Consider the following 272,282-nt stretch of genomic DNA (forward strand, 5'->3'; position numbering starts at 1 on the left):
ACACAGGGATGAGGCAGGAGCTGCCTGTCCTGGTAACCAAATCATTCTGTGGCTCTTGTTCTCCTTCTGTGGCTTCTCCATTAGCATTTGTTGGCTAAAAAGTGTCAAAGTCTCAGCACCTTGCAGGTCTGGTCTCATGTGTTGGCTTAAATCCCCTTTGGGGACATGATTTAGTGGTGGACATGGCAGTGGGCAATTAATTAATGATCTTAGAGGGATTTTTCAACCTTAATGTTTCTGTCATTTCCTGATTCTACACACCTGGTTTAGGGACAGTCCTCCATGCAATTATTCACTGTACAATGAACAGGGGGAGCTTCTTCCCACATGAGGAGAGGAGCAAACCAAGCTGATGTAAAGCATTTTCACTCTGGAAGGTTCACCTTTCCCAGGGGAACTGGCACCTTCTTTAGCCCACAGCGACACCAGCTCTGCACCAGTGTTAGCCCAGCCCAGTGGTGCTGGTGGTTCACCAGCTCTGCTTTTCTGTTGGTAAATTTGGGGGAAAACTCAGTTTGTTTGCAGGAGATACGGGAGAGTATCTAATTCCAGAAACCAACCATGGTTTTACTCAGCAGTCACAGAATCACAGAATTTGCTGAGTTGGATGGATCCATCAGGGTTATCAAGTCCAACCCCTGGCCCTGCACAGACACCCCAACAATCCCACCCTGTGCCTGAGAACATTTATCTAAATCCTCCTTCAGCTCAGGCAGGTTTGGAGCTGTGACCACTTCCACAGGAGCTTACTCCAGTGCTCAACCACCCTTTGGGTGAAAAACCTTTTCCTTTTATAATTTAAAGCTCCTCTGACACAGATCCAGCTGTTTCCTCCAGTCCTGTAACTGGTCACAGAGAGCAGAGACCGGAGCTGCCCCTCCTGAGGATGTTGATGAGCTCAGAGAAGTCTCCCCTCAGCCACTTCTTCTCCAGTGATTCAAAGAAAACAACCCAGCAGTTCAGCAGGAAATCCAGGTCCTAAACTCTTCTTCTGGTTCTCCTTGAGGAGAGTTCAGGAGCACAGGGGGGTGGCAGGATCAGCAGCAATGCTTTGGCAAATTGAACCAGCAATTGCTTAATCGCTCCCAGCTCAACCCAGGCAGCAAATTCTGCACAGATTGTCACTGGCCACGGGGAAAAAGGTCAGACAGACACATCCTCTGCCTCTGAGTCGTCCAGGATCAGCTCCATCCCCTGGGATGCCCAGGGACAGGGCTGAGCTCTGAGCTGCTGCAGTTCTGCCAGGAGGAGGATGCTCCAGCCGGGCTGAGCTCTGAGCTCCCACAGCTCTGCCAGGAGGAGGATGCTCCAGCCGGCCTGAGCTCTGAGCTCTGGGCTCCTGCAGTTCTGCCAGGAGGAGGATGATGCTCCTGCCAGGGCTGTCCTTGGGAACGCGCTCCTGTGGAGGACACTGCAATAACAAGCCGCTTCTCTCTGCTGCCGGGGTGTCCCCAGGTAAGGTGCCCAAGGGATGCTCGGTGAGGTTTCACCATCCTCCCCTGCTCTGCTCTTTTTCCTGCGAGCCTGCTCCATCCCCAGGCAGCTGCTTCACCTTCAAGCCTGCGAGCGATGTTTAGGCAGTGCAGAGGAGATGGGCTAATTTCCAAAAGGCTGCAGGACATCCTGGCTGCCGGTGGTGCCAACGGAAGCAGAACCATCCCTTCCTGAGAGCCGGACACAGAGGTGATGGGGACTGATGGGACAGAGACATGGTGGGGTGGGGAAACCTGGGGAGTGAAATTATTGGGCAGGATCTGTGTTTTGGGTGTCAGCTCAGTGCCTGGCCACGCTGAGGTGAATTTGGGTTGAGAGGGTGAGGAGAGGTGCTGGGGTGTTTATCAGGGCAAGGAGGGAGCCCATGCTCAGAGACTGAGGGGCAGAAATGGGTATAAGGATTGGGCTGGTTGTTAGGGGGAGAACAAGTCCCAGTGTGGAGCTGGAAGGTGTTTTTTGTACAAAGGGAACTGGCTGGGAAATCATGGCCAGAGGTGCAAGATGAGCCCGCAGAACTGGAGTTTTAAAATGCAAGTGAACAAACAGCAAGTACCAGTCAGGGATAAATCCAGATCTTCCTCTCCAGAGCACCAACTCCATAGGGACCCCATATATATATGTTGAAAATAAAGCCACATGTATAAGGACCCTTCAAGGCCCCTGAGACTCCATCACAGACCTCTTTAATCCTTACATCCCAACAGAAAATCCTAAAGCACAGATATAGGCAGATACAGCCCCAGCCTCAGGAAGCTTCTGCCTGTCTGACAGCCTGTGACTCCAGCACAGAACTTGTTTCTTTACTCTGCTTCCTGCTGGGAGCAACTTTATGCAGACACCTTGTTAAGTCCTGCAGTGCTGGCCATCCCAGGAATTGCTGAGTTTTCTCAGGGACAGGTGGGAAGGAAGGGCAGTGTGTGGTGGGGCTGTCTGCAGGTCTTACAGGATTTGTTCTTTCATCCCACACAGGGCAGGGAGCAATTTCTCAGTCAATCCTCTGGCCACCATAGGACCTGCAGGTAAGACATGGGTGCTGGTGCCTTTTCTCCATAAGAAAAAAAAAGTTCTGGCCAAGCCCAGCACTTTGCTCTGGAATTTGGGTCCTCTGATCTCCCAGCACTTGGGTAGAGGGTGGCACTGGCAGGGTCTCTCAGGGTGTCCCAGGGTGTCCCAGGGTGTCTCAGGATGTCTCAGGATGTCCCAGGGTGTCCCAGGGTGTCCCAGGGTGTCTCAGGATGTCCCAGGGTGTCCCAGGGTGTCCCAGGGTGCCTCAGGATGTCCCAGGGTGTCCCAGGGTGTCCCGGGTGTCCCAGGATGTCCCAGGGTGTCCCAGGGTGTCTCAGGATGTCCCAGAGTGTCCCAGGATGTCCCAGGGTGTCTCAGGGTGTCTCAGGATGTCCCAGGGTGTCCCAGGGTGTCTCAGGATGTCCCAGGGTGTCCCAGGGTGTCCCAGGGTGTCTCAGGATGTCCCAGGGTGTCCCAGGGTGTCTCAGGATGTCCCAGGGTGTCCCAGGGTGTCTCAGGATGTCCCAGGGTGTCCCGGGTGTCTCAGGATGTCCCAGGGTGTCTCAGGATGTCTCAGGATGTCCCAGGGTGTTTCAGGGTGTCCCAGGGTGTCCCAGGGTGTCCCAGGGAAGCAGTTCTGTCACACCTGCACACACACAGAACTGTGCACAGCTCTCCAGAAGGGAGACAGCTGTCCAGGGGACAGCACAGTCACCTCAGTGAGCTGGGGTGGGGTGGCTCTGGCCAGAGCAGCCCACGGGGCAGACACAGGAGGGGTGTTTGGGGTCCGTGTGGCTGTTGGGGTGCAGCAGGAGCTGCTGCAGTGCAGCGGGGTGGGGGCTGAGGAGGAAGGAAACGTGCAGAGCCCAGACAAGAACAAACAGGAAGAGCAGTGGGGATGCACCAGAAAGGATGTGCAAGGGCAGACCTGGCCTACCTGAGCCAGGCCCCAGCCACTCTGGTCCCCAGATACATCCCCTGCTGTTCCCTGCTGGGGAGGGGGAGCCCACCCGAATCACCCTGAGGTACCCAGGGATGGTGGTGGGTGCAGAGGGGTGTCCCCATGTGGACAGGGGATGGTGGGGTGGCACAAGGGGCAGGCACTGAGGGTGGGAGGCACTGAGAGAGCCCTGGCACATTGCACAGCAGGATGGGGAACAGCTGGGGCACAGCCTGGCCAGGACTCATTCTGGATTCATTCTGGCCTCCTGTGGGGCTGCTGGGCTGTGCTGCCCCAGAGCAGCACCATGTGAACCATCCTGCCTCACTCACTCCTCCTGCCAGTGACCCTGTGGGTGCCACCAGCACTGGCCATGGCTTGTCACAGAGGCCACCAGCACACCCCAGCAGCCCCATCACACAGAGGACCTGGGGAGACCCTCCAGGGTTTTTAGGGGAGGCCAGGCCATGCCCAGGGGTGCAGGACAAAGGCTGGAGGGTGGGGAGCAGGGCTGGGTGTGCAGGCAGAGCAGAGCTGCAGAGATGTGGCCGCTCTGTGCGTGGGCGGCACTCGGGGTGGGGGAGAAGGAGGGAGAGGAAGCAGCAGAGGCAGCAAAGCTCCTTTGATAAGCAGCTTCCTGAACACTTTCAAACGGTGGTGTCAGAACCGACACGCTCGGGGCCTGAGCCAGGAGAGCAGGTAGGGACCCCCAGCCCGGCCACGCTGCCCCTGCACAGCAGAGACCCCTGGGAAGCACCCAGGGGCTACAGGGATGTGCGTGAGGATGGGCAGCCCCAGGCAGGGCTGGGATGCTGGGCAGGTGATGGGAGCTCTGTTCCTGCAGGTGCTGGTGGCTCAGCGACTTCCCTGGGCTCCTCTGCTGGCCAGGGCATCTCCCAGGAGTTTCCTGGCTGGACAGTTGTGGGATGGGAGCTGGGGATGCTCTGCTCAGGATCTCCCCTGGTGCTGCTCCTGCTCTTGTCCTGCCTGGATGGAGAATTAGCCAGGGCATCTCCCAGGAGTTTCCTGGCTGGACAGTTGTGGGATGGGAGCTGGGGATCCTCTGCTCAGGATCTCTCCTGCTCTTGTTCTGTCTGGATGGAGAACACCAGGACACCCTGACTGGGGCATGGGGATGGTGGGAGTGGTGATGGTGGTGGCATTGCCACTCTCAGAAATGCCACTGTGCAGCTGGGAATGGTGGGGAGCAGCTCCTGCCCTGGCTGTGTTTCCAACCACCATGTGGACCCCAGCTCTCCTCAAGACCTCCCTGAGCAGATGGGGTGAGTGGGATCCCACTCTTTGCCCACCAAGAGCTCTGGCTCTGCCTCATTTCCTGTCCCTATGGGTCTGTCTCTTGTTCATGGATAAAGCTGGGGATGAGAAGGAAGCTCAGGGTGCTGCCTGCACCACGAGGAGCCGTGCCCAGAGGTGAATCAGCACCACCTGCCTCTCCCCAGCCCTGCCAGGGCTGACCCATTGCTGGTGATGGAGGATGTCTGACACCTTCCCCAGCTGGGCTGCCTGTCGCCCTTTGCTCAGCCACGCAGATAAAGCCGTTTCCTCTCGACAGTTGCTGTGACCTGCAGGATGGAGGAGGCTGTCCCAGGGCCATCCCTCCCTTGCCAGAGCCATGAGGGTGCCTGGGCTGTGTCTCCCTGCAGCAGGAGATGGCCAGACTCTGTGCAGTGGCTACAGCCACCTCATGTCACCTGCTGGACACTGCTGTGCTCAGGTGTTCCAGCTCTCCTCTGCCTCACTGTGTCCCCAGGATGAATCAGGGGGATGTGATGGGGAAGGGCTGGAAACACAAGGCTGGAAACATAACCCTAATGTGCTTCCATGGAGGTGGAGAGCATCTGGGGCTCCCCCAAACCAGCCCTGCCACCACAGAGGAAGCAGGTGGCCCTTGGTGCCATGGCCAGGGTCACAGTGGTGCCTGTGTGGGCTGCAGTGCTGCAGCATCCCCCAGGCTGACTGTGCTGGGGGCTCTCCATCTGCCTGGATACAGGGGCTGGGGGTGCTGGCTCCAGGACTTAAAACCCATCCCTTGTTTGTAGGCCATCTGTCAGCCTTGTGGCATCTCTCAGATCTGACTTTTCTTTTCCAGCTCCTTTTCCTCCGATGGCTCCATGATTTCCCAGGAGCTGAGTGCCCCCCGTGTGCCCCTTCTGTGCTTCAGGACAAGGCCTCCGTGGTGGCTGCAGCATGGTCCAAGCCTGCTCGGTGTGCTCCAGAGTTCATAGGGGCAGCCTGGCAGCCCAGGCAGCTGCAGAGGACATGGACAAGGCAGACAAGGCCAGTCCCTCTGCCAAGAAACATGTGCGTCTCCAGGAGAGGTGTGTGTGCCTCAGCCCTGCCCAGGGCACTGCTCATCCCCCTGACATTCCTTCCAGCCAGGCAGCCCTGGCCCTCAGGACAAATCTCCACACTGTCCTGCAGGGCTTTCCCAGCAAAAAGGCAAAATGATCAGCATTTTCCTTGTTCCTCAATCTCCTCATTTATCATCTGGTTTTTGCTCAGGGTGGGGTGGTTTTAACTGATGACAATCCTGTCCCAGAGTGGCCGTAGGTCAGCCAGGGACCCCTTTTGCCTTTCAGGAGGGGCTCCAATGTGTCACTAGTGCTGGACATGAGCTCCCTGGGGAACGTGGAGCCCATCCAGGCTGTGTGCACACCACGGGACATCACACTGAAGTTCCTGAGGACATCCAGCCGTGTGCTGAGGAAACAGGAGCTCCAGCAGCACGCCCAGAGCCTGGCTCAGCTCCAGGAGGAGTTTTCGGTGCGATGATTTCCCTCTCCCTCCTCACAGGGGCTGGCAGTGGGGGGACTGACAGGGGGGAACATCAGGCTTTGAGCTCAGTTGTCCCTCAGTGGACAAGCAGGGGAGGGGTGCCCGGGTACCATCTGCTCCTTGGTGCACACACATCCTCTTGGGGTCCCTCAAAAACCCCATCCTGCCCTCCCATGCCACACTTTTCACCCAGGGTTACCTCTCTAGAAGGAGTCCCACCACACCTGGAGTAAAGGCAGGACTCATCCCAGGAGCTGCCATCTCTGGTGATGTGTTACAGTCAGGGACACCAAAAGAACCACACTCACCCGTCAGGTAGAAACAGGGAAAAGAAGGAAGGTTTATTATGATTTAGGGTTTATAGAGTATTTGGGATTTGGTCAAGGATTGGTCATTGAGAGGAACACCTCTCTGACCCCAGTGGTCAATACAGAACTCCATCACCGAGAGGAATGAAAACAATCTAGATTGTTTTGAGAGACTTTGCAGGAAGGTGTGTGAACTATCATCAGAAGGCTGGGGATTATGGCAATAGTGATGCCCCTGGCTCAGCTCTGCCCTGCCACCACCAGGGGACACAAGTGGCACTGATGGGCTTTTCCTCACGGCTGTTTTCTCCCCCTGCAGAAAATCCCACCCAACTTCGTGAGTCCGGAGGAGCTGGAAATCCCTGGCCGTGCTCTCAAGGACAGATACAAAACCATCCTCCCCAGTAGGTACCACTGTGTCCCTCCACCTCCCATCTGCCTGTGGGTGAGGGATGCCTCAGAGTGTCCCTGGCACTGGGGTGGGCACCCCTGGGTGCTGTTGCTGTTCCTGCCATGCCTGATCCTCCTGGGGGCCGTGTTCCAGGGTGTATAATTTCACTTTCCTGCCCTCCTCCTGGGGCTTTAACTAGCTCAGTTATTAGGAGGATTTGGAGAGAATTATACCAAGGACGAGGTGAGATATCTCAGAAGAGGATCTTTGTCCCAGGCGTTTATTCTTCGAAATTCCAGGGGGGAAAGAGGGGAGAACAAAGGAAGGGGAGACAATTTATAGCCCCCAGCTCAGGGAAGAGACAGCTGGACCACAGCCCGTGGGGTCAGAGAAGGAAGGAAGGGTCACTCTGAGTGGTCAGGGACTCCAGGGGGGTCAGAAGGGAAAAACCATTCCCCTGGAGAATTACAACACCAGGGGGTGCACACAGGGCTGGGGAGCTGCTCCCTGGGGTGTCCTACCCAGGTGTGCAGCACTTTGATGTCCCAGTGGTGTGGCCCTAAGAGTGTAAAGGCTGAGGATGTCCCGGGAGATCACTGCAGGTGAGTTACCCCACCTGCTCACTGTGGTACCTGCAGCTTTGGGCTGTGCCCTGCCAGGGCAGTGAGGCTGAAGTGGGACAAGAACAGGCCTGAGGGGGGATGCAGGCAGCTCTGAGCGTGGCATGGAGCAGGAGGAGCAGGAGGACTCAGCCTCCAGCCCCTGGGGTCGAGGCAGGGAGGGTGGGCAGGATCAGTCCTGCTGGGTTAACACCTGTGACATCTTTCAGATCCCGAGAGCCGTGTCTGCCTCAGGAGGGCTGGGAGCCAGGAGGAGGAGAGCTACATCAATGCCAACTACATCACAGTGAGTGTCCTCCCAGGGCTCACCAGGCATGAGCTGCAGGTGCCACACTGGTCACACACATGTTGGGACACTGTCACCTGGGCCAACAGACTTAACTTGCCACCCCTTTTGGGGCTGGAGAGGTGTGTCTCCATCAGCACAGGGCAGATACACTGTTCCTGTTGGTGGGAGAGTCTCAGAGGGAGCTGCTCTTGGCTCCTGAGTAGACTGAGCACCTCAAAAAGTCTCCCTTGAAGTGGATTCCCAATCTCCTCCTCACACACTTTGCCCCACTGTCTGACAAGGCCATGGGAGGGAAGTTGTGTCAGCAGATTATGGCAGCTCAGAGATCTTCAAACCTCACACATCCTGGGATTTCCTCTCTGCTCAGGGAGCTCGTTGCAATTTCCTAGGAAGACACCAAACCAATTAACTTAATCCTGGGAAGGCCTGGATTTTCCATACCTTTGGCAGTTTTATCCTAGGAGAAGTGTCTGGAGACAGAGGATGTGAAACAGGGATTCCTGCTTTTCCTTGTGGAAATGCCCACAGTGAGGAGTCCTGCTCCTTATGAGCTTTGCCTTGCCAAGACATCCATCAGCCTGGCTGGTGTCACACTGACACCCTGGGAGTGCTTGCAGGAATTGGCTGTACAAGGGCAGCTGCAGGGACTTGCTCCTGGATGATGGGAGCAGCAGGAGGGGGAGGATGTCCGGTGGCTCCTCAGCAGATCCATAAAAGCATTCTCAGGACAGGTTTAGTAGGAAACAGCACGTGTGGCTCAGGCTCTGAGGAGAAAAGCATCGTGAGGGCTGTGCTGAGCTGGGGACACCCCCAGTGTCCCCAGTGTCCCCCAGGTGCCCTGACAGGTTCTGTGCTCAGCAGGGCTATGCAGGGACACCCCGGGAGTACATTGCCACCCAGGGACCCATGCTGAACACTGTCACCGACTTCTGGGAGATGGTGTGGCAGGAGGAGGCTCCTCTCATCGTCATGATCACCGAGCTGCAGGAGAGAAAGGAGGTACCACTGACCTGGGGGCACAGGGGGAGTGGGGGGCTGATGGCACTGGAGGGTTGTGAGAGGCCAAATGTGGGGTCTGTGCACCCAAATTACTGTGCTTTAGTCTCCCTGATGAATTTACAAGTGGAGGAGGAGATCCCCAGGGCTGCAGCCTTGGCCCTGTCTGGCAAAGGTTTTCTTCCTCACATGGCCGTGTGCTCTGGGCATGTTTTACCAGCTGGGGAATAGGATAAAGGGTTTAGAGCAATTAACAGGGATGAGGCAGAAGAAGTGGGCAGCAGTGCCCCTCTGGCCCCCCAGAGCTTTCCCCTGGGCTGGATCCCCTGGCTGAGAGCTCCCAGCCCAGGGAAAGCTCTGGGGACCAAAGGGGCACTTCTGCCCACTGCTTTCTGCTTCTGGGATGGGAGACAACAGCACCTGCCTGGGTAAACTGAGAACTGGAAACTCTTTCCTGGCTCCCTCCTCTCCCAGCTGACAGCCCCTCTGTGCCCTGGGTCCTGCTGTGTCTGAAAGTTCCTGGGCTGAGCAGGGATGGGCATCCCTGGGGCCTGAAAGCCAGGACAGGGCATGGGAGAGGGTGCAGGGCAGCAGATGCAGGGGCAGGGATCTCTCCCTTCTTTTCTCTCCCTTTGTATCCCTCCACATCCCCCTTCCCTGCTCCCCTGCTGCCCCCAGGGTGATTCCCCCTCCCAACTGACTCAAGCACAGTTCAAACGTCCAGTGGGTGCCTTGAGCATCTCCACAGCCACAAACCTGCCTTGTTCTCCAGAAATGTGTCCACTACTGGCCTGAGAAGGAGGGCACCTATGGCCCCTTCAGCATCCAGGTCCAGGGCGTCAGCGAGTCCGTGGAGTACGTGGTCCGGGATCTCTCCATCCAGGTGGGTCTGGGCCTCATCCTGGGGGCAGAGAGGAGCCCCTGGCAGCCCTGGGATCTCTAGTGAGATGGTGATGCTGTGTGATAGGAAAGAGTAGGGTTTATGATCATCAGGAACCCCTTCCAGAGGAGGGAGCAGGACCCAGCCCTGGGGTACAGAGGAGAAGGGTCAGCTGGGCAGAGCAGCATCACCAGCCCAGTGTTTTTGAGTCACTGAGTCACTACAGGTGACTCCCTGTGGTCACCCTGGGCTGACACCAGCCTAAAGGATCTTTCTTGCTTTGCCTGGACTCTGGTGACACTATTGGAACACTCTGTTCTCATCTTGTGGGATGGGACACATCCATCATCTCTGGCCCAGGGGTCTCTCCCTCATCTCTGGCAGAGGCTCAAAGAGGATTCAGGAGCAGAGGGGCTGAGATGGGTCCGGGCTGCTTGGCCTCTGCTTGAGCTGAACTCCCCATTCCATTTGCCCTGTGCTCTCACATCCCCATTTCTCTTTATTCTGTGCTGGAAAAGCTTGGAAAGGAACGTCGCAAGGTCAAACACATCCTCTTCCCTTCCTGGCCGGACCAGCAAACACCCGAGTCAGCCAAGCCCCTGCTGCACCTGGTGTCCAAGGTGGAGGAGGCTCTGCAGACTGCAGCCAGCCCAGGGCCCATCGTGGTGCACTGCAGGTAAGAGCTCACACCTCACCTGAGCCCTGTCTGTGCTTCTCCTCGGGGTCATCTGGAAATGCCTGAGGGGAAAATCCTCATAAACTCGTCCCACCGTGGTGCAGAAATCACAGCCACCCACAGGAGAGTTGTCAATTGGCAGCTCCTGTCCTGGCAGCAGGATGGGGGCATTGGAGTGGCAAATCCTGCACCTGGGTGGGAGCAGGAGGGGTCTGCATTTAGGACCCAGCCCCACTGCACACCCACAGCTCCAGCTCTGGAAGATCCTGCCTGAGCAGGGAGATGGAACCAGGTGACCCCATGGTTGGTCCCTTTGGACCTGACCCATTCTGTAATTCTGTAATTCCTGCTCCCTGTGCCACCAAGCACGGCCTGTGGCTTGGATGTGGAGCCATCCTGTGTTTCAGCAGGTGGCCTCTGCCTATTTTCTCTCCTTGCTGAATGAATTTGGGGACAGTGGAGCAGAGCACCCTATGGAACATGCAGCTTGCACTGCTGCAGGCTGAGTGCAAACCACTGCTGGTGCCCAGCTGGGAGGGGATGGGGCTGCAGAGCCTCCTGCACTGCACAGGGACGGGCACAGGCTGGTTTTGTGCTCCCAGAGCAACCTCAGCAGGGCTGGAGCTCCTTGCCATGACAGAGTGACCCCAGCCCACACCTTTTAGTGCCTTGCTGTGGCAGCTGGGGCCAGGACCAGCTTCTCTCTAGGAAAAAAAGCACATCAAACCAGTCCAGGGGTTTATCCAGCTCAGCAAGATGCAGATGCAGGCAGGGGGATGCTGGGGATGCTCAGGGCCGTGTGTCTGTCCCCCAGCGCAGGCATTGGCCGCACCGGCTGCTTCATCGCCACCAGGATCGGGTGTCAGCAGCTGCGGGACAAGGGCGAGGTGGATATCCTGGGGATTGTGTGCCGGCTCCGCATTGACAGGTGGGTTCACTGGGGGCTCTGCTGGTGCCCAGGCTGAGAGCAGGGGGGTGGGAGGGGTGGGGATGGGAATCCCAAGGGGGCAGGAGGGTGGAGAGCAAACAATTCCCAGTGCCAGGATGGGTCTGCAGGCACAGCTGTTGGGGAGGGGAGGGGATCTACTCCTCCCTTCCAGCTCAGCCACTAAATCCAGAAACACCCCACTCGGCCACTTTTCAAGAAATAGAGGTGGAAATTAGCACCAAATCAATTTTTAATCTCATTTTGAACAGCCCAGCAATGCTTCTGATCCCCTCTATCCTTTGGCCTGCTCTGGTGCCTGTTTCAGAGGCACCTTGACATGGTGGGCAAAGCAGGAATATTTGTGCCCTGGGAGCAGAGAGGGTTCTGTGGGGTTCTGGGGACAGGATTCTGTGTTTGCTGAAGTGTCAGTGGGCCCTGCCTTTCCCTTGCAGAGGTGGGATGATCCAGACCAGTGAGCAGTACCAGTTCCTCCATCACACACTGGCTCTCTTCGCCTCCCAGCTGCCCGAGGGGGGAGGCTGCTAGTGCAGGGCTCCCTGCCCTGACCTCTCCTGCACCAGCCTCGGGGACACCTTCACCAAAACCTCTCCTGATGCTGCCAGGCCACAGAACATCCCTCGAGGTGATGAGCCAAGCCATGAGGACTGTGGCTTTGGAGGTGAGGTGGTGCAGTGGGTGCTCCAGGTGGCCACTGCTCTTGGCTCAAAGCAGGTTTCACCCAGAGAAAGAAGCTTTGGCTTTTGAGAGGTGCAAGATCCTGAAGCAGAAGAGCAAGATATGCAGAGGAGCTGCAGCTGGGGGTGAGGTTTGCACTTCAGCTGCACATAAATGTTCACCCCGTCAGACTCAGCGCTGGTGGAACTGCCCTGAAATAAACAGAGCCTCTGTCCTGGCTGTGCATCCTTTGTGGGCAGGGCTGGGATTGCTCCAAACGTGCACCACGAAGCTCTTCTTGCTAAAGACACACCTTTGATGGCTTGGTGCAGGGTTGGTTGATGGTGTTCCATACCTTGTTTCCCTCTCCACCTTCAGCCAGCACCTTCTCAGCAGCCCCAGAGCAGAATCAGAGAATTATTAAGGTTGGAAAAGACCTTCAAGATCATTAAGTCCAACCCAGCCCTCAGGAAAAGTCCTTCCTCCACAGAATCACAGAACAATTTGGGTTGGAAGACGCAACCAGTCCCAACCCCTTCCACTATCCCAGGTTGCTGCAAGTCCAACCTGACCTTGGACACTTCCAGGGATCCACAGCTTCTCTGAGCAACCTCACCACCCTCTTTATAAAACATTTATTTCTTACATCTATGAAAATATATTAAGTATAAAGATACAAGACATACAATCCTGTCCTATCCATATGACTGTAATTGTACCCTGAGGTTTTCCAGGCTGGGAATCCATTCCCTCTCCTTGCAACAACTCCCTGGGATGGGAGGGACAAACCATGGTGGCCACATGGCACAGATCACTGTTGTGACACACACCAGCTTTGGTGGTGGCAAAGAGACCCAGAATGCCCCAAATTCACTCGCAGCTGGTGGAAATATAAAGCTTCAATGCCACCAAACACAGCACTGCCTCAGCAGGTCCTTGGAAAAGCAGAACATATGCCAAAATACAGCATTTTGAGTAATTAATAACAGCTTTGTTCCCAAGTGAGTGATGGTAACCAACAGCACCCGTGGACTCCAATAATCCTGTGTGCCAGGGGCACTCCCAGCCCTGTGGCAGATTGGGGTGCAGGTCCAGCTGCAGGATTTGGGGTGAGCCCAGTGGCACAGCTGGAGGGGCTGGTGCCAGATGTGGTGGGGCACTGCCAAAGGTACAGGGTATGGACCTGCTGGGGCTGGGTGTGGGTGACCAGCACCGGGGTCACTGGGGCACAGGGGGGATGGAGGTGCTGGGGGCACCTGGCAGCAGGTAAAGGGGTGCTGGGGGGACAGGAGGGCAGGATGGAGGGATATTGGGGTGTGCAGGTATTGGGGGTACAGCAAGTGCAGGGGGCATGGGGGTCAGGCCGCAGGAAGGCTTTGGGATCAGGCTGAAGGAAGGCTTTGGGGTCAGGCTTTGGGGTCAGGCTGCAGGAAGGCTTTGGGGTAAGGCTTTGGGGTCAGGCTTTGAGGTCAGGCTGCAGGAAGGCTTTGGGGTCAGGGGAGCTGGGGGTTGTGTCGGGGTGTGTTGGGGTGCAGTGGTACAAGGGTGCGCACCCCGCCCGTCCCTCAGGCCGCACTATGTCCTCAGAAGCCTCGGGTTACCGAGGAGATGCCGGGAGTGACCGGGGCTATTCCGGGCTGTCCTGGCTGTCCATACAGTGCGCTGTGGGTCCTCCCGGCCGGCAGGGGGCGCGGCAGCGCGGCGGGCGCGGGCGGCGCGGGCCCCACCCGGCGCGGCGGTGCGGCACAGGGCCCGCGGCGCGCGGACAATACCGGGGGGCGGCGGCGGCTCGGCCTCCATCGGCCCCACTCGGCTTTTATCGGCCCCGCTCGGCCCCACTCGGCTCCGCTCGGCTCCACTCGGCACCGTTCGGCTTCCATCGGCACCGCTCAGCCCAGCCCGGCCCCGCTCGGCTCGGCTCGGCCCTGCCCGGCTCCACCCCGCCTGGCCCCGCCCCGACTCGGCCTCGCTCGGCTCCACTCGGCCCCGTTCGGCCCTGCCCGGCCCGGCCCCGCTCGGCCCTGCCCCGTTCGGCCCGGCCCCGCTCGGCTCGGCCCCGTTCGGCCCGGCCCAGCCCGGCTCTGCTTGGCTCGGCCCGGCTCGGCCCAGCTCCGTTCGGCTCAACTCGGCCCCGCTCGGCGCGGCCCGGCCCGGCCGGCACCATGCTGGCGCTCTTCAACAAGCTGCTGGACTGGTTCCGGGCGCTGTTCTGGAAGGAGGAGATGGAGCTGACCCTGGTGGGGCTGCAGTACTCGGGCAAGACCACCTTCGTCAACGTGATCGCGGTGAGCCCGGGGACGCCCCGCATCGCCCCAGCCCCGAGGGGCACCGGGCCCAGCCCGGGGCTTCACCCTTGGATCCTCCTTAGCATCCCTATTACGTCCCCATTGCATCCCCACTGCATCCCCCAGTGCATCCCCAGTTCATCCCCATTGCATCCCCATTGCATCCCCATTGCATCCCCATTGCATCCCCAGTACATCCCCAGTACATCCCCAGTGTATCCCCATTGAGTGTCCCCATTGCATCCCCAGTTCATCCCCATTGCATCCCCAGTTCATCCCCATTGCATACCCATTGCATCCCCAGTTCATCCCCAGTACATCCCCAGTGTATCCCCATTGAGTGTCCCCATTGCATCCCCAGTTCATCCCCATTGCATCCCCAGTTCATCCCCATTGCATACCCATTGCATCCCCAGTTCATCCCCAGTACATCCCCAGTGTATCCCCATTGAGTGTCCCCATTGCATCCCCAGTTCTTCCCCATTGCATCCCCAGTGCATCCCCCAGTGTACCCCCATTGCATCCCTATTGCATTCCCCATTGCATCCCCATTGCATCCTCAGTGCATCCCCATTGATCCCCATTACACCCCTATTGCACTCCCAGTGCATCCCCATTACACCCCTATTGCACCCCCATTGAGTGTCCCCATTGCACCCCTGGGTATTTCTCAGAACGTCTCCGCCCTGTCACAGCACAGCCTGAAAATGCCTTTGGGGAGGGGGTGCAGCACTGGGGTCAGTGTGGGGTGCAGAGTTCAGGCCCAGGGTGACCCAGGCAAACCGCAGCATCCCCAGAGCCGAGTGGGGTCCTCGGGGCCACAGCAGGAGCAGGTCCTGGGAAAAGGTCCGGCACCCCCTTGCCCTCTCTGGCCGGAGCTCTGCCAGTGGTCACGGGCAGTACCGGTGCCCTGGGTGGACAGTGCCGGTGCTTTGGGCGGGCAGTGCCGGTGCCCGGTCCCGGTTCCCCAGGTGGGCAGTCCCGGTACCCCGGGCGGGCAGTCCTGGTGTAGTGGAGGGGCAGTGCCGGTGCAGTTCCCGCTCCCGTTCCTGTACCAGCAGGCGCTTTGTCATCATCCCCGCCGCCACCGGGACGTGCAGGTGGAGCCTCATGCCACCAGTGCCACCGGGGTTCCTTGCCCCGGTTCCTTGCCTGGGGGCTGGTGTGGGAGGTGTTTGCCCAGCCGACCTTCCTGGGGAATCCACCCGCAGCAGAGTCCTGTGTGTGCCGGCTGCTCCTGCAGCCCATGGGGCCCCTCCAGCCCCGGCCTCTCCCCGCCTGTGCTGCCTCCTCCACGAGGTCCCTGCACCCAGCAGTGCCTCAGGAGCTGCATCTCCTGCATCCCCCAGCCCAGGGCGTGGCTGCACCCATGGGGATGCTCAGCAGTCTCTCCTATTGCTTTTTGGATTGTTGTCACCCTCTCAATACGTGCTGCAAGGCAGGAGGATGCTGAAGGAGGGTGGGTTTGGGTTGTTGCCCCCAGAAGGTTTCTCAGAGGGAGGTGGATGCAGATCTGCCCTGGTTCCCCCTCTGCCCCTGGTCCCTGCCGTGGATCCAAAGCAGAGTGAGATGTTGCTGCTTGCTCAGGGTGCTGGAGGCTGCTGGGCTCTTAGAGAGGAATTTCAGCTCGTATGGGGGCTTTGTTGCTCTTTGGGAGGTGCTGAGGGACAAAAATGTCCTTCCTGAAGTGTCTAGAGGCAAAGTGGACACCCTAAACTGCTTTCCATCCTGGAGATGATGGCACTCCTGCTCTCCAGCTGTTTTGCTGGAAGTCACTTCTCAGTGCTCCAGCTGCCTCCCTCAATAACCCAACACCAGTGTCTGGGGACAGGGAGCATTTTGGCTCTGGGGCAGTGACCCTGAGCACCAATCCTATTTTCAGGGGACCTCTCCCTGCAATTTTCATGTTTAATTAATTTTTGCAATCCCATGCCAGGGTGGGACATGGCAGTGCCACGTGTGGGCTCCTGCTCTGGATCCACTGGATGCTGCTGCCTGTTACCAGCACCCAGACTGCCTTAAAAATGCCAAAGTAATTTAGTATTGGTTTTAATCACCCACTTAAGCTGTGAAGGGTGATGGAGCTTTATCCCAGACCTGCTGTTCTGCCTGGAAGCCCCAAGGGTTGGTGTTACTCATCTCCCTGTTCCCCACATGCCTCCTCCTCTCCCAGCCACACCTGGAGCAGACAGGGCTCAGTGTGAGCTTTGTGGGGTTTGTTTCTGTGTGTAAATACTTTGTACTTGGCACTTTTACTCTGGGCAAGACCCCACTGGCAAGACCCATGCACTGAGACACTCTCTGCTTAGCCAAAATTGCTGGAAAAGGGACTTGGAGGAATTATGGCAGCTCTTGAGGTGGCTGAAGTTGGCACCATGGCCTGATGTTCTGTCAGGTCTGTTTTGGGGTGTTTGACACCCTTACAGGGTTCAGGGCGTTGAGTTTGGCCTCTCAAGTTATTTGGAAAGTTCAAGTTCTGTGGCGGATGCACACAAAAAGGAGCACCAACTTTTAGGAAGACATCCCAGAAAGAAGGACTTGTTGGGCACAGCAAAATGGAAGCATGACACAGAAAATGCCAACTCGACAGGAACTGCTTGGGAAGGTCTGGAGGTGCCTGGCTTTGGGGTGTTGCAATGGGGTTGTTGGAAGGGGAAGCAGCTGTGATTTGGGCTTTGCAGGGGGAAGGACTGAACTGAACAAGTAGAGGATTTTGGTGTTGTTGGAGTGATGTGCCAAGAAACCTTTCTGGGACTGGAGCTGCTCTGGGGGGTGTTGGCACAGTCCTTTCCTTCCAGGATTTGTAGCTGCCCCTGACTGAAAAGTGGATTCTGGTTCACTGGAAGGTGGGTTGACTCTGGTTCCCTGGGAAGCCAGGCTGTGGCTGAGCCAGGCAAGAGTGACTCCTCCTGGGTCACCTCCCTGGGGACTTTGATTTTCCAGGACTTTTCCTAATTTTTCACAGCTGAGGCTTGAAGTCTTTCCTGCAAAGAAAAGTGAAAACTGTAGATACACATGGCCTTGATTTAACCTGAAGCCAGTAGGCTTCTAATTGCCTTTTCTCCAGTCTGGCGGTGACATGGGTGACTCCAAGGCATGGAGAGCTCCTCAGCAGGTGCTGGGGCCCAAAACCTGTCAGTGGTTAGAACAAGAGAGTGTTGCTGCTTTTTAACATCACACTCATTTTACCTGTTCTAGAGGCAAGTGAAGCCCCAAGTGCCTGCAGCTTCCAAGAGCTCTTCAGCAATTGCTCTCTGTTCCCACTGATCAAAGCCTGAGAATTTCTTGTTTTCATAAAGCTCAGTTGTGTGTTGAACCTCAGTCCATAGGAGACATCTTCTGTGGAACTCTGTGTGCTTCCCCTCCTCTCCCCACACCCTTCCTCACAGGGCTTTTTTTGGGTGCAGCATGGCCTGAACACCCCTTGGCTGCCAGGTTTAGCTGCTGAATGCAAAAAGGATATGAAAAAAGGAAGCAGTGTGTATTGCAGAGCGTTTGGAAGAGGCCAGGAGAGCCCTGGGGACTTGCTGATGTGATGCTTCTGGAGGAGCCACAGGCTCAACCAGGCACAAAAATCTGCTTATGAGAAAATAAAGTCAGAAAACTAACTTCCTGTTTTGAAGTTTGTGTTAACTTAAGAGAAAAGCCCTCAAGAAACTGAGGTTTTAAGGTAGTAAAACCTGCTAGGATGAGTTTGGCCATGGTTGGTGCAGGTTTCTGGCACTGCTGGCTGAAATCCCCAAGGCTGCACTATCCTGGCTGTCAAACATTCTGCTTTACTGGCTCCTCAGCATTCCACAGCATTCCTCCCATTCCCCCAGGATGCATTTACAGTCCATAAACCTGGTTTGAATCCCGGGGAAGCTGCTGGAGGCAGTGGGAGCTCCTCTCTCCTGCCCCAGAGATGCCACATCACTGCTGGGACATCTCTGTGTGCTCCTGGGCCTGTCCTGCAGCCTTGAGCAGCAAACTGGGACTTGTGTGGGCTCTGCCAGAGCCTTTGGTGTGGTGCTGGGCATCTGCAGAGGGGTGGATCCTGCCCCACTGCTGCATTCACAGCAGGGCTGGGATGCTGCAGCCCCACAGGGCTCTCATGCATCTGATGCACAAACTCAGCAAATATTGGAGCAGCTCCTGGGGGCTGGGAGGGGCACCCTCTGTGACCCCCAAGTGACCCAGCACAGGCTGCAGAACTGGGCAGCAGTGCAGACAGCACTGGCTTGAAAGCAGAAGTCAGTCTGGTTTGAGCTGGGCTGTAGAATAATCCAAAGCATGAAACAGGCTGGTGCCCCCAGGAGTTGGAGCTGCAAAGGAGCAGGAGGTGGATCCCTGGGTGGGAAGCCCAGCTTGAAACCTCAGGGGTCCTTGCAGGGCTGCCTCACCCAGAGGTCACTGCAGAGGATGAAAGTCTCAACTGTTTATTCCCTCTCACAAAGGGCTTGGGAATCCCACCTTGAAAGAGTTGGGATGGGGACAAAACTGTGTCCAGGGCTGGTGTTGGCAGCTCACTGCAGGGTTGGGACTGCACTGGGGCACCCAGGGCACCTCTGCCCGTTGCAGGGCTGGGGTTGGGGACTGCACTGGGGCACCCAGGGCACCTCTGCCCGTTGCAGGGCTGGGGTTGGGGACTGCACTGGGGCACCCAGGGCACCTCTGCCCGTTGCAGGGCTGGGGTTGGGGACTGCACTGAGGCACTGGGGCACCTCTGCCCGTTGCAGGGCTGGGGTTGAGGACTGCACTGGGGCACCCAGGGCACCTCTGCCCGTTGCAGCAGCCACAGCTGTCATGGTTTAGGTGTGGTATTCCCCAATGTTTGTTTAGGAGTGGTATTCCCCAATTTGCTGCTCCCACTGGTGTTAGGGGTTCCCTGCCTCTTGCTTCCCTTTCCCTCCTCCAGCTGGGAGCACAAAAAGCAAAGATAACAGGTTGAGATAAGAACAATTTACCAGAAACAGCAACGAGATAAGAAGACAGTAAGAGCAACGCTACTAATAACAAAATTGTACAAAGAGAGGGTGATTTACATGCAGAATGCTCACCAAGCCCTGTACAATGAAACAATGGCTTCCCTCCCCCTACCAGGCTTTCTCCCAGCTGGAAAAAGAGCAGCATTCCCGTTGTCCTGGTGGCACTGTGTCTCCTGGGCTCTGTGTGGACCTTCAGGATGGTTTCACTGAGCCCAGGGCAGGGCTGGCAGAGCCTTTGGGGTTATCCCAGGCTGTCAGGGGCTGCCCTGCCGGGCCATTCCTCCACCTCCTAACTCTGTTTTCACTTTGTTTCCTTGCAGTCAGGGCAGTTCAATGAAGACATGATCCCCACGGTGGGTTTCAACATGAGGAAGATCACCAAAGGGAATGTTACCATAAAGGTAAGATGCAGTTGTTAGTGCAGGTTAAAGCTCTTGGGATGAAAGGTGAAAGGTGAGGGAGGTTTTGTGGGTCTTCTGCTCATGGAGGGAAGAATTCCAGGGATCCCAGCTGCAGCTCATAGAATTAGAAGCATAAGCAGCATTTAAGGATGGAAAGTCCCTTTAAGATCGAATCTAACCATTCCCCCTGGTTCACCACTAAACCGTGTCTCTCAAGTTCCATATCCACTTGTTTTATTAACATTTCCAGGGATTGTGATTCCACCATCTGGAAGTGAAAGATTTGCCCCGTTAGGGTCCTGCAGGTTCCCACCAGAGGAGGTGGTGAGAAGGGCTGTAGGAGATCCAGACTTGTGCAGTAAGTCAGTTTGGGCCACAAAGCTGGAGGTTTCCTTGTACCTCTGACCATCTGGTAGGGCCTCATGGATGTTTTCACCTTGGTGAGGGTGGCAGTGCTGGGAAAAACAGGACACAGCTTGCAGTGGTGGGAGAAAAGGAAGAGGAGGGTTCTACCTCTTCTGGATTTCTCAAGGGATTTTACTGGGAATAGCTGTTGGACAGGCTTGAAAAGCAGGCTGGTGGATCTCTGGCTGCTGCAGGAACAGTTTTGAGAGTGTGCTGAATGTATTTAAGTGGGAAATGCCTCAGGGAAATGCCAGGAGGTGTGATGGGCATGGGGAGGAGCCCCCAGCTTGGGCCAGGGGGTCCCTCCATGCCAGCAGAGATTCAGCATCCTCCAGCTCCCCTAACTGAGGTTATTTGTAGCACTGTGAGAGCAATTCCTGGTCCTGGAGGGTGCCAGGTGTGTCTTAGCCCCAGGCACTCTGCTACAATCTAGCTGAGGACTAAACTAAAGGGATGGGCTTGTCTTTTGATGATCCCAAAGATGTTTATTCAGAAACACAGGCAGGAATAGCAAAGGGACACAAGGTATAGGTTCAGGGATAAAACAGCCTCGAATAAAGTCCAGGGACAAGAGTGAGGAGGGGGGCCAAGGGCACAGGGTTATAAATGGGGCAACTGAGGGTCAGGGTCTAATAGAGATGGGAAAAAGTGGTGCAAAGGGGTAAATATAAACTAGGGGGACTAATGGGGTTACAGGGGTGTAACACTGGGGCAAATTTAACCCAGTGGGGTTCAAGAGAAGGGAGAACATTCTAGGAGAACTGCATGTATGGTGAACAGGATAACGTGAACTTAACAAACCAATAGAGCAACAAAACCTAAGAAATATTAACGTGTCTGCAAAGGCCCATGGGAGGAAAGTTTTCCTCACCATGATCTAAAAAGGGCATCTCTCCCCACTTGCCTCTGTTCTTCCAGAGTTGAGGCACAGCTACCATAGGGATAATTATGCCCCTGGGCCTCCAGAGTTTTTCTCCCTTCTTTAGGAGCCTCCTCCTGAGGTTTGGGCTGAGGAGGAGAGGATGGGGTGGGTTTGGTGTATGGCCAAGTGCCTCAATTGGGCACATGGGGGAGGAAGAGTGTGGGGCAGGAATGTGGGGCAAGGAATGTGGGGCAGGAGCGCGGGGTAGGAGTGAGGGGCAAGAGTGTGAGGCAGTAATGTGGGGCAGGAGTGTGAGGCAGGAGTGATGTGGGGCAGGAGTGTGGGGCAGGAGTGATGTGGGGCAGGAGTATGGGTCAGGAGCGTGGGGCAGTGCCTTGCTAACACTCTCTCCTGTCACAGCTCTGGGACATCGGCGGGCAGCCGCGGTTCCGCAGCATGTGGGAGCGATACTGCCGTGGAGTGAGTGCCATCGTGTGAGTATCCACAGCCCTGCTGGCCCCCCCTGCTGCTGCTGCTGAGCCTTGCCAGGGGCTGGGGCATCACCCCAGGGGGGCTGCAGTGCCTTTGCTGCAGGCTGGACACCCGTGTCAGCAGGTGGAATCGCTGAATCGTGGAATTGTGAAGGTTGGAAAAGGCCTCTAAGATCATTAAGTCCATATTCACCACTAGACTATGTCCCCAGAGGGTTTTTTAATACCTCCAGGGTATGGTGACTCTACCACTGCCCTCAGCAGTCTTTGCCAGGGCATGACCACCCTTTTAGGGAAGAAATTTTCCCTAATACCCAACCTAAACCTCCCCTGGCCCAACTTGAGGCCATTTCTTCTGGTCCTGTTGTTTGTTTGTTTCCTGGGAGGAGAGCCTGACCCCCACCTGGCTCCACTCTCCTGTCGAGGAATTGGAGAGACCAAAAAGGTGCTCCCTGAGCCTCCTTTTATCCAAATACTTCCCCTGGGGACTGATGTCCACATGGGCTTTGAGCAGAAGTCAGCCAGGTCCCTCCAGCTGTGCCAGACCCTTCTCTTCCCTTCCAGCATCACTCAGTCCAGCTCAGTTCCTCAGGTATTACCTTTCCAGGCTCCCATGCCTCCTCTGTGCTGGCTGCTCACTGCAGGGGCTGAGCAAACCCAGTCCTGGGGCTCAGCCCCTCCCAGAGGCTGGTTTCCAGGTCAGGATGTTTATGTGCTGCCAGATAAATCTTGTGCTGAGAGCAGAAGTCTCACCCTCTACTGAGTCAGCAAATCTCAGTGTCCCTGGGTGTCCCCACTGCAAACAGGGCAGTAAAAACAGTCCCAAAAGAGTCCAGGCTCAGGGTGAGCATGGCAAGGCACTCATGGGAAGCAGGTTATCTGTTCCAAAGGACAAATATTGATCTTGGGACATCATACCAGGGTTACTTAAAGCCAGTCAGAAAATGAGATTGATGGGATCTTTCCCAAGTGTCCATACCCTGAGATTTGGGGGGCTGCTTTCTGTGCTGCCCTTCCCAACTCCAAGCCTTGGCAGGTGAGGAAGAGTGTGGTTCTGCTTGTTCTGCATGTAGGGACAGTGGTATCTGTTTCTGCCCATGGTGGGACATGGCCTTGGACCTGCAGGAGGGTTTTTATTACACTTTTTATTACAATGAGCTTTGCTAGAAATTACAAAATCTCTGTATTTTCACTCCTTTTGCTGCTTCCTTTTATAAAGTCATAATTTTGGCCCATGTGGTTGTGAGGAAACAAAAGGGCCTGTCAGGATCCAGGTCACACTCCATGATGAGTCTGCCCTCATCACATCGAGCTCTGTCAAATCCCTTTCCCTTTGCCTTCAGCTTTCCCCAACTGTGCCCAACATGCCAAGGGCTGGGGCAGCTCCTGGGGGTGTTTTTCCCTCTCGGCACAATGTTCCCATTTTCCTGTGTTAAACACTTCAGTAGCTCTTTTCCTATTTTTAAATAACTCCCCAAAGCCTGATGAGCTGGTATTTCTCACTCCTTCTCTCCCAGCTTCTTGATCTTTGAAATCAAGGCTGCTTTGATCGATTCCCCACCCAAGTTTTGGCTTTGCAGGATAAAAGTTGGCCTGTAAGAACAAAATCCTTTCCCAAATCTCTCCTTCTGCTCAGAGGAGCATTGGTGTCCACCAGCTTCACATCCACATGTTCCATGGCCCCTCCCAAGATGGGATGAGGAGGAACTTCCCCTTCTTGGGCCACCATCACCTTTCCATCCTCAGTTTCTCTTGCCTTTCTCTGCTTGTCCTCTGTCCTGGGTGTTTACCTGGGAGCTGCCATTGTTCAGGAAACAAAGTGTGTCCTGCAGCTTCTCCTGCCTGGGCTTCTCTCACCCAGCCTGTCCCTGCTGTCAGCACCTGCAGGGACAAGGATGGGGTGTCCCCCACTCCCCTCAGAGACACGAGGGGCTGACAGCTGTCCTTGGGAAGATGGAAAGATCCTGTTATCAACCACCTCCAATGTGCTGACCCAGTTTCTAGTGAAGGACAGTGAGCTGCCATGAGAGGAGATTTGGGGGATGACAGGGACCTCAGCACAGCACAAGGGTGTGGAGACCTGGAGCACCTGTGCTCAGGGTTGTCCCTTTCCTTGCAGGTACATGGTGGATGCTGCTGACCAGGAGAAGATAGAGGCCTCCAAGAACGAGCTGCACAACCTGCTGGACAAGCCGCAACTCCAGGGCATCCCGGTGAGCTGCTGCCTCAGCCTGTGCCCCCAGCCACTCCTGCTCCTGGGGCTGGGCACTGCCAGGGCTTGCAGGGCAGATTCCCCTGTCTTGGAGGTGTCACTTCCCTGCTGCATTCCTGAGCCTGGGACAGTGACACTTTGTAGGTCACAACTGGTCCAAGCAACAGAGAGGAGGGACCCTTGGAGCAGGGAGCACAGATCAGGCCCCTGGGTGGATCTGTCCTCTTGCATGGATTTACACCTGATTTATGGTGTGACAGGAAGTTCCTGAGTCCTGCAAGAGGAGCTGCAGGGCTGTGACATGTGCAGGAGGCGGGATGTGCCAGGTGGGCTGTGCACTGACCATCCCAAATCAGCATCCTTGGAGAAGGAGTTAACTGAAGATCCTGCCACGGATCCCAAATGTCCTAAATTAAGCTCCTGACATAGCACACTGCAGTTACAGGCCTCTGAAGGCTCTCCTTTGAGAAGGAGCCTCCTGATTGAAACGGGGAGGGAGGAGGATTCTCATCCTGTGCTGCTGCAGAGCCCCGGCAGTGGGGACAGCCCCAGCCCAGCTGGGCACCGCCCCTGTCAGGTGACAGTCACATGGCTGTTCCCAAGGGACAGACCAGCCCTGCCGGCTCCTTATTTTCCTTACACAATCTGAGAACGCTTTTGTGCCTTCCAGAGCCTTGAAGGAGAGATTAGTGATGGCACAAACGGCTGGTTCTGGTTTGGGGCTGGCTGCCTGCAGAGTGGATTCTGCCCAGCATCCACAGCTCACTCCTGCTGGATAATGTCAGCACTGGCCATTTCACTTGGCTTTTTGCTCAGAGGCAGTGAGAGGCTCCTGGGAGAATGTCCTAGGTGGCACAGCAGATGCTGGTGCCCTTCAGAGAGGATGTGCTGTGGGACCATCTCAGCACTGGGAGTGCACAGGAGATGCTGTGTACAGGCTAATTAAGGCAGTTAATTGAAGTGCTCTGCTTTCTGAATGCTGCTGAAGGGAGTTTTCGCTGTCTGGGACATCCTAGTGGGGTGTCCAGGGCTGTCTGGTGTCACAAGCAGACTGGCAGGAGCAGGTTCCTGCCTGGTGTGGTGTCCAGGTGCTTCAGGTGTCCCCTGTCCTGCCCTGCAGGTGCTCGTCCTGGGGAACAAGCGGGACCTGCCCGGTGCCTTGGATGAGAAGGAGCTCATTGAGAAGATGTAAGTGTGACAATGCCCCGGGCACAGGGGGGTGTGACACAGTGTGACCCCTCCCAGCTCTGCCCTGTCCCCACCAGCCCCATCACCCCTCTGGGGTGGCAGAGACTGAGGATGTCCAAGGTGGTGCCTTGTGGGGACACAGAGGAGCTGGAACCACCAGTTGCCAGGGCTGGTCCCATGTGCCACATGGTGGTGTGGGGGGCCTGGCACAGCGTGGCACTGGCTGGTGGAGCTGGAGTCCCCCAGATGCTGCACTGGACAGAGGGACTCCTCCACGGGAGGGATCTGAGATGCTGCACTGACTCACAGCATTTCCTCCCCTCCAGCCACCTGCAGAGCACCTCTGGGCACCTGTGCAGCTCCCCTGCTGCTCCCAAAACCTGAGGGCTGAGGGGGACATGAGGAATTTGGTGGCCAAGGTCTCTGTGGGATCAGGTCCCTCCTGCCCTGTCACACAGCCCCCCTCCAGACCACCCCTGCCCCTCAGGCATGGAGGGATGGTGCCCTCACCTGGGGAGCTGCTGCCCCTTAAAAGGGCTCTGTCTCAGAGACAGAGTCCAAAGAGACCCTTCAGGGGCTGCCCAGGGGTGTCTCCCATGGCCACCCCACACAGCTCAGAGCCTGCAGAGTCTTGCTCCCTTCCCACAGGAACCTCTCTGCCATCCAGGACCGAGAGATCTGTTGCTATTCCATCTCCTGCAAAGAAAAGGACAACATTGGTGAGTGCCGTGGGCTGGGGGCGTGGTGGGCAGCCTATCCCCAGTGTTTGCTCAGCTCTGGGGGGGAGGTGACAGCCAGGGACAGGCTCTCAGTGTCCCCTTTGCTCTGCAGACATCACCCTACAGTGGCTTATCCAGCACTCGAAGTCCAGGCGAAGCTGAGGTCCCCGGGCCTGGCTCGGATTGGGAAGATGCCATTGTACAAGCCCGTGCCCCTCTCTCCTGCTCTGTCCCTCCAGCTCTCTCTCTCTCTAGATGGGTATTTTTAGGGGACCCCAGACTCTGCTCACATTGGGGCAGAGTCCTTGTTTTTATTGTAAAGAAGATGTCTGACTGCCCTCCTGTCCCCCTGTCCTCTCCTGCCCCCTCTCTCCCTCCATTTTGGCACTGTTCTGTTGTTGTCTGTGTATACAGTATATATATATATGTATATATATTTTAATTTTTTAATTTAAGGGATAGTGCTGTTATTAAATTGGGCCCTGTGAGTGGTAGGAAAGCTGGGGCTCCCCCAAGGCCAGCCAAGGGTCTGGGTTGGGAGGAGGAGGAGGAGGAGGGTGGTAGCAGAAGGCAGCCCTTGGGGATGGGACTGTGGCAGCTGCAGGAAGGCCCCCTGGGGCTCCCTCTTCCCTTCTCTGGGTGTCCTGCTGCTGCTTCCAGGCAGAGACCACCCTGGGGGTGTTGGGGGGTGCCCACCTCGCCCTGCCTGCCCTGGGCTTGGGGAGGGCATGTCAGTGCCACCTGCAGGCTCCTCACCCCTCCAGGGGACAGGCATTAGCCACAGGCCACTGCCATCACCTCCCCCTGCTGCCTCCTCTTCCCCAACCCCTCTTTGGGGCCCAGAAGAGTCAAGAGACAAGAGAGGACTCCTCTTGTTCCCCTGCCCCACGTGTCCCCTGCTCTTGTGCCTGGGCCGAGCCCTGCCCACTGCCCAGGGGATGATCTGGGGCACTGGTACCAGTGCTGGGGCCCAGCAATGCCAGCAGCCCCTGGGGGATCAGGGGCTCAGCTCCTGCCTCCACCTGTCCTGGGTCTGGTTCAGCTCCATGGAGCCCTCAGGACAGCTGTGCTGGCTCCCCACATGCCAAATGGCATTGCCTGTGCTGGCTGGGGCTGCTGGCTCTGCCCTGGCCACGGACATCCCTTGGGATGCCAGAGGGGGAGGAGGGACACATGGAGGCACCTGGAGACATGCTCAGTGCTGCTCACCAGCCCCAGGGGGTGTGCCCTGTGCCTGTTCCCCATGTCCTGCTCCCCATTCCCTGCTCTCTGTGCTTGCACCACATTCCTGCTCCCCATGCTCTGCTACCTGTGCCTGCTCCCCATTCCCTGCTCTCTATTCCCTTCTCTCCATTCCCTTCTCCCCATTCCCTTCTCCCCATTCCCTACTCCCCATTCCCTACTCCCCATTCCCTGCTCCCCATTCCTTACTCTCCATTCCCTACACCGCATTCCCTGCTCCCCATGCCAGCCCCTGCCCTCTGCCCTGGCTGGGAGGCACCGGAGCCTCGTGGGGCAGGGGACAGCAGGACAATGGTCAGGTCTGTGTCTGCAGAGGGTGGAGGGCTGTGGAAGTCCTGTGGGGTGTCTGTGCCTGTCTGTGCCATGTCTGTGCCATTGGTGGGGCTCTGGGGGCCTGGCCAGGCTGTTTGGGGCTGGTTTGGGGGGACTGGGCTGGCACTGGAGGGTGGGTGTGCAGGGGGAGGCAGCTGCTGGTCCCAGTGCAGGGCTGGGGTGTGGGGTGGGGATGGCTGGGGGGCTGCAGGGCCCTTCTCCGTCTCTTCCCACTCAGCTCCAGGGCATCAGGCCAGGGATGTACCTTCTGTTCTTGTTTTTTGCAGAATTGCACAAAGAGAGGTTTCTTTTTGTTTTGTTTTGTTTTGTTTTTTTAATTTAATGACTTGTAAAGTGTTGTTGCCCCCCCCCACCTCCCCCTTTTTTTTTTTTGTAAGAGATATTTTGACTCAGACTCGACCTCTGTTGGGAAATGATTCTTGTAACTGTACAATTTTTTTGCCTCCTAATAATAAATTAACAATTTTGCGTTGCGGGTGTGGTTGTAGTCACGTTACTTCCTCACCATCTCCACCACCAATCCTTTGGGGCTTTGCCTGGGAAGGAAATCCTTGTCCCCTGGGTAGCACTGGGCACCTGTGTGGTCATGCTGGAGGCACCTCTGATGGTTCCAGGTGCTTTGTTTCCTTGGCCTGGGTACCCCGGACACTCCACCCACGGCCATCATTGCTGCCGGACCTTCCTGTGCCCCCGTTGTGTCCCAGAACTGCTGCAGAACCCTGCTGGGTTTGGGCTGCAGTGCTGCTGCCTCCTCTCCTCGCTCTGTCCTGGGGGCTCCCCCTGCCCTGTGTCCCCCCAGGAGGTGTGGCCTCCTTCCCCCTGTCCCCAGGAGCTTGTGGCCATTGATTGCTGCTGGGGTCCCCAGGGTGGCTTCTGTCCTGCCCTTGCCAGGTGCCCAAGGGACAAGGTGAGAGCAAGGCTGGGGCTCTGCCACAGGCATGGTGACATTGCTGCCACAGGTACAGTGACATTGCTGCCATTGGCCATGGTTACAGTGGTGCCACAGGTACAGTGACATTGCTGCCATTGGCCATGGTTACAGTGGTGCCACAGGTACGGTGACATTGCTGCCACAGCCCACAGTGACATTGCTGCCACAGATACGGTGACACTGTTGCCACAGGCCACATGACAGTGCTGCCACAGGCCATGGTGACATTGCTGCCACAGGTACAGTGACATTGCTGCCAGTACAGTGACAGTGCTGCCACAGGCCACAGTGACAGTGCAGTGACACTGCTGTGACAGTGCTGCCTGCCCCCCTGCCCCTCCCCAGACGCGCAGCCCCGCGGGGCCGCAGCACAAGCCCGGCTTTGTTCGCCCTTGGCCCAGGCTCAGGACAGAGCGATGGGGACCAGGAGCATGGGATGCCCTCCCCCATCACCCCACAGCCCCCAGACCCTGACAGTGACCCCACTCACCCCATGGGCACACAGGGGACCTGATGGCACAGTCTGGACTCCAAACCCCCCTGGCATCCCTGGATAACACCCCTCTTCTCCCAAACCATGGGGCCCAGCACAGGGCTGGTGGCAGAGGGAGGAGGATGATGAAAAGGAAAAAAAAAAAAACAACCAGTTTTGTGCTCTGGAAAGAAGAAAACTGGGGCTTTTGTTTCCCTGGAAACGGGTGTGCGAAAGCGAAGCGCGCGCGGGGCCCGGTGGGTGTTGCGCACAAAGCCCGCACTGAGCCCCTGGCTTTCACTGCCCCTGGCAACCGGCTCCCTCGGCCCGGCATGCCGGGGGCCGGGCTGCCTGCCAGAAACAGGGACAAGGAGCTCTAACAGCTCGGCTGGATGGGCCAGGCTGCCCTCGGGCAGATCCGTCCTGCCTGCTCCTTGACCCCCCTGCTCCCTGAGCCTCCTGCGCCTGCTGTGGGCAGGGGTGGATGTGGGTTTGGGAAGGCTGATGGATTGAACTCACCCTCCTGGGATGATTCTGTCCCTGCAGTGGGGCTGTGGATGACAGATGGGGCTCTGTGGGGTGGTTTGGGTGAGATGATTTCACCCCAAGGATCCTCAAGGGGTGCTGGGGGTGGTGGTCCCACATCTTCTCCCAGCACTGCAGCAGTAGCACCTTGGAACCAGCAGCCTGGGGGTACCTCAGCCCTGTGCTGGCCTGGCTGGGCTTTAGTGAGACCAGTTAAAGTCCTATAAATCACCCCAAACCCAACACTTCACAGGACACCCTCTCACAGGCATCGCTCAGCATCACCCCAGAGGGAGGGAGCAAAGGGACTGGGGGCCTTTCCCCATCTCCCCTCAGCACTGCCTGCCCTGGCACAGCTGCTCCCCTGCCCTCCTGCCCCCCAGCTGCCCCTGCCCACCCCAAAGACCCCCAGGTTTAGGGAAAAGCCTTTCCAAGGGGCTCCCAGGGCTCAGCCCAGCAGTGCCAGCAAGCACGACGTGCTCTAAGGTTACTGGTTTATTGAGCTCATACAGGGCATGGCTTGAATCCGTGGGAAACAGCCAGTTGGACCTTCTCTTGTGGAGGGGCCGGCGGGATGGGAGGGGACAGGAAAAAGGGACAATTTGTGTTTGCTGTGTCCTCTGTGAGCCATCATGGCCAGCCTCTGTGGTTCCAGGTAAGACCTTTCCGGCACAACACCATCTCCAGAGCAGCAGCCCCACGGAGCCCAGCCAGGCAGCTGGCACGGGATGGTGCTGCTGTCCTCGCTGACCTTTGGCCAGAGGCAACAGGGTCACCAGTGTAGCCACGGGGACTGGGATTCCAAGCCCCATCTACCCAGTGCTGAGTTTGAAGCCCACGGCGCAGCCCCCCGAGCCTGTCTCTTTTCTGCTTGTTCCACGTCCAGACACGAGTACTAACGGCAAAACAACGTTTGGTCTTGGGAGGAGGTGGTGAAACGATCTCTCTACAGCTCCCCAGAGACACTTAGCACGGGGTGCCAAGTGCCAGGAGGGGTGGGGGAGTCTCCCGGGGCTTGTCGAAGAAGATGGAGGAGGACATCTCTGTTTTGAGCTTGCTGTCAGCACTGCTCTCACTGGAAGAGGCATCAGGGCCACAGCCCTCGCAGCAGCAGCAGCAGCAGTCCATGAAAGCCTGGCCCAGGGGACGGCAGAGACACAGCAGCAGCACGGGAGTCACCGAGCACTTGAAGAACAAGAAGAACTGGTTGATGAGGTTGAGCAGATCCAAGGTCTGCTTGGACAGGTCGGGGGACATGTAGGCCACCACGATGTTGCAGACGTTCTCGGGGGTGGCGCAGAGCCCGTAGATGACGGTCAGGGCGATGATGGTGCAGTTGAGGTGACCCTCACACTGGCCGTGCTTGGTGCCACCCCGGCACTCGCTTTTCTTCTCGGTGCCGCGGACGCGCCGAGTCACCAGCTGACAACTGACGGTGAAGAGGATGGGCAGGCAGAAATAACACCCAAAATACCACCACATGCGGGCGTTCTGGTAGGTGAGCACCAGGGAGTAGATGGATTCGGGCAGGTTGGACGAGGGTTTCATGGTGCAGTACTCAGTCACCCCGCCCGACACGGGTGACGTGTCCTGTGCCAGCTGCCACAGCAGGATCTCGGGCACTGACAGGGTCATGGAGCCCACCCAGATAACGGCCAGCTTGGCAATGATGGACTGGCACTGCTCGATGGGACGGGTGCTGGCCTGGGGGCTGGTGGCTGCGTGGAACCTGTCGATGCCCAGCGCGCAGAGGCTGAAGGTGGTGACTCCCAGTGAGGATACCTGGGGAGGGAGGAGGCAGAAAACAGGTGCGCCCTGCTGTGGGAAGACCCCTAAGACCACACAACCTCCCTCCTTCAAAGGCTGTAGGGAGCTCACAGCTTATTGGCTGCATCTCAGGGTTTAGAGCCACTTTTCTGTGACTCCTGAAAGGATAAAAATGTCCTCTGAGCCTGTAGAACCTGCCCAGCTCCCTTTTTTTCTGCAGAAGGCAGAAGTTTAAGCTGGATGTCTGTCTGTCCATCCAGCCAAGGTGGGAACAGCAGGATTGTCCTTCAGGCTCTTCCTCTATTCTGGATGGTTCTTGCAGAGAAGAAACAGGGACCATCACACCCACCAGCACCTTCCCAGGGTTCCCAAGGCCTGCCTGGACAGGCCAAGTGAGTTGAAGGCGCTCTTGTCCCAAATCAGCTTGGGGCAATTTCCGCTGCATTGAGAATAGCAAGAAAAACATCCCCTTTTGCCAAAGGGGGAGGCCAAGGGAGGGAGAGCCACTGTGGCTCTGGGAGGGCTGGCCAGGCACTGACCAGCATTCCCAGCCCCAGAGCTGGGAGCCAAGTCCCACAGCCCTTGGCCAGGGTGATGGCAGAGTCACATGCTGGTGTCCCAGTGCTGTGGCCATTCCTGGCCTCACGAAGCCATCAAACATCACCCTGGGCTGAAAGACCTTCCCAGCACTCAGGAAACCTCCCAGGGCTCCACGTGGTGTGTGGGGAACAGCCTGGAACAATTCCTCCCTGACCCCCCCAGCACTCAGCAGCACCATCGGTTATGCACAGCAGCATCTCCCCAGACACAGAATCAGGACACCAGCCCAGCACCAGCATCCTGCACCCAGCACCATCTCCCAGCATGTCCCAGCTCCTCTGCCCAAGCACCCAAAACACTGGACCTGTTCCCTTGGCTGGCACCTGCAGCCCTCAGTGCTGCTGCCTCCTTCCCTACACCCTTCCACAGGTTCTCCCATCCCTCCTGGTGCCTTTGGTCCTGCAGAACACCCATCTCCAGTGCCCTGGTGGGGATGTAGCTGGTGGCACCAGTCAGTGCAGCACATCCCTGTCCCCAGAGGCCCCTGTAACCAGCTTTGCTCCCAAAACCTGGCCCTGTTCCAGAGCATTGAGCAGCTACAGGGGATAAATCTGCTTCCCACAGCATCCATCCAGTGTCCTGAGCCACAATCCCACCAGACACGAACCCTTGGCCTCCAAATAGGTTCCCCTCTCACAGCTGACCCTTTGCTGGGGATTTGGTTCCCAGCTGGGTCCCAGCTGAAGCCCTGGAGCCCCTTTCTGCCCATGCTTTGGGGGGCAGGAGGGCAGTGCAGGGTTGGTTCTGGGGGGCAGGGCAAGAGCAGCCCCCACACCAGGACCAGGCTTCCCCACCTGTGACACGTTCACCCTTCTGCAGCACCAACATCCCACCATTCCTGTCCCTCCCTGACTCCTCTGGGACCGAGCTGTCCCAGGGCACCCTGGAGCTGCTGAATCCCTGCACCTGGTGGTGCCACCCCCAGGGTTCTCCCACAGGAACATGGGCAGCACATCTTCCTCAGATCCTCCTCGAGATAGGCTCTGTTTTGGGGACATCAACCTTCCCTTCACTTCCCATCCTTCCCTGGGCCACTGAGCCCCTCTCTGAGTCCCCCCAGATGCAGTTTTGGAAGCCTCAGGTGCAGGACAGGGATGGGGTGATCTCTCCAGTTAGTGAGAGGATGGGGTGGGACAGCTCTGGACAGGAGCAGCTCTTGCCTGCAGGGGAGCAGGGGGGGCTGCAGGGCTCCCCCAGCAAACCCCACACCCCTGTGCTGGGCTGGGCTGTGCTGTGCAGGTTTGGGGCTGTGGGACACAGTGTGGCTCAGTGGGACACCCCAGTCCCATCATTCTGCACCCAGAGGACCCAGTGGCATCGCTGGAGCTTCCAAGGCTGTGCACAGCCAGGGACCCTGCACAGGGCACTGGGGCACACACAGGTGGCTCTGTCACCAGGTTCTGGCACCAGCAGGGCACAGAACAGCTGGGAACCCCAAACATTGGGGTGGATGGTCATTGGGAGAAGCAGGTTCTGAACCCTGCCTGGTCTGACCAAGCCTGAGAGTCTCCAGTGATTTGACAGTCTCTAAGCTCCTCCAGGTGTTTGCACCCTTTGATAACCGGGCAGGGAGCACAGAGAACAGGCAGGATTGGTCTGTCTGTCCCACCAGAGGGGCACAGCTGGACCCCAAGGCTCCCTTGAGGGGGGGAGATGAGCACACTGAGGGTTGGTTTCCAGCACAAGAGCATCATCAGCCCAAATCCTGCCCTCTGGGGCAATTTTGCTCATTCTGCCATCCCTGTCACCACAGTCCCCCTGGCCCTCTCAGTGGCTCTCCCTGAGTGTGGCCAACTTGTCACACATGAGGTTTGAGGACAAACATAAATCTCAGCCTTCCAGACCTAATTCCTGGCTGTCCCATTCCAGTGTGACCAGCACTGCCCACCTGCAGCTGGGCCACCCTCAGCAGCCCACAGTGGCCAATTTCTGGGCCAGCACCCTGAGCCCTCAGCCTTTGGGGCATCAGGAACAGACAAATAGAGGGACCATTTGCTGACAGAAGTCCCTGTGCAGGCTGGGGAAAGGTCTAAAGGGCTTTTCCCAGCTCTGGCAGCATTGGTGCTGTCTGCAGAGCCTGAGGAACGGCCTGGCACAGAGGGAAGGTCACCAAGGGGATTATCCCTCACTCCTTGCTGTGGGGATCTCTGTCTTGGTGCCAGGCCACCAGCACCAAGCCCTGCCCTGGAACAGGAGGACAGAGGGGAATCCTGGACCCCTGTGGGGACCTGTGCAGCCCCTTACCTCCATGAAGGGCACAACACGACAGGACACGTCCCCCAGCAACCTCTTCTTGGTGATCTCATTGAAGATGACCACGGGCAGGCAGAAGAAGAGGATGAGGAAATCCCAGAAAGCCAGGCTGGCCAGGATGGAGTTCCAAGCACTCTTCATGTAGTAGTTGTGCCACACGATGCACATGACGGAGAGGTTGCCGATGATGCCCACGGTGAAGACGATGAGGGACAGGAACATGACGGCGTAGGCGCTGTACGAGCTCTCGGTCACCGGGTACAGAGGGTTGTGCATCTGCAGCCTCTTGTCGGACACCGTGGTGAGGTTTGCCCGGGGCTCTGCCTTGTCCCTGTCCGTGGGCAGCCCCGGTTCTGATGGGTCTGTGCTGGATGGCAGCAGAGCCCTGGTGGGGTATAGACTGGCGGAATTGAGGGGTCTTGGGAATTCCACCCGCACCCCTGGCATGTATTGCTGCACTGATTTGGAGTCCTCCTCTGTGCCCCGCCGCAGCCTCTCCTTCTTCATCATCATCATCATCTCCTGCATCTCTGGGATGTCCTGAACAGCCGTGGGGAGGGTCCTGCTGCTGTCCTCAGCCTGGCCATGGTGAGTCCTGCCTGTCCCTGCAGCCCCCGGGGCCAGCAGCAGCAGCAGGTGCAGCAGGAGAAGTGGTGGTGAAGTCATTGTGTCCCCAGGATGGTCCCTGCAGCCTCCGGGAGCGGTGTGATGGATGGATGGAGGGAGGGAGGGATGGATGGAGGCGCAGCCCCCGGGGAGCTCAGTCCGCTCGCTCCGGCTCCGGCCGCGGCTCTGGGAGCCAGGACAGCGCCGGGCAGGAGAAAAGCGGTGGCGAGAAGGGAGCCGAGCCCTCTGCTGGTCACCCACCGCCCGCAGGATGGGACAGAGGCCAGACTGGGCAGGTCCGCATCGCTCAACACCTCCCGGCATTTCCTCAACATCCCCTCAACACCCCCCGGCATCCCACAGCACACCCCAAACACCCTCTAACCTCTCCCCAGCGTCCCCACAAATCCCCCAGTATCCCCAAACATTCCCCAGTCCTGGGGGCTGTTGTGGAATATTGGAGAAATTTGGCGGATATTTGGGATGCTGAGGGAAAGCTGGGGGTGTTGGGGGATACTGGGTGATGCTTAAGGATGGTGGGGTATTCTAGGGGGGGATGCATCCCCCAAAAGCGTTCTCCAATATCCCCAAACACCCTTTCAGCATCCCCCTGTAATACCCCACCATCCTTCAGCATCCCCCAGCACGGGGAACGGCCCCTGCTCTACTCAAAGTCACTCTGTGCTCTGTCACATAGGGCTGTTGTGTGTCCCTGAGAGTGACTTGCAGCTTTGGGGCCTGGAACACTCTGCTGATAAAGGGCTGAGGATAAAGGTGAGGAGACGAGGTCCTGTCTGGAAATCCCAGTGCTGTTTATTGTCTGCACTGTGGGTACAGCCCCCAAAGTGTGTTCCAGGGACCAGAGACAAAATGGATCCAGGGTTATATGGCAGATAAAAGGATGTTTCTGAGGGTCAGGGTAAAACAGGGATAGGGAAAAGTGGTGCAGAGGGGTAAACAGGAACTGGGGGCGACTAATGGGATCACGGGGCACTGTGGCAAAAATAACCCCCCAGGGTCCTATAGGAATGCAGAGGAAAAAGTGATGCACAGGAACTGGGGGGACTAATGGGATCACAGGGCACTGTGGCAAAAATAACCCCTCAGGGTCCAATAGGAATAGGGAAAAGTGATGCAGAGGAACTGGGGGGACTAATGGGGTCACTTTTGGGGCACTGCAGCAAAAATAACGCAGTGGGGTCCAAGGGAAGGAAGAACATTGTGGGAGGTTGTACCCATATGGTGAACAGGGTGACATAAACAACAAACCAATAGAACAACAAAGCCTAAGAAACATTAACCTGTGGCTGCAAAGGGCCATGGGAGAAAATTCTCACCCCAATCTAAAAGGGCATCTCTGGCAGCCCCTGGGCCTCCACAGGGCTCAGCTGGTGCTTGGCCACCACAGCTGGGCTGGCAGAACCTCGGGGTGGGGAGGCAGGAGGAGTGCCAGGGGCCAGGATGGGCAGCTTGGCAGCCCCCAACATCCTCTGAACATCCTCCAGCATCCCCCAAAATCTCCAGGAACATCCTAACACCCCCCAGCACCCACCTAACACCCCCAGCATTCTGCAGCCCCCTTCCAACACATCCCAAATTGCTGAGCAGGCACAGCAGAGGCCAGGCAAAGCTTGGGGCAGGAGAGGAGCAGGCTGAGGTGTTCCCTCAATGCCCACAGAGCTCGGAGGAGGGAGCCCTTGGAGCGCAGCTGCTGCCAGGTGCTGCCAGCCAGGTGTTCTCTAAAGGAGCTGCAGTTATTTTTAGTTTCATTTCGCGGCCGTTGCACAAGGGCCAGGCGTTGTCACGGAGCTGCCTGAAGACAACAGCGGAGTTCACTGGGGCAAGGTGACACTTGGGTGGCACAGGAGTGACCTCGGGCTGGCTCAGTGACCCACAGAGTCACTATCCAAGCTGCCCCTTTAAGATTCTCCTCTTCCTCCCCTCCCTGTTTGCAGGAGCTCCCAGGCTGAGGGTCCCTGGCTGTCACCAAGGTGGGGCCAGGCAGGAGCCCTGGGCACTATTTGGGAATGGCAAATTTATCTTCTCCAGCCTGGATTCACACAGGGGGGAGACTGTTTCCTGGGAGATGAGTGTGTGCTTTGCAGATGTCTCCTGGGAGGTGCCTCACCAGAGTCCAAATATTCCACTGTGACCCAGGAGAGGTTTTTTTCCTACATCCCCCCATCCAGATATTTCATTCAACCCTGCGAGTTTTGGACAAATCTGCATAAAATTCATACACTACTGACATGCTCCCACCCTGTGGCCCACAGGGACACCCCCCACACATCCCAAATCCCAAATTCATACACTACTGACATCCCCCCACCCTGTGGCCCACAGGGACACCCCACACATCCCAAACACCCCCCACACATCCCAAACCCCAAATTCATACACTACTGACATCCCCCCACCCTGTGGCCCACAGGGACACCCCACACATCCCAAATCCCAAATTCATACACTACTGACATCCCCCCACCCTGTGGCCCACAGGGACACCCCACACATCCCAAACACTCTGATGGAAGAGGGACACGGGTTCAGGAGTGTTCCTGAGCCTGCACTGCACCACACAAACCCACTGCCCCATTCTGAGGCTCTTTAAAGCTATTCCACCTGGGAATCTGTTTCACCCCATGTACCCCCACGGCTCCCCAGGTGCTGGGGGTGGTGGAACAGGGACACATCTGATCCCATTTATGGGGAGGATAATGAGGGTACCAGCACCAAAACAACAAAATGAGTGGGTGGGCACAGCTGGGACTCTCTGATGAGTTTTTGAGTCCCTTCTTGCCTCTGCAGGACATCCCTGTGTTCTCTTCCTCCAGCATCTCCCTCGTGGAGGAGCCCAGTGGGGTGAGCTGTGCGTGGTTTCTCTGTCACTGCTCACTGATTTGGGAATTCCTGGGGGAAAGGAGAATTTCTCTGTGCCATTTGTTCCAATCCAAGCCCAGAAAAATGGCTGAGATGGAGAAAGCCTGAAAGTCTGGGCAGCAATAAGGCAGCAGTGCCTGCAGGTGTGATGTTTGTGCTGAGATGGGCAGTGGGGTGGGCTGTGGGATGGGCAGTGGGATGGACTGTGGGGTGGGCAGTTGGGTGGGCAGTGGAGTGGGCTGTGGGGTGGGCTGTGGGGTGGGCAGTGGGGTGGGTTGTGGGGTGGGCAGTGGGGTGGGCTGTGGGTAAATGGGATGGGTCACCTAAAGGCAAATGGGGCTGCCTGTGTGCAGGATGAGGAGCATCTTTGCCAGGAGGTGACTTTGCCAGAGATGCTGAGCTGTTTGCCTTAGGCTGGGATGTCCCCCATGGCATTCAGCTCCCATCACCTTGTCCCTGAGGCTCTTGTCCATGACCTCAGGCTCCTCTTGGTGTGGCCATCACATTACAGAGCATCCTCACACCGAGCCCTGGGGATGCCAGAGCCCCCCAGCTCCTCTGCCCTTGGCAGGAGCAGGTCCCTTATCAGACCCTGACAGCGAGAGCAGACCCAGCACAGCTCAGCTCTCCCAGAGCCCTGCAGGGCTCAGACTCTTTCCCCCCTGCTCTGTCAATGAAAACATCATTTTTTCCTAAATCACAATCAATGTCAGAACCCCACGAGGCTTCAGCCAGACTTCTGGAGAGCTTTGGTGAGCCAAAAGGGGCTCTCTGTGACAGCACACAGCAGCAGGCCTGTCCTTGCAGAGGTGGCAGGGGACACTTCTCTAGACTCCATGGACCTGCTGCTACTGTTGAGCCCCTCATCCCAGGGCACTTCTCCTGCTGGACAGAGTCAGGGCACGTGAGGAACAGCCAGTGGGAGGAGGAAAACGTTCCCCTTTGTTTCCAGCAAACAGTCTGGCTGCGGGAGCAAAGCAATAACCGGGCTGGTACACGCCTGTTTGCCCAGGAAAGGGGGGAGAGGGCAGGGAGGGGACACAGCAAACACAGACGGCTGGTGCAGCAGCTAACCCAGAGCTCAGGCTGCTCCTCACCACTGAGGAGGCCCCCAGGGCTGCTGTCCCCATTTTGTCCTCCCCTGTGATTTTCCAGCCCTCCCAATGTCTGTGCCAGCCCCTGTGACATTGGGGGACAAAGCTGAGCCTGCCCCACTCACACTGGGGGCTCCCATCAGGGTCTCCATGGCATTGATCCTGCACCCTGCCAGGCTCCCCCACGATGGAATATGAGAGGGGAACACAAGAGCTTCCTGCAGAGGCAAGAGGGAGTCAGAGAAACTCATCCACTCCAGTCTCTGTGTCACTGCTCCCTGTGGGGGCAATGGACGTTGGGGGTTTGGGGAGTGAAGCACCCCCAGTGTTTGACCTGCAACACCAACCAGGAGCCAGGACAGGCTCTGGATCTGCAGCTTCTCCTCCCCTGCTCCCTGGAGATCATGAAGAGCTGCTCCCATCTGACTGAGCTCACACTGCTGCCAGTGCTGCTGGAGTGAACCCACAGCTGTGACCTCCTGGGGGATCCCAGCTCTGCTCCAGGAGTGGGTTTCCCTGGAGTCACTGGTGTAAAACACAACAGCAACACTCAAACCCATTTCACAGCAGCAAAACCCCAAAATGACAGTGGGATTTTCCTCAAACCACAGCAGGAGGTGAGTTCCCAGGGCTGCCTCACAGGGAACAGCCCAGGGACATCCAGGCACTCTGTGGGTGTGCAGGGAAGTGTTCTCAGCTCTGTCAGCAGGGGCAGCCACATTGTTTTCCAAGAGGAACTGAGAAGCCACAGCTAAGTCAGCTCAGGGCAGAGGCAGTGTTTTCACATGGAATTAAACAAGCAATGGTGTCTGCAAGCAGCAAAAGGCCATTGGGAGAGGCCATGAGCTCTCCCCCCTTTGGTGGACCCCCCTTGGTGATTTATCTCTAAGTTCCCTGTAAATGTCACGGAAAAGTCACAAATGCAAAAAATGTGACTTGGAGCAAAAACGCTCCTGAGTGTAGAAAATAAACCATCCTCAAGGCCACTACCTTTCTTTTGGGATGAGTATTTGGTTTCTCCACTTGTGTCAACTCAGTCCCTCTGGCTCCAGCAAGAAATCCTGAGTTCTTCTTTTTCTCCCTTGGCATCCATTGTCTGCAGTGACGTGGGCACAAGGTAGTTTCAGTGGATTGGGTCAAAATAGAAATGACCCCTCTAGTGTAGTTACTGGGTATTGGTATGGAATGGTCAATAATAACCACGTAGTTACCTGTATAAAGGCAGAGTGACCTCCCATCACAGGGGAGTCCCATCATGTCCAGGCTGCTGTGAACACCTTGGCCGGACACAGAGAATTGTAAGATAAGAATTAATAAACAACACGAGAAACCAAGAAAACCAAGGCCTTGAGACTCCACATCACTCTCACACCAGACACAGACTTAAAACCTTCAGAGGCCACAGAGAGAACAGAGACAGAAAAACACCCAGTTGAACCACCAGCCTGGAATCTCGGGTGAGAGAAACCAAAAACCCGAGACTCACCTGCCAGGCCAAGGCATTGCCTGGGGAGGCACCTGTGGCAAACAACCTGTTCCCAGAGCCCTGAGCCAGGCACAACCAGGCTCTGCCCCAGATATTCCAGGGCTCTGAGCAAAAGTCAAGGTGATTTGTGCTTCCCAGGAATGCTGTCGTTTGTGTTTCCTCGGAAGGCTGCAAGGGGGGAGCTGTGCTTTGTGTGCTCCTCAGGACAAGGGACACCTCCTGAAGGCTGCAGGGCTGGCAGTGTCACAGCTCTCAGGAGGGGTCAGCCCAGCCGGGAGCTTTGGGAGGGGCTGAGGAGCACCCATGGGTGCAGCCCTGCCCGCTGTGGCTGTCAGCTCCTTGGGACTGGTGGCCACAGGTGTTTCAGCTGCATTCAGAGACCTCCAACCCATGTTCTTCATCTCCTGAGTGGCTTCTTCCCCTTGCCCCACTCCTTGTCCTCCAGCAGACACTTCCCCCTCTCCATCCTGACCAGATACTGCCCATCCTGCACCCACCCTGATGCTGTGTGTGCTGAGTAACCCCAGAAATCTGTCTGTCCATCCTCAGAGAGCCTGTGGCACAGCTCAGCCCTTGCTGTGGGGCTGGGGGCAGCACCAAGGGCTGGTAGCAGGGTGGGCAGGGGAGACTGGGGGCCAGGAGTCCCTGCCCTCCCTGGGGGGAGATCTGGGGGGGTCCTGCTTGTTTTGCACTGAGCTGGCAGTGCCAGGCTGTGTGGGGAGGATGCAGTTCCCTGCCTGCCCACAGCTCCAGGGGGAGCAGGGCACCACGGTGACATTTGTCAGCTGCCGTGGTGGGTGGGGACAAAGGTCGCCGTCCAGAAATTTCATTTGCTTGCTGATGGAAAATTCCCTGCTTTGCACACATGCAAATGAGGGCTGGGAATCCTGTGCCCGTGCTCCTGCCATTGCACTCCCTGCTCCAAGCTCCAGCCAGGCTGGGGGTTTCCATACTGCCCTCACTAATGTCACCATCACACAGAGTGGCTCCCCAAAAACTTGTCCTTCCCCCTGGAGATGTCCTGGTCACAGGCATGGCTGTGTCCCCAGGGCAGCTCTCACTGCCCACAGCCTGTCTGTGCACCTGGGCTGGGCTGTGCCCCTGCCCTGCCATCCACACCCCCATTCCACTGGCTCTGCAGCCAGGGAAGCCTTGCTGAAGCCACATCCAGTCAGGGCCATCCCAAGGCCCCAGGGGTGTCCCATGGAGCAGGTCACATCCCCATTGCTGTGCACAAGTGGGGAAAAAGGTTATGCCAGGTTATGCTCTGAGGATATTTACAGGCCAGGCTCAGGGAAGGGTAGAGGACAGGACAGGAATATCCTAAACCTTCACCTAAAAAGTCCCGTTTTCCAAGATACTGCCTGGGATGCTCAAAGGATGATGCAGGAAGGGAAAAACCTCCCTGCTAAGCTTATTACCTTGCAGACTCTCTGCACCTTGGGATGCCCACTTGACACCCATGAGGACATGGCCAGAGGTGGCCAAGATGTGCTCCACCAATGCTGGAGCTGCTCTACCCCAACATCCACAGTATCAGCAAGGCCAGTCACAAGCACAGAGGTGCAAGTGGGATTCCTGAGGCTGTTAGCACCATCCACCCCAGGCTCCAAGCCCTGCCACCTGCAGGACAGAGCTGTTGGCTCTGGCTGTGGCAGAAGAAGAGCCAGAGGGAGAGGATGGAGAAATCCCCAGGCTCCCTGAGCAGTTTTCCCCTCTGTCCAGTGACTCAGTCCCATGCAGTGAATTGCTCAGCACTGGCTCTCTGACCCACACGGCCTTCAGCCAGCAACCCACAGAGGCCTGGAGCTCCCCAGTGCCCCAGTGAGGCAGTGACCAGCAGCTTGCAAGATATCCTCTCCTAAGTTCAGGTCAGAGGCTCCAGCTTAGAGCCCAAGGCAGTGGCCCTGAGTCACCAGGTGATGATATCCTGCTGGAATGTCTCAGGTGTGGCAGCACCGTGGGTGATGTGAGGCAATGCAGCAACAACTGCAGCTTGGTGCTGATAGCACTCGTGACTGGAGGTGGGGGATGTCTCTGCTGTTCACAGCTTTGGGCACTTGCTGAGTGGCTGGTGAGACAGATCACTCGGCTGGCAGGTGTCCAATGGCTGCCAGGATTTGGGCTCTTCTCCCCTGGGAGAAGCTACTGAGCTCCAAGGAAGTCTCCTCATCCCTCTGTCACTGACCTGACAGTGTAGCCATGGGCATGGTCTGCTGCCTGCACATCTTGACCATCAGGCTGGGGCTTTTCCTGCCCACTCTACAGAGCCCCAGGCACCACATCCTCTTCTGTGACAGGGCCTGAGGGAATGGCATGAAGCTGTGCCAAGGGAGGGTCAGCCTGGAGATCAGGGAAAGGTTCTTCCCCCCCCCAGAGGGTGCTGGGCACTGCCCAGGCTCCCCATGGCCCCGAGGCTGCCAGAGCTCCAGGAGTGTTTGGACAACATTCCCAGGGATGCCCAGGGTGGGATTGTTGGGGTATCTGTGCAGGGACAGGAGTTGGACTCAGTGATCCTTTCCAACACAGGAGATTCCATGATTCTCTGATTCTGTAACAGAGCAAACCCAGCACAGTCCTGGGGACTATTTGTATTTGGGGCAGATGGTCCTTTGGTTCTACCAGCCTGTCTTAATGGTGGTCACAGAGGTGACCATGTCCTGCCCAGCCTGGCAGGTCTCTCTCCTCTCTAGGACACTCAGAATACTGAAAAATTTCTCTGCTCTCCCTGTCCATGAGCAATGCTGGGGCTGACAGGAGGGAACAAGGTCAGAGGGGCAGGAGGAGAGTAAGATCCAAGTGTTGATACTCTGTGAGCATCTTATGACAAAGCTCTGGAGGATTTCCAGCACCTCAGGACCTGACATCCCTTTGCCTGTGGGGTGCTGAGTGAGCCCCAAAGAAGGGACAGGAGGGCACAGGGCCAGTGCTGAGCAGAGCCAGGGTATTCCTGCCCTACGTGCCTGTGCTCTGGTGAACTCATGGCTGTGGATGTAGGAAACTCATGAAATAGAATATCTGGGCCATCTCTCCCACTCCCAGTGTGCAGCAGACTGGCAGATAAGATACCACAGCAGTTAGTGCTGTGGCAGGCTGCAGGACCAGGGAAAGGACAGGCTGCCAGGCAGGTGGCAATGCTGCCAGGCAGTACAAGGACACTGCTGCCAGCCCAGAGTGGCAGCCCCACTCCTGCAACAGGAGGTGGTGCCAGTGGATACCTCACACCTTCTCCTTTCCCAACACTTTGACAGAAAAAAACACCCAAAATGAGAATGAACAGCTAAAAAGCAGCAGCTCTGCCTGAGTCTTCTGGAAGGTGAAGAGAACAATGTTTGGAGATGAAAGATCCTGCAATAATTAATTGCTGATGCATCCAAAACCTTCCCCAAAACTGTTTTGTCACTGCCAGTTGAGAGAAGCCCATGCAGAGGAGACCTGACGTGGCAGCCCTGTCCTTTGCCTCAGCCTGGAGGCTCAGCCTTGCCCCTTGTGCAAACACCTCAGGGTAGGGGCGGCCCTAAGGATGACAGAGACCAGCAAGAAGTGTGAGAGACTGAGTCAGTTCCACTTAAAATAGAAATCCCCTGACATCAAGGTCTGGCTCTGAGTTTTGGTACGTGCTCGGAAGGAAGTCATTGCTCCTGTGGCACCTCTGCTCCCATCTTCACCAGCCTGATTTGATCAGTGCCGTGGCCCCAGTCAGGAGGTCACCAGTTCACTGGGGACACAATACTTGCTTTTAGGTGGAATTTCAGACACAAACAAATTGGAATTTGTGGAGAGGTCTGCAATTTCGGCTGTCCAGCATGGCCTTTAGCCTATAGTGTCATTCTCATCTCATCTCCTGTGCCACTGGCAGAGACACCTCTGGTCCCTCATCCATGTTCAAGTTGTGGACCCATCTTCAGGCATCTCCTCCTCTGAGCTTTGCTGAAATGGACCAATTTGCTGAAACGACTTTTCTCTTTTCTCTATCACCATTTTCTCACTTTTCTTCTTGTCCAGTATTTGCAGATGCTGCAGTTTTCTCACCTCCGCCTGGAAGATGGAAGGACCCTTCTAATCCCGCTGGTCTTTTCCCACTCAGTGATTGAGAAGTGACAAGGAGCATTAACTGCTGGGTGCCAGTCACTCAGTGTTCCTGTGATTTCTGCTTTGGAGGGGTGCTGAGCCTGGCATATGCTGACAGAATGATGCTGGTGGGTCACTGCTGAGATCTCCTCCCACAGCAGCAAGGAACTCTGCAAGATGCATCTTCTGTAGCTCCAAGTCTCCCATAATGGTACTCACACTTCTCCCTGCCCCTTTCCCTGATTCCAAACACCTTTCTGACCTTGACTGAGTTCTGCCAAGCTGCTGTGCCAGGAGGAGGGGCTGAGCCCTCCCGGGGGTGGCTGGGCAGGCGTGGGCAGTATCTGCAAACCCTGATTCAGGTTACAGGAATGCAGTCGGGATGGGGTGGCAGGGGAGGACAACAAAAGGACAAATCTGCATAAAATTCATACACTACTGACCCATGTGGGCATGAGAGTTTGTGGCCATGTCACCTGCAGGGAAAGACATCACCCACAGACTGGGAGATCCCCTGCACCTTGCTGTGAGCACACCCCACCTCTGCTGGGGTATTGGTGTCCCCTGAGCAGCCCCTTTTCCTGAGTAGCCACAGCACTGGGGTGACACCACAGGGATCTTCTCCTGGGTAAAGCCTGTCCAGCCATGGATCTGCAGGGTTTCAGCAGGGCCAGGGTGATCACCAGCACAGATCCTCTCTCAAGCATTATTCTCCTCCTGCAGTGTTGGGGTCACAATAAATAGGTGACTCCACAGCTCTAGGACACAGAAGCAATGCTGCCTGCAGAGAGGAACCACAAAAACAGAACTGTGGTCCTGGCTGCCTTCAGGAGACCCCCTCTCCATGGACCTCCATGTGTCTGGGCAGGATTGAGGAGTGCACAGCACCAACCATCACTCCCTACACACCTGCACACCCTCTGCAGCTGCTCTGGCAGCTCTTTGCAGCTCTCTAGGATTTCACAGGGGCTCTGCCTTTTTGTGCAATCCAACCTTACTCTCCAAGAATGTGTCCCCAGCAGCTGCTGGAAGCAGCAGCACCAGCCTGGCCAGCACATTGGCAACTCCTCAGCCCACAGACAACAGCACTGGGCTGAATGCACACAGATACCACCAGCACCTCAGCCCCCCAAAATTGGGCTGTGGACCAGAAAAGCCCCTCAAGGCAGTACCAGTGGGGTGCATGCTGGGGCTTGTACTTCCTCTGGGCCTGGCACATTATAGGATGTGAATTCCTTGGAGAAGGGGGTGTTTATTAAAATAAACTGCCTAAGTCACTCACACAGTGTATCTCCCAGTTTCACTCACACTGGGATGAGGGGTGGTGGTAGGTGGGTCCTCACTGTGGCTCATGGGTTCCTCTCTACTGGCTACAGCAAACAGCTCTTTTCACACCCTTTAGGAATTTGCCATTTTCATGGAGACTCTGATCTACCTTCCAAGAGCCTCAGGCTGGGTTATTGCCTCTGTCTGGGTTTCCTGCTGTGGCACCTTTACAGGTGGTGCCAGGGGAGGAGGATGGTGTTGTGAGGGACATATTTCCATCTTGTTGCCATCCTTCCACTATCAAAGCTCAGGTCTCCTGCTGGTGTCACCTACACCCCAGCCCTAACCAAAGTCCAGCCATCTGGGCTGATGCAAACAACAGATTGCTCAGCATCTTCCTGCTCGTGACTGTGCCCCGTGCAAGCCACGCTCGTAATTTTTTCTCTTTAGGGTTTCTTCTGGTACTTTCAAACCCAGCCAGTCACACAGATACTTCCTTCATCCCAGTCTCAGTGTAGATTTTACCTGCAGGACAACAAACCCAGGGCAAAATGTTCTTCTGATGACCACAGAAAATCTCTAGGACAGAAAAACCAGCAGCAGAAAACGAGCAGAGATCAGAGCTGCCCCTCATGAGGAGCTGCAGCCCCAGTGGGGTCTGGCCTCAGGCTCCAGGGTGAACAAACCAAGTGTCCTCAGCCACTCCTCGTGTGGCCCCTCCAGACTTTTCACCACCTCACATCCCTCCTTTGGCCATCCTCTAACAGCTTTACCTCTTGCCTTTATAACTGGATGCTGGATGTTGTGTAAATATGATCCTGGAGGCAGAAAGCAAACGTGTGTGTCTGTTCATAGAGGTTGTGGCAAACGTTTGTGCAAAGCGTGGGAGTCAGTTGGAGGTAAAGTGATATCTTTGAATAAGCCATAACCGTGTCCAAACACCAAGGAGGGTAAACCTGGGCGAGTTGAAATGTGAAACCATGGTCAGGCAAGCCAAAACAGCATAACTCCCAAGTGTTTTCATGAGTAGACAAAAGGTGGTTGCCTGCCAAAGAGGCTGAAGTCAACAAACAACGGAGTACAACGGGACCACTCATGAAAATGAGCTGTGAGGAGAAGTGAGGTGAATCCCTCACACTGCTGAGGCACCCAGAGGCTTCCCAGGCTGGGGAGAAGTTCAAGGAGGTCCCTCAGAACACATCAGTTTACAGGAATGGAGAGAAAAATCAGGACCTTCACATGGAGAAATGTGAAACAGAAGTTTGGGAACTCTCAGGTGGGGCTGCAGCCTAGCAGGGGGATCCATGCCCTAGAGTAAGTTGTGGTTAAGAATCAGAGTGATTTTGGCTCCCCAAAGACTGAGAGACAATTAGGAGATAGAAAAAAAAGGCAAAATACTGCTGGTTGGGTGACTTGGCATTCAACCAAGTCCACACTTTGCTATATCAGAGACATTCTTTAACTATTGCATTAGTCTGTTGCATATTTATATTCTTCCATAAACTAGTTTCCATATTTCAGGAACTGTTTTGCATGGTCCCTCCTTGGGTCTGCTTTTTTAGATAATTTGTGTTTTGTGGCTGTGTCTTCATTATCACCTTTAGTTTGGGCTTTGATCTATACTTTTTTCAGATGGGAGATGCCGATAATTGGTGTATCAATAGCAGAGTCTTCTTTATATGTTCACTGGAGGTTATTTTGATAAAACAGACAGTTTAAGCATACTTATATCAACTACTATGCCTAATTTTCTTTACTAATAGCAGAAATAAAAAAAAACATATCCTTACTACAACGTTATTAATCATATAGCACACACCTTGTGGAAAGCCAACTTTATAATATACATTTATAACACCTAGGGAATCCCAGATACTGATCAAAGCCCTCAGACAGCAACCAGGAAATCATTTTCCACCTGTCTCCAAGGAGGTTATTCCTGGTTGCCATAGAAACCAGGGGTTTTTTGGTGCCCCCTACGATAATTGGAATGAAACTTTATTTCAGACCCTGGAGGGATGGGTCAGACCCAGGAGTGCCATCTCCCAGAGACCACCAAATGGCTACATAAATTCCCATCACATCCACACAGGTGATGAGAGGTGGTCAGGGTCCCAAATAAGGGGCACTGCTAAACACGGACTAGGAGAAGAAGAGGCTCAGGTGTGTGGGGCTCCCTGCTCCACAGCATCAGGAGCAGGGGGAGGAGGAGCTGTGCCCTCCCCTGCAGCCCTGGCACTGCAGGGCAGTGGGGCCAGTGTGTGTGTGTGTGGCAGTGGATGGCCACAGCACTGGGCAGCCACAGCAGTGCCCGTTCCTGCCCTCCAGCCAAGGGAGAGGCTGCAGACTGCAGGCACATGAGGAGCTGTGGGTTTGTTACTCATTTACTGCACGGGTGGCTCCTGAGTGTGCTGTGCAGCACTTTCCCCACCTCCCTGGATACTCTCTGAACCCAGAATGGGGACAGGAGTCTGATATCTGCCGGCCACTGCTGCAGCTCAGAGCCACAGAGGAAGGGGCTGGGTGAATGCACATTTGGGGACCCATTAGAGAATGAGTTGTGGCAAAACATGCCACGGCCATGAATGCTCATGGCCTGCAGGCAGATATTCCTGGCATGGGGTGGGTGAAGACATTTCTCTTTCATGTGTAGGCCCTGCCCTCTGTGATGTTCCTGCTGTGGAGCTGGGGCAGCAAAAAGCAGTCAGGGTGAATGCTGGGGCACTGTCAGGGTGGAGCAAGTGCCTGGCAGGAGCCTGGAGGGCAGTGAGGATGGCAGAGAGCTGCCAGGCCAAGCCATGGCACTGCACCTCTCACCATCCATCCCCCAGAGCCTGGTGATTCTGCAGGGGTCACCTCAGCTGCCCACCTTGACCCCAGCCACAGCTCCTGCCAGGCTGGGGACACCAGTTTTTGCCTGCGGTGCCAGGCCCTGCCAGCCTGAACCTTGATCAGTAACCAGGCAGTAAATATCCCAGGGACAATGCAATGACACAGGCTCCTTCCCAGCCGTTGGCACTGGGAACTGCCGTGAATCATGCCATGGAAACCGGCCAACAGAGAGGCCAGCAGGAGACAAGCCCACACGTGGTTTTCTCTAGAGGGCCCAGCCTTGCCCAGAGCCAAACTAGGTTAACTGGGAACGGTGTATTGAGGTTAACTGCTGCGCACAGGTCATCTGCTCTGCGTGACGAAGGGTCCGGCCTGGCCGGGAGCCAGCAGGATGCAGCAGGCAGTGGCATCACTCTGCAGTGCCTCGTGTCCAGTGGGGCAGGGATCAACATGGAAAGCACCTGAGTTCTCCACTGAAGGCTCCAGGACCTCTTGTCTGGAGTTTTCGTGTGCCAGGTGCTCCTGCCTGTGACACAGCAGTTTCCAGTTGCAGCAGGAGCACTGATGACCGTCGTGCTGAGTGTACATCCCTGGCAGTGCTGTGACAGCAAAAACAAGTTAACCTAGAGCAGAAAGCAGGGACGTGGGCCTGACACTCTCCTTCCCACTCCCCTGTGGGAGGAAATGTCAGTGTTTCTGCTTCTGACCAGCATTTCCCATCTCAAGCTCCACAAGAAGCTAAATTGAAATAAAACACTTTTTACGTCTCTTACGCTTGACTTTCCTCTAGGGAAGTTTCTCAAAACAGCATGTTTAGCTCTAAAATTATCCATCTAAAGGGACTTTCCCCTGGCTCTCTGTCCTGCCCACACAGGGCACGTATCCTGGCAGCTGGCAGAAGGTGACCAGGTGGCTGGAGTGGCAGTCAGCAAACAGTGTGAGGAATGCAGGGGAATTTCTGTCCCTCTCCCTGGGCTGACATCATGTGGATACAACTGCTGTGACGTGCCACCACCTTCCCATGGTTTGGGACTGTGTTTTGGTGCACCCAGCAATTTTTGGCTGCCCTGGGAGGACACTCCATGACCTCAGTTTGGGTTACTGTTGTTGCTGTGAAGGGGCAGCATGCCAGCAGCAGTGCTGGAGCAGAGAGCTGGCCAGAGGCTCCCTGCCCAGCTCCCCACCATGAGCCAGGCAGGCTGGGGTGGGAACAGGTCACTCCCCAGCTGTGCTGAGCCCGGCGAGCAGGTTCGGGGCTGAGGAGGATGGGCTGCGTGTCCTGGAAGGCAGCAGCCACCCAGGTGCTGGTAAACACATTACGAAAGGCTGGGCTGAGCCTCACCCCCCACACATCACAGCTGAGTCATCCCACACTCCGGGCTGCTCCTCTTGCCTCCATTCTGCCCTCTCCTCTCCTCAGTGCCACCAGTGTGAGCCCCCTCTCCTGTGAGGGGCTGGGGCCCAGATCCTCCTCAGCGTGCCTGAAAAGGGGAGTAAGTCACAACTTCTGCCTGCTTCAGTTTCCCCACCTGTGGCAGAAAGGCTCCCAGGTAGGAGGCAGCTGACTCAGTTTACCTGGCCTGACCCATCAGACTCACCCTCCCCAGGGCTGAGCACATCACACTCTGCCCCCAGTGGGGAGCACAGCATGACCAGGACCCCTCAGCTTTCCAAGAGGAGTCTCAGAGCTGGGGGCAATTCCTGCACCCTGCAAAGGTTTGGCAGTGCACCCCTTCCAAGTTCCATCAGGATGTGCAACCACGGCCAGCCACTGCTGCTGGGAGAGGGAAATGACTGTTACCCAAGCACACTGGAAATGCAGATTGAAAAAAAAAAATAAATAAATAAAATGCAGGCACTCTGCTTGCATGGAGAATTTGACTCTGCCTCTCTGAGCCAGCAGGAACCTTCTCTCTGGCAGCAGTGCCCACTCCTTCATCACTGGGGCCCAGGCAGGACTGGTGCTGGGAGACTCTCAAGGTCATCTCTACACCTTGCAGGACCCCTGAGAAGAGCCAGCTGTGCCAACATTCCATGAGGGACGACTTCAGCTCCTTTCCACTTGTCTTGAAATAATGCAGTTCCCTGACACAGAAACAAGTCCTTATGCCAGTGTGCTGGCACCCACCTGGTGCTGGGTGACCCAAGAACCTGCCACAGGGCACTGAGCTGGGAGTTCCCCCAAAATTCCCAGCCTGGGCTGCTCCAGGAGCCCAGCTGTGGCTGTGCACCCAGCACCCATGGGTGAAAAGAGAGGCACAGGAGGTCAGGACTGATTTCTACTTGGGCTGGTGGCTGCAGAGCCTGTGCTGGGGCTCAGCCCTGCCCATGGTGCTGCACAGTGCAGGCTGCCCTCACCAGCTTCATGGGGAAGGTGTGAGTAACCCTCTAAAGGTAGTGTCAGGTCTCAGCTCTTGGCTCACCCCAGCACCTGTGCCATGTTAGGGGAGCAGGTTGGTGTGAGTCGCCAGCTCATTCCTGTGTGCCTGGAGCTGGTGCAGGCACAGCCCACCAGCTTGGAGGGGTGAGGGTGATGGGCAGGCTCAGCTCAGCTCAGCTCAGCTCCTGGGGCTGCAGGGCATTTCTGTCTCAGGCAGGTGAACCCCACACTCACACGCTCCTCTGCTTTAGTGGTTTGCATTCCACAGGGATCTCCCCATCCTTTGGCTCTGCACATACTGCTGTGTATCACCCTGGGCACTTCCACCCATGGCTTCCTCCAGCACGGGGCTGCCCTGTGGCTGTGAGCAGCCTTGCTGAGCGTGAGCCATACCACACAGGACTGAAGAGAGTGCCCATCAGCTTGGAAACCTGCTTCAGACTGGCTGCTGGTGCTGGAAGATGCCCTGGAGCAGGCTTCCTTCCTTAGCCACAAGATCTAAATCTGCCTCATCGCCAAGCTGGGGTTTCCCTAAACTCCTTTCACTCCAGAGCTGGCAATACTGGAACAGCTGTAACACCTGAGGAGATGGAAATACATTATTTGTGCCAGACCTGTCTGCTCCGAGTGCTCTGAGCTCCTTGCCAGGCTTTCCCTGCTCACCTCCATGCCTTGTCCCCAGCATTCAGCACTGCAGCAGAGCTCTGTCACTCAGACCTGCACCTGTGAAATACCCACCAGTGACAGCTCTGCTCAGGCTGGCACAGCCTGGACCAGCCACCACCTGCCACAGCCTCTTGGACTTAGGGCTAGTGGGCAGAACTCACAGCTAAGGAGAGTCTGGGCTAACAGTTCCACCAGTCTTCTCGGATCCACCTCTCCAGGAAACAAACAAAAATCTCCTGGCACCCCTGGGCAGCCCAGACTCCATCCTACCCTTCTAGCTACCTGGAGCATGGTGTGTGCTGGGTGCTGCCTATGTGTAGCTCACCTTTAGTGTCCTCCAGAGGCACCTGCATTACCTCATGTGGTGCTTCGTGGTTGGTCTGTCCCTTTCCTTCTTTATGCCACTTGCAAAAGGCTTCAAAATAATGCTGTGAGTGTGACACCCAGCGCCCCTGGGAGCCATGCCTGTCCTGGTGCTCAAGCTCTCCCTTCCAAACACAAGTTTTTCTGTTCTGAAACTCATCCCATCCCTGGGTTTGCCCCATCCTGTAGACCTCCTGCTCCACCGAGGTCTGTGCAGGTTTGTGAGGAGCTGGAGCTGCAGCAGAGAGAGATTGAGGGTGTCCAGACCATCCCCACACTCTGTGATGTCAGGGCTTTGGCTGGAGGGAGGATGGACCTGCAGGGTGTTGTCAGGGCAGGCAGGCTGGCTCAGGGGGAAGAATCACTCCAGGCAGTCCCAGGGTGTCAGACACTGCAGCATGAGCTGCCTGAAGCCAGGCAGACAGCAGGCTGGGGGAGGCAGGAGAACCTTGTAGTGTGGGTGTCTCAGTTTTGAGACAAATTCAAGAGGAGACACTCTGCAGTGAGGAGTTTCCTCTGAAGGGTGTCAACAATCCCCCTCTGCCAAAAAATGAATGCTAATAGAGGAAAGTGAAAAAAAACCCCAAACCTAACAGTTTATTAACAACAGTGCCCACAGGGCAAGGAATAAAAGGAAACAACTGCTAAACACTGAACTATCAGAACTCAAGCCCTCCTCCCCCTCACCCCCTGCAGTCACAGTTCCAGAGGGGTGGGAGCAGAATACAGGAGACAGAGTTCAAGGAGGATGAGCTGCACTTTGGTTTGTTGATGGCTGGAAGGACCATGCAGAGGCAGCAAAGCCAAGTTTTGGCACCATGGAGGCTCTTGGCTCCTTGCCTAGGTGGGTGCCAGCAGTGCCCACGCCATGCTGGATCCTCAGGGCACTGGATCTGGGTTTTGGGGACCAGCAGCACCCTTAGGAGATCAGCCCTCAGCTGGCCTTGCTGCCTGGAGAATAGGAAAGGGTTAGCAATGCTGGTGCCTGGTGATGCCTCCATCCAGCTATGTGAGGTATGTGTGGCACCAGCACACCTCGGCAGGGGAGAGACTCTCCTTGCCCTGCCTGGGTTGCCTGGAGACAGCTCTGCTGGAGCTTGGTGGGGAGAGGGAGCAGGATGAGGGGTCTGTGCCCCCACATCCCACACCCCACTGACAGGGAGGCTGACTGTGGCTCCAGCTCTGGTCCCTGGGGAGTTTATCTGTCAGAAAAGCAGATGTCCACACTCCATTGCCCCTGCAGAGCCAGGATTTGCTTTGCAAAACCAGGAGGTGACGTGCAGTGCACGGAGGGCACCCAGAGAAACTGCACAGTGCTGGCTGTGATCCATGAATCGATAATACCAGCCAGGCTGTTTTTATCACTGCCACAGATATCCACACCAGATGCTGCCCAGGAGCTTCAGAGCCCATCCCACAGTGCCCACCAAGCCTCCAGGGGTACAGGAGAGGGCTGGGCTGGTCTCTGGCACTGGAGCCACTTGCTGTGGCAGACAGTGGCTAACACTGCTGGCCTCTACATGGACAACTCATCTCATTCCTCAGGCTGGGAACAGCCACGCTCCAAAAGGTGCAGAGGGATGAAATCACCACCCAAGCACAGCCCAAGGGGCTCAGACTGGATCCAGTGGGTGCCCCTAGTGCGTGTTCCCAAAGCATCTGTGGGGACACCCTGTTCCCCAGCCTTTGGAGCTTAGCCAGGCAAAATTTTACCTTGTACCCCAGCAAAAACTATCCCAACCAAGGGAACTGGCAGGACCGGTCCCCACGCCTGCAGCTGCTGCCAAACAATGCATTGTTTTGACAAAAGAAAAGCAAACCACAGCCTCCAGCAGCCCCAACCAAGCTGGGACCAGAAGAGGATGGGCACAACAGACTCCCAGGGAGCCTGATAGGAGGGGAAAGGGAGAGGAAGGTGTCACTGCAGATTCCCAGGCTGAGGAAGGCTGTGGAGCTGGAAAAGACCCGGGCAGACCATATCACTGGGTTTTTTCAGATGCTGTTTTTTCAGTTCAAACAAAATCCCAAAGTGGGACAAGGGCGTGTTGAGGGGTTTCTCCTCTCCAAGTGCTTCTCTGTCCTTGCCTTATCCCCAGGTGACCTGAGCAGCTTCCAGGCTCTGCAGCATGGCTGTCCCCAGAAAATTCCATATTGTCCTGAGAAATCCAGGCTTAGGGCACCAGCAGAGCACAGGGCACTGAGGAGACCCAGGACAGCACCTGGGGACCTGCTGTTTTGGGGGTTATGCCAGGAGACCTTCAAACAGCACACAGGGGAGGTGCCCACCCTGCAGTGCCCTGGCTTGGGGGCTGCTCAGGAGCCCTGACACTTCCTGCTCCCTGCCCTGAGGTGTTGGGTCCACTGCACTGGGAGGCACAACAATGCCCCCATGTGCAAATTCCCTGTGTGACCCATCCCAGGGGCTGGATTTTGGGTTGGGGGATGTGCAGGGCTTTTCTCCAGGGAAGCAGGAAGGTTTTGGATACATCCTGGGAAATAAAGGCTCTCTCACAGGGCTGTGCATTGGGTAAATTTAACCTCCTGGCACTAAAAACCTCCCATTTTCCACTGGTAATGAGGATGCTGAGCTGGGTGGGCTCTCCTGCTTCCTTCCCAGAGAAGGAGCCGAGGCTTGAGCAGCAGCACATCCTCCTGCACACCAGCTCATTCCACACAGGGACAGACCAGCAAACAGGGCAGCACAAAGACTTCATTGTTCCCAGATGGAAATGATCATCCTGGTGACCTGGAAATACAGAGAAAGCTCTGTCAGCAAAGCTATAGGGTTTCAAAAGCTGAGATCAAAGGGCCCTCCGGGTCAGACTCTGCAGGCCCTCACAGACACCTGTAATAAAGGCACCTCCTTCTAATTATTCTTATTTTGCCTGCCAGAGTCACCAGGGCTGTGGGGATCGTCCCTCTCTCGTGGAGCAGCAGTGGGGACAGGGACATGGCAGGAACAAAGGATTCTTGTGTGGGGATGGGCGGGTGCAGGGAGCTTTGGCAGAGCAGCATTTGCTCCCCTCTGCCTGCTGCGAGCCCCAGCCATGCCTCTTGCCCTCTCCCACCCTGGCTGGGCAGTTCCTGCTGCTGCAGCACATCCCAGTGGTGTCCCCCTGCCCCTGTGCACAGCTGGGCACACAGGAGGCAGCCAGCCCCACTCTGGCCCGGTGCCACTGGGGACCTGACCTTTCCCAGCACAACCTGGCAGCACCAGCACTGTGCAGTGGGAACCTGTTCCACACCCTCTGCCAGAGCCTGGAATCTCTCCCGCAGCAGCTCTTGCAGAGTGCTTTCCCCAGCCTCTTATCTCCTGGACTTCAGACCCCACCGTGGGACAGATAATGTATCTGCAGACACACCTCGAGCACACAACGATCAGCCTGTGAATGCCGGATTTCTCTCTCTGCTTTGAACTGGCAGAGGTGGATGGTCCTGTAAATGCCAGGGCTTTTTTTTTTTTTTTTTTTTTTTTTTTTTTTTTTTGTGCAGCCCTGGCCACATCCCTTTAGTCAGGGTGGCTCCTGGCACAGCAGGGACACTGTGGCCCCTCTGCCAATACCTGTGGGGTAGATGAGGGCAAGGTGAGAATTTATTTTGGGTGCTCTTTTTAGAGGTGTAGAAATGGTTCCCAAAGTGCAGGGGCAGGGACCCTCCTGTGCAGCCCCAGCAGGGAGCAAAGCCTGCTGTGGCACTTGTGGGATGAGTGGGCTCTGTTCTCAGCAGGTCAGGCTCAGCAGGTGTCAGGAGGAAAACCAGAGCTGTCCCTGACCTCAGATGTCATAGGAGAAAATTAGCACAGCAAATGGCTATGCTAATTAGAGGAGGAGGAGGTGACATATTGGTCAGAGTCTCCTAAGGACAAGGGTCAGCCAGGTCCTGGCCTGGCACGGGGTCAGCTCTGGCCATGGGCTGCAGGGCTCCCGAGGAGCCAGATGTGCAAAGTCCCACCAAGGAGCCAGATGTGCAAGGTCCCACCGTGTCTCTTTTTGGCTCAGATGGGCCCCTTGTCTGCCCCAGGTGCTGCTGGTTTGAATTTGGCTTGTCCTCCATCATTGGGAAGATGTTTCACCTCCTCCCTTCCCTCCCCTCCACTGGGGCAGCCAAAGGGAGCTGGGAGTGGAGGAGGATGAGACTGCAGAGGTGAGAACAGCAGAGGACATGCCTGGGGCTTAGAGAGGAGGAACAGGCACTGCTGGTGGTGCACAGGGTCACTGAGCAGTCCAGGCTCTGCTCCTCAAGGATGGCAACACAACGATGGCAAGTTTAGTGTGATGGCATTAACCACCCCTGTGCTGGGCACTGTCTGTGTCCTCAGGACCCACCAAACTCTCTGTTCTTGGTCTGCCTGGTTCATGTGGCACAGTTTAAATCTGCACACTGTGGAAACAGTTTGGGGAGACAGGGGGGGACATTGCTGGGGCTGTGGCAGCCAGAGTGTCCCACTCACCACTGACAGAGGTGTGGGGGCTGTTGGGACCCTGGGGTGCCATCTGGGGCTGTGTCTGTGCCCTGAAAACCCCCAAACATCCCTCACCATGCCCAGTGGCTGCAGGACTGGGACAGCCTCTGTTTGCCCTGGTTTCTGCTCCTCCCAGCACAGCCCTGTTTGCCTTCACACGGTCCCCAGTGCTGAGCAAACAGCACACGGGGACAGCCAGCAGCTGGCAGGGAGGGACAGCCCTGGCTGTGTCCCCAACCTCCCCTGCTCCCCCCACAGCAGGCCTTGCAATAAAAACACAGATCCAGTCTGAGCTGGGCAGTGCACGGTGGGGGATACTGGCAAGGCACAACTGCCAGAGCAGGAGGGTTGTTGCAGGCTGCAGGAGGGATTCACCAGCTTGTTTTCAGGGGTTGTGTTATCCTGCAGATACTGTCATCCCTATATGATGGTCGTGGGGATAACACAGGAATTTCTACATGGGGAAAGGCAATTTGCCCTGACTGGGTGGGTGCTGGGAGCAAGGATATGGATCTGAACAAGTCTAGCCATGACACCTGAACCTGACCCTGCTCTGTGCCATCTGTGTTCTATGGTCTCAGCCATTACATGAACTTTTTGCTCTTAGGGTTTGTTATCTTAGTTTGGTGGCTGCAGACTCATGGAGCTGATGAGTGGGGAGAGCTCAGGCACCCCAGTGACTTGTCAGGCTTCTCCCAGGCAAGTGGCCACTGGGAAAAACTGCACTGATAAATCAGATGGGCTGGTTTGAACTGATTTCTCCTTGTTCAGAAGGAGAACACAGAGACATCTACAGACCAGCCTGCTGACAGAGAAAAACCTCTCCAGACTCAGCCTGTGATGAATTCAAAGCAGGAAAGTTATACCCTGCTTGGTGCAGGTGTCTTTTTTCAGCAGAAATGGAACAGTTGATGTGCTCATTTCTGTCCCTTGTGAGCTCTGATGCCAAACTGGAAGGAAGCCCGTGCTATACAAGCAAAAAAAACCAAACAGCCCAGCTCTGTGCTTGGAGAGTGGCCCACAGTGTTACGTGGGCTCACAGCTCCATGTAGGACAGGTCAAAATGGATAGAGTTTGTTACAAGCACTGTCCAGGTGTCCTGTGTGGTCATTGCCCTCCTGTGGCCATTTCCAGGCCAGCCAAGTGCAGCTCTGTGTGTGTGTGGAGATGGATGGAGATGGTCCAGGCTGGTCTGGCCACCCCATCACCAGCATCAGCTGTGCTCAGAAAAGGAGCTGCATTAGGTGGTCGTGGTGCTCCTACACCCCCAGATGTGCTGGACCTCATCCTAAAGCTGTGCCGACCATCAGCTTCTCCTGTTGATGAGCTAAAATCCCTCCTGCTCCCACTGAACCTGCCCCAGTTAGACACGAGGGCTGGTTTGCTCCAGCCAAGGTGCAGCAGGACTGATGGGCACAACCCAGGCACTCACACCATCACTGCTGGCCATCATCCCACAGGACACCAGAGGCTGGAGAGTTGGGGGTCTCCAGGAGCTCACATTCCCCTCTGCAGGTCACTAACACTGAGAACACACTGCTGGAACACCTGAGGCTTCCTGAGGTCCTGACCCAGAATTCCCATTCCTCCTGATGGAGTCATCCCTGTGTGTGTGATCACCATGGGGCCAAGGGGGTGAGACTCCAGCAGGAGCTGCCCCAAGGATCTGATGATGGAGGAGAGGCAGGACCACTGTGCCATCTCCTCTGATAAAAGATGCCCAGGTGTGCCAGGCACGAGGTGGCCAAGGTGTCACTGTGGTTAGTGAGATCACACTGCTGGAGGATAAATATGAAAATTTCAGCAGCTTCCCTGCACAGCCCAAGGCTGCAGAGTTCCCCCTCCAGCACATCCACCCAGCTTCTCCCCTGGCCTGATCCCCAAAACACACAGACACTGCTCTGTGCAGGCCAGTGAGCTGCACCTTGGGAGGGGTTTGGCCAGCTGAGCTCAGGCCTTGGAGAACTCTGCTGCTGCCAGGCTGTGGGAGTGAAGAAACAGAGGAGCTTCATGTTCTGCAGTTTGGGCAGACAGAAGCTCCTCTGCACACAGGACAGCCCCAAATTGATCAAGACCATTCCTTTTCCTAACTGCAACCTCATTAAATTTAGGTCTTGATCTTTCCTGCCCCCCAGTCCCAGGAGCAGAGGGGTTCTGGAGGACATGCCATTGGGTGTCACAGCAGCCTGGTGGCATCTTCACCATGGTTGTAAGCCAAAGGCAGGGAGGAGCTGCCACTGTGGGTGCAGCACTCCATGGGCTGCTCCAGGTGTGGGATGAGCTTGTGTCAGGGCTGGAGCAGATCCAGACAAGCCCTGAAGGGCTGGATGTGGTGTTTGCCTCAAGCTCTAATCGCAGCACAGCGCTGGAAGTATCCTGGAGATATTTCCTTTCCTTCCTGCCTCAGTGTCCCCTTTCCCCAAAGCCTGCAGCAGGTCTGGGGCTGAGCGCTGAGTAGTTCCTGGGTGCTCTGAGCCTTTCCCACCCTCCAGAACACCCAGCTCTGGGTGCTGGGGCTTGACCATGGGGAGGCACCTCACCCTGCACCCCGAGGTGCCGCATTTTCCTTCCGAACAAGCCGTGAGCATCCACCTCCATAAATAAATAAACCAATAAATCAGTCCCCAGGAGCACAGCACCCGCCTGCTCCCGGCCATGACAAAGAGGCCACTGTGTGCAGGCAGCAAAAGCCTCCAGTGCTGTCGGGGCTTGCTCATCAGGGCTCTGCAGAGTCAGGGCTGCTCTCCAGGCAGCAGCAGCAGAGGTGCAGCCCTGGCTGGGGACAACCCTCGAGGCTCTCAGGGCGCTGGGGAGGAGCAGCTCCTGAGCTGGGACGGAGGTGGGGAATTTCCACGGCAGCTGAGCCCGGCCCAGCCTTCGGAAAATCCAGTGAGACACGGGGACAGGCTGGGGACAGGCTGGGGACAGGCTGGGGACAGGCTCCAGACCCCACGGCGTGTGTGGGGCAGCACCAGGCAATGCCCCATTTAAATTGCTCCTGGTAGACAGGAGCAAAGTTCAGAGGGTCTTACAGCTCTTCCCCTCCCTGATAGCTTTTCCTTTCTCCGGGAAAAGGGGCAAGGTGGTGCATTTATCCCAGTGGATATCTCAGTCAGTGCTGCATTAAAAGGCTCTGATGTGCAGAGGCTGCACAGCTTTGTGTCAGAGGGCAGGGGCAGAGCAGGACCACAGGCTGGGGGACAGGAGGGATTTCTCTGGAGTCTCCACTGGCACGTTCATTTTTTTGCTTTTTTTTTTTTTTTCTGTGAGGATCAGGTTTGAAGGCAAATTAATTTCAGGACCAGCATATGTCTGAAAAGAGACAGAGCTCCCCAGAGCCTGCAGCCCCACAAGGTTCCACTCCTGGGGGTACAGAGCCACCCCTGCACCCTAAATGCCTTCTGCAGCTCAGAGACCCACCCGAGGGGCTGAAGGAGCAGAATTATGTCAAGGCTTCCACATCCCTCTTATGGGAAACCACCAGTTGAGGCTGCTGAGGTGTCCTTGGGTCTCCCCAGGCTGTCCCTGCCTGCAGGGATGGAAGGTGGAATAGCAGCCACCATGGGTCTGCAGTGAGAGCAGGGAGGGCAGGGGCTCCAGGACATCCACCCCTGGCTTTGACCTCTGCACCAGGGAACAGGTAAATGGTATTAGAGTCACCATGGCTAAACTGAACTAAAGCCTGGCCACCCTCAGCAGCCCTGGGAGACCCAGCAGGACTGTAAGCTCCCCAGCTTGCCCTGGAGATCTGGGTGTGTGCCAGGAGCCGCCCTGGCTTCCCACATCTCCACCGGGAGTCCAGCCAGCTGCTCATGAACCCAGATCCGTGTGCCCAGTGCTGGGGGAGGTGCACAGGAATGCAGCTCCAGCTGTTACAGACCCACCAGGCTCTTGGCTGGGGGAATCCTCAATCCCTCCTCACCTTGCTTTTGCATGAGTTGGTGCTGTGCTTTATTTGTCCAATAAAAGGCAAAAAGTTTCCTTGCATCCTTCCATCCCCTCCCTGAGCCCCGCTGCACCTCTGCTCCCCTGGGGTGACCCAGATGAGGAGGCACGGGTTCAGCATGGGCGCTGGCACCACCTGCACTTGCCCTTGATGTTGTTGCTCATGACCCCAGGAGTGTTTGCAGAATGAATGTCAGGGTGGTGCCGCACCCCGTCTGCCCTGGCATTCAGGGAGCTCCATGCTCGGGGGCCCTGCCCACACGTACACACCTCCCACAAGGCAAACACCCCCGGCTTGTTCCACACCGGGGGGGCTGCAGGGAGCTCCCCCCACCCACCAGATCAGGGAGGGATCCAGGGACCTGTTCTGGTGTTGGCATAGTGCAGCTCAGCCATTCCTGGCTGTGCCCCAGGTCTCCCAAACCCTCTCTTCTTTGCACTGCTGGTGCCTGGGGGCTCCCCGATGGGGTCACCCCTCCTCTGGGCATCCTTCTGCTGTGCCCCAGGTCTGCAGGTCTCCCAAACCCTCTCTCCTCTGCACTGCTGATGTGCCCCTTGCACTGAGCTGGTGCCTGGGAGCTCCCTGATGGGGTCATCCCTCCTCAGAGCATCCTTCTGCCTCCCTACAGGGCAGGTGTTCTCAGCTCTGCTCTTCCCTCCATCCCCAGACCTTGGGGTGTGGCATCTGCCAGCAGGAAAAGCAGTGGCTGGAGCAGCAGAGAAGGAGCAGTGATCTGTGAAGCATCACCAGGTCTCCAAGGTGCCCAGAGGGTCCAGTGCCCCGGGATGGCAGAGCAGAGGGGCTGCTTTGCCCAGTCCCTGTGCCTTGCAGGGTGGTGGCCTCTCCAAAAGGAGAGTTTGCCCAGTTTGGGGGACAAGTGGCAAAGAGGAGCCTGGGGAGGGCAGGAAGGTGCTCCAGGGCTGTGGAACTGTTCTGGTCCATCTGGGCACACTGAAGCTGCTGGTTCTCAGGCTGGGAATGTGACAGTGGGGGACACAGTGACTGCTGAGGAGCCCCAGGCATGGAAGGAGGGCTGGAAAACCCATCACAGGGGCGTTCTGTTGATCCCAGGCAGGTCAGCTCTCCTGACCTGACCTAAATATGACCCCTCCTGATCCCAACCCACCTGTTCCGGCTTTGATGATAATTATGCCCTGCAGACTGTTCAGTCTCTGTGCCACACCTTGTAGGCGGGGGCAAAGTCTGCTGCTCCCTGCAGTCGTGCCCTGTGGCTGTGCTGCAGTGCCTGGTTCTGGTTCCTTCCTGAGCCCCCCTTTCCTGGAGCTCCTGTGGACAGGGGAGGGGGCTACACCCCGCCCTGCCAGCCCAGCTCTCCCACCCCAACCCCTGCCCTCACCCTGTGCGTGCCCTGAGCCCTGCAGACCTTGAATAACCTGTTCCCCTTCCTCCTCTTGCCTCATGACAAAGCACCTGGCATGCAGTTCGGAGGGTAACCACAGCGGGATGAGCTCATCCCGCCCCGGGGGCACTGTGGGACAGTCAAAGGGTCATCAGAGCTGCAGCCCAGGGCCCTTTCCCCATCCAGCTTTCCCCTTGGCACACCCCATGCCAGGTGCCTGTTTCCTGGGGATAAATGGGAATTGCTCTTTGGGACCAAGCTCAAGAGTGCTGTAGGCTCTGCACTGAGATTCCAAACATCCAAGAGGAGCAACTGGTCCCCCCAGAACCCTGTGCAGGGTGCCAAGCCACCCCTTGCTGTGCTGCACCCTGAGCCCTCCTCACCTCCCTCAGTTGGCAGAAGTTTGCTTTGAACCCTGGCCAGCGTGTCTGCCTCATGGAAACCCGATTGCTGCTTTCATCCCAGGGAGCTCCATCGCCCTACCCCTGTCCTGGGACTGGTGTCATCCACACCCCACAGCCCCAGGGGTGTTTGGTGGCCTTTTCCTGGGCAAACTGATAGATACCACTCAGTTGGGCAGGTGTGTGTTGGTTTGCCAGGACCCACCTACCTGTGCACCTGGGCACTCTCAGCCCTGCCTGGAGGAGAGAGAGGCACAGCCCAGACCTCAGCTTGGTGTGTGAGGGGGTTGAGATGTCTGCAGCACCTTTGCAAGACCTCAAGCTGTTTGGCTTGTTTGGAAGTGGCTGGGCAAGGTGCTGCTGGGCTGTCACTCAGGGCTGGAGTGGCCCAGCCAGATCCAGGAGGGTGTTTGTGACTCTCAGGTGCTGGGAATGCTGGAGGTCTCTGACCCCAGGTGAGCCTGTCCCTGCAGCTCTGAGGCCATCAATCTAAAACTAGGAAAAATACACAGTGTGGGGTCACACAGCCCTTGGACAGTGCCCAGTTGTGTCCCAAAGGGACTCTCACAGCTCCAGCTGGGGACACACTCCTGATAAAATGACAGGGATGGGCAAGAATCCATCCATGGTGTGCTCCCACCTTCACCAGGCAAGGCTGGGGGTCAACTCCCAGTATTTGGGGGTTCTGCTGACACAAAACAGGGAGCACTTACCTTGTATCACCAGGTGCCCTTCCCTGCTGCCTCCAGCTGGGCTGGATCAGGGCACAACACAACACTGTGATCCCTTGGTCCCATCAGGGATTTCTGCCCATCCCAAAGCCCTTCTCAATCCTAGGAGCAAAGAGACAGGTTTGGGGTGTGTTTGGCAGGCAGAGGGGACACCTGGGCATCTTCTGTGGGTGATGGAGATGGGATGTGTGTGTGCCTTGGGCCACCACCGTGTTGGGTGCAGCCAGCCTGAGGGGGAGGGTGAGGAGTTGTGTGTGAGTAACTGTGTGTGAGTAACGCTGTGTGTGAGTGCTGACACCCCTGGGTATTGCAGTGTGCACCTGTGTGTGTCTGTGAGCACACCTGGACACTCTGCCTGTACCTGTGTGTGTGTTGTCCATGTGTGGTTATATCTGTAACCCTCCTGTGCTGCCTGGATCAGTTGTGTCTCTGTGTTTTGGGAGTGTTTCCAGTGTCACACACTCTGGATGTGCCCAGAACTGTGTGTGACCCTCCGTGACTCCCTGTGTGTGCTCACAGTGGGGTTTGTGTGGGTAACAGCACATGGTGCAGGATCACTGAGCAGGCACAGATTGTGGGGAGGTCTGGGCTGGAAGGGGCTTTGAGGGTCATCCTGTTCCCCCCCTTGCCATGGCCAGGGACACCTTTCACTATCCCAGGTTGATTCAAGCCCCATCCAGCCTGGATTTGGACATTTCCAGGGATCCAGGGGCAGCCACAGCTTCTCTGGGCACCCTGTGCCAGGGCCTCAGCACCATCACAGGGAATAATTTCTTCCAGATAGCAAATCTAAGTCTCTCCTTTTTCAATTTAAAACTCTTCCCCCTTGTTCTGTCACTACCTTCCTGCATAAAAATTGCTCAGCCTCTTTTTAACAAAGCTCTTTTAGGCACTAAAAGGGTCTCTAAGCTCTCCCTGGAGCTTTCTCCTTCCCAGGACAAACACCCCCAACTCAGGATATCCTCACCCAGCAATGCATCACCTCCTGCCTTCCCCCTGTGCTGGGGCAGAGCTGTCCCTGCAGGGTGACCCTGGGGCTGGGGGCACCACTCCTCCTCCTGCAGCAGGTGGCTCCTGGCAGGACCCCGGCAGGCTGGGACAGGCTGAGGGTGCCCAGGCACTGCCCCCACCCTTGCTCTACCTGTCAGACAGGTGGAGCTGGCCACCTGCCACCGCCTGCCACCGTCACTTCTGGGAAGGGAGGATGCGGGAGGGATGGGTCTGCACAAAGGCTGAGGAGCTGCCCTTGGATAAAGTGACCCTTGGGACCTGCTCCCTGGGAGGGCTTGGGAAGGGCCCAAGGGCTTCCTGGGCTTCCTTACATGTGCCCAGGGGTTGGGGACAGACAGTCAGCTCCTCCATGGGCCTGTCTCCTCTCCTGCCGTGCTCAAAGAGCCCTTGAGGGATGAGCCAGGGCACTCTCCCTCTTAGTCCTGTTGTTGGAGAAGGGTTGGACAAGCCCATTGGGGTGGAGGAGGTGAAGGGCTTCTCCTGAGGTAAACCCTGAGGGACTCAGTGTCCATCTGCCCCTCTGGACCCCACACAGGACATCCTGGCTGCTGCCAGGAGCAGACCTGGGGCCAGACACTTTCTGTGCATCCTGCTGGACCTGCTGGCTGCTCTGGCCTCACTCCTGACAAGGCCAGCACCTCATGTGCCACCAGCTGGAGCCCAGGGCCAGCCAGGTCTTGCTGTGCTCAGCTGGGTGCACTGGGAGTGTGCAAGGAAAAAAAACTGGGGCAGGCAGCTCCACAGGAGCCTGTGCAGACCCTCCCAATGGCACAAACCACACTGTGCCCACTGTGTCAGAGAGAGCCAAGGCTCTCATCCCCCTGGTGCTGGGATAATGCAGATCCCATTGGGAAAACACAACTCTCATCCCTCAATACCTGGCCCCAAAGCCCCCTGGGTTTTGCACCACAACTGTGGCCCAGGAACTGGGATTCTCCCCAGTTCACCCTGCAGTGCACCCCATAAACATTTCTTATGTAATGGCCCTGGTGTTTGTGGCTCCCACAGAGAGTGCTCTGAAACTCGTTTGGTTTTAGAAAGGCCTGGAGCAATGAGATCTTGCCAGACCCACCCTTTGCCCAAGAGCAGGCTCAGGCCTGGACTTGCTCACCTGCAGTCCTGAAGGCAAAGGCTGGAGGAGAGCCAGCTCTCCAAGGAGCCTGAGGATCACACAATGGGTCACACCTGGCAGCCACACAATGGCAGCCCCTTGGCCAGCTGGATGCACCCCAGCTGAGCCTGGACACCCATGGCCTGGCCACTGTGGCCACAGGCACTTTGTCCTGGGGTGTGTTTGGGCAGCAGAGACCCCACCACCACCCCAGAGGTGACTTCCCTGGATGAGAAAAGCCCAACAGAGGGATCTGCCCCCAGCCAGATCAGTGTGAACTCATCTCTTCCAAGCTTTTGTGTTGGGATGACGAGGACTAGACACTCAGTTCTCCATCCCCCTGGCTCACACCATCCTTTAGAGATGGAGGGGGCTCTGAGAGCTCAGACCTTGCAGATCTTTGCCCCAGGGCTCTGGCAGGGAGCGGGGCTGACGCAAGAGACACACAAACCTGCCTTGTGCTCAGTGGGTGTGCCCACAGCTCCCAGGGCAGCCCTGTCCTGCCCAACGGGCACGCGGGGCACCATGGAACCCTCTGCTGTTTGGGGACAGGGACAGGAAAGGCTAAAGGACATGGAATTGTTCAGCCTTCAGTGCCTAAAGGGGATCCAAGAGAGCTGCAGAGAGATTTTGGACAAGGGCCTGCAGTGCCAGGACAAGGCTTCCCACTGGCAGAGGGCAGAGATAAATGGGATGTCGGGAAGAAATTATTGGCTCTGAGGTCCTGGCATAAGTTGCCCAGAGCAGCTGTGGCTGCTCCATCCCTGGAAATGTTCAGTGCTGGGTTGGATGGATCTTAGAGCAACCTGGGATAATGAAAGGTCCCTACCCATGGCAGGGGGTGGAACAAGATGATCTCTAAGTTCTCTTCCAGCCCAATGGTTCTGTGGTTCAGGGGCAGGCAGGGAGGGAAATACAGCCAACACCACAGCACAACACAGTGCATGGCACAGCACAACAGATATTTTATTACACCTGTCTTCTCTCTCTGCTCACTGACCCTTGAAATCCTGCCAGGAAGACACACAGGGGGGTTGTGATGCTCCTGTCCATGGCCAGGGTGGTGCTGACCTCTCTGGGTGTCCCACTGACCGTGGTTGTTCCCGTTTCCTCCCTGTGTGCCCTTGTAACACCTCTGGCCATTGTCAGCCTCCATGACATCCCCAGTGTTGCAGGTCAGGAACCCCCAAATCCTTGGTGGAGCACCCAGAGAGAGACATTTCCCTTTCTGTTCAGGCTCAATGGACACAGTAAAATGCTCAGCAAGGGGTTCCCCATGTCTCTGGCATCACCAGCAGGGTGGTGGCTCCTGTATTCCACCCATTTCTCCCAGGATGTGCAGGAATTCCTCTCCATTCCCCAAAATGTGCATGGTTCCTTGCTCTGCCATCCCTGAGCTCTGCCCTGGGCTGCAAAGGTAAATAAAGGAAGGATGAAAACCAGCAGGGATGCAGGGAGCTGGAAGGCAGTGGGAGCAGTGGGAACCAGAAGGATGGTCCCTGGCTGTCCCCCATCCCCACTGCATTCCCATCTGCTCTGATCTGCTCAGGGATGGCCACAGTCTGGCTTGGCTGGAAAATCAGGTCGTGCTGTGTTGCTCAGGGGCAGCTCACGGTCTGGCATGTGGGATATTGGACACCCCCTTGCTGGTCCAGGTGAAAGCTCTCCCCTCACCCAATCTCTGTGCTCCCACTCAGCACATTTCAGCCACAGCTCCAGGGAAGCAGAGGAAACTGTCCTCTTCCCTAAGTGCCACCAGGGCTGAGCAATGGCCCCTGTGTCTCTTTGGGAAATCTTGAGGAAGACAAAACACACTGTAATGTTGACACTTGAAGGGTGCCCAAGATATTTCAATGAGAAATGTGCACAAGTATGTTCAGCTTGGGACCACTTGATGGGAAAAGTCTCCCAACAGACCCCAGAGTAAAAGTGTGAAGAGAAGCTGTCTTGGAGGAAAATCCTCTTTTTCTTCAGATCTTGTCATGGCTTGCCACAGCCATAAAATCCAGGCACCTCCAAAGATTATAAAAAAATAAACAAATCATCTGTTTTTTCCTGCCTGCCAGTGTGCTGGGAGGCTCTGTTAGGGTTGCTCAGTAAGGGCAGGGGTTACCCCAAATGTGTGCTGGTTGTGCACATAGATTGGTGTATGTGTGTGTGTGTTTCTCTATCTTTGCTCTTTCTTCTTCCTGGCTCTTCATCCCACTGACCCAGACAGATTTCATGAGAGGCTGCAGGATGTGGCCCCCCATCTCTTCCCACACATCCCTGCCTCCTTTTCCTCTCTCACAAGGCACCCACACAGCTGGGGAACCTCAAAGGACAAGGGGGAACAGCTTCACACTGACAGAGGGGAGGGTTGGGATGTGTTTTAGGAGAGAATTCTTCCCAGTGAGGGAGGTGAGGTCCTGGCACAGGCTGCCCCATCCCTAGAAATGTTCAGGGCCAGGCTGGATGGAGCAACCTGGGGTAGTGGAATGTGTCCCTGCTCACAGCAGAGGATTGCAGTGGTCAAAAAATTCCCTTCCAAACATTTTCAGACTTTATGATGCACAGACTCTGCCCCAAGCCTGGTGTGCCACCCTCTCAGCAATGGGGTGGCAGCCACAGGGCCACAGGAGGCGAGGCAGACAGGTTCCCTGCTGCTGTTGGAGCTGGTTAAACATTGTCCCAGGCCAGTTAGGTAACACAAACTGCAGCGGGAAAGAAATGAAACTGGCTTGAGCAAACAAGGCGCGCTTGGCAGGGCACCAGCCTGCGTGACAAAGTGCTCCCCTCTCACTGCCAACCTGCTGGGGTTATCTATTTACGGAGAATAAACACCTCACCCACAACCCCAAACTCCAGGGATGGCAGCCAGGAGCAGAACCAGCTCTCCTGTGAGACCAGCTGGGCTTGCCCCACTCCCCTTTTCTGCTCACAAAATGTTGATGGTCACCAAGGCCTGAGCTGGTGTCACCTCCCACCTGCCCCTCCTGCCACCCCTCCAGCCCTGCTCTCTCTGCAGGAGTTCCAGGAGCTCAGGGATGGACCTGGAGCACCCTCCACTCACTGAAGGCAGCAGACACCAGCCAGGAAAACCTGTTCCCTGGGGAGGGTTACGCAAGGAACATGACGGAGGTCTGGCTGCAGCCCAGAGCGTGGACTGGCTCCAGGTTCACACCCAGGGACTGGGACCTCTTCTTGCACTGCAGGGCAGCCCTGATCTCCTCATCCCAGTGTCTAGGAACAGTAAAACTTCAGCCCAGCACACTGCAAGGCAAGGAAAAGAGGTTTTCCATATGAGATCAGGCAGCCCAGGTGGACCAGCAGGGCAATTCTGTGTATAAACAGTCAAACCCACAAAAAAAAGAGATGAGTCTGGCCCCATGGGCACCTTCTGCCCCTGCAAAGCAGGTGGGTCATGCCCTTGATGTTGCTGCAGCATCTCTAGGAGGATGCTCAAGCCACCAGCCTCACATCCAAGCTGAGGCCAGGCAGACTGGGAGCAGTTCCAGCACAGCTCACAGGGGACAGCCCAAATGGTATTTTTGAGACCTTGCTTTGAAGGGTTTACTGCTCCTGCACTCCTGCAAGTGCTGGAGGGAGGATGTTGAACTGCCAGGTCTCTGGCAGTAATGAAGGGCAATAGGGGAGCATGAGGAGATAGGACAGGGAGAATGGTTTTAAATTAATAGAAGAGAGATTTAGATAAGATGTTAGGGAAAAATTCTTCCCTATGGGTGTGGTGAGGCCCTGGCACAGGGTGCCAAGAGAAGCTGTGGCTGCCCCATCCCTGGAAGTGTTCAAGGCCAGGCTGGATGGGGCTTACAGCAACTTTGTGTAGTGGAAAATGTCCCTACCCATGGCAGGGGTGTGGAATGAGATGAGCTTTATGTCCCCTTCCATCCCAAACTGTTCTGGGATTCTGTGATTCTGTGATAAATGGCTGGATCCCCCTGCCAAAAATGCATCTCAGGCTTTGCAAAGCACCTTTACTGTCTGGGCAGCAAAACCTCCCCTCACCCTCCTGCTGGAAAGGTGGTTCTTTAGTCCCTCCAGGCAGTGGCTGAGACCATTCAGAAGGATGAGGAACAGCTTTTGCCTGGCCATCCCAGACCTGGTCCAGCTCCAAGCTCAGAGGACAAATCCCAGCGCTTTTCTCTTTGGGGATGAGCAGGAACTGAGCAGTGCCCTGTGTGCCCCCACCCAGCAGGTCCTGGCCACCAGCAGAAAGTCAGGGGGGCACCAAAATCCTCTGTGCTCAGAGAGACTCAATGAAGATGAAGTGAAATGCAGTGTGTGCCAGCCTGGAGCCCCTGCTGCCTGCCACAGTCATGGTACAAACACATCAGAGAGGATCCAACACCCTGAATTCCTTCTGGCCACCCCAAGACAGATCCTGTGGGTTGGAGAAATCATCTCAATACCCCTGAGACAATCTCCTCACAGCTGGGCTGGATGGGAGAGGCAAAAACGCACTGGGCAAGAAGGGGAACAGGATGTGTTTGGGCTGCCACGTCATCGCAGTCACCCCTCCTGAGATGTGGTCCTTGTGCCAGGCAGCTCTTGGAAGAGGCCAGAAGGCAGCCAGGCTGGAGGGTGAGCAAGCATTAATCATACTGCAGTGCCTTGTGCTGCTGCTTGGTGTCCCTGGGCAGAGAAAGGCTAAAGGTCCTCCCTAAAGGCTGTGACTGGATATTAAAGTGGAGGGTGTTGAGGGATCTCCCTCCCCAGATCAGCCAGGACTTTGCTGCCCCTCAGCCTCCAGCTTGGAGCCAATTCTCCAGGAAAGGTGAATGCCAGGGCTGGAAATCCAGGGGGTTCTCAGAAGGGTCAAAGTTTGGGATTGTAAGATGCCCCTCCATGGGTGGCTTTGAGCCCACCTCCAGCAAAGAAGAATGCCAGGGCTAAAAATCCAGAGGGTTCTCAGAAGGGTCAAAGTTTGGGATCGTAAGATGCCCCTCCATGGGTGGCTTTGAGCCCACCTCACCCTGAGGAAGAGCCTGTGGCTATGCCAGGATGACCAGGCAGGAAATGGTGGCAGATGAGGTTCATGCCACGGGACATCCCAAGTGACACCAGCCTGGTCCTCACCGTGTGTTTTAAGAAAAACAAGAAAAATGACAGATAGGTACAAAACCCCAACAAACCAACAATTTATTCATCTTATATTTCCACTTGAGAGGGGAGGAAACCACATGCACCTGGTGGGTGCCTGGCTGGGTTGGCGTCCCCCCTTCTGTGGCTGGCACAGCACCAGTCTGTGCCCTGTGACATCACTTCAGTCCAGCTGAGCATCACCACCTGCCACCACACACCTGTGTGTGCCCCACAGCACACACTCTCACACAGGAACATCTTGCTCATGAAAAAATATATCTGTACATTCACTCTGTGCTTTTTTTTTTTTTTTTTTTTTGGGTCTTCTTACATAAATTAGAAGCTACTTTTGGGGAAAAGGCCTGTCTCTAGACAAGAGATCAGGCTGGAAATGCAGCATGGCCCTGCTGTTCCACGTCCTCTTCTCACTCAGGGCTTTTCTGGGGCCGGGTGAAGCTCCACAGTGTTCCCATCTTCTCTCAGCAGGTGCCACACTGAGAAGCTGCTACACAAAGGGGGTTCTCACCCAAGCCAGATGAACAGGACCAACTTCAGCACGGTGCAAGCAGTGAGAGGGAAGAGCCCCCAGCTGGGACAAAGCTCTGCTCAGTCACAGGTGACACAGATGTGCTGCTCCTCTGCCCAGGCAGGAGGTGGGTGACAGCAGGAGACCCTCTGGGCTCTCACAGTGGGGCTTGGAACTTCTCTTCCCTTTTGCATCTCTCCAGGCTTCGAAACAACCACAGTTCCTACGGCTCCAACTGGAATCCAGCGAGGGAAGTCACAGTTTGCAATAACCTACTTGGAGCCAAAATATTGGCTCTGAACACCTCAGTGCTGGAAATCACCCGCACATGCCCATGCCAGGGTCAGGATTCCACAGGCTGCATGGGGCAGCAGCTTCCAGACACAGCTGCAGGCAAAGTTTCCTGTCCAGAAGCCCAGCACAGGGCTGGCCCTGAGGGGCCTGTCAGACCATGGCTCATCCAGGACTCTACAGCTCCTTGTTCCTGTTGAGCACCTCCTCTTCTTTCCAGCCGCTGGAGTTCTTCCCAAACTTGTACACCAGTCGTCTTCCATCGACTCTCTCCAGGATCTCTCGTTTGTAGTAATATCTGTGGGGGACAGAGGTGGGGTCAGGGCTCTGGGTGTAGCCACACACACTGAGGAGCTGCTGCAGGGCAGGTCTCCCTCCCCAGGACAGGGTAAGGCACTCACCTCATGGCTCTGCTCAGCTTCTCGTAGGTCATGCTGCTGTTTTTCTTTTTCTGGCCCCAGAGCTGAGCCACTGCCTCTGAACGCAGGAATTTGAAGACCCCCTCCCGCCTGTCCTCCCACTTCATCAGCCCCTCGTTCAGCTCGGGGTGGATCAGGATGTCCCGGATGAACTCCCACAGGTGGGTTCCTCTTGGGGCTGAAAGAGGAGATGGAGCTCCTTTAGGAGGGAAGTTTGAACCTTTGGATAACCCCAATTCCCCCATGCCAAGGCCCTTCCTCCCATCATGAGGCAGTGCAGGGCTGAAGGATTCACCACTTACAGTGTTTGCTCTTGCGGTTCTCCAGGCAGTCTCTGCTCTCCTTGCTGAGTTTTCGGGGCCGTCCCCGTTTCCGCTTGCCGTGTTTGCTGTCGCCTTTTTTGCTGCCTGGAAAGTGCTCTGTGCACACAGAAAAGGGGCACAAGTCAGGCTGGGCAGCACATGCTGGGAGCTGCAGCCCCCTCCCTGTTCTCCTGGGGAACAGAAGCCTTTTCAGGCCCTGGTAGCAGGGAAATATCCCCTGAAAGCAAGGTGACCCCATTCCCTCTGGCCCCATTCCACCCTCATCCCTGACATTATGCTTAGGGCAACCTGCTGCTCTTTCCCCAGACTCTACTGCTTCCTTGCATTCCTGCTGTTCCCAGTATTGTCACCAGCTGGGATCAATACCAAACACTGATTTCTGTGCCCAGGATTCCTGGCTGCAGTGTTCACCCATCTGCCTTCCCACCAGGATCACCCACTGCCCAGCTATCCCTGCCCATCACTCTGCTCAGTGGAGACAAGCAAGCAGAGCACTCAGGGAAATCCTCCTTCTCAGTGTGAGGGTGGGTGTTCAGGTGTTGTCCCTAAATCACTGCCAGGTTGGAAGTGCAGAACCCTCCCCTCCCAGCTCCTGTCTGGAAGCCACCAACTCACCATCAGGGAAGAGCTTTGATTCTGCAGGGTCGAGGTCGAGGTCACTTCCACCGGAGTCCTGAGAGTTGGGGCTGTGGGACATCACAGGCCCTGAGAGGCAAAAGATCAGGGCTCAGACCACTGAGCATCTGGAGGCTTTTCCCCCTCATTTCCACTCCTTCCCCTACCGGACAAGACCCAAACCCATCCTTGCCAAAACACTGACCTGAGACATCGGAGCTGCCTGGGGACATGGCACCCGGCAAGGTGAAATCTGTGAAAGGGTTTGTGGGCTTTAAGTCCTCCAGGGAGTCCTTGGCACAGGAATTTCCCAGCTCTGGAAGGGGCAGAGGAGGGAAGAAGGGGTTAGATTTGCTGCCATCAGTCTGTGATCCCTGGGGAAAAGGCTTGGCCAGGGCCCCTCTCTCTTACCCAGGTGGCCGGTGTTCAGGAAGGTCTGGGAAGTCGCATCCTCTTTTTCCAGCAAATCAATGATCCAGTTCAGCTCATCAGAGGCTACAGAGGTGAAGGACTGGGATTAGAATGCCTGTTCCATATGCAGGGGAATAATCCATATGGGAGCTGAACCCAGCCATGCTTGGACTCTGCTCTGTGCCCCCCACACCCTCCCTGCACCCTGAAAGCAGGAGATCCTGAACTAGTGGAGGACTCTCAAACTCATTCCTCAAGCTGCCAGGCCTGCAGGTGAAGGAGTTACACTCCTTTGTTCCACTCACTGATCTCATGCAGGCGGTCGTAGAGCTCATCCCCCAGGGGCCCAAAGATGAGGCGCATCTGGTCCCTGCTGCAGTGGCACAGCGTGTGCCCGTCCATGTTGCAGCAGGAGAAGTCGATGGAGCTGGCGTCGTACTTGTTCTTCTCCACGTGGTAGCTGATCCACTCCAGCACCTGCACCTTGGTCCAGAAGTAGGGGAGCTCGCTGAACCACTCGGGTTTGTCTGCAAGGGATGGAGAGCAGGGCTCAGGGCAGGGCTCAGGGCTGTGCCAGCACCATGTGCCTGGTGACCACTGCACACCCAGTCTGGTCCTGTGGTGATCCTGCAGGACGCAGCATTTGAAGAGCTACGGGACTAAAAGTGTCCTTAGTGCCCTGAAGACAGCAATGACCCCACACTCCCCACATTGCTGGTTTTGGTGCCATTTGTCCTATTTGTGCTGCTCTGCTGGTGGGTTTCTCATGCCTCCCTGAGCACCACCACATGATGGTCCCCCATCATCACTTCTAAACTGCTCCTGGTGAGCCCTGGCAGCCTGTCCCCTGTGCTGTGGGAGGAGGACAATGATTCCCCCATCTCCTGTGCTCCCAGCAGCCAGGCTGCCACCCAGGGTGTCCTCCCACAGCCTTTTGGCCTTCCCCTGGGGAAACTGAGGCACGGTGGAATCCGCTGACCTGCCCCAAATGGGACAGGTGCTCTTCCCAGACAGTGGCACTGCCCCACAACTGCCCCAGTGCCATCAGTGCCACTCCCCTGGCCCTACCTGTGCTCTGTGCTGGGGGCTGGCTGGCAGGGAGGCTCAGCCCCAGGTTGTTGTCATCCCCAAGGTGCCCCAGCATGTCCAGGGTCGGCTGCCCCTCGTCCGGCTGGTACATGGCGCTGATGTAGTTGGAGAAGATGTTGCTGATCTCACAAGATCCTGCCATGGAGCTCTGTGCCGAGAGATGACAGTGAGCCCCGGTGGAGGAGGCAGAGGGACCCAGGCCAGCAGCACCCACAGCACCCCTGAGCCAGGCTGGGTGGGGTCAGGCCGTCCCTCCCTCCACCCATCGTCACCTCTCAGGTCACTTCTGCAGAAATATGCACCCAGCACCTGCTGGTTGGGGCTGGGCCTGACTCACCAGCTCCTCAGGGGCCAGCAGAGAGGGAAGGCTGAGCTGGAGCAAACTGGGGACGTGGCGTCACCCTGCTCATGAGGAGCCTTGTCCCCAACAGCCTGGCCTCACCCTGCCTCCAGCCAGCCAGAGGTGACAGCAAAAAGGTGGAGAACAGTGACACTCAGCCCCTCCTTGGTTGGAGATCTGGGCCACTCCTGACCCCATGGCACAACTCCAGTCCTCTCAAGCGGTCGCAAAAAAAACCACATCCCGATCACTGGCAGCCAGAGGGGACCAAACCCCTGCCAAGCCCCTCACAAAAAGCCAAACGGAGCCGCTGTCCCCCCAAACAGGGCTGGGAGAGCAATGGTGGAGCGAGGAAAAGCCAAAGCGCATCCCCCGGTGAGAGCGAAGGCACAAAAAATAATAAAAAAAAAAGTGTCCTGGCCTCAGCAAAAAAAAAAAAAAAAAAAAAAAAAAAAAGCTTTGGTACCTTCTGCGGTGACAACTCCAGGAGTGGTGGGTAATCCAGAGAGGCTGAGCCCAGGCTGGCCACTAGCCACTGCTCATGGGCCCTGCGAGGCTGCTGTGCCGATGGGCAAGCCCTGCCCGTGTCTCTGCTTTTATAGCTTGGGCGGCGTAATAATCTGGCAGCCCGAGGGGAATTCCAGCCCCAAACGTTCATGCTCCCAGATCCAGGTGATTTGCATAATATGAACCACCGGGTCCCAGCCCTGCGCTGCCTTGCCGGGAAATCTGGGTTGGCCAGTTTAATCATTGTCAGAGCCCGTGCCCCACCGGTGCCCAGAGTTTCACCCACACCGCCTTCACGGGTTGTTCTCTTTGCCAGGCTCGTGTTTGTTTGCTCACAAAGCAGCAGGTTCAATCAGCTCCTGTGGTCAGAAAACACCCGTGGGGTTCAGGCTGGGCCTTGGGGCTTGTAGAGCCTTAGCTGTGGCCACAGAGACAGGGCATTGCCCCAGGTACTCACCTGGCCAGGTGGGCAGCCCAGCCCTGGGGCATCACTGGGTGTCCTGGCCATGCCTGGAGCAAAGGCTTGGACAGCACAGGCTGGGATTTCCCAGAGCAGGGAGAGAGGCTCAGTGACCAAACTGGGCAAATGGGGACAGGGTTCAGGTGGGGACAGGGCACAGGTGGGGACAAGGTTCAGGTGGGGACGGCACAGGTGGGGACAGGGCACAGGTGGGCACAGGGCTCAGATGGGCACAAGTGGTCTTTGTGGGGGTAGAGCAGAGACCAGGCAAGTGCCTGAGAATTGCTGCTCTGTCTGTCAGGACGGGTCCCTCTTTGCCTGGGGGAGGTCTGGGACAGGCTGCAGAGCTGTGACAGCCCCTGCCCTGCCGTGTCACCACGCCTGGCACCAGCACAGTCACCAGGGATATGTGCCAAGGGACAAGGCAGGGCTGTGGGATGCATTTGGGGAAGTACCTCTGGTGGCTCTTGCCCCTCTGGCCTTGGGCTGGGGTACCTGGGGCTCTTTTGAGGTTTATTCCTGATGGGTTTAGCCTTTTGCTGGCAGGGGAGCCCCAGGCCAAAGCTGGGGCACCCCTTTGCCTGTTCTGGTTCTTTGCCAGGCCAGCCATATCACTGCCACATGCAATCCTGGGGCAGAGCAGACCCTGGCATCACACAACTGCCCCCTTGTCACTTCAGGGTCCTTATCACTCCAAACCTGGCACCAAACCATCTCCTGTGACACTGTGGTGACAGATTGGTGCAAACATGGATATTCCAGCCTTGGTTGGACCAGCAAGAACAGGGTGGCTCGTTCCCTGTCCCCTGTGTCACATCCCCCAGGCCCAGGGGCAGCCAGGACACACCTGGTCCCACCAGGAGACACCACATCCCACCAGGACACACCTGGTCCCACCAGGACACACCTGGTCCCAACCAGGAGGCACCAGGTCCCCCCAGGACACACCAGGTCCCACCAGGAGACACCAGGTCCCCCCAGGACACACCAGGTCCCACCAGGTAGATCACCTACCCCAACTTCATTCCTCCACAGCACAGTCACCAGTGCTGGGTGCTGCCAGGCCCTTCTGTTTCCTGGACACAGAATCCCCCAGGGACATCCCCACGCCAGGGAGCAGCCCCTCCATCCCTGCCACACCAGGGAGAGCAGCCACAGAGCCTGACCCTGCATCCAGCCAGGGATGGAGCTCCCTGTGCCTGGGGACCTGCCTGCCCACTGTCCTGCCAGGGTGTGTGGTTGGAAAGCTGCCCCTGGGGAAGGTTTTTCCACTCACCACCACCCTGCAGGTGTCCCTGGAGCAGGGTGGGAGGTGCCAGCATTGCTCCATCCCCTGGGCCACCAGCCAGGGGGTGATGAGGTGGCCCATGTGGCATTTGGGAGTTTTCTGCCCCAGCCAATGTGCAGCCCACCCACAGCTCTACCCATGACAGGGGATCTGGTGGCACAGACCACCCTGGGCACCCCCTGAGCTCACTGACCTCAGGGAGGCACCACAGGCACTCCCTGCACCCAGGAAATGAGAGAGGGGCACCCAGTGGGTGACACCCTCAGCCTCTGGTGTGTGCTTGGAGTAACAGGAGCCCTCCAGGTCTTCCTCTGCCTCAGCCTGCCCCTTCCTTCCCCCTGGGTGTGGCTATCAGGAGGCCAGTGGATCTCAGCTATCCTCCCCAAGCCCCTGCAGGTCCCCTCCAGCTTTCCTGCCTGCAGGAATATCCTTCCTGCCCTTTATCCATTGATGTGTCACAGCCTGAGCCCTGAGGAGGTCACCATGGGCAACACTCCCCAGAGATGCTGAAGGAGGGAGCTCGGGAGGGCATGAACCTCTCCTCAGGTGTCCCTAAAGCCACGGGGCACAGCAAGGGGCAGAATGGTGCCCATGAAGCAGCCACAGCCCTGATGGGCTCAGAACAACAACTCCTCCAGCCTGAGGATGGGTGGCACAGGGCTGCCAGCATCTCATCACCAGGGCTGGTGGCTCCCAGGGCTGTGTCCCTGCTGTCCCCTCACTGCCAGCCCGGTGCACCTTTAGGCATTCAGGGTGCAAGACTGGCAAGAAAAATGGGTGTGGTGCCACAAATGGCTGAGGCAGCAGGTGGGAGTAGATGCTGTGATGCCACCAGCCCTGCCAGGGGGAGCTGGGCCCATGAGACCCCCACATTTGTAACCCATTTGCCCTGGCAGCACCATGGTGGGTGTTGGTAGGAGGCTCAGGCCAAGGTGACAGCGATGTCACAGGCTGGGGATGATGGCAGGGCATAGAGACACCTCAGAGCTGGCCCAGGAGCAGCACTACAGGTGTTTTTGGATCCCAGGCTGCAGCCCCAGGGTCTCAGGGCAGGGGGTGTGTGGCAGGGACCATGTTTGGGGGTCTGTGTGGGCACATCCTGAGGTTCTGATCAGTCCTACTGGTGCTGCCTGGCTGCAAAAGAGAAAATAGAAGCTGCAGGAGCTGAGCCCGGCCCTGGGGGGTTCCAGGTCGCTGTCTCCCTCCCCACCCTGCAGGAGGCTGTCTGCTTTGGGGTCCAGCATCGCTCACCTCGGGGGGCTCAGCAGGCACCAACCTGACACCGTGTGAGACATCCCCCACCTCAATAACCCACACTGGCAAAACCCCTGCCGGGCCCCACCTCCCCCAAAATCTCCCATTGGCTGGACCCTGCACCCCCCAACATCTCCTCTCGACCCCCGGGGGACCCTGCACTGCACCCCAGCATCTCCCTTTATCCCCGGGGGACCCCCCGTCCCGTGTCCCCTCCCCGGCTCCGGGCACTGCGGTGGCGCAGCCAGCGCTGCCCCCTGCTGGCGGCCCCGCGCCACTGCACCTTCCCTTCCCTTCCCTTCCCTTCCCTTCCCTTCCCTTCCCTTCCCTTCCCTTCCCTTCCCTTCCCTTCCCTTCCCTTCCCTTCCCTTCCCTTCCCTTCCCTTCCCTTCCCTTCCCTTCCCTTCCCTTCCCTTCCCTTCCCTTCCCTTCCCTTCCCTTCCCTTCCCTTCCCTTCCCTTCCCTTCCCTTCCCTTCCCTTCCCTTCCCTTCCCTTCCCTCCTCCTCCCCAGGACAGGGGCAGCCCCGCCGGACTCAGGCCAGGTTTCCACCACCTCAACCCTTCAATCTTCCCCCACTAACGTCAGTTCTGTCTGCCTACAGGGGTCCAGGTCACCTTGGAATCGTGGAAATGTTCATTTGGAAAAACCCTCTAAGATCATCAAGTCCAACAACTCCCCCAGCACTGCCACGTTCATCATGTCCCCAAGTGCCAAACCCACCTGTCTTTTGAACACTTTTGAACACTTCCAGGGATGGTGACTCCAGCACTGCCTTGGACAGTCTGTGCCAAGGCCTGACCACCCTTTTGGAGCATAAATTTCCCCCAATATCCAACCTGAACCTCCCCTGGAACAACTTGAGCCTGTTTCCTCTTGCCCAACCAACGAGATTGTAGAATCACAGAATGGTTTGGGGTGTAAGGGACCTTTAAGGGCCACCACATCTAATAATCCCCTGTCACAAAGAGGGACACTTTCCACAGTCCCCCCTCCCCATCTCTCCCCCAGCCCCTGGACCAGGCACAGGAGGGGATGGGAATTTCCTTGCTGTGCCCTTCCCCTCCCCAAAACCACCTCTGTGCTCCATCCCTTCATGTCAAGAACATTTTATTTGCAAAGACAAAAAAAAAGGGCAAGAAACAAACACGGCCATTGGAAAAAAAACGTACAGCAGGAGACCACAATAACTTACACTATTTACAGGAACACACCAAAGGTATAAAACACACACACACACCTCGTGCTCTGACAAACCCAGACCGGGCTGCACAAACCCCTCCAGGGAGACAAACAGCAGCCTTCAGAGCAGCTGAAAGCCTCTGGAAACAGCTCCCAGTGTGAAAAGGCATCTGCTAATTGTGCTCCTTGTGCAGAAAGGAGTGATGATGGAGCAGGGGGACACAGTGCTGCCCCAGCCTGGAGTGGGGCTGGACCTGGGGGGTCTCAGGCCAGGAGGAGCAATTGGTGGAGCTGTGATGGATGAAAGGACAAGCCTTGGGGCAGGAGGAAGGTGCAGGGATGTGCTTTTTTGGGAGTTGGGTCTGTGCTGGCCTCTGTCCCAGTTACAGCACCTGGGGAGGGGTCTAGGGGTCCTCATCCCTTCCCAGAAGGGTGAGGGGGGCTCAGGACAGGACATGCAGCCTGCAGGAGACAGGGAGGCTCCAGGGAGCCTGTGGAAAGCAAGTTGGAACCCTATGCTGGGCAGGGATCATACCTGGACTCTGCAGTGTGGGCAGGGGAAGGACTGGAGTGGGGCACTGGGAGAGCACCGTGGGGAGCAGGCACTGGTTTTGCAGCACCAAGAGAGGAGGCAGCAATTGAGACCCCCAAAGCAGCTGTGCTCAGAGGTGGTGGGGAGGAACAACACACCTGGGGGGACAGGATGGGACCCCAGAGCTCCCATTCTTTGCAGCTGGCCAGCCCATCCTGTCATTTAGAGCTGCAGGTGACAGGGAGGGGACACACTGCTCAGGAGGGCTCACAGTGGTTTGGGGATCCAGTGCTTTTAGGCTCTTGTCCACCCCTGTTGTGCAAAGCTCAGCTCTGGGGCAGCCCTGCATTCTCTGCATAGGCTGGAGGTGGCCCCTGTGTGCTGGGGGTGAGGAGACCCCCCAGAGCAAAAATTAGGGGAAAAAAGCATAACCCAGCAGCTTGAGGAAGGACTGCAGGTATGATCACACCCTGGTCACAAATCGAGGTGCAGAAAATTGAGGTGTGTGATACAAAGGCAGCTCCAAAGTGTCCCTGCCCTGGAGGGGCTCTGAGACCACCAGAGGGGACTTGAGTTGTGCAGCTGGGCCCCCTGAGCTCCAGGGAACAACCAGCACAGTGCAAAGGGATGGAACAGCTCACCCACAGCCCCTGGCAGGCAAAGAGCCTTCATCCCAGCCCTCCTCCTCCTCTCAGCCCATGGTCCCATCTGAGCTCTGCAGGGCCAAGGGGTCACCCCTCCTGCATGGGGGATTTTGTGCTTTACTGTTTGGGAGGACCTGCACCCCAAACTGACCGTGTGGATCAGAGCTCCCTGTGCCAGAGCAGCTCCCAGGCTCAGGCAGGGGATTCCAGGGTTACCCCTGTTTGTGTTCAGTGCCTTCCACTGAATCTAGACACTACTACGGGTTTGGGGAGTGAAAAAAAAATCAAATATCACACACCAGAAACAGCTTCTCACAGACCATCCTCAGCTTGAGCAGAGGATTTTACAGCACCCAGTCCCTGCTGCCCTGCAGCTGCAGCAGCTCTGGAAGGTGGGGGTTAGAACCAGCCCGTTCCAGAGATGTGCTTTGCACTGACATTTCCCAGTCGAGAACTTCACCACATCCACAGAGAATATCTGTGAGAGCAGGGGAAGAAACACAGCCTGAGCTGGGCCTTTCAGAGTTCTCTTTCCACCCTTCCACATCCAGGCTGCAAATCAACCAAATAACCACAGATCAACACTACAGATCCTCAGAGCAAGAATTTCTACTGGAAATGGGAGCAAAATCTCAGTGCTGCAAGTGCACTGGGGGGATCCCAGTGCAAAGGTGGGAGTTGGCAGGGCAGGGGACTCCAGCCCTGCTGCCCTGCCCAGGAGGAGAACACAGGGCTGGCTCAGACATGCAGCAAGGTGGGAGTGAGGCCACCTGTCCCCAGGACGAATTCAAGTGTCAAAACCATAACGGTAACAATAATTTAGAGAAAAATAAAAATAAAAATAAAAGTCTTACATCACAAAGTCCCCATCCCCAATAGGAAACACAATGATGACAGCACCCAGCTTGCACCGTGAGGTAGCTAAACCAGATCAACACCCAAAAAATGCTTTTTTGCACGAGAAACATCAACTCACACAGGTACTAGACCTACACACACACACACACACACAGAACTATGGGATCACAGTCACCCTGTCCTAGTTCCAGCCAGGACAGAGTTAATTTTTGCAGGAGCCAGGAGAGGATGTGGCCAGAACTCAGAGGTTCTTCTAAACCACCTCACGTCATTGCTGGGGCAGAGGGAAGGGATCTCTTCCAATCAGGGTGTGCACAGCAGTGAGCATTTTACATGATTTGCTCTCCTTTGTACACTTTTGTTATTAATATTATTGCTGTTGATTTTTCTTCTCTCGCTGCTGTTTCCAGTAATTTGTTCCTGTCTCAACCTGTGATTTTTATTTTATTTTTTTTTTTACCTTTTGTGCCTTCAATTCTCCTCTCCATCCCACCACATGTGGCAGTGCACAGTTGTAGTGGGAATATTAAATTGGGTAACACCATTCCTAAACCACAACAGCTTCTTTTTTTTTTCTCTCTGTTCCCATCACAGTGCTCTTTCTCAGAGCAGGGAGAGGGATCAGGATTGCTCTGTTGATTTACTGTGAGATATAATTTATGACACGGTAACATCAAGGGCAGTGAGAGTCATTTGGGATATGACTTGAGTGTTGCTCTTCTGTCTGTACCTTGACTCCATTCATAACAATGATGACAACACATGGGGGGAACAGGGGAGAATTATTTTCCCCAGTCTTTCACCCACTTTTTGCCCTTGAAACCTGTTAAAACAGCTTTTGAAATTCTGAATTCCCTTTGGATATTCCATATTGGATATAAAGGTATTTCCTCAAGGATGACTGAGTGGTGCACCCAAGCAGATGGAACATCATGGAGAAGGTGGCCAGAACCTGAGGGAATTTGCTGTGTTAGAGGGAATCCCTGGGGATTCAAATAACCAGCAGTCCCCTGGAGATGCAGATGAGGCCCAGTGCACACAATCCATGTGGCAGGAGGTTGTACAGAGCACTGGCTCATTGGCACTGGTGCCAACACAAGGAGAACAGTGTTAAAGGTGCCTCCTCAATTCTGATGATGAAAATCATCTTTTTTCCTTCCTACCAACCTGTGCCTCAACTGTGGCCCAGGTCACAACCTGTGGACTGAGGAAATGTCCCATGTCACACCAGCACAGACACAATCTGAGAGGAGACACCACAAGGCAACCTGTGGTTTTACCTGCATTGACCATGGAGAGGACAAGAGGAGTGGGATGGAAAACCCCCCTCTGCCTCAGCAGTGTGGGTGTGTGAGTGGAGAGGAAAAAACAACAACTGCAGGAAATTCTTCCAAGGATAAATGCCACTCCAGTTTCCAGTGGGGACAGAATAAAAAGGCTAAATGTCTGTCATTTCTGATCCTCCTGAATGCACCTTCAGCTCACGTCTGCAAGGAGTGAGCAGTGAGTACCATGACCAGCACTAGAGGGGCTCTGCCTCCAGCCAGGTGGGGAGAGCAGCACTGGGCTCTGCTGGACTGGGAGGATCCAAGGCTGGCTCAGCAGATCCACAGGAGCATAAGGCTTTACACACAGCATACCCTGATGAGATACACAGGGGCAGAATCCATTTTTTCTCCTCTGCAGAGGTCTGTTCTGGGCAGTAAAACATGACTGTGGTCAGCCATGGGCTCCATGGGCTCATTCTCTCTTTTGTATTTGTTATTAATATTGTTGCTGTTTTGCTGTTTGGTTTTTATCTCACTGCTGTTTCCAGCAAATTGTTCTTATCTCCTGTGATCATCATCTTTTGTGCCTCCAATTCCTCTCTCCACCCTGCTGGGGATGGGGATAGGGGAGTGAGTTTTAGTGGGAGCACTAAATTGGAGAATGCTATTCCTAAATCAGGACAGCCTTCACTTCAACCCCCTCTGCCTCAGGACACCAATGCTCCAGCATCAGCTCCCTCCCTCCAGGGGCTGTGAGAGCCTCAACACGCTGCTGGACACAGCAAGAGAGGCTCAGCATCACCCAGGACTGGTCACTCAGCCCTGGGACACTAAACAGGCACTTGTGGCCTGCACACAGGAAGGTACTGGTGGCAAAAGGCAAGGCAGGTCTGACCCAAGGAGCCCCAGAGCTCTCCTCACTCACAGCAGCAGGGAGCAATGAAGGCTCCAGGGCAGGCACTGGAGATCTCAGAGCAGACAGAGAGTCACAAATGACACCAGGTCACACCAAACACTCTACCAGAGACACACACACACACACAGAGCCCCTCCAGCCAAGCAAAGGATAAACCAGCTGAGGAATGAGTGCAGAAAACCTCTCCAAGACAGGCCTGGAGGGGAGACACCTCCCCCAGGCTACTGTGAGGAGTCTCTGTGCATTTTTGGCTGCACCCTCAGCTCCACAGGTCACTCAGGGATGGATGGGTGCCTCTCCTCAACACAGACATCAGTCCTGGCTGTGCAGGGCTCAGCCACATCCACAGGGGCTGTGCTGGGCAGGGTTTCACACACAAACACACACACACAAATGTACCATTTACCCTCCAACAAGGCAAGCCAGCAGGATGGAATTTTCCCAAAAAAAAAAAAAAAAAAAAAAAAAAAAAAAAAAAAAAAAAAAAAAAGGCAACCCCCCTCCTTCCCCACCAAATCAATAAAGATGCTCCTGTCTTTCATGATGCAGAGAAATCCCCTCACTCCAAGCAGAATACTCAGATACAGGGCTGGTGGGATGTGACCTGGGGCTGGTCAAGCTGTCACTGTGGTTGGAGAGAGCAGAGGGGAAATGGTCTGTGCTTTATGGGGCAGGTCCTGGAGCCCCTGGCCTCCGAGATCCCAGTTCAGTGCTGGTGGGATCACATGGAGAAATCCTTAAATTTGAGTTCAAGTGCTGCTTCTTCTGTGGCAAAGGGGAAAGGAGAGCGGGTGAGGCAAGAACACCCATCCTGGGGTCTCCTCAGCATCCCATGAGAACCCTGGGTGGGCCAGGGCAGGACAGAGCAGGGGATGGTCCAGTGGGCCATAGGAGAGATGGAGGGAAGCTCCAGTGTGAGAGCAGGGCCTTTACCAGCCCCCCTTGAACAGGAGAGACAGAGCAAAGAGCCTGCAGATTGTGCATCCTTGGGGAAACACTCCTGGGTGGAGCCCCCAGCCCCTCAAGGAGATGAGATTGTGCGAGATGATCCACTGCAGGATTGTCCTTGGAGCACAGGGGGGATCAGGGGATTTGTGCAAGATCCGTGTGTGCAACCCCCTCCCCTCTGCTCCTGCCACAGAGGACTCTGGCTGCTCCTCTGGGCCTTGCTGGCTCCTCTCCATCCCTGGATCCTTGGCCCAGCAGCCCAGCCTAAGCAAGCTCCAGTCCAGGCTGGACCCAAGGGAAGGACAGACAGACCCACAGCAGTGCAGGTGACAAATCCAGTTTGGCTTTTTTTGTCCTGTAACCTCCATGCTTGCTTCATTTCTCCATCTCAAGGGGGTTAACTCACTGCAGAAAACCCACCACAAACCATGGATGGGGGTCACAATGTCCAGAGCAGGGCTGCGAGCAGGCTGGGCATGTGGGGAAGAGCCCAGAGCCATGGGGCAGTTGAGTTTCCAGCCTGGGTTTGGAGAATGCCAAAGGGAACTGCAGCAGATCTGGAAGTTGCCCAGTGGAGATCCTCCCAGGCTTGCTGTGCCCCACGAGATGGGACATGGTAAAGCAGCTCAAGCCACTGGGGACAGGTCCACAGAGGATAAGGGAAGGCTGGGAGTACCAGGAAATCCTTCTGTAGCCCCCACAGCAGAGATGTAGCAGAGAAGCTCCAGAGAAGCAGCCTCGGGGTTGTGGTCCTGGCCAGCAGACACCAAATGTCCTCGTGGAGTGGAGTGGAGAGGAGAAAAACTCCTGCAGGAACCAGCCCAGGAGCAGAGCCCACAGTGGCAGGAGTGTCTCAGGAGGAGTCAGGGATCTCTGACCCCCAGAAGTCCTTTACAGCAGGATGGGTGAGAAGAGAGATGAAACATTTCCTGTTCACTGCAGAACCATGGAGAAGCCTCAGCAGGAGAGGAGGTGGAGCTGCTGGTGCCCCACAGAGCTGCTTCCTCCCAGGAGCTGACAGTGCTCAAAGTACCAGATTTGCAGCATTGTCCACCCCGTTGGGTCAGGCACAAAGAAACCCCTGTCCTGGGCTGAGCTCTGTAGATGACTGAGTCCTGAGAGCAGGGGGAGGCACCCTGACCTGCACCCTGCCCCCACGCCTTCCAGTCTTTCTGCAGTTCCTAGTTTGACCCCGCAGGCAACCTCCTCCCACTCCAGAGCTTCACTGTCAAGTCGCTGAGGAACAAAGGGGAGAGGGACAGCATGACCCAGGGGTTGGGGCAGGAGCCCCACAGACCCTGCCCCACCAGGGTGCTCACTCCCTGTCCCCCACCACGGCAGCATGCAGACCCCCAGACCCTTTTCCCTTGGCAGGAGGTTGTTTGATGCACTTTGGAGAGAAGGCAAACCCGATGGGGCTCAGCCTCCAACTCACCCCCACTGGCAGCAGTTGGGGACAATGGGAAATGGTGACCTTTAAGGGCAGGACTCCTACCCCCCTTGCATGAGCTCCACTAGGTCCCAGCAGTGATGCCCAGGGAGCTGCTCTGCTCCTGGGGCAGGGGCTGATTTGGGGGTGGCTGCTGACTCCCAACCCACTGTCCATGCAAAGGCCACGGTTTCCCACAGAGTTGCCAGAGTAGATGTGGGCACTCGGTGAGGAAAAAAAAAAAAAAAACAAAAATCAAGTGAAACCAAGGCCAAGGGTGTGACTGGGACAAAGGGGGTGAGTCCATTCTAACAAAGATTTATCAAGTGGGGAAAAACGCAGAATAGTTTCATACCGTGAAGAAGCAGCTCAGACCAGAGAAAAAGGTTGGGGGGTGGGAGGGGGAAGAGGGAGAGGAGCAAAAGCAACAGTGAGAGGGACAGAGGGAGGGGAGAGATGGAGAGAAGAGGGAAGGAGAGGCAGAAGAAGAGCATATGAGCAAGAGAGTCAAAGAGCAGGAGGGTCAAGGCAGACTAGTAGCACGGCCCTTTATGGCAAGGACGCGTCGTGGAAGGCAAGGGGTGAGCCCAGGCACGTAATTCCATAACTTTACCCGGCAGTCGCTGTGGCACAGATGGGAGGTGGGGAGAAGGAGAGGTAGAGAGACAGAGAAAAAGGAAGGGAGAAAAGGGACAGGGTCGAAAAGAGGATATCAGAGTCTTGCTGCTGAAGAGCTCCCCGAGAGCAGCAGACAATGCCCAGCCCCGAGGGAGAGGGGGGTCCCTGCGTGGGGGGAGTAACCCAGGGCATCACCAGAGCGTGGGCAGGGGGCGGCCAGGGACAGCTCTTGGCACTGTGGTGGGCAGGCCCTGCCATGGGCAGGCTACAGTGAGCAAAAGGAGATGAAGGAGGGACTAAAAAGCTGCAATTCTCTCCCCGCTCCCTGTTCCCCCAGCACACGCCCACCCCGGCCCAAAGGGGGGACAGCTCAAACCCAGGGTCTCCCCCTTCCCACGGGGGGCCATGGGGGCAGGACATCCAAGGCTCACCTGGAGGCAGTGAAGATGTGCTTGGAGTTGGTGCAGATGGCATTGATGGGGCTGTCGTGGCCCTTGATCTCCCCCACCGGGGTGAAGTTGTCCACGTTCCAGACTTTGATGACGCCTCCTCGGCAGGCGCTCAGCACCATGGGGCGCCCGGGGATGAAGGCCAGGGCACATACCCAGTCCTTGTGGGCATTGGGGATTTGCTGAAGAGACAGAGCAAAGGTCATGACCAACCTCATATCCAGCCTTGTGCACCCATCCTGCACCCTCACTGTCTCAGGGAGCTCATCAGCTCCTCCCTGACACCCTGGGACTGACTGGGACCGTGGAATTGGTGATGCCCAGTTGGGAGCCAAGGGCATGGGCTCAATAGTCATGGCTTGGTTCTTCCCTTGGGCAGGGGACAACAACACAGAATTCAGGGTGGAACACAAGCCCCCACACTGCAACTGATGCCACAGCCTGTCTGAAGGAGAACTGGCAATCCCAAACACCCTGCTAGACAAATTATGGGGGCACAGCACACCCTCACCCACACACAGCCCAGGACTGGGAGTGCCCTCCCTGGTGAGCTCCACACGCAGGACACTGGCACCAGGTTCCTGCACACCCCCCTCTGCCCTGTGTCAGCACAGGACCTGTGCTCTGCTCCCCTCCAGACCTGGATAAGTTCCTGCTGCTCCAGATCCCACTTCTTGATGCCGTTGTCCCTGGAGCCGCTGAAGAGGACGTCTCCCTGGATGGCCAGGCACTCGATGCCATCGTAGTGAGGGGGCTCGAAGTTGTGAGTGGGGCCAATATTGCCTGCCATGCCCTCCGTGATCTCAAACACCTTGGGGAAGAGCAGAGGGTGACACACCACACGTGGCACTGGGGACAGAGCTGGGACTCTCCTGGGGAGTTTGGCCACCACTCTCTGTGTTCTGGGCTCAGGGACCTGGAGTGATGCTGGAAATGGGACTGAGCATTCGCTACTGGGGGCTTTTTGAGGGTTGTGCCACCAGGGACAGCCTCACTGCTGCATTTTACTGCATTTTATGGTGAGCCTTCACACTCCTCAGGAGCCAAGCTGACAGCTGAGTGGGATCCTGTCTCACATCTCACCACCCCTCCTCACTTCCCTGGTGACTGCTCTAATTCAACCTGAAAGGAAGGGACAGGCTCCTGCTGTGCTGGAGCTGTGACTGAGCAGGCACAAGGCACCTTTATCAGGGGGGATTATTGAGCAGAACAGGGTGAGCTGCTCATCTGGGTCAGCCCTCACATGCAAATCCCAGCCAGACAGTCTGATGCATAAGAGAAATGCAACTTTTTCTCCAAAGGTGCATTGTGGACTGAGCAAAAGGCAAGATTTGGGAAGCGAAATGAGTGAAAACCTCACGTACAGAGGTGAAAACAGAATCTGGGCTCAGTTTTCAGGAGGAGAGAAGAGTGAGGGGTCGCCAACATCCCTACAGGACACGGGATGCTGCTCCCCAAGGAGGTGAGTACCTTGACGTAGTGATCTTTGGAGCCTGTGACCACCAGGTCATGGTTGCTCGCTGTCTGGTTCACTGTGAGGCACATCACAGGCCCAATGTGGCCACTGAGCTTCCCCACGGGCTGCAGCCTGGGGGCAAGGGCACAGGTCAGCCCCTCCTGCCTGCTGGAGCTCATCCCCATGCAGAGCCTCCTCCCCCAGCCCTGGAGTGGCCCAGCAGGGGTTGTTCCCTTTGAGGGAGAGCGGGCAGGGAGACTCCATTCCCTGTGATTCCAGGGGAGAAATGCAGCTTTGGAGTGTGCCAACATCTGGCTGCACAGCCTGAGTGTGCCAACATCTGGCTGCACAGCCTGAGTGTGCCAACATCTGGCTGCAGAGCCCAAGCTGCAGCACATGGTTCACACAGCCCATTGCCCACTGGGCAGGCAGCAGGACAAGGCCAAAACAGGGCCCTGATGTTCATCCCATTTGTCTTTTCCCTTCTGCAAAGCTCAGACAAACCCTCCACCCCACGCAGCTCCAATGCCGCTCAACCCCTTGAGTCCTGTACGAAACAATTCCAAAAATCCTCATTCCACTCAACTTCCACTGTAAAAAACCCTTTCATTCTCTTGGAGGGGCATCATTTCAGGCCTCTCTGAGCATCCAGTTCCCACCTGTCACCCCTGGGTGTCCTGACCAGGCCAGCAGTGCCCTCACCTGCTCAGCTCCCAGACGCGCACGGTGTTGCCGGCGGCGGCGTAGAGCGCGGTGCCCGTGGGGTTCAGGGCGATCTGGTTGATCTGGTGCTCGCCCTGCACGCTGGTCACTGTCCTCGTGGTGGTCCCTGCACAGGCATCCCCAGAGATCACCTGCCCAGAAGATCTAAAGGAAGGAGGAGTTCAAAAGGGGAGGATGAGAGCAGAGCCATTGAGGGAGCACAAGGAGGGTGTTGGCTCCAGGGTGGCACAGCTGGGTCGCACCCTGAGGAAAGGCTCTGGAAGTTATCCCTGTTTTTGTGGTCACAATGGGATCAACAAGAGTTTTGTCCCACAGGTCAGTGCCTGGCCTGCAAAGGCTGACATGATTGCAGGGTCTGTGCATGACTCAGAGCATCCTGCCCTGGAGAGCTGAGGGTCCCTCTGCTCTCCTCCTGTGCCTCTCTGCTTCCCACAGGAAGAGCTGGTGAGTGCTGGCATCCACAGCACAGGGAAGCAAAGGTCTTGGCACCCTGAGGAGATGGTGAAGGGTGTGGAGGGGAAGCCTCATGAGGTCACTTGGTTTGTTCAGCCCAGAGGAGACTGAGGGGAGACTCACTGGGGTCTTCAATGTCCTCAATAAGGGGCAGCAGAGACAGGCACTGATCTGTTCCCTCTCATGACAAGTGACAGGACTCATGGGAAAGGCTGGAGCTGAGCTGGGAGATGTTTAGGTTGGATATCAGGAAAAGGTTCTTCCCCCAGAGGTGCTGGGGCACTGAACAGGCTCCCCAGGGAATGGTGACAGCTCCGAGCCTGTCTGAGTTCAAAAAGTGTTTGAACAACACTCCCAGCACAGGGCAGGACTGTTGGTGTGTCCTGCACAAGGCCAGGAGGTGGACTTGACAATCCTGATGGGGTTCCCTTCCAACTCAGCACATTCTCTGATTTTATAACCCTGAGCCTTTGCTGCAGGAGGTCCCCATGAGCTCCTCACCCCAAGCTCTCCCAACCTCATTCCCTAAGGAAGCAGCACTGCAAACTGGCACTAAAGCAGCTGCTATCTGGCCACATCCCCAGCCCCTGTAGATTCTGGAAATGGCTCCTGCAAACCCAGAGATGCCCAGAGTTGTCTCAGAGCTGCACGTACGTGAGGGTGCGGATGCAGCGGGCGGAGTCGCGGATGTCCCACACCTTGATGTACGACGTGGACACGGTGAACACCAGCCCCGTGTGGCTGCAGTACTTGATGGAAACCACGTTGTTTGGGTGACCCTTGAGAGAGGCGATCTCCTGGCCCGTCACCAGGTTCCACATTTTGCAGCTCCGGTCTGCGGGAGGAAGAAGGTGTTGGAGGAGTTTTGGGGGTGTCTCCTCTGAAGGGCACAGTGGTGTGGGGACAATGTGCCTTCTGAGCATCTCCCCACACACACAGGGCCAGAGGAAAGGAGCCAGTCATCCCCACCACAACGGCAGGGCTCAACATCCCTGTAATGCCCACACTTCCCACATTCCCAATGCCAACCGTCTCTCAACAACATCTCCATCCTCCCTGCCCCCTCTGCCCAACACTCACCTTTGGAGCCAGTGAAGAGCAGCTCATCGGTGGCATCCAGGCAGAGCACAGGCTTGGTGTGTCCCTCTGCCACCGAGACACACTGCAGGGGAGCTGTCCTGGCATTCTTGGTGCCACCCACGGGGTTAATGATGCCCCTTCACAGGAGAGAGAGAACAGGTACAGTGCAGGGCTGGAGGGGCACTGTGCCCACAGTCCCAGGGCGTGGAAGAACGTAAACTGTGTCACATCAAGCATCTTCCACTGCCCAGCAGTGAGACAGGCTCCTCCACCTGAACGTGGCATGTCTGAGGTGTCTGTGGGAACCCCAGGAATCTCCCCATGGGCAGCCCCTGCCTATCTCTGCCCCAGCAATCAGGGAAAGGGGGAGGCTGCCCAGTGACCTCTGCTCTCCCCAAAAACCTCTCGTGCCTCACCAGCACAGACCCAGCACCATTCAGCACACTCAGCTCATTGGCCCTGATGTCCATTTTGGGGCAAACTGTGCCCTCTCCAGCCTGAAGCTGGGATAATGTTTCAGAGTACCAATATCAGTACCCCTGTCCCTTGGAGGGTGTCACCCTTTGGCTGGTGACATCTAGAGACAGGGCCCTGCTCCTTTACACAGATCACAAGGGTGACAAAGGGCAGGACAAGCATCTGCACCCCACATCCCTATTGCAATGGCTGTTCCTGCCCCTGCCAAACCTCCTTCCAAGGGACAATTCTGCCTGTCCTGGGGGGACACATCATCTGCCAATCCCCTCCACTTCACACATGCTCAGGGTGACCCCCTGATATGCCTGGTCATCAAGCACAGCCACAAGACCCCAAGTTGTGCTAGATTCTTCTTCTTACAAGCAGGGAAACTGATGCATGGGGCTAAAGAAGGGCAAGGTTTGCATTAGTCGTGAGGACAAGCACAGGCTCATTAATTTGGGTTTGGAAATTACATGCATGTGAAGTTTCTCAGCTCTGCACTCAACCAATGCCAAGCCAACAGCCTTCCCCTCACCTCCAGTCCTCCCACCAGCCTCAAAGCAATACTAAATCCAAGGGGAAATCCTTGCACTGCAGGGTGAGGCGTCTTCCATGGACTCTGAGTGGCTGCCTGATTATAAACTGCCCAGGGTGACCCAGCTCAGACTGGTCTGGTGTCACTTCCCCAGTGACAGGGGCCTCCTGCAGGAGCTCAGGGCACAGGCAGAGTCAGGGGACTCTGATCATGGAATTGTTTGGGTTGGAAAGGACCTTAGACATCATCTCATTCCAGGCCCATGAGCAGAGACACTTTCCACTAGTCCAGGTTGCTCCAAGCCCCATCCAACCTGGCCTTGGACACTTCCAGGGATGGGGCAGCCACAGCTTCTCTGGAAAACCTGTGCCAGGACCTCACCATTCTCAGAGAGAATTTCTTCCTAAAATCTAGTCCAAATCCCTCCTCTTTCAGTTTCAAACTGTTCCCCCTTGTCCTGTCACTATTTGCTCATGTAAAAAGTTGTTCTCCCTCTTTGTTGTAAGCCCCTTTAGGCAGTGGAAGGCTGCAATGTTCCTAAAGGATGGGGGAAACGTGGCCCTTGTTTTGGGAAAACTCAGGTGGATGCAGGGGGAGAAGCCCAGGAGAACCTTAACTGCAAAGCTGAGCTCTGCACCACAATCTGACCTGATTTCTTCAGGGAAGAGACTGACCTTTCCCAACTCAACACCAAGAAAGCACAACCAGGCACGGGGTGAAGATGAGATAACTGCCTGGAAGGAGCTTGCACAAGGGATGTACTGCAAGCTCCTTTCCCCATCACCTCCCCATCCTGCTGCACAGCTGGGGAAGGGCTGGGACGTGGTGGAGGAGAGCATGCTGCCAACCCAAACCAGCCAGCACCACGTCCCAAGGGCTAATCCAAGCAGGAGAACAGTTTGAATTTGCAGCTGAGGGACAGCATCAGGCACCAGGAGGGGACAGACACACAAGCTGGGAGGGGGTAGAGCAGCAAGCTGCAGGCAGACCGTGTGGGGACAGGGAGAGCAGGCATCTGACAGAGAGGAGGAGGAGCAGAGAAAGGGGTAATAAATAGAAAGTTGTCTATACCTCAGCACCTCCGAGACAGAGGAATCGCTGTCATCAGACCTAGGGGCAGAAAATTAGCAGGATTATGGGAGAGAAAACCCAGACTAGAGAAGGCGGCAGTGGAGTCAGAGGGGGAAGGTTGTTATTGCATCCAAGCCAGTGTGGGACAGAGAGAAGGAGTGGAGGGAGGGAGGAGGAGAAGCACACAGGGAGAACCAGGGGAGAGCAGAAGAGCAGGAGGGCGTGTGAGGATCAGACAGCAGGTCTCCATCAGGGAACACCAGCGCTGCTAGCAACAGCTGAGCCCAGAGCAGCACCTCACCTGCTGCCAGGAGAGGCTGGAGCAGCATTTGTGGGTGGATGCCAGTCCATCAGCTTCCTTTGAGCCCTCACCTCCTCACCCCATCCTGCTCCCTCGCCTGTCCAGGGGTCCAAGTGTGGCATCACCCTGTCTCCAGGCAGAGGGCAGGACTGTGAGCTCAGAGGGAGCACAGTGGGCAGGAGCACAGCATTGCCATGGCAGCTGCTCCAGCACAGGGAGAAGCAGCGAGGTGAAGTGGCTGGAGCCAGTCCAAGCCCTGGTGCTCCTACACCCCACAATACTCACTATGTACCATGTGCTACCATGGTCTGGGTCCCCCTCACTCAGACACTGCCACCCCAGCAGGACTTACTTGTCCAAGGCAGATCCCTGGCTCTGGGTGCTCGTGAGACGGGAGAAGACGTTGCGGTCGTTGCGGGGCCGGGTGGGTGGGGACGAGGGTGGTGTGAAGCCAATGTCTGCAGGCCTGAGCCAAAAGGATCAGAGGGACACATGAATTGGGAACCTGACTGGCACACCAGGGCCCAGAAAGGATCCTTCCACACTGCTTTGAGCCACACTGCCTCCCCCCTGCCAGTTGTCACCATTTCTCCCAAGCTCACCTGGCAGGTTGCCCACGGTCGTAGGATTTCCTCCTTGTCAGAGGTGAAGTGTCCGAGCCCCGGGACTGCCTGGGACTGAAGCAAGTGAACAAAGCACAGTGAGTGAGTGCCTGCCCCTGCACTGGGATCCCTCCACAGTGAACACCTGTGTCCTCCCCCAGAGGAGCAAACAAGATATTGGGCTGGAGTCACAATCTTGAGGCAGCCCGTGAGCGCAGAGGCTTTTGGCAACCCAAGACATCATCAAAAAGGCTGATAACCCAGAACAGGGAGTTGGGGATCCTCATACCCCCCTGCTTTCTCTCCCTGCTCCTGAAGTATCCTCTTCTCCATCTGCAAAAGACACCAATCTATTCCTACACACTCTCCAAGCCCTGCTGAGGAAATTGCATGCTGTAGCCAAGCATGGACAGATGCAGGATTGGGCTCCCCTTCACCCCTCTGCACCTCCCCAGGCCAGGCACAGCTTCCCCCAGACCTCCCTGAGCCCCCCAGTGCCCCCCAAGCTCACAAGGTGCTTCCTCGTGTGGGCAGGCTGATGGTGCGTGACACCTTCTCCTTGTAGTAGGGGTCTCGGATGGAGAAGCCAATCCTGTCCTCCTTGATCTCCATGAGGGACGCCAAGGACTTGGTGATGTTCTTGGTGGAGACGTCCAGCGTGGGTCCCAGACACTCGGCTGACACTGCCTTCATCTGCCCCGAGAGCTTGGGCTCTCCCTAGAGCAGGGCAGAGGGCTCAGGGGCAATGGGAACAGCCAGTGCTGTGGGTTGGGAGAGTTTGTGCTCTCTGGTCACAAAGCTGCTCCCCCACGTCCCACTGGGATGGCCATCACAGCCAGCTCTCCATGCAAACATGACAGCCTGTATAGAACAATTGCTTCCCTCCACCCACCTCTGCCCTGCCCAGGGACATCCTCAGTGCCACTCAGATTTGGAAGATTTGGGTGTTTCCCAAGTCTCCTGGTGCTTCAGGACAGGATTGCTGTACCAGGAGACCTTGGTTCTGCCCATCCAGAGAGCAGCCCTACTGCCTTATGCCAAGCCTGTTCCCCAAGGTCCAGACTGCAGAGCAGAGGCCTGAAGCATCACTGAACATCCCTCCATCCCTCCTCCCAGTCTCTGTGACCAGGCCACACAAAAAACCCCACTAACCTTGAACTTGAAGTCATCCTGGCTTGCTGAGCCCTTCATGGTGAAAGACTGGGAGATGCTGCAAGGAGAGAGGAGCAAAGATGGATCTTCAGTGCCAAAATCTCTTCAGAAAGCTGGTACCACTGATCCATCAGACTCCTTGAGTCACCTTCTGGCCCCCAGTTCCCCTTCTCCATGGAATGACCAAGCCTTCACTCCCTGCTCATGTCCAAGAGACATCCTGCTCCCCCCACCAAGGCCTGGGCACCACAGAAAAGCTCAGGCAGGGCTTTGTTCATCCGTGCCACTCTAAGAAGTCCCATGAATAGCATCAGGCACTGTGGCCCAGCCACCACCACCTCAGGCAGCTCCAGGCTGGGTGCTCACCTCCCATCTGAGGCCAGGCTGAACTCTGAAACCTCCTCATCCGTGCTGGTGTAGCCGTTCTCTGTGAGAGGGAGAAAATGCATCAGCAGAGGGGACCCCACTGCCACCAGCCCCATCCAAACCCTGCAGCAGAGGAGGGGGACAGCCCAGGAAGGTGTGGGGGTGACCTTGTCCCTGCTCTCCATGACCAGGTGGAGGAAAGGTGCTCTCCCACCCAACACAGCCCTTGGGGCAGGGTCCCAGCCACCTCCAGGTGTTTTCAGGTACAGCACCCACCCCACAGGCAGCACACCTGGCCTGAAGATACACCTGATCAAGCTTCACCTTGCTGGACATTGTGGATCAGTGCCTGCAGCTCAGGGTGGGACTCAGCCTTCTCCCTCAGGGCATCCAGCAGGGCATGGTTCTGTGAGGAGTTGGCCACATCTGTCTGCCGCAGGCGCCCCTCCAGCAGCCGGATCTGGGCCTCCTTCTGGGCCACCTGCAGCCCCTGGGGAAGAAATGCTGGCACACTCAGGCAGCTGCCACACGTCCCTGGCACCCAGAAAGAACACAGCCCAGCCCAGCCCCACACACCTTGTCGATGGAGGCTTTCAGGAAATTGTCCAGCAGCAGCCGGGCCTCGGCCAGGGAGCAGGAGCTGATCACCACCGAGGTGTCCGTGGAGTCCAGCTCCTCCTGAAACGTGCAGAGACAAGTGCTGGATGCAGCAGGGTTGCTTTTTGCTGCTGGATGTGGGACAGGTGGAAGGGCCTCCATGGCAAGCACTGCCCAGTCCAACCCTCGCCCTCCCCAGTCTGCCCAGTGGCCACAGGACTGTCCAGCATGAAGGGCTCATGCACTGCCACAGAAATTCTGGTTCCAACACAAAACTAGACACTGAACAGACACCAGGCTCACCCAAATCCACAACCCCAAACCTAGTGTGAACTAACAGCAGCCCTTCTTCCCTGCTAATCAAGGTGACAAGCCAGGGACAGCACACAGCCTCCATTTCAGGCTGCAGGCATTGAGGGGAGTTGGGAGCTGCCCAGTGGCATGTCCAGTATCACAACTGGACACAAAACCTGGATGGTTTCTGCTGGACAAAAGCCAGTCCTCCTGAGATGTTTCCAGCACAAGAAGCAACCAACAGGTGACCACCAGCCCCATGGGCAAATGAGGGCTGCATCTTCCCTAAAATTCCAGGGCAGTGGGACACCTGGGCACGCAAGGACCTGCCAGAACTCCTCTCTGTAATTAATCACCTAATGAGAAGTAACTGTGTGGGTGCAGCCCTGCCAAGAGTGACACTCAGAGGACTCTGAATCCTCTGACCAGAGCCCAGCCACAGCTGGCTGTGCCTAAGGATGCTCCTTCCACAGAGAAATGCTCTCCCTTTCTCCCTGCCAGCCAGACCCAGCCCTGCTGCCCACCTTGGTCTCCTCAATCTGCATGATGGTGGCCTGGCAGTCTGAAATGCTGTCGTTGATGTAGTCAATGTTGGCCCCCAGCACCTCGATCTCCTCATTCAGCTCTTGCAGACCCTTCTGCTCCTTGGGGCTCTCTGCCTGCAGCTTTGCCCGTTTGCCCAGCAACGCCTCCTGCAGCAGTGACAGCTCCTCACGTTTCTGGGGGGAAAAGGGAAAGGGGATTAGCAGTGTCCACATGGCCATAACTCTGTCCTGCACTCACCACCCAGCCCTCTCTGTCCCACCTTGATGAGCCTCTCCATGTCTGCCTCAAGGTTGACAATGGTCATTCTCTGCATGACGATGTCGAAGATGCGCCGCTCCAGTGACTGCCACTTGAGGCGGGCAGCTTTGCTGAAGGTCTGGCTCGAGCCCTTCTTGGGGAACTTCTTCCTACAGCCAAAGGGAAGAAAAGGCATAAGGGCAGATGGCCACACCGTGCTGGAGAGCCAGGCTTGCCCCAGGAAGGTGTCTGGGATCTGGTTGGCCACAAACAGAGGATGCATCTGTGTTGTTTCCACATTGCCCAACTCTTCCATTTCCTCCTAGCAAAGCAGGACAAGAGATAAGTCCAGCAGGGTTTGTGTCATGGCATTTAATCCTCATTGAAGGCCATCTTTGGGCTCAATCACTGGTGACAGCCACACTCTGCCAGCACAGGGTCACCGATTTCATACAGGTCACTAAGAAACCACCCTCCAACCTCTACCACCAACCAAAAACCAGGCAGGGGGAGGGATCCTTGGGATATCCCACCCCTTCCCACCCAACCCCTGACCTGACCTGGCAGGCCGAGCCCCGTTAATGGGGGACGAGGGGTCTCCCAGGAAGTTGTTGATTTTCCTGTTCCACTGGCGCACGATGCTGGAGACGGAGCGCGCGCCGGACTCGGGCTCGGAGGACGTGGTGCTGGCCGAGACCTCTGCCCCCGAGTCCAGCTGGGCTGGCTTCTGGCCCGTCCTGCCAGCCACACGGTCTGACATGGGCTTGGCCAGGCGGCGCAGCGCTGACACCTGCCCCAAAGGGAGGACACACACAGGGGGTGTCAGCTGGGCAGCCCCACCCAGCCTGAGCCCATTGGCATCACCCCCAGGTCACCACAGGGGTGAGAATTCCATAGAAACAGCTCCACAGAGCAAAGCCCAGGGATGTTTGTGCCTCATGGGGTTCCCTCTCTTCCCTCACAGCCCACTCCTTGCTGATGCTTTAAGTTTGAGCTTTCATGTTTTTCAGGCTCTGTGCTGCCAGGGGTGTCATTCTGAGCCTCATATTAAGTGTTAAGTAAGTGCTTTTCACAGAGTAGGTAGACAAAACAAATCCTTTTCCTGCTGAAGACCAAGGACAACTTTCAGGGCCAAAAGCATAAACAGTGGACTGAAGGGAGAAACAAGGAGGATGAGACCTCACGGCCTGGAGCTGTAATTGGGCAATTAAACCCCAACATGCAAATGGACCAAAACTTATAAAAGTGTGAGACCCTGTGACTGGTCATTTATTTGTGACCATTCTAAATCTACCTTGGGTGTAGCTCTGGCCAGGCTCTTGTCCTACCCAAGGTGTAAATAAATACCTTTCAATAAATATCTACTTTATTTTCTGGCTCTGTCCAGTCTCTGTTTCAGGTCAGCCTTCCTAAGGCATCAGTTTCTGGCAACTCTGGTTCTGTCACTTAGGATGGGGAACTCTGCTGCTGCCTACAACCATTTCCCACCCCGTTCCTGCCCTCCCTTCCTTTTTGGGAACCCCACTCCCAAAGTCTGCCCTGTCTGAAGGATGGGATTTCTCCAAGCCAAGCACTGGGGGCTCAGACCTCCATGGGAGCTGGGGACTATGAGGAGGAACCCCACTTTCCTCACCTCCTGGGTTTTCCTCCGCAGCACTATTTCCTGCTGTCGTTTCTGAGATTCCAGAGCCCTGATCTGGAACTGCATGAGTGAGAAAAGAAAAAGACACTCCTGAGGTCCAGCCCACACAGCCCAGTGGTGGTCACAGCCCTTTAGCACAGTCTCACTCCTGATTCTAACAACGAGCAGGCTCCCAGCCTTGAGCTGGCTGTGGTTTCACCTTCCCCCTTCTCACAGCATCCCCACAACTACAACAGGAGCTGTTGGAAGCTTTTGGAAACCATTCACCCCATTTTGCTCTGCTAGGACTGCATGGGCTCCACTCAGGCTTCACTCGGCTTCACTGACTCGAGGTATCTGTGAGCACCTGGATTGCCAGAGCAGGACAAACACCACCTCCCCTGCACTGGCAGCATGTGGACAAGCCAGGCTCTCACCTCCTGCCTGCGCTGCTCCTTCTTGAGCTGTGCAATCTCCCGGTTCCTCTTGGTCTCCGCCAGCCGCCGCCGCTGCTGCTCCTCCCGCATCTGCTTCATCAGAGCCACCTGCAACGAGGACATGAGTGTGCCACCGCCCTGGGCATCCACCCACCCACCCAGCACACCTGGAAAAGGTGGGAAACACTGCTCCAAGCGGGGAGCCAGGCTGGTCCAGGTGGTTCCTCCCCACCCTGGCACATCCAGGTACCTTTGCCTTCTTCATCTCGGCCACTTCAGCCTGCAGCTTGCGCAGCTCGCGCTCGTAGCGGGACTGGTTCTTGAGGAGGCGGGCGTGCTCCTTCTGGGCTGCCTGCAGCTTCTGCAGGTCCCTGTTCATCTCCTTCAGCCTCTTCTCGTAGTCTGCTTTGATCTTGTTGGCTTTCTCCTCTGTGTAGCACTCCATGGTGCCTAGAGGGTGGGGAGAGGGCTCACAACTGCTGTGCACCTCAGGATCCTTCTGTAGCCACATACCCTGCCTGGAGGCACCAAGCACTGTGTCCCTCCCCGTCCCATCAGAGCCCTCCTCACCCCAGGGTGAACTGGATTCTGTCTGGGAACACCTGCTGGAAGAGCTCAGCACAGAGATAGAATGGCTGGCCTGAGCAGAGCTGTAGACTGAGACCCACAGCCACATAGAAGGGTGACCCTGCCCTATTTAAGCCACACCACTGGGTTTTTTACCCCTCAGTTTCCCCAGGAGTCCCCACAGCTCATGAAGTGAGGCTTTGCCTCACCACCCTTCTCCAGCACCAGCAGGGTCCATAAACTGACTGATGCTGCTCCCATGGCAAGACCAGCAGAGTCTTGGGGGTACCAGGGATTCAGGTAGAGGCAAAAGGATGACAAAGCTCTACCAGAGCAAGGGGTGGATGCTTTGACTTAGAGTTAGCTGGGATTGAGCTGGAACTGGGGTCTGAGGCTGTCAGAATGGGATCCCATGGGTGAGGCAGTTCTCACTGAGGTTTTGCAGGACCCGGTCCCGCTCCAGCTGCGTGTCCCGAATCTTGTTCTGCAGCAGGATCAGCTTCTCCTCATACTGGTGCTTGAGGGTCTGCAAACGCCGCTGGCTGTTCTCCAGCTCATCAATCAGCTTCTGCTTGATCTCAATCTCACAGGTCAGATCCGCCAGGTCGGCCTGGAAATTCACAGCTGGAGGCAGAGGAGAAAGTCAGGCTGGGAGACATGGGGAGCATCATTTCCATGGCCCCACTGAGTCACAGCACAGGGAGAGGGCAGAGGAGCTGATGGGGACCCACAGAGGAGCTGATGGGAACCCACAGAGGAGCTGATGGGGAGCAGCAGCACCCCAAAAAGCACTGCAGCAACCCTGGGGCTCTTCCAAGCCCCGCAGAGCAGACATGGTTGGGGTGTTCTGGTGAAATCTGCCTTCCCAAAAGCAAAGCTCATTGCCAGAGATACCAACAAGTGCCCCTCCATGCTCATGGCTGCACACAGAACTCCACTTTACCCTTCTCCTCTGCATCCGAGTCCGAGTCCACTAGGCTCTCTTCACTGCCCGAGTCCTCATCTTCATCCTCGCGCCCATCCTCTTCCTCACAGCCACTCTCATCCTGTTCTTCCTCCTCCTAAGAGATGAGTGCCCAATCTCAGCCAGCAGCATGGTCTGTCCTTCTCCCCACAGCTTCTCTCCCTTCCAAACCTGAGCTCACCCCACAGCAATGGGCCACAGCCCCCCAAGGGGGACTCAGCCTCCCACACAGGATGCCCAGGGGCTGCAGCTCCATTTCTGGACCCCCAGGAACAGCAATTTGACCCATCCATTCTTGCATCCATCCCTTCCCAGCTGAGCAGCCTGACCCTTCTTCATCTGTGCTGATTGAAATCAACTCCCCAAAAATGTGGACTCCTCATTCTGCTGAGGCTGACTGGGGACTATCCATCTTCTCCCCCAGCTCCAGCATGGAGTCCTCAGCAAAACCACCCTTCCAGCTGCCTCAGAGCCAGGCTGAGCTTGGTCCCTGTCCCATGAGTGGCAATTCCAGTGCTCCACACCCAGACACCCCTGCAGCGTGAGCACAATGCCCACTCACCTCTTCCACCTCATTCTCATCCGTCTCCTCCCCGTTGTCCTGCTGCATTTTCTGCCGCTTCTTAAACGCCTCCTTTTCTGGGCTGGGGGGAACAGAGCGGGGCTGGTGAGTCCCAGCATGAAAAATGCCAGAAACAGGTTCTGCTGGGGCCACCCTCCCTCCTGCTTTGGGGAAAACACCCTCTGGAATTATGTGATGGGTGAAAAGGAGAGCAGAGCAGAGCTGGGAGGGGAACCCTGGCTGCAGCAGAGATGGGGGAGGCAGGACAGGGACAGACACAACCTTCCCAACAGCATCTCCCTTTCACCTCTTCCTCTGCTGCCTCCTCTCCTTCTTTTTCAGGCGCTCCAGGTCCTGCTTGGCCCTCCGGAGGACATCAGAGGCCTCGGTGTCCAGCGGGGCCGCGGGGCTGCAGAGCCCAGGGGACGAGCCCAGCGCGAAGGGGGCGCGCGCCGAGGCGCGGGACAGGCTGCGGCGCAGGGACTCGTTCATGGACTCGCTCTCCAGGAGCTTGGTCCTAGGGAGAGGAAAAAGGGTACAGGCTGTCCTGCTGGTTCTAAACAAGGGGGTCTGGCCTGGGTTTAGAATCCACAGAATGGTTTGAGGTTGGAAGGGATATTAAAGGTCATGTCGTTCCACGTTCCTGCCATGGGCAGGGACACCTTCCACTAGACCAGGTTGCTCCAAGCTCCATACAGTTGTAGATATGGGATAACCACAGCTGCTTTGGGCAAACTGTGCCACTGCCTCACTACCTTCACAGGGAAGAATTTCTTCCTAACTGCTAATTGAAATCTTTCCACTTCTAGTTTAAAGCTATTTTCCCTTGTTCTATCATTGTCTGTCCACGTTTAAAAAAAATAATCCAGCACTCTCCCTCTTTCTTTCACTCTCCCTCTTTCTCCTCCTTTAGGCAGTGGAAGGGGGTCTAAGGTCTCCCAGAGTCTTGTACAGACTGATCATGATGTGCTCAGATGGTGTGAGGCAGGGACAGAGCCACTACTAAGCCATTCCCACTAATGATGGGTGAGAAAGCCACAATGCTGCCAGACAGGGCACCACAATCGAGCAAGAGACTGGGATGGACCCACCTATGGGAGGCAGCAGTCCCTGGAAGACCCCAGCACTTCAAACAGGACCTCCCCCTCCATCAATGCCCACACCAAGGACAACAATACCCAAAGCACTGCTTGGCACCAAGGCTGGGTCTCCTTCAACCCTGTGCAGCAGCAGTGCCACCAGCTGCTTGTTCCACAAGGCTTTTAGTTCACCCCAGCAATGCTGGAGGCACTGAGCTGTGTGAGCCACCCAGGCCTTGCCCCAGCACCCCAGTGCTTCCCCAGCAGTGTGTGCCCACTCACCTCAGCTCCTCAATCTCCCGGATATAGTTCTGGATGAGGGTGCCAATGGCTTCATTCCCATCACCTGCAGAGCAGAGGGACGGGTGGAGAGAGGCAGACACTGGCTGTACCACAGCTGCTGCCTGGGCTGCCCCAGCGTGCCACGCACCAGCCCAGCCTCACCTGCTTTGGCCAGCATCAGGTTGGCCTCCTGGCTCATGAGGTAGGTGACCCTGCTGTTGATGGCATCGATGGCCTCCTGCATGGCCTTGACCCTCATGCGCAGGGCGCTGTTCTCCTTCTGCAGCATGGCGTTCTCGCGGAACAGGTCACTGTAGCCCTCGGCACCGTCCTCCCCGATCACACGCTTGCCCTGTGGCACAGGAGGGAAATCCCTGAGTGCAGGGCAAGGAGAGCCACTCCTGCATCCCCAAGGGCAACCCCAGACATGAGAGCAGGGATAAACCTAGGGACCAGGAAAGTCTGAGCTGAACATGCAGAGAGATGCTTCAGGGATTCTCCTGAAGTAAGCCCACTACCCCCAAACCTGGCCAAGGTCCTGCCTTGACAGGCAGGAGCTGAGACCCTGTTTCTTAAGTCTCCTGACTCCTCCTAGCATCCTCCTCCATCCTAGGGATGGGAGGCAGGAGGGTCTGTCTCTCCAACCCTGCCCCAATTCAAACACAAGGAGGGAGCTTTCTGCATCTGTCTCTGCCTCCTCACCAGGGTCACTGCATCAGCTGGGTTTGTCTTTGGTGAAGTTCATTTTCCTCACAGCAGCTTTGTGTGGTGCAGTGTTTGGGGCCTGTGCTGAAAACAGCACTGATCCCACAGGGATGATTTAGCTCCTGCTGAGTCAGGAGCTGTTCTGCCCCTCACCCTGACACACCAGTGTGGGGCCAGGGGTGCACAAAGGAGCTGGGGGGACACAACCAGGACACCTGTCCCTCACTGACCACAGGGATATCCCAGACTATGTGATGTCATGCTCAGCATATAAAGCAGGGGGAAGGAAGGAAGAAGAAACAGGGGATGCCTGGAGTGTTGTCCCAGGTGACTGTTACACTTGACAGAGCCCTGCTGGGCTGGGGATGGCCAAACACCTCCCTCTGATGAGACACAGGGAGTAACTTCCTTCTTAAACTGCATCTAAACCAAAGATCTTTCTCACTGTCACACTCCCAACTCTCCCTCCCATCCCACTGGGGGGCAGTGAACACCTGGCTGCGTGTGGTTCCCTTGCTGGGCAGGGTCAGGGCAGGACACAGAGGGACACACTCACTGCCTTGTACTCCATCAGCTCCATCTGCAGGCGGGCGATCTCTGCCCGCAGGGCGCTGATCTGCTGGCTGGTCTTGTCCTGGTTCACCACCACCTTGTTCTTGATGTTACGAGCCCGGTTGGCGTATTTGAGAGTGTTCAGGGTCTCCATGAAATCCCGGTCAGAGGGGCTCACGCAGGCAATCATGATGGTTTGGCTTGGGGATGGAGGCAAGGGCAGGGTGAAAGACAGTCCCTGCACAGTTCAGCAACTCAGCAGGTGGAAATTCAGGACTCAGCACAGACCATGTGTCCCCAGACACCCACCCTGGATGGAAGCCCATCCTGGGCCCTTATGGGCTTTAAAACAACTTGTGAACTGGATTCATCCCTCCCAGAGCAGCCACAAGACCCCTCAGGCATATCACACAGCACCGAGCAAAGGCAGCCCTTCCTCAATGCCTCCCTCCTTGGAGAAGAGGCAGGGAATTCAAGTCCCAGACCTGTGAGGACTCAGGAAGGTTTTTGCACCAGCTGATTCTGCCAAAGCTGCTAACTGCACCTTGAGGCTGATGAGGAGCCAACAAACTTTACAACTGCAAAGACATGCCTTGCCTGGAAGAAGGCATCTCCTCCTCACCAGGCAGCCACTGGAGTCCTGAGATAGCTCCTACATAGCTCCAGAACCCCTTCATCTGCAGAGGGACATCCCTGGCAGCCCTCACCCCAAGCTCAGCCCCCACCTGGGACCCCCTTACCTGTTTCCCCCCAGGGAATCCTGCAGCAGGCGGGTGAGCTTGGAGTCACGGTAGGGCACGTGTACGACCTTCTTGCTCTGGTCTCCAAGGGCACTGATGACATTCCCCAAGGCCAGCTACCAACACAAAGGGAAGCCCCCCCAGATTCAGCCCTCCTGGGTGAGGATACAACTGCCAAGTAACCAGCACGTCAGGCTTGGGGCATGTACTGCAGCACAGCTTTGGGTTGCACAAGAGGCAGGCATGGGGCTTCCCTTAGCCTCTCTCCCATGCTGCACTGAGAAGAAGCATCAAGCCCCAGAGTGGGTTTTTTTAGCTCTGATTAGCAGATCTCACCCTTTTGGGACCCCAGAGCACCAGTCTCCTTTGGCAGCAGAGTTGTGCTCTCACCACTGGCACTGTGCGTGTTCTTGCCATAAGGCACAGGCAGCACAAACCCCAGCCAAGACACAGAACCCCAACAGCCCAGGGCAGCTCCAAGCAAAACCCAGAAGCATCACAGGCCTCCCCTGGCAGTGCCTTGCCACTCCCCCTGCCCACCAGGCAGCCCGTTGCTGTACCAGCCCACAGTTGATGGAGATCCCTTCCTTCGCCCTCTCGCCCGTGGCTCCCGTCCGCTTCAGCCTCTCCGAGCCAGCCAGGTCCACAAAGTGAAACTTGGCTGTCAAGGTCTCGTACTCAGCAGCAGGTTGGGATCCATCCAGAAGGCTGCTCACCTCCTCATTCACCTGCAGCCAGGGACACAGGAGAGGTCACCACCCCAGGCTGGAGCAGGCAGAGATTCCCTTGCCTTCACTCAGATGTCAGCGAGAGTCTGAGTGTTCATCCTCCATGTCCAGTCCCTCAGAGATGGGGACAGGATCCCAAGAGCAGCTTGCTCTGAGCCATCCTGCCTTAGATCAGCTCACTCTCAGCTCCCATTAAAACCTAATGCTGGCTATGACTGGAAAGAAGACATAAAAATCCCTGCTTCTCTTTACCAGACTTCAAACCCTCTCCCTTTCCCAAGGGAACTTCATGCATCACCTGGGTAAGGAACCCAGGAAGAGCCCGGCCATGAGGCAGGACCACATCTCACCAGCTCTGGGCGGGCACACACTCGTGTCTGGCACAGGTGAATGGTGAAGATGGCATGGGACCGGGAGCTCTGCACGTTCATCTGGGTGCTGGCGGTGGTGCGGGAAAGAGCTCCTTGTTTTAGGCACTGGATCAGCTACAACGACACCAGGCAGGGAAAAAAACCTTAAAGCACCCTTCCAGGGAGTCAGGACAGACCCTGTGCAGCTCAGTGGACACACTGACCTTTTCCAGAACTCCCCCAGGACTGCACTCCCATCCTGGGGGGAATCTCTCTCCACCAAGCTGTCCCCACATAGCACATCCCTGACCAGTGGCCACCCCTGCTCTGTGCCTGCCCCATCCTGCACCCACCTCATCCTGGGAGCTGATGAGGCGTGATGTGACCCCGGTGGTGTAGATGCTGCCACTGGCATCCTCGTGGATTTTGATGTTGGATTTGCGGTGCCGCGAGTCGGGGTCGCGGGTGCTGTCGAACAGGTCCAGGATCTCCTCGTTGTAGAGCTGTGGGGCAGCAGTGAGCACAGTGGGGTGAGAAGAGGAAACACAAGGCTGCCCAAGCATTGCAGGACTGGCAGGAGCTGCCCTCTGGCACCTTGCTGCCAGTCCCCCAGAGCTGTCAGTGCTCAGAGGTGTCTGCAAGGCTGAGCAGGGGAGTGTGTGTGTGCAGGAGAGGAGGCACAGGGTGGATGCACAGAGATGATGGACAGAATCAGGGAATCCTCCAAGATAATCAAGTTCAAACCATTTACAGAAGATGATGGACAGAATCAGGGAATCCTCTAAGATAATCAAGTCCAACCATTTACCCCAGCACTACCACGTTCACCAGCCTGGGGTGGAGGGACACCCTGTCCGTCTGTCCCCCTGCTACCACCATTCAGTGTCACCTCTTGCACCCACGTCCCAGTGCAGAGTGCTGGGTCACCCAAGGATTGCAGGTTCCTGGCCAGCAGAAAGGATCAGGCTAATCCATCCCTGGCTGCCCCTGGTGCCACCAGGCTCCTTTAAAAGTTTAAACCTGCTCCCAGAGTCTGCTCCCAGGAGCAAAATCATAAGACAGGGATCAGCCAGAACAAGTCCTGTGCCCCTGCCAGGACTGCAGGGTTGGTGACCAATGCCTGGTGTGACCTTGTGCTGTTTTAGCCATGCAGGACTTCAGGACAGGCAGGAAATTGTCCCCATTTCCGTCTCAGTACAAAGGATCCCTAAAGAGAAGCCCCACAAACTGAGCACAACTGGGCAGGAGCTTGGATAGGCCAAGTGATGGGAATGGGAGGGCACAACAGCACCACAGGAGCTAAAAGGGACTCTGCAGATGGAGACATAAGGGGGAAGGATTTCTCCAGCAAGGGGGTGACTCTCCAAGCCATCAGCATCTGAAGACACCCAAATGTGATGGCCAACAAAGCCACCCCGAGGCAAGATCACAGCACAGGGCCCCTCCCTGCCCATCTCCTCTGGGAGCATCCCAGGTCACAACCTCAGACAAATGAAGGTTTCCTGGGGGCTCAGCTTTGTTCAACACCACCCTGTGCTTTCTCACTGGGCATTAAAACAGTTCCCACTTGTGCCTCTTTGCTCTTTACACCCAAGAGCAACCCCCAGGAAAAGCACTGCCAACACATGAGGTCCATGGGCTTCCCAGGATAAACTTCTCCAGGGAATGAAGCAGCTGATAAGAGAGGCTTTTGAATAAAAGAAGCCAGGATAGAGGGAGGAGAAGATGCATTCCCAAGGTGAGAGATGCAACAAAGGACATGGAGAATAACACAGTCCTTCCTCAGCTCCCCCCCAAAGAGTGGTACTTTATTCTCCTCCTGTTTCACTGGGAGCTCTGGTCCAAGGCAGCAGGCTATCCCTGACCTCACACAGGGCCAAGAGCCCCTGGATCCCCAGGAGACCAAGCCCTAAGACCCTTCCCCATGGTGGGAGCTCCCTCCACCCAGTTTGTAGCCATCATGAGGTCAACAACAAGTCGGTGCTTTAAGTCCCCTCTGCACCAGCACACACCCCCAGTGCCATATCCCAGGGCCCACCTCTGCCAGAAACCAGTCAGGACACAGAGATCTCAAGGCAGGACAGGGGATCAAGGACAGGACAGGGCCACGGTGTCCCCCAGAGCTGCCAGAAGCAGCACCCACCTCGAGGAACTGGGCGCTGACTTTGAACTCGGGCGCGGCCACCCCCCGGCTCTGGGCCGCCCGTTTGCGCTCCTCGATGCCGCTGAAGAGGTGGGTGATGGCCCGTGGGATGATGCCCTGCTCCTCCTCTGAGATGCTCATGTCGAAGCCAGTGCCCATGGTGTAGGTCTTCCCTGCTCCAGTCTGTGCAGAGACAGGCGTGGGGGAGCTGGCTGGGCTCTCCCAGGCTCAGCTCTGCCCAATGCACCCCACGGTTTCTGCCCTGCTGCTTTAGAATCCCCAAACACCCTTTGCTGAGCCACTGTGACCCCCCCAGCAACACATCAGCTCCCAGACTCCCAGCCCTGCCACCCCTCTTTCCCCCACCCAAACCCATCCCTGCCCTCAGCTCTCACCCAACTCCCACCCCCTGCCACCCCTCTTCCCACCCAAAGCCACCCCTGCCCCCAACTCTCACACCCAACCATGGACAACTCTATTCTCTCCATACCCAGGATCTCACACACCCTCCACCTGCTCTGCAGGAGCCCTCCCAGTGTCCCCAGTGCTGCTGGAGCAGAGCCTGTACCTGCCCATAGGCCAGCACGGTGGCATTGTAGCCCTCGAAGCAGCCCTCGATGAGCTTCCCCATGCACGTCGTGTAGATCCGCTCCTGCCACGTGTCCAGGTCAAAGACAAAGTCGTAGGTGAAGGCTTTGTCCTTCCCCAGCAGTACCTGGGGCTCGCCAGGTGTCACCGAGGTGCAGATGTGACATCCCTCTATCTTCTCCTTGGGCAGCTGTGGACGGATCCTGTGGGGAGAGAAGCAGGTTGAGGGTAGGGAGACACCAGTCTGGTCCTGAGGATGCCAGCACAGCCCATCCTGTGATCCATGTCCTACAGTGTGTTTAGTCCAGCCCAGACTGAGGGAAATTACTGCTCCACACTGCTCTGCACTGGTGCAGCCTCACTCAAGTGCTGTGTGCAGTTTTGGGCACAGTGGAAGGACATAAAGGTATTTAGGGAGTGTCCAAAGCAGGGACATAAGAATGGTGAAGGGCCTTGAGGAACCAAGGTCACTTGGCTTGCTCAGACTGGACAAAAGCAGCCTGAGGTCAGACCTTACTGAGGTCTGCAGCTTCCCCACAAGCAGCAGGTCTGATCTCTGCTCTCTGTGACAGGACCCAGTGTAACAGCTGGAGCTGTGCCAGGGGAGGGTCAGGCTGGATATTAGAAAAAGGTTCTTCCCCCAGCAGGGTCTGGGGCACAGACAGGCCACAGCACAGCCCCACTCACCCCCGACACAGACACATCAAACCACAGCTACAAAGGCTGGGAATGCAAAATGCAAAACCACGCCAAGACAGTCCTGACCGTTTGAAGCAAAGCACCACCCAGCCCCAAAGCTGTCCCCAGCCCTGGACTCGACCATGGCACTGGGACAGGCCAGGCTGTGCTGGCTCCTGGCTTGGGCAGAGTGTGAGCCACTCATCACATCCCACCCACTGCACTCAATCCTTGCCTGAGAAATGTGGGAGCAGAGCAGACACTGCTCCTCTGCAGGGCTGCACAGCTCGGGCTGTGGTGGATGCACTGGCTGCAGGAAGCTGGGGGCTCCCAGGGGACTCGTGGAGAAAGGCGTTTGGAGCCAAGAGCCATGCAAATAGCTCTCATTAGTGCTAATGACTGCACAGCTCCCCGTCCCCGGGTGCTCCATAAACACAGCTATTAATTCCTTCAAACCACATCCCTGGCAAGCCACAGTGAGACCTGAGCAGCCACTGTGTGTGGACAGGGACTCTGAATCAGGGAATCTCCTCAGCTGGAAGGGACCCACCAGGATCATCCAGCCCTGCACACACACCCCAACAATCCCAAATACAAATAGTCCTCAGGAGTGTGCTGGGTTTGCTCCATTACAGAATCAGAGAATCATGGAATCTCCTGTGTTGGAAGGGACACACAAGGATCACTGAGTCCAACTCCTGGCCCTGCACACACACCCCAACAATCCCACCCTGTGCATCCCTGGGAGTGTTGTCCAAATTCTCCTGGAGCTCTGGCAGCCTCGGGGCTGTGTCCATCCCCTGGGGAGCCTGAGGAGTCCCCAGCACCCTCTGGGGGAAGAACCTTTCCCTGATATCCAGCCTGACCCTTCCTTGGCACAGCTTCATGCATGACTCTGCTCCTCACCCACCCAGGAGAGCCAAACCCCTGGGCTGGGCTGGGCTGTTCTGGGGGGCACAGGGTGTCCCTGGCACCCCTCACCCCATGCAGCAGTGCATGGGAACCTCTCTGTGCCTCCCTGGATATATTTAGCTCAGCAGCCACAATAAAAAGCAGCTTCTGATGTGCTCAGTCCCAGACTCGTTCCTGTCGCCTTCCCAGGGTTCCACCCTCCTCCAGAAAAAAATTATCCCTGACTTTAATTACTTTTGGAGTGAGATGATGTGCTTCCCCTGTGTCCCCACCCTAGACATGAACAGCGACTGCAGCCTCGGGGAATGGGCAGAGGGACCAACTGGAGCCACAATACGTTTGGGAATTATTTTTTTTTCCCCCTCTCAGGAAAAACCAGAGCAGGTTTTCAGCAAAATATTTCTTTGTGTCTGCACTACCTGCAAGGGGGGGTTTACAACTAGAGGTGTGTGTGTGCACATGGATTTTCCACAATTAGGAACCCACTTTGAGACTGGCCATGCTGGAATGTTGCAGTGTCCATACACCAGCATCTGCCCCACTCCCCAAACCTCACTGCCCAGCAAGCTCCAAGCACCCAAAAGACCCATCACTCACCCTGGCTCTGCCAGCCAGGGGACCTGTGGGGTTGGGGAGGAGTGCTCCCCCATCCCAACAGACACAGGAGATGCAGGGATCCCCCAGGAAGGTCCTGCCCTTCAGGCAGTTGGTCAAGCATCATCCAGGGATGTCCCTGGGAGCTGCTGCCAGCTGGTGAACAAATACTACAGACTCCACTGTGGGAGTGAGGTGAGTGCCAGCCAACCTGACCCACACCTGGTCATGAGCCACCAGGTGGTTGAGGAGAGCTTGTGCCAACCGAGGGGACCCACAGCAGAGCCAAACACACTGGGGTGGCCTGGCCTACGGGACTGGGACACCACTGAGAGCCCAGGACACGGGCTGCTGTGGTTATGTGACAGTCACCAACCCACCTGCAATGTGGCAGCTAAAATTACCCAGCAGGTGCTGCCTTCCACCCTCCAGCCCCAGCCAGCCCCACACTGGCATTGGTGACCACTTCTGCTCAAAGCAGAGCCTGTCCTGGGACCAGCAGCTCGCTCAGGGCTCATTTCCCTCTCTCCATACGAATACAGCAGCCTTACTTAGCACAGGCATCACCCCAGGAAGGAGAAAAGCAGCAGGACCACACCAACCACCAACCCCCCTCAGCTCCCTGCAAAGGGACAGTGACAAGGCACAGAGAGCCAGGACAGAGCTGCAGAGTCCCAGCCAAACCCTCCTGCCAAGAAAACCTTCCCAGTCAAGCCAGGACAGCGGGCAGGAGGTGGATGGATGAACACACAGAGGGGCAGGGCAGGGGTGCAGCACATCCCTCCCCAGCCGGGGTGTCACAGCAGGAGCCTGATCCAGCAGCAGCATCCAAAGGCAGCAGCACGAGCCCGGCGTGCCAGCAGAGCTGCAGGGACACGGGACACGCACAAAGGGGACCTCGGCTGGAGCGTCTCCATCGCTCCCCTTCCCATCCCTGCAGGGCTGGCAGGCTCTGAAAGCTCTGTCTCCATGGAGGAGCTGCCGGGGACACTGAGCATCTGGGAAGAGGGCGGGGAGAGGGTCCTGCGGCCCGAGGGGCAGGAGCTGAGGCACAGGAGCTGAGGGCAGGCACAAAGGGGGAGCTGTTCTGCACTGCTGCCCCATGCCAGGCCTGGGAGCCAAGTGCCAGGTGGGCACTGTGAGGCAGCTCTGCAGGCAAGGTCAGCCTGGGGGTCCCTGAGCCTGGCAGGCACAGCCTCCGGGGAGGATCTCCCCATGCCAGCATCTCAAAGCCCTGCAAGAGGCAAAGGGGATGGGGTGGACTGGGCACAGCCAGTCAGGGCTGCACAAACCACTGACACCACCAGAAGGGAGGGAGGGAGGGAGGTTGTTCTCCTTGCACAGGAAGGCACAGCTTGGCTGACGTGCTTTGCTGTGCTCGTGTCCTCCTCACCCAACTGTCTCAGCTTCCTGCCTCCCAGCCCAGCACCATGGCAGCCCCAAAGGGCTCAGAGCATCCTCTGACCCCCCAGCACTTTGCCAAAGCTCTGGCAGCACATTCTCCCACAGCTGGAGGGCACAGAGCCAGAGCCATGAGAGCCCCACCCCACCAAAGTGCCTGTGGGCACCCAGCAGGCCACAGCACCCTGCTGCACACAGCTGCCCTGCTGCAGGGGCAGAGGGACCCAGATCCATCACCCAGGATCACCCAAATCACACAGAGGCTGTTCCACCTCCCAGAGAGCCTGAGCACACACACACCCTCCTACATTCCAACACTTCCCAGCCCTGTCAGGGAGCTGTAGGGCAGCTGCTCACAGATTGGGTGGGGTCACAAAGAGCTCCTGTCCCTCCAAGACCTCTCTGCAAACTGCACACCCTACAAAGAGCTGCTCCTCTTCCCTCCCAAGGCGGCTGCCCAGCCAGGAAGGGCTGGCTGCCCAGGGAGCAGAGCCAGAGGGCTGGAGAGTGATGGGTGGAAGAGCTCCATGGGATTCTCCCTCTCTGTGCCAGGCCCCAGACTCTCACAGCCACTACCTCTGGTCCACCTTGTCTGCAGAGGGGCAAGTCTGCTGAGGCACTGCCCCTCACCCAGCCACAGGCAGCAGTCACTGCAGAGCTGGAGCTGGCAGACCCCAGCAGGGGCACAGCCCAGCCCTGGGAGCCTGTCAGGACAGGTGGGCTGGGCAAGCCCAGACAGCACCTGCCTCTTCTCCCCACACTGCCTGCACTCAATTCTGCTCCTGCCTCTGTTCCCACACCACCTGTGCTCACCCTGCTCCCCACATCATCTGCATTCACCCCATTTCTCCTCCCGACATGGCCTTGCATTCACCCCCCTCCCATCCCCATATCCCGTATGTGCCTGCTCTGCTCCCACTACGGATGTTACTACACATCCCCACTCCTGCCATGGCCCCATCTCTGCTCCCTGTGCCACCAGCCCCCTCCAGCCTCCCCTGGAGCAGCTGCCCAGAGGTCAGACCTGCACAGACCCCCCTGACAGCCTCACTGTTCTCTCTGCTCCCTGCCAGCCTCACTGTCCTCCCTGCCCCAAGCCTTTGCTGCTGCCCTATAACCCCACCAAACAGCCCAGCCCAAGCCAGAAGGAGCAGCTCTCACATCCCAAATGCTCTCCCAGGACATCTCAGCAGGTCAAAGGCAGCCCAGGCATCCCAGACCCAGCAGTGGTAGGATCAAAACAGCTGCTCCCCAGGGTAGGATCAAAACAAAGTGCTCCAGGTTTTCCCACATTTCCCAGGCCAACACCTCAAGCATGGCTGGGGCTTTCTGCCCTCCCCAAAGCTCAGATCCCATAGGAGAATCTGGGAATTCCCAGCCCCATTCTCCCTGAGCGTGCGGACCTGGGAGAGGGCTGCCTGCCAAGGGCTGCCTCTCTGCATACAGGTTATAATTGGACACAAACCAAGACAAAGTTCAGCATTTAATTACCACGGCAGGGAAGTGGCTCAGCAATCAGAGACAATTGAATCAGGCTCCCCGGAGACTGCCAGGTCTGGTCAGCTAACAGTCCAATTAAGAGATATAACCAGGCACCTCCAGCAGAAACAGGCACAGCACAGAGCCCCCCACGCCACTGTGCCCCCATCAAACCCTGCCAGCACCAATGGATCAGCAGTGGGGCAAGGCAGAGCTCCTGGGCAGCCTGGGGACACCCCACAGAGCTGGGGGCCACCCCAAGGCCCCCTGGGCACAGCCCAAAGGGGAGACATGCCTCTAAACCCACCCCAACAGCACCCAGCCTGCTCCTCTGCAGGGCAAACCCCACTGCCTTGCACCCCACAGCCCCCCGGGCTCCCCCCTAATCCCAGCACTGCAGACTTTCCCAGGCTTAGGGAAACCTTTAAATCAGGCCGTGGCAGGCACCATGTGCTGTTCATTAGCTCTGGCAGGAGCACGAGGAGCCTGTGAGCTGCACCATCTGCTCCAGGCTGGGACCATGGTGGGGATGAGGGACGTGCTGCCTGCACAGGCACCAGGGAGGGACACCCTGCAGCAGAGACCAGCAGGGCCCAGGGGATGCAGGGGACTCTGCTCTCCTCAGCCCAGTTTGGGATCTCCCTGGACTCCACCTTCACCCCCATAAGTGAGTTCAGCTCTGCCTGGGATCAGCCCAACACCACCAGGATGTCTGCAAAGATCAGAGGCAGGACAGTCACCTGCCAAGGGGTGCAGTGTCACAGCCTCAGGTGGGATGGTGACAGCACACACATGGCCCAGCAGGGTCCCAGCTCCCCTCCAGCCATGCAGGAACAGCCCCAAGAACACTGGCTCAGCAGCAGTATTGGCAATTAATAGGGAGTTAGAGGAAACCATAATTCACCAACAGAGCCTGGGCCTGACAGGCCATCAGCCTGACCCTGTGAAGCACAGGACTCCCACAGGCCTGATGGAGACAGATGGACACACTTTCTCACCCAACTCTGCACCCCAGAGGTTCCCATTTCCTCCCAGCTCAGGGAATCACAGCCACAGGATCTCTCTTTTCCCAGGCAGGGTCCTCACATCCCACTTCCACTCCAGCACCACTGTGCTCTGCCCATACTGGAGATAAGGCTTCCCTAGAGCCAGCAGTGCTGGCAGCCTCCTAGTGCCCTCCAATTCCTCTGGGGAAACAACAACCTGAGCTTGGCAGAAGATTCTGCAGCCCCAGGGCCCACCAGAGCAAACCTGCACAAAAGAGGTGCCTCACCTCAAAAATATAAATAAACACCAAGCCCTTGGCCAGCAGGATGCTGTGAAGTACCCAGAAGGAAACCAAATTCCTCACCTGGGCAAGAAACAGGGAACATTTTCACCTGATGTCTCTCTCAGGCAGGAGCAGAGCACAATGGATGAGCAGAGAGCACAGCACCGTGGGCCAAGAGACCCTCCCTCTCCCCCACCTGGAGGGGCTGGGCTGTGCTGCTTCCCAGCCATGCAACACTGGAAAAGCAGGGAAAATCAGTCAGGGATATCAGTCCTGGAAGGCTGGGGGAAGAGGAGGAGCAGGAGTTCAGCTCCCTGCCAGCATCAGCCAGCATCCCAGAGCAGGGCAGGGATGGAGACAGCTCACTCTGCCAAAGTTGGGCATGGGCAGGGAGGTTTCCATGGCCCTACAGACCCCATAGAGCCCCATGGGGCAGGTGGACCACAGGACAGGGGAACTTGGCACCAGGCTCCAAGCTGTGACAAGAAATCTTCCCCACCCATGTCAGGCCCCAAGGAGCTGCAGGGCAGAGAAAAGGATTGCACTGGGATCCCCAAATCCTCGGGCTCACCCTGGAAATGGGGGTAGTGACTGTGTGAATCCATATGGAGGGGGCAGAGGGGCAGAATCTGAGCAGGATGAGGCAGCCTCCACCCCCCAGCAGGGCAGTGCCAGGGGGGCACAAACACTCAGCAGGGCAGCACTGGGCTGGCTCCTGCTCTGCCCAGAGAGGGAAGGCCTGGCAGTCAATGTCACTGTCCCCGAGTGCCAGTCACTGTCCCTTCCACTGAGCCAAAGTCAAACCCATCAGCAACTGAGCAGGGTGCAGATCTCCTGCAGCAGATCCCAGCAGCAGCTGCCCTCACAATCCAGCACATCCCAAACCTGCCGGCTGTTTAACCAGTGGCATGGAGTGTTTTGACAGCCTCCAGCAGGAAATGGCCCTGTGGGACCTCCAGGGCCAGCCCCCCACCCCCAGCAGGAGTAGCAGTACAGGCCAGGGCTGGCTGTGCCATTCACACTGGGCTCACTGAGGGTATCACCTTCCCTCCCCCGGGGCCAGGAGCCATGTTTCTGACAGCTTTGTTTGGGGCTTCATCTGCAATTTTCTGCTGCCTCCGATTTCAGTGCTGAGGCAGCAGCTGGGTCTGTTCTCTGACTGATCCTTGGGAGTCTCTGGCCCCCCAGGCTCTGGGTTACTCAGCTCAATCCCCTGCCATGGGTGCTGTGTGCAGGCTCAGAACCTCAACCTCGAGCTGCATCCGGTGGGGCACAGCCCTCTGCTCCATCTCCCTTTGAACATTTCCGCTGTCAAAGCTGATTGAGAGCCCGACTGAGGCCAGGCACAGCCACACACCTGGGCTCAGCACCACCCAGAGCCCACTGTGGTCCCCAGCACCTCCCTCCAGGCTGGGGACACTCTCTCCAGGCTCTCACAGCAGGCTGCAAGGCTCCAAAGTGAAAGCAGAGCAGCAGCATGTCTGGGTGGGCTCAGCCCAGCAGCAAAACAGCCACAGGACAGGGCAGAGACCTTCTGCCATGGCTGAGTTGTCCAAAGGGTGGAGAGAAAGGGGCTGGGGTGCCCACTGTTAAAAATGGCTTTCTAATTTTCACTCCTTTCACCCACAGCAGTGGTTTGCCAGCCCAACCTCCTGAGATCTTCCCTTCCAGGGATCAGGGCTTCCCCCTGACCCTGCAGATGGGAGATAAGAGCACCCCAGGGCTGTGCCCAACACCAGCATGGGCTGCTCCCCTCCCCCTCCAGGAGACAGTCACATCCCATGCCGTGGGGTGGGATTGATTGCCTTATCTCTCCCTGCCTGGCCCTGTAACAGCTGAGCAAAGCCAGGCCAGCACCAGGCAAGGCTGGCAGGAGACTGTGCCCCCCCAGGACCACACCAAAGGGGCTCCAAGGATGGTGGGCAGGAGGTTCCAGGGCTGCAGGAGGTTCCAGGGCTGCAGGAGGTACCAGGGCTCTACCCTCCCTCTCCCCACTGGAGGATAATGACATAAATTGGGTTCACACCACCTCTCCAGCTGCTGTGGAAGGGGCCACAGCTTCACTTCCCCAGTCACTGACCCCAGCCAGTTCCAGCATTCACAGAGAGCAGGCAGAGAGCCCCAGCCATGTGGCAGGAGAGATGCCAGGGCCCCCTGGCAGGGCTGGAGCCCAGCTGATCCCACCACCAGGCCTTTGCCAGCTCAGAGCACCCCCAGGGGTGTAGGTGAGGAGGGGAGGGGGGTTTGGCGTCAGGGCTGGGGCTGTGGAGCACAGAGCATCACAGCAGGAGCGGCCGCGGGAGCAGCAGAGCACTGGAGGTTGCAGAGTTTAAATAAACTTGAAATACGACTCAACTTCCTTCCCCAATTTCACAAGCTCCGTTTCCTGCATCTCCTCAGCAGGCCAGGCATGCTCAGTGCCCAGGGGCAGCTCTGGCACAGGGGGATGCCACTCTCTCTCTCAAACCAGCCAGCCAGTTTGGAGGTGCCCTCAGGGAGCAGCTCTGCAGCCAGCCAGGCCACCCAGGCCTCCAGCCAAGGAGTTTAATGGCTTTGGGGGGGTCAATACATGCCATCAGCCCTTCCTGACACTGCACAACTATTGGGCTGAGCTCTGCTTCCTGCAGCCAGCACAGCGAGTCCCACTCCCTCCCTGCCTCACTGTGCCTGCAGGAGCTGCCAGCACCTGTCTGTGGTCCTGGAGGGGGACAGGGGCTGCTGAACCTCAAGGCACAAGCCTGAAATTTCTGTCTCAAGCCTCAAATTTCTGTCTCAAGCCCCAAATTTCTGCCCCAAGCCCCAAATCAAGGCCGTGCTCCCAGACAGAGGGCAGGAGTGGGGAGCTGCTGCACTGGCTGCATTGCAGCCACCCGTTTGAAGGTCACCTACAAGAAGGAAGCAGCGGCTGCTGTCTGAGGAGGCTTGGCCCCCTCAGCACCACGGGGGCAGGAGGCAGTTTCCTGCTCAGACTGCTACCCAAGCACAGCCTGACTGGGCCTGACAGTTCCTCCCTGCCCCAGCAGACACAAGTCACACTGGAGGTTAAGGGGTGAGCAAAAGCAGACCCTGCTGGGAGAGAGGATGAGGATCCAGCCCTGCAGACACTGCAGGTACGAGATACAGGAACAAATCAGCTCCTGGGCTCAGAGGAGCTGCTGGGCCTGCATTTCCTTCTGCTGACAGCAGCTCTGCTGCAGGTACCAGCCATTTCCCTCCCTGAGCACGTGGAAAGCTGAAATAATGTCCCCACACCACAAGTGCTGACTCAGCACTCGGGTTCTTTAGAGCTCAGAGCAAATGGGGCAGATGAGGGTGAGAGGATGGGAGGCTGTGAATCTGACAGGGAAACACCACAGCATCTCTCCCACCTCCTCCTGCCAGACCAGGGCAATCAGCAGGGACTGGGATGCACAAATCCAGCATCTCTGTTCATCTGTCCCTACTCCTCCCACCCTGGAGACCACAGAGATGGGTCCTGATGGCTGTGGCACCTCTTGACATCAGCAAGATCATCCCCAGCTGTTCGACCCCAGTTCCACCAACACCACCATCACTTCCCAGTGTCCTTGGCCCTTCCTCAGATCCCACCTCCCTCCCACCAGCAGCACAGAGACCCCAAAGAAAGAAACAGAGACCCCAAAGAAAGAAACAGGGATCCCAAAGAAAGAAACAGGGACCCCAAAGAAAGAAACAGAGACCCCAAAGAAAGAAACAGGGACCTCAAAGGAAAAAACACAGACCCCAAAGAAAGAAACACAGACCCCAAAGAAACAGCCCAGCTGGCCCATTCATGTTATTATCAAGGCACAAAAGGGGAGCTTTGATCCATGTCCTGCTGCATCCCAGAAACGTTCAATCCCCTCTGTGCTCTGATGGCTGAGGGAGGTGGGAGCAGGGGCAGGTTTGCTTCAAAGGCCTTAGAGAATCCTGGTGACACCAGCAGGGTGTCACCAGCACTGACAAAGGAAAACCTTGCTCTGCCCCAAGGCCAGCACAGGAGGGGACCCAGCCCCAGCCCCAGCACCCGGGGCTGCTGTAGCAGGAAAGGTGGGTGGTCTGCAGGGAGAGCAGCTCAGCCCCTGCACACCCAGCTCAGCATCAGAGCCACCTTCCTGCACGGCACTGCAACCTGAGGGCTTTGTTTGGCATCCTCCTCGCTCCCAGCCCTGCTCCTTTGTCCTCCCGACTCACCTCCAGCACCACATCCCCCCTCTGCCCGGCTCTCACTGAGAGAGTGGGATGTCAGCTCATCCCCTCAAGGGAGGGGTGCAGGAGGGTTGGACCTCTCCCCCCTTCCCTGTTTCCTCACCATGACCCCTCCAGCCCCACTGCAATGCTGCACACCCCAGTCCCTCCCTGCTGGGATCCCCCACACAAACACCAGGAGCCCAGTGCTGGAGGGGACCCGAGGGATGGATTAGGAGAGCAGAAACGCCTCCCACAGCCGCCATCCCGCGGGGCACCCGCCCCATCGCCAGGGGGATGTTAAAAAGCATCATCTCCAGAGAAACGCAGGATGGAGACGGGAAGGAGGAAATCTCCACCCCCGTGGTCGGCATTAACTCGGTTCCCGGGTCAGTGTCCTGGCACAGATTATTGGCACAGCCCTCCCTGCCCCTTGTGCAGCCACCCCAGCAGGGGCTGCCATCACTCCTGCAGCTCCCCCATCCTTCACAGCCAAAGCCTGGCCTAGCGAGAGAAGAAGAATGGCAAAAAAAATAAAATAAAATAAAATCCCCTCGGGCTGCAGCAGGATGGATGGGCAGGGGGAGCTGGGTGCACACACACACACAATACACACACACACATAATACACACACATAATACACACAGAGCCCTGCACATCCTCACACACACACACACAGAGCCCCACACCCACCCGGCTCTCCCTCCATCACCGCCGCTGCACCAGCAGCACCTTTTGTGCTCCAGCAGCATCTTTTGTGCTCCAGCTCCGACCAGGCAATGCCTCCCGAGCCCTGGCTCCATCCCCGCAGCCACCAGCCCGTTCTGGCTGGGGGGACAGGGGACAGAGCTGGGGGACACTTGTGTCCGGCTCTCCATTCCCACGCCCCGCGCCCGGCAGATGCGGCTCCGGGGTGAGCGGGGACCGGCCGCTCCTTTCTCCCGTGGGACAACACGGGCAGGGTCCAGTTTTGCCGGCTCAGTGGGATTCACATCCCTTCTCTCTCTCCTATGGGAATCCTCCTCCCCAGGGGCAGAGCGGCCGCGCATCAGCCCGGGCACGGCGCTCACAAAGCCCAGGGTGACACAGGGGGGTGTCACTGGTCCCTGCAGGGCTCAGCCTCCCCCTCCCCCGCTCCCACAGCCCCCCGAGCCCCCCGAGCCCCGGCGGCACCTCCCGAGCGAGGTGCGGGTGTCTGTGCAGGCTCATTGTTCCCGGCACAAAGGACACGGCGATACCGCATCGCTTCCCACCGCCCCGCGCGGGGACCCGCACAATCCTGGGGACACTCGGGACGGCCAAAGCCACCCGCGCTGCAGCCGGGAGGGGACTGGACTGGACTGGCCAGGGTGGGCACCGCTGGGTCTGCAGGTGGAGGAGCCGGGGGGGTCCAACCTCGCCCCCCACCCACCATAGGGGGATGGAGAGCGGTGGGAGGGAGGCAATGCTGGTAGAAAAAAGGGGGAGACATCCCAAAGCGGTGGGGAGGAGAGCGGTGAGGGGCGAGGCACAGACACACCCGGTGGGGTCTCACTGCCCCAAGGGGGGGGTCCCAAAACCGAGCGCGCACCCACCAAACCCCCGCCCGGCACCGCAGCCGCCCCGCTTTTCGCCATCGCAAAGGCAAAGGGCTCGGTGCGGGTCCCCGGGGTGCAGAGCCCTCCCCTGCAGGCAGCACCCAGCCCCGGGCTCACCTGACGGCCACCTTGACGCAGCTGTCCGGGGCCGCCATGGCCCCGCCGCTGGCCCGGAGCATCCGCGGGCCGGGAGGGCGGGGCCCGGGGGCGGGGCCGGGCCAGGTGCGGGGCGGGGCCAAGGGGGACACGCCCACCAGGGCAGGACTGAGAGAAGGAGGGAGAGGGGCCTGAGCGGGGCTGGGGGTGTGCGGGGACACACGGACACACGGACACATGGACATATGGACATATGGACACGTGGGTACAAGGACACGGACACACGGACACACGGACACATGGACACATGGACACGGACAGGGACTCAGGGACACGGACAGGGACACACGGACACATGGACACACGGACACACGGACACACGGACACACGGACAGGGACACACGGACACACGGACATGGAGACGGACACACGGACACACAGACACAGATATGGACACACGGACAGGGACACATGTGGACTGGGACACGTGTACAAGGACACGGACACACAGACACATGGGCATGGACACACAGACAGACACAAGAACACAGACACATGGACAGGGACACATGGGTACACAGACACTCAGGGACACACGGACACGGACATACGGACATGGACAGGACCACAGGGACACACAGACAGGGATCCGTGCATAGACACGGATACATGGACAGGGCCACACGGGCTCAAGGCACGGACACATGGACGGGGACACACAGACACATCTCACACTCACTCCCATTCACACTCACACTCACAGCCCCTGCTGCCCTCTGCCGGGTCCGCGCTGCTCTGGGATTTACCGGGGCTGTGCCGGCGCTTCTCCGCCTGTACCGAGGCTGTTCTGGATGTTTCCATGGGGTTGGCATCACCCCGACACCTCCTCGCCTCCACTGGATCCCGTCCCCTCTAATCACCCCTTGTGCAGCCCCAGAGCACAGGGGAGGGTGCAGAGGCCCCACCACAGCTGGAACTCGGGCATTTCCCTTGCCTGAGGTAATAAAAGCCATGCTGGGGAGCAGGCTGGCTCATTGATCTGCTCCTCCCCCGGGACTCATCCACTCTCTGCATTTTAATATTTATTAGGTGATCAAGAGCCCCCCAGTTCCCAGTCAGGCTGGGCTGGGGGCCCTGGGGAGCAGATCCCACTGAAGAGCTGGGCTGGGAGATGGGGCTGCCCCAGTGCTCAGCACCCAGATCCCACCAGGGGCAGCCCAGAGAGGAACAGCCTCAGGTGGTGCTCAGCACCAGCACAGGCAGCACTGCAGGAACAGCTCCACACTCTCCTGGCCTGTGCCCCACTGAGCTGTGGGATGGATGTCATGGTCTGGATGGGATTGGAATGGAGGCCTGACCCCAAGAGCACAGTGTGGAGATAGTGAACGGGGCAGAAATGGCATCACAGTGCCCAACTCTCCTCTTGGCCAGCCCCAGGGCTGCTCTCCTGGCCTGAACACGCTTTCACACCTCTGCCCCATCCCCAGTTCCACACACAGCTGGGACATGGAGCCAAGAAGGCCCCAGGCCCCATTTTGCTGCCCAGCCCCTGGCACATCTCCTCACAGGCCAGACTTGGCTGCAGGCAGGAAGCTGCAGGCTCCAGCAGAGACATGAGGATGCAAAGGTCCAGCTGCTGGGATATCAGGAGATCCCCAGACAGAATGACTGGACTGGAGGCAGCCACGGGAATCACTGGCAGCTCTGGTGGTCACACACTCACAGCCCCTCCACTGGCTGTGCAGGAGGGCAGCAGAGGAAGGAGGGGAGGAGTATCCAGAGTCACACAGCAGGAACACTTTAATCACCTGTCCAGCTCTTGCAAGACCCCTCTGGAACAGCATCGTCCTGTTCTGCACCAGAACTTTTGGGCCAGAGCCCTGGCCCAAAAGTAACACCACAGCTGGGCAGAGCACCTCAGGACCACAGGCAAAGGCAGGGACAGTGTGGCTCTGCTCCTGTGACAAGACCCTGGGCCACTGCAGCGGGCAGCTCACAGGCGGGTGGCAGTGATGGTCTCTTGGGAAGGAGCTGCACCGAGCCCTGGGGATCTGCCTGGAGCCACAGCTGAGCTGTCCAGTGGGGCAGAGCCAGTTTTCGTGCCCTGCAGTGTTTCTCTTCCCTTTAGCAACTCCACGGCTGCTTTCTCCACTTCATCCATCTCCAGCTGGCTGCTGGCTGCCATCTCATCCCTGGCCACTGCTAGGAACGATGAGTCATGGGCCAGAGCCCCGAGGCCTCCGGAGATCAGAGCCTGTGCAGGAGATGAGAGCACAGCCTGGGTGCTCAGCCTGGGGGGCTGCCCTGGCTGCACCCACCCACCCACCCTCTCCTCCTCCTCCCTCCTGCCCCCTGTGCTGCTCACCCTTATAGCTAAGCTTTGCCCCCCAAACTCCCATCTCTGGAATTTCCTGCCATCCCTGCTGTTCCCTCTGCCAGGCTGTGTCCTTTTCTTACCTCCTGAATGAGGAAGGTGATGGCTGGGGTGGAGGATGTTCCTGGCTCACCAGTTTCTCTCTGCTGGAACCTTGAGCTGGATGTTGCTCCTGTCACGGTGCCATCCTCTGTGGGCAGCTGGGTGAGAGTAGCACAGAGCTGTGACTTGTGCTGGGACAGTGCCCAGGGAAGGCCTGTCCCACGTTAGTGTGGGGGCTGCAGGTTCTGTCCCCTGTCCCTGGACAGGTATTGCCATCCTGCTGGAGCTCCTGAGTCCAGAGCACCCCCAAAATGGGCCCAGCAGGGCCATGTGAACCAGCCCTGGCTCTCTGCCCTGGCACTGTGCCCAACAAAAGGAGCAGGAGGCAAATCTCATGGCCCTTTTCTGCCTGTCCTGGCTCTGGAGGCAGATTGGGAGCCAGGGGAATGTGCTTCCAGCTGTTCCAGCTGCCAGGAGCTCCCCATGACTGCTGCAGCAGCAGGGTGGGAGCCCAGCTCCATCTCCAGGCTGATCCAAGAGAAAAGCTCCAGGATTCACACACTGAGCCCTGGAGAGTGGCTCCTGCCCAGCCCAGCCTTTCCCAGGACGGGAGGGAGGTTCACCTGTGTCCCCCACATTAGATGTCCCCTCTGGACACACATTGTCCCTTTTAGGACACACATTGTCCCTTTTACCTGCTGGAGGAGGAGTGGCCCTGGTGATGAGGGACCCCCAGAGGGGGCTCCTCTCCTCCTGCTCAGCCTCTCCATGGGAATGGGGCGGGTGTGCTCTGTGGGAGAAAAAGGCAGGGACATCAGAGGGGTGCAAGAGCAAAAACACCACTGCCAGGGATGGGAACGGGCTCGCTAGACTGGGGGAAACAAAGGATTTAGGAGTTCAGCAGCATCCAAAGTCCCTGTTTCAGGAAATGAACATGGTCTTGTGTTGCCCTGGGATGGCCAGTGCTCCCCCAGCCATGAAACATGTCTCCATGTTTCATCACCCCAATGGAGGGAGAATGGTCTCCAGAGAGACCCTGCTGTGCTCAGTGCTCTCAGCAAACCTCCAATTTATTGGACCCTGCATCTCCTCCTTCCACCCACCAGCACCAGACCCTTCCCCTGCCCTGCCCTGGCCCCCGGGTTAGTCCTAATCCCCCAGAAGAACAACAAAGCCCAGACTCACCCCACGCTGGGCGCCTGCGCGCTGCTGGTACCGTCCTCCTCAGCACCTCGTCCTCATACTGCACCCTGGCAAAGGCAGGGGGGTCAGCCTGGCCGGGGACCCCTCACTGAGCCCAGCCCAGCCCCACCTGGGGGTGCAGCCATCCCCACCTTCCCCAGCCCAGGGACACACCTGCAGGGACAACTGGAATGGGTGTACAGAGTGGAGACCCCAAGGAGCAGGGCTGAGTAACTGAGGACATCCTCTTAACATTGTCATTAATTGTGACATTAAAGTGACATGAATTTTGTCACTTCTATCTGTGCCCAGGCATGTGCTGGAGGCCCCTACCTGGGCCTTGGCCTTAGAGATTGGCAGGTGAGGGGGAGGGAAGATTCCTGCCCACCTCCATCCTCACGGCACTGAGCTGAAGGAGGGATGGGATGGGATGGGATGGGATGGGATGGGATGGGATGGGATGGGATGGGATGGGATGGGATGGGATGGGATGGGATGGGATGGGATGGGATGGGATGAGGTGGAATGGGGTGGAATGGGATAGAATGGGATGGGATGGGATGGGATGGGATGGGATGGGATGGAGTGGGATGGGATGGGATGGGAATGGGATGGGATGGGATGGGAGCCCTGGGTGCCGGGACAGCCCCAGGGCACGGCCAGCACTGCCCTCCCTGCCTGCACACCCAGGCTGGCAGCCCTTACCCCTGCAGCCAGCTGCTGCTGTTGGCGTTGTTGATGTTGGTGTTGGCCTCCTGGGGGAAGTCATCGAGGAACACCGGAGAGTCGAGGTCCTCACTGCCCACCTCAGTGAACTGCAGGGGCCTTTGGCTGGCCACCTGGGGCTGCAGGGGGCTGCTGGGCTCCATGAAGCTGTCCACCTGGCCAAACAGCCCACCTGTCCTCTGCAACCAACAGGGAGGGCATCAGGGGAGGCCTGGAGCTCCAGGCTGCTCTGGGGACATTCCCATGTGGAAACAGGGATTGCTCTGCTCAGGCTCTTTTGGTCCATAAAGCCTCACTGCCCAGGTGGGGAAACTGAGGCACTGAGGGTTGGTGGCCATGCAGCAGCACTGGGATAAGCCAGCCCGTGACAAACGCTGTCACCTCTGTGGGACAGCCCGAGGTGGTGGCACCTCTGGACACAGAAGGAGGTGCAACTCTGCAACCCCCACAGCTGCCCAGGCTGTCTCTGAGACTCCCAGGGAATGGGAAGTGAATCAGTTCCTGTGACACCACAGCTGCCCTGCCTCAGCCTGGCAGAAGGTGTGAGTGGGAACCTCCAAACCAGCAGGTAAATATCCAGCACAGCCCTGCCAGGCACATGGGCTGGGTCCTTTCACAGAGGGGAAACTGAGGCAGAGAGCAAGATGACACAACCAGGATGTCCTGATGCTCAGAGAAAGGAAAGAAGTGCTGATCATCCGTGTGGCCCAAACCCTGCAGACAGTCAGTCCCCCAGTGCCAGCACCACTCTGACACCAGGGCTGGGTGGGACCACCAGACTGTGCTGTGCCCTGAGGGCTGAACTCACCCTGTATATCCCTTCCTCCATGGCAGCCTCCACCATGGCTCTTTCCAGCTCCTCCTCTGCAGTCAAGTCCCCAGAAATGGCCCGATGGATTTCAGGAGCAGCTTCTTCTTCAATGCTCCTCAGCCCAGCCTGGAGGGGACAGGAGGGCAAGGCTGATGTGGCTGTGCCCCACCACCCCTCACCTTGGTTTTTTGGAGAGGGAAACATGATGAGGCACATTCCCCCTGCCAGGTGTCCTGCCAAGGACAGGCCATGGGACACAGCCTGCAGCTGCCTCTGTGCCTGGTGACTCTGCCCCTGGGCTCCTGCTGTCCCACAGCTGTCCCACAAAAGGGAATGCCAGGGGCAGCCCGATGGAGGTTTGGGCTGGTGACAGCCAAGGGCAGGCTGGGCCTCTGTCCCTGATCTGACCAGGTGGGTAAGGGCTTGGATCAGCAGCATTTGGCACAGACAAAGGTCTGTGGTGGGAGTTTCCAGGTCTTAAAACTACCTGGTGAGGCACCAGATCCTGCCAAATCCTCTCTACAACTGGAGTCAGAGTGGAGCAGAGAGTTAAAACCCTGCTTTGCTTTCTGAATCACCTGCACCAAGGTCACACTCAGAGCTGGGGACTCCTGGCCAGTTCAGTGTTGGTTTATTTGGGGCACCTCATTCCTAGAGGTCTGAGGCACAGGGGTTCCTGCAGCTCTCTGAGTCACCTTGAACTTCCCCAGGCTTCTTCTTTTCTCCTCTTCCCTGACCTGCAGAACCCCCTGCCTGCCTCCAGAATCTCCCGTCCAGCAGCCCCCACACACCCACCTGGATCTCCACAGTGTTTTTCTTGGGCCGGTACCCGTAATACTCCTCCTGGCGCTTCATGAACTTCCTGAAATGTTCTTGGATCAAGAAAGTGGCGTAGAATTTGCCCACTGTCACCTCATCATCTGGAGGGAGGAAACCAACGTGATGATTTTGCTTGTTGCAAGATCCCAAGGGGCTGGAGCAGTGAGACCCTGAGCAGGAGCTGCTCTGTCCCTCTGGGAAGTGCCATACCTCCAATAGGTGGGATCACCTGGTCCAAAAGTTTCATACTCGTTCGTTTCCAGATTTTTTTGATGATAGCTCTGAGCTCCTCGTTGGCCTGTTCAAAATTACCTGTGAGGAAAGCCAGCAGGACAGAGCAGTTCATCCCCAGGGATGTGAACAGGAGTGAAGATAAAGCGTGTGAACACCTGGACAATCTCCTGGAGGGTGGGACAGCTCCTCTCTGTCTCCCCACCCAACAAAAATGAGCTTAGTAACAGTGAGGCTTTGATTTTAGACAGAATATTTTACAGATTTTGACATACCCTTTGGTGCTGCCACAGGATTCCTGAAATCCTGGTCTATCTCCAGGATCTCCTGTGTTTCTCCCACTGATCCCAGGAACCCAGCACTGCCTGGCCTCAGCTCCTGCCACAGCCCAGAGCTGCTCACAGCACAGACACAGAAACGAACTGGTGGAACACCTTCCCACAGCAAAGCTCAGCAAACTAAAATTTAGCTCAGCACAGCTAAATTCAAAGGATGGGAGCTGGACCAGCCCCACTCCTAAGCTGTTCAGGGTGGCAATGGTGGCACTGCTTCACTCCTCAGGGCTGCAACACGTGGGCCATCAGCTCATAACATCCTCCAGGCTGAGCTGAGCAGTGCCATGCAGGCATTTAGGGGCTCTGGTGAAAAGAGATGGGGAATAAGAGCTGCCCACAGGATCTGATCCCATAGACAAGAGCCCTGAGATTCCTGGCCAGGGGGGGAATGGTGTGTAACCCACATCCAGCACCACAAGGAAAGTCCCCTCTCGGGTTGTACAGGCAGACAAGATCTCTGCTCACCTTCTGTCTTGATCTTGAGGGCTGTCCTCACCAGGGCAAAGAGGGTGGCGTTGAAGGTGACGGTGCCGTCGCTGTTCAGGGGCATGTTCATGCACACCAGGCGCTGCACAGCAAAGCAGCACCTGTGAGCCCAGGTGACAGAGCAGGCTGGCAGCCCCCAGACCCTGCCCTGGCCACCTGGAACCCTCCCAGCCCTGCCCAGACCTGCATCACTCCTGGTATCACAATTGCCAGAGGTAGTGACAACCCTGGTCCCAGCCAGCTGAGCCACAGCAAGGGATGGGCAGAGCTAAGGGAAATAATCTACCCTGCCATGGGAGAAAATCATGGAATCACAGAATTATTTGGGTCAGTGTTGCTTTGAAATTTTTGCTTGTTGAATCTTTGCAACATGATTTTCACGCAGCTTCATGTAAACTATATGTATTTTTGGAATTTATCCGTGTGTTTGCATAGTTCTCCTCTGGGAGGAGAACGTGATTAATGGTAATAGTAACCAACGAGGCTCACGAAGTGTTAACCTTTTTTAGCCAATCTTTGGCTTTTGTACAAAGTGTATATAAGTTGGTGAAGTCAGAAAATAAAGAAGTTTTCCATGTCTGACCTGGTGCTGCCTGTTGTCCTCTGTGTGTCATGAAATAGCATCCACAGGTCAGAAAAGATGTGTAAGATCATCAGGTCTAACCTTTCCCCAGCACTGCCAAGGCCACCAGAAAACCCATGTACAACAAGCACCACATCCACATGGCTTTTAAATCCTTCCAGGGTGGAACCCATGACTGCCCTGGACAACCTGTCAATCTTTCTGTGCAAAAAATTTCCCTAATATCCATCCTAAATCTCTCATTGTGCTACTTGAGATTGTTTCCTCTTGTACTGTCACTTCTGACATGAGAGACCAGACTCACTCCCACCTGGCTTCAGCCTCCTGTCAGGAAATAGTTTGGCTTCTGATTGTGATGGTGTGAATTGTAACATCTGTACACTCTCACCCTACTCATGAGACTGAAAATAGAATAAAAACCTTTAAAACCCCTCTCAGGAGCCCCATCTCTGGGTCAGAAAAAAGAGTTTTTCCAGCATATAAGCCATGGCAGTGGAAGCTGGTTGGGCTGTCACTCCCAGCCTGCTGGGAGGACACAGTGACAGCCTGGGGAAGGTGTCCCTGTGCTCACACACCTTGTCACCCTCTTGGCTCTTACCTTACAAGCCACACGGTGTGGGCAGAACTTCCCAAAGCCCAGGGGAGGGTTGATACGCCTCAGCAGAGTCACCACATCCAAATGTTTGATTCTGCCCCTGCAGAGGGAAATACATCAGCTCAGAGTGAGGCAGCAGAGCTGCTGGACAGTGGCTCTGGGGGGGAACTGAAAGTCTTGTGCTCCCAAAAATCCTGATGGTTTTTATCAGACCTGGATCAACTCTGGCAAGTCCACACCTATTTTTATCATAGCCACATGGTGTCTTTTATACAGCTATTACACACTTTGAGGGCAACTCCTAATTGGTTAATAATCACTTTCTTGTTAATTATTTTATTGGTTAGTAAAAGGTATTTTACTTGTCAATCAAATCTATGTATTCTTGAATTGTTTACACATTTTCTTTACTGATTCACATGGGACAAATCCTTTGTTATTACAGATGCTCTTATTTTTCACCCTCAGAATAGATTGTTGTGTTAAGGGAACTTCTCATTCTCAAAACAGAATATGGGAATGGGAATTGAAATGTGAAATATGGGAATTTGTCCCCCTTACTCACTTGGCCTCAGGGTCGTACTCAGCCCAGATCCTCTTGAACTCATCCAGGTGGTGGGGCCCCAGGATGGACCAGTCCCGTGTCAGGTAGTCAAAATTGTCCATGATGACAGCCACGAAGAGGTTAATGATCTGAGGGCAGAGGATTGGAGCCAGTCAGGGGAAAGACACAAAAACATGGGCAGATGTGTTCTGGAGCAGGAGGGGCTTGGGATCTCCTGGACTCAGAGGATGAGGAGTGAGGGTTGTCCCATGCAGAGAGGAACCTCCTGCTCAGGCAGGTCATATGAAAGGGAAAACACATCAGCATCTTGTCCCTCTCCACCCTTGCCAAGGCCAACACAAACACATCTGGAGGGCAGCACACAGAGGCTGTGGGATGAACCTAAAAGGGGATCCTGGGTCCCCCAGAGTGCAGGGTCAGTTTAGAGCAGGGCTGGGGGAGATGCTGTGGGATCACCCCAGGACACACACCACTAACAACACCGTGGCCGCCCAGGCAGGACAGGGGTGCCAAAGGGAACCAGCATACCAGGAAGGCACAGAGCATGTAGAAACTGATGAAATAGAAGTAGGCAAAGCCAGTGCCACAGGTGTACTCCTCTCCCTCAGCATAGTCGGACTCGGGGTCGCAGCGCCGGCCGTAGCTGCAGTCCAGCAGGATCTCCTGCCACGCCTCACCTGTGGCACACCTGGGAAAAGGGGACAGGAGCTGGTTCCTGTTCTGGACAGGAGCTGGGCATGCATCAATCACCCTCCAGAGCACCTCTGGTGCCTGAGATCCACTTCTTGTTTATTTGGCTTTGGGCATCCCCAAAAGAGATTAAGATTGGGGTGTGGGTGCTCTGGGGCTTAGAAGCTACTTGGACTTTCCTGCCAGTGCTAAAAACACCCGTGGCACACCTGGGAAAAGGGGACAGGAGCTGGTCCCTGTCTGCTCTGGACAGGAGTTGGGCATGCAGGGAGGGCTGAGGCCAGTCCAGCCCACAGGGGAATGGGAAACTGCTGGGAATGAGCAGTCAGGATTCTGGGCTTGCTGCTGTAGAGCCACTGAAAGCTTCAGAAATTGTCAAGGAATGCCTTGGGCTGAGCTCCTGCTTCCCATGAGTTTCCTCACAAATCACAAATTAAAATCCAGTCTGGGAAGGAAATATTCAGAATAGCAACCCCAAAATGCCCCTTTCTCTGACAGCCCAGCCACAGCAAGTAAACCCACAGCCTCTCCTGAAATGCTCCCACTGCTGCAGGAAATCTTTCTGTGGGGCCAAAAAGAAATCAGTCCCTGAAATGTTGGTCCTCCCTCACTCCAAGTTGGGCATTCCCACAGGCCCAGAGCCAGGACAGGACAGGACTGACCTGAAGAGCAGCAGCACAGCCTGGGGAAAGGTCTGGAAATTGTTGTTTCGGTTGATCTGGGTCCCGTCCACCATGGCAATCTTCCCAAACATCTGTAAATCACAGTGGGAGGTCACCAGTGTGCCATCCTTTCTTTGGCACCAACCACCCTCCAGAGCACCTCTGGTGCCTGAGATCCACTTCTTCTTTTTTATTTGGCTTTGGGCATCCCCAAAAGAGATTAAGATTGGGGTGTGGGTGCTCTGGGGCTTAGAAGGTACTTGGACTTTCCTGCCAGTGCTAAAAACACCTCTGACTACAACTGCCCTTCATCTGGGCCAGGGAGATAAAGTGTCCTGAACCAGCACAAGCAGTGGTGTATCTAGATCGTGTATCTAGTGTGTGTCTAGGTTGTGCCATTGGCTCCCAAAGTGTTTTTTCCCACCTGCCTCAGCTGCCCTGGCTGAAGCCCAGGGATGGGAGGCTGCTGGGGTGGGAAACATCCTTTCAGACCAGGGTGAACAGGTCCCATCGTGTGCAAAGTCCCAGAGAGGGTCTAACAGAGGAACCAGTCCCTCCCTGTCCCACCTCCCCAGGTGCCATCAGGCTCAGGGCATCTGGTGAAGACCAGTTCCCACCCTCCTGCCCCTGTGCCCCTCACCTGCATCCCAATCACAGCATAGATGAAGAAAAGCATCACAATCAGCAGGGCCACGTATGGCAGAGCCTGTGACAAAAGGACCATGATTTGGGTGAGACACAACCCAGGGATGGGGCATCAGCTCTGGAGCTGCTGCAGGGGGACCCTGGTGACTGGTACCTGCATGAGGAGGGGACAGCTGGGGAGGGGACAGTTCAACTGTCCCTGTCACCACCCTCCTGCTGGCCCCTTCTCTGTGGTTCTCATACATGGGAGGCTGATGTCAGCCCCCATGGGAGCTCTGGGACAGAGGCTCAGCACACCCCAGGGCTGCCCAGAAGGAACTGCCCAGCTCAGGGCTGTGAGCTGATGCTCAGCACACCCTGAGGAACCCACCTGGTGCAGATCCAGCCAACCACAACCAGGACAAACAGGCCTGGGCAGGTACTGCCAGCACCTGGCCCAGCTCTGACCCTCAGTGCTGTCAGCCAGGGAGTCCCACACACCTTCCCACCCACATGGGGAATGTTCTACACACCACAAGCCCCCAGCCCAACCTGAGGTCAGCAGCCTGCCAGCACCAGAGCTTTCTCCTCTGCTGCTCATGCTGCCAGCCTGAGAATCAGCCACTGCTGCCAGCCCTGGGGATGTGTGTGTGTGTCTTTGGGAGGGGAGCACTGCTCCTGACACACCTGAAAGGACTTGATGAAGGTCCACAGGAGGGTCCTGACACCTTCACCCCTGCTCAGCAGCTTCACCAGGCGCATCACCCGGAACAGCCGGAAAAAGGTGATGGAGACACGGGAGTTGTCATCAGGGTCCTGCAGGCAGAGCACAACAGCTGGAGGACACAGAGTGCTGAAACCTCCAAGATTTCAAGGCAGGGAGGTCCAGGTCCTGGTGTGGGGAAGGGTAACGAGATCCCAGCCCCAGGCACCAGACATGGTGCCTTTGCCTGCACACAGGGTCAGACTGCAAAGATGTGCTGGCACTTTTCCCCCTGGCACTTCTCCCCCCAGCCTTCCCAGGGATCTCATCTCCCAAGGCCTCCATGCTCACACTTCTGACACTGAGATAATGCAGGAAGGCAGGAATGCTGCCACATGCACTGGGACAGCTGTGAGGGTCACAGACAGGCTTAGTCCCACCAGGGCGTTTGTAGGGTGAGGTGTAGGGTGGGCACCAGGCACAACAAGGGCTAATGACAACAGTTTAAGCAGAGAAGGGCTGTTTTGAGAGTGTCACAGCAGGATTTTAACCAAAGGAGGGACTGCAGAGAAGTGTCTCTGCTGGGTGCTGCCCATGTCACCTGGCCATGCAGTGATGGGTTTTCTCTCTGTGGGTATCCCCAGAAGGGGTGAACAGCCAGGTGTGTGTGGTGTGTCCCCCCAAATCCCTCTCAGCGAGGGCAGAGCTAACCCCAGAGAGCTCAGCTGGGTGTGGAGTGCCCCAGTGACATGCAGGGCACATGCAAACACACCCCAGGCAGTGAGGGAGGCACGGCAGGCACATGCAGCTGATATTTACTGTGCCATCACAGCCCCCGCCCAGGCAGTACAATCCTCCACTGGGTGCAAGGATGGTCTGTCGAGAGAACAGGAGAGTCAGCAGAAGTGGGACAGGAATGACAGGGGGGAATGGGTGGTGACACAAGAAGATAAAACAGACACAGAAGAAAGAGTAAGGTGGAAACTGGGGAGCAGAGGAGGGACAAAGGGAAGGGCAGGCAGAGCCCCACTGTCCCCTAGGCTCAGGGACAAGGTGATGTGAGTGTTGATAGGCAGAGGCAGCACCTGAGTGAGCAAGGAACCACAGGGACCACGAGGGACTCACCCACCCCTGGGATCTGAGGGAACCCAGACAGGGACAGGGACAGGGACAGGGACAGGGACAGGGACAGGGACAGGGACAGGGACAGGAGAGGAGAGGAGAGGAGAGGAGAGGAGAGGAGAGGAGAGGAGAGGAGAGGAGAGGAGAGACCACCCCCCTGCAGAGCTGGACACCATCCCAGCACTCCTGCCTGGCAGGGCAGCCCTGGGTGGGGACAGTGCCCCAGCCCCCGGACACTCACATCAATCTCGCTGAGGATGACATCAATGATGCTGCCAATCACTATCAGGAAATCAAAGACATTCCAGGGGTCTCCAAAGTAGCCCTGTCAGGGAGGAGCCAAAGAAGAGTGAACATGCAAGGGTGTAAGGCAGGGAGGAGACAGAGTCTGGAGTCCAGAGGAAGGGGAACCAGAAGGTTCTTCAGTGACTCTGACCCCCAGAAGAAGGGATTCTCTGCACCCTCTGCTTGGTTATTTGGTCCCATCTTGCAATGCAGTGAAACGAGGAGGGTGGATCAGGATGGCTGGAGCTGGATATGGCACTGAAGATGGGAATAATGGCCAAATGGACTGGGTGGGGTGTGGCTGGCAAGGGTAGCCCTGACAAGTCTCTCCAGAAACTCCAAGGTCCTGCACATGGGACTCCCTAAGGGTCTTGCAAGGAGAAGTTCTCTGGGCAAGGGGTGTTTGTACTCAAGAGATGCCAAATGCAGGATAAATGGACCCCCTGGCCTGGCCTGCTCTCCATGCTGATCATGCCCTTCTCTCACCTTGACTTTAAAGGCCATGAGCTTGAGGACCATCTCCAGGGTGAAGAGGATGGTGAAGGCCACGTTGAGGATGTCAGAGATGTGGTTCATTTCTGCAGACTGGTTGTAATGCTGAGGAGAAGGCAGAAGGAGCCATTAGCTGATGGCAGATCCAGGCTCCACTGTGAGCTCAGAGGTGTGTGCTGGATGCAGAGCCCCCTCCCACAGCCAGGCCTGTGGCTCAGCAAAAAAGAAAATTCCCCCCCTGCAGCCCTTTCTCTGGGCTCCCCACATCCCATTTTGGGGACAGGACAAAAGTCCCAATTCACCCATCACACCATAAGCAAACATCCCCTATCCAAAGGCTCTCTTGGGGATCCCAGGGCTGAGCCAGCCTGTGCCCTCCCACAGACACCCCTCCACCTGTGCCTCTACCTGCATGCCCAGGCAGATGGTGTTGAGCAGGATCAGGAAGAACATGAGGTACTCGAAGTAGGAGGAGGTGACCACGTACCAGATCTGGTACTGGTAGGGGTTCTTGGGGATGTAGCGGCGCAGCGGGCGAGCCTTGAGCGCGTACTGCACGCACTGCCGCTGGGGAGGGAGGGAGAGAGGGAAAACAGGTGAGATCCCACTGCAGGGCACACACTCAGCACCACCAGCAACGCTGCACAGTCCCACAGAGCCAAGCTGGAGCATCCTTCTGTCCCAGCCCAACCACACATGGTACAGCAGTACCATGAAACTGCCATGGAACCGCTGTGCTTCCTGCAAAAACGCCCCAGAGCACCCACATGGGAAAGTTTCCAAAGCCATCTCTGGCCTCCATGCTGCCCTTGGCCTCACCCCTCCAGCCCAGAGCCTGCCTGCTTGTCCCAGCATTTCCCCAGGACCAGCTCAGACTTGACTCCCAGACCCTCCTGAGATGCTCCAGATCCTGCACCACCTCAGTGACCCTTTGCTAGACTCACTCTAGTAGATCCATGTTGCTGGGCACCCAGAACTGGGCACAACCCTCTGCTCCAGCTCACTCTGGGCGCCCTACCTGTCCAGGGAGGCCCACTCCCTGTTTCTGGTCCCCTCTGCCCTTCCCTCAGGCTTGTTTTGTGCTAGGCATGGTTCCAGCTGACCCTGCCCCAGCAGCAAACAGACCTGGGGCAGGTTCATCTCATCTGTGTCAGCAGTGTCACCACAGCCCCAGCAGTGCCAGATCCAGGGCTGGCCCTGTTCCAGCAGCCCCATTACCTGATTCTTGTCCAGCTCACAGTTCTTGTACTCATTCTCCCCTTGCTCCTGGAAGGTGACGATGACGAAGCCCACGAAGATGTTCATCATGAAGAAGGCAATGAGGATGATGTAGATGATGAAGAACATCGCAATCTCCACCCGGTAGTTGTAGATGGGGCCTGCATCCTCAGCGTTAGTGTCAATGGCCATGTACAGCAGCCTAGAGGAGGGAAATTGAGGCATTGAGAAATCCTAATTGGGTGGGGAAGACCATGTTTCCTCTTGGAGGTTACAGAGAGCTTTGGGGACACCCAACACTGGTGGGACAGGGCTGCCTGTGTAACCATTGCCAGTTCCACAGCCACAGCCAGGGTGACTGATCCTGCTTCTCAACACTCCAGCTCTTCTTTCTTTACCCTGGCCAAGGCCCCAGGCAGTGCCCTGCTCCCAGCACAGACCTTCCCTCAGCCCAGACTCACTCTGGCCAGCCCTCGAAGGTGGAGACGGTGAACAGGGACATCATGGCTGAGAAGACGTCGTTGAAGTGGAAGTCGCTGTGCAGCCAGACCCGGTCCTGGACCTCGATCTGAGTGGGGTCTGCGTCCACATAGTTGATGAACTGACCCCTGTGGCAGAGGGGACACAGAAGTCACTGGCAGGGCCCCCTCAGCCCAGGCTGCAGCACTGGCCTGGCCTCCCTGGTCCCTGGGAGGGGATAGAGCCCTGTGCTCGTTCCTGACTGACCCCAGGGAGAGGGAGAACAGGACAACACCCCAGATCCACTTTCTGGATGCAACACTCCCATGCAGGAACACAAACATTCCCCACCTAATCCCCCCCAGCTCCCATCCCTGGCCACTGCCCTCCTGGGAGCTGCAGAGAGCTCTTACCTGCACTCCTTCTCTGTCAGCTTGGATGGGTCTGTGCACCTGTAGAACTTGCCCTGCATTCAACAGAGACCAGAAGTGGCCATGGTGTTGCCCTGGTGAATTTTTGACTTTTTCCCAGCCCTCAGAGCCCATCTCACCCCCTCCATGCAGACTCTGGCCCTGGGCTCCCACCACCACTGGCCTCCCCACTGTCCCTGCCAACACAACCCAGTTCACAAGGCACTTCCAGAACCATGGCAGACCTTGGTTCAATCACAGAAACACTGCCTGGTGATGGGAACAAACCTTCCACAGCCCTGAGCTTAGCCCTGCCTAGCTCACCCTATCTGGGAGTGAACAATTTGGAAAACAGGGAAGAAAGCAGTAACCAGAGAATTAACTAAAAGCTAAGTTGTGCTGACAGGTCTGCTCAGTCTGCTGGGTGTCCTGAAAGCTCTTCCCACATCAGCTCAGTTTATTTAAGCTCAGTTATTAGAACAAAAGTGAGCTCAACCAGGGCCAGGTCTGCCTTAGAGCAGCCAAGGCCCAGGGAGCAGGAGCAGATCTGTGAGAAAGAAAACCCTTCCCAATCACAGCACAGAGGAAATCATCAGAAGTGCCTGCTGGCATAGACAGAGGAAACTGAGGCACGAAGGGAGGTGAGGCAGTCAGCTCCTTTACAGGTGCTGTCTGGACCTGACAGCTTTGGTGCTTCCTGCCCTGCTCTCAGTGCAGGCTCTTCTGGGGGTCCTCTCACAGACCTCAGAGAGCACAGCCTGTGCTGATCCCCACCCCATCCTCAAGGTGATGTCCAGGAGAGCCTGGCCAGGATGAGCTCAGGCAGGTCCCTCCTGGCCCTCCTGAGACCCCTCTCACCTTGAAGAGCTGAACTCCAATGCAGGCAAACATGAACTGCAGCAAGGTGGTGACAACCACAATGTTACCAATAGTCTTGATGGCCACGAACACGCACTGGACCACGTGCTGCAGAGGGGAAGGACAGTGCAGATGTGAGCACAGCTGGAGCAAGCCCCTGCTCTGTGTCCCTGTCCTGGGTTGTAGTGTAGGATGTATTTATCCTATTACCATCTTTATGAACTGTTAAACCAAGTGAGGCAGTGTTCTAGTGTTCCCAGGCCCCTCCTTTGGGCTCTTCTGCTCATGGCCCATCAATGCCTTGCCCAGGACTCACAGGGAACTCCCTCCAGGAGCTCTCTCTGTTTAATGGGCCATCAAGGAGCCACTGCACGACTCCTCATCCCATTGGGAGATGCTCCGCCCAGGGGGAGGAGCCAAGCATTCCCACCTGGAGAGAATCTGGGATTTGGGACAGGACAAGCAGCCCTGAGCCACTGGATTCCCAGAGGAGCAGAGCTCCCAGACCTTTCTGTGGGATCACTGCTTCAGGAAGAGCCCCTCACCTGGACTGCTCCCCCCACCCTGCTCAGGGTGTGTTCTGACTCTGTCAGTGCTCTTTTGTATTATTGCATTTATTTTATTTTATTTTTACCTTTCTACCTTTCTTCTTATTAAATTGTATCTCTGACTTGGAGCCTCTCACTTGTTTTGCTTTCAAACCACGACAGTCCCACACCCTCCCACTCCAGGAGGAGTGAGAGCCTGCTGAGAGCAGAGGGATTGGACAGCCCCCTCCCACAGATGGGTGGTGGGAATTGGGAACTGCCACACAACCTCCTGTAGGACTGCCATGGGAGGAGGAGGTCCCTTTGTGCCAGTCACTTTGTGCCAGCCTCTCCCTTACCTTCAGCCCCTTCGCCCTGTTAATGGCTCGCAGAGGCCTCAGCACCCTCAGCACCCGCAGGATCTTCACCACAGAGATGGTGCTGGACCTGGGGAGGAAGGCACAGCTCAGCTGGGGCCACTCCCCTGCCCAGGCTGGGCTGGCACGAGCCCACCAAGCAGCCAAGGAGGGCAGGCTGGGGCCAGCAGTGAGGGACAAGGGATGGCTGAGACACACAGATGTCACCAACCACCACCCCACATAACACTGAAGAAAGGGGACCCAAACTGAATTTCTACCCACAGACACTCAAGGAGTGTCCTTTGACCTCCTTGACCAATTTGTGGGGCTGCCTCCCAGTTGTCCATGTCCCCTAAACATGACACAACTCCTTCCCCACCCACCATCCCCAGCTGCCCCACCAGGCTGAACAGCCTTTCCCCACTCTGTGGCACGTGGAGGTCCTTACTCAAATCCCATGGAGATGAGGGAGACAGCGACCACCAGTAAGTCAAGGATATTGAAGGAGTTCCTGCAGAAGGAGCCTTTGTGCAGGAAAGCACCGTAGGTTGTCATCTGGGGAGCAGAAGGAGTTAGGAGAGAGGTTGGGCAGGGCTCAGGGGCATGGCTCCTCCATGGGGGAAAGGTGGACAAAGCACAAGGGATTTGTCACAGCTCCATGGCCTGTCACATCCTCCCTGTCCTGCTCAGACCTCTGCAGCCAGGCAGGAAGCTGCTTTCAGGTGGAAATCCTCTTGTGCAGCACTGGCTGGACACAAAACTCTCCCAGTCAGTCAGCAAATTAAAGGGGAGACTACTAAAGACTCTTGGAGTGGAACAACACGTGGCAGGAGCTTGGATTGTGACTTTTGTCCACAGATTGTGACTGCTTTCTCTTTCTCTCTTTTTCTTAATGGCATGTCAGAAAAAAATGCTGATGCCATGGCTGATGTGTCCCTGTGTCACAGCACAGCTGAGTGAGCTGCCTGACCTCACTGGAGAGGACACACGGCCCCTGGGACAGGTCACACACCACCCAGACTGCACGAATTAACTCCCCAAGAGGATCAGCTGGAAGCTTCTCCTCACTGAGACCTTCAGGGGCATGAATGTCTCAAGAGTGTGAGTGTCCATGGCCACAACAGTCCAGAACTATGTGCTGTGCTCAAGACAGGATCATGGACTCACCTTCAAGACGATTTCCACTGTGAAGACAGAGGTGAAACCGATGTCAAAGTATCCAAGAATCTGGGGACAGAGACACCAGTACTGGATGAGACTTGGGTGACATGGGAAAGCCTCAGTGTGTTCAGACATCCTGGAGTTCCACTCTGGACTGGGGAGGCCATCTAGCCCAACAGAGTCTCCAAACCCAGTATCAAGAAGATTCCTGAACTTCCCCCAGCTTTGCTGATTTTCTCCAGTGAATGGCCCAACCTGCAGCTGGGACAAAGCTCTCCCTTTCCAGGTGAGTTAGTTCCAACTGATTCACCTGAAAGCTTCTGATCCCCCAAAACCCCAAATGCCCTGGGGAACTGCCTCATGTGAGATTCCCCCAGCCCCTGCCAGATCCACTGGGACCTTGAAGGACAGGAGCTGTGGCTCCCATGGCTTCATGCCAGCAGCTTTTGAGGGCACTGCACACACCAGAGGTCCAGTTTGCTGCCTCACAGGATGTCTCTTTCCCCAACTTTTAAGCCAAAATAATCTTGCACACCCTGCCTGGTGGATATTTTCACCCAGAAGTAAACTGAGACATGGACTTGTCCTGGCTGCACCCTGAATGGAAAACACATCCATCCTCTCCTGCCAGAGTCCTCTGCCCTCCCAAAGGCAGGGATGGAATTCCAGCTTAGGAAAAGCATCTGGCAAGTAAATCCCTGTTTACTGGGGAGCTGGGAGTCTCCATGAGGTCTCCCCCACCCATCTCAAACCTCTCCATCTCTGCGGGCACCTTGTTGCGGAAGGACTCGGCCCGGATGGGATCCTCAGCTGCCAGGGAAATGCTGCTGAGCAGGATGAAGAGCAGGATGAAGTTGGTGAACCAGGTGGCATTGACGGTTCTGTGGCACAGGACCCTAAACCTGCCAGGAACAGAAATGCCATGGGATGCTGCAAGGGGCCAGAGGGACATCAGACAGGGTGGTGGCAGCCTGGCAGAGGGTTATGGTTAAACACTGAGGACAGGAAGGCCCTGGGCATGGAAGGATGTCTGTGACAGTCCTTCCACACAGAAGGCTTTTCCCCATGAGCTGTTTCCCTTCAGAACTGGCTGTCAGGCACAAAGAGGTGAACAGCTGGTGCCAGAGGCACCTGGGCCATGCAGGGAGAAGGGGCAGTGCCTACTTGTTGGTTGGGCTGAAGATGAAGAATGAGCTGGCTTCAGGCATAGGCACAGCCTTCTCCTTCAGCTGTAGCTCTGCGAGGGGACGTGGCCGAGGACTCAGGGGGATTTCAGGCTCATCTTCCTCATCATCACCTGTAGGGAGACCACGAGAAGGGAAAAGAAAAGAATCATCCAAAGAGGGAATAAATATGACTGTATGGGCAATTTTTCTGATCCCATGGCCCTGATTTGGCATGCAAGCCAGAAGGATCTCAGCACCCCAAGGCTGGTGGAAGTTCACTGCATCCTTACCTGGGAAATCTGCAGAAGGGTAGGGGTCTTTGATCTCATTGACATTGGATTCAAATTCGTCCACTTTCAACTGAAACAAGGGAGAGACAGAGAGGAGGATGTGCCAGTTGGCCAGACCTGCTCACCTTGGAAGCCACATGAGACAAGCAGCATCACTGCATTTGGCCCATACAGCACCAAGCACATGGAGTGCTGGCCCAGGTTGGAACCTGCTGAGAGGATGCTAAAAAGAGGATGGGAAATTAAAATGTGTGCTGGGCAAGAGCCTGGAGCCATGCAAATATGCCAGGGGAGGGAATAAGATAGGGAGCAACTCCTGGGTGAGTTTCTAAGGGCACCTCTGGAAAGTGGATTGGAAAGCAGCTGCTGGCCAGATGGTTCTCAGAGGGAGCTCAGCACAGTCAGCACTGCTGAACAGAGGGGTTTGCACAGGGGGGGTGCTGGTGTGGACATAAGGGAGATCTGGGATGCTGCTGAACTTGCTTTGCTCCACTCCACACTGGTGTGCACCAGACCATCTCAGCCACTGGCAGCTGGCTGTGGCCAAGGAAATGAATTGGAGAAAAAGGATCCCCAGCAATGGAGCTGTTTCACCAGGCAACGTGTCCTGCCTGGCCCCAGAGAGCCCCCATCACCCAGAGCACCCATCCCCAGTGGATGTGAGGAGTGATTCTGGCCAAGAGGCCAGACCCAGGCTGGCTCCAAGCCCTTGTATATCCTGGCTGGTGGGAGGAGGAGCCAGAGCCATCCCCAGGAGCTCTCCAAAGCTCACCTCCACCAGAACTGACCTTGGCTGTTGTGGGAATCCCTTCTCCTTTTACTTTCTGCTCCAGTTTCTTTGCCAGCATCTGCTTCTCCTCTTCAGACTTCTCTGGGTAACCTCTAAGCAGAGAGGAGGGCAGAGCAGGAGCTGAAGTGTGGGCAGGGGCCATGGGAAAGGTCACTGTGTCCCCTCTAGACCCAAAGAGCCCGTTTGGGAGCTGCCATGGGCAGGGCTGGCAGCACCCACCTGGACATCTTGCGCCGTTTGCGCTCCTCTGCTTTGGCCTTCTGGGCTAAGGTCAGGCTCTCGGCCTCAGCCAGGTTATCCACTGCAATGGCCAGGAAAACATTCAGGAGGATATCTGCAACAACAGTGCTAAGGACACTGCGGAATGCCTCAGTCCTCTTGGGGGAATTCCCAGGGTCCTGCCTTGGGAGGATGGACCATAGAGACTTCCCTGCCTGGGCTGAAAGCTCTTCCTCATGGGGCTGTGCACAGTGTGCTCTGTCCTGGTCTCTCCTCTCTCCATGCCCCTGGTTCTCCTGGTTTCTCCTTTCTCCACTTCCCCACTGGCTGTGGTATCCCGGGTGGTCGGCCCCATTTCCCTATAGGTCACTGCCCTTTGCCTTGCCCTTTGTACTGCCCCTGTGCCCTCAGACCATTGGTCCCTGACCCCTATTTAGGCACAGCACATGGCCTGGTCCTCATCTCTGATCTCCCTTCAGTGCCTGAATTAAACCTCACTGGAACTGGTTCATACAAAGGCCCTTCTTGCCTCTCCTGGCTGAGCTTATCCATGGCATGTGTGATGTGCTGTTCCTGAATCCTCCCAAGTGGCTTTTCCACAGCAGATCTTTATTGGGATATAGGTAGCAGGTACACCATCTAAAAAGCTCACTGCTGGAGGGCATGGAGATGGTTCCTGTCTGGAGGATGTGGCCAGAGCCATCCATGTTCTCCAGGGTGCCTTTGGAAACCTTCTTGGAGCTCAGTTATCCCTTGTGATAACCCTGGCTGCTGATCCCTAACCAGCATCCATCCCTTGTGAGCACTGAGCTCTGAGCTGCCTGCCCTCTCTGGTCAAATCTCTGCCTGCCAGACATCCAAACCTGCTCCAGAAGTGCTTTCCTCCAGTCCCCAGCCTTCAGCCACCACCAGAGCAAGCCCTGAAGCCTGTGGTTTATTCCACTGCTCTTCAGAACTTAAAAGCTCAAGGCAAGCACTGAAACACTGAGGGAGGACCCTGTTTTCCCCCTCCCCAGTCCTGTGCAGTTGATGCACAGGGGCCTGGGCCTGGCTCTGCAGGCAGAGGATACAGTTCCCACAAACAAAGAGGATGATGAAGTAGATGCAGACCAGCATGCCAGGGAAGGACGGGCCCCCGTAGGCCATGATCCCATCATACATGATTGAGTTCCAGTCCTCTCCGGTCAGGATCTGGGAGCAGAGCAGGAATAAAGAGTTAAGAGCACCCACAGCAGAGCATGACAGAACCCCACAGACTGATCCCACCCTTCTGGCTCCAGCCCCGTGGTCAAATCCTCCTTTCTGCTCAGCCCTGAACCTGAGCTCATGACTCCAGTTGCATTTCCCTGTTCCTGTCTCAAAACCACATCACCCCCACAAACCCACATCCCCTTGAGACTGAACTCCTGCCTGGAGAGCTACAGCCAGGTGAGACCCCAGCCCCACCATCCAGCCCCCCAATTCCCTTCTCACAGCCCCAAACCTGGAAGACACTGATGAGGGCCTGGGGAAAGTTGTCGAATGTGCTACGCCGCACTTTCATGTCCTCGAAATCAAACTTGCCCCCAAAGAGCTGCATGCCCAGCAGGGCAAAAACTATGATGAAGAGGAAGAGGAGGAGGAGCAGAGAGGCAATGGAGCGGACTGAGTTGAGCAGAGAGGCCACCAGGTTGCTCAAAGATGTCCAGTACCTGGGAAGAGGAGAGACAGAGGGATGTGGGAGGTGAAAGAGTGGGGATGGCTGTGGACAGCACCAGGCACAGGGAACCCAGACAAACAGACCAAGGTGATGTGCCAGCAGCCCAAAAATGGGGACTCTGGACCCAGGCTGGGCTCTGGGACTGCTCCAGGAGAGAGAAAAGAAGCTGCAGACATGGAGCAACAAGCAAGATCACACTGCTGCCTGCACAGAGCACCAGCAAGCAGGATGGGGAAGAGGAGTCAACACCCAGTGGGTTGAGTCCACAAAGCAAAGCCGTGAGTCCTGACCCACAGCGGCCCCATCCACAACATCCTAAAACACAGAGCTGGAGTGGGGCCTCAGCTCTGTCCCACTCTCACTCCTGGAGTGGTGACAAACTCCCAGCTTGGCTTTGTTCTCCCACCAAGCAGCTCCCAGCTCTGCTCATGCTGTACCCAGGGAGGGGAGAGCTGTCCCAGAACTGTGAGAGATGCCCGAGCACCACGAGCTGCCAAAGCCCACACAGCTCCCTCACCAACCTGGTGATCTTGAAGATGCGGAGGAGGCGGATGCAGCGCAGCACAGAGATGCCCAGGGGGGACAGGGTGCCCAGCTCCACGAGGATGGTCTCCAGGATCCCTGAGCACACCACGAAGCAGTCGAAGCGGTTGAAGAGCGACATGAAGTACTGGCGCAGCCCCAGCGCGTACATCTTCAGCAGCATCTCGGCCACAAAGAGGGCAAGCAGCAACCGGTTGGCGTTGTCTGGGGTGGGAGATGCAGCCTGTCAGAGCAGGGACCTCAATCCCACCGTGGAAGGAGGGCAGTGCTGCTCACCCTCCTCTGGCCCACCAACTCAAGCCCTGAGATGCTGGTTTTTGGGGACCACAAGGGGAGGAAGATGAGAGGGTGATGTGCAGCTGCATGTTTGTGTATGTGAGCACACATCTGTACAGTGTCTATGTGAGCACACATCTGTACAGTGCACATGAGTCCATGCAGGGTGGGTACATGGGGCAGAGCTGGGTGTGTGTGCACACCTGTGCTTCATGTGCCTTTGGGTGTGAGCTGGGGATGTGTGTGCATACCTGTGCTCCCTGTGTCTCTGGGTGTGAGCTGGGTGTGTGTGCATACCTGTGCTCCCTGTGCCTTTGGGTGTGAGCTGGGGATGTGTGTGCACACCTGTGCTCCATGTGCCTTTGGGTGTGAGCTGGGGATGTGTGCATACCTGTGCTCCATGTGCCTCTGGGTGTGTGTGGGTGTGTGCATGGGGATGAGCTCTGTGTGTGCATACCTGTGTTCCACATTCCTCTGGGTGTGAGCTGGAGATGTGTGTGCACACCTGTGCTCCCTATGCCTCTGGGTGTGAGCTGAGTGTGTGTGGGGCTGAGCTGTGTGTGTGTGCACACCTGTATTCCATGTGCCTCTGGGTGTGTGTGGGTGTGTGAGTGGGGCTGAGCTGTGTGTGTGCACACCTGTATTCCATGTGCCTCTGAGTGTGAGCTGAGTGTGTGTGTGTGCACACCTGTGCTCCCTGTGCATCTCTGTGTGTGTGTGTGTGTGTGTGTGTGTGTGGAGGTGCACTCAGTGGGGCTGCACACACAAATGTTTGTGTCTGCACAGCTTGAGTGCGTGCCACATGTGCAGAGGTGACAATGGACACACTCTGTGTGTATTCCCCATGCAAGATGGTGTCCCTAAGAGTAGAGAGGCTGTGCACAGTCAGCGTGAGGATCCTGCACACACACTGAGTGCAGCCTCTGTGCCGTGCCACTGTGGCTGTGTGCTCTCAGCAGGAGTTCACACAGGGTGTCCTGGGCCCTCCTCCCAGGCTCTTTGCTCACCTTGCACCTGTGTCAGCCATTCTGGCTGGAAGTGGTGCTCAGAGGCGATGGAGAGGGTGTTCAGTGCCACCATCAGGATGACAAGCCAGTAGAAGAACTTGGACTTCACCACATCCCTGCACTTCCTACGAAACATCCGGTTCCAACGCCTCCACTGACGGCTGGAGAGATGGCAAAGGGTCAGCAGAGCTGCTCAGTGGGCCAGACCCAGGCCCTGCTCCCTCCCTGAAAAGGGATGAGGACCACAACCTGCCCCTGGAACTCGGTGCATTCACTCAGGCACTGCAGTTCATTCACCCTCCTGGCCTAATTTTGGCCTCCAGTACCTTTTATGGGGGGTTTACAGGCACAGCTCCTAAATTACACACCTGTAATTTACACCTCCTGTAATTACACACTGTGCTGCACAGGCCATGGGAGGATGCTTGGAGCCTGGTCCAGGATTTTGGAGCAAGGACACTGTTCACCTTGGAGAGCTTTTTGCCAGTACCATAGCCAAATTCCCTGTTTGCTGCCCCAATGTTTGCATCTTCCCCCAAACACCAATCCCTGCCTCTCTGACCAGGAAAGCCTGGCCCAGTTGAGAGACAGTGGAAGCCCACGTGGAGGCAGATGGTTCAGTCAGAGCATACTTACAAGAAGAGAATCCACTTGTTCATGCCCTCAATTTCATACAAGCTCTCTGTCTCTGAGCCTCCTTCATCCGATGGCATCATACCTAGAGGGAATGACATCACAGGCTTTTCTTGGGAAGAACAAGTGGGAGGGAACCTCTTCCAGGAGCACACCAGGAAGAGCTTCCTCATCAGAAGTGAATAATCCCCACCAAACAATGCCATCCCAGGGAGTCAGCAACCAAAGTTTGGGCAGAAAGCTTTGAGGGTCAGGTGCAAAACAAGCATGAGGCATGAGAAACTCCTGCCCTGCAGCAGCCCAGAGAGGGACAGCAGCATGGAAAAATACCCCAGCAGATACCCCAGTATGGAAAAAACTGGAGTAATTTGGGATCTGAGCAAAGGCTGACCAGAACATGGCCCACAGCTCTGGAAATTACAGTGTTTTGTCTATCCCACTCTTTCCCAAGGCTTTTTGCACGCATGCATCACTTAGCTTGAGGCATCAAAAGTGCTTTAAAGCATCAGGAAGGGTGGCACAGGAAACTCTGTGGCTCTGTGGTAGAGCTCCCCAGGCTTTGCTGAGCTTTGGGCGAGGTGTCTGTATATCCACCTCCTTCCCTGAGCCATTTCTAATCCCTCAAAATTGTCAAGTGATGGCAAGAAATTTCTCCAGCATGAGAGGCTGTGGCCCTGCACTGTGTCCCTGCACATCAAGGGCACAAACTCCCCATGGCCACTTTAGGTGCCTCTTGCCAATGGAGACTCAGGCCTTGATTGTGATCTGCAAATATTAAACACTCTGGTTGAAGTGGAGATTTATCATCAGGGATAAATAATTGCTAGTTTGGGTCAGATTCAACCAAATTGAGCAGAGAGATGTAAATTTCAGGAAATGTAAAAAAAAAGAGGAAAGAAACTGTCCTGCAGAAGTCAAAGCATTTTGTTTCATGGGTTTTCAGGGAAAACGAGTCTTTGTGATTTCTTCAAAGACTCCCACCTTGCCTCTCTAGGACCCCACCCCTCACACTGTGAGGATTTGTGGCCAAGCAGAGCTGGTACCTTCTCCCCTGGCCCGGTCACTGTCCATGACCTCTGCGTGGGTGATCCAGTCCATGTAGCCCTTCAGGTCCTCCTCCAGCTGCTGCTTCTCCCGCAGCTTCTGGAATGTTCCCCTCGACTTGGCCTTCTCACGCTCCTTGGTGAACTCCCTGGGGACAAGGCAAGCAGCAGAGACTCTGCATGTTGATTTCTCATCTTCTTTTCCTCGTGTTAGAGACAGGATTAATACATGGGAGTCACAGTTTCATGTCGGGACTCAATGTTTGTTAATTCTTATCTATAGCACAGTCTCACAAGTCATGAGCTCTAACTAACCAGGTAGACAATGGAGGTGTCTTTTAATTCTTTCCAAGGTTATTTAAGTGCTGATCACCCAATAACAAGATGACACCTATATTATTTATATTTTTAACCCAATAATTGACCACACAAGATCCACAATGAGGACCTTTTTCACTCAATTAGAAAAAAACACCCCTGCAAAAACCTGCCCCAAGCTCTCCGTGTGGAGAAGGTGAGCTCATCACATGGCAGGTATTGGACACTTTTTTCATGGTAACAAGGAAAGGACAGGTCTCCAAATGTCTTTGCCCACTCTTCCTGCTCTCTTTCAATCAATATCTTTTCTCCTCTGCTCTCTGGCAGGATTGTAGAACTTCTGCCCAGCCATGCTGGTGTTGCCATGTGTTAATAATAAGTCTCAGACTCCATAACAATAATTTTTCTCAAACATAATTTGGCTGTATTTGCAAAAATATTTCAGAATTTTTACCGTGCCAGCAACTTACTCCAGGATCAGATGACCACAGTCCAGCTTGTCCTGCAGTTACAGTCAGGCATCAGCTTCCTGTGGTTTATCTTGTGCTTTTAAACTTGTTTTAGTTATAGTAACACCCAATTTCTTTTAATGTTGCAGTGACATGATTCTTGTCATAAAAGAGGCTTAACAAATCCAGTTAATTAGGGTATAACTAACCCTGTGAACTAATAGAGGTGATGAGTGTGCACAAACAAGAATTGAAATATATAAAAAAGACCCTGACCCTACACAGACCTGAAGAGAAAAGACCCCAGGACAACACATATTTCCCTGCAACAAAACTGAGATGGTTGCAGTCCCACAGCAATGCATGGCAGATTGAGTGTAGCATCTCAGATTTTAACTGCACTACTGGGGGAATTAACACTAATTTAATTTGGCCTAGATTGTCATAACAGACTGATGACAGCTCATTGGTGTACTTGGACGAGACTGCTGGAGCAGTAATTAGGCTAACAATCCTTCCCTTGGATCCTTTGCATTCATCAAAAATGCTCTCCTGAGGCTGGGCCATGAGAAAACTCTGTGTGTGTGCTGGAGGTACCAGTGAGGAGTGTCCAGACCCAGAGCCCTGGAGTGGCTGCTCCCTGCTCAGCTCTATTTGCTGGCAGAACACTCCACACCCCATGTGCTCCAGGGCTGGGCTTGCTGGTCCAGATTTCTGTGCTGAGAGTTGAGTTAAAACTTCAGAAAGCCGTGGACAATGACACAAAAAGTATCTCACAGATCAGTGTTTCTAAGCATGCAAAACCAAAAAAAGGGTGTTGAGCTAAAACCTCAGAAAGACATGGACAATAACACAAAAAGTAACTCACAGATCAGTGTTTCTTACAAAACAAAACAAAAAAAAGGGTGAGGAATGAGAGGGGAAAGAACAGAACTTTTCCAGGGTTTTTTTCTTGAATAGTTCAAACCAGTTAAAACTCCTCTGCTGGCAGAAAGCAAAGGGTGGCACTTACCCACTGAGCACCCCCAGCACCAGGTTGAGCACGAAGAAGGAGCCAAGTAAGATAAGGCTGACAAAGTAGATCCAAGGCCATTCATTCCCCATGGCATCATTTACCTGGCAAGGAGAGATGCAGGTGAAATATTCTGAAGGCACTGTCCTCCATCTGTTTCCCCTTAAAGCCCCTCAACAGCCTCTGGGAACTTTTCCCCCTGCACAAGGAGTGCTTGGGACGGTGGTCAGACACAACAATTCCCCTCCAGGCCGGAGAATCAAGGACACCTCAACTGCCTCAGGCCCTGAGAAATGTAAACCAAAGTGGGTTGGGGGAGACCAAACTTGGGCTCAACGACTTCATTACTTGAAGCTGGAATTGAAAGATTAACCCCCAACATAAAAATGGACCAAACTTATCAAAGTGTGAAAAACCCTGACCCATCGTCCATTTTTGGGTGCAGCCCCTGGGGATCTTCCTGTGCCCTAAATGTACCTGAAGGCCTCCAATAAATACAACTGCTTTTTATCCCCTTAATTTTGTCTGCTGTGAAAAATTTTACTTTTTTGGTAAATTTTAAGAGATAGATTTAATAAAAAATTAAGACAATTAGGAGATAAAAAAGTAAAGGTAGCCAATTTTATAATACACATTTACAACACCTGCCCTCTGTTTTTAGGTAGCCAATTTTATAATACACATTTATAACATCTGCTCTCTGTTTTTAGGTAGCCAGTTTTATAATACACATTTACAACATCTTCCCTCTGTTTTTAGGTAGCCAATTTTATAATACACACTTATAACACCTGCCCTCTGTTTTTTTGGTAGCCAATTTTATAATACACATTAGTAACATCTTCCCTCCGTTTTTAGGTAGCCAAATTTATAATACGCATTTACAACATCTGCCCTCTGTTCTTAGATAGCCAATTTTATAATACACATTTATAACATCTGCTCTCCGTTTTTAGGTAGCCAGTTTTATAATACACATTAATAACATCTTCCCTCTTTTTTTAGGTAGCCAATTTTATAATACACATTAATAACATCTTCCCTCCCTTTTTAGGTAGCAAATTTACAATACACATTTAGAACACCTGCCCTCTGTTCTTAGATAGCAAATTTTATAATTATACACATTTATATACACATTTATAATACCTGCCCTCAGTTTTTACGTAGCCAGTTTTATAATACACATTTACAACACTTGCCCTCTGTTTCCAGGTGGCTGCACAAGGCACGTACCCAGTAGAGAACCTCGGTCCAGCCCTCCATGGTGATGCACTGGTAGACGGTGAGCATGGCGAAGCCAAAGTTGTCGAAGTGTGTGATGCCGTTGTTGGGCCCGGGCCAGCCCCCGCGGCACTCGGTGCCGTTGATGCTGCAGTGTCGCCCGTGGCCCGAGCTGGTGCACGGGGCTGGCTTCTCTGAGCCCACCGTGGCAATCACATCTGAGGAGGAAAGGTGTGAGCAGCAGGTCAGGCCAAACATAGCAACCCGCACTTCCTTCTGCATAACGTAGGTCGTGATGTGGACCAGCCAAAATGTTTGTAGGTGTTCTTATCGAACCCTCAGGAATTCATCAAGGTTATTATTGCCATAATACTAAGCCTTCTGATGATTGTTTACATATTTTCCTTTTGTTTTCATTCCTCTCGGTGATGGAGTTCAGAATTAACCACTAAGGTCACAGAGGTGTTCCTCTCATTGACCAATCCTTGACCAAATCCCAAATACTAAATACTATATAAACCCTAAATCATAATAAACTGCTCCTTCTTTTTCCTGCTTCTACCTGACGGGTGAGCGTGGTTCTTTTCTTGTCCCTAACTGTGACAGGCTACTGAGACATAAACAGGGTTATAATAAAAAAAGAAGAGCCTGAGGAACAGAACACCAAGAATGCAAGAACTGGATAAAGGAGGCCTGATGTGATGATGGATGGTGACCAGTGAGGTGTGTGAAGGGTTCATGCTGAACACACGGACAATACAGAGCCTGCAATCAAATAATGCGAGACCACGTCAACAACAGAAATAGAATATATAAAAATAGCTTAATGTAAATAATAAATGGATTCTGCTCAATCATATTGGTTGTGTGTTCAGAGGTCCTGAACTCCTGCATCTTCCCCTCCAAAAGGGGAGTTCACCACCCCTCACACCCATCTGGGTGCTCTTTCAAACATCCCTCAGTCCTGCCACACTCCCAGATGTGCCTGATGCTGGTGAGACCACACTTTGTGCTAAACACAGACTCCCTGTGGCCTCACAGCAGCCACACAGACACAACTCTGCTGCATCCCCCCCAAACACATCTTCACCTGTGCCAAGGTAGTAGCAGGTCTTGTGCATCCTGCCCTTGAAGAGCTCCTGCCCGACGATGGCGTAGATGATGATCATGAAGAGCACCAGCAGGGCGATGTGGAGCAGGGGCACCATGGCCTTGATGATGGAGTTCAGGACGACCTGAAGACCTGCACGAAGGTGGAGATGGAGGGAGAGGAGGTCAACCACTTCCTAAACAGCTTTGGGTGCACCCTGTATTCCTGCCAGCCCACCAACAAGCAGCCTTTGAAATGCCCCTTGCCAAGGGAAGAGGGGCATGGGTGGGGTGGGACTGGAATTTCTGAAGCAGGAAATCCTTTCTTCTCCCCACCGTGTGGAAGAGCACAACAGCGCGAGGCAGTACTGGAGGCTGCTTCATGCCCCTCCCTTTGTTCTGGTGCTCTCAATCCTGGCTGTATTCACACGAGTTACAGAAGAAGGAGACTCTGCTCTGAGAAACCAGAGCAAGATTCTGCCCCCCTTCACACTGACCACCCAAAGGTACTACCACTGAGCCACAGAGGCAGCCAGGTGTGTGCCAACCTGCAAATCCCCAGGTCTAACAACCACCAGCTGGAAGAACAAGCACATCCCATGCCTCCTCTACACCTCCTTCCTGACTGGGAAGGAGCAACAAGAAGAAACCTGTCCCATGGCTCCCCCACCCTGGGCAGGCCCAGAGGCTCTGTCCAGCCACCAGCCCTTGCAGCCACCAGCCCTTGCAGCCACCAGCCCTCGCTGCCACCAGCCCCTGCAGCCACCAGCCCTTGCAGCCACCAGCCCTTGCAGCCACCAGCCCTCGCTGCCACCAGCCCTCGCTGCCACCAGCCCCTGCAGCCACCAGCCCTCGCTGCCAGCACCCACTGGGCACTCCGGACACCAGGCGCAGCGGTCTCAGCACGCGGAACGCTCGCAGCGCCTTCACGTCAAAGCCGCCTTTTCCCCCCGAAGGCCCTGCCTGCTTCACGTTCACCTGCTCCAGGGTCATGGTGATGAGTCTGAAAGAGCCAGGACACAGGGAAGGACAGGGAAGGAAGGAAGGACAGGGAACAAGGAAGGAAGGAGGAAGGAAGGAAGGACAAGGAAAAAGAAAAGGGTGTGAAAATGGAAAGCGAAAAGTCTGAGCTAAGGATTCAGAGCTCTGCAGGCAGAAAAGCCAGGTCAGGACTGCCAGCCGTGCTCAGCTTCACCCAGGGGGCAGCTCTTGGCAAGTCCAGCCCCACTGCTGACAACCAGGGACCTCCCACTCCATGTGCCAACCCTGGAGGACCCCATGCCACCGCCTTTCTCCAGAGCAAGGAGATCTACGAGGCATGAGGGAGTCAAGACAGGAAGAAATAAGAGTTAGAGAGGATCCCAGTGGATGTCAGAGCTGAGGGCCCATGGGAAAAGGCCATGAACTTAATCAAGGAGTTTTCCCCAAACAAATTGCAATCACCAGAAAAACTAGTCTGGCTGGGGAAGAGGCCTGGCACAAGCTGAACAGCAGCAGCTTTCCCACTTTTCCTTACCCCAGAGTCACAATGGAAAAGTCGAGCACATTCCAGCCGTTTCGGAGATAGGCGTCCGTGTGGAATAGAAAGCCGTAGGCAATTATCTTCAGCATGGCCTCGATGGCAAAGAAGATGAGGAAGGCATATTCAATCTTCTCCTGGGGATTGCAAAGGCGAGCAGGAGAGAATGCTTCATTAGAACAGACTGTCACCTCCCCTGGTGTCCTCACCAGGGACTCTGGGTCAGCCCCTGCTGCCACCCCATCAGTAGCCCCTGCACACCCCAAAGAGCACCCTAGGGACAAGGGCTGGCATGATGAGCCACCTCTGCCTGCAGCATGATCCCTCCAGCCCTCTAATGGCCCAGCACCCTGCCCTGAGGCTGTGGTTCCTGCAAACTGCTCCGGCAAAGCCACCTAAAGGTGCCTGGCCCAGGGCACTGCTCCTCTCTGGCTCATCTCTCATTCCCCCAACAGCCTTCCTCCTACAGGCAGCACTGACACCTTCCCATCCTCTCCAGCTAAGGGATTGATGGATCTGTCCTGGGGTCCCCACACAGTCACTATGGGACAAGCCAACTGCACCATGGCTTCCCTTTTTCCTGGGATTATAAAGAAGCTCCCAGGGAAGGGAGGCCTTGGGCTCAAGACATCTTGCTTAATGCCAGATATTTGCCTGGCAAAGTGACCAGCTAGAAATGGACTCACTGGGCAGAGGTGCTGCACCCCACAGGTCCCAGGCAGGACGTGGCACCCACTGCAGGGGCTGGTCCAGGGTAGCTCATCTGTCCCTGGAGTGCAGCCCAAGAGCTGCCTGTGCCCAGCTGGCTCTGCCTGTCACTGCCATCGCTGCCCTTAATGCCAATGTCCCTTCTAGACTGGCATTAAAAGCCTGGAAGCAGCCAGGTGGATGGGGTTATTTATATTTCTGGTGTTCCCTGGTCTCTCTCCCCTGAAGGACAAGGAGCATCACTGCTCAGGATTTCCAGGGAATTGTTCTCAGAAAGGCAGAATGTCTGAGACTGAACTGGGAGTGGATCTTCACTGGGGAATGCTGCAGTGCTGTGAATACACCTCCTGGGGTCCCCATGCCCTGCCAAATGGAAAATCTTCTCCTTTTACCAGGCCAGGGCTAGAGCTCAAGAAAGAAGCATTTCTCACTCAATTAACGTGTCCAAAAGCTGAGTGTCCCCGTGTGACTGTCACCCACACAATGCCATTTCTTGTTAGATCTGGGGGCAGCTTGGGTAAGAGCAAAGATCCTGGCATTGCCTCTGTCTCCAAGGTTTTTAGCTACAGCAACTCAACACTGCTCATCTCCCACCCTTAGGGGGGACAAATCCCCCCTAGACTGTCCCCCAAAGCCTGGCTCCCCACTGTGGGATGCTCAGAGCAGGGCACAGGGCTGTCTGGCACATTACAAAATTCTGAAGGTTGACAATGCTCCTGGAATGAGGCTGGACTTGATCAAAACACAAAACTGAAAGAAATTGTAAAAAAAATTTATAAAAAACATGTGGACCAAGAGCACACGCACTGACTGCCAGCAGCAGCAGCACATGCAGGACAGGGAGCTGTGCTGCTCAAATCTTTCTAAGCCCTTTTTAAACAAAAAAAACATCCATAAAGGTGTTCCCCAGAGGTTTGCAGCAACCATTCTCTGCAAAATAGAGAAGCTCAGGGTCCTCCTATTGCCGTGAATGGAGGTGAATGGAATCCCACAGCTGAGGCAGAGATGGGGACAGGAGAGATAATGTATGGAAATACATTTACAGCAATTTCATAGGATTGCCTTCCTTTGGAAAAGAAGATTAAAATGAGGTCTGGAGCCAAGGAAGTTTCCCCTGAGTGTGGGATACCCTGGCATTCAGCTTGGGAAGGGCACAGTGAGAGGCAGGCAGGGTTTGGGACTGCTGCAGCCAACAAGAGAAACATTTCTGCTCTCCACAACGGCCTCTGTCATAGCACAGGAAGTACTTGGGATGCGAAGAAATGCAGGAAAGAATTTGGGAGAGTTTCTGAATTGTTTGCATGGATTTTTTTAGAGAAGGTAATTGGAACAAATCACCTCCAGAGGTCACTCCAACCCCAACTGCTCTGCAATGCTGTGATTTTCCTGCCACAGCTCCTCCTTTCCCACCAACAAGAGACACTCCAGGGCTGCAGAGACATGAACCAGAAAAGCCATAACCCTCCTACAGCAGCCATGAGAGCACAGAGTGGCCAGGTCCTCCCAGTTGTTCTCCATTTCATCTCCCTTGCTGCCTATCCAGAGCTCCTCACTGCTTCACGTCCAGTGTCTGAGAGACACCTTGGTGACATTCCTGAGGATTCTCCCTGGACCAGATGTCTTAGTTTAAAAAGGCTTTTCTGGGTGCCACCAGCTCAGCCACCAAAAGCAGAAGGATTTGGCCACAGTAGGAACAAGGAATGGGTGATGCCTGTCAGACCTGGGGTATGGAGAGCCCAGATGGGAGAATAGAAATCTCAAGAAGTTGCAGCCTGTTGCTATTATATATATATATATATATATATATATATATATATATGTTTGGTTTTTTTGTTTTTTTTTTTTTTTTTTTTTTTGTTTTTTTTTTTTTTTTTTTTTTTTGTTTTGTTTTGTTTTGGTTTTTTTTTGTTTTTTTTTTTTTTTTTTTTTGTTTTTGTTTTTGTTTTTGTTTTTTTTTTTTGCCAGAGTCAGGATTAAATGCACCAGACGGTATTTCTTGTTTGGACTCAGATGTTTATTAATTTTTATCTATATCACAGTCTCACAAACCATGAGTTCTACAGCACTTCTGGCTAACAAACTAATAATGGCCCCTATCTCTCTACGAGGCCTTTTAAGGATAAACTGTCCAATTAAGAAATGACACCTAAATTATTTTTAGTGGGGCCATCAAGGAGCCACTGCACGACTCCTCATCCCATTGGGAGATGCTCCCAATGCCCAGGGGGAGGAGCCAAGCATTCCCACCTGGAGAGAATCTGGGATTTGGGACAGGACAAGCAGCCCTGAGCCACTGGATTCCCAGAGGAGCAGAGCTCCCAGACCTTTCTGTGGGATCACTGCTTCAGGAAGAGCCCCTCACCTGGACTGCTCCCCCCACCCTGCTCAGGGTGTGTTCTGACTCTCAGTGGTCCTTTGTGTTACTGCATTTATTTTATTTTATTTTATTTTATTTTATTTTATTTTATTTTATTTTATCCTTTCTACCTTTCTTCTTATTAAATTGTATTTCTAACTTGGAACCTCTCACTCATTTTCCTTTCAAACCACGACAATACTAAACTTTCCCTTCTTTCCTTAACTTCAACCTGACCGGTGAGTGTGTAGTTTTTTCATTCCCCTGACAGCGACACGAGTGTTCCTTACCAGGCTGGAGTTGGCAATGTTGGTGTCATCCTCAGGCATGGGCAGGTAGATGGCCAGAGCAACACAGTTGGCAAAGATGGTGAGGAGGATGATGATCTCGAAGGGTCTAAGAGGGAGGTTGTTAAGGAGGGCAGACAGAAGAGAAAAAGCAGGAATAACCTCACCCCTGTCCTGTCCTGCCTGGGTGGGTGTGGAGAATAAACCCTCATGGGGTCAGAGCACAGAGAGAGCAGCCAGACTTCAGCCTCAGCACATCCTGAGGTGCTGCAGGGCCAGGACACTCAGTGCAAAACTGGCAGTTTCCCCCTCTCCATCCTCCAGTGAATCACCCTGAAGGGTCAGGACCCTTTTGTAGGTACTGAACTTGAGCATCTCCCTCCAAAGCAGGCAGGTCCTGGCTCCCTCTGCGCTCAGCATCCATCCTGCTGCTCAGGTCTCACTTTATGGCCCCAGTGAAGGTACCTGGGGCAAGGCAGCTCATCCAGGGGCTCCCCTGGCAGAACATCCCCAGGTGTCCTCACAGCCCTGGTGGCCCAGCACAGGCAGAACTCCTGTGACTGTCCCCAGGAGTGAACACAGTGCTCAGCCCCCTGAGGATTGTCTCACCCCCTTCAAGGTAGAAACTGTTCTGTTTGGACCCTCTGACATCTCAGAATTAAAGGGGTGACTTTATTTCCCCATGAAGACCCTGGGACAGGCACTTGGTCCCTTCTGGGCTCCTGCTGCTGTCACAGCTTTGCTTGGGCCTGAAACCTCTTGGAAAAGCTTCAGCTCTCACCTTCCTGAAGCCTTCAAAGAACTCAAACTCTGTCTCCAGGGCCTCATTTGCAGCCAAGCTCTCCCTCCAGAGATCCCCACTCTCTGTTTTCCCCATCATTGTCCCTTGAGGGCTGCCTTGGGCTCTGATGTCCCACCACTGTCCAGTCCAGTATTTCAGAGCAAGGGGCACCTGGGGATTCTGCTATCCACACCAGCCTGAGAGCTGGCTGACTGCTATCAGGTGTGTCCTGGGCTCATTTTTTCCTTTTCTGAACCTTTCTATCCATCAACCTGACGACACTTTAGAAACTGAAGTCAGCTGGAAAAGCTGCTCCCCTTTGTGCCCAGGTAATGGGGCAGAGCCCAGGGGTTGGAGACCTCCCTGCCTGCTTGGACAGGGTAAGACCAGCCCTCCTTGAAGGGTGACCTCGACTGGAGCTCCTGTAACTGGAGCTGGAATCCACTTGCTGCCTGTGAGTCTGGCACAGTTATGAGGTAGAAATGCAATGGGAGAGACTGAACGAAAAAACTAAAATGTAGATAACTGGGTAGAGTGTCTCTGCCTCCTGCCACTGGCACAGAGCCTTGGCATCCTCCTCATCTCCTTGTCATGTAAACTTCTTTCTGTCCAATATGCTCCCACCACACAGCACCCAAGGGTCCCCACACCCAAGGGTCCCCACACCTGCCCTGCAGCAGGAATTGGGCCTCTGTGTTCAGGATCCCCAGAATCCTCACTCCTCTGCCTTGAATTTCTCCTGACTACAAAATGACCTGAAATGCCAGGGTGATGTCACTAAGAGAGACATGTCCCAGCAGCTATCAGGCTGTTGGACTGACTGAATTGCACACAACAGCTGCAGAACATTCACATTTCCTTGTTCTAATAAACATACTTTTTGAGATGTGAGCAAATTTCAGCACAAAACACTCTCTTGCCTCGAGTCAGCCTTTCACCCACCCTGGGATGAGTGAAGTGATGGTCTCCACCCTTCTTCAACTGCTTGAAAAAGCCTCTGGCCCACTCCTGTGGGTCAGTTTTGTGCTCTGAGAGCAGTGATGGGCCCAAGGAACAGGAATATTTACTGCACACAGACCCTACAGCCCAGGTACCCCCAGAGAAAAGGGCCACAGCTAATCTCCCCTTGGCAGCCTGCGTGTCCCTGCAGACCATAATAACCACAGGAACTGGAACGACCCGACCCTGTCACATACCCTGATCCCTGAGTGAGGGCAGCCAGGGTATAAATACAGCCAGGCCCTGGAGAAACCTGACTCCCTGGATCATTTGTCCTGCACAGGTCAGAGCCACCTGCACACACCACCTTTCTGCTGGGGCATTTGTCCCCTTCCTGAGCACTGATGTAGGGAAGACCCTCCCTGTGCTGTGCACTTGCTCTGGCATGTGCTGGCCCAGCAGGAAGAACGTGTTTGAGTGTGCTGCAAGATGTAATTCCTATTTCCAGCTCTTCCCCTGCCACTCGGGGGAAAGAGAAACACACAAGTTTCTTCCTTACTCAGTGCCCATTTAAGACACAGGCACACTTTTCCCTTCTCTGTGCCCATAGAACCATCATTTCTCTTACCAGAGAGACAGAAAATGAGAACTCCACAATTTTGGCTCTGCTATCACTCCCTGGAGGACACAGAGGAGTCCTTGCAGTGAAGGAATAAAGTCTCCCAGCACCACCAGAGCTGTGAGCATTCCCTCGTGGCTGCCAACAGGTTCCCTGGGCTTTGGACAAAGCAGCATCTCTGGGCATGGTTTTGGTATTCCCACAGTCAGCCTAAAGTGACCAAGGCACCTCCCAGAGTAAAGCCTGGCCAGGGATAGGATCATTCTGCCAGGAACTCACAGATAAGGTTCAGCAACTGAAATGAGTAAAGTTGTGGTGGAAGAACTTGATTCTGTTCCCCAGTCCATTGTTTTTGCTACAGCCCAAAGGTTTGGCTGAAATCAAAGTGAAATATTTTATCTCCCACTCTCTTCCTTTACATAAAATATAGGTGAGGTGAGCAAAGTGATAGTTCCTGGGTGCATGGTAGAAACATGACATCTTGGTGTTTCTGAGCTCCAATGCCCCAGTAAAAGGTCAAAAAAGCAACACCCAAACTACAACACTAAACCAAAGGCACAAAGAAAGACAATATTGCCCACAAAAAGCCTTTACCTGTGACAGCAGCACCAGGGAGGGATGGGAAAGGGAGCTGAGAGGACAATGGTGTCAGCAGGGATTTGGGGGAGCCCCCAACAGGGCAGAGCACAGCTGTGGGATCAGGCAAATGCTGATACACACAAAGAGCCATCCCAAGCAACTCTTCATGGTCTTGTTACCCACCTCCAAACCTCTGTCCCCAGAGTATCCCATTGTTCCCAGCCTGACCCCATCCCCACCCCAGGATGGGCACTGTGTCCTCTTCTGACACACCAAACCCCCTCCTGACACACCAAACCCCCTCCTGACACACCAAACCCCCTCCCCTCCCCACAGCCTGTCCCCCATTTCTCCCCAGCACACACAACACACACAACACATCCACTCCCACCAGTCCCTTGACTGCCCCTGCCTGTCCCTGTCCCACCCCACCAAAGGCCCCATGGCCTTTATATCCACTCCTCAACCCCACCAGCCTATTCCTGCCCCAGCCAGCACAACAGTGCATCCTCAGGGCTCCCTGAGTACCTCACTGCCTTTTACAGGTCTGATGGGACAACAAAGCCTGAAACAGCTCTTGTGCCCCCAGCACCCCTGCCATGCTCACAGACACACACACACTGCCCCCAGCCCCAGCAGCCAGAGGATACTTCCACTCCACAATGCTGATGCACGCCTTCCTCAGAGGGTTTTCCAGGGTCAGGCAGAACAGAGCCCTGGGTGGGCGAGGAGCTATTGGTGGTACCGGTTTCTTGGACTTCTCCTTCTGTTGCCTCTTCTTCACGTCACCCTGGGGAGAAGTGGGCTCCATGGTGTTGCTCCCTTAGCTGTGTCTTCCCCTTCTGCCCTGCAGTGGAGCCCCCCTTTCCCCAGGTCCCAGCCAGCTGGAGCTCCTCTGGGTCTCTGCCTGCTCCGTGCAGCAGGGGAGGTGGTGGGGGAGTGGGGGCTGGAGCCTGCACTCGCATGTACAAACACACAAAGCATGAGTTTAAATTTAGATCCCGGCCTGACTCTGGGTGCTGTCCCAGCTCCTGAGGCAGCAGAAGGGCCCCTGCAGCTGTTCCCTCTTTACCCAGCACATGGGGAGTTGGGTGAGTGCTTGGCGTGCCACTGGCTGGGCTGGGGGTGGGACAGGCTGCCTGGCTGGGCACTGTCTGTGACAGAGGAGTGCCTGTGGCCCAGGTCAGCCCTGTCCCGGGTCAGCTCTGGCCCAGGTCAGCTCTGTCCCAGGTCAGCCCTGTCCCAGGTCAGCTCTGTCCTGGGTTAGCCCTGTCCCAGGTCAGCTCTGTCCCAGGTCAGCTCTGGCCCAGGTCAGCTCTGCCCCAGGTCAGCTCTGCCCCAGGTCAGCCCTGTCCCGGGTCAGCTCTGTCCCAGGTCAGCTCTGTCCCAGGTCAGCCCTGTCCCAGGTCAGTTCTGGCCCAGGTCAGCCCTGCCCCAACTTCCCCACCTGCACTGGGAAGCAGCCAGGCTGCCTTGGGCAATGTACATTTGCAAGGTGGGATGGAGAAGCCAGCTCTGGCCAGTTCCCAAAGACAGTTTCCCCCTTCATCCCATCCTCTGCAGGATTTCACCTGCAGCTGGTGCACACTGTTCACCTGTGCCCTGGCCCATGTGGGGCTGTAGGGTATTTGAGGCTGGGTCCATTTCACTGGCTGGAGACCCCAGTCTCAGAGCTCCAGGGAATCGTGGTGAGTCCAAAAAGTGCTCACACTTCCTTTTCTGGAGGAAACACAGAGGAAACTCTGGCAGAAGAAACCCCTTGCTCAGCCTTACAGAGGTAAGTCCTGCATGCAGGGCATGGAGGATGTCTGGGGATGCAGGAGCCCAGATTTTAATACAAATTTGTGAAAGTGCAACTTAAGGGAGTTCAATTATGATGTTCACCCTGTTACTGACTACCTGGGAAAAATATGTGTAGGAAAACCAGATTGGAATCCATTTAGGATGATTTACATGGAGAACAGGGATATAAAAGGCTCAGGGTGCAAAAAGATAGTTTTCTCTCTGTGTCAGCAGTCTGTACTCCCCGCCTCCATCAGTGACTGTCCTAGTCATAAGGCAACAGAATTCTGCACATCTTTTGCAGTGTTCATTAATTTTTGTATTTTTTCACTACAGACACTCCAATCAGAATGGGCAAAAAAATAAAGGGGAGGGAGGAGAGGAGGAAGGGAGGGAGGAGAGGAGGAAGGGAGGAGTGAAGGAGAGCAGAGAAAGATATAAAAAGAGAGAGAGAAACCCTAAATGTTGCTAAACCCTGTTAAGGCAACAAAATCTTGAGTCAGGATTATGCAAGTAAATCAAGGCTGAAACTCCACCTTGTTGCTGAGCCTTTATTTTTTATTAAGCTGGAAACTTTATTATTGTGTAATAAAGTTACACAAGCTGGAAGTTCTGTGTTAACATTGCAGCAGTGTGAAGGCCTCCAGAGTTAGCACTAAGCAGTATCCACTCTACTTTAATAAAATACTGCTTTTAATTCCTCACACCCATCCATTTCCTTGGTGTCCTCTCCAAATTCTGTCACTCTCTGCCTCTGGTGATCCTGAGGAAACAATCAACACCTGTGGAGTGATTTAGCAACCCCTGACGAAGGAACTCAGGTTTTTGCCCCTGCAGTGGTTTTTCCAGCCATACCTGAAAAAACAAATATATTATGTAATTTGTGCAGTAAGATGATGATTGAATTGGTTTTGAAAACAGACTTTGTTAATCTTTGAGAGTCTCGGGTGAAGACTCTCAAAGATACCTCTAAAAGATACAAATAAATGAAAATTATTATGAGCTTAATCTAAGCAAATTAGGGGAAAGGGAAGAGAACAAAAATGAGAGTTCTGGGAGAGGAGGGAAATTTAGGGAATTAGACCAGGTGCTGTTAAACAGGATTCTTATCTTCTCCTTTAGGAGAAGGACTGTGCAAACCTCCACCAAATCCATCTTCCCATCCATCGATCCCCCCTGCCTTCCTTAGAAAACAACAGGACTGTTTTTAATCTCCTCTGCCCACTCTTCCCCAGTGTCCCACTGTAAATATCCTTACCAGGGGCTGAGGCCGTGAGCCTCCCGGGCAATCTTCTTGGCACACTGAATATCATCGTTGATATTATCATCCTGCAGTTCTGTAGAGGAGGGAGAAAAGATCAGTGTGGAGGAAGAGCAGGGACAGACTGACAGAAGGAAAAATGTCCATGAGGAAGGAAGGGTAGGGGGGACACTGAGAAGATCCACAAATAGAAGGGACAGATGGAAATTCCTGGAGCATCTCCTTGGCAGGTGATGGACAGAGAAGTTGCTTTCATGGAATAAACAAAAAAAAATGGGTTTTTTTTCTGTCCTACCACTTACTTGAGCAACTGATGCGACAGCCATTGACGGATCCAGAGGTCCTGCCATCATTGCACCAGTACTTGCTGTTGATCTGGAAGATGCCATAGTCTCTGCTGGGGCCATTGTTATTATACGCCTTGGTGTTATAATCACTCTCATATTTCACCAGGCACATCCCTGCAGGAGGAAAAGACATCCCAGATGGGAATATTAAAGCATGATGAGGGTAGATAAGAGGAAAGATATGAAAGTATCCATAATGAATGAAATGCTGGAGAAATAATTAAACTGGTGATAATCATAACCTTGAGAATTGGACAGGTAAATTCTTGAAAGGACAAAGCTCTAGGTGGATATTTGTTGTGTGAACTATAGAAGGGAGCAAGGAAGGGGAAAGATGAAAGTCAAAGAAATGGAGGGACAGAATAGCACTGCTGGAAAATCAAATAGAGGTTGAGAGGGACAAAGGCAGAGAGCTGCTATGGCAGCTCTTTATACTCACAGTCAGCAACAGTTGTGCCCTCAAAGCCCTCAAAGCCATTCTGACGTAGGATCTTCACCATCTCACATCTGGGAATTTGTCTTCCCTGGGCGCCTGGCAGAGCCAGGCCAAGGAGGACAAGAAGAAAGCCAAGGAAGAGCATTGACTTTCTCATCTCGCAGTCCACAGCTGGATGTGCCAAAGCAAGCTGAGCTGTCTGTGGCAATGCCAGCCTTTTATTCCTGCTCCCAGCTGGTTAAGCAAGCAGATCTGGGAAGTCTGGGCGGTCTTTACAGTAACAAGCCAATAAGGAAGTGGGCTAAACTCCAAAACAAATTCCTGGAAGGTGCCAGTACCTATTTCACTCGTTCTTCGAGGCTGGGGCGTGTGTTTTCCACAGATAATGTTTTCCAGCAATCCTCAGTTGGATCCCAAATATCGTGGATCAAAGGCTGTAGTTCCCTTGTGTGAGTCCCCAGCAGTCTGATAAGTCTGATAAATCAATCTCTCCCAACCAAAGTGGGATGGGAAAGGTAAAAGTTAGAAAAATTTGTGGGTTGAGGTAATGGGACAGAAAATGGGAACGGATTAATGGGGAAGGAAAAAGCCACACATGCAAGAAGCATTTCATTGGGTTTTTTACATATTATTATGTCAACTGACATCACACCTGAGTTGGAGGAAATGGTGCAGAGGCTTCACCTTTGCCGTGAATTCCTGGAAAAAAGGAGTCCATGTCTCTACAATCCTCTGTGAGGTGTTTATCGGGGTCCCCTTGTTGGAAATGATACCAAGTTTGAAATATTTTGTGTAACTTTTGTCGGGGGTTTTGTTTGCCTTTGCCCAAATGGAAAGGATTGGTAAAGTTTCTTTTCAAGGATTGTTTCACCACTCCAGGCCTGATGAGCTTCACATCTCAGCAGGCTGAGGGTAGCACAGAAAAATACACAAAACATGACAACCATCAGTGACCATTAACAACCATCAGCTCCAAATGTCACCCCTGGCATGGCCAGAGGCGCCTAATCTGGGAAAAGATAAATAAGAGACAGATAAAATGAGGACCTAAATAACATCTGAGGCCAAGAAATCTGTAAAAAAATAAGAAACCAAATACTGAGAGCTGTGTAACCAATGAACATTGAACCAATGTATCTCTATGGGTTTTGACTGCATGAAGTCTGTGAAAAATCTGGTAAAATTAATGTGTCATGGAATTATTTTCTCTGTACAACTTGGGCTATGTGGATGAAATTTTATTTCTGTTGCACCTCCTGGCCAGAATGACATCCTGTCCAGAATGAAGTAATGCATTGATTGTCTAACACTAAAAATGTTGTTGGGGACTTTTTGTTTTTCCTGCAGTTTCAGTGAAGACTGTGGTTTATTCTAAGCAAGTTTTTATTAGTTTCTGGGAAAGGGATCTCCTTTACTAAAGCACTATTAGAATGTGTTGCCTGGAGACAGTTTGTTTAGTGCAAAACTTCAGTTTTACAATTGAGTAAATGGTTATGAAAGGAGTGACAGGTATTACAAAACTTAAATACTGCAAAATATGTATTTGTTATTTTATTTGCCTTTGCACAGTCCAGAATTTGTTTCCAAGACCCACTTTGTATAGAAGGTTGGACTTCTTAAACAAAGTTTTGCACAACTTCGTGAGTTGAGCTTCAACTGTCAGATAAGATTTAAACTTGAAATCTGTTAAGAAATAATAATAAAAAAAAATAGTCTCACATTTCCCACAACAGCTTTCCTACATTGTTTGAAGGAACAGTGGGAATTCTTTGGGGAAATGTAACACCTGAATAGCTTTTGGCTGCAGCAGGTTTCATTGCTCAGCTGCTCATTCTGTGCCAGAGTTTGAAGTTGGTTTCCTCACTAGTCCCTGGTTCTCCCATGTAGGATTTCTTTACTTGTCTGATTCATAAACAAGTGACAATGACAGAGACACTTGTTGGGGCTTTTGCTGCCAGGGACTTCCCCACCCTCTCAGCTGGGTGAGCTACTTCCATATATTGGTGATTTGGAAGAATAGGAAGAATATTTGTTCTCTGATTTCTCTCTCTCTTTTTTTTTTTTTTTTTTTTTTTTTTTTTTTTTTTTTTTTTTTGCATGGGAGTATTAAAAATATTATTACCTCACTTAAAAGTTCTGCCTTTTTTAATCTGAGACACTGGGTTAAGTGGAAGAATGAAGACAATGCCATAAATAAAGCTGTTACCAGATGATGAATGGCCTACACCTGGTGAGTTAACACAAAGCTCCTTCTCCAGAATGAGTGACCTATGGAAACTGCACAATGCCCATTGTGAGAGGAGCAGAACTGGAAGTTCACCAGCCTCAGTGTCCTGCCAGCTCAGCCAGGGCAACTGGAACATTGGGGTCTGCAGCCACCAGGGACCACCAGAGAGACCCCCAGGACAGAATAATGTGTGTATAAAGGGGAGGGGAAATATGTTAATGATTTCAGGGAAATTATTATTTTATGTATCATATGTTTAGTCTGAGACAATCAATGAATATGTATCGAAAATACAGATTAATATATATTAATCTGTATTAATATATTTTCTATACAGAAAATTCTGTTTCTGTATAGAAACAGAAATTTTTCCTGTACTCAGCATGCAAAGCTTTGGGAGGAACTACCCCCTCCATGCTGAATAAAGAATGCCTGCTCTTTAATGCTACACTGGTGTTAAGGAGTTTTTTTTATTTATTTTAATGAATTTTTGATAACAAAAACAAATTAAATCCCTGTCCTGAATTGTCGTAAGTGACAATAAACCAGAAGGAAGTTTCTACAAAGGGGTTTGCAGAGAATTCCTAGCTAAAAGCCATAAGTGTGATGAAGAGCAGCTGAGGGAACTGGGAAAGGGCTCAGCCTGGAGAAAAGGAGGCTCAGGGGGGACCTTGTGGCTCTGCACAAGTCCCTGCCAGGAGGGGACAGCCGGGGGTCAGGCTCTGGGAACAGGAAACAGGGACAGGAGGAGAGGGAACGGCCTCAGGGCACATTCGGGTTGGACATCAGGAAGAATTTCTTCACTGAAAGGATGATCAGGCCTTGGTAGGGGCTGCCCAGGGAGGTGGTGGAATCCCCATCCTGCACTTCCTTATTTACAGCTCACAGTTCTACTGATAAAACAAAGGTGGAAATACAATTCCCAGGGTCTTCAGCTTTATTTATTTTACTCAGTAGTGCTCAATTCTAGCACAAATTAATCTCTCATTACACAACCACTGTCAAGGAGTAGAGGTTTCCATGCATTCTGCCATTGTCTTAAACCCTGGACTTTTGGCTTTCGCTCTGTTTCTGGGATAGGACAAATACACCACTGTGTCAGGGGTTTAGGAGAGATGGGTTGGAAACAACTGGTCATAGAATTATAGAATCATAGAACCTCTGACATGGAAGGGAACCCCCCACACCTCTTCTGTCCTGCCCAGCTCCTCAAGAGCCTGTAACTGTCCAGGAGAAACAGGTAAGGAACCTTTGGGTAAAGAAACTTCTCCTTCTGGGTGAAAAACCAGAACCCAGAACATATTCAGGCACTGGAACAGATTCTGCAGTGAATTGGCTACAGCTGTCAGATACACAATGTGGTTTTTGGGGTGGTTCTGTGCAGGGCCAGGAGTTGCAGCATTTGGATTTGATGATCCTTATGGGTCCCTTTCAACAGAGGGGATTAAATGATTTTATAATTCCAAATATCTTACCTAAAACTCACCTGACACAGTCCTACATGTGTCCTCTAAAATCAACATTGTGCTGCCACATCATTCCCCCCATTTCCCTTCTTCCCCCTGCCCTTTCTTCTTTTGTGTTTTCTTCATTTATTTATCTTGGCCCTTGGTTGGGGCTTTCTGGTTTTCCATCTTCCCATGAACCTTCACTCGGTAAATGCAGGTGTACCGTGGGTTTCCCCAGTTGCTCTTCACAATAAGTTTGACATGTGAAAAGGCTCTGGGGAGCAGCATGTTCTGTGGAGAGGGAAAAGGGGGGTGTGAGAAGCAACAGCGAAATCAACCCTGCCAGCTCTGTTTCTGCTCAGGAATAAGCTTTCGAAAATAGTTGGGAGGAGCAATAGGGATCTGAAGCTCAGTGCTGGTGCTCAGGCTGCTGGGGGCAAGGGAAGGGACTTGACATCCTCTGGCCCAGCTGGGGCTGTGCCTCCTTTCCCTCTGCCCCCTGCCCTGTGCCGGCAGAGGAGCTGAGGATGTGCTCCTGTGCATGGGGCTGGTGTGTCACCCAACTGGTGTGTCACCCAGCTAGTGTGTCACCCAACTGGAGTGTCACCCAACTGGTGTGTCACCCTACTAGTGTGTCAACCTACTGGTGTGTCAACCTACTGGTGTGTCACCTCACTGGTGTGTCACCCCAACTGGTGTGTCACTCCAACTGGTGTGTCACCCCAACTGGTGTCACCCCGCTGAGCCCCCACCATCCCCTCTGCAAGGGCCATGCTGTGCTGGGGTGACACTGTCCAGCTGGTCAGCAGGGCACAGAGTGGAACCACAGTGATGCCTGACAGCTTTTGCCACCCCACTTGTCCCCGTTTCTCCATGGCACAAGGTCTGTTGGTTGTTTGGGTGGTTTTGGCTGCATGTGCATCTGGCTTTTCTGAAGGAGGCAGTGGCTGCAGGCAGGGATCTCTCAGGAGCTGTGCTTGCCCTTTGGCTACCACAACCTTGTCCTACTCACTCCTCCAAGCCCCACCAGGTCTCTTTCAGCAGCAATCCAGGACCCTCTGCCCAGGGAGGAAACATTCACCCCTTCCCTGCCATGGATTTGTGAGCAAACCCGTTTTGCTCCCTGGTATCTGCCCCCCGTGTGTGGAGCATACCCTCAGAGTGAAAGTCTGCACGGGATCTTTGTCCACGTTGTAGCTGAACGTCCCCAGGAGAGTTTCCTCTTCTCTGTCTGCATCCACTCCCTTGGGAGCAAAGCACAGGGAGAACAAGTCAGGTCATCCCAGCAAAGAGGGAATGTACACTCTGGATCTTATGTACCCAGTCTCTCCCAGGGCTCTGGCACTGGTTAGGGTAAAACTCAGTCTCTGCCTTGTGTTTTGGTCAAGAACCTTTGGGTGCTTGGCCAGAAGGAGTCTTAAGAAGGATGGATCTCTCCAGCCCTTGAAATGTCGTGCTGAGCACAGCAGTGCTCAGGACAGTGCAGGACACAAAGCTCAGAGGATGCAGAAAAACAAACAAGACCTTGCCCTGACCTGTCCCTAAGGCCAGAGCCCCACCACAAGTGCCCAGCAGACTTACAAAGACAGCAATGTCCTTGGGGGCACTGCTGATGGTCCCACTTGGAGAGGCATCTTTGGTGATGTGCTGCACTGTGATGGCAGTCAGGTACACTCGTGCTGGCAGCCTGATGACAACCTGGCCCTGGTGCCCTTTGAAGGCCCAGCAGTTTCCTGGGTAAACATTTGGCTGCAACAGAACACGAGAGCAATGATGTGCGGGCCAACACAACTGCCCTTGTAGCTTGAAGCATTGAGCTGACATGTCTGTGGGCTCTATTTCAGCTTGAAAATAAGGGGCATGTGAGGAAATGGGCAGAAGCAGAAGGACTTCCACACCTGCCAAAGTGGGTTCAGCATGGCAGAAGAGAGAATACTGGTTAAGGAACCATTCTAGTCAGGGACAAGCAGGAACATTTCTCCCCAGGGCCTCTATAGAGCATCCCCCCTCTTCCCACCTCCCACCCTGGAAAAGCAGTTCTTAGGGTTGACAGTGGAGACAGGGTCACCAGGTAGAAAGAAAAATCCTTTCACCCAGCTGTGGCCAAGGACTGTGGGCAGAATGCAGCAGTACAGCTCAGTTTAGCTCCACTCCCCTCTGGAAAGGAGCCACTGCTTCCCAACAAGCCCAGCCCTGTGTTCCACCTTTGATTTCAGGAATCCAATCCACCTTGTGGGCTTGGTCAGTACCACTGGGCTGAGGGGAGAACCCCTAAAAATGCTTCCCAAATTCACAGGAGGCAAGAAAACTGATTATTCCTGCTAAGACACCTGCAGAATGGTATCAGGAGGTCTGACAGTCCAGAAAAGGCGTAAAATCCTGCAGACGTGACTCTCTTTGCAGTCGTAGGTCTGGGAAGTCCTTTGTGTGTCAATGATGGCTCCTGTAAGGAAGGGAGGACAAATGGCTGCAAGCAGCTACAGACTGGCAGGGTTTGGTGCTCAGACACCATTTCTGGTGCCAGTGGAAGCTCCGTGTCCATCTGTCCTGTCTGCACCACCCTGCCCTGGGGATGCCCAGCAGCAAAGGGCAGTGACAGCCTCTGGTGAATGCCTCTCCCCCAGGGCTGAGAGTGCTGGGAGGAAGCAAAGGATGCAGTGGAGAGGAGGAGAGCCCCTCCATCTGCACAGGAATGTTTGGACAACCCCAGACATCCTTGTGGAGGCTGTGGACAGGACACAGACAAACACAAGGCAAGGAGACCAGGCTGCTTGTGTCCTTACCTGAGCTCTTAAGGGCCCAGTCCGTCTTGACACAGGATTCCAAAGCCATCTGGGCTGATTCCTGGGAAAGCCACGAGCAAATACAGGGAAGGAGCACATCAGTGCACAGTTCAGCATCCTGCCATCACCCACAGAGGCAGAGCTCAGTGTCAGCCATGCCCACAGAGATGGGAAACTGCTGCTGCTGGTGGGAGCCACCAGGACTGAGGAACAGCCACAACGTTCTGACCCCACCAAGGAGAGTTTTCTGGGGGTTCTGCCTCTTTCCCCAGAATGGCAGGGTCACCTTCAAACTGCTGATCTCCTCCCTCAGCTGAGTGACCTCTTCCAGCAGATTCTGCAACACTTGGGTTTCTATCAAAGTGTGTGAATTCCTGCAGGAACAGAAAATCAGATCTTGTCAAAGCAGCCCATTCCTTCTCTGAAACACCTGAGCTCAGCAAAGAGACGCTTTGAGGGGGCTTTCCCTGCGTTGCCCGTGTTTCTTTCCAGCCCAAGCTGAGCAAAAGGCAAAGGCAGGACAGAAGTGCAGGAGCCTTTGCTCTTTGGGAACTGAGCACAGGTAGCACAAGGTCAGCACAGATACAGTTCCAGTTCAGGAAATATCTCTTACCAGAGGTTTTTCAGTCCTGCTGGAAATACACTTGGGAGCTCCTGAAAAAAAATTCTCAATTGGAACAACTACTAGAACAACCACTGTGGGCTGACTACACAATCTGCTTCTTCTTTGGGTCTTGCTGTGTAGAAGCAGAAGAGCCTCAGATTTATCCAGCAGCACTCCCTTGCAGGAGGTGCCTGTCCCACAGCAGTCACTGACCTCCATGAGTCCCTTTGTCCAGGGTGACCATCCTGACACGGCAGTCCCGCAGAAAACAACAACTGCAATTCACATCACCGAGACAGTTACAGCACTGAGGGCCCCTTGTCTGCTCCCTGCTGCCCTGGGGGGCAGGCTGCAGGGCAGCTGGGGGCTGTGGGATGTGGGGTGCAGAGATGGGATGTCTCTGACTGAGGGCCATCAGCCCAGGCTGGAGAGGACATTGCAGTGTGGTCTGCAGTTGTGATTGTTGCCACAGTTCTACTCCCTGTTCTCCCTCATTTCAGCCAGCACAAAGACCAGGCTGTGTGGGCATGAAGAGGTACCTCCCCATCCCATCCCATCCCATCCCACCCCATCCCATCCCATCCCATCCCATCCCACCCCATCCCATCCCATCCCATCCCATCCCATCCCATCCCTTGCACATCCCCTCCCCTCTGGGCATCCCCTTCTCTCTCGACCTTGCAGCAAGCCATTCAGTCCCTTGGCCAGAGCAGCAGGATGGCTGTGAGACTACCTGGGAGTCTTCCTGGTGGTCCAAAAGCCAGCCCAGCCAGGGGCACCCTCAGGAAGAACTTGGGCCACAGGAGTTTTCACACATCACAGCCCCAAAGGAAAGCTGGTATCCAGCACAGCCAGGCTGTCACTCAGTTGTTTGCTCATGAAAACTCACCAAGAGCCACAGAGAGTAACAAGATGAAGACTGTAGAGCTCTTCTTCAGCGGGATCATGTTTTGCCTGAAAGAGAGGGAGTCCTGGGGCTGTCAATTAGCCAAGCCTTAGGCAAACCCCTTCACAGCAAGGCAGCACAGGAGCTTGGCCTGGCTTTGGTTCCAGACCTCTCCCACACCTGCATGGTCTCCTGCCAGAGCTGGGGAAAACCCTTGGTTTGGCTCTCCCCTGAGTGCTTGGCCATGCAGCAGTTTGTCCTTCTGCAGCCAAAGCTGGAGGTTCTCACTCACTGACACTGCCAAAGGGCTTTGCTTTTGGTTCTGCCTGAGATTGGACAAAGCCCAAACAGTGCTCAAGCTTCATCATCCAAGTGAGATCCCTGGGCTGCTGCTTGGGGAACACTCTTTGTTCTCCCTTTTGCTTGTAAACCCTCAGACATTCCCATCCTGCCCCCTGTCCACACTAGAAACATGCACTGTGTACTCTGTGAGGATGGCGTGGGCTCAGGAAATTTCTCCCTGGGGAGACAAAGGCACCTGCCAGCTGCCAAATAAGCCTGAAGAACATCCCTTGGAAAAGAAACAGAGAAAAGTTATGTCTGTCTCTTGAGTCTCTTCTCTTCTTCAGCTGGGACCCATCCCCACAGAAAGGAGACTTCACACCTCACAGGGCTGGTGTCCAGAAAACCTGTCATCTTCCCCATGCTGCTCCAACCCCTGTTCCACCACATCCATCCAACTATTCCACCCTGGCAGGAGCAGCCCACTTCATACCAGTCCATTGAGGAGTTGCTGAGGTTTGCAGTCCCCTCTGCCAGTGGTCTGGAAGACTCACACAGGCTTGTCTCATGAGCTTTTCTCCTCCCCATCCCTCCTTGCTCAGCTCTGCCTTCTCATCTGCAGCAGGAGGTGATGTCTGCCCTGTGTGACAGTCACTCTGGGTTCTGTCCCCATGCCACAGGGCTGTGCAGGCAGCTGCTCTGACCTCACAGCCGTGGTGGCTCTGCTGTCACAACTGGGGTGTCCAGAGTGACAACCACAGGGCAACTGTGAGTCTGTACGTCCCCATTTTGGTTTGCAAAGGCAGCGCTGGGAGGTTAAGGTTAAGGTTAAGGTAAAGGTAAAGGTTAAGGTAAAGGTAAAGGTTAAGGTAAAGGTAAAGGTTAAGGTTAAGGTTAAGGTTAGGGTTAGGGTTAGGGTTAAGGTTAAGGTTAAGGTTAAGGTTAAGGTTAACCTCTGCCTTAAGGTCAGGAGGTTCATCCCACCACCTAACTAGTAAGTTATATATAAACAAGCAAAGGATGTTTGCAGAGGGCCAGGAATCAGACTCATCACACAGTTACAGGATGGTTTGGATTGGAAGGATGTTACCCCTTCACTCTGAGGGGTAACAAGTTCCAACCTGGGTATGGACCCTCACAGAGGACAGCAGGGTCAAACATGGAAGGCTCTTTATTTTACTGACCCCAATTAACTTATTTACACTTTGTACAGAAGGCCAGGATTGGCCCAAGGAGGTCACAACCTCCTGACTCCATTGGTCACTGTGACCATCAGTCAAATTCTCTCTCTGAGATCAACTATGCAAAATACACTGATAATTTCTTAGCAACATATTGATAATGGAGTAGAAACAAGGTCCTTCCACTTAATTCCTGGAAAAATGTCCGCAGAATTTCCATTCATTTTGCAATAGAACTAATTGGCCATTCTTAAGAACTTGGAAATGAGAGACATTTATGGGGGAGGCCACCTCAAACAGTACAACACCCTATGCAATCAATCATAATTTTCCTTTTTTACTAGAAAATTAATGTCTTGTAAACCTGAACAAACAATCAATCACATCTGGAGCTCAGGTTGTGGTCCCAGGGAATGGTCACAGCCCCAAGGGCTCGAGGAGCTTTTGGAGAACATTCTCAGGCACAGGGTGGGATTGTTGGGGTGTCTGTGCAGGAGAAAATGATCCTTGTGGGTCACTTCCAGCTCAGGAGATTCAGATGATTTTATGATTTCCTTCTCAAGCTCAAACAGACAGAGTTTGTGCCAGAAATCTGAGTCAAAAGCAGGACTTGCCTCAGCTCTCCTCTCCATTCGTAACAATCAATCATGGGGTGACACTGAATTCTGTAATCAGAAGAAAACTCTCCTCTCTATTGAAAAAAAAAAAAAAAAAGTTGCAAATATAGGAACATCCCCAGTGTCAGAGAGGCAGTAATATAAAATATAAATAAAATAAAATATAAAAATATAAAAATACAAAAATATAAAAATATAAAAATACAAAAATATAAATATAAATAATATAGATATAGATATAGATAAATATAAATATAATTATAATATAGATATAAATATAAATATAAATATAAATATAAATATAAATATAAATATAAATATAAATATTGCTGTGGTGCCTCTTATGGACACACTTGACCCTCAGCTGTATTTTGGGTCAGACCAGCTGTGGAGCAACAATCCCCAGGCCCTGTGGTGGATCTGCAAGCTGGGAAGTTCCTGGCTGGGGCACAGGGAAGTGATTGTGCTCACACCTTGTGGTGGGTCTGTGAGCTGGAAAGCTCCTGGCTTTTGTACAAGGAAATGAAGGTAGCTTGGAAAAATATTTTTAAAGGTGGTTTCAAAGCCCAAAGATGGAAAATAACTAAGGTAGAGAAGGAGATAACAGAGCTAAAACAAAGATATCTATATTCTCTAAACTGCTGACCAGCTGCCAACTACTTTACTCTACAAATATTGCCATCAGGATAAGACAAATTTGAGCCTGGACTGCACACCAGGGACTCTCCCCTTGAGCCAGGGCACCACTCAAGGTTTCAGATCCCTAAATTGAAATTAAGAGGTCCTTCCATGCCCAAGGCAGAGAGGTTGTTTAGTTGCAATAAATCCTCAGTAAGTGACTGATGGCATGCTGAATTATTATTAAAAAAAAAAAATCCATGTACCTGTTCAGTATTAACTATTATAATCTTTGTTTATAATTCCATTAAACATAAACCATTAAACATAAACCATTGTCAAAATCTGAGGCTAAGATTAGACCCAGCTGAATCCAGGCTTTGTGAGGTTAAAAAGCAAGAAGGTCCATTCTGAACTTCATTGCAAGGATCTTCCTTACCCTCACAAACCCTCCTTAGGGAGCTGGTCCCTTTCTTTTTCTTCCTCCCCAGCTTTGATCAGATGAAGAACAAACATAAAATAGAACCCCAGAATGGTTTGGGTTGGAAGAGATCTGGGAAATCATCTTATTCCATGAGCAGGGACACCTTCCATTAGCCCAGGTTGCTCCAAGCCCCATCCAAACCTGGTCTTGGACACTTTCAGGGATCCAGGAGCAGCCACAGCTTCTCTATGCCAGGGCCTCCCCATCCTCACAGGGAGGAATTTATTACCAATATCCAATCTAAATCTACCATATTTCAGCTTAAATCCATTCCCCCTTGTCCAAAGTCCCTCTCCATCTCTCCTTCCCCTAACAGTTTTCTTGGTCATCTCACCTTTCTGCCTTTCAGGTAAGTTGTTCATCTCGCCAGGATAACATGACACTGCTTGACCACAGGTATGCAAATATTTAAACTGTCATTTTCAAGATAAGAATTACAAGGGAGGGGGGGAAATGGCAGCTAAATGGAAAGCAAAACTTGAATTTAGTGCTTAAACAACTTGAGTCTTGCTGCATCAGTAGCAGAGGGCTGACACTTGTTTACAGGGTCGTGATAAACCCAAAAAATCCTTCTGGAAAGCTTTGAAATGAAGAGAGAACTTCATCTGAAGGAAGAAAAAAAAATCTATATATGCAAACATTGCTGTGTGTTTATAGTGCCTTCTCAGCAGAAAGCTTCTCTTTGCTGGGATGGAAAATTACACTTTGTAAGTGCTATTTTAAAGTAATTTACAGTTGAATCAACAGCAGTGAGTAAAGAGTCAAGAATTTGATTTGCAGGATGGGATATGATTTGTGATTTTCTCAACAGCTTTTACTCTGGTTGAGGTTTACAACTATTTGGGAACACACTGGGTTAATGTTGGGCTGGTCAGACACTCAGTGGGCTGGGCTGGTCATCCTGCCAGTCCTTCAGGCAGAGGGGAGAAGGAATTGAGGAAAATCTAAGCAGAAGAAGGACAGCAGGTGAAAGTTCCACCTCAGGGCAGAATTAAGTTTCTACAAAAAAAAAAAAAAAAAAAAAAAAAAAAAAAAAAAAAAATTGCATCTCTATCAGGATATTGGCTATTCTAGGAAATATCTTTCTACACCCTTTGCTTCACCAAAAGGCTCTTTGTCCCAGATGGTTTTTTTTTCTGATATAGACAGAGGAATATGTTGGGAATTTTGCACAATTTGTTGCAGCTGTGAGGGGAGATGCTGTACCTGCAGCTGAACCCCAACAGAGCACAGCTGAGCCATGTCAGGAGAAAAACCTTCCCATCACTTCTCCTCTGTGTCATTACCACACAGCACAAATACCTAAATAAACTAAATAAAGGATCTTATTGCTCCCTCAGAGCCAGCAGGGATGTCATAGCCAGAATTTTCATACCACTGAACAGACAAAAAATAATATAAGCCCTTTTATCCCTTTTTATTCTTTCACTTATGTTTCATAAAACCTTTTGTTCCACTCCAGCTCAACATTTCTTCAAGCAGAAAAATCCTGTCTGCCACACACTTGTCATAAACTAGGAAAGGTATAACTTGAGTTTCAAATACATCTGCATTTATTAAATTACACACTTTAAAATGCAAAAAAACAAAACAAAACAAAAAAAAATGCCAGTGAAGAAAATTCTTCTCTATCTCGACTGCTGGGTTCGTGAGCTGCCTGTGTTTAATATTAATGTCTCTGTGTTTCTAGGTCTTGATTGCACCAGCTCTGCTAATTGTGGATATCAGTGAGAGATTATCTGACTTTCACCAGCTCAGGTGCTCCACCTACACTTAGTCACAGGCAGAGATTTGGTTTGCATTTTTTTTTTTTTTTAAATGTTTAAAGGCTTAGAATCCACCCCTCCAAGCTATAATGGGCAAAAGAGCACATTGTAAGTGAAATTAAATCATGCTTCTCTTGATTTAAATGGAAAAAGTGACTCTGGTTGTACATTCTTCCACTTGCAACTTCACTCTGATTTTATTTGCACATCTTGCAGATCAGGTCAATATATTTTATTTCCTCTTGTGGTTTCATCCTGTTGTTTCACACTTCCCTGATAATGAGGAGTTATCAAGTTCTTCTCTAATTCTCCTCCAATGCTCTGGTTTTTTGTGTCACTGTTATCAACTGGAGAGGTCAGTCAGCAGAATGGGGGGAAAAATTTAATTGCTTTATACAATTTTCTCAATTATATAGAAGTATTTTAACATTTAATATTTTGCTAAGGCCCACAGTACAACACATTGATCACATCATTATTTCTATGAGCTATAAGATGTACACAATAACATAATATAATTCATCACACTACTTGGAAGGGGAAGATCAGCGAAATCTTTTATTCTGGCCCTTTATATTTTATCTTTTATTTCCGAGTGGGCAGCGGCACCGTGTGGTTGTTTTTTCTGAGCGCTGATGGTGCCCAGGAAAAAGGCAAAAGTTGGTTTGGGAGCAATTTGTAGAGAATTCTCCAAGCCTGACAGAGCTCACACAGTCTGTGTGTCTGTTTATAAACTTTAAAATAAGAAATGCTAATTTTAAAATGCCATGGAATAAGGCAGACGTTGTTGAGAGAGAAATGGAACTGGAAACAAGTTTTAAAGGATGGCCTTGGAAATAAGACTGGGTACTTTAGAAAAATAGAAATATTAAAGGTGCATTGTAGTGGGAAATAAGACTTGCAAATAAGATTGGATACTTTAAATAAATAGAAATATGAAAGGTACATTATAGTAGGACTCACAAAGGGTAATTTTAGATGTTTGGCTTTAAGGCATCAACAGAAGACAAAAGCTGACAGGCTAAAAAATGCTTATAATGGATTGTAATTAGGAAATAATTTGGCTTCTGATTGTGATGGGGTGAATTGTAACATCTGTGTTGTCTCACCCTTCACATGAGACTGGAAATAAATCGAAGTTTTTTAAATGCCTGTCAGTTGCCCCATCTGAGTTAAAATATATATATATATATTATATTATATATTTTTATATATAATATATAATATTTTTATATATATTATATAGTATGTAGTATATATTTTATATTATATTATATTTTATATAATTATAATTATATATTATAATATATTCTGATATATTCCAATATGATATATTAGAATATATAATATTATATATATATATATATATATATATATATATATATATATATATATATATATTAAAAATATCCAACAGTTTATGGGCTGCAAGGAAAACATGCAGACCAGCCCTGGGGTTTTATTCTTACTCCATTCTTATGGCAGCAGCTCCTGGATGTGTGTGAGATCTAGACCTGGGCTCAGTGAGAGTGGGAAATGTGAGAGGACATTTCCCACTGAGCAGGAAGGTGCACAGCCCCTGTGGTGGTGTTGAAATGCTACAAAAAAGCCACATCCAGCACCGCTGTCCTGTAGTGAGTTATTCTGGAGCCACAGGATCAGCACTGGGCTGGCCTCTTCCAGCTGCCAATGGACATCTCACTGTTAATGTGAGATCTGGCACAATAAACTGGATTTAGGACTGACAGACATTCACTTTAAAAGCCACCCCAAACTTGCACAAGGCAGAAATCCCCTGCACGTTTTCCTGGAAATGTGTGGAGTTTCTCCCATTGGAGATGCCCCTTCACAGTCACTCCTCAGGGGTTTAAGGGAAGGAATCTGAGCACATTCTCCTTGTTTTGGTGGCAAATTCCATCCAGCTCCTCATCAATCCTATTTCTTTTACCAGCTTTAATAGAGGCACCTTGCTACAGTGCACTGTTTATGTTATGCTGTAACCTAATTGTAGTTCTTTAGTTTTATCCTGTGTAGTAACTCTGATTGAGATCTTTCATCTTTGTCCACTTAATAAATTATTCATTTTTTATAAATCTGATTTATAAGAACTTGTGGATCGACTTAACTGTTGCCAAAATTTGAGGCTAAGGCAGGGCTTGCCTTTCACTCTTCCTGTGACAACACCCCCAAACCGTCTGTCTGTCCGTCTGTCTGTCCATCCATCCGTATAATGTTGTCTGTCCGTCGGGGGGCGTGTCCCGCTGTCCCGACGGGGGAAATGGCGATTGGCTAAGGGAGCTGTCGCTCAAAACGTGGGCACGCCTCTCCCTCATATGCACACTCCGCTAGCTCTGATTGGTTCACTCTCTGTCAATCACCGCCCACCTCCTCCTGTGACTGGCTGGCAGTGCTTGCACGACGCTTGTGAACCCGCCCTCTCTCCACCAGCGCTCTCTAATCTACCCAGCGACAGCCTCTGATTGGCAGAGAGCGGCGGAGCGATTTTTTGATTGGTTGAAACCGCGGGGAACCAGACCTTGCTTCCCTTCCTGAATCCACCTGGCAATGGGAAGAGGGAGAAACCAACAGGGACAGGAATTCTTCCTTCTGGGAGACATTTGGCTTTGCCAACTGGTGAAACACATTTCCTCATTCCCAGCATCATGTTGGGGAAGATGTTTGCCAGGATAATCCCTGCCCCAGCTCTGTCCAGCTCTTCCACACCACAAATGCTGTTTGGTGTTGCAATTTATCCTGAAATTGTAATTTAAAATTGTGATTTATCCTGGAATTTGATTTTCAGGCTTCTGTCCTTCTGAGGATTGAGGCAGAGCAGGCTTTCCCCACAACCATGATTTTATAGGAAAATACTCTTTTCATCTTCATTTATTCCCTTGTCAGACCCATCTTTGATTCCCTGACAGTTTTGAGGACAGAGACATTTCTGCTGGAGGACAAAGATCTAAGTGGGATAAGAAGGAATTTTTCTGGTGAAAAACAGGGTTAAACTGTCAAAACTCAGCAGTACCTGCAGGATTTTAGTGGGGAGGGGCTGTCCCAGCCCATTATCCCTGTTTCTGCTTGGTGGGCTCTGATCAATCAGTTTTTACGGATTTTTTCCAAGCCCTTCCTTCCAAGAAGGAAACACAAACCCCAAGGTTTGATTTTAGATTTCTTTGCAAGGAAGGAGATGGAGCTCCAGGGACTCTTTTAGATAAAAAAAACACTGGAGAAGGAGGGAGGAGTGCACTGAACTGATTTAAAACTCTCATTTTTAAAAAAGAAGTGTGGAATGACACCTGAATTTAACCACAAGAGGGAGACTCTCTCCTGCAGCAAACCTGGAGTGCCCTTGGCACAGCTGCTGTCCTGATCCACCCCCAGTTCCTGCTCCAAATCCCTCCCTTCCCACCTTTCCCCACCTTCTGAGGAGCCCAAAGAGAGTAACAAAATGATTTATTTCATTCCCTCCTGGGGCAAAGCTCAGTTCTGTCCAGAAACAGTAAAAAAAAAACCCTCTGAAGTTGGCAGGAGCAGCAGATAGAGGTGCTGTGAGGAGGGAAATCCCAGGGTGAACTGGACCAGTTCCTTTGGTCAGGGCAGGGAGGTTGAGCTTTTTTGGGGGGATTCTCTCCCTCTTTTTCAAATATCCTTGATGACCTCCTCAAGCTCCTCCTTTGTGTACATGTGGAATTTCATCCCGGGCTCCACCGTGGCGAGCTGGAAGAGAAGGAACAAGGGGTTAAATGTGGCTGAGGAAAGCAGGGAGCAGCTGTTCCTTCTGATCTGCCAGAGCAGCAGGATCATTCCAGCCTGGAACACGCTCCGTGGCTCCCTAAAATAGCTGCCTGCTGCACAAATAGCTTTGAATTGACTCAGTCTCCTCACAGGAGCAGCAGCAGGGAATTTTAGTGGGAACTAAAGGCAGGCTCTGCTCCCAACTTGATGGGGGGAAAAACCATCAAAACCTCCCAGGAGAGAGAATTCCTGACTTTCCAAATGATTCTTCTCCCCCAGGAACTAAAAGGACAAATCCTGGCCTGTCTGGGAGCTGAGGGGGCTCAGGGAAACTGAGGCAGAGACCTCTAAGGAAAACAGGGACACCACAATATCAGCGCAGGTGGCTTAAACATTCCAGGGGATGAGGGATCCAGGAATGACAAGCCTGGGAGAGAAACGTGAGCAGAAATATTCACACCTGGCTCAGGGATGGGAGCCCAAAGCAGGGAGAGCTGTGCCAGTGGAAATGCCCAAGGCTCCAGAGAGAGTTTGGGATGGCCTGGAATGAGCTGGGCTGGGGCAGGAGAGGGGCTGGGATGCTCCTGAACTCACAGGCACTGATGGTTTGATCTCCAGGGATCTGTGGATGGAGCTGAAGGAAAGCTCTGGAGCATCCCAGCAGATCCCAGAGCTCTCCTGAGGTGACTTTTCACAAATCTCCCTCCACCAGCACCAGGGGAAGGACCTGACCCAGGGGCAGGGAGGTGCCATGAGGTGTTTTCCAAGTGGAAACAGTTTTCCAGTGGGCAGGAGCCAGGGCAGGCTTCACCCAGAGCTCTCAGACACTCAGAGATGCCACTTCAGACCCCTCAAATCATGGAGTGGTTTGGAAGAGACCTTAAAGCCCATCCTGTCCCACCCCTGCCATGTCAGGGACACCTTCCACTGTCCCTGGTAGCTCCAAGCCCCATCCAATCTGGGCTTGGACACCTCCAGGGATGGGCAGCCACAGCTGCTCTGGACACCAAACCCCCTGTGCAGGGACTGGACAGATCCTGGGCCCAACCAGACTCAACAAAACCCAGATTTATGCACCAAAACCAGCTCTAAATACCAAATAAACCTTTATGAACATCCCAAAAACAGCAGAGATACCAATTCCTTTGCTTTTCCACACCTCAAACCTGTCCCTCACCTTCTCCCCACCAGAGCTTCACCCCCTGACAGGCTTCACAGGGAAGTCATTAACCTAAAATCATGAAGTTCTTTCAGGCTTCACCATCAATGGATTTAACCCTTCCACAACCACACTTTCCTTCTTTATCCCTGGATGGAGCCAAGAAATGGGAGAGGCACACACTTCTAGGAAGAATTTGAAGAAGAAGAGTTTCTAAGAGTTCTCCAGGTGGCAGATTTTCAGCCAGGGGGTGACTTGAGTCAATAGAAACCTTTTAATCCTCAGCACATTCCTGCCCTCCTTGCCCCCAGCACGATTCCTCCCCACTCCAGGGCCGTGCCAAGCACAGTTAAGCCCTGTTAAAACAGGGACATGACATCAGGATACTGTACACATTCCTCTGCCCGCACTGTACCAGGAAAAAATGTATGGCCAAGGGGCTGGAAGAGCACCTGGGAAGGAGATTCCAGCAGCATGGCATGAGTTTGGGACAGAATATCCAAGTTTTCATGTGCTGTTGGCCTTTCCCTCCAAAGGGAGTGGGTTAATCCCACCAGGAAGGGTCTCCTGCAGCAACATTTAATACAGAAATGGGGTGAATACCTTGGGGGCTCTTTGGGAAAAGGTTTCCCAGCACTCAGATGGAAGGAATGGGAGGAGAGAGCAGCTCAGGAGCTGGAATGCCACACTTTGGAAAGGTCTGGTGTCTCATAACCCACCCGAAATAGAAGCAAACTCTATCCACCAGCCTGGCTCCTCATCTCCCAGTTACCCCACCCAGTGCACAGGGTTTGGAGCTTTCCCACCCAAAAAAAAGAGCCTGTGGAGCAGGTTTGGGGGGCCCAGCATCCCCAGGGCTGTGGGTTCTGCCTGCCCCTGGGCTTCCAGGGGTACAGCCATTCCTGGAGGACCCTCCTTGCCCCCACTGGCCAAGGGGATTTTTTGGCACTGCCCCAGGACTAATATAGCAGCCCAGGAGCTGGGTAATTTTCATTCCTTCTAATATTACAAGCAGCAAGGCAAAAAAGAATGGCTGGATGCAGGGGAAGAACAAGCAGGCTGGGTGGAGTGCTGGGTTCTGCTGAGTGGAGAAGGTCAGAGAACTCCTTTCTGCCCATCCCATCACAGATCAGCCACAAAAACAGACCAAACTCTGCACCTCTGCAAGGGAAAAGCTCCAACTTTCCCCAAATGGGAATGATGAAAAGGGCAGGAACATCTGCAGCAGCTGCCTCAGGAAGCCCCTGAGCTGCTCCAGGGACAATCCTGACTCCAGGAGGACTCACCTCGATGTTGGTGGCGTTTAGTTTCTCCTCCATGACCTGTTTCAGGATGACTAGGGAAGATTTGATGGCTTCCTTTAGCGTCATGGACTGCAAAAAACAAATGGCTCAGGGATTACAGGCTGGAGGCTCAGGATGTGCTCCCTTCTCCCTCCCCTTTCCCAAATCCCTTGAGCCAGGCAGCCAAGGGAGCAGCTTATCAAGGATCTGCCAGGGCAGGGATATCCACAGGGACAGCCAAATCCTGAGATTTAAAATTGTTCATTTGGGCACATAAATCTGATGGGATTGGGACAGGAGGGGCTGATTCTCTTCACCAATTTCCTCACAAAAAGGCGGATTCCCTCCAGGCAGAAGCCTCTGTGCTGCATTTAATCCAATAAATCCCACACATCCCTAGAGCCAGAACAGCTGCTTCACTGACTCTGCACTTGAAAAAGGCTTGACAATCCAGGAAGTCCAAGAATTTGGGTCATTTGGAGAATTCTAATGAACAAATGAGTCTTTCCAGCCACCACCACTAATTGTGCTTTTCACTGGGGTTTTGTTTCTGACCACCCAAAATGGGCAACTCCCTCCTCATGGAAAAAAAAAAAAATCCTGTTTAATATCAAACATGACCAGAACCTCCAGCACAAAAGCTGCTCCTTCCCTGGTGAGGTGAAGGTGCTGGTGTGAGCTCAGGATGCTTCCAGCTGTACCCACACAGAGCCTGAAGCTGACAGCAGCACCCAGAGCTCAGTTTTTATTTATAGAGAACTTCCTGACACGGCCTGAGTTATGTCACAGGCAGAGAGTGGCTGCTGGGAGCAGATACAGATCCTCAGCATCTACTCACAGGATCCACTGCTGAGGAATGATCACTTCAGGCACCTCCTCCCCAGCCCAGCCCTAAATCCTCACTGGGGAGGGAATGAGGGGATCCTGGCAGGTGGTGAAGTACCCCAAACCCACGAGATGTGACCCCCAATCCCAAAAGCAGCCCTTACCTTGTGGTAAACCTCCTGCAGGGAGCTCTGGGCTCCCTCGGAGGCGGAGCCGATGGCTCTGGCATCGCACTGCACGAACGTTCCTGAGGGGTCCATGTGGAACCTGCGGGGACAGGGGGTGACTCCCTGCAGCCCACAGCACCCTGGGGTACCCCAAAAACTCCCTCACCAGCCCCCCAGAGCTCCCTGCACAGCTGGAGCTGGGATTCACCCCCAAGAGCTCCCAGGCTGGCAGTTTCCACACTAACACTGCCCTCTTTCCTCAGAGACCCATTTTCATTTGGATTTCCCATCTTATCCTAATTTTTTTAATAAATTCAGCAATTTTTTCCCCTGCTGGAAGGCAGACCTGACTGGTGTGGCTGTGCCAAGCCTTTCCCACTTCCAGTGGGGCCATTTGGAGCCCTGAGTTCAGGTTACAGCTGCTCCAACACCTCCCCAAGGAATGTCAGATGGATTATGTTACTGGTGGCTCTGCTGGTCCTTTAGGGAAAGGTAAGAATACACCCAGGACAGGAACAGCTTTAATGCTTCCCTCCTCCCCAAGAAAACCACATTTTTAATTAAAAAAAAGCAAAGGTTTGGGGGAGATATGATGTTTTCTCTATGCCAAACAGGCAGGGGGGGCTCTGGAAAGGGTTTAACAGGATTAACAAACATTATCAGGCACATAATGGGATAAACCCCAAGGGTTTGGCTTAAGGAAAATCCCAGAACCGAGTGGTTAAAGCAGCCTGGGAATTTTGCAGTGGAGGTTTGGTCTTTTCCCTGGATTAAGAGAGCAGAACTCACAGCTGGGGTCCCTTCTCATCCACTCCTCCAAAGAGCAGAGCGACGCCGAACGGGCGGGACTGCGGGACAAAGGAGGGAATGGTCAGACAAGGGCAGGGAAAAGGGGGTTCCCCAGCACCCCCCAATCCCCCCCAGATCCCCACCATGGCTCCTGGATCAGCATCTTCCTCCCCAAACTGCAGGGCCAGGTTAGACACGGCCTGTGTCACGCTCTCCACCGTCATCGTCTCGTTGTAGGTGAACCAGTGATTCTGCAGGAAAATCCAAATAAAGATTCCCATTATTCCCTGCAGGGCTGAGGTGGAGTGAGATCCTGTGTGGACACAAGGATAACAATTTCCCTTTGGAACTCAGGGCACAGCCAGTTCTCCCATGGAAGCATCAGGGCAGAGTGGGATGTACAAAAATCCACAAAAAATTGGATACCAAAGCTTGGGATGCCAATGGGGAAATTCAAGGCTGAAGTATCCCAATATCTGTTTTGGAAGTTATGTGTTACCCAGCTCTCTAGAGGGTGAAAAAAGTGCTGATTTGCAGGGGGAAAACCCAGGAAAATCCTTTGCAGCAGCACAGGTTTGTACCTGGGACCTCCAAGGCACCTGAGGCATCCAGGAAATTTAAGAGCATAAAAATAAAACAAATATATCCAAGTATTTTGCCAGAACAATCAGACAAGCCCCTGTGCTCCCAGCAAGCCTCCAGCTTCTTTGATGGAATGATCTTCCCTTTCCCAGGACTTTCAGGGAGTTCCTGGGATTTGTGTTGCTAATTTAAGAACAGAGATGTTGGATCTCACCTGAGTCTCCACTCTGGCCTTGTCAATTAAAGTCTTTGCATCAGCTATTAGGCCACTCATGGCACAGCCTGGAACGGGAGAGAGGAAAAGGAGTCATTCCATTCATTATTTGGGATGTGCTTTCCCCCACACTGCCCAAAGCTCACATAAAACACAAAGGGCTGAAGGGAAAGGTTGGTCCCTGAGTGGGAAGGTGGGGAAGAGATTTGTCCCCCTGTGCTGGGCAGTGCTGAGGCCACACCACCAACCCTGGGGTCAATTTTGGGTTTCTCACAAGGACATTGAGGGGCTGGAGTGTGTCCAGGGGAGGGACACAGAGCTGGGGAAGTGTCTGGAGCCCCAGGAGGGGCTGAGGGAGCTGGGGAAGGGTCTGGAGCCCCAGGAGAGGCTGAAGGAGCTGGGAAGGGGCTGAGCCTGGAGAAAAGGAGGCTCAGGGGGGACTTTGTGGCTCTGCACAAGTCCCTGACAGGGGGGTCAGGCTCTGGGAACAGGGATAGGAGGAGAGGAAACAGTCTCAAGCTGCACCAGGGGAGGTTCAGGTCAGATATTACTTTTTTTTTCAACCTCCCAAATTCCCAGGGGACAGAAATAAACCTTATAAATAATTCACAATTTTAGGGGTGCTCCCAGACCTGATCCAGAGGGCTGTGGGGATCCACATACCAATGTGAGAATCAATCTCTACAATCTTCTCAATGCTGCTGGGCTCCATGAGGGGAGATGTGATCCTCTTCTCCACAGCCAGGCAAACTCCCTCTGAGGTCTGGATCCCGATGGCTGTGGAGCCAAGCTGCAAAACACCAACACAAAACATCAGGGCTCATTCTGGCTGACTTAGAGGTGTGTTGGTTTGAGTTCAGCTGCATCACCCACACACAGACCCACTCTGGCTTTGCGTGGTGGGTTTTAGAGATTGTTCCCTGAAGTGGGAAAAGGGAAGGTGAAATCCCATGAGAACCCAGTGGGGCTGCTGCACATCCCTGATCCTCCAAGCAACAGCAGTTTGTGGAGCCTGGTGAGTGTGAAAAGCCCTGGGAATGCTCCTCTGCCAGAGGGAAAGAAGAGTTTAAAGGTGAGAGAATTTCCCACATCAGCACAAATCCCACTGCAGCTCTGGCTTGGGTATTTGTTTTTCCATAAACTCTTGTTCTCCCCAGCAGCAAATTCTACCCTGGGATTGCAGGACACCTCATTGTCACCAGGGCCACAAGCACAGGGCCAGATCTCCTGGCAGCCTTGTCTGGATCCTGCCTTGATCCCATCAGCCCCTGCCTGGATCCCACCCCAATCACACAACTCTCACCTTGATTCTGTCCTGACCCCACAAATCCCTGCCTTGATCCCACCAGCCCCTGCTCTGATCCTGCCTTGGTCACACCAACAACTACCTTGATCCCACTTTCACCCCTCCAGCCTCTGCCTTGATCCAGCCCCTTGATCCCACCATGATCCTACTGATCCTCCTCTGGATCCCACCAGCCCCTGCCTTGATCCCATTTAATCCCACCACCCCTTACATTGATCCTATTTAATCCTACATTGGTCCCACCCCAAGATTAAAAGCTGCACCTACAGCCACGGGTGTGGCAGGAGATGTCCCTGCTCCAGGAGATTTATTTTATCAAGAATGGTCACCAGCATCCTCCTGGGAGCTTTAATTTCTGATTCCTTGATAATTTTATTACTTTTTCTGTTACATTATTGCTTTATTCCTCCTTTTATTGCTCCCAGGAGCTAAAGCAATACAGGGAAGATGAAGTCAGGGCCCTTCTCCTCAACCCAAACACCTCAGAGCTTTTTCCCTTTCATCATTTGACCTGTTTCTTCAAAATTTAAACTTATCAACACTCACAGTCTATTAATATAATAAACATGAATATTTATCAATTAAGGACATTGATCAATTAAGGATGTTTAATCCTCCAAAGGCCATTTGAGCCTGCAAAGGTGGGTTTGCTTGTAACAACCTCCACCTTCACATTTATATCCACCCAGGAAGTGTTTTGGGTTTGGATTGGGTTTTGGTTGGGGATAAATCACTTGGCAGGACAGGGGAGGGAACATTCTGCTGAAGTTTGGGGGAAAATCGATGGGTTTTAGTCCTTAATGACCCATAAAATATCAGCACTATGGGATGTTTGGGTGGAGGAAACAGACACAGCCTGGATTAGTCCTGAGCAATCCACACCTGGGGCTTGGAGGAACCCCAGATGACACAGTTTAGAAACTTTTAAAAAATACCTTTATGGCCTCGATGGCATATTCCACCTGGAAGAGCCTCCCCTCTGGAGAGAAGGTGTTCACACCCCTGCAAGGACAACACACACGGGGTGAGGAGGGCAGGAAAACAATGGAGGACAAGGCCTGGCTCCAGCGTGAGGCCACCTGGGCACAGGTGGGGCAGGAGGGGCAGCAGGGACGTGTCCCCTGAGCACAGACACCCCCAGGGGCTGCACTCAGCCTGTCCAGGGATGGGAACACAGGGAAAGCTGCCAGGTTAAGGGACAGGTGAGAAGCAGGTGGGATGTCCTGGCAGCCTCCTGACTCCAAAGGGTGAACCAGGAGCCACAAAGGTTTTGTTTTACCAAGGAATCTTTGAGCTCGTGGAGTCCAGCCCTTCCCTGAGCACCCTCGAGGCTCCTGCTCACCCCCGTCCCCAAGGGACACACCCTCGTGGTCTGTAAGCCCTCCCAGGGATGAGGAAGGGCTCCACCACTGTGTCATGAAAAAAAATAATCCCAATATCCAAACGAAACATCTGTGGCCCAACCTGAGGCCGTTCCCTCTCCTCCTGTCCCTGTTCCCTGTTCCCAGAGCCCGACCCCCCTGGCTGTCCCCTCCTGTCAGGGAGTTGTGCAGAGCCACAAGGTCCCCCCTGAGCCTCCTTTTCTCCAGGCTGAGCCCCTTTCCCAGCTCCTCCAGCTTCTCCTGGGGCTCCAGACCCTTCCCCAGCCCCGTTGTTCCCCACGGGACACGCTCCTTTCTCTGGATATCCCATCCCCACACCAACCCCTCGCCCACGCCTCCGTCCCATCCTGGCAGCCCCCAGGCCCGCGGCAGGGCCCAGTAAGGCTCCAGGCAGCTCCCGGTGCGATCCCGGTGTGGGAAGCGCCGCTCGGGGTGCCCGGGGCCGGTCGGGCCGCGGCGGGCGCAGGCCCGTGACTCAGCCGCAAGCGCGGGCGGGCACTCACCGGTCGTACTCGGAGCGTGTGAGGAACATGGTGACGGCGGGGCCGGGCGGGGCCGGGGGATCCCGGGGACTCCGGAGGGGCCGGGGGCGCTCGGGGGTTCCAGGGGCACCGGGAGCGCCGCGGCCTCACCGGGGGCTGCAACGCCGCTTCCGGCCCCGAGCACCACTTCCGCCCGCGCCGCCCGCACATTGGGCAACGGCCCTGCGGTCCGACCAATGGGAGGAAGGGGAGGGCGGGACTAGCGCAGAGGAGAGGGGCGGGGCCGGGATTGGAGGGGCAAAGCGCGAGGGGCGTGGCTTTGAGCACCGGGGGCGTGGTCATAGTAGTGAGGGGGCGTGGTTTGATTAGAGGGAGCGGAATATACTATTAGGGGGTGTGGTTAGAGCGGGATGGGGCGGGGCGATGAGGGGCGCGGTTATTAATGCCATGCAGGGGGCGTGGCCAGAGCAGAAGGGGGTGGGTCTAGGGAATTCCCGGGAATGGGGATCCGGGACGGGGGTACCGGGAATGGGGCGCAGGGAAGGGAATACCGGGAGGAGACACCGGGATGGGGTGCACGCCCCGGGGCCATACCGGCACCCCAATGCCCAGTACACAGTACGACGCCCTCAACCTCCTTGCTGGCCCCTTTAGCAACCCCCGGCGCTCCATTCCATCCCTCCCGACTCCGGTGGGACCCTTCCCGGGGGGCGCTGGCCAGAGGACCGGGGGGCTGTACCGGGGGGGCTGTCCCGGGGGGGGCTGTCCCAAGGGGCTGTCCCTGGGGGCTGTACCGGGGGGCTGTCCCGGGGGCTGGCGCTGTCCCGGGGGCGCTGCCGGGGGCGGGGCGGTGCTGCCCGCCCCGGGGGGGTGGGGGGTGCCCGGTGGCGGCTCCTCCAGCCGAGCGGCCCCAGCGGGCGGCGGAGGCAGCACCGAGCGCCCCCGGGCCGGCCATGGCCGAGCCCGCCGCCTCCGCGGCCGGTGACAAACCGCCCCGGCTCCAGGTAGGGCTCCGGTGTGTGTCCCCCCCCCGGTGACCGCGGCAGCTCCCGGGGCAGCCCCTCGGTGTCTCGGCACAGCTGTCCCGGTGTCCCCCCGGTGCTCCAGTGCTGACCCCCGGAGAGCCCCCAGTGTCCCGGTGCAGCCCCCGGTGCAGCGTTCCCGGTGTCTCCGCTGCTCCGGTGCCGTGGCCGCTGCCGTTCCCCGGTCCTGCAGGGCAATCCCATTGCAGCCCCCCCGTTTCTCCGGGGCAGTGCCCGGTCCCCGGTGCGGGTTCCTCGGTGGAATCACTCCGGTTTCCCGGAGCAGACCCCAGTCCAGCGGAGCGGGCTCTTTACAGCCCCTGATCTCCCATTGTACCCCCTGTCCGGGACAATCCCACTGTGACAACCGGGGTCCCCCACGGCGCAGCCGCCCCGTCCCCCGGGTATCCCCCCGCTCCCCGGTGCGGCCGCTCTGCTTCCCCGGAGGGACCCGGTGCAGCCCTGGTTCAGTCCCGGGGCAGTCCCGGTGCAGTCCCGGGGCAGTCCCGGGTCAGTCCCGGGGCAGCCCTGGTTCAGTCCCGGGGCAGTCCCGGTGCAGTCCCGGGGCAGTCCCGGGTCAGTCCCGGCGCTCCCCGGCCCCCGCACTGTCTCCTGCAGGACCGTGTCCTCCGTGGGCTGCGCTGGGGCCGCCTCCAGGAGCCGCTGGGCTTTATCAAGGTGCTGGAATGGGTGAGTGACCCCCGGTGTGTCCCCCTGTCCCTGTTCTGATCCCAGACCCCCCATCACAGCCCCTTCCCCAGCACTGCTGGTGCTGCCCCCCAAAGAGCTGGGTCCCCCCAGGTTTGGGGTGTTCTGTTGCTGTCCTGAAGCCACCCCAGAACAAAGGAATCCCAGAGTCCCCTCTGGAGCTTCCTGCACCCCACCAGCAGCAGCAGAGAGCTCATTTGGGGGGTCCAGGGGAGCAGGGCCACAGGGACACCCAGCTCAGGCCCTCCCCGGTGACCTTGAGCAGGTGGCTGTGCCAGCCACGCCAGAGGGGACGGTGACATCGGGGTGTCCTGTCCCCACCGTCCCCACGGGCTCAGGGGGCACTGGGGGGGCGGGTGGGGACAGGGATTGAGGGTCAGTGAGCCCCAGGAAGGGGGACCTGGGGACAGGGGGGAGCCAAGTGCCCGTGGCTCTGTCCCGTCCTGGCCGTGCCATGAATGGCTCCCGGTCAGATTGGATTTCAGGGTGGCATTTCTGCAGCTCGGCTCTGCCAGGGCTGGGGGGCTCCCGGGGGAAACTGAGGTACTACAGGAGGGATTCAGCCCTCTTGAGGCATCTCCCACCGGGAGGAGCCAGATTGAGGGGCTTTCCACAATCCCACAGCTCTTTGGTTTGCATAATTCCACCCACGGAGGCTTTGGGTTTCCCCTGCCATTGAGGCCTCCATATGGGATCAGACCCCACGTGTAGAGACAGCCCAAAAACAAAAAGGAGGAGAAAATCCCTGGGGGATCCACCGACACTCCTGCTTAAACCCCGAGTGCCACACGTGGGGCTGCCCATCCCTGCAGCCTCTGGTGGCTGAGATTCCCCATTTCACCCGGGACACCGCGAGCTCAGCCAGGAGGAATTGCACTTTGGGAATGGTGTTTTCCCAGCACTGTCATCCAAGAGATGAGGGCAGTGTGATTCCAACGGCAGGGGAGGGCAGTGCTGGCTCCTGGGGAGGGGACAGCTCCGGGGATCCCACCATGGGGAGCTCCCAGCTGTCTGGAAACCCACTCTGGCACTCGGTACCCTGCCCAAAATTAAGGGGGGTCGGGGTGGGTTTGGCCTTGGTGTCCCCACCCCCTAAACATGACCCCCATCCTCAAATCCCAGTGCCAGGAGAATCCCAGTGCTGGAGGGAGGCACCTGAGGCCAGCAGCCGGGGGATGGCAGCTTGCCCATTACCCAGTGCCAGGGGATACAACTGCCCCCCAAGGATGAAGGGGGTCCCCCCAGGGCCTCAATCCCCCCAGACCCATTTCCCTCTCCTGTAGCTCTTTGCCATCTTCGCCTTCGGCTCCTGCGGCTCCTTCAGCGGCGAGACTGGAGCCACAGTGCAATGTGAGAGCGAGGGGACAATACTCATCAACATCCCATTCGGGTACCCCTTCAGGTGAGGGGATGCTGAGCCCTGATACCCCCCAGGACTGCCCCCAGACAAGCTGGGGTGGGGTTAGACTCCCTTCCTGCTGGCAGGACCTCCCTGGGACCACAGCTGTGGTCTCTGTGTTCAGTTGGGGACATCCACACGCTGACACCATGGGACATCCCCTGGTTTCAGCTCCTCACACCACCCAGGGGGATTCTTGTTAATCACGGAAATCTGGGGTGGGGAAGGAGGAGAATTCTCAGTGCTCAGGGAAGGCCATGGGAATCCTGGTTTACCTGGGAAGGCAATGATGGAGTTGGGCCAGATGAGAGCCACAGTTCTAACCCCTCTCCTCTGCCACCGGCCCCATGTTAGGGCACTAGACCTTTGAATAGAATCCAGGTTATGGCAGTGGATCTGTGCGCTCCTTCCCAGGGGACCACCCCAGCCATTCCATCCATCCCTCCCATCCCATTCCAGGGGGACCACCCCAGCCTGGTTATTCCACTCATCCCTATCACCACCTCCATTCCCAGGGGACCACCCCAGCGTGGTTATACCACCATCATCCCCATTCCCAGCCACCTGACACCCCCCTCCCTCCATCCCAGGTTATACCAGATCCCCTTTGGGATGCCAACCTGTGAGGACGGATCAGGACGCACTCTGTACCTCGTTGGTGATTTCTCCGCTCCCGCCGAGTTCTTCGTGACCCTGGGGGTCTTCTCCTTCCTCTACTCCATGGCGGCCCTGGTGCTCTACCTCCGCTTCCATTCCCTGTACACGGAAAACACCAAGCTCCCCTTCACAGTAAGGCAGGCTCATCCCTCTGGGACACGGTGACTCCATCCCCAGGCCAGCATGGCCAGCTGATCCCAGTGTCTCACCCCGGCAGGATTTCTGCGTCACCGTCTGCTTCGCCTTCTTCTGGCTGGTGGCGGCGGCGGCGTGGGGCAAGGGGCTGAGCGATGTGAAGGCAGCCACACGTCCCTCCACCCTCATCTCTGCCATGGCCATCTGCCAGGCCGAGGGGGTGTCCTGCAACGCCGGCACCACGCCGGCCATGGGGCTGGCCAACATCTCGGTGGTGAGGGCTGTAGGCACACACGTGGCCAAATATGTGTAATTTTTCATTGGGAGCACAGTCTAGAGCTGAGCAGCACACATGGGCACACATGGCCAAATACATGTAATTTTTCCATTGGGAGCACAGTTTAGAGCTGAGCAGCACACATGGGCACACATGGCCAAATATGTGTAATTTTTCCATTGAGAGCACAGTTCAGGGGGTTCAAGCAGAGCTGAGCACTACATGTGTGCACACATGTAACCCATAGGCTGCAAACCTGTGTGTGTGAAGGCACAGCAGTGCACACGTGTGTGCAGGGGACAACACACGTACAGGTGTGAGCACACCCCACACAGGTGCACACAGGTGTACACTCACTCACACACTGGTGTCTGTGTGTGTGCACACGTGTGCCAAATTCCTGAGCTCAGCCAGGAGAGGGCAGTGGGAATGTGGACACACAGATGAAAAAAATATGGGCACAGGCATGGAAATGGGGTGAAAACATTCCACAGCCTCAGTCTTATGGGATGTGGGATCCACCCTCCACTCCCCCACCAGCCATCAGGGACTCCCAGAATAGGGTGGGTGGTGGTGGTGCAGTCCCTGGAATTGGCATTTGGGGTGTGTGGGATGCATGATGTGCATGGGGGGGCACAGGGCATGTGGGGTGCATGAGGTTTATGGGGTGAAGTGGGGTGCATGAGGCGCATCCAGCATGTGGGTTGCACGGTGTACATGAGGGGCATGAGGCACACGGGCCATACAGGGTCCATGGGGTGCATAAGGTGACTGGGGTGCCTGAGCACATGGGGCATATGGGGAGTGTGGAGTGCATGGGGCACAGGACACGGGTTGCACATGGGGCATATGGGGTGCCTGGAGAGCAGTGGGGTGCATGGGATGTATGGGAATTATGGTGTGTATGGGGTGTGTGGGGTTTATGGGGTGCATAGGGTGCACAGATTGTATGGGGTATATGGAGTGCATGGGGTGTATGGGGTGCATAGGGTGCATTGGGCACATATGATGTACATTTTAATGGGGCATAGGGAATATATGGGGTGCATAGGGCACACACGATGTACATTGTACATGGGGTATAGGGAATGTATGGGATATATGGGGTGCATAGGACACAAACTATACATTGTACATGGGGTGTAGGGAAGGTATGGGGTGTATGGGGTGCATAGGGCACACACAATGTGCCTTGTCCATGGGGTGCTTGGAGCTCATGGGGTGCTGGCATGTGGACTGCTGGTGCTGTGCTCCCGCAAGGGATGCCCTGTGGGGCCCTCTCCCTTCTTCTCTGTCATCTCCCCCTGTCCCCTTTCCTCTCCTCTCCTGCAGCTCTTCGGGTTCCTCAACTTCCTGCTGTGGGCCGGGAACTGCTGGTTCGTGCTGCGGGAGACGCCGTGGCTGCGGCCGCCCCCGCCCCGCGACAGCGCGGCCGAGCAGGGGGCCATCGACAAGCAGTGACCCCCGGGGACCCCGACTGGCCCCTGGGGACCCCACCCGGCCCCGGGACCCCGCCCGGCCCCCGGGAACCCCGCGCCGGCCGCCAGCCCGGGGACCGGGTGTCGCTGTCCCCGGGGTTGGGATGCTGAAAGGGGACACGGAGCCCCCGGGGGTCCCGTTTGTTGTAGGGGGCTCTGTGTGTCACCCCCGAGGGGTCCATGTCTGTGTGGGGCGCATAAAGTCCTGGGTACCAGCTCTGGATTGGGGCTCCTGGTGTCTGCAGGTGTGCACACTATAGGGATAAACCGGTCCCCGCCGCTGATAAAGGGTTAACTGCTGTCCTCAGATCAGTGTTGGGCTAATGGAGACTCTCAGACAGGTAACAGGGGGCCCCAGAGCAGTAAAAGGATAATCAGGAAGCCCAGTCCAGTGTTGGGATAATATTGGGAGCACCACTCCAGTGTAGGGATCACCCGGGACTCCAGGCTGGTGTGGGAATTATGGCAGGGACTCCCAGCTGTATTTAGGGGTAATAGGGAACCCCAGACCGGTAGGAGGATAATGGGGGATCCCAGGCTGGCACAGGTGTCACAGCAGTCCCCAGCCCCGTACAGGAATAACCTGGAACCTCAGCCTTGTATGGCAATACCCCGGGCTCACAGCCCAGTGTGGAAATAACCACACCAGACCCCAGCCCGTTATGGGAATAACTGGGATTCTGATGCCGGCATGGGGATAACAGGGAACCCCAGCCGAGTATGGGGACACCGGGTACCCCATCCCCGTATAGGGATAACCGAGTGCCCATATGGAGAACACTGAGTGCCCCATACCTGTTATAAAGATACCGGGTATCCCCATCCCCGTGTAGGGAGAACAGGGAACCCCAGCCGAGTATAGGAACACCGGCTACCCCCATCCCCATATAGGGATAACAGGAGACCCCAGCCCCGTATAGGGATAACAGGAGACCCCAGCCGAGTATAGGGACACCGGCTACCCCCATCCCCGTATAGGGATAACCGGAGACCCCAGCCCGGTACAGGGATCACCTGGAATCGCCAGCCCAGTCCGGGATAATGGGGATCCCCGGTGCCCCATGCCGGTACAGGACCCCGGGTGCCCCATGCCGGGCCGGGCAGGGCGGGGGGTCGGCCCGGGCAGGGTGGGGGGGTCTCCCCGGGACTACCGTGCCCGTGGTGCCGCGGGGCGGGCGGGGCGCGCGGCGCATGCGCGGGGCGGGGGCGGCGCGGGGGGGGCGGCGGTGCCGCGGCGGCGGCGGCGGCGATGGCGGCGGAGCGGCGCCCGGTGCCCGGCCTGGACGAGTTCGCGGGGCAGAGCTGGAGCGCCTGGCTGGAGCGGGCAGGGCCGCCCGCCGACACCGGTGAGAGCGGCGGAGGCGTGGGGGGAGCTTGGCCACCGGGGCCGCGCCCGCCGACCCCCGGTCCGAGCGCCGCCGCGCGGCGGGCGGGCAGCGGCACCGGGAGACGGGAGTCCGGCAGCGGGAAACCGGGAGCGGGGCATCCTGCACCGGGAACGGAGCATCCTGCCATGGGAAACGGGAGCGGAGCATCCTCCAGCGGGAGCTGGGGAGCCAGAGCGGTTCCTGCACCGGCTGGTTCTGCTCGGGAACGGGGCACCGGGAAGGCGGCATCCCGCACCGGGCAGTGGAAACGGCGCTGGGAGCCCTGCACGGGGCATCCACACCCGGCACCGGGACCGGGGAGCACGGCGGAGGGTGCAGGGTCTGGTGCCCGGTGCCCGGTGCTCGGAGCAGCTTGTCCTGGCGTGTCCCTGGATGTTCCCTGGCACTGGGAGCTGGACACCTGGAGTGGAGCATCCTGTACGAGCACCTGGGGCTGGGAACGGGGCAGGCGGACCTGGCATCCTGCGCTGGGAGCCAGAGACTGGGAATGGGGCACCCTGTGCTGGGAACCCTGCACTGGGAATGGGGAACCCTGCACTGGGAACTTGGTACTGGGAATGAGACATCCTGTACTGGGAACCAGACACTGGGAATGGGGCACCCTGCACTGGTAACCTGGTACTGGGAACTGGGCACCCTGCACTGGGAACCTGGTACTGGGAATACTGGGAATACGCTGCCCTGGAAACCAGACATTGGGAATAGGGCATCCTGCACTGTGAACCAGACACTGGGAACAGGGCAGCCAGACCTGGCATCCTGCGCTGGGAGCCAGAGACTGGGAATGAGGCATCCTGTACTGGGAACCAGACACTGGGAACGGGGCACCCTGCACTGGGAACCTGGTACTGGGAGTGAAGCATCCTGTACTGGAAACCTGGTACTGGGAATACTGGGAATACGCTGCCCTGGAAACCAGACATTGGGAAAGGGGCACCTTGTATGGCCATCTGGAATCTGGCACTGGGCAACCAGACCTGGCACCCAGCACTGGGAACTGGGCACCCAGCACTGGTGAGCACATGCTGGGAATGTGGCATCCTGCACTGGAACATGTGGGGAAAGGAATGGGGCACCCAGCCCTGGGTACCAGAGAGTGGGAATAGGATATCCTGCAGTGGGTACCTGGCACCAGGAACTGGGCACTGGGAACTTTACACTGGGCATCCAGACCTGGAACCCAGCACTGAGCACTGGGAACTGGGAATGGGCAGTTCCTGCACTGGGAATGTGGCATCCAGCACTGGGCATCTGGCAGGAATTGGGACTGGGAACCTGGCACTGTGCAGCCAGATGTGACACCAGGAACTGGGCACTCAGCACTGGGCATTTGGCACTGGGAACAGGGTATCCTGTACTGGACACCTGCAATGGGAACTGGGAATGAGGCATCCTACAAAAGTTGCCCAATACCAGGAACCAAAGACTAGGAGTCTTGCACTGGACACTGGGCACCAGGAACTGGGCACCTGGAACAGGGAACCCTGTGCTTGCACTGGGAACTGGGCACTAGGCAGCCACACTGGGATTCTGGAACTGGGCAGCAGGATCTCTGCCCTGGGAGCTGGGCATCCAGCACCAGTCTGCCCACTGGGAACCCTGTGCCTGTTACAGGGAGCCAGTTATGGGGTGCCCCATCCTGGATTCCAGCTATCCCAGGTGCAGTGGACACTGGTGTGAACAGAGCAGAAACTGCAGAGCCTGGAGTGGGAATTAGTTGCCACCAGAGCAGGCAGGAGGTACTGGGAGCCCCAGTGAGGGGCTGGGCACCACATGCTGGGCACTGGGATATCCTGCTCTGGGAACTGGGGAGGGCACACTGGAAGCCAGGTGCCCCTTACTGGAAGCTTGGAGGGTCCCAGTGGGCTCTCAGCACTGGAACTGGCTGTCCCAGACTGGGCACCAGTAATGGTGCATCTGAATGGGTCTGGCTGCCCAGTATGGCACAGTTAGATGGCACTGGGCACCCAGTGTGGCAGGGCCAGGCAGGCAGGACTGCTTACCCAGTATGGCACAGCTGGATAGAACTGGGTGCCCAGTTTGGCATGGCCTGGTAGGACTGGGGGTGGACTGGGCACCCTGTTTGGCACAGTTGGCCAGGTCACCATCACCACTGGCTCAGTGGCCACCCAGAACAGAGCCCAGGACACCAGCCAGGCACAGCCAGTGGAGCCACGACTGTATGGGAACCAGGGTGTCCCCAGGGTGTCACATCCTGGGACCAGGACTTTGCCAGGACTGGGGTGTCCTCAGGGATGTTACATCCCATCCAGGGTGGGGCTGTCCCCAAGGGTGTCCCATCCCAGCACCCTGAGGGTGTCCTCAGGGATGTTCCATCCCAGGGCAAATATGTCCCAGGATTGTCACACCCCAGGACGAGGTTTTTCCAGGAGTGTCACATCCCATACTGGGATGTCAGGATGGGGACCCTGGAGATGGTGATGCACCACAGGGCGACGCCATTCACAGGATGGATCTGTCTCTCTGGTCTAATTTTGTCTGGTTTAATTGTTCCAGGAGCAGGAATGCCAGGACCACCCCTCTGTGGGAGCACCGGGACCATCCCTGTGCCAGCCACTGACAGGATTTTGTCTCTGGCAGGATCAGGGTCAGAGCTGGAGGAGAATGGCAAGAGTGGCAGCAAGAAACTGGACACCATGACCCTGATTAAGGAAGGTGAGCTCCTCTCTGGGGTGAAACCCAGCATTTCAGGGCTGGGATTGTTGTCTGCAGTGCTTCTAGCAGCACCAGGTCTGTGCCAACTCACTGAGCTCTCCCCACAGACATGGACATCTTCGGGCACTGCCCCGCACACGATGAGTTCTACCTGGTGGTCTGCAACCACTGCAGCCAAGTGGTGAAACCCCAGGCCTTCCAGAAGCACTGTGGTGAGCCAGGGAATTCCAGAAATGGCTATTCCAAACCCCGTGGTGCTGGGAACAGCACTGGGAATGCCACCGGGGCTGGCGGTGGGGGTGCAGCCTGCGGGCAGGGAGGGGGCTGACAGTGGTGCAAGCTCTGGTGTGGGCTAACAGTGACCTTATCCCATTCCACCCCACCCCACCCCATCCCCACCCAATCCTATCCCATCCCTATCCCATTCCATCCCATCCCATCCCATCCCATCACATCCCACCCTACCCCACCACACCCCACCCCATCCCATGGATCCCATCCCATCCCCACCCAATCCTATCCCATCCACATCCCATCCCATCTCACTCCATCCCACCCCACCCCATCCCATCCCATCCCATCCCATCCCATTTCACTCCATCCCATCCCACCCCATCCAATGGATCCCATCCCCACCCAATCCCATCCCATCCCCATCCCCACCCCACCCCATCCAATCCTATCCCACCCCACCACACCCCACCCCACCCCATCCCAATCCCACCCCACCCCACCGCACCCCTCCTGGCAGAACGCCGGCACGGTCCCCTCAGCAAGCTCTATGCCCGCGCCACCGCGTGCCACGTCGCCGTGAACGGGCAGCCGGTGCCCGGCAGGACCCCCGGAGCAGCCAAAGCCCTGCAGGAGAAACATCCCAGTGCCCGTGGCAGAGCCCAGCCCCTCCCTGAGCACACGGACAAGGATAACAACCTCTGGTGAGAGCGCTGGGACGGGCGACACCGATGCTTTTGTGGGGTCACTTCGATCCCACCCTTCTTCCCTGAAAATTCTCTCCGCAGCTTGTTCGTGCCCGTGGTGAACCTGGAGAAGATCCCCAGCATCCCCAAACCGGACGGGCACGGGATCAAGGTGCCCCCCAAAGCCATCCCCAACAACTCCAAGGAATCCCTGGGGAAACCCGTGGCCGCCGCGGTGCCCAAAGAGCCCCCGGTGCCGGCCGGGCTCGGGGGGGATTTGGCCGTGCCAGAGAACATCCCTGCTCCGGGGGAGAAGGATGTGGGGGCCCCCAAACCGCCCCCCAGGTCCCACAGGAAGCTGCCGCGTGAGTCCCCCCTTTCCTTGCCGGCCCTGGGGGGGGGATGATGATGATGATGATGATGATGATGGTGATGATGATGATGATCCCACCGGTCCCAGAATTCCGGGGTCTAGCAGTGGGGTAGGTACCAGGGGAGTGGCTCCCCCAGCTCCTCTGGTGGGTTGGGGGGTCACTGCCCTCTCCCCAGTTCTGGTCATCCTGCAGGTTTAGGGTCCCCCCCACTTGATTGCAATCACAGCAAGAGCAGGAGATGAGGATGGATCCCCAAATTTGCGTGTGTTCCTCCAAAAATGGGGGTAAAACGTGTAGCCCCCATAAAAATATAGAGCTAGAAAACGTGTCCCCCCACAATATGGGGGTTGATTTGTGTCCCCCACAAAAACATGAGAATTGGATATGTGATTCCCCCAAAAAAATCGGGGTGAAATGTGTATTCCCCCCAAAATATGGGGTGTCCCCCAGAATAGAGGGGTTGAATGTATGACCCCCCCAAAAATATGGGGTTTGGATGTGTATCTCTTCAAAATATGGGGGTCAAATGTGTCACCCCAAAATATGGGTTTTAAATGCACAGTCCTCCAAGATATGGGGATTAAACACATGTTCCTCCCAAAATATGTGGGGGAAACGTGTGTCCTCCCAAAATATGGGGGTCAAATATGTATCCTCTGAAAATGGGGGTTGAACATGTATGCCCCCCAAAAATATGGGGGTTGGATACGTGTCACCCCAAAATATGGGGGCCAAATGTGTTGTCCCTCCCCAAATATGGGGTTCAAACGTGTATCACCACAAAATATGTGTCTCAAATGTGTGTGTCCCCCCAGAATATGGGGTTTGGAGATATGTCACCCCAAAAGATGGGTGTTGGACACGTATTCCCCAAAATATGGGAGTCAGACGTGCACCCCTGTCCCCAAAATTGCCAATTGCTGCTGTGCCCACAGACACTCCCAGGTGACAGCAATGCCATTAGCAGGACCCAGGTGAAAATGGGGGGGGTCACCCCAGGGAAGGGGCAAAAAAGGGGGGGCCTCACCCTGCAGAGGGGCACAAAGGGGAGTGAACAGCACATGGTGACCCCCTCCCCACCCCTCAAAACTCCTCAGGGCTGTGTCCCCTCCTCAGAGCTGTGGGTGCTCCATGCCCAGCCCCAGTGGGGGGTTTTGGGGTGCCCCCCCAGCACCCTCTGCCTCCCTGTCCCCCCCAGGTAAGGAGTGTGACCTGAACCGGCAGTGTGGGGTGCGGAACCCCGACACCAACAAGCTCTGCACCCGCCTGCTGACCTGCAAGGTAGTGGAAAACGGGGAGGGGACACCCCAATATCCCACCCTGGGTGTTTTTTGGGGGTGTTTTTGACCCTGCTGTCACCCAGATCCACTCGGTTCACCAGCGCCGGGAGGTGCAGGGTCGGGCCAAGGATTTTGATGTACTGGTGGCCGAGCTCAAGGCCAGCACCCGCCGAGGGGACCCCCCAAAAGACAGGAGCCCCCCTGAGAAGGAGCCACTGCACCCTGCCCTGCAGGACACCCCCTCACTGCTGCAGCCCCCCAGTACCCCTCCCTGCCGAGCCAGGCTGCCCCACTGCTTGCACTCCTCACCCAGGTGAGTACCCCGTGGATTTGGGGGGGGTTCCTCTCACCTTTCCTCACCTGAATTGGGGGAGATGCATTGAAAGGGCAGGAATGGGAGTGGGGGATTTGGGGGGAGTCCATCTAATCCCCTCCTCACCTGAACTGGGGGGGGATGTGGTTTGGAGCAGGGATTTGGGGGATTCTGTCTCACCCCCTCCCCAGCTGAATTAGGGGAAGATGTGACTGGGAGTTGGGTTTTGGGGGGGGTCCCATCTCACCTTTCCTCACCTGAATTGGGGGGCACACATTGTCAGGATTAGGAATGGGGATTTGGGGGGTGGGTATTGCCTCAATGTGACCCCCCCCCAATATTGAGCACCCCAAAACTTCCTCTCCTGTGCAGGGCCCGACTTTCCTCTGACAGTGACCCTGAGGATGCTCCGGCCACCTCTGGGGAGGGGAGCACAGGGGGCTTCCCCCTCCCCCTGCCCAAGGGGGGCAGCCGCGTGTCCAGCGAGGAGAGCGAGGAGGAGGGGGGCGAGGAGCCCCCCAAGACCCCGGTGCGCCCACCACGGCCTCAGGCAGTGAGTGAGGGGACCCCGGGGTGGGGCAGGGACCCCGGAGTGGGGCAGGGACCCCAGAATGAGGCAGAGACCCCGGAGTGGGGCAGAGACCCCGGAGTGGGGCAGAGATCCCGGAGCAGGGTGGGGACCCCAGGGTGGGGCAGGGACCCCTAACTCCACCATCAACCCATCCCCGTGTCCTCATCCCGGCTCTGTGCCAGGCAGGGGGTTGAGGTGGGGGCTTTGAGGGGGCTGCAGTGACCCTGGCACGGTGCCCCCCCAGTTCTGCACCTTCGGGAGCCGCCTGGTCACCCCGGGCTGTTACGTGTTCGACCGACGGCTGGACCGGTTCTGTGCCGCCCTGGGCTCCATGCTGGAGCGGCACCTCAGCGCACACAGGTGGAGGTGAGGAGAGGCCAGGGGACAAAAACCACCTGGACACAGCCAGGGGTTGTGTCCCAGCACGGTGTTGGGGTTTTGGGGAGGAAGGGAGTGGGGATTTGGGGAGGTTTTGGTGCAACCCCTCCCCGTTCAAACTGAGCTGGATGTGGGAATGGGAGTGGGAAGCTGGAGGGGATTTCATTTCACCCCATTCTGATCCAAACTGATGGGGATAAACTGGGGATGGAGGGATGGGAGGGGGGATTTGGGACCCCCTCCCCACCTGAATCCAAGGAAGGATTGGGGGGACAAAGATGGGAGTGGGGATTTGAGTGATCCCATTTCACGCCCTTCTCACCCGAACTGGGGATGTGGGACTGAGAGCAGAGATTTTGGGGTGGGGAGGGAGGTGTTCACCCCGTCCTCACCTGAGCTGGGGTGGGACAATGCAGGGGTGCAGTGGGGATTTGAGGGGATGTCCTGTTCCCATCCAAACCCAGGAGTGAGGATTTGTGGGGGCTCCCATCTCACCTTTCCACACCTGAAATGGGGAGGACAAGGCGGGTTTGGAGGGATGTGAATGGGATTTGGGGGGATCCCATTCTTGGGACTTGGGGGGGATGTGCTTGAGAGCAGAACTTCTGGATCAACCCCCATCTCACCCCCTCCCCTCTCCCCTTCCCACAGGAAGATCCCTCCAGCCGTCGTCTCCCCTCTTCACCCCCCTGCAGCCTCCTCCCCCAGCCCCTGTGCCCCCCTGCACGGCCCCTGCGCCCCCTCCCCGCCCCTGCGGCCCCTCCCGGGGGGCGGGGGGTGCCGGTTCCCCCCCAGCCTCAGCTGCACCGTGGGGTCCCCCCCGGCGGCGGCCGCCTGCAGCCAGCCCGAGAGCGGGGGAGGGGGCTCCCAGGCCATCACCTCCCCCCTCCCCGCCAACACCCCCTCGCCCTCGTTCAGCAAACTGCCCCCGGGCAAGGCCAGCAGACCCCCGCGGGGGCGGGAAGGCTCCGGCTCCGGCGGGGGGGCGGGCACGGAGCCCCCCCGGGCCTGGCAGCCCCCGCTGACGGCCGGCAGCCCCCCGTACAAACGGACCTGTTTGGGGGACAGCGTTAAGGGGAAAAATCAGGGCTTGACTCCCCCCGGCAAGACGAAAGTCACCCCGCCGGCTTCTCCCTCCATCGCCGTCCTCAATGGGACCCCCCGGGTGCGGCGGCTGCCCCCGGCCCAGCCCTGCCGGGCCCCGCCCGCCCCCCTGGAGCCCCAAACGTCGCCGCTGCACGGCCTGGGGGGGTCCCCCGGCCTGGGGGGGTCCCCCCGGGGGCTCTCCGAGGATGAGGTGAAGAAACGCAAGAACGCGGCCACTTATTGCCGAGCCCTGAAGGCCAAAGCCGCGCCCGCCCTGCCCGGGCCCCCCGCCCCGCCCGGCCCCGGGACCCCCAGCCCGGGGGGCTCCATCCGCAGGAAGAAGCCGGGGACGCCCCTGGGCTTCGAGGAGAAGAGGAGCGTCCTGAAGGTAAGGGCTGGGGGGGTGGGTGCGTGGGGAAGCAGGGGGACCCCCCTGAGGGGGACAGGAGGTGGGGTGGAGCACTGGGGTTGGGGTCAGTGTGCCCTGAGGGATGCCCTGGCCTGGGGGGACACCGTGGTCCAGAGGGGGAACAGCACTGGGACATCCTGGTGTGGCACTGGGGGACACTTTGGGCTGTGAGGGACACCCTGTCCTGTGGGGGGACACCCTGAAGACCTCCCCAGGGTGACAGGAGGTGGGGTGGAGCACTAGGATTGGGGTCCTGGGGGGACACCATGGTCCAGAGGGGGAACAGCATGGGGACATCCTGGTGTGGCACTGGGGGACACTTTGGGCTGTGGGGAGACACCTCATCCTGTGGGGGACACTATGAAGGCCTTTCCAGGGTGACAGGAGGTGGGGTGGAGCACCAAGATTGGGGTCCTGGGGGGACACCATGGTCCAGAGGGGGAACAGCAAGGGGACATCCTGGTGTGGCACCAGGGGACACTCTGGGCTGTGGGGGGACACTCTGGGCTGTGGGGGGACACTCTGGTGTGGCACCGGGGGACACCCTGAAGACCTCCCCAAGCCTGGGGACACCGTGGGGCTCCCCTGACCCTGTGGAGAGTCCCCAGTGTCCCTCCTTAGGGCTGACTGGTCCCCTCTCCCCCCCTGCAGTCCAAAGCCCATTAACAGAGGGGTCACCGGGGGCGCCCCCTGTGTCCTCCCCACCGGGAAAACGCCAGACAAACCGATGAAGGGAGAAAACAAACAAAACAAACAAACAAACAAAAAAAAAAAAATCCCAAGGAAACGCGAAGGAAAATCCCAAAACTTCCAGAAAATACCTCAAAACTCTCTCAGTTCTGTTCTCTTGCTGCTAAAACCAGCCCCGGGAAGGGGGGGGCGGCACTGGGGACCCCCCCCGGACCTCCCGGGGCCCCGTCGGCCGCGGATATTTATAAGAAACGGTTGTTGCTGTTTTTGTTCTTTTTGTAAAAAAAAAAAAAAAAAAAAAAAAAAAAAAAAAAGTTGTGTATTGGGGGGGGTGAGGGAAGGGCCAGGGGGTTTTTGAGGGATGTGGGGGGGGCTCAGGGGGATACTGGGGACTATTGGGGAATTATTGGGGGGCTGGGGGAGTCACTGGGGAGCTGGGAGGGGGTCACTGGAGTTGTTCAGAGTTTTGAGGGGGCAGTGGGGTATGGGGGGCTCATTGGGGGGGCTTTGGAGGGTTACTGGGGAGTAAAGGGGGTCTTTGGCATGCTGGGGGGGGCTGTGGGGCTGGGCAGGGGTTCACAAGGGTCTTTGGGGGACTAGAAGGGTTTAAAGGGGAGGTATTGGGGACCATAGGGGGTCGTTGAAGTGCTGGGGAGACAGGCAGGGGACCATTAAGGGTGATTGGGGTGCTGGGGGTGTCATTGGAGTGGGGGTGAGCATGGGGCTGGCCACGGGGGGCTGCTCAGAACCCCTCTCCCAGCACGGGCTGGGGTCAGGGGGACCCTGGGATGGGTCACTGGGGTGACAGGGGTGCCTTTCCCACCCCCCTGCCCCCCCTACCTCCCTCCTTGCCCCCCAGATCAGGGCCGGGGAGGGCAGCAGGGCCCCCACTCCACCTTACCCCTCACTCTGGGGGGGTCACACAGCAGGGTCACCCTGTCCCCACCCCACCCTCACCCCAGCAAGGGGTCCCATCTTGGGGACAACCCCTTCTCATCCCCCAAAACCGGGTGAAGGTCGCACAGGCACGAGGGAAACACGTTTATTTTGGCCAAGGCATCAGTGGGCATTGCCCAGTGCGGGGGGAACATCCAGGGTGGGGACACGGGGGACACAGGCTGGGCTGGCATGGGGACATGAGGGGGCACCACCTTTTTTTGGGGGTGCTGGAGAGTCCCCCAGGCCCCAACCCCTGTGGGGAGGGGGCTCTGTTTGCAGCTGTGGGTTTGCAGAGGGAGTCAGGAGGGTGTTGGGGGTCCCCCAGGGGGTTGTCACAGCCCCGGTGTCCCCCTGGGGGTGGCTCATGCTCCCCGGGGGGCTCATGCTTGGCCATGCACATGCCAAGGGGGGCCTGGGGGGGATTGGGGGGGGCAGGGCTGCAGGGAGGGGGGTCTGCCTGGTGCTGCCATTCCTGGGGGCTCACGGCTGCCACTGTCACCGTCCCTCAGTCCTCCAGTGCCCGGTGGGGCTGATGCCCTGCAGCTGGTGGCCACGTTGTCCTCACAGAGACTCGTCCCTGTGGTCCTGCGGTGACCTTGGCAGGGGCCCAGCAGCAATCCTCAGTCCTGAGGGGCAATGGTGGGACCCCCAAAAACGAGGGACACGGTGGTGGGGCTCTGATCATCTCTCCTGCCCAGGGACAGGTCACAGCAGCAGATTGTCCCCACAGTGTGTCTCCTCACACCCTCATCCACTGCAGTCCCCCAGTGACCTTGGCAGGGGCCAGGGATGATGCTCAGTCCTGGGGGTGATGGTGGGACCCCCAAAAGCTGGGACATGGTGATGGGGTCTGGCCACCCTTCCTGCCTGGTGACAGGCTACATGGGGACTGCTGTCCCTTCACATCCTTGTCCCCTGTGGTTGTGCAGTGACCCTGGTGGGGGCCAGCAGTGATGCTCCATCCTGGGGGGCAATGGTGTTGCCCCCCAAGCTGGGGACATGGCAGTAGCGGTGCAGCCACCCCTTCTGCCCATGGCATGTCCATGGGGAAGAGGTGACAGCAGCAGTAGGAACACTGGGTGTCCTGATGGACTGTCCCCACGGTGTGTCCCCTCACACCCTTGTCCCTCACGGTCTCTCTGTGATCACAGTGGGGTGTGGGACGATGCTCAGTCCTAGGGGATGACGATGGGATCCCCAAAAGCTGGGGCCATGGTGGTGGGGGTCCAGCCACCTCTCCTGCCCTGGGACAGGTCACAGTGGGAGACTGTCCCCAGAGTGCATGTCACATCTTTGTCCCTCACTGTCCCATGGTGACCTTGGCGGGGGCCAGCAGCAATGCTCAGTCCTGGGGTGTGACGGTGTGACCCCCCAAGCTGGGGACACAGCAGTGGGGGTCTGGCCATCCCTCCTGCCCAGGGACAGCCTGCAGTGCCTTTCATGGGGCGTCCCTGGGGACTGTCCCCGCAGGGTCCCCTCACACCACGATGGGCGTGTCGGAGAAGACGGAACTCACCGAGTCTGGATCCGACACCTTCCTCTGCGCCTTGGGGCCCTGCCGGGTGGGCAGCGGGGGGGTCCCCCCGCCCTTGAACCTGCCATTCTGCCCCGTACCACCACTGGAGGCCACGTGGGATCCGCAGGGCTCCCCGGTGCCCCCGGCGTGGTTCGGGGTGGTGCTCAGCACGGAGGAGTTGATGCTGTCATCTCGTGGAGCCGGCGGCTTCTCGCTGCCCCGGCAGCAGCAGCAGCGGCACGGGGTGAGGTACAGGTAGATGAGCACCAGCACCACGCTCAGGATGCAGCCCACCAGAGTGGTGTAAGCCGTGTTCAGGGTGTCGTGGGGGCCGTGCAGGGTGAAGTTGTGCACCAGCAGCTCCACGTAGAGCGTCTCGTTGAGGAGGGGCCCGGCCACCCAGCAGGAGTAAGTGCCGCTGTCCTCGGGGCGCAGGGCCCGCAGCTGGAGGCTCCCGTTGGCCAGCAGCACCACGCTGCCATTGCTGCCCCCGTCCCCCAGCACCCGCTCCCCACCTGGAGTCACCCAGTGCCGGCCGCGCACGCCCTGCCACCGGCTGTCACAGCCCAGCGTCACCGTGTCCCCGAGGTGCGCCTCCAGCACGGCCTCCCGCGCCTTGCTGCAGTTGAGGGGCTGCTTGCCTGCCAGGTCCAGGATCTTGGTGGTGAGAGAGCTCTCCCCGGGCAGGGAGCAGCGCAGCTCGTCCTTGAAATCCTCCACGGCGCTGAGGTGGCGGCGGCGGCCGCGGTCCAGCAGCTGGAAGAGCAGGCAGTCGCAGAGCAGGGGGTTGTTGTGCAGGTAGAGGCGGTCTCGCAGCCAGGCGGGCAGGGCCTGCAGCTCCCCCGCGGGCACGGCCCGCAGCCGGTTGGCCGACAGGTCCAGCAGCGCCAGCTGCGGCAGGCGGGAGCCCTCGCGGAGCAGCTCCAGCGGGAAGCGGGCGATGCGGTTCTGCCCCAGGTAGAGCTTGCGCAGCCGGCCCAGGTTCTCGAAGGCCGTGCGGTCCACCGTGCTGATCTCGTTGTTGTACAGCAGCAGCACCTCCAGCTCGCCCAGGTCGCTGAAGAGGTTCTCATCCAGCGTCCTCAGGCGGTTGGAGGACAGGTCGAGGTGGCGCAGGCGCGGCACGTGGGCGAAGGCCTCGGTGGAGACGAAGGCCAGCCCGTTGTGGCTCAGCAGCAGCGCGTGCAGGTGCGGCAGCCGCGCCGGCGCCCAGTCCGCCCGCAGCCGCGTCACGTTGTTGTGGCTCAGGTCCAGCACGGCCGTGAAGCGCGGCAGCGGCGCCGGCACCACGCTCAGGTTGGCCTGGGAGCAGCTCAGCAGGTTGGAGGCGCAGACGCAGCGCTGGGGGCAGGTCCCCACTGCGGAGCCCCATGGGGACAGCAGGGACAGAGCCAGCAGAAGGGACAGCGGTGCCATGGGGACACGCATGGCCACGCACGGGGGACGGGATGGTGGCATGGCGGGGAGGTGGTAGGGAGGATTCAGTCACATCGTGTCACAATATGGACTGGCTCGGTCACCCAGTGTCACGACACAGGGTGGCTTCAGTGACAGTGTCACAGCAGGTGCAGGGCTCAGGGCTTACCCAGCACTGCAGTCCAGGGTGGCTTCAGTCACAGGGTATCACAGCAGGTGAGGGTTCACCAGGTGTCATGGTGCAAAGTGGTTTGGTCACTTGGGATCACAGTCCGACGTGGCTTTGGTCACCCAGTGGCAGGTGCCAGGCTTGGTTGATCACTTGTTGTCACAGTCCAGGGTGGTTTGGTCACCCGGTGTCACAGCGCTCACAGTGTCAGCAGCGCAGGATGGCTTCAGTCACACGGTGTCACGGCAGGCTCAGGGCTCACAGTGTCACAGCACATCCATCTGGCTGCCCCCCTGGTGTCACGGTGCGGGGTGCCCGCTGTCACAGCACTAGGAGGGCTGTCACCAAGTGCTGTGGTGCCACTGCCTGGGGTAGCTGTGGTCCCCCGGTGTCACACATGGAGTGGCCCCAATGGTCACGGCTCGGGGGGGTTCGGTCCCCGGGTGTCACAGGGTGTCCGTGGGTCACTGCCCGCCCAGGTCACGGTGCGGGGTGGCCCTGTCGCTGCTGTCCCATGTCCCCGCCATCACGGCCCGCCCGGGGCCCGTCCCGCCTGCTCCCCCCGGGCAGGCCCCCTCCGGCCCCGGTCCCGGCCGTGCTGCGGGCAGAGCACGGAGGATGCTCGCTGCCTCCCTCCTCCCGCTTCCTCCCGGGGCGTCACCGGGCCGGGCTCGGGCCTGGCCCGGGGATGGGGTCGGAGCGTTACCGGGCCCGGTGCGGCGGCGACCGGGCAGTGCCGGGCCAGACGAACCGAACCGAACCGAACCGAACAGTCAAGCGGAGTCGAACCGAGAGGATCCCAGCGGAGCCGAAGCGAGACGAGCTGAGCCGAGCGAGGCCTAAAGAAGCCGAGCGGGCCGCGCCGAACCAAGCCGGGCCGAACCGAACCTTCCCGAGCTCAGCCGAGCGGAGCCGAGCCCGGCCCGAACGCAGCCGAACCTTCCCGATCCTCGCCGAGCTCAGCCGAGCGGAGCCGAGCCCGGCCCGAAGGCGGCCGAACGGTTCCGACCCGGCCCGAGCGCGGCCGAACCGCCCCGATCCGCCCCGGGACGGCTCTGGGGCCGGCGCGGCGCGCACGGCGCGTCCCCATTGGCTGCGGCCGCTCGGCGCTCGGCCAATGGCGGCAGCGCGCGGCTTAACCCGCCCGGGCCCGTGTCCGTGTCCGCCCCAGCCCCATCCCCGTGTCTGACCCCGGCCCCATCTCTCCACCCCCCTCCCCATCCTCGTTCCTGTCCCGATCCCATCCTTATCCTCATCCGCCTCTCCTTCCACAGCTTCTTTCCCACCCCCATCCTCATGCCCCTCTTTATTCCCATCCCTATTGTTCCCGTCCTGTATCCCTATCCTCGCTCTTATTCTCATTCCCTATCCCTGTCCCCTTCTCCATCATCCCAATCCCATCCCCGTCCCTATCCCCCATCTCTATTCTCACACTTATCTCTTCCCTATCGCCATCCTAATTCCCATTCCCATCATTCCCCGTCCATCCCTGTCCTCATCCTCGTTCCCATCTCCCATTCCCATCCTCTCCTCATCCTCGTTCTCATCCCCGTCCCATCCCTGTTCTCATCTCCATTTCCATTCCATCCCCTCCAATCCAATGCCCTCCTGGCTCTCATCCCCATCCCTGTCCCCATCCTCATCCCCATTCCTCTCTTCTTCACCAACCCCTCCATCCCATCTCACCCTGTCCCCATCCCCATCCTGTCCCCATCTCCATCCCCATGTCAGCCCCAGCCCCATCACATTCTCATCCCCTCTCCTGGCACAGCCCCACCCTCCCCATTCCACCCTGAAGTCCTGACCCCATCCCAGAGCCAACCCACCACCCCTGGGACAGAGGGGACTCTGGTGTCCCCCGAGGGGCACCCCTGGGTGTCCCAGCCCAGCCAGCAGGGAGCCCCGCACCCCCCACTAGTGGCTCTGCTTCCCGCGAGTATTTTTAGATCCAAACATTCGTGCCGGATTTTGGGTCCAAAATTAGAGGGAAAAGAGCTGGAACAAACCATGCTGTGATGATGCAGCTTTTTATCGCAAAGGGGGGGCAGGGATTAAAAGGAACCCCTGGAGCACAGAACAGGATGTCCTCAGGGCGCCCCTCACCCTGTTCCCTTCACCCAAACTTCCCCCCTCGGCCGGATGCCCCCCTTGATCACACAGGGAATTTTGTCCTTGGATCGTCCTTATTTTCCCAGTTTTAATCCAGGAGTTAATCCCTGCCCAGAACCCACTGCCCGGCACCCCTCCCAACACCCGGCCCCACCCGCACCCTGACATGCCCAGCCCAAGATTGGGCTTTGGGCGTCCTTGGGGGAGCCCTGGGTGTCCCAGGTGTCCCGAGGTATTGGGGTACTGAGGTGTCTTGGTGCTGGGGTTTCACAACATTGGATGTTGGGGTGCCAAGGCACTGAAGGATTTGGGTATTGAGGTACTGGGGTGCTGGGGGATGACTATCCCAGGGTATTGGGGTGCTGGAGGAGGGATAGCCTGGGGTATTGGGGTGCTGGGGTGCCAGGGGTTGGGGTGCAGGGGTGCTGGAGGAGGGATAGCCTGGGGTATTAGGGTGCTGGGGTGCCAGGGGTTGGGGTGCAGGGGTGCTGGAGGAGGGATAGCCTGGGGTATTGGGGTGCTGGGGTGCCAGAATGTTGAGGTACTTGGGGGGGACAGAGTACTGGGGTGCCAGGACACTGAGGTACTGGGATGTCACTGATCTGGGACACTGGGGTGTTGGACTACTGGGGTGCCAGGACACTGGGATAATGGCTTGCTTGGGGACTGGGGTGCTGGGGTAGCAGGATGTTGGGGTGTCAGTAGTCTCAGGATGCCATGGTGCTGATATCCTGGACTGCCAGGATGCTGGGATATGGGGTGCCAAGGTATTGAGCTCTGGGATGAAGGGATGTTCAGGTGCTGGGGTCCCAAGGTGCTGGGATAGGGGGGGATTGGGGACTGGGGTGCCAGGATGCTGGATAGTGGGGTGACAGGACACTGAGGTACTGGGTTTCCACTGCTCGGGGGCACGGGGATGTTCAGTCCTTGGGCTGCCAGGGCACTGGGATATGGGGTACCAGGGTGACAAGGTGTGGGGGACTGGGACGCCAGGGTGCTGAGGTATTGAGGTGCTGGAGTGCCAGTGTGCTGGGGAACTGGGGTGCCAAGGCATTGAGCACTGGGATGCCAGGATGTTGAGGAGCTGGGATAGGGGGCTGCTTGGGGATTGGGGTGCCAAGATAATGGGTCCTGAGATGCCAGGGGGTGGGATAGTGGGGTGCTTGGGAACTGGGTGTGGGGTGCCAGCAGTGTCAGGGATACCAGGGGTACCAGAGCAGGGGGTCTGCCATGGCAGGGTGTCCTCAGGTGCTCCACACGAGCGGAGGGTGCCCAAAAGGGTTCCCAGGAAAAGGGGGTTCCGTGTGTCCCCCCACTCTGTGGACCAGGACTCACTGCTTCTGCCACAGGGGCCGGACCCGGGCAGGATGGATCACCGGGAGCCCCTCACGCCGCCGCTATTCCCGGTGTTCCCGGTGTTCCCGGTGCCCGGGGGGTCCCGCCGGGGTGGGGAGGGGGAGCCCAGAATATGGTGGGCGGTTCATCCGAGGTCGGGCGTTTCTAATCTGGTTTGGGGGGGTTATTTTTGGGATGCCGTAGCCTGGCGGGGGGCACGTGACGCGCGGGGACACACGTCACCCCCGGATCATTTGTCAGCCCCGGGAACGGGAACGGGAACGGGAACGGGGCCCGGGGCCGCCCAGCCCAGCCCGGGCACCCTCGGGATATGGGGGGCCAGGGCACTGCAGGGGGAAAGTTCGCAGCCCGAGCGGGGTTTTGGGGGGATGGAAAAGATGAGCACCCCGTCCTGGAAGGGAATGGCCGCGTGCTGGGGAAACTGAGGCACGGGGAGCGGCGGGGAGGGAGCTGAGCCCTGACCATTGCTGGGCTGGGGGCAAGGGAAAGGGCGCTGGGGGGGCGGGTAGACAGAGCTGGGGGGGCTCTGGGGTCCCTCTGAGCGATTCCCTCGGATCCCTCCGCACTCCCACCTTGCGCCCCCCACTGCGAATCTGCGCCGCATCCCCCCCTTCCCATCCCACCCCATCCCACCCCATCCCATCCCATCCCATCCCATCCCACCCCATCCCATCCCATCCCATCCCATCCCATCCCACCCCATCCCACCCCATCCCATCCCATCCCATCCCATCCCATCCCATCCCACCCCATCCCATCCCATCCCATCCCACCCCATCCCATCCCATCCCATCCCATCCCATCCCACCCCATCCCATCCCATCCCATCCCATCCCATCCCACCCCATCCCATCCCATCCCATCCCATCCCATCCCACCCCATCCCACCCCATCCCATCCCATCCCATCCCATCCCATCCCATCCCACCCCATCCCATCCCCCCGGAGAGCATCCCCAAGCCCCCCCTTTAACTGCCTGCAGGGGCTTCTCCCCCCCAGCGACGCCCCCCCGCCCTCCCCATCCCTTTTGGGAGCCAAATGGGGAAACTGAGGCACGGGGCGACACGCGGGGCAGCACCCAGGGGGCGTCCCACCCTCCGCTCTGCACTGCGGGGGCCAAGCCAAGCTTCAGGCGGCGGCCACCAGCCCGTCCCTGCTCCCGCAGCTCCGGGAGAGCGGCTCCGTTCCCGGGTACCGGGGCGGGGCGGGCGGCGCTAGGACCCGGGGGGCGGGCGGTGCGGAGCGGAGCATCCCTCGCCGCAGCGGCTCCAGCCCCGAGCATCCCCCGCCGCCCCGGGGACACCCCCGGCCCCGAGCCTCCCCCGGCCGGAGCGGGGGCCCCAGGCCGGCCCCATGCACAGCCCCAGGGTAGGTGCCGCGGCCGAGCAGCCCCAGCCGGGCCACGGCCTGGGGAGGGTGGGGAGAGGCTGGGGAGGTGGGGGAGAGATCCCCTCGGGGGTGGGAAGGGGGGTTTCCAAGCGGTGACATCGCTCCGGGGCTCTGGGTGAGGGAGATGGGCGGTGAGGAGAGGAGGGGGCCCGGAGGCTGCACCCCCGTTCTGTCAGCATCCCCCTCTTGGGGGGCAGGGTGGGGACCCCCATCCCCGTGGGGAGCAGCCGGGGGGTCTGGGGTAGCCCCCACATTCCCCTCACAGCCCCATGGAGGGGGTGTGAGCTCAGGGTGTGCAGGGGAGGTCACACAAGGCCTCCAAGCACAGGGGTGAACCCGGGACTTGGGGGTGCTGGGCCCTCCCCTCTCCTCATCCTCAGGACCCCTCACCCATCCCGGCCCCCTCCCACACTCTGGGCAAGGGGCTCCACTGGGATGGTTTGGGTTGAGATGTTGGAATTTGGGGGGTTTACCCCAGGACTGCTCATTTTTTTGGGGAAAAAGGTTTTTGGTTGGGAAGGGATTTGATGTAGGGGGTTGTGGAGATGGATAGGGGGTGATGGGTCTGTGTGAACTCTCCCTGGGGTCTCAGGTGTCCCCCAGAGCTCTCTGCCCCTTTTGGCAGCTCTACCTTTCCCCAGGTGCCTGGGGGCTGTGGAGGGGGGTCACAGCTGGGCTGAGCCCCACCCTATGTCTCTCAAGGGTCGGCTGTGATGCCACCATGGCTCTCAGGGGCCTCCTCAGGGTCTTCCCCCTCTTCTGACAGCTCCACCTGCCCCCAGGTACCTGTGGGATGCAGGTGAGAGCCCAGCTCAGCTCTCAGGGGTCCCCCCAGGGTTGTGTCCCCTCATGACAACTCCATGTTCCCCCCAGCACAGCTGTGTCCCCTGTCAGGAGTCACCTGTGAGCTCCCCCGGGCTCTCAGGGTTCCCCCCAGGGTCTTCCCCCCCATAACAGCTCCACCTTCACCCCAGGCACTGTAGGGGGCTGCAGCTGGGGGTCTCACTCATCGCTCAGGGGTCCTGCAGTGTCCTGCCCCCTCCAGTGACAGCTGCACCTCCCCCAGGTACCCCCTCGCTGAGCAGCGGGGCCATGAGCGGGGCTGGGGGGCACCTTTGGGTACCCTGAGTGTCCCCCCCACCCCGGGAGCACCGAGGATGTGACCCCCTGGCGATGCCCGGCCGTGCCCACCCCGCCGCCAGGCCGGCGGCACAGGATGGAGGAGCCTTTCCTGCCCTCCCCGTGGGGCTGGAATGGCTCTAGAGGGGGGTCCCGGCCCCCCAACAGCACCGCCGAGGCCAAGCCCAAGGACGTGGCCTCCAAATCCGTGGGGCTGTTCTTCATGGTGCTGCTGGACCTGACGGCCATCGTGGGCAACGCCGCCGTCATGACGGTCATCGCCAAGACGCCGGCGCTGCGCAAGTTCGTCTTCGTGTTCCACCTGTGCCTGGTGGATTTCCTGGCCGCCCTCACCCTGATGCCTCTGGAAATGCTGTCGGGCTCGGCCGTGTTCGAGAGCCCCGGGCTGGGCGAGGCCATGTGCCGCGTCTACCTGTTCCTCAGCGTGTGCCTCACCTCCATGTGCATCCTCTCCATCTCCACCGTCAACGTGGAGCGCTACTACTACGTGGTGCACCCTCTGCGCTACGAGGTGCGGATGACCGCGGGGCTGGTGGCCGGAGTGCTGGCCGGAGTGTGGCTCAAGGCCGTGGCCACCTCGCTGGTGCCCGTGCTGGGCTGGTTGTCCCCCGACCGCCCGCCGCTGCCCGGCGCTCACGGCTGCTCCTTGCAGTGGAGCCGCGGGCCGGCCTGCAAGGTCTTCGTGGTCTTCTTCGCCGCCTTCTACTTCGTGCTGCCCCTCCTCATCATCGTGGTGGTGTACTGCGGCATGTTCAAGGTGGCCCGGGTGGCGGCCATGCACCAGGGCCCGCCGCCCACCTGGCTGGAGACGCCGCGCCGGCGCTCGGTGTCGCTCAGCAGCCGCTCCACCATGGTCACCACCTCGGGGGCTCCGCGGACCACCCCGCAGAGGATGTTTGGCGGGGGCAAGGCGGCCGCAGTGCTGCTGGCCGTGGGCGGCCAGTTCCTCTTCTGTTGGTTGCCCTATTTCTCCTTCCAGCTGTACACAGCGCTGAGCACTCGGCCTTTAGCCGGGCCGGCCGCTGAGACCGTGGTCACCTGGCTGGGCTTCTGCTGCTTCACCTCCAACCCTTTCTTCTACGGCTGCCTCAACCGGCAGATCCGCGGGGAGCTGGGCCGCCTCCTCACCTGCTTCTTCAAGCAGCCCCCCGAGGAGGACCTGAGGCTGCCGAGCCGCGAGGGCTCCATCGAGGAGAACTTTCTGCAGTTCCTCCAGAGCACCGGGCGCCCGCCGGAGCCCCCCAGCCCCCAGAGGAACCTGCCCCCCGTGGATTTCCGCATCCCGGGGCAGATCGAGGAGGAGGCGGCCGAGGGGATGGAGTGGGGTGGGGGGAGCGGGGTGTTTGTGCCCGTGGTGGGCTCTGCCAAGGCGGGGCTGTAGCGTTTTCTGGGGGGTTTTTGGGGTAAATGTGGCTGTGAGGGGAGAGATGCTCATGGTGAGTTGTTGAGGGAGGACTTTGTCATCGCCGTGGAGGGTTGGAGGTCCCACAGTGGTCACTGGGGTGGGGGTACCAGGTTGGTGTGGAGGGTGGGGGGTCCTCACTGCAGCCACAGGGAATTGGGGGTCCCACTGGGGCGATGGGGTGGGGGCTCCTTGCTGCAGCCATGGACAATTGGGGGTCCCATGGCAGTTGTGGGGGATTGGGGGTCTCACAGCAGTCATTGGGTTTTAGGGGGGTCTTTGACACCACAGCAGAGCACTGGGGGTCCTACGAGTCCTGTGGGGTCCTTATTGCCGTGGGGGACTGCAGATCCCACCACGCTCATTGTGGTGTGGGAGGGTTCTCGTTGCTGCCATGGCAGGAGCCTGGGGGAGGTCCGAAGACCCTCGCTGGGTGGATGTAGTGGGGGGTCAACACTGCGGCCACTGTGGGTTTGGGGGTCCCGTGGCCCCACTGTGGTTGGGGGGCAGCAGTTGGGGCACACGAGCCCAGTGATGGGCCAGGGATAAGAGTGGGGGGCTCGCGTTTGGGGTCTAGGAAGGGTGACCCCTCTATAGCCGAGGAGGGGGAGCTGCCTGCGGAGGGGGTCCCCTCTATCCTGCCATGGCCCTGAGACCCCTCCTCAGGCCAGTAGACCCCTCCTCAGGCCCGGAGACCAGCTCCCATTGCCCCGAGCCCGCAGCCGCGGAGCCGAGCCCCGGTTCTCTGGCGGTGCGGAGCCTGGACCCCCTTCATGACACGGGCTGGGGGGACTGGGGTCCCCACGGCCTCTACCCACCCCCGCGAGAACTACAACTCCCATCATGCCTGCCAAACAGAGCCGGAAAAAGAGTATTTCCCATCATTTCTCGCTCTATCGAGGCGGAAGTAAAGCGCTTTCCCCCCCCCGCATCATGCCCCGCTCTACCGGGGCGGAAGTACTCCCACCGTAAGCCCGCGGGACTTCATTTCCCGGCGTGCCCTACGGCGGAGAACCGGAAATCCGGCGCCGCCTTAGGAGCCGCCCGGGCCGAGGCAGCTGCGGCCCCGATCCCGATCCCGATCTTGATCCCGATCCCGGTCCCGATCCCGGTCCCGATCCCAATCCCGGCTCCGATCCCGGCCCCTTCCCGGTCCCGGCCGCCCCCGCCGCCGCCATGGGGTGCACGCTGAGCGCCGAGGATAAGGCGGCGGTGGAGAGGAGTAAAATGATCGACCGCAACCTGCGGGAAGACGGCGAGAAGGCGGCCAAGGAGGTGAAGCTGCTGCTGCTCGGTGAGGACGGGCCGGGGGGGAACAGCGGGTTCCGGTCTCCGGGGGATCTGGGGGGGACAAGATCCTCTGAGCCTCCGCCTTCAGAAAGGAGTTTGGGATGGAGAAGTGGGGGGCCCTGGAGGGGCTGAGGGGGATCCCTGGGGGAGCTGAGATGGTTCCTGAGGAATCCCTGGAGGGGCTGAGGTGGTTCCTGAGGGATCCTTGGAGAGGCTGAGGAGGTTCCCTGGAGGGGTTGAGTTGATTCCTGAGGGATCCCTGGAGAGGTTGAGGAAGTCCCGAGGGGTTCTTGGGGGAGCTGAGGTGGTTCCTGAGGAATCCCCGGGCACTGAGGAGGGTCCTGAGGGTCCCCTGGTCCCTTTCCGAGGGAGAGAGGCCATGGCTTATCCCTGTGCGGGGCTGGGATGCGGCCCGGGGGCTTTTCCAGATGGAGTTTCCCGGTGCTCCCTCCAGGCTGCCCGGGGGAAGGGAGGGCTGTTCCTCCCGGGTGGGATCGGGCCAAGCCCGGGAGAGGCTCATCCCGGGAAGGGAATGGGGAATGCTGGGGCTGGAATTAAATCCCCAGTCAGGGGTAAAACGCCTCTGGGGGTGTCCGTGAGTTGGGGACCAGGGGAGGTGGAAGATCCTGGGTGGGGATTAAGCTCATGGGAAGAGGAAGTGTCGATTTTTTGGGCTTTTTCTCAGGATCTGGGGAGAGCTGGATGGGGGATTTCCTTTTGGGAGGGGTGGGAGATTCCCTTTAGCGGAGTTTTGCTGTGTTTGATCTGTGTCCTGGAGTTCTGGGAAGTGATAACGGGAACTCAGAGGAGGCACCAAGTGCTCTTCCTGAAGGCTGGGGGAGCAGATTGGGATGAGATACTGGGGGAAAATTGGTTAATGGGGAGAAATCCCTCTGTGTGAGGGTGGGGATTCCCTGGCTCAGGGTGCCCAGAGCAGTTTTGGCTGCCCCTGGATCCCTGGGAGTGTCCAAGGCCAGGCTGGACAGGGCTTGGAGTAACTTGGGATAGTGGAAGGTGTCCCTGCACATGGCAGGGGGATGGACTGGGATGAGCTTCTAACCCAAACTAGTGTAAGACTCCGGAATTCTTTTCAAACCCTCACATTTTATAAGCATCACTCGGGGCTGGTGAACCATCTGTTTGTGCTAGTCCCTCTTTTCAAGGTCTGGGTGTGTATTTTTGGTTATCCTGATTTTTTTTTTTTCTGTCTGGGAGGAGACAGATGGAGTCTGTGAGGATGGAGCAGTGCTGAGTGGGCCCTTCCTGTGTGAAGGAACCGTCCTGCTCCAGGAATCCTTTTTCTTTCCCTTTTAGCCCTTTTTCCTTCACTCCCTGCAGGAGCTGCTCTGAGCTTTGTGTGTCCGTGGAAAAGCTCTTGGCTCTGTGTCAGGAGAATCCTTTGTTCTCCAGGTGTTTGTTTTGGTGTTAATAAGCAACACTTGCACATTCCCTGGAATGGAATAATTCTTTTCCTCATATTTTTCTATGATGTTTTTTCCAAAGCACCAAAGGGCTTTGAGGCTGAGATTAATCTTATCAGCAAATGTGGAATGGGGGGGGAATATCCCAAAAACTGTACAGTCATCACTTGGAATGTGTTAAAATCCAGGTGAGGCTTTAGAACACGGAGCAGCAGCTGATTTTTGGGTCACTGTTGGCTTTGGGATGGCAGGAGAATTCCTGCATTTCCTGGTGTGTCTGCAGGTGAGTGAGGAGCTTTGGGAGGAATTGGAATGTTGGTCTGGACCTACCTCTGGATCTACCTGATCCCAGGTCAGGTTTGCACCTGGATAATCCCTCTCAGGTATTTCCTGGTTTTAAAACTGACTGTGGTGATTTCTGGGAATACCAGGGAACGCTGGAATCTCCCCACACACCCCCTTACTGATGTGCAGGGGATTCCCAGGAGAAATTACCTGCAGTGGGAACATCCTTTCAATGAAAAGTCCATGAGGATTTTCCCATTGTTTGAGGAAAAGGTTTTTTTTTATCCCACATAAAACTGTCTGGATCCGCAGGGTCTCATGTCATTCATTCCCTGAGTGGTTTCTGCCCCTCTCAGAGAAGGTTGGGGAAAAAAAGAATAATTTTTTCCTGAAGTTTGGAGTCCACAGATCCTTCCCAGCTTCATGAAAAGAGCTGCCCCAGTTTGGGATCTGCAGAGCTGTGAGGAGCAAGGAAGGGCTGTGCCTGTGGGGAGGGAGCTGGATCCATCCCAGCTGGGCTGTGAGGAGCCTGGGGAGGACCCAGAATCTGGAGAGGTGGAAGAGGAGAAGGAGAAAAAGGCAGATACAGTGAAATTTTGGGAGGGGAGAAGTGAAATACAGCCAAATCAGGAGATTTGGAAGAGGAATCAAATACACACGAAAATCGGGAGATGTGGGGGAGAGGAAGAGGAAGCAAACCTGAAATCAGGAGGTTTAGGAAGATGAGAGAGAGGGGGGAAGTAAAGATGCTGAAATTTAGGAGATTTAGGAGAAAAGAGAAAGTAAAATACAGCTGAATTTGGAAGATCTGAGGGAAGGGAAAGGAAAGGGAAAGGGAAAGGAAGGAAAGGGAAGGAAGGGAAGGGAAGGAAGGAAGGGAAGGGAAGGGAAAGGAAGGAGAGAAAGGAAAGGAAAAGGAAGGAAAGGAAAGGGAAAGGAAAGGAAAGGAAAGGAAAGAAAGGAAGGAAAAGGAAAGGAAGGAAAGGAAAGGAAAGGAAAGGAAAGGAAAGGAAAGGAAAGGAAAGGAAAGGAAAGGAAAGGAAAGGAAAGGAAAGGAAAGGAAAGGAAAGGAAAGGGAAAGGAAAGGAAAGGAAAAGGAAAGGAAAGGAAAGGAAAGGAAAGAAGGAAAGGGAAAAGGAAAGGAAAGGAAGGAAAGGAAAGGGAAAGGGAAAGGAAAAGGGAAAAGGAAAGGAAAGGGAAAGGAAAGGAAGTCAAACACCCCCAAAATCAGGAGATTTGGAGAGCACAGTAAGTCAGAAATCCACAAATCAGGGTTTGGGTGTATTTTCCTTTCTCTCCTCCATAACCCTTATCTTCTCTTGAGCAGGGGAGGAAGGAGAGAGAATCCCAGTGGTGCTCCCTTCTTCTGGGAGCTTTGCCTTGACTTTTCCAGCACCTCCCACCTGGGAGAGGGTTCTGATGCTGGAGGAAGTGGCCCCAGCACCTGGATGTCTGCAGGATTCCTGGGAATAAAGTTATTCCTGGCAGCTTCTCCTCAGGACCTCAAGTCCCCTCTGTTGTGTTTCCCTTTCACAACTCTGAAGTTTTTGTTGAGCAATTCTAAGTTCTGGGGAATATTTTATAAAACAAAACAAAAATGGAGCATTGAATAATGACTGACCCTGGGTTGTTGTGTCATTTTCCAGCTGTGGGATGGGAATTCTTCTGTGTCAGGAACACGGGTGAGTGTCCATGCCAGCACTGGGGTTTGGGGATGGACAATTTCCAGCAGACAGCTTTGGTGGAGGAATTGTGATTCCACCTGTGCTCCAAGAGCCCTCTGGATATGGTTCAAGTTTAAACTTTTAAATTCTGAGGCAGAGCATTGAAATAGCTTTTCTTGGAAGAGCAGAGGGAGCTGTAAAGAGGAATTTTTTAATTAGATCACGGATCTAATCTTCTGGAAGTTTGGAGTGAGCAGAGCTGTGCCTGCACCTCCTGGGATGCAGCAGGCACTTGTTCCCTGCAGGAAGGGGGTTGAAAAATGGTCTTTTCATGAGTTAAATGGGGTTTGGAGCTGAAATGAGGGACAGATGCCGATTATTTTTCCATCACACTCTTTGTGGTGATCCCTGCACTGTCTCCTTTGTTGCTGGGGATCCGATGCCTGGCTCTTGTTTCATGTTTTCCCAGTTGGTGTTTGGTCACTTGAGCTCCTCCTTTAACCTTCTCTGGTTACCGGGGTGGTGCTGCCTGGGTCAGCTTTAGAAACAAACCCTGGGGATGCTGGACACGAGGCTGCCCTCCTGGAGCTCCTCCTGAGCTCGGTGCTTTGGGGTCTCTGTCCCCTGCGAGCTCCTGGTGTTTGGGGAATGAGCTTATCCCTCAGCAGGAGAGCCTGGCTGCATGTTTGGAGCAGCTCAGGATTGTTGTCCCTGCAGGAAATTCAGAGGATGTTTGGCTTTTGAAAACGGGCCCAGCACTAGATGACACTCGACTAAGGAATATCTTTTCCAAGCCCAGGGCTTCCCACTGTTCCCTCTCTTTCCAAGTTATCTGTTGCTTTATTATGTAGCTCCTGTTTTACAGGCCTTGCTTGGCTGTTTCTCTGCTGTTGCCACCCAGACTTGGATCCAAAGACACCAGACTTGGCCTTTTTATCCCATATCCCTCCAAGCACATCCATTGATCATGAAATCCTGAAATGGATTGAGTTGGGAGGGACATTAAGGCTCATCCCATTCCATGTCAGGGACACTTCCATTATCCCAGGCTGCTCCAAGCTCTGTCCAACCAGGCCTTGGACATACAAGGGATGGGGCAGTCACAGCTTCTCTGGGCACCCTGTGCCAGGGCCTCCCACCCTCCCAGGGAATAATTCCTTCCCAATATCCCATCTAACCTGCCCTCTGGCAGTGGGAAGCCATTCCCCCTTGTCCCCAGTCCCTCTCCAGCTCTCCTGGAGCCCCTTTAGGCTCTGGAAGGGTCTCCACCCCCTGAGAGTATTTCAGGCCAGGTTGGACGGGGCTTGGAGCACCCTGGGCTAGTGGAAGGTGTCCCTGCCCATGGCAGCCCCACTCAGTCCAGCCCATTCCATGATTCTGTAATTCCCTGTGTGGATGAGGAGCTGTGGGGCTCAGGGGCTGCCCAGGAGGCTGGAGATGGTGGTTTGATCTTCAGCCAAGAGCCACACGAGGCCTCTCCATGGGGGTCTCCAGCCACGCTGCTCGACAACAGCCATAATTCCTTCCAAACACTCCTGGGGGAGATCAAAGAGATCAAAAAACAAATTCAAATCTGGGCTCTGTGCTTATAGAATCCCAGGATGATTTGGGCTGGAAGGGATTTTTAAAGCTTATCACATTCCATTCCCTGCCATGGGCAGAGACACCTTCCACTAGCCCAGGTTGCTCCATGCCCCATCTAACCTGGCCTTGGACACTTCCAGGGGTGCAGCAGAGGGGTGTTTGCTGCTGCTTTGTGGCCATTTCAGCAGCTCCTGAAATTCCTGAGCTTTTCTGGAGAAAAACTCCAGAAGCTCCTGAGAAATTCCTTAAATTTCTCAGAACCATCAGTGGTCACTCAGGTCTGAGTGTAGGGGGCAGGTGCAGGTTCCTCCAGCCTGATGTTTCCCAGGATTGGTGCAAAATTCCTGGAGACATTTCAACCTTCTGAGTGGTCATGGGATGTTTCTAAGCTTTAAAGTAATTTTTTAATTAAAAAAGAGTTGAGGCTCCAATAGTTTCAAGGCAAAAAGGAAAACCCCTCTGTTCTGGAGCCAGGCTGGGAGAGCTGGGAATGCTTAGCCTGGAGAGGAGAAGGTTTCAGGGAGATCTTAGAGCCCCCAGGATGAGAGGAAATGTCTTCCCACTGCCAGAGGACAGGGATAGATGGAATATTGGGAAGGAATTATTCCCTGTGAGGGTGGGGAGGCCCTGGCACTGGTGCCCAGGGAAGCTGTGGCTGCCCCTGGATCCCTGGGAGTGTCCAAGGCCAGGCTGGGCAGGGCTTGGAGCAGCCTGGGTTGGTGAAGGTGTCCCTGACATGGCAGAGAGTGGAATGGGATGGGATTTAAGGTCCTTTCCAACCCAAAGCATTCCAGGATTCCTCCTGTGATTCTAAGTCTTCCATCAGGGCTGCTGCTCCTCTGTGCATCTCCCAGGTACCTTTTGGTGGGAAAAGCCTCATCCCATGTGCTCCAGCAGAGCTTGGAATTTCACTGTGGTGATCCCAGGGTTAGTGGTGCTTCTGTTTTCAATATGCCATTTCTTAACCACTTTTTTTTTTTTTCTCCTCTAGAGGCACTGACAGCCTCAAGTGGTTTATCCTGTGCCATTGGCTCCTGTTCCCTCTGCAGTGAGGCTGTACCCAGCCCATGTGCCCTGTTTTATTTGAATATATTGTTTTCCCCATCATTCTTGCAGAACTAGAGGTGTCAGCCTAATCTTTCCTGGTTCCTGTTGACTTTTCCAACAATAGCTGGGTTTTTTTTTTCAAGCCTGGTGGTACAGCACTGCTGCTCCTTTCTCCAGTGTTTTTCCCTTTCTCCTGATTCCCAGTGCAGTTCTCTTGCTGCATTTGATTCTGTAATATCCAAGACTTTCCTAGGTGTTTTTTATTTATTGAAATAAAAAACCTCAACAAGGGAATATGGGATCTGTGTTATCAGGGATGGCAGGGCTAGGAAGGTCAGGATGTTGGGAAATAAAGTTGGAAGGAGGGAAATGGTGAAGAGGATGAGGATTTGATAGTTCAGCTTTCCCCAGCTGTGGCTGCGCAGGTCCAGGGGTTGCTGTTGGGGTGATATTCCTCATGGAATAAAATTCAGGAATGCAGTGCAGTGGAAAGCTAAGGAGGGTGTTGGTGGTTAAGGTGAGATGTCCACATTCCTTGTGAGGTGGGATGTGGGATGAATTTTAAATAAAGAAAATGTGTTTATCAGGGAGATACCCTGATATTGAGATTTAGGGTGATCTGAACAGCTCCTGCTCCATGTTTCCAGTGGATCTCAAGCCATTGGATATTTTTGGGCCTGGACTCCTCCCAGCTTGGCTGTGCTGTTGTTTGGGCCCCTTTCAGCCTGTCTGAGGGGAGCTGGTTCCTTTTGGGATTTAGGAGCTGTAACCACAGCCAGATAATCCAGCATTGCTTCCAGCCTGCTCCTGTCACACTCCCAGGTCTGTAACTCACCCCTGGAGCTTCAAGTGAATTCCTGGGGTTATTCCCAAGCTGTTCATCAGGGAATGTTGGAACTACTGAGAAATACCTCTGGATTTGGGAGCTCCCCAAGGGCTGCAGCACTTCAGGAATGGGCTACTGGAGTTCCTGCCAAGTCCCTGCAGAGTTTCTGAACTGGCTGTTGCTGGAGGTCCAAGCCTTCAGTTTTATTTTCCTCCCTTGTACTTTAATGGATTTTCTGGGTGCATCCCTGTTCCATCCCTGGAAGGATTTGTTTCAGCAGTGACCTGGTTTCTCTTCAGAAACTTGCAGATGTTCCAGGGCTTTTCCCCTTAATTATATGTATGGAATTCCTTTCCTGAAGTGCAGTTTAATGCAGTTTTGATACAACTTCAGGGAAAACAAAGCGCTGCAAACAGGATTTTTAGGACCTTCTGGAGCAGGAAACTGGATGCTTGTATCTGGAAGATGTAGGGAGTCTGATCTACCTTCTTGGAGATTTTTTAAGGCAAAAACCTACAGTTGTGTGGAATTCCTCCCTTGGAATTGCCAGTCCAGGCTGTGTTTTGTTGCTCCTTTCCCTGTAATCTCCAGCACTTGGCCATGCCAAGTTTCTTGGCTCCCCATCTGCTGCTCCAGGAAATCCTCCAGCTTCCTTGGGGGAAGTGGTTGGATGATAATTTCCCCCCCTGTGCATCCTTTGCTTTCCCGGGGCCAGTGCTGATCCAGCTGGAAAGCTGCTCCAGTTCCCTCCTGCTCCAGAGGAAGAAGGGATCTGGCTGTAGGAATGTGTGCAGGGATTGGCACCCTGGGAGATGGAATTCCAGCACTAATGTGCTGAGCTTTTCCCTAAGGAAACCACTTGTGGTGTTACTGGGATGTTACTGTGGAAGGATGGATTGGGGACAGGGACACTGTGGAATTCTTGTCCAGTGTGTCCATGGAGTGGGGCAGTCTCTGTGACAGATGAGCTGCTCTTTGTTGTCCAGGGTGGTGTGAGGAGGTTCCTCAGTGCTATTCTGGGAAAAAGAGAAGTTCAGAAGTTCAGAGCTTCTGAAGCAGTTTTTCCGTGGGGTTACGACATTGACGCTGAGCTCAGCCCTGGTTTCTTGTGGCAGAAAGTGATCCCTGCCTGGCTGTGCTCGTGGGAGCAGAGGAGAAAGGTTTGCTTCTCCTTTGACAGGCAGAAATGTCCCAGGAAAACCCTGATTTCCATGGATTTGAATCCACTCTCACATGTTTTGATCTTTGAGGTCTTCCTGGCTCCCCATCCAGTCCCTGCCTGAGATCCCAGAGCTGGAGGCTTTGCCTGAGGAATCTCTAAGAATTCCAGTGTAACTCTATCCACTCTTGGTGTGAATTTCTAGTGTGGAGCATCAGTTTGCTGTAGGCTGGAGCAGTGTTTTAGTAGCATTTAAATTCCCATTTGTTATTCCCCTACTGAAGGATTCAGTCCCATTGGATATAAACAGCTCACATGGAAGTCCCCAGAGCTGGGAATGAAGGGTGCAGGATAAAAACTGCCCCTGTATGGATCCCTTCAGGCAAACCTTTTGTCCAGTGTGAACATCTGCAAGTGTTCAGAGAAGCATCAAAGGGCAGGAATGAGACCTAGAGATGTTGAAATGAGGGCCAGAAAGGAAGAGTAAAATGGGAGTGATTGGCTGCAGTGGAGTGGGGGAACCTTTCAGGCATCACATTCCACACCCCCTGCCATGGCAGGGACCCTTCCACTGCCCCAGGGTGCTCCAGGCTCTGTCCAGCCTGGCCTTGGGCACTTCCAAGGATGGAGCAGCCACAGCTTCTCTGGGCACCAGTGCCAGGGCCTCTCTACCCTCCCAGGGGAGAATTCCTTCCCAATATCCCATCTAACCCTGCCCTCTGGCAGTGGGAAGCCATTCCCCCTCATCCTGTCCTTCCAGGTCCTTGTCCCCAGTCCCTCTCCAGCTCTCCTGGAGCTCCTTTAGGCACTGGAAGGGGCTCTAAGGTCTCTCCAGAGCCTTTTCTTCTCCAGGCTGGACACCACCAGCTCTCCCAGCCTGGCTCCAGAGCAGAGGGGCTCCACAATCATGGAATCCAGGATTGTTTAGGGGGGAAGGGGCCTTAAAGCTCATCTCACCCCCTGCCTTGGGCAGAGACACCTATTAAACCCCTGGTTGCTTCCAGGGATTGGAGTTTCTCTGGGAAACCTGTACCAGGGTCTCACCACCATCACAAAATTCCTTTCCAATATCTCATCTAATCCTCCTTTTATCAGTGGGAAGCTGTTCCTCTGTGTCAGACTAGGCAGGGGCAGTGTAAATCCTTTTTTTCCCCAGCATTGCCCATCTCCTGGGCCATCCCAGCAGGAGCTCCACCCTTCCATTCCAGAGCTGGAGCTGGAGGGGAGATGTTTTTCGGTGAGTGTTAATGAGGTGCCTTGTCTGGGTGGCTCCTGCCTGAGAGAGAGAGAGAGAGAACCTGGAACAACAGGAAAAACTTCTTTAGGAATAACAGCTCACTGCTGAGGAGCCAGTCTGGGGTTGTGTGTTGGTGAGGAGACAGTTTGGAGGATGTGGATTCCTACTTTCTTCCTCTAAAGTAAGGTGTGAGTAACCTTGGAGAGGGGAATTCCTGCTCAGTGTTTAGGATTGAGGGGGGAAAGGAAGGGGTTAAAGGAATCTGGTTGGAATTAGTGCTGTATTGGCAGGGTTGGATCTGATGGGGTTGGTGACAGGCAGAACAGCTTGGCTGCTGTTCGAGATTATTTTGGGATAATCTAAGGAGGAAATGACAGTAAATATGATGCTGAGAAGGCAAAAGCAGAGAGGTGATACCAAAAGTCTCTTCTCAGTCTGGATTTGGGGTTGTTTGGGGACAGCAGAGATTTGAAATCTCAGCACTTGGATCCTGGGAATGTGGAGGGTGGATGTGGGAAATAAAAATAAAGATTTGTATCCTCTCAGAGTGGAAGTGCTGAGTTTACAGAGTGTTAATGTTTTCACACCTGACCGCAAACACTGAGCTGCTCTGGGGGAGCTGGGAATGTTCCCCCTGGAGAAGGGAAAGATCCAGGGAGACCTGAAATCTAAAGGGGCTTCAGGAGAGCTGCAGGAACTTTGGGCAAAGGCCTGGAGTGACAGGACAAAGGGGAATGGCTCCCACTGACAAAGGGCAGCATTAGATGGGATATTGGGAAGGAGGAGAGGACTTGGCACAGTTTGCCCAGAGCAGCTTTGCCTGTCCATCCCTGGATGCATCCAAGGCCAGGCTGGATGGGGCTTGGAGAAAACCGGGATACTGAAGGTGTCATTGCCTGTAGCAAGGGGTGGAACAGGATGGGATTTAAGGACCCAAACCATCCTGGAATTCTCTTTATTTTGTTTGATTCCATCTGAGCTCACCCGAGTCATCTATCCAAATCCAAGCAGGTCCAACATCATTCCTTGCCTACAGCCAGCCCAGCTCTGCAGCTCAGGGAGTCTTGAGGCCAAGGACCCCTCAGGCAGTGGCAGAGCCAGCTGAGCTCCTGCTGCCACAGGAGGTGAAGCCCTGGAGTTCTGCTGACCTCAGGAACACCGTGCCTGCCTTTGGAATGCTCCCGGCTGGGACAGGCGTGTGGGGCAGCTCTGCTGAGCTCCATCAGCCAGGATAACTGATGGTTTGGAGTCCCAGGTGTTCACTGCCCTGAGCCATGCAGGAGGGGCTTGGTTTGGGAGTGATCTGGGACAGAAAACTAGGGAAACCAGGGACCTTGGTGGGTTTTTTTGTAGTCAGGAATAACTGACCCTTCTTCAAGGGATAATTGACCTCCCCCCCCAGCTGTACAGAGTTTTGGGAGCCAGGTATTCTTGACATTCCTTGAAGAAAGGCTGTTGGGATGCAGATGTGCCTGCAGCTCGAGAAATTCCAGAGATTTTTAGCCAATGAACTCATGGTGATTGTTGGCACATGTAAATAAAATCTGGGAAGAATATGCCAGGACAGTGTGGTGGAACTCTACTACCAGCAGCAATGCACAAGGAATATCCCACTCCAGACCCCATCAGCTTCTCTGTGGGGACTAGAAAAAGCACATCCTGCTTTTCCTTTCAGTTTCATGTAGTTAACTGGATGTTTTTTGTGCTTTTCAGGTGCTGGAGAGTCTGGGAAAAGCACCATTGTGAAGCAGATGAAGTGAGTGCAGGCTGGAACTTTTGTTTTTGTGTGAGATGGGATAAAAAAAAAAAAAAAAGTGTGGCGCCCTTCTGGTTTGGTTTGGAAGTAATAAGCTGCTTTCCTTCCAGGATTATCCATGAAGATGGCTACTCAGAGGAGGAATGCAAACAGTACAAAGTGGTTGTGTACAGCAACACCATCCAATCCATCATTGCCATCATCAGAGCCATGGGGAGGCTAAAGATAGACTTTGGGGAAGTTGCCAGAGCAGTGAGTATTGCATTTATTTCCTTAGCCTGAACTGTGTTAATGAATCCTGGAGTTTCAGTCCAGGGCAGAATGTTACAAGATAAAGTAGCAAAAAACCTGTCATGACTTTAGTGTATTGTCAGTGCAAAACAATATTTTACTGAGGTTCTGGGTAAGAACCACTGAGGTTCTGGGTAAGAACCTTTAGTAGTTTGAATGTAAAAACAAAACAAAAAAACCCCAAAAAAACCCAAAAACAAAAACACAAACAAACAAAACAAAACAGAACAAAACAAAACAAAAATAATAATTAAAAAAAAACCCCAAATCTTTCTCTAAATTATTTGAATTTTTGGGAATTTTGAGTTTGGAATTTTGGGAGGTTTGAGGCTGTGCTTTTTCCCTTCACCTCTAACTCTGCTTATTCCCTGGTCTGTTTCTTGCATTTATGTTCAGCATTTTGAGCTGGAAGTCAGGTAGCCTTGATCCTTGTGGTGGTGGGAAAGGCACAGAGTGGGAACTAGGGACTCCTGGAAATGTGCAGGAGACAGGAATTGTGTCAGCACAGGACTGCATTGTGACTGCAGTTGATCCAGCCCCGGATAGTTTGAATTTATGGTATTTATTTTGGATTTATGATTCCAAGTCCTGGCCAAAGGGCACATCTTCACTCACATGTTCACCCAGGCTGTTGTTCAGCTGCTGCTTCAAATCCTCCCAGAGTTCTCTTCCACCTTTTTTGGTGCTTGTTGAAGCCAAGTTGGGACCTTGGAGCTGGAACAGGGAAGATGCTGAATCCGAGTCCTTTCTCAGTTACCTGCCCGTGCTGGGGTGGCTTCACAAGAGCTGAATGCCATCAATTTTCACCATCCCAAAGAGCTGGAGTTAAACAACTCCGTGACTTTTGGGAGAAAACTGGACTGTGATTGAGTAGAGCAGTGATTAATTAATGCTGAGATGTTGAACCTTGCTGTTGGGGGGAAGGTCCCTGTGGCTGGACACCCAAGGCTGTGTTCCTGTCCCGCAGGACGATGCCCGGCAGCTGTTTGTCCTGGCGGGGAGCGCCGAGGAGGGAATGATGACTGCTGAGCTGGCTGGAGTCATCAAACGCCTCTGGAGAGACCCTGGAGTGCAGGCCTGCTTCAGCAGATCCAGGGAATACCAGCTCAACGATTCTGCATCCTAGTAAGGAACCAACACCAGCTCCTGGGCTTCTTCCAGCTCCCACAGTGGTCCAGGAGGGGCCAGTGTGGCTGGAGTGGGGTGGGACTGTCTATACTGGTCTGGCTGGGTGACACTGGGGATGGAGCGCTGTTTGTCTTATCTCTGTGGAGCACTGGGGATAACCCCACATTGCTTGTTTTGTGCCTTGGTGAATTTAATCCTGGGGTGGTTTGGGTTGGAAGGGACTTTCAACATCTCATTCCACCCCCCTCCCATGGGCAGGAACACTTTCCACTATCCCAGGTTGCTCCAAGCCCCATCTAATCTGGTTCTAAACCCTTCCAGGGATGGAGCAGCCGAAGTTCCTCTGGGCAGCCTGTGCCTCCCCACCCTCACAGTGAGGGATGTAATCTAATTTTGAAAAATGTGATTTTTGGATAAATTTGCTGATTTCATGGAAGAAACTTGGCATCTTGTGCTAAGGTGAACAGGAGCCCAGGTGTGCCCAGAGGGCCAAGAGGCCAAAGGCAGCTGCCATGGGTCAGGAACAGGGTGTCCAGCAGGCCCAGGGCAGGGATTGTCCCTCTGCTCTTGGCACTGCTGAGGCCACACCTCCAACCCTGGGGTCAGTTTGGGGTTCGTCATGACAAGAAGGACATTGAGGGGCTGGAGCGTGTCCAGGGAAGGGAACAGAGCTGGGGAAGGGTCTGGAGCCCCAGGAGGGGCTGAGGGAGCTGGGGAAGGGTCTGGAGCCCCAGGAGGGGCTGAGGGAGCTGGGAAGGGGCTCAGCCTGGAGAAAAGGAGGCTCAGGGGGACCTTGTGGCTCTGCACAAGTCCCTGCCAGGAGGGGACAGCCGGGGGGGTCGGGCTCTGCTCCAGGGAACAGGGACAGGAGGAGGGGAAATGGCCCCAAGCTGTGCCAGAGGAGGTTCAGGTTGGACACCAGGAGGAATTTCTTCATAGAAAAGGTGCTCAGGCCTTGGCAGGGGCTGCCTGGGGAGGTTTGGAGTGCCCATCCCTGCAGGTGTTCATGGAGCCACTGGATGTGGCACTCAGGGCTCTGTTCTGGTGACAAGGTCAGTGCTTGGATCCTGGAGGTCTCTTCCAAGCTCAGGGATTCTGGGATTCCATTGGAATGGCAGGTGCTTGGCTGTGTCACCTCCGTTGTTCCTGCAACAGGGAGCAACACTCCTGAAATTTAAACTGCCACTTTCCAAAATGGGATCCCCTCACCCTGCAGGTCAATATTCCCAGTTTCTCCTTACAGCTTTCCTTTTCCTCCTGTCCCTATGCCCGGCACCTCACAGGCAATGCTGCCTCCAAACTATTCTGATTTTAAAATCTTCTTGTCCTGGTCCAAAAATCAGCACAGCTGCTGAACAACTGAGAGGTTCTGAGTAGATAAACAGGCTGCTAATGGAATTTTTGATGAAATGCCTCATCTTTTTCCAAGGGCAGGTTAGTGCAGGAAGGGGAAACTGTTCCTTTGATGAGCAAAACAGTTGTTGTTTTTTCCTCTTTTTTAAACTCACATTCTTGGTCTCTCTACAACAAATATTTGACACTCTGAAAGGTGATTTTCAGCATCTCCAGTTGAAAACTCCTCTCAGTTTAAGCTTTAACTCTTGGAAAAATGGGTTGGGAAGAGCTTTGTGGAGAAGTTTTAGCTGTACCACAGCTCCCTGCCTGCAGGATTTTGCTGTTCAGAGCATATTTGAGCTTGGAAACAAGGCAGAATCCTTAATTTGCAGCACCTTGGCAGGGGTTTGGATCAAGGGAAGGGCTGACAAGAGTTTTCTTGGATTTGTGCATGCCTTTGCAGCAGGAAAAGAGGAAATTCAGGCTCCAAGGGAGGAAAGAGATTGATGAGGAGGGGGAAAGGAAGGAATGATTTAAGGGAAAGATGTGAAGAAGAGGAGGAAAGCTTAAAGACTTGGGCAGAGAGCAGGAATGGAGCTGAAGGAGGAATCTTGGTGTGTGTCTGGATGTGTTGGAAGATGAGGACAGCTGGAGAAATGGGGCAGATTGGGAACAGAGGGTGTTACCCTGCTTTTGTAGGGTTTTTTTTTTGGGTTTTTTTTTTTGGGTTTTTTTTTTTTTTTTTTTTTTTTTTTTTTGTAGGTTACCCTGCTTTTTTTTTGGAAGGTTCTTCCTGCTCCTGGATATTTCCCACCCACCCATGTCCAGGTCCAGGTGTAGGTTCAGGTGTGGCTGCTGTGAGGAGCTGGCACAGCCTGGGATGGGGATGTTACACCTGGGATGAATCCCCCAGGCATTTCCTGAGAAATGCCCCAGAAAATTTGACTTCCTGTCCCAAAGCCACAGGAAGTTGCACCAAACCAATGTTATGATGCATCGGCAGCTCCGCGGTTGGGAAACGTTCATTTCTTCATGGTAAATTTGTGCTGTTAGAGTTTCTTCTGGGTCTTCCACAGCACTTGAAGAATTCCCAGGATTTTCCTCTCCCTCCACATGTGGCTTCTGACCTGCCTTATCTCTGGTGTTCCCCAATTAATTCCCTTGTCCATGCTTAGAATATCCTGAGCTGGAAGGGACCCACAAGAATCATCAAGTCCAACTCCTGGCCCTGCACAGGACATCCCAAAATCCCACCCTGTGTTTGGGGGGATTTTTTCCATGGATGAGAGCATTGTCCACACGCTCCTTGAGCTCTGCCAGCCTTGGGGCTGTGACCATTCCCTGGGGAGCTGTTCAGGTGCCCAAGGATGGATGTCCTGCACTCCTTTTTGTGGTGGGATGACACAGGCTTTGTCTCACTTCTCTTGGGAATTTCACTTCCCTGTTCCTTTCATTATCTCCTACAAACAGCACTGAGACCTCAACATGAGCAGCTGTTAAATCTGTGCCCCATTTGCTGGTTTTCCAGCTGAAATCCAGTTTTGTGCTGTGTTTCCAGACCAGTTCTGGCTCCACATCAGATTCTGGGGCTGAGACACATGGGATGGAGGAAGAGACAAGTAACTGCTTGTGAAAATCAGGTGGCATCAAGAGCAAGGGTGCTGTGGCAGGGAGCCGAGCATTTTAGCGTGGAATTGTTCCAAAAACTCCCCTTCCTGCTGTTTCCTGCATCTCTGGGCACTTTTTCCTTGTGCAGGCAGAGATCCTGCATTGCTCTGGCAGGCTGGAGGTGGTATGGGAGGAGAGGAGGTGGAGGATAACACTGATCCAAACAATCTCTCCTGGAATCGTAGTGTTTGTTTTTCATGTTTTCTTTTTTTTTTTTTTTTTTTTTTTTTTTTTTTTTTTTTTTTTTTTTTTTAATAAGAATGCTCCTGGCCCAAGCTGTTGATGTGGAAATTCTCAGTGCCTTTCCCAGCACCATCAGATAAAACCCCCTGGTACCACCCTGGGTTTTGTGGAATATTACAAACATTTATTTCTTCAACTTGCCTTTTTACAACTTCCCATTTGTCTTTCCCTCTGATGTGAGCAATGGCTCTGTAGCTGCCTCCAGCCAGTGCTGTGGAGAAGCATTTGGTCCCTCTGTGCACAACTGGGGAATTTAAATCCCATCTGATTCCATGGGCAGGGACACCTTCCACCATCCCAGGTTGCTCCAAGCCCATCCAGCCTGGCCTGGGACACTTCCAGGGATCCAGGGGCAGCCACAGCTGCTCTGGGCATTCCATTCCAGGCTTCACCACAACTCACAGGGAGGAATTCCTTCCCTCCATCCCCTCTAAACCCCTGTTTGGGGTGCAGCAGGAAGAATGTGAAGGATATTTCCATTTCACGCGTTTCCAGATTTTCAAGATACTTGGAAATGTCACCAAGCACAGAATGCTTTGAAGTGTTTTCATTCCTAGTTTTGATAGTTTTCCTGGATTTCAGGCAGATCCCAGCCTGTGGAAGCTGTAGGTAATTATCTGCAGTCTCATAGGCAATTAGCACAGTTCCTGATCAACCTTTCTCTAGTCCTGCACATCTCCTCGTGTTCCCAAATGCCAATTCTGGCCTAAATTCCCTGACATGGTGCTGGATAAAACCTAGATTATTCTAAGTGAGGCTTTTCTTCTTCTCCTTTTCTCCCTCCTCCTCTTTTCCCCCCTCCTCCTCATTTTCTCCCTTATCTTTTATCCCTCCCCTCCTCTTCCACCCCCTTTTTTTTTCTCTCCCCATTTTCCCTTCCCCTCTCCTTCCCTCTGTGCTTTTCCAGCATTTTGGGATATCTTTTTTCAAGTTCCACTTAATCTGAAATAGAAGTGGCACTAGCTGGGCTGCACAGCCTGGATTTTTGGGAGGGCACAGCTGCTTCCTCTGTCCACACTTGGCAGGACTTCCAGGGCTTTCCAGAAATCCCCTTTGCTGGGTTTTCCAACCACTTATATTTGCATGGGATTTGCCCTTTAGGTCTGTCTGGAATTAGTCTGGCAAAGTTTATTGTTTCAGGCAGCACCACTGAATCTGATATGCCTTATTTCCTGACTGAGTTTGTTTGCTGGGAGTTTGCCAGCTCCATTCCCTCCTCTCTGGCTGCTCCCAAAGCCTTAATTAGGAATTAGACCAATTTCAGTGCCCAAATTTCCAACTGGCTCTTGGGAGCAGGTGCTTTGTAGATTCAGCTTGGGCTTGTGTTGGGATTAGAGTGGGACTTTATCATAAAGGACTTTTCAACCTAAACGATTCCATGATTTGTCACATCAGTGGCATGACCTGTATCAAAGCCAGGCTTTGAGGAACTGCTGGGTCAGTTCTTATCATTCCCATTGGCTTTTAGATACTTTGTGTCTCAGCTAAATTAACACTGGTAGGGGAGAGAGTGGAGAAAAATATCTGGGCATGTCACTGCCTCAGCAGAAATGTTCCCAAATCATGTTTTACTAAACTGAAACTAAAGCCCAGTTTCACAGAGCAGCTCACAAACCTGCCATCCTTCTGGAGTCGAGAGAGGGATGAGAGGACTGGCTCTTCTGGGACTAAATCCACTCTCAGATCCCAGCTCTGTGGGAAAAGCCCCGTGGCACCGGGCAGGTCCTGGCAGCTCACTGGGATCTGGGGTTTGGAAACAGGGCAGGGCTCTGCAAGTCCCGGCCAGGAGGAGCTGTTGGAGGAGGGATGTGTTGCTGGGGTTCCTAGCACAGCTTCCAGAAGCGATTCCTGGCTGACAATGGATCTGTGATAATAATGTGTGATTTGGGAGGGTTTATTACACCCATCAGAGCCCTCATGCCCCTGAGCCCTCCCAGTGACACAGGGCTGGGGTGATTAAAACCTGCTCCCCAGAAAGAGCACGGCCTGTGCCATCCCAGCAGAGCTGTGGGATCTGTGTCATCTTTGTGAGAGCAGCAGGCTGAGCCTGGAGGGAAGATGAGCTCAGAGGTGTTGCTGGCTGCAGTGGGATTTCTGATCCTGCTGGGAATCATCTACACCTCGTGCCTGGTGTGCCTGAGAGCTGAACTCCAAAAGGAATGTGCTGGGGCTGGAATTAGTTGAGGTCCTGATGGGAAAAATTTCTGCAAGGATGTGGCTTCTCCCAGGGCTGTATCCTCAGAGAGTGCTGTATCAGCTTGTTGGGGAAGGAGGTGGCTGCATCTGCCTGGTTTGGGATGGTTTTTCAGGCTCCATCCCTCCCTCCCGGCTCCTTTGACGCATCCCTGCCCTTTAACAGCAAACCCTTGGATTTATTGCCTTGTGCTTTGAAGCGAGAGACCTTGACTGTGGATTGCCCTGGGAGATCCAGCCCTGGCACAGCTCTGCATTCCCTCCCTACCCTCCCCAGCCAGCTCAGCTCCACCAGCACCACTTTCCAAGGTCATCCAGGGAGGGGTTAAAATCCCCAAACCCCCAAAACATCTCTCAGGACAGCCCCCAGGGGGTTGTTTGCTTCAGGGCTGTGCTCTGTGAGGGAGATAAATAAATTCTGCGCTTTGTTCTGCAGTTTATAAAAGATTCATGGTGAGGCAGCCGACTAAAAAAAGCCTCTTGTGTTGTCTCTTCTGGTTTAGTTACCTAAATGACTTGGATAGAATATCCCAGCCGACCTACATTCCGACTCAGCAGGATGTGCTGCGGACCAGAGTGAAAACTACAGGAATTGTAGAGACTCACTTCACCTTCAAGGACCTGTATTTCAAGTGAGTGAAGGGCTCTGCCCGTGCCCTGCACTGGGGGCACATCCCACACTCGCTCCTGGTTTAACTGTCCTCCTTCCCTCCGTTATCCCTCTCCGCTGGCGTCGCTGGCTGGAGAGACCGGTTTGACTTTGATTTGCCTTCTGTTCTTTTCAGCTGCTTTTATGTTGGAATCGCAGACACAGGTACTGACTGCTCGTTTCCAGGATCCAATCCCAAAAAATAATACTAAAAGGACACTGACTGGAGTTTGAGTTTGAGTTTTTTAACCCTTTCCTCGGAGCAGAGGAACCGAGCCAGGCTGCGGCTCCGGGGTGCATGGTGTGCTCCATGTGTTCCTCTGGGAATTGCCAGCCTGTGCCTGGCACTGCAGGGGCTGGGACTTTCCTGTCAGCTTTGCTGATCCAGTCCCTGCCAGGCTGTGGATCCAGCCTGCTCCTGGCAGTGTCCCTTTACATGTCACTAACGAGCTTCCTCTAACCTCAGAGCGGCTCCCGCGGCCTCCGTAGGCTGAGGCTGCATCCCTCATTCCTCACCTTGGATCCCTTGTAGCTCTCCTTCCTGCTGCTTAGGAATTCCTTGCTTCAGATCCCATGTGTGCTCCTGACCAGCAGCTGGAGCCCCCACGGCATTCCTGTGCCCCAGGGTGGGTGTAGGGCAGTGCAGTGCCTGTGCCTCAGCCCCCTTCCCTCTGTCTGTGCAAAATGGTTTGGAGCCTTTTCCTGCTCACATTCCTAAAAAGCATCTGTTGGCTTATTTATAAGTGGGGTGTGAAACACTTTGGTGGAGTTGCAGCAAAATCCAAGCGGTGCTTCTAAAATCCAAGGGTTTTAACAGGATCCCAGATTGGTTTGGAGTGGGTGGGATCTTAAATCCCATTTAGTCCCACCCCCTGCCATGGGCAGGGACACCTTCCGCTATCCAAGGCTGCTCCAAGCCCTGTCCAGCCTGGCCTTGGACACTTCCAGAGATCCAGGGGCAGCCACAGCTGCTCTGGGCACCCTGAGCCAGGGGCTGGCCACCCTCACAGGGGAGAATTCCTTCCCAATAGCCCATCTACCCCTGCCCTCAGTCAGTGGGAAGCCATTCCCTGTGTCCTGTCCCTCCATCCCTTGTCCCCAGTCCCTCTCCAGCTCTCCTGGAGCCCCTTTAGGCACTGAAAAGGACTTTTGGGTCTCTCTGGAACCTTCTTCTTCCCAGCTCTCCTGGCTCCAGTCCTTGGAGCATCTCCATGATCTTCTGGAGAAGGAAACTTGCACAGTTTTTGGGAGAACAGCATTTTGGCTTCCAAACTGTGCAATTTAAGAACATTTTTAACAACAATGCCAAAATACTTGGCATCATCGATTTATTTTTTGCAGCTTCTGGTCCATCCAGGGAATAACTTGTCTTCCCTTGGTGATGGATCAGGATTAGCATCTCCAGTGTGTTCCTTTAATCATCTCCACCTCCTTCCCCATCCCACCAGAGCCATTGATCCTGTGCAAGGCCCCAGACACACGAGGTGCTGTCCCAGAGGGGTTTGCTCCACAAAGAGAAGTATTAATCCATCAGAAACCCTGGTGCTGCCAGCTCTGCTATGATATTCCATCTCAGACATTAATAATGGGATGGGGAAGCTGCAGTGGCTGGAATTGGGATGAGCTGAGTTGTCAGTGATGCTCTTCCTAATGTGCTAATGGCAAATGATTCAAGCCATGTAAATATCCTGGATTCTCACAGAGATTTCCAGCTTTCCTTCTAGAGCAGAGGGTTAAATAGAACATGGGAGTTAGTTTGGGGTCATTAAATCTCCCCCTGGACAGCTCCTTGTCTGCTCTGGGAACAAATCACTATCTATGACTTAATAACTCAGATATTAACTTGATTTAATTAAATCCCAGTCCTAGGCTCTCATCAAAATATTTGGATGAGCAGGTGCTGGAACTACCTGTGACACAAATTTCTATTTAATTAGCAAACTAATTCAATTTATACAGACATTCCATAAGCAACTGCTCAGCCTTTAACCTCCAGTATCTCAAGACTATTTTTTAATACATGAAATTATTTCTTAACCCCTTTAATTTCCTCCTGGGTCCCAGCAGGAGCTTGCAGGCAGTGTGTTCCCAATAATCCATTTCCCTGGAGGTGCTGTGAGAAAGTGTTTGGAGTCCAGTCAAGCAAATGGGTTGTTGCTAAGGAAATAGGAGAGAGAACAAAATCAGCAGAGCTCTGGATGGTGACTTCCAGTTCTTCCTGCTGAAAACCAGAACCATGGAAGGGATATTTAATCTCATCCAGGGACATCTTCCACCAGCCCAGGTTGCTGCAAACTCTATCCACCCTGGCTTGAAAGAAAACAGAGAATTCTGATTTAAAATCCCTTCTCCCAAGACGGGAATTTTAAAACCCCATCTCCCAAGAGAAGCACCCAAAACCCTGCGTGTTCCCAGCCCAGTGCTCAGTCTCCCCATCCTTGGGAGCAGCACAGGGCTGGCCAGGAGGGCTGTGCACACCTCCTGAGCCCCTTCTCCTGCCTCTCCCAGGATGTTCGACGTGGGAGGGCAGCGCTCGGAGCGGAAGAAGTGGATCCACTGCTTCGAGGGGGTGACAGCCATCATTTTCTGTGTGGCCCTGAGTGACTACGACCTGGTGCTGGCTGAGGACGAGGAGATGGTGCGTGATGTGGGGTTTGTGGCTGCGTGGAAGGGAGCTGGGAGCATCCCTAGCTCCATCCTGCACCAGGAATGAACCTGGAATGTTCCTGGCGTACTCCTCCTGTTAAATTGTCTGAGAGCTGCAAGGACCAAGCACTCCTTGGATGAGCCAGTGGAATCTTGCCCCACAAAGTGATAAATGCAACCCATCCGTGAGGTTTTCCACCTTCCTGCTTGCTGGGAGGTGCCTGGAGTTGTTCTTACGGTTTGCTCTCTGTGTGTGAGTCACTCCAGGAAGGAACAGGAGGAGGTGATCTGTCCCCTGTGCTCCTCCTGGGGCAATGGCAGTGAGGATGTGGTGGTGACACCCCAATTTTGAGTCTGGCCTGTGCAGCAGAGCCCCTCTCCCCCCATCCCACCCTTCCCTAACATCTCTCCCGTTGGATTTCCTTTTCCAGAACCGGATGCATGAGAGTATGAAACTCTTTGACAGCATCTGTAACAACAAATGGTTCACAGACACCTCCATCATCCTCTTCCTGAACAAGAAGGACCTGTTTGAGGAGAAGATTAAGAAGAGCCCACTAACGATCTGCTACCCAGAGTACACAGGTAGGCTGGGATCCCTGGGATCTGGGATCATCTGTGTCACTGGGCCAGGACTGAGTGAGTCAGAGCCTTGCACAACCCAGAATCTGTTACAAACTTCTCCCCCAGTTCCTTCCCTCTGCCTCCTGGGCAGCCTCTCTGGCCTGTTACTTGGCTGGTAGTTTTCTTGGAAGAGCTGTGGTTGGAAAGAACCTTTGTCTTTCCTTGCAATAAAGTATTGCACTCCAACAATTCAAGGTCACTTCTCTGTTTTCACACATAACTGGGACAATAATTCCATTTAAATTCACTTTTAATTGAGGCTGTGGAACTTAACCACGTCTCACTCTGGCTCCTGTCCATCCTGGAGTGTCTGTGTTTGTCATGGATTGTTCTGGAGCCCATCACTGCTGTGGTGGAAGGTTTTACCTGGGCACTGCTCGAGGCATTTACACGTTTAAAAAAATTCCTTGAAATCTCTTCAAACCCGTTGACTTCTATGATTCCCAGAGAAGGTGTTGATTAATTCCCTCTCCTTGGAAATGCTCGAGGCCAGGCTGGACAGGGCTTGGAGCAAACCTGGTGTAGTGCAAAGGTGTCCTTATTCTGGCAGGGGGTGGAACGAGATGGGATTGAAAGTCTCTTCCAGCCCATGATCTGTTACTCTCTGTGGAGTGTGGCTGTCCCAGCACACAGCAATCCCTGGATCCCATGTCCAAGGTCACTGCCCAGGGAATAGACTTCAGGTCTCCCAGGAGGAGTTAATGGTGGATTTGGATTTGTAGCTGGATAAGGCAGATGGTTGCAATCAGCTTAATGTGGACTTAAAAGCTCCCGTGAGCCGGTGGGCAAAGCCAGGGATCTTCTGCTTTCCAGGCTCCAACACGTACGAGGAGGCAGCCGCCTACATCCAGTGCCAGTTTGAGGATCTGAACCGGAGGAAGGACACCAAGGAGATCTACACCCACTTCACCTGCGCCACCGACACCAAGAACGTCCAGTTCGTCTTTGACGCCGTCACCGACGTCATCATCAAAAACAACCTCAAGGAGTGTGGGCTCTACTGAGAGGTAAATCCAGCTCCGGGCGTCCCGCTGGGAACTGCTCTCTCTGCTCCCTTCTACATTCCTGGTTTCCTTCCCAGTGTTTCTGCCTGGTGAGCCCCAGCCTTCCTGCTGCCTCCGTGGGGACGGCGACGAGCGTGACCCAGGAGCAGAGAACATGCGGAATCCTGGAATTCTTTAGCACAATCTTCTGTCTTAGGGACCTTTTATTGCTGTGGGATGTGGAATTAGGGCACAAGTGAAGCCACGTAGTGGGAGTAGATCCTCCTTGGTATCGTTGGACGGCATGAACTCCGGGATGTGCAGTGGATTCCAGCTGGATTCCAGACCTTGGATATGTAGCTTTCTCTCTTCCTTTGGTTAACAAGCCACCACTAGTCTGTTTTTAAGGTTATTTTTTTTTTTCTCATCGAGAAAACTATAACTTTACTAAACTTTATTTCTTTATTTGCAAACCTTGTTTTAAAAATAATAATAATTAAAAAAAGCAACAAAAAAAAAAAATCACTTAACTATGCACATGTGAGCAGATCCTGCAGAAAATATTCCTCTTAGCAGGAATTCCTTGTTTTTAACACTTGCTATGGCCAGGATTTAATATTTCTGCAGCTACTAAGGGATCCTTAGAGCTTCGGCTTTTTTTTCCATGTGTGATTTGTTACCATCCTGCTCCCCCCAGGCTTTGGGAAAGGCTCCTGCAGCAGAAGGAGGGTTTAGGTTCTGTGTTGGGGGTTTGAGCCCAGTTTTATGCCAGTATGGGAAGGGATTTGTGCTCAGTGTAATCCTAGCTCGGTGGGGAGAGGAGCTGAGCCCTCACTGGGGGGGAAAACTGCTGCTTCCCAGCCCTCAAACCACTGATTGCTGTGCATTTTTTGGGATGAAAACGGTGGATTATTCCGTGCTGCCTTTCCCATGGCCCTCCCTGCCCAGCCCTGTCCTGAGCATGCCTTTACTTTGTCTGTGTGGTGCCAAATCCCCGTTTCCCTCTAGTGCCATCCCTAACCAGTCCTACATTCCTTTGCTGATCCATGATTGCATCCAGACTCCTCCCAGTTTGTCATGTGTACAGTTGGATCTGTTAGACTTGTTGGCAGTATTAAAATGGTGAGTAAAGACTGTAGCCTTTTCTCCACTTTATTCTTCCTTTTTTCCAGGAGTGTTCCCAGCTTTTGTGCTTTGCTGGAGAAGGAAAAGGAGGAGTTTTGATGGGAATTGGGTGGAATTATCTGGACAGGGAGGATCCTCGTGCTTTATCACTCACCACTGTTGTTGTTGTGCTGTTCCCAAAGACTCGAGTCGTGCTGGCACAGTTGGAACATGCCAGGAATCCCATTGCCCATGGGATTTATTGCCAGATGGATAATTACTGCTTATTTATAGGCCAGATCTCACTGGCTGCTGTGACCCCCATGGGAATTCTGCTCTGGGCACTTCTACAGGATGGAGGTGGGACTGTTCTGGGAACACTTGCTTAGAAATCCTGGATAAATTCCTCAGGGAGGCTGGTGCATGCTGGCAGGGGGAGCCCTGAGGGAGATTCCCTGTTCTGGAATCTTTTCCAAGCTGTCTGGAGCTGTGTCTGCTTGACAATTCCCCTTCCAGCAATCCTACATGGGATAACTCATCCTTTAAACTCATCCAGGAGCTTCATCTCATCCAGGGGCGTTGGCCAGGAAGTTTTTTGGGATGGTGACCCCCATCCCACCCCCCAGGAACCCAGCAGTGGCCATGGGGTGATCCAGGTGAGGTCCAGAGGTCCATACACCCCCAGAATGGATGCAAAGCAGGTGAAATATCCCTTGATCCAAGCTCTGGGACACAGGAATGAAGCAAAGTGGAAATGGGAGAAAGGAAGAACATCCACATCATGCGTACTCCTTTATTGTGTTTTCCTACAGTTAAATGAAGCTGCATGGGAGATCTCTGCAGGAGTAGGGAGAGGATGGATACAGGGCTCATCTATGGATTATTTACAAACAGACAGAGCAAATGCAGCTCTAAGTAGCAGAATGAAAATCTTTCAAGTAACCATTTCCTCTTTATCCAGCCCATTCCTGGGCTGGAGTTGGGATTCCCTCCCCCAGCCCCTCCTGCCTGAGAAATTCCCTCCATTTAGGGCCCAAAACAACCCCACAGACCCCTGATTTGTCCTGCCCAAGGGCTGAGGTTGGTTCCCAGGAAAGACTGAGGTTGGTTCCCAGGAGCAACTCAAAGGTAATGCAGCCTCCACCTTCCCCAGAAATTCCATCCTGGATTAATCCAGCTTCTATCCAAGGGCAGGAATGGGCTGCAGAGGGCCGGGAAAAGGGGCAATGTCTATCCTACCTCCCAAATTCCCTCAATACTCCTATTCCTGGCTGTGCTCTCTGATGTCAAACCTCCTGTCAAACGCTGAGAACAGGGGTTCTTCCTTGAGGAAAAAAAAAAGAGGAAATGGCCATGAAAGGGAGCAGGAAGTTGAGCTTCAGCCCCTTCCTAGTTTGGGTTTGGAAGGAGGCGGATTTGGGCAGGTCATAGAAAAAGTGGGAGAGAGTGACGTGTGGTGGGGGTTGGTTCTTCCTTTGGCTCTGCTCAGCAGAACGGTGAGATGGGAATGATTTCTTCTTCTGGGAGAGAGGGAGAGAAAACAGCGAGTTAAACACACCCAGGGAAGGGCTGGGAGGAGCAATTCTGTGGAAACAAGGGAAAAACTCAGGTGGGGTTCAGGGATGTGTCACCTCCTCCCTTTGCATTCCTCTGTGGTGATAAGGATGGATGTGCCTGCAGGGAACCTGCTTAAGGGTTTTTTTTTTTGTTGTTTTGGTTTCATTTTTTTAGCTTTTTCCTGCTTTTTTGTTAATATTCAAGGATAAGGGAAGCATCAGAGGTTCCCTGGAAAGCCAAGTGGCAGAGCCAGTGGCTGGGAGCTGCTTGGAAAGGGAGGAGAGAGGATGGAATTCCTGCTGCTGCTCAGAATTAGTGCAAGAATTAGGATGATAAACTCTAATTAGGGTGATAAACCCTAATTAAAGTTTTAGGATGAGCTAAAAGGCCGGGAGCAGCAGAATGTGCCGTGGGATATTCCCATCCACTGAGGCTGGGCAGGTGGAATTGCAACAGGAGAGAAATAAAATTATTCCCTTTAGCTCAGGTGGAGGATTTGGGAATCTGTTTTCATCATTCCATGTGCAAGGGTGGGAATTGTCTGTCTGAGCCCAGCCCACTGTGGGATGGGACTGAATCCCACAGGAACTCAGCACAGGGATGTGATCATCCTGTGGCAAAACCAGGGGGACCTACATCCCACCACCCCACAGAGCAGGATGGAGCCAGCTCTGATCATCCTTACCCCCTCCTGGGCCTTTTTTGGGGGATGGAGCCAGCTCTGTTCATCCTCATCTTCATCCCCAGCTCTTTTTTTTGGGATGGCTCTGACTCTGCTCATCCTTATCTCCAGCCCCTTCCCCAGTTCTTTTTTGGGGATGGAGCCAACTCTGCTCTTTCTCATCCCCGTCCTCCTTTCCCAGCCCTTTATGGGCGGGATCCAGGTTTGATCATTTATATATCCCTCCCTTTCCTCAGTCCTTGTTTTGGGATGGAGCCAACTCTATCTACTCTTCCTTCTCCCCTTCCTGAGCTTTTTCTGGAATGGAACCAACTCTGATCAGCCTTACCCCTTCCCCAGCCCTTTTTCTGGGATGGAACTGGCTCTGCTCTTCCTCATCTCCCTCTCCTTCCCCAATCTTTTCTGGGATGGAGCCAACTCTGATCATTCCCAGCCCTTTTTTTTTGGAGGGCTCCAGCTCTGCTCATCCTCATCCCCCTCTCCTTCCCCAGCCCTTTTTCTAGGACAGAGCCAGCTCTGCTCTTCCTCATCCCCTTCCCCAGCCCTTTTTGGGATGGAGCCAGCTCTGACCACCCTCCTCCCCTCTCCTGTCCCTGTTTCCTGGCTCCAGCCTGTCTCATACCTGCTGGTGCTCAGAAGAGGCCGCAGTCCTTGAGGTTCTCTTTGATGATCACGTCTGTGACGGCGTCGAAGACAAACTTGACGTTCTGCGTGTCTGTGGCACAGGTCATGTGGCTGTAGATCTCCTTGACGTCCTTCCTCATGTTCAGGTCCAGGAACTGGGTCTTGATGTAATTCCCTGCGTCCTCAAATGTGTTTGGACCTGCAGAGTGAGGGAATGCTGCCAAGCTGCTCCATGGGGGCGGGTGTCGGAGGAAAAGGGTGGAGTGCTGACCACGTGGAGCACAGAACTCCTTTTTACCCCATTTCCGTTCTTCCAAACGCCTTCCTGAGGCCACATCTGTCCCCTCCTCAGCTCCAGCCTCCCAGGATTTGACTCACCACCCCCTCAGAGCAGGATGGAGCTGGTTCTGCTCATCCTCACCCCCTTCCCAGCCTTTTTTTTTTGGGATAAAACCAGCTCTGATCCTCCTCACCCTCATCCCCTTCCCCAGCCTTTTTTTTTTTTTTTGGATAGAGTCAATTCTCATCATCTCTCTCCCCTTCCCCAGCCTGTTTTTGAGATAGAGCCAGTTCTCATCATCCTCATTTCCCCTTCCCCAGCCCTATCCAACACATCCCAAAACTGAGGGAGTTGCTGCATCTTTGCTAGGACCACACAACTCCCCAGCCCCTGGTTTGGGGGGGTCTCAAGGACCAGGAAGGGTCTGGACTCACCGTCGTACTCCGGGAAGCAGATGCTGAGATGGACTTTCTTGATCTTTTCCTCAAAAAGGTCCTTCTTGTTGAGGAAGAGGATGATGGAGGTGGCGGCAAAGAACTTGTGGTTGCATATACTGTTGAATAGGTGAAGGGATTCGTGCATCCGGTTCTGCAGGGAAGTGGATTGTCATGGATTGACACCCCTTTTGGGCCACTGCAGCCCACCCAAGCCCCCATTCCTAAGAAAAGAGCTTTTCCCTGTTCGCTGCAGCAGCAGCTGGTCCTGCTGCCTGCCCAGTCCCTCCTGCCCACCCAAAATCACAGGTAAATCCAGGTGATGCTCAGAGTATGGAGTGGTTCCAGTCCCTCCTGGGATTGTCAGAAATGAAGGATTGTGGTGATTTCACTGGGAAAATTATCCATGGAAACCTCGCAGCCTGTGAGGAAGGTGCTCAGTGGGCACCATTCCAGTCATCAGGGGAGTGCTTGTGTTGGACTGTGGCTTCCAGCCATTACCCACAGCTTCAGGAAGGAGCTGGGAAAAGGAAAACTCCAGTTTTAGAGCAGATGTTGAGTTCTTAGTTTGCTGCTGGGTCATCCTGAGGGGATGAGGATCTGTCTAGGCAGAGGCAACTCCAGTGGGGACTTGGACTTGATATCCTCCATCTCGGTCGGTGGGCAGCAGGTGGATTCTCCAGGGATGGATTTCCCTCATCCAACTTCCCATCACAGCAGCTTTTCTGTATGCAGAGCACTGGCTCTGCCCAAATCCTGCCCTGTCCTGCACTGGGTGAGCATTCCAGCCTCTCCCAAAGGCTCCCATGGGAAGGATGCTCTCCTGTAGCTGAGAAAAGGCTGCAAGCTCCTGCCTGGCCATGGCAGGCCCAGGGATGGCAGATCCTGACCCTGATCCAGCTTCAGGAGAAGGTATTTGGATCCCAAGGAGCAGCCATGGGACCTGGAGGAGATGGCAGGGAAGAAGCCGCTCCTGCTCTTCTCATCTTCACCCCTTGTTTCTTCAAAGAAAAATCCATTATGGAGCTTCATGTTCCTCCTCTCTGGATCTCTGCCCTCTGAGCTGCTTTCCCAGGGTTCTGCTGGTGCATCCCTCACTGGACACACTTTAAATCATGTCCTTGTGCCCCCACAGTGGGAGGGTGGGAGCTGCCCCTCCTCAGCCCCTCTGCTCACCTCAGAGGGCACGGTGAGGCATGAGGTGCCTCAGGACCAGATTTTCCTTCATCCCAGCAGATTTCTGGCTCTTCCTGCCTTTCCCTTTGGCTTTGCTCCAGTTGACTGGCTGTGTGACCCTTCTCCAGTGGCTCCGAGGCTCTGCACAGGAGCACTTGGGGGTTTCCTTGTAGGATTCATGCCCCAGAGGAAGTGCAAACACCTTTACCGGCTGCAACTGGGTGGGAACCAGCTCCATCCCGCACCTCCCACACCTTTCCTGGATCACCCAGAACATCTGACAGTTCAGAGCGTTGTTCCTCCCTCCTCAGAGCCCCCTCAGAGCTCCCTGTTTTCCTCTCCCCTTTGGTCCCTCCAGGACCTCAACCCACCACTTCGTCATCCTCCACCAGCACCATGTCGTAGGCGCTCAGGGCCCCGCAGAAGATGATGCAGGTCACCCCCTCGAAGCAGTGGATCCACTTCTTCCTCTCTGAGCGCTGCCCTCCCACGTCAAACATCCTGGGGAGAGGACAAGGATGAGGAACACACACACACCTGGTCCTGACCTCCCCCTGTGATGGTGCCAGTGCCACATCCTTGGGGGGACAGGAGTCACTGTGCGTGGGAGGGCATTGGTGGTCCCTCAAGTGTCAGGATGATCCCAAAATCCCTCCCCGCCATCAGGGCTAGGGGGAGTCATGGAGGAGTGGTCATGGAGAAGGGGGAGGCTCCTACCCACCTGAAATTCAGGTCTTTGACAGAGAACTTGGTCTCGATGATCCCTGTGGTCTTCACTCGGGACCGCAGCACATCCTGCTCGTTGGGGAGGTAGTTGGGGGCTGTGATCCTGTCCAGCTGGTTCAGGTAACTGGGGGGACAGGAAGGGACGTGACCTGCTGCCAAGGGGCTGCCCACGTCTCCCCCTTCCCCTGGATTTTTGGGGATGGTTGTGGGGCTGAGCTCTGCCAAACACTGGGACTCCAGGGCAGTGACATCCCTGGGGGAGCTGAGGGACATCAAAGTGGTGGAGCTGCAGGTCAGCGGCACTTGTGGGATGGGGATGGCACTGGTGGGATGGTTGATGACAGCACTTTTGGGATGCAGAATGGCACCAGTGGGATGGAGAATGACATTGGTGGGATAAGAGGATGGTGCTGGTGTGATGGAGAATGTAGGACAGCACTGAGGGAATGGGGGACAGCAACAGTGGGATGGGGGATGGCACTGGTGGGATGGAGAACAGTACTGGTGGGATTGGGGAATGGTACTGGTGGATGGTGACACCAGTGGGATGGGGGATGGCACTTTTGGGATAAATGGCAGACTCAGAGTATTCCCAGGAGCAGGGAGGAGATGGATTTTACCAGGCTGGGTTGGAGCTGGCCATGGGCTGCCAGGTGGTCCCCAGGCCAGCCCCTGCTGTGCCCACCACGTCCCCACTCACTATGCAGCTGAGTCATTGAGCTGATACTCGGCAGCACGGTCAAAACACGCCTGAACCCCCCCATCCTTCCACAGCTTCTTGATGCAGGCGACCAGCTCGGGGGGCATCGTGCCCTCCTCGATGGAGTCAGCCAGGTTGAAGAGCAGCCGGCCTTCATCCTGCGAGAGGGACCTTCGTCACCAACCCCACCGTGGACCCTGTCCCCACAAAGTGCCCTCAGCAGTGGGGGGACAACATGGGGCCGCTGTGGGCCCTGGCTCCAGGTGCTGCCCTGGCCCCATGTCGTGGGGTTTGGGGGCACAGGGCCACCACCCCGAGTGACTGACCGCGCAGGAGGACTCGGCGTAGTCGATGCCCAGCGTGGACATGGCGCGGATGATGGCCAGGATGGACTGGAGGATGTTCCCGTAGATGATGGACTTGAACTCCATGCACTCCTCCTCCGTGTAACCGTCCTGGTGGATGATCCTGGCAGGCACAGCGGCCTCAGCCCCAAGCCAGGACACCCCCTCTGGGGTGGGAACGGCCACCCCACACTGGGCACCACCAGGTGACATGGAGGGGGTGACTGGGGGGTCCAGCCACTCCATGTCCAAGAGCTGGTGGCTCATCCTGGTGGCCTCCCCCTCCCCAGTGTGGCTCAGGCCATACTCACTTCATCTGCTTCACGATGGTGCTCTTCCCTGACTCTCCAGCCCCTGGAAAAGGGTTGGAAGGACACCTTAGTGCCCATCAGGGCCTGATGCCACAGTGATGGGCACCCCATGGGGACTAAAGCCACTGTCCCCCAGCCATCCCCTGCCTGGACACCCAGCCTGGCCTCTTCCCATCACCACCATCATCCCTGCACTCCTGTCACCCCCTGCACCCTGTGTGGGACCACAGCTCAGGGACCCCCAGAGGGGTGGGACCCTCCTGGGTGCAGGTCCCCAGGTCCCACACCTCCCGCCCACTGTGGGCCGTGCCCAGCGATGCCTTTGGGGCCATAAGCAGCTTAGGGCAGCACAGGAAGCTGCTTAGAATTAGGGTGTTAATCGCCTTGACCCCAGCCCCCCCCACCTGGATAAGGCCCCACTGCTGGCCCCTGCCCCATGGAGTCACCCCCCTGCCCCACAGGGTCACCCCCTTGTCCTGTGGGGTGCGGAGGGACCCCCAAGGAACCACCTCCTCCTGCTGGGCACCCACCAGCAGGTTTTGGGGTGCTGGTGGCAGGAGCTCCCCAGGCTCTCGCTGACCCCCCTGAGATGGTCCCATCCTTGGTGGGACCCAGTGTCTTGGTCCCTTCCTCCATCCCCTCGCTGTCCCCTTCGTTCCTGCCATTCCCCAAGAGCTGATGGCACCTCCAGCCCTTCCCAGGGATAACCCTGGCCATGTCCTGGTGGAGGGACCACCTCTCCAGGCCGATGGCAGCTTGTCTGAGGGGTCCCAGGGACAGGGCAGGAGGAGCCCAGGGGGTCGTGGATTCCCTGTCCCCCTCCCCATCGCCACATCCCCTCAGCCTCAAGGGAGTGGAAACACAAGGACATCTCCAGGGGACATCCCCTCCAGCCTTACCGAGCAGCAGCAACTTGACCGTCTTTGCCTCCTTATCCGCATCCTCCTGGAGCTTTTTCTCCAGCTCCTTGGACCTCTTGGCCATCTCCTTGTCCTCGGCACTGGCCCCGCTCCCCATGGCTTCGTTCTCCTCCTCCTCCAATAACTCCACAAGCTCCTCTAGGTCCCCAGGCTTTTCCAGCTCTTCGAGGAGATAACACGCACACCTCAGGGATGAGGTGGGCTCTGGAGGGTGAAACAGAAATTCCAAAAAAGGCGAGGCAGGTACCCCACGCCCTGATGTTGGGGTGCCCCAAGCAGGCAGCACTCTTTGGTGGGTCCTCGCTGCTGGCTGCCCCCCGCTCTCTCCCTTAATTCCCCATGGATAACCTGATTTTTTTTGACCGTGGGATTTGGGGACTTTTTATCTTGCCATGTGACCCAGGAAATCCAATTAGCCCAAGATGGCAAAGATTAGGGCTCAGGGAGAAAAAAAAAAAAAAAAGATGGAGCATCTCAGGGAGGTGAGCAGGGGGCTTTACATAAGGGGGGGGCATCAGTGTGACACCCCCTGCCCATGGGGACTGGTCTCCTGAGGTGACTGGGGATGATTTTGGGGCTCCCTCCTGGCTGTGGGCTGTGATCCCACTTTTGGGGAGCATTGAGGATGAGATCAACCACTGGTTGTGTGTGTCCTCTGCCCATGGGTGCTCCAGAGTGGTGACAGGGGGACAGGGTGGTGACAGGGGACAGGGTGGTGACAGGGGGACAGGGTGGTGGCAGGGGGACAGGGTGGTGACAGGGGACAGGGTGGTGGCAGGGGACAGGGTGGTGGCAGGGGGACAGGGTGGTGACAGGGGGACAGGGTGGTGGCAGGGGGACAGGGTGGTGGCAGGGGAGTGATGGCAGGGGACTGGGTGGTGACAGGGGACAGGATGGTGACAGGGGACAGGATGGTGACAGGGGACAGGATGGCAGGGGACTGGGTGGTGACACTGGGGATTCCTCCCGCAGGGAAAAGGAGCTAATTGCCCTCGAGGATGGGTAATGAGGCCCCTAATCCTGCCCCGCCGGGTGCCGCCCTCCCGCTGCATAAGCTCTTTAATGGGATCGTGGCTCAGCCTTCCTCCTCCTCCTCCTCCTCCTCCTCCTCCCGGGCCCAGCACCCCCTCCCAGCCCATCCCCCAGACCCGGGGACAGGTGGGTGTTTTCCCCTTTCTCCTCCGCCCCCGGTTCCAGGTGGGCACCGCAGGGGGACCCCCCGCCCGGGATGGGCTTTGGGACCCCCAAAAGTCCTGCAGGACCCCCGTGTTTGGGTTTAAGGTGCCCTAAATCCCTTCCCAGGCCCTTCCCAGGGCGGCTGGGGGCTGCCTGTCCCCGCACCGCTGTCCCCACGTCCCACCGGCCGCACATTCGCTGCCAGCGCCGCTGCCTGGGGACACTCTGTCCCCGCTGTCCCCGCTGTCCCCGCGGGCACAAAGCCCTTTCTGAGCCTCTAATGAACTCGGCGCTAATGAGGGGGGTCCAATTAAAATACCAGACACCCCCCCTCCCCTCCTCCCCGCGGTGGGCAGGGGACACGACTCGGCCTGGGGGTCCCCAGTGTCCCCTGTCGCTGTTGTCCCCTCCAGGCTGGCACAGCGCGCTGGTGTCACCTCGCTGTCCCTTCGCCCCCTCGACAAGGGGTGGGGGGCACAGAGAGGGGGTGGGTGACATTCCCTCCGCTCTGACAGCGGCTAAAAATACCCCCCCAGCGCTGGTGGCGGCTCAGGGGACACTCGGAGGGGACACAGCCCGACAGCCACCACCTCCCGCTGCCCCGGGAGCCCCGGGCCAGGTAGGGGACACAGGTGACACCCCCGGGGCCGGGCTCTGCTCCTGGGCTGACCCCCAGTTTGGGCTGGGGGACTTGGGGGCTCCATGGGGACATTCCTGGGGGGCTCAGGAGAGTTCTGGTGACAGTGTGAGTCCTTTTGGGGTGCGGTGCCATATCTGGGGGGGATCATCATCCCGGAGTGGGTGATGCCCCATTCGGGGGGCACTCGGTGCCTTTGGGGGGGCACAGGCTGTGTTGGGGGGCAGCCCCAGCCCTGGGGAGGGGGATGCCCGTCCTGGGGGGGCACAGGGATTCCCACCGGGATGGGGAAGAACGACACGCTGTGTTTTTGGGGAGCAGTGCGTGTTTGGGGGTGGGCAATGCCCATATTGGGGGGGGGGGGGTTACCCCATGTTGGAAGCGTCGCTTCCCTTTGGGGGGCTCCAATCCCACCTGGGGGGGCGTTAGGGCTGGAGCCGGGGGGTCACGGCTGTGCCCGAGGGGGGGCTTAGGGCTGTCCCGGGGGTCCCCGACTGTCTGGGGGGGGGGTCCCACAGAGGTACAGAGCTGCCTGGGGGGTGCCTGTCACCGCTGTCCGGCCTGGGGGGACACAGCTCTGTCCGGGGGTGTCACTGCTGTCCCGGGGGTGTCACCGCTGTCCCCACTCGGGTACAGGGCGGTCCTCGGGGGGTGCCCCGTTTATCTTTGGGGGGCTCAGGGCTGTCCCGGGGGGCTCAGGGCTGTCCCCGGGGGCTCAGGGCTGTCCCGGGGGGGGTCAGGGCTGTCCCGGGGGGCTCAGGGCTGTCCCGGGGGGTCTCAGCACCGCCCCCCCGCAGCTCACAGCCCCATCCCGGGTCTTGCCCTCCCCCTCCACCCTCCACCGCCGCAGCCTCCTCCTTCCTCCTTCCTCCTCCTCCTCCTCCTCCTCCCCGCCACATCCTCCGCCCGCCCCATCCTCTTCCTCGTGCCGGTTTCCGGCCGGGCCCCGCCGGGGACTTTGGTCCATTCCCGGGTTCCTGCATCAATCATCAACCAGGGGAGGGAGCGGCCGCTGCGGCCCCGCCGCCGTAAGAGTCCCCCGGGCGCCCCCCGCCAGCCCCCGCCCCGCCACCGCCATCACCATCATCATCATCATCATCATCATCATCACCATCACCCCTCCCCGGCCCCCCGGAGCCGCCATGTCCTCTGTCCCCCCGGCCAAGTGTCCCTTCAAGAAGCGGGGTAGCCTGCAGACCCCCACCCCCGCAGGTGAGACCTCCCCCCCCCCCAGAAAAAATCCCCCCCACACCTTCCACCAGCCCAGGGGGGACACCAGGTCACTCCCGGCCCTGGGGGGGCGGTGCTGCCAATGGGGGGGTCAGGTTTATTTTGGGGGGGAAATGCCGCGTTGTTGCTTAGAGGTTTTTGTTTTTATTTTTATTTTTATGTTTTTTTGGGCGGGGGGAGGGAAGCCCACGGCCATATCCCAGCACAGGGAGGGGTGACAGCGGCTTTGGGGGGGTCCCTGTGTGTCCCCTCCCTCCAGCGCCTCGGTGGCGCAGTGAGAGCGGAGGAAGAGGAGGAGGAAGGAGGGGAGCGCTGGGGGATGCGGGGGCGGTTTGGGGGGGACGGGGGAGTCCCTCGGGGGAGTCCCTCGGGTGGGGGGCACGGGGTGGGCAAGGTGGCACTTTGGGACTCAGGGTGGCACCGGGGCTGTTCCCACACGTGGGTGGCACACGTGTGTTCTCAGTGGGTGGCACAGGGGGTGGTGGTGACACAGGGGATGGTGGTGACACAGGGGGTGATGGTGACACAGGGGGCTGGTGGTGACATAGAATGGTCGTGGTGACACAGGGTGATGGTGACACGGGGTGGTGGTGACACAGGGGGTCGTGGTGACACAGGGGGACAGTGGTGACACAGGGGGCTGGTGGTGACATAGAATGGTCGTGGTGACACAGGGTGATGGTGGCACTGCAGGGTTGTCTCCTGGCTGGCACTTCTTGGGGGGAAAAGGGGTCGAGGGGTGTCACCAGGGCTGCTCCTGACTCTGGTGACCGACACATGTGCGGGGTGGGTGGCACAGCGTGTCCCGGATGGTGGCATGGGGTGGGCGAGGTGGCACTTTGGGGTTGTCATCAGTCTGGCACTCGTGTTGCTGGGAGTCTTGGAGTGCCACCAAGGCTGCCACCTGTCACACGTGTGGGTGGCCCAGGATGTGTCCCGAGGGCACAGGGCAGCCTGGGTGTTGCCGTGCCCCAGGTGAGGCACATCCCGATGACACCAGTGCCATCCCTGCCCTGGTGACACCAGCCCAGCCCCCTCAGTCCCACTGGGCCTTTCCCCCAGGCTGTGCTGGCTGGAGGGGCTTTTACTGGTGGGCCCAGTTTAACCAGTAGGACCTGATTTCCAGTGTCCCCCAGCCTGGTCTGTGGTGGGTTCGGGGTTGCAGAGGAGGTGTTGGCACTGGAGGGGCACTGGGCACCTCCCAGCCCCATGGCCCCAGTGCTGAGGGGAGCAGGGGGGGCTCTGGGGGTGCAGGGCAGTGTTGGGAGGGGGGACAGTGTTGCCTCCCCTCCCTCCCAGCGTGGGGATGTTCCCCTGTGGTGGGAAGGCTGGGATGGGGCAGGGAGGCAGCACTGACAGGGGGAGTGACCCCAGTGTTGTGCCCCCCAAGCCGTGGGGGTCCTGCAGCCCAGCCCTGAGCCCCTCATTCACTGTTGGCTTCTTACAGCCTCCAGTGGAGCCAGCAGCCCTCCCAGTGCCCCAGGGGGATTGAGGGGTCCCTCTTACCCTTGAGCTGCCTCAGTTTCCCCATCACCCCCATTGGGAAGAGCATCCCAGTTCCATGGTGGGGAGGGGCTGATTAACCCCTTCCTGCTCAGGTGGGGATCCAGACCCCCCCAGCTGATGTTGTCCCATCCCTGCAGAGCTGCGGGGGGTCCCAGGGGCCCGACCCCTGCAGTCAGCCTGGTCCCTGCCCGGGACCCCCCATTCCCTGAAGCATTTCCCGGTGGATCTGCGCACTTCCATGGATGGCAAATACAAGGAGATCGCTGAGGTGGGTCTGGGGCACCAAGTTTGCCAGGTCTTGGGGGGTGAGGTGTATGTTGGGGGAGCAGGGGGGTCTCTCCTCCATCCTTCCCACTTTTTCAGCTTTGAGTGTGGGAATTCTTGTGAGCCTTTCTCTCCCAGCCCAGGGGGTGAGGCCAGACACAGCTCATGGCAGGGCTGAGGCTGCACCCAGCTCATGGCACAGCTGTTCTGGGCACAGCTGACAGCAGGGCTGCTCTGGGCACGGCTCATGGCAAGGATTTTCTGGGCACGTCTCACGGCAGGGCTGCTCTGGGCACAGCTCACGGCAGGGCTGCTCTGGGCACGGCTCACGGCAGGGATTTTCTGGGCACAGCTGATGGCAGGGTTGAGGCTGCACCCAGCTGATAGCATGGCAGCTCTGGGGACAGCTCACGGCAGGGCTGCTCTGGGCACAGCTCAAGGCAAGGCAGCTCTGGGCACAGCTCAAGGCATGGCAGCTCTGGGGACAGCTCACGGCAGGGCTGCTCTGGGCACAGCTCATGGCAAGGCTGCTCTGGGCAGGAGCTGTTTTGCCGCTCGCTGGCCGAGAATGAGATGCGGACGGCTCCGTACGAGTTCCCCGAGGAGAGCCCCATCGAGCAGCTGGAGGAGCGGCGCCAGCGCCTGGAGCGCCAGATCAGCCAGGACGTCAAGTAAGCCTGGGAGGTTCCCCCATATCCCCCCCCAAATCGCTGGACAGGAGCCCTGCATGGGGCCAGGCCACCTCCCCACCCCAAGAGGCTGTCTCTGTGCCAGCTCTGTGTCCCCTCTCCCGTGGGTGTCGCACTTGGTGTCCCCTTTGCAGTGAGTTTTTGGCTGGTTTCTGTCTGGTTTCTGTTGTTTCGGCATTAACGGGGTGTTTTCTCTCCCCGGCCCCCTCCCATTTCTCTCCCCCTCGTCCCCCCTGGCTGTCCCCCCCTTCCACCGCCGCCTCCTTGTCCCCAGACTTGAGCCCGACATTTTGCTCAGAGCCAAACAGGACTTCCTGAAAATTGACAGTGCTGCGGACTTACAGTGAGTGTCCGGCTGGGTGTCACCGGCCGGGGCCTCGGGGGGGATCGGGGACCCGCCTGGCCCCGCTCTGACCCAGCACACCCAAGCACGGAGCCAAGAGGTCCCTCCCAGCCACTCTCGCTGCCACCGAAGGAGTTAATGCACCTGGGGAGGGGGGTTGGGGTGGGCTGGGGGTCCCAGCTCTGCTGCTGGCACAGGACCCCTGTCCTGGCCCTGTCTTCCCCTGGATGGAGGGTCTGATGCTGTGTGTCCCCCTCCCTCCTGTCTCCGCTTGGGAGTTGTCTCTGTCGTGAGTTTTTTTGTTCTTTGTGCCCCCCACCCCTCTTCCCCATTTCTTTTTATCGTGCTCATCAGGGCTGGGGGATTTGTTTTGGGAAGGGGGACAATGCCACCACCAAAGAGGACATGGGTGGCACAGCTGCCACAACCTCGTGGTGGAGTCCCTGGGAACAGCGTCACCATCCTGCCACTCCAGGGCTGGACACAGTCCCTGGGGTGGGGCTCACGCTGCTGTTGGAGTACATGGGAATGGGACAGACCAGTCATTGTCCCACTGGCCACGTCTGTCCCCACAGGCTCTTCAAGGAGCATAACGACAGCCTGGTGGACCATGTCCCCAAGGAGCGGGAGGCGCTGCTGGAGCGAGAATTCCAGCGGGTCACCATCTCTGGGGAGGAGAAATGTGGGGTGAGCCTCCCCCCTGACCCCCCTGGAACCCAGGCAAGGGTCTCCAGGCTGCCAACCCCAGCTTGGGGGGTGCTTTTTGTTTGGTGTCCTCTCTCCAGGTGCCCTTCACCGACCTGCTGGATGCGGCCAAGAGCGTGGTGAAGGCGCTGTTCGTGCGGGAGAAGTACATGGGGCTGTCGCTCCAGAGCTTCTGCAAAACCACGGCCCGGTACCTGCAGGAGCTCTCTGAGAAACCCCTGGAGACCCACAGCTATGAGGAGGTGCCTGAGACCCCTGTGGCTGCTGGTGAGCACGGTGTGGGGGGCTCTCAGTGCTGGGCTGGGTGCTGGAGGAGCTTTTGGGGTGACGTTGGGTGTCTCCTGGCTGCAGATGCCCCCGTGCACCCCCCGTTTGCCGAGCAGCACCCCTACGAGATGTGGGACCCCCAGAAGATGCCAGCGGACCTGGGCTTTGGGCTGAAGATGGTGGATGGTGTTGTGCATGTCTACACCAAGAAGGACGTCACTGACAAGTGGGTTTTGTGAGGGGGAGGGTCCTACTCAGTGGGGTGATGAGGTTTTGGGGGGGCTGTGTGACCTCCCCGTGTCTCCCCCCACAGGAGCACGGAGCTGGATCTGCCGTACCCCGACCTGCAGGAGTTTATCGCTGACATGAATTTCCTCATGGCTTTGATCATCAATGGGCCCATGTAAGGGGAAGGGTCCCATGGGAGGGTCCTGCCCTGGGGGGGATCCCCTGATGGGGGTGTGACAGAACCCTGGGGACAGCCCCCAGTGACTGGCACACGGTGCTGGTGCAGCTCCCACATCCACCCTCACCTGTGTCCCAGAGTCTGCCTTCCCGTATCTGTGGGGGCATCAGCCTTTTGGGGCTGGATGTTCTGCTTCCACACCCCCAAACTGAGCCCCTCTTCCCTGTTTTGGGCAGCAAATCCTTCTGCTACCGCCGCCTGCAATACCTGAGCAACAAGTTCCAGATGCACGTGCTGCTCAACGAGATGAAGGAGTTGGCAGCCCAGAAGAAGGTGCCTCACCGTGACTTCTACAACATCCGCAAGGTACCTGTGGGTCCTGAGCTAGTCCTGGGTCCTGGGAGGTTCACAGCTTGATTGGGGACCTCCTGGAGGGTCTCAGGGCTGAGCATCCCCTCAATCCCCTCACTGCTGCAGGTGGACACCCACATCCACGCCTCATCCTGCATGAACCAGAAGCATCTCTTGCGCTTCATCAAGCGGGCGATGAAGAAGCACCTGGATGAAATTGTCCACGTGGAGAAGGGGAAGGAGCAGACGCTCAAGGAGGTGTTTGAGACCATGAACCTCACAGCCTACGACCTGAGCGTGGACACGCTGGATGTCCATGCGGTACGGGTGGCTCCCAAACCCTGGGGATGAGCAGAGCCCCCAGCCCATCCTTGCTTGGGTTCCAGGGGGTTTCTGGGGGCTGTGGATGGGGATGCAGTGGGTGATGAGGAGTCTCAGGTCACACCTGTCCCATCCTGTCCCACGTTCAGGACCGCAACACCTTCCACCGCTTCGACAAGTTCAACGCCAAGTACAACCCCATCGGGGAGTCCATCCTGCGGGAGATCTTCATCAAGACGGACAACCGCGTCTCGGGGAAGTACTTTGCCCACATCATCAAGGTGAGCCACCTCCCTCTCCTCATGGGGGATGCTGCAACAACCCACGTCCCCATTCCCTGTGGCCCAGCAGTGACGGTTGTCACTTGTCCCTTCCCGTCAGGAGGTGATGGCAGACCTGGAGGAGAGCAAGTACCAGAACGCGGAGCTGCGTCTGTCCATCTACGGGCGCTCCCGGGACGAGTGGGACAAGCTGGCCCGCTGGGCCGTCAGCCACCGCGTCCACTCCAACAACGTCCGCTGGCTCGTGCAAGTGCCCCGCCTCTTGTGAGTGAAGGGGGGTCAGGAAGCCTCAGGTGGGCTGGGGAGACCCCAGGCCACCCCACTGCTGGCTGGGCTGGGGGAAAGCCGGCTCTGAGTGGGGTCCATCCCCTGCAGTGACATTTACCGGACAAAGAAGCAGTTGGCCAACTTCCAGGAGATGCTGGAGAATATTTTCCTGCCGCTCTACGAGGCCACGATCCACCCTGCCCAGCACCCAGAGCTGCACCTCTTCCTGGAGCATGTGAGTGCTGTGTCCTGCTCCTGGGAACACCCAAACCCAGCTGGAGCGAGGGGTGACATCCCACCCTGGGGCTGTCTCTCCTGCAGGTGGATGGCTTTGACAGCGTGGACGATGAATCCAAACCAGAGCATCACATCTTCAACCTGGATAGCCCTTTGCCAGGCAACTGGGTGGAGGAGGACAACCCACCCTACTCCTACTACCTGTACTACATGTATGCCAACATGACGGTGCTCAACCACCTCCGGCGGTAAGGACAGCCCTGGCCTGGAGCCTGGGCTCCTCAGGGGGTTCTGGGGAGGTCACAGGGGGACAGTGACAGTCAAACAAACACCCATTGCAGGAAGAGGGGCTTCCACACCTTTGTCCTGCGCCCACACTGTGGCGAGGCCGGTCCCATCCACCACCTCGTGTCAGGGTTCATGGTCTCAGAGAACATCTCCCACGGGTTGTTGCTGCGTAAGGTGAGTGAGGAGGGGGTGCCTGGGGTGGGGGTGTGGTGGGACTCCCCCCTTACCCTGCTGTGCCCCACAGGCCCCTGTGCTGCAGTACCTGTACTACCTGGCTCAGATTGGCATTGCCATGTCCCCTCTGAGCAACAACAGCCTCTTCCTGAGCTACCACCGCAACCCCCTGCCCGAGTACCTCTCGCGGGGGCTCATGGTCTCCCTGTCCACTGATGATCCTCTCCAGTTCCACTTCACCAAGGTGAGTGTTTGGGGGGGACACCACCCAGTGACCCCCCTAAAACCAGCTGTGGGGTGGGCAGGGGCTGGGTGATGGGATGGGATTGGTGGTGGGGTGGGATCAGTGGTGAGATGGGGCCACAGGCAGCACCGATGGACTCTGGAAGGTGCTGATGGTGTGGAGGGGATGGGAGGAGGTGGGAAGCCTGTGCTGCCTGAGGGGGGTGTGTGGCAGGAGCTGAGGGGTGTCTGTCCCCAGGAGCCTCTGATGGAGGAGTACAGCATCGCCACCCAGGTGTGGAAGCTCAGCTCCTGCGACATGTGCGAGCTGGCCCGGAACAGCGTCCTCATGAGCGGCTTCTCCCACAAGGTGAGGCCCCTTCCCTCATTCCCAATTCTGCAGTTTGTCTATTCCTAATTCCCATTTGCCCTCATTTCCTGATTCCTATTCCCAATCCCCCCATTCCTCCATTTGCCCAAACCCCTTCCCAATTCCCATTGGCCCCCATTGCCCCATTCCTGTCCCCAATGCTGTCGGCCACCGCGTCCACTCCAAGAACATCCACTGGCTCATGCAAGTGCCCCAGCTCTTGTGAGTAAAGGAGGGACAGGAGTCCTCAGTTGGGCTGGGGAGACCCCAGGACACCCCACTGCTGTCTGGGCTGTGGTGGGGAGGGGGGAAAGCCAGCTCTGCCCACTCCCATCCCCAATTCCCATCCCCAGCCAGTTGCCCATTCCCAGCCCCAGCTCCCTCATTCCCATTTGTCCATTCCTAATCCCCCTTCCCCTCCGCTCGAGAGCATCCCCTGGACCCTCTCCCATCTCCCCCAGGTGAAGAGCTACTGGCTGGGCCCCAACTACCTGAAGGAGGGTCCCGAGGGGAACGACATCCGCCGCACCAACGTTCCCGACATCCGCGTCAGCTACCGCTTCGAGACGCTGTGCCAGGAGCTGACCCTCATCACTCAGGCTGTGCAGAGCGCTGAGCTGGAGCCCATCCAGGAGGAGGATGTTCTCACCATCGCCCTGGGCACCCACTGACCACCCAGATCACCCCTCCTGAGCCCCCCAGGGCCCCACAGCCGTCCCCTCCACCTGCTACCTCCTGCCCTGGGGAGGGGGCTGCTCCTGCTGGTGCCGCTGGTGCCACTGCAGGGGATGGAGTTTGTCGAGTCCTCTCCGGTTCATCTTGGTTTGGTCATTTTATGGGTGGTTTTTTTTTGTTGTTTTTGGGTTTTTTTGTCTTTTTTCTGTTGTTTTTAACTGATGTCTCCTCGCTGGATTGGGCCCTGCTGGGCTCGATGGCATGAGGAGGTGACACAGGGGAAGGAGGGTCAGGAGGGTCCTGGATTTACCTCCCAAGGTGAGGATAAAGTGACAAGTCAGGGGTCCTGGGTGCTGTGTGGTGACAGTCCCAGCCCAGCCCCACCTGGGTCCTGACACTCTGTAACCCCTCAGTGCCCTCTCAGCTCTTCTGCCCCCTGGGGACAACCAGAGGAACCCAGACCTGAGGTCTCTGCTGTCGGTGGGGACACAGGGGACAGGGGGATGGTGCCTGGCGGGGGCTGCTCCATCCCCATCACCACAGGGAGGGAGGCAAGGGGTGGGATGGGAAATGTTTCATCCTCACCACCTCAGGGATGAAGGGAAAGGGGACCAGGTGACACCTGTCCCTGTCCCCAACACTCCCAGGAGATGTTTATTTCTGGCCCAGATGGGGCTGGACCAGCCTTCTCCCATCCCAGTGGGGCGTTTCCCCCTCGATCCCTGCAGTCCCCCATCCCAGCCCTGCTCGTCTGCACCTGGAGCCGACATTCCCGGGAAAACCTAATGGCGACTATAAAAACAACAAACAACGTTTTGGAAAAAACAAAACAAAACAAAACACAAAAACCTAAGCAAGCATGAGAAAAATAAAAGTATTTAAGTAAAACACTGAAATTGAAATGAAGGGAGGGAGGGAGTGCAGCCTCAAAGGGAAACTGAGGCACAGGAGGGGGTTGTGTGTCCCCTCAGGGCTCGGGTTTGGGGTTCCCAGGGTGATGTGGGAGGGTTTGGGGACGGATTCTGGGCGGTGGAGGCAGCGCCAGGGCTGGCTGGACGCCCCGGAATCCTCCGTGCAACCTCGGGCGCCAGGGGGAGGGGACAGGGGAGGTCCTGTCCCAGCCCGTGTTGTCGCAGAGCCTCAGCCCGGTGTCGCCATGGTGGTCACTCTGGGCTACTGGGACATCCGTGGGGTGAGTGGCATTGAGGGGTGGCAGTGACACCCTGGGGACGTGTCTGGCACAGGGCTGGGGCTGCTGGAGCTCCCAGAGCCGTGTGGGACTGCTGGGGGTGCCGGGGTGTGGGGAGAGGTCTTGGGGTGCCAAAAGCGGGTGCTGTGCCCCCCAGCTGGCCCACGCCATCCGCCTGCTGCTGGAGTACACCGAGACCCCCTACCAGGAGCGCCAGTACCGCCCTGGGCCAGGTGAGCGGGGGGCAGAGGGCTGGGACCCCCCTGTTGGGATTCTCCAGGACCCCCTGGAGTCCCTGAGCACTCAGAGTGACCCTTCCTTCCTTCCCTGACCCCCCTGGCTGTGGTCCAGCTGTGTCTTCCCTGAGCTGGGGGCTGTAAATTGTCTCCCCTTCCTTTGTTTTACCTCTTTCCCCCCTGGAAACTCGAAGAATAACCGCCTGGGACAAAGGTCCTCCTCTGAGATATCTCACCTCGTCCCTCTCCAAATCCTCCTAATAACTGAGCTGAGCCCCCGGGAGGAGGGCAGGAGAGGGGATATATCACCCCCCACAATCCCTCCATCCCCTCCCCACCCTCGTTCCTGCTGTGTCAGCGCCGGGGGAACGCCCCCGCCACCCCCAGGCCCTGCTGCCAGCTCGGGGGGTCACCTTTGTCCCCTCAGTAAAAAGACCTTGACCCCTCCCAGGGCAAAGCTCTCCCTTATCTGTCCCCGCTGTGCCGGGAGGTGCCACCCGCTGTCCCGGGGGCAGAGAGGGGACATCCCTCAATGTCCTCATACCCCCGTTCTAGGGGTGCCCCGAGCGGGGCATGGGGTCTGGGGGAGCCCCCAAATCTCTCTGCCCCCTCCAGCCCCTGGTTTTGACCCGAGCGACTGGACCAACGAGAAGGAGAAACTGGGGCTGGACTTTCCCAACGTAGGTGATGGGGAGGGGGTGTGGGGAGGGGGGTGTGGGGGTCACCGGGGCTGATTCCCACCCCCCCCTGGACCCCCCCACAGCTGCCGTATCTCATCGATGGCCCCACCAAACTGACCCAGAGCAACGCCATCCTGCGCTACATCGCCCGCAAGCACAACATGTGTGAGTGTGGGGAGGGGGTTCCAGTGCCAGGGGAGGGGTCCCCGGGGTTTTATGGGGGGGTGAATTGACACCTCCCGACCCCTCAGGTGGAGAGACAGAGGAGGAGAAGCAGCGCGTGGACGTGCTGGAAAACCAGCTCATGGATTTGAGGATGAATTTCGCCCGGCTTTGCTACAGCCCCGACTTTGTGAGTGCCCCTGTGTGGGGACAGATCCCACCCTGAGCCCGGATTGTCGCCCCTACGAGGGACAGGGGGCCGAGCCACCAGCAGCAGGGGCACATCCCTTGCCTGGCTGCAGTCGGGGGGTGACAGCCCTGGGTTGTGGGGCACCCCCGAGCTGTGCCCCCTCCCCGGTGCAGGAGAAGCTCAAGCCGGCCTTCCTGGAGGAGCTGCCCAAGAAGCTGCAGGAGCTGTCGCGGTTCCTGGGCTCCCGGCCCTGGTTTGCGGGGCAGAAGGTGGGTGGGGGATGCTGGGGGGGCTTTGGGGGGTCCCTGTGGGGGCTGACCCCCCCTGTCCCGTCCTCAGCTCACCTTCGTGGATTTCCTGGCGTACGATGTGCTGGACCAGCAGCGCATGTTCGTGCCCGAGTGCCCCGAGCTGAAGGGAAACCTGGCCCAGTTCCTGCAGCGCTTTGAGGTGAGCAGGGGCAGGGGACAGCCCGGGGCCACCCTGATGTCCCCATACCCCACCCCTGCTGTGCCCGTCACCATCCCCGACACCTCAGTGTGTCCCTGTCCCATCCCAAGCCTCATCCATGAATCCCCAGTGGTTCTGTCTCCATCCCCATTCCTGTCACCCCATAACCCCATCCCTGACCCCCAGGGTGTTCCCATCCCTGTCCCCAACCCCCCGGTGTCCCCATCACTGACATCCCATTCTTGACACTCCAATGTCCCTGTCCCTATTCCTGACACCCCCAGGTCCATCTCTGTCCCCATCCCTGACCCCCAGGGTGTTCCCATCCCTGTCCCCAAAACCCTGCTGTCCCTGTCCCCACCCCTGTCCCCAACACCCCGGTGTCCCTGTCCCCACCCCAGACACTCCAATGTCCCCATCCCTGTCCCTGTGGTGTCCCCACCCCTGTCCCCAACACCCCGGTGTCCCTGTCCCCACCCCAGACACTCCAATGTCCCCATCCCTGTCCCTGTGGTGTCCCCACCCCTGTCCCCAACACCCCGGTGTCCCTGTCCCCACCCCAGACACTCCAATGTCCCCATCCCTGTCCCTGTGGTGTCCCCATCCCTGTCCCCAACACCCCACTGTCCCTGTCCCCACCCCAGACACTCCAATGTCCCCATCCCTGTCCCTGTGGTGGTCCCTGCCTGTTCCCATGTCCCTTTCCCAGGCCCTGGACAGGATCTCAGCCTACATGCGCTCGGGGCGCTTCATCAAATCCCCCGTTTTCTGGCCCTCGGCCAAGTGGGGCAACACCAAGGAGTGAGGGGCTGAACCTCCCTGAACCCCAAAATCACCCCCAGAACTCCCCAATAAATCCTGGGGGGCTTCCCCTTGTCCAGCAGCTCTGTGGGGTGCTCTGATCTGTTGGGGGGCTGTGCTGGGAGTTGTGGGAACCTCTCATTTGTGGTGGGGAGTGTTGGACCTTTCTGGATCCTTGGGATGGGGGAAGTCATTCCCAGGAAAAGGGGGACCCCCATGGAGTGTGGGGTCCCTGTCTCCCCCAGGAGAGTGAAAACCCCCCTGAAGATTAGGGGGACACAGATAAAGCTCGAGGGGGTGTCACAGAGGGACCCTGGCCCCAGGACAGGGGGGTTCCCATGGAGTTGGGGGGGTCTTGGGGCTCCCAGGAAAAGGGGGAACCCATGGAATTCAAGGGGCTGCAGAACCCTGGGATAAGGGGGGACCCCATGGGGTTTGTGGGGTTACAGTGCCCCCAGAATAAAGAGGTCCCTGTGGGGATGGGTGGGGTGTGTCCCTGAACCCCGGGGATAGGGGGGACCCCATGGAATTCCGGGGGTCCCAAAGCCTCGGGGATGGGAGGGGAACCCCCATAGAACTTGGGGTGGTCACAAACACCCCGCAATAAGGGGCACCCCGCGGGGTCTGGGGCGGCCACAGAACCCTCCAGACAAGGGGGTTCCCATGGGGGGGTCGCAGAACCCCCGGGACAGGGGGAACCCCCTGGAATTTGGGGGGATTGCGGAGTCCCCGGGCTCGGGCGGTTCGGGGCGGGCGGGGGTGGGAATCACAGCAAACACATTCTTAAGGTTAAGAATCACAACCCTTATATTAAGGGGGACTCCCAGGATAAGGAGGAACCCCCGAGGGGGCGCGGCCCTTTAAACGCCCGAGCCCCCCGAGCCCCCCCCAGCCCCCCCAACCCAGCAGGGCGTGGCCGGGGTCACGCGCGGGGGGCGTGGCCGGGGTCACGTGTGGGGGGCGTGGCCGGAGTCACGTGTGGGGGGCGTGGCCGGGGTCACGCGCGGGGGGCGTGGCCGGGGTCACGCGCGGGGGGCGTGGCAGAGCGCGCGCCATGGCGGTGTTGGGGTACTGGGACATCCGCGGGGTGAGTGCGGACCCGCCACCGCTTTGGGGACCCGCTGCATCCCTGGGGACACCGCCAGCCTCCTCGGGGACCCGCCACTCCCCCGGGGACATCGCCCCCTTTGGGGATCCGCCACCTCCTTGGGGACCCGCTACCCCTGCCAGGGAGGGGCTGTGGGGACCCCAGGGGCTCCTGATGGGGATCGGGGGGGATCTTCTCGCTCTTATTTAGGGCTCTTTGGGGTCCCCCCGGTGTTTTGGGGGGTCCTTTTGGTCATTCAGGGGCTGCAGGGGATGTTCGGGGGGTTTTGGGGTCCCTCCTGCGCTCTGTGCCTGATGTGGGGGCAGTTCTGGTTTTGGGGGTGGGACCTGTGGGGGTTTTGTTCTGGGGGGGCTGTGGGGATCCCTCTCAGCTTTTAGGGGGCAGAGAGGGGTCGTTGGGGGTGCTGCTGATTTTGGGAGATCTCATCTTGGGCTGCAGGAGGGCCCTTTGGGCTCGTGGGGTGGCTGCGGGGCATCTTTGGGGTTCCCCTCTGTCTGCTGGCAGTTTGTGGGGGGGTCTTTGGGGGTCTCCTGTGCTTTTTGGGCACGTTTTGGGAATCCCTGTGGGTTTTTTTGGGAGGGGACTGTGCTGGACCATTAATCCTGGGGGGGACTGCAGGGGGCCATCCCTGGGGGGGCTGTGGGGGTCCTGCTGCCCTGGGGGTGGGAGGATGTTGCTTTTGGGGGGTTCCCCCTGTGCAGGGGGCGTTACTGGGGTTACTGGGAAGGGGGTGCAGTTTGCCCTCCCCCGTGCCTCAGTTTCCCCCGGCTGAGCCAGTTCTGGGGGGTGTGTGGGGGGTGTTTTTGGGGTGTCTCACTGGTCCCACCCCCAGCTGGCCCACGCCATCCGCCTGCTCCTGGAGTACACGGAGACCCCCTATGAGGACAAGCTCTACAGCTGTGGGGAAGGTGAGGGGGGCCCAGGGGGGCTCAGGGGGGGCCCCTCACCACCCTCAACCTCTGTGGCTTTTGGGGAGGCCACGACACCACCCAACTCCTTCCCTTCCTCCCCTCCCAGCTCCCGACTACGATAAGAGCCAATGGATCAATGAGAAGGAGAAGCTGGGGCTTGACTTCCCCAATGTAGGTGCTCTGGGGCTGGGTGGGGGGGCCATACTGGGGGTGTCCTGGTGTCCCCATGTCCCTCTGTCCCCCTCAGCTCCCCTATTTCATCGATGGCTCCACCAAGCTGACCCAGAGCAACGCCATCCTGCGCTACATCGCCCGCAAGCACAACATGTGTGAGTGGGGCTGGGATGGGGTTGGGGTTGGGGTTGGAGCAGGATTGGGATTGGGTTTGAGTTCCATTAGGTTGGGGTTGGAGTTGGGTTGGGGTTGGATCTGGATACAGGTTGGGGTTGGGTTAGTCTTAGGGTTGGGTTGGGGGTTGGAGTTGGTTTGGGGTTGGGTTTGAATTGGGGTTCAGTTGGGCTTGGTTTGGGGTGGGAGTTAGATTGGGGGACAGGTTGGAGTAGGGCTGAGCGTGGGGTTGGAGCTGAAGTTAAATGGACCCACAGCCAGCACCAGGGCTGGGGTCAGGGGGGGTTTGGGGCAGCAGGAGTGGGGTCAGGGGGATTTGGGGCAGCAGGGCTGGGTCAGGGAGGGTTTGGGGCAGGAGGAAGGGTTTGGGCTCCCAGCACTGACAGCAGCCCGTGCAGGTGGTGAGACAGAGGAGGAGACCCTGCGTGTGGACATGCTGGAGAACCAGGTCATGGATTTCCGCATGAGCCTTGTCATGATCTGCTACAACCCTGACTTTGTGAGTGTCCTGCAGGCTGGGGGACCCCGTGCCAGCCTTGGGGACCCTGTGCCAGCATTGGGGACCCTGTGCCAGCATTGGGGACCCTGTGCCAGCACTGGGGACCCCGTGCCAGCACTGGGGACCCCATATTGGGCGGGTGCTCCCCAGGGCTGCCCATCCTCACCCCTTTCCTCCCCCCCCAGGAGAAGCTCAAGCCGGGCTACCTGGAGCAGCTCCCGGGGAAGCTGAAGCTCTTCTCCAACTTCTTGGGGGACAGAAAGTGGTTTGCGGGGGAGAAGGTACTGCCAGCACTGCCCAGGGGCCCGAGGGGGCTGGGGAGGGGTCTGTCCTCACTCTGTCCCCTCCATGTCCCCAGCTGACCTTCGTCGACTTCCTCATGTTCGACGTGCTGGACCAGAACCGCATCTTTGAGCCCAAGTGCCTGGAGCCCTTCAAGAACCTCAAGGACTTCATGGAGCGCTTTGGGGTGAGCAGGGGCACCCCGAGGGCACCCCTGGGTGGGTGCTGACACCCCTGGGGGTGTCCCTGACCCGCTGTGTGTGTCCCCAGGCTCTGGAGAAGGTGGCTGCCTACATGAAGTCCAGCCGCTTCCAGAAGATGCCCATCAACAACAAGATGGCCAAGTGGGGCAACAAGAAGTTGTAGGAGCTCAGTGTGGGGCTCAGAGGGCTGGGGGGGGGTCCTGACCCAGCCCCCCCAGCACCCTCCATCCCTGGGGGGGGGGATGGCACCACTGGCATGGCACCCATCCCCACCTGCCCCCAGGACAATAAAGTACTTTTTAGATGTGGCAGCCTCAGCCCCCACAAGCCTCGTGGTGTTTGGGGGGCACTGAGGGGGCCCCCACCCATGGCTGGGGGTCGGTGGGTCCTGTTCACCCCCGTGGCTGGTTTGGTTTGGGGGCTCAGCCCTTCCCTCGTTTCCTCCTGGGAAAGGAGCCCCCGCGCCTCCCTTCTTCCCTCCCCCGCTGCTCATTAGCACATTCCTAATGAGCTTTAATGAGGCCGCCCTCATTAGACAAAGCCTGGGGGGAGGGAGCGTTGGGGCCCTGCCACCCCCCCCGGGTGCTGAGCGGGGTGGGCTGGGGACAGCCCTGTCCCCAAGGGCCCCTCGCTGCCATCAGCTCCCAAAGGTGGGGACCAGAGATGTGCCCTGGGTGCTGCGGGGGGTGAAACCTTGTACCCCCTGTTCCTCTATTCCCCTATTCCCATATTCCCCTATTCCTCTGTTCCCCCATTCCCCTGTTCCCCTATTCCCCTATTCTCCTATTCCCCCATTCCCCTGTTCCCCTATTCTCCTATTCCCCTATTCCCCTATTCCCCTATTCTCCTATTCCCCTATTCCCCTATTCTCCTATTCCCCCATTCCCCTGTTCCCCTATTCTCCTATTCCCCTATTCCCCTATTCCCCTATTCTCCTATTCCCCTATTCCCCTATTCCCCTATTCTCCTATTCCCCTATTCCCCTGTTCCCCCGTTCCCCCTCCCCCGGTGTCCCCCCCCAGACTCTGCACACCCCACCGGTGTCACTTTTATTTCCTACATCAATCTCTTTACATTTTGGGGGTGCACAGTCATTTCACAGCTCCAGACCCCGCCGAGGGGGGGGTTTGTCCCCTTGTTTGGGTGGGGGGTCCCCAAGAGCCCCCCCCAGTGCGGGGGGACAAGTCCTGTGTCACTGGTGGCTTTGGGGGGACGTTCTGTCATTTCAGGGGTGACTCTGTCGTGGGGGGCCCAGGGGGCTCCAGCCGGGGCGGGGACACCTTGGGGACATCGGCGTGGCCTCGGTGACTCAGTCCCTGGGACCGATCTGCGGAGAAGGGGGGGGAGAGGTGGGGGGAGCCCCGGGATGGGGCGGGGGCAGGAGGGACCCCCACCCCAGGGACACCCTGGGCCGGGGGTCCCACACCCCCAGGGACACCCTGGGCCGGGGAGGGGGCTCAGGCCGGGGGTCCCACACCCCCAGGGACACTCTGGGCTGGGGAGGGGGCTCAGGCCGGGGGTCCCACAGCCCCCAGACCGGCCCCGGGGATGGGGAGGGGGCTCAGGCCGGGGGTCCCACACCCCCCAGACCGGTCCCGGGGGTGGGGAGGGGGCTCAGGGCCGAGGATAGCCCCGAGATGTGTGGGGTGGGGGTACGGGGGTGGGGGCCCCTCACCCCCAGGGATGTCCTGATGGGGGACAGTTTGAAGAGGACCCTCCGCCACTCCTCGGGGCAGACCCCTCGCAGCTCGGCCGGGCTCATCTGCAGCAGCTCATGGCCCGGCAGGACCCCCAGTGTCCTCACCGTGCTGGGGGGGCGGGCAGGGGTCAGCCGGGCTGGCCCCCACCCCCAGATACACCCAGCCGGGTTTTGGGGGGGGACAGGGGGGCTCTGGGACCACCTACATCCTGGAGAAGCCCTTGTCCATCAGCCAGGCTGTCACCTCTGCCGGCGAGGAGCTGAGCCGCAGGCTGGGGGGGCTGTCCTGGAGCGGGGACACAAGGGGAGGGGACATGGGGTGGTCTCCGGTCACCCCCTCCTCCTGCTGGGGGGGCGAGGAGGGGAGAGGGGACCCCACCCCACCTGTGAGGAGCCGAACCCCGGCTCAGGGAGGGGCTCCAGGATGTTTCCAGGGACGTGTCCCCTGTCCCCGCGCTCGTCCTGCACCAGCCACCACTTCCTCTGCTGGTCCAGCACCTGCCCAGGTGACAAGGGGGACAGGATGGAGATCCCCAAATTCATCCTCCCCATGAGCACCCATGGGTGGGACTCCTTCGAGCACCCATGGGTGGGACCCCCCGGCTGTACCTGCAGCGTGTCCCCTTTCCTGACGCTCAATTCCTGCGAGTTCCTGGCCTGGAAGTCGTAGAGGGCTCGGACCAGCCCCTGGGCGGGGGCGGGGATGGGGGGGCTGGAATGGGGAGGGGGCGATGGATCAGCCGGGGGCCAAATCTCCCCCGCAGGGAAAGGGGAAAAGGGGACCCTCACTCACCCTTGGGCGGGGCTGTCCCTCCAGGCGGGGCCCGGGGGCCGTGCGGGGGGCAGGGACACGGAGGGGCGGCTCGGGGAAACTGAGGCAGGCGGCGGGGTGTCCCGGGGGCTGCCGGGGCGCTCCTGCTCCGCCAGCGGGGGCAGCCACCCGTCCGAGAACAGCGGCGTGTACGGGGGAACCTGGGCGCCGTTGGGGTACTCGGCCCTACAACATCGGGGATGGATGTTCTGATGTTCTGTCCCCCCCCACCCCAAATCCAGCCCCCCCTTGGGTTGAGAACCCACCTGGATTTATTCCAGGCGCTGCCGAGGCTCTTCCACAGCCCGTAATCGTCATCGCTCAGGTTTTCCTCGAGGAATTGCAGCGTCTCCGGCAGCAGGAGGGGACCCTCCACCGCCGCGGCCAGCCCGGGGCTGGGGCTGTGCTCCAGGGCCTGGGGGGGACAGGGATGGAGCAGGAGCCCCCCAAAGGCACCCCCCGGGATGGGGGAGGGAGGGGGATCCCCGCCCGGGTCACACATTGGGGGTGGCACTCACAAAGGACAGGGCGGAGAAGATGAGGCGCAGCAGCTCGGGGGGGTCGGGGTTCACCATGTCCTGGTGGGTCCGGCCCTGGGGGGGGGGAAGGGGTCCCTTCAGAGCCCCCTTGTCCTTATACAGCCCCCCCAAACCCCACAGAGCCCCCCTGTCCTCACACAGCCCCCCCCAACCCCACAGAGCCCCCCTGTCCTCACACAGCCCCCTCAAACCCCACAGAGCCCCCCTGTCCTCACACAGCCCCCCCAAACCCCACAGAGCCCCCCTGTCCTCACACAGCCCCCCCAAACCCCACAGAGCCCCCTGTCCTTACACAGCCCCCCCAAACCCCACAGAGCCCCCTCCCCAAACCCCACACATCCTCCCTGTCCTCACAGAGCACCCCTAAACCCCACAGAGCCCCCCAGTGCACCCACACCTACACAGGCCCTACACAGGGCCTTGTCCCCATATGGCCCCTCCACCCCACACAGCCCTTCCAGCCCCACAGATTTTCCCCATCCCCATGGCCCCCCATTTCCTCATGGCTTCCCCACAGCCCCCCTGTCCCCACAACCCCCCCATCCCCACAGCCAGGCCTTTATCCCCACCCTCCCCATCCCCACAGCCCTCCCAACCCCACAGACAGCCCCCCACCCTCCCCATCCCCTCCCAGCCCCCCATTCCCATTACCCCCTTCCCCAGCCCCCCATCCATCCCAACAGGACCCACCATGAGGTTGAGGGCGTATTTCACCTTCTGGAAGAACTCCGTGTACTCCTCCTTGTGGGGCAGAGCTGGGGGGCAGAGCTGGGGCTGGCACCGGGCAGGACCCCCAGGAGCCCCCCAGGGCCACCCCCTCCCTTCTTACCCGACTTCTTCAGCTTCTTCTTCTTCTTGGTGCTGCCCTTCTTCAGGCGCTCCATGAAGAGCTCCAGCTCCCCCAGGACGTGGTTGAGAACCTCCTGTGGGTGCGGGGGGTCGGTGTGGGGGGGGGTGGGACCCCCGGGGGTCGGTGTGTGGGGTGGGACCCCCGGGGGTCGGTGTGTGTGGGGTGGGACCCCCGGGGGTCGGTGTGTGTGGGGTGGGACCCCCCGGGGGTCGGTGTGTGGGGGGGGTGGGACCCCCGGGGGTCGGTGTGTGGGGGGTGGGACCCCCCGTGTCCCCCATCCCGGGGGGGGTCAGCACTTACAACATCTCTGTCCACCTCGGACACAACAGCCTGGCCGGGGGGCTGAGCCCGCGGTATCTGCGGGGGGTCCGGGGGCACCGCAGGGTCCCCAAGACCACCCCCTGCTCCTGGGTAAACTGAGGCACGGCGCGGTCCCGCCCGGGGGTCGCGGTAGTCGGAGGAGCGCAGCCCACGCCGGGGGGGCTCCAGGGGCTCTGCCCGGCGCTCCGGGGCCGGGAACGGGGGCAGCGGGACCGGGGCCGCCTCCGGGCTGCTCCGGGGACGGGGAAGGTGAGGGTGAGCTGAGCCCGGGGCGGGCGGGTTTGTGTGTGCGGGGATGGGGCAGGGTGGGGCTGGGCCCGGGGATGGGGTGGGTGGTCTGTGCCCACGAGGAGGGGGGGACTGAGCCCGGGGATGGGGTGGGTGGGGGTCCGGCCCAGGGGGATGCAGTAGGAGGGGCAGGAAGGGGGGACTGAGCCCGGGGATGGGCTGGGGGGGGTCCGGCCCAGGGGGATGCAGTAGGAGGGGCAGGAAGGAGGCCGAGCCCCGGGATGGGCTGGGGTAGGATGGGGGAGTTGAGCCAGGAGAGGAAAAAGGGCCCCCCCAGACCCCTGAGGAGGGGTCAGTGCAGGGGCTCTTTGGGGCCACAGACAGAGCCCAAGGCCAGACTCACCACAGCTCTGGGGAGCGACACTTGGGGGGCCAATGGAGCTCTCTCCAGGGAGGGGCCGCAGAGCCACTTACCCCCCGTACCTGTGCCCGTAGTGACCGCTCTGCTCCTCCTTCCTCTGCCTCAGCACCTTCTCCAGGCTGTTCCTCAGCGTCTCTGCCTGGCAGGACCCCCTGCCATCAGCCCTCCATTCCCGGGGGACCCCCTGCCATCAGCCCTCCATTCCGGGGGGCTGTGCCCCCCATCCCGCCCCCCCGGGCTCACCCCCAGCCGCTCGCACTGGAAGAGCAGCACGCTGCTCCTCGGGGGGCTCCTCTCCTGGACAGTGATGGTCAGCACGGTGTTGTCCAGCCCGGCGGAGCATCCCTGGACACTGGCCAGAGGGAAAGCCTCCAGCTCCTCCTGGAAGGGGGAAAAAAACGGGCAGGAAAGGGTTAAAGGGGTGCAAGTGGGATTGTGGGGTTTAATGGGGTGGTACAGGAGGGGATGGCAGAGTTTGGGGGTGCCCGGGCAGGGTTGTGGGTGCCAGGCTGGGGGGGTTGTCCAGATTTGGGGGTTCCAGGGCTATAGGGACTGCCAGGGTTGGGGGGCAGTGGGGTGTCCTGGGGGTTTTGGGGATACCTGGACCGGGAGGACCGGGATGTGGGGGGTTCCCATAGCCAGGGGATCCCAGGACTCAGGGGATGCCCTGGCCTGGGGGTTTTGGGGTGCCCTGGCCGGCGGGTACCGACATTCAGGGGGTGCCCTGGTTGAGGAGGGCTGGGCTTTGGGGGCGCCTTGATGGGGGATCCCGGGGTTCAGGGGGTACCAGAGTTCAGGGGGTTCCAGGCTTTGGGGTGCCTGGCCGGGGGATCCCGGGGTTCAGGGGGTACCAGAGTTCAGGGGGTTCCAGGGTTCAGGGGGTACCCGGTTTTGGGGCGCCCTGCCCGGGGGAGGGGGTACCTTGCTCTCCACATCGCTCAGCACCAGCTCCTGGTCGCGGACCTCCAGGGTGACATCCTGTCCCCAGATCCGCCCCTGCTCCTCCAGCTCCTTGAGGCGCCACAGACAATCCTCGGCGCTGCGGAGCTCCCGCTCCAGGGGCACCGTCAGCAGGTGCTGGGGGGGGGGGGGGGGGGGGAAAGCGGGACCCGCTGTCACAGGGGGGCCTGGCCAGGCTGGGGGGGCTTGGGGCGGCTTTGGGGGGGCTCCTACCTCAACATGATACTGGAAATCGTTCTGGGGCTGGAGCAGGCTCTGCCCGTAGTCCTTGCGCTGGTCTGGGGGCACAGGGGGGGTGAGGGGACAGGGATGGGCCGGGCAGGGTGCCGGGGGGGGGGGGTCAGAGGGGTTTTGGGGTGCAGCCCCCACTCACTGTAGATGCTTTTCCCGGTGAGGCGGGCGAGGCTGTTGGAGCGCTGGAGGGGGGTCCTGTCGTCGTATTCACCCCTGGACGGACAGAGGGACCTTCACACCCCCTGCCCCCCCTCCTGTCCCCCCTCCGGGGGTCCCAAGGGTGGGGACCCCCCCCCAGCTCACCTTGAGGGGCTGCTGCTGCTCCAGCGCCCGAAGGGGTCTCCCATCCTGCCGGGGATCCTGCTGTGGGGTCCTTGTGTCACCCTCAAAGTGTCCCCAAGCCCCTGAAGGACATGTCACCCCTCCCCTCCCCCCGCGGTGTGGTGTCCCTGGGGGCCACCAGGACCCCCCTGACCCTCCATCCCCCATCCCCCTGGTCCCTGGTCCATCCCACCCCGGTCGCTGCCCCAGGGAGCCCCCGCTCACCCCAATCTCTGTCCCCGCAGAGACCCCGCTCACCCCAATCTCTGTCCCCGCTGCTCGGGCTGTGCCCGTGGCGGTGACAGGGGCAGGGGACAGGCTTGTCACCGCACCGCACCCTCCTGCTCTTTGCCCTCTCGTTAACGCGGGGGAGGGACGGGCGGGGGGATAAAAACACCTGGAGCGGAGCACCCACCACCTCTGTGGTCACCCTTGGGTGCCCCCAGCCCCAGGAGGGCTGTGATGGCCCCGGGGCATCCAGCGGGGGGTGAAGCCCCCAGCGCAGTGTCCCCCAGGCCGGGCTGGGTGTCGGTGACAGGACACACCCCTGTCACCCGCAGGACTCTGGGCCTTTGCCCGGATAATGTCGGGCTCAGCCCGGAGCTGTCACCGCCAGGAAAATCCTCCCCGAGCGGGTTTGTGCTGAGGAAGGGGCCGGATCCAGGGGAGGGGTCCAGGGTTTGGGTGGAGGGTAAATCATCACCCGCAGAGCTTGGGGTCAGCTCGGCTGGGGGACACTGAGGGGTCAGGGTCGTGTCTTGTCTGGGGGACACTGGGGGGTCAGGGTCGTGTCTGTGGGATTGCAGTGACCCACTGAACCCCCTGTCCCGGCACAGAGTTTTGGGGTTTGGGTTCATTTTAAGCCTTTTAGAGGAATTTGAGTGGTGATGGATCAGCTGGGCCGTGTCCCCCGTGTCCCCGAGGGTCCCATCTGTCCCCTCAGGCTGTCACATCCAGGCCGACCTTCTCTCTCCTTGTGGGCCAAACTGACCCCACCAGGAGGGGCCCTGGAGTCCTGCACCCCCCAGGGGGGTTACCCAGAGCAGGCCCCCCTTTGGGAGTGCCCGGGGACCGCGGGCAGACCCACACGGGCAGAACCTGGGGGCGCAGCCCTTGGGGAGCCCTGAATTCCCCCCAAACGGGGCGGTGAAGGGGCGCCGGAATTGGGCTCGTGCCTCAGTTTCCCCACCCGGGGAGGGGCGGGGTGCAGTTCCCACCTGCGGCCACCAGGGGGAAGCACTTGCCCGCTGTGTCACCCCCCAGATGTGCCCGCCAGATGTGTGACCCCCCTTGGGGAGCGACCCCCCCAGAGGTGCCGCCACCACCCCCAGGTGGGACCCTCAGGTGTGGGACACTTGTGTAACTCCACTAGATGTGCGACCCCCCAGATGTGAGACCCCCTCCAGATGTGACTCCCCCAGATGTGCAGCCCCAGATGTGCAGGGTCCCACTCGACACCCCCGGAGCTCCTGGCGCTGGGGACATTTGGGTGACACTTCTCGGGCCAGGGTGTCTCCCTGTGGTCCCCGTGGGAGATTTGGGGTTACAGCCCCTCAAAAACCCACCCCCCTAATCCCGATTTACGGCTGGGACCCCCCGGCAGCCCCGGGGCGGGGCAGGAGCGCGGCCCGTCCATTCCCAGCCCCGGCAGGGACCGAGCGCTCGCCCCGCCCCGGCAGCTCCTCCCAGTCACCCCGCTGGGTAAACTGGGACCGGCTGCGGGTGCACTACAAACCCCCTTTTTATTGTTTTTCTCCTCAATTCCCAGCCAGAGGCAGCAATTCCCAACCCGGCTGTGCCCCCCTCGCTCCTCCCCAGGCTCGGGAAATCCCCAGGAGAGAGAAAGTCCTTGGGAAGAGCCGGGAAGGGGCTCGGAGCCTCCGGAGACACAGAAATCTTTTCCTATTTTCCTATTTCCTATATTTCCTATTATTTCCTATTATTTCCTATTTCCTATTTGCACTTAAAAATGCACAAAATCTGAACTGACCCCCAAAACGAAGCTGCTTTGGGGAGAGAAATGGCCTCAATCTGCACCCCCTGTTCTATTCCTGGGGAGGGCACTGCACACCCAGTGCAGTGGGGACAACTGTGGGGACACCCGACCGGGTCCTACCCCAGGCTTGGGGCATTTTGGGGGGTCACAGAGCCCCCAGGGCCCGGAATTCCCGGCGGTGACACATCGCCCCCGGCCAGGATGAGCCGAGGAGGCTCCCAGGGCTGGGTGCCAGCCGGGGATAAACCACTGGATCCGTCCTCACGTCACCAGGCCGGGCTGCGGTGTACCCGGAGCTGTCACCTAATTGCCGGGGACCAGCGTCCCTTCGTCATTTTGGGGATGGCTGGGGAGGTTTAACCCCTCAGGGGCTGGGGAGGTGTGTGGGAGCAGTCCCTGGGTGACACCAGCAGTGTGACATGGGTGTCATGGCACAGAGCACAGCAACAGGGCTGGACCTCTCAGAGATGCACAAATCTGCAAGTCCTGCCCTCCACGGGTGGTGGTGGCAGTGACACGTTAATGTCCCAACTGTCACAGCTGCTGGTTTGGGGGTGACAGGGGAAAACAGAGAGGGATGATTGGTGACACTGGTGACAGGTGACATCCTGTCTCCACATCTGGCTTGGTCTGTCCTTGGTCTGTGGTCACCCTGGCACAATCCCCTGGTGGTCCTTGTCACTCTGTGGTC

General features: G+C 56.3%; 19 protein-coding genes across 25 annotated transcripts; 9 read left to right on the forward strand and 10 right to left on the reverse strand.

Annotated features, from left to right (window-relative positions):
* Positions 1-1,370: 1,370 nt before the first annotated feature.
* Positions 1,371-12,299, forward strand: PTPN7 (protein tyrosine phosphatase non-receptor type 7). Of its 4 annotated transcripts, XM_083878585.1 has the most exons (12): positions 1,371-1,455; positions 1,540-1,683; positions 2,464-2,513; positions 5,550-5,778; positions 6,040-6,223; positions 6,863-6,947; positions 7,764-7,840; positions 8,702-8,842; positions 9,612-9,722; positions 10,238-10,395; positions 11,210-11,323; positions 11,776-12,299. In XM_083878585.1, exons 4-12 carry the CDS (start codon positions 5,648-5,650, stop codon positions 11,867-11,869), a joined length of 1,095 nt encoding a protein of 364 aa, XP_083734711.1. In that variant the 5' UTR covers positions 1,371-1,455; positions 1,540-1,683; positions 2,464-2,513; positions 5,550-5,647; the 3' UTR covers positions 11,870-12,299. The 4 variants fall into 4 exon arrangements, with proteins under 4 accessions (XP_083734711.1, XP_083734710.1, XP_083734712.1 ...); XM_083878584.1 differs by lacking the exons at positions 1,371-1,455; positions 1,540-1,683; positions 2,464-2,513 and adding an exon at positions 4,052-4,138; XM_083878586.1 differs by lacking the exons at positions 1,371-1,455; positions 1,540-1,683; positions 2,464-2,513 and adding an exon at positions 4,052-4,138 and having other exon boundaries at positions 8,705-8,842.
* A 1,809-nt stretch (positions 12,300-14,108) lies between these two features.
* Positions 14,109-25,983, forward strand: ARL8A (ARF like GTPase 8A). Its single transcript, XM_083878317.1, has 7 exons — positions 14,109-14,283; positions 19,571-19,651; positions 21,339-21,412; positions 23,529-23,622; positions 24,742-24,809; positions 25,458-25,528; positions 25,641-25,983. Exons 1-7 carry the CDS (start codon positions 14,161-14,163, stop codon positions 25,688-25,690), a joined length of 561 nt encoding a protein of 186 aa, XP_083734443.1. The 5' UTR covers positions 14,109-14,160; the 3' UTR covers positions 25,691-25,983.
* Positions 25,984-29,589: 3,606 nt separating this feature from the next.
* GPR37L1 (G protein-coupled receptor 37 like 1) lies at positions 29,590-34,429 on the reverse strand. The gene is made up of 2 exons (XM_083878310.1): positions 33,643-34,429; positions 29,590-30,813 (listed from the first exon to the last, which is right to left on the reverse strand). Exons 1-2 carry the CDS (start codon positions 34,315-34,317, stop codon positions 29,998-30,000), a joined length of 1,491 nt encoding a protein of 496 aa, XP_083734436.1. The 5' UTR covers positions 34,318-34,429; the 3' UTR covers positions 29,590-29,997.
* A 35,016-nt stretch (positions 34,430-69,445) lies between these two features.
* On the reverse strand, positions 69,446-73,985 carry ELF3 (E74 like ETS transcription factor 3). Its single transcript, XM_083878628.1, has 9 exons — positions 73,880-73,985; positions 73,053-73,221; positions 72,290-72,511; positions 71,985-72,068; positions 71,779-71,889; positions 71,574-71,663; positions 70,938-71,054; positions 70,618-70,813; positions 69,446-70,514 (listed from the first exon to the last, which is right to left on the reverse strand). Exons 2-9 carry the CDS (start codon positions 73,213-73,215, stop codon positions 70,394-70,396), a joined length of 1,104 nt encoding a protein of 367 aa, XP_083734754.1. The 5' UTR covers positions 73,216-73,221; positions 73,880-73,985; the 3' UTR covers positions 69,446-70,393.
* A 3,912-nt stretch (positions 73,986-77,897) lies between these two features.
* Positions 77,898-119,207, reverse strand: KIF21B (kinesin family member 21B; the record flags this gene model as incomplete). 2 transcript variants are annotated; one of them, XM_083878546.1, is made up of 35 exons in its annotated part: positions 77,898-84,505; positions 85,748-85,947; positions 86,406-86,576; positions 87,236-87,353; positions 87,924-88,088; positions 89,052-89,232; positions 89,478-89,614; positions 91,543-91,581; positions 92,196-92,309; positions 92,446-92,520; positions 92,957-93,162; positions 93,598-93,655; positions 93,964-94,024; positions 94,288-94,453; positions 94,540-94,641; positions 95,379-95,573; positions 95,660-95,807; positions 96,198-96,427; positions 97,271-97,339; positions 97,696-97,803; positions 97,946-98,145; positions 98,695-98,886; positions 99,206-99,323; positions 99,789-99,870; positions 100,096-100,305; positions 101,150-101,213; positions 101,312-101,501; positions 102,411-102,606; positions 103,147-103,262; positions 103,707-103,874; positions 104,225-104,359; positions 104,578-104,727; positions 106,368-106,550; positions 106,936-107,158; positions 119,170-119,207. In XM_083878546.1, the coding sequence occupies 35 exons, from the start codon at positions 119,205-119,207 to the stop codon at positions 84,451-84,453; spliced, it is 4,863 nt and encodes a 1,620-aa protein (XP_083734672.1). In that variant the 3' UTR covers positions 77,898-84,450. The 2 variants fall into 2 exon arrangements, with proteins under 2 accessions (XP_083734672.1, XP_083734673.1); XM_083878547.1 differs by lacking the exon at positions 91,543-91,581.
* Positions 119,208-120,936: 1,729 nt separating this feature from the next.
* Positions 120,937-157,952, reverse strand: CACNA1S (calcium voltage-gated channel subunit alpha1 S). The gene is made up of 44 exons (XM_083878591.1): positions 157,664-157,952; positions 154,099-154,204; positions 150,742-150,881; positions 150,095-150,228; positions 149,227-149,379; positions 148,149-148,354; positions 146,913-147,016; positions 145,134-145,282; positions 144,094-144,175; positions 143,458-143,618; positions 142,153-142,378; positions 141,416-141,623; positions 141,003-141,123; positions 139,933-140,047; positions 139,712-139,805; positions 138,924-138,993; positions 138,632-138,764; positions 138,240-138,369; positions 137,474-137,533; positions 136,755-136,861; positions 136,307-136,394; positions 135,421-135,528; positions 134,566-134,618; positions 134,155-134,301; positions 133,694-133,895; positions 132,884-133,042; positions 132,470-132,580; positions 131,940-132,023; positions 131,396-131,452; positions 130,561-130,689; positions 129,890-129,955; positions 129,250-129,341; positions 128,426-128,585; positions 127,898-128,025; positions 127,336-127,432; positions 126,134-126,236; positions 125,313-125,414; positions 125,079-125,203; positions 124,281-124,409; positions 123,452-123,651; positions 122,750-122,814; positions 122,260-122,354; positions 121,606-121,722; positions 120,937-121,402 (listed from the first exon to the last, which is right to left on the reverse strand). The coding sequence occupies exons 1-44, from the start codon at positions 157,822-157,824 to the stop codon at positions 121,142-121,144; spliced, it is 5,538 nt and encodes a 1,845-aa protein (XP_083734717.1). The 5' UTR covers positions 157,825-157,952; the 3' UTR covers positions 120,937-121,141.
* Positions 157,953-159,499: 1,547 nt separating this feature from the next.
* Positions 159,500-161,011, reverse strand: LYZ (lysozyme). The gene is made up of 4 exons (XM_083878500.1): positions 160,843-161,011; positions 160,359-160,517; positions 160,054-160,132; positions 159,500-159,650 (listed from the first exon to the last, which is right to left on the reverse strand). The coding sequence occupies exons 1-4, from the start codon at positions 160,994-160,996 to the stop codon at positions 159,590-159,592; spliced, it is 453 nt and encodes a 150-aa protein (XP_083734626.1). The 5' UTR covers positions 160,997-161,011; the 3' UTR covers positions 159,500-159,589.
* A 3,651-nt stretch (positions 161,012-164,662) lies between these two features.
* On the reverse strand, positions 164,663-167,346 carry LOC310919107 (SUN domain-containing protein 5-like; the record flags this gene model as incomplete). The annotated part of the gene is given in 6 exon segments (XM_083878286.1): positions 164,663-164,697; positions 164,700-164,805; positions 165,669-165,758; positions 166,096-166,263; positions 166,845-166,957; positions 167,298-167,346. Coding segments are annotated over 6 exon segments (561 nt in total).
* A 9,828-nt stretch (positions 167,347-177,174) lies between these two features.
* Positions 177,175-185,825, reverse strand: PSMA5 (proteasome 20S subunit alpha 5). The gene is made up of 9 exons (XM_083878262.1): positions 185,684-185,825; positions 184,734-184,800; positions 183,156-183,282; positions 182,493-182,560; positions 181,840-181,947; positions 181,697-181,755; positions 180,905-181,007; positions 179,919-180,005; positions 177,175-177,455 (listed from the first exon to the last, which is right to left on the reverse strand). The coding sequence occupies exons 1-9, from the start codon at positions 185,710-185,712 to the stop codon at positions 177,378-177,380; spliced, it is 726 nt and encodes a 241-aa protein (XP_083734388.1). The 5' UTR covers positions 185,713-185,825; the 3' UTR covers positions 177,175-177,377.
* A 786-nt stretch (positions 185,826-186,611) lies between these two features.
* SYPL2 (synaptophysin like 2) lies at positions 186,612-191,549 on the forward strand. The gene is made up of 6 exons (XM_083878579.1): positions 186,612-186,666; positions 187,303-187,374; positions 188,676-188,794; positions 189,382-189,580; positions 189,666-189,857; positions 191,193-191,549. Exons 1-6 carry the CDS (start codon positions 186,616-186,618, stop codon positions 191,319-191,321), a joined length of 762 nt encoding a protein of 253 aa, XP_083734705.1. The 5' UTR covers positions 186,612-186,615; the 3' UTR covers positions 191,322-191,549.
* Positions 191,550-192,610: 1,061 nt separating this feature from the next.
* On the forward strand, positions 192,611-201,692 carry ATXN7L2 (ataxin 7 like 2). Its single transcript, XM_083878424.1, has 11 exons — positions 192,611-192,684; positions 195,328-195,402; positions 195,510-195,614; positions 196,154-196,337; positions 196,422-196,684; positions 197,892-197,974; positions 198,057-198,286; positions 198,659-198,839; positions 199,102-199,223; positions 199,887-200,709; positions 201,382-201,692. The coding sequence occupies exons 2-11, from the start codon at positions 195,384-195,386 to the stop codon at positions 201,394-201,396; spliced, it is 2,025 nt and encodes a 674-aa protein (XP_083734550.1). The 5' UTR covers positions 192,611-192,684; positions 195,328-195,383; the 3' UTR covers positions 201,397-201,692.
* A 1,176-nt stretch (positions 201,693-202,868) lies between these two features.
* Positions 202,869-205,955, reverse strand: AMIGO1 (adhesion molecule with Ig like domain 1). The gene has a single exon (XM_083878571.1). The coding sequence runs from the start codon at positions 205,331-205,333 to the stop codon at positions 203,837-203,839; it is 1,497 nt and encodes a 498-aa protein (XP_083734697.1). The 5' UTR covers positions 205,334-205,955; the 3' UTR covers positions 202,869-203,836.
* A 5,575-nt stretch (positions 205,956-211,530) lies between these two features.
* Positions 211,531-212,835, forward strand: GPR61 (G protein-coupled receptor 61; the record flags this gene model as incomplete). Its single annotated transcript, XM_083878287.1, has 1 exon — positions 211,531-212,835. One exon carries the CDS (start codon positions 211,531-211,533, stop codon positions 212,833-212,835), a length of 1,305 nt encoding a protein of 434 aa, XP_083734413.1.
* A 1,157-nt stretch (positions 212,836-213,992) lies between these two features.
* On the forward strand, positions 213,993-238,016 carry GNAI3 (G protein subunit alpha i3). Its single transcript, XM_083878436.1, has 9 exons — positions 213,993-214,150; positions 225,083-225,125; positions 225,236-225,377; positions 226,384-226,541; positions 232,487-232,615; positions 235,141-235,270; positions 235,710-235,863; positions 236,716-236,909; positions 236,984-238,016. Exons 1-8 carry the CDS (start codon positions 214,033-214,035, stop codon positions 236,904-236,906), a joined length of 1,065 nt encoding a protein of 354 aa, XP_083734562.1. The 5' UTR covers positions 213,993-214,032; the 3' UTR covers positions 236,907-236,909; positions 236,984-238,016.
* Positions 238,017-238,783: 767 nt separating this feature from the next.
* On the reverse strand, positions 238,784-246,484 carry GNAT2 (G protein subunit alpha transducin 2). Its single transcript, XM_083878263.1, has 9 exons — positions 245,723-246,484; positions 244,824-244,866; positions 244,495-244,636; positions 244,169-244,326; positions 243,464-243,592; positions 243,114-243,243; positions 241,567-241,720; positions 240,851-241,051; positions 238,784-239,509 (listed from the first exon to the last, which is right to left on the reverse strand). Exons 1-8 carry the CDS (start codon positions 245,838-245,840, stop codon positions 240,861-240,863), a joined length of 1,065 nt encoding a protein of 354 aa, XP_083734389.1. The 5' UTR covers positions 245,841-246,484; the 3' UTR covers positions 238,784-239,509; positions 240,851-240,860.
* A 2,050-nt stretch (positions 246,485-248,534) lies between these two features.
* Positions 248,535-257,132, forward strand: AMPD2 (adenosine monophosphate deaminase 2). 3 transcript variants are annotated; one of them, XM_083878239.1, is made up of 18 exons: positions 248,535-248,584; positions 250,430-250,560; positions 251,097-251,227; positions 251,520-251,588; positions 252,164-252,275; positions 252,374-252,560; positions 252,645-252,786; positions 252,874-252,963; positions 253,203-253,332; positions 253,444-253,638; positions 253,788-253,919; positions 254,020-254,183; positions 254,295-254,421; positions 254,508-254,671; positions 254,765-254,885; positions 254,956-255,129; positions 255,367-255,477; positions 255,939-257,132. In XM_083878239.1, the coding sequence occupies exons 2-18, from the start codon at positions 250,531-250,533 to the stop codon at positions 256,146-256,148; spliced, it is 2,289 nt and encodes a 762-aa protein (XP_083734365.1). In that variant the 5' UTR covers positions 248,535-248,584; positions 250,430-250,530; the 3' UTR covers positions 256,149-257,132. The 3 variants fall into 3 exon arrangements, with proteins under 3 accessions (XP_083734365.1, XP_083734363.1, XP_083734364.1); XM_083878237.1 differs by lacking the exon at positions 248,535-248,584 and adding an exon at positions 248,627-248,768; XM_083878238.1 differs by lacking the exons at positions 248,535-248,584; positions 251,520-251,588 and adding an exon at positions 248,627-248,768 and having other exon boundaries at positions 255,939-257,131.
* A 110-nt stretch (positions 257,133-257,242) lies between these two features.
* LOC310919079 (glutathione S-transferase 2) lies at positions 257,243-259,942 on the forward strand. The gene is made up of 8 exons (XM_083878240.1): positions 257,243-257,344; positions 257,499-257,574; positions 258,193-258,257; positions 258,341-258,422; positions 258,509-258,609; positions 258,783-258,878; positions 258,949-259,059; positions 259,769-259,942. The coding sequence occupies exons 1-8, from the start codon at positions 257,309-257,311 to the stop codon at positions 259,862-259,864; spliced, it is 663 nt and encodes a 220-aa protein (XP_083734366.1). The 5' UTR covers positions 257,243-257,308; the 3' UTR covers positions 259,865-259,942.
* Positions 259,943-260,875: 933 nt separating this feature from the next.
* Positions 260,876-263,491, forward strand: LOC310919080 (glutathione S-transferase Mu 3-like). The gene is made up of 8 exons (XM_083878241.1): positions 260,876-260,947; positions 261,801-261,876; positions 261,986-262,050; positions 262,127-262,208; positions 262,626-262,726; positions 262,912-263,007; positions 263,085-263,195; positions 263,279-263,491. The coding sequence occupies exons 1-8, from the start codon at positions 260,915-260,917 to the stop codon at positions 263,372-263,374; spliced, it is 660 nt and encodes a 219-aa protein (XP_083734367.1). The 5' UTR covers positions 260,876-260,914; the 3' UTR covers positions 263,375-263,491.
* A 763-nt stretch (positions 263,492-264,254) lies between these two features.
* On the reverse strand, positions 264,255-269,625 carry EPS8L3 (EPS8 signaling adaptor L3). The gene is made up of 17 exons (XM_083878288.1): positions 269,578-269,625; positions 269,414-269,487; positions 269,254-269,318; positions 269,002-269,157; positions 268,324-268,461; positions 268,134-268,219; positions 267,411-267,660; positions 267,090-267,183; positions 266,951-267,015; positions 266,240-266,314; positions 265,988-266,136; positions 265,704-265,907; positions 265,520-265,622; positions 265,295-265,408; positions 265,117-265,196; positions 264,887-265,019; positions 264,255-264,538 (listed from the first exon to the last, which is right to left on the reverse strand). The coding sequence occupies exons 1-17, from the start codon at positions 269,619-269,621 to the stop codon at positions 264,521-264,523; spliced, it is 1,848 nt and encodes a 615-aa protein (XP_083734414.1). The 5' UTR covers positions 269,622-269,625; the 3' UTR covers positions 264,255-264,520.
* Positions 269,626-272,282: the final 2,657 nt, after the last annotated feature.

The sequence above is a fragment of the Zosterops lateralis genome (assembly GCF_965231275.1).
Source record: "Zosterops lateralis genome assembly, chromosome: 26".
Classification (NCBI taxonomy): Eukaryota; Metazoa; Chordata; class Aves; order Passeriformes; family Zosteropidae; genus Zosterops; species Zosterops lateralis.

Excerpts from the sequence above, each read along its gene's own strand:
- GNAI3 (XM_083878436.1), top strand. The coding sequence starts at position 214,033 with ATGGGGTGCACGCTGAGCGCCGAGGATAAGGCGGCGGTGGAGAGGAGT. Across the intron at positions 214,151-225,082 it reads GGTGAAGCTGCTGCTGCTCG|GTGCTGGAGAGTCTGGGAAA; the intron begins GTGAGGACGGGC and ends TGTGCTTTTCAG. Across the intron at positions 235,271-235,709 it reads TGGCTGAGGACGAGGAGATG|AACCGGATGCATGAGAGTAT; the intron begins GTGCGTGATGTG and ends TTCCTTTTCCAG.
- AMPD2 (XM_083878237.1), top strand. The coding sequence starts at position 248,699 with ATGTCCTCTGTCCCCCCGGCCAAGTGTCCCTTCAAGAAGCGGGGTAGC. Across the intron at positions 252,964-253,202 it reads TTGATCATCAATGGGCCCAT|CAAATCCTTCTGCTACCGCC; the intron begins GTAAGGGGAAGG and ends TGTTTTGGGCAG. Across the intron at positions 254,422-254,507 it reads TGCACCTCTTCCTGGAGCAT|GTGGATGGCTTTGACAGCGT; the intron begins GTGAGTGCTGTG and ends TCTCTCCTGCAG.
- GNAT2 (XM_083878263.1), bottom strand. The coding sequence starts at position 245,840 with ATGGGGAGCGGGGCCAGTGCCGAGGACAAGGAGATGGCCAAGAGGTCC. Across the intron at positions 244,867-245,722 it reads GGTCAAGTTGCTGCTGCTCG|GGGCTGGAGAGTCAGGGAAG; the intron begins GTAAGGCTGGAG and ends ACCCTTTTCCAG. Across the intron at positions 241,721-243,113 it reads TGGTGGAGGATGACGAAGTG|AACCGGATGCACGAATCCCT; the intron begins GTGGGTTGAGGT and ends ACTTCCCTGCAG.
- LOC310919079 (XM_083878240.1), top strand. The coding sequence starts at position 257,309 with ATGGTGGTCACTCTGGGCTACTGGGACATCCGTGGG. Across the intron at positions 258,258-258,340 it reads TGGGGCTGGACTTTCCCAAC|CTGCCGTATCTCATCGATGG; the intron begins GTAGGTGATGGG and ends ACCCCCCCACAG. Across the intron at positions 258,610-258,782 it reads TTTGCTACAGCCCCGACTTT|GAGAAGCTCAAGCCGGCCTT; the intron begins GTGAGTGCCCCT and ends TCCCCGGTGCAG.
- SYPL2 (XM_083878579.1), top strand. The coding sequence starts at position 186,616 with ATGGCCGAGCCCGCCGCCTCCGCGGCCGGTGACAAACCGCCCCGGCTC. Across the intron at positions 189,581-189,665 it reads ACACCAAGCTCCCCTTCACA|GATTTCTGCGTCACCGTCTG; the intron begins GTAAGGCAGGCT and ends TCACCCCGGCAG. Across the intron at positions 189,858-191,192 it reads GGCTGGCCAACATCTCGGTG|CTCTTCGGGTTCCTCAACTT; the intron begins GTGAGGGCTGTA and ends CCTCTCCTGCAG.
- LOC310919080 (XM_083878241.1), top strand. The coding sequence starts at position 260,915 with ATGGCGGTGTTGGGGTACTGGGACATCCGCGGG. Across the intron at positions 262,051-262,126 it reads TGGGGCTTGACTTCCCCAAT|CTCCCCTATTTCATCGATGG; the intron begins GTAGGTGCTCTG and ends TGTCCCCCTCAG. Across the intron at positions 263,008-263,084 it reads AGTGGTTTGCGGGGGAGAAG|CTGACCTTCGTCGACTTCCT; the intron begins GTACTGCCAGCA and ends CCATGTCCCCAG.
- LYZ (XM_083878500.1), bottom strand. The coding sequence starts at position 160,996 with ATGAGAAAGTCAATGCTCTTCCTTGGCTTTCTTCTTGTCCTCCTTGGC. Across the intron at positions 160,518-160,842 it reads GGGCACAACTGTTGCTGACT|GGATGTGCCTGGTGAAATAT; the intron begins GTGAGTATAAAG and ends TTCCTCCTGCAG. Across the intron at positions 159,651-160,053 it reads GCTCACGGCCTCAGCCCCTG|GTATGGCTGGAAAAACCACT; the intron begins GTAAGGATATTT and ends TTGTTTTTTCAG.
- PTPN7 (XM_083878585.1), top strand. The coding sequence starts at position 5,648 with ATGGTCCAAGCCTGCTCGGTGTGCTCCAGAGTTCATAGGGGCAGCCTG. Across the intron at positions 6,224-6,862 it reads AGCTCCAGGAGGAGTTTTCG|AAAATCCCACCCAACTTCGT; the intron begins GTGCGATGATTT and ends CTCCCCCTGCAG. Across the intron at positions 7,841-8,701 it reads TCAATGCCAACTACATCACA|CAGGGCTATGCAGGGACACC; the intron begins GTGAGTGTCCTC and ends TTCTGTGCTCAG.
- ARL8A (XM_083878317.1), top strand. The coding sequence starts at position 14,161 with ATGCTGGCGCTCTTCAACAAGCTGCTGGACTGGTTCCGGGCGCTGTTC. Across the intron at positions 14,284-19,570 it reads CCTTCGTCAACGTGATCGCG|TCAGGGCAGTTCAATGAAGA; the intron begins GTGAGCCCGGGG and ends GTTTCCTTGCAG. Across the intron at positions 25,529-25,640 it reads CAAAGAAAAGGACAACATTG|ACATCACCCTACAGTGGCTT; the intron begins GTGAGTGCCGTG and ends TTTGCTCTGCAG.
- PSMA5 (XM_083878262.1), bottom strand. The coding sequence starts at position 185,712 with ATGTTCCTCACACGCTCCGAGTACGACCG. Across the intron at positions 183,283-184,733 it reads ATGCCATCGAGGCCATAAAG|CTTGGCTCCACAGCCATCGG; the intron begins GTATTTTTTAAA and ends GGTGTTTTGCAG. Across the intron at positions 182,561-183,155 it reads AGAGATTGATTCTCACATTG|GCTGTGCCATGAGTGGCCTA; the intron begins GTATGTGGATCC and ends CTCCCGTTCCAG.
- CACNA1S (XM_083878591.1), bottom strand. The coding sequence starts at position 157,824 with ATGGAGCCCACTTCTCCCCAGGGTGACGTGAAGAAGAGGCAACAGAAG. Across the intron at positions 150,229-150,741 it reads TTTTCCATTGTGACTCTGGG|ACTCATCACCATGACCCTGG; the intron begins GTAAGGAAAAGT and ends TGGCTCTTTCAG. Across the intron at positions 144,176-145,133 it reads TGACCGGGCCAGGGGAGAAG|GTATGATGCCATCGGATGAA; the intron begins GTACCAGCTCTG and ends CATTCCCTCTAG.
- ATXN7L2 (XM_083878424.1), top strand. Across the intron at positions 197,975-198,056 it reads CCCGCCTGCTGACCTGCAAG|ATCCACTCGGTTCACCAGCG; the intron begins GTAGTGGAAAAC and ends GCTGTCACCCAG. Across the intron at positions 198,840-199,101 it reads GCCCACCACGGCCTCAGGCA|TTCTGCACCTTCGGGAGCCG; the intron begins GTGAGTGAGGGG and ends GTGCCCCCCCAG.
- ELF3 (XM_083878628.1), bottom strand. The coding sequence starts at position 73,215 with ATGGCAGGATCTTGTGAGATCAGCAACATCTTCTCCAACTACATCAGC. Across the intron at positions 72,069-72,289 it reads CGACCGCCTGCATGAGATCA|CCTCTGATGAGCTGAACTGG; the intron begins GTGAGTGGAACA and ends TCACCTCTGTAG. Across the intron at positions 70,515-70,617 it reads AAGCTGAGCAGAGCCATGAG|ATATTACTACAAACGAGAGA; the intron begins GTGAGTGCCTTA and ends TGTCCCCCACAG.
- GPR37L1 (XM_083878310.1), bottom strand. The coding sequence starts at position 34,317 with ATGACTTCACCACCACTTCTCCTGCTGCACCTGCTGCTGCTGCTGGCC. Across the intron at positions 30,814-33,642 it reads GTGTTGTGCCCTTCATGGAG|GTATCCTCACTGGGAGTCAC; the intron begins GTAAGGGGCTGC and ends CTCCCTCCCCAG.
- AMIGO1 (XM_083878571.1), bottom strand. The coding sequence starts at position 205,333 with ATGCCACCATCCCGTCCCCCGTGCGTGGCCATGCGTGTCCCCATGGCA.
- EPS8L3 (XM_083878288.1), bottom strand. The coding sequence starts at position 269,621 with ATGGGAGACCCCTTCGGGCGCTGGAGCAGCAGCAGCCCCTCAAG. Across the intron at positions 269,158-269,253 it reads ATTTCCAGTATCATGTTGAG|CACCTGCTGACGGTGCCCCT; the intron begins GTAGGAGCCCCC and ends CCCCCCCCCCAG. Across the intron at positions 267,016-267,089 it reads GAAGAAGCTGAAGAAGTCGG|CTCTGCCCCACAAGGAGGAG; the intron begins GTAAGAAGGGAG and ends TCTGCCCCCCAG.